At 48.2% G+C, this 282744-nt stretch overlaps 10 protein-coding genes and 2 long non-coding RNA genes across 32 annotated transcripts in view; 5 read left to right on the top strand and 7 right to left on the bottom strand.

The window, feature by feature from the left end:
• RUSF1 (RUS family member 1) overlaps positions 1 to 3767 on the top strand; it is a 19557-nt gene extending 15790 nt beyond the window's left edge. The window contains exons 10-13 of the mRNA XM_033218256.1: positions 190 to 260; positions 900 to 1043; positions 1154 to 1231; positions 2312 to 3767. Coding sequence (XP_033074147.1) covers positions 190 to 260; positions 900 to 1043; positions 1154 to 1231; positions 2312 to 2409 — 391 coding nt within the window. The 3' untranslated portion in view covers positions 2410 to 3767. The remainder of the gene's footprint in view (positions 1 to 189; positions 261 to 899; positions 1044 to 1153; positions 1232 to 2311) is intronic.
• Positions 2477 to 10137, bottom strand: SLC5A2 (solute carrier family 5 member 2). Of its 2 annotated transcripts, none has more exons than XM_033218254.1 (13): positions 9974 to 10137; positions 8511 to 8582; positions 8331 to 8435; positions 7376 to 7540; positions 6993 to 7098; positions 5865 to 5945; positions 5506 to 5735; positions 5090 to 5225; positions 4767 to 4874; positions 4485 to 4635; positions 4209 to 4377; positions 3917 to 4132; positions 2477 to 3140 (listed from the first exon to the last, which is right to left on the bottom strand). In XM_033218254.1, the coding sequence occupies exons 1-13, from the start codon at positions 10118 to 10120 to the stop codon at positions 2709 to 2711; spliced, it is 2118 nt and encodes a 705-aa protein (XP_033074145.1). In that variant the 5' UTR covers positions 10121 to 10137; the 3' UTR covers positions 2477 to 2708. The 2 variants fall into 2 exon arrangements, with proteins under 2 accessions (XP_033074145.1, XP_033074146.1); XM_033218255.1 differs by having other exon boundaries at positions 4485 to 4565.
• Positions 10138 to 15543: 5406 nt separating this feature from the next.
• On the bottom strand, positions 15544 to 22118 carry TGFB1I1 (transforming growth factor beta 1 induced transcript 1). Of its 5 annotated transcripts, none has more exons than XM_033218249.1 (11): positions 21234 to 22118; positions 19880 to 19995; positions 19702 to 19754; positions 19450 to 19592; positions 19188 to 19275; positions 18969 to 19074; positions 18667 to 18861; positions 17388 to 17561; positions 17022 to 17103; positions 16576 to 16724; positions 15544 to 16193 (listed from the first exon to the last, which is right to left on the bottom strand). In XM_033218249.1, exons 1-11 carry the CDS (start codon positions 21562 to 21564, stop codon positions 15927 to 15929), a joined length of 1704 nt encoding a protein of 567 aa, XP_033074140.1. In that variant the 5' UTR covers positions 21565 to 22118; the 3' UTR covers positions 15544 to 15926. The 5 variants fall into 5 exon arrangements, with proteins under 5 accessions (XP_033074140.1, XP_033074142.1, XP_033074141.1 ...); XM_033218251.1 differs by having other exon boundaries at positions 19880 to 20070; positions 21234 to 21285; XM_033218250.1 differs by lacking the exon at positions 21234 to 22118 and adding an exon at positions 21212 to 21231.
• On the top strand, positions 21327 to 24121 carry LOC117087710. Its single transcript, XR_004438889.1, has 2 exons — positions 21327 to 23118; positions 23585 to 24121. It is a non-coding gene; the product is annotated as an uncharacterized LOC117087710 (long non-coding RNA).
• Positions 24122 to 26591: 2470 nt separating this feature from the next.
• On the bottom strand, positions 26592 to 35723 carry ARMC5 (armadillo repeat containing 5). 5 transcript variants are annotated; one of them, XM_033218245.1, is made up of 8 exons: positions 34864 to 35723; positions 34390 to 34512; positions 33373 to 33901; positions 31346 to 31453; positions 30458 to 31244; positions 28521 to 29017; positions 27776 to 27908; positions 26592 to 27680 (listed from the first exon to the last, which is right to left on the bottom strand). In XM_033218245.1, the coding sequence occupies exons 1-8, from the start codon at positions 34966 to 34968 to the stop codon at positions 26870 to 26872; spliced, it is 3093 nt and encodes a 1030-aa protein (XP_033074136.1). In that variant the 5' UTR covers positions 34969 to 35723; the 3' UTR covers positions 26592 to 26869. The 5 variants fall into 5 exon arrangements, with proteins under 5 accessions (XP_033074136.1, XP_033074133.1, XP_033074132.1 ...); XM_033218242.1 differs by having other exon boundaries at positions 26592 to 27698; positions 33373 to 34512; positions 34638 to 35723; XM_033218241.1 differs by having other exon boundaries at positions 26592 to 27698; positions 33373 to 35723.
• A 16620-nt stretch (positions 35724 to 52343) lies between these two features.
• LOC117087707 (cytochrome c oxidase subunit 6A2, mitochondrial) lies at positions 52344 to 66862 on the top strand. Of its 2 annotated transcripts, XM_033218248.1 has the most exons (4): positions 52344 to 52728; positions 62755 to 62902; positions 66452 to 66588; positions 66737 to 66862. In XM_033218248.1, exons 2-4 carry the CDS (start codon positions 62872 to 62874, stop codon positions 66818 to 66820), a joined length of 252 nt encoding a protein of 83 aa, XP_033074139.1. In that variant the 5' UTR covers positions 52344 to 52728; positions 62755 to 62871; the 3' UTR covers positions 66821 to 66862. The 2 variants fall into 2 exon arrangements, with proteins under 2 accessions (XP_033074139.1, XP_033074138.1); XM_033218247.1 differs by lacking the exons at positions 52344 to 52728; positions 62755 to 62902 and adding an exon at positions 66183 to 66350.
• On the top strand, positions 58205 to 60248 carry ZNF843 (zinc finger protein 843). The gene has a single exon (XM_033218246.1). The coding sequence runs from the start codon at positions 59313 to 59315 to the stop codon at positions 60096 to 60098; it is 786 nt and encodes a 261-aa protein (XP_033074137.1). The 5' UTR covers positions 58205 to 59312; the 3' UTR covers positions 60099 to 60248.
• Positions 66863 to 67738: 876 nt separating the features above from the next.
• On the bottom strand, positions 67739 to 101098 carry ITGAD (integrin subunit alpha D). Of its 9 annotated transcripts, none has more exons than XM_033218230.1 (31): positions 100913 to 101087; positions 99970 to 100075; positions 96872 to 96975; positions 96668 to 96738; positions 96435 to 96549; positions 92712 to 92842; positions 91265 to 91410; positions 87204 to 87357; positions 86956 to 87106; positions 86361 to 86434; positions 84389 to 84518; positions 84035 to 84177; positions 83708 to 83848; positions 83407 to 83619; positions 81962 to 82092; positions 81683 to 81840; positions 80294 to 80448; positions 79908 to 80039; positions 78636 to 78709; positions 78251 to 78392; positions 76693 to 76809; positions 76504 to 76583; positions 76321 to 76404; positions 73183 to 73257; positions 71070 to 71148; positions 70804 to 70911; positions 70610 to 70687; positions 70301 to 70414; positions 70056 to 70157; positions 69683 to 69793; positions 67739 to 68229 (listed from the first exon to the last, which is right to left on the bottom strand). In XM_033218230.1, the coding sequence occupies exons 1-31, from the start codon at positions 100941 to 100943 to the stop codon at positions 68116 to 68118; spliced, it is 3564 nt and encodes a 1187-aa protein (XP_033074121.1). In that variant the 5' UTR covers positions 100944 to 101087; the 3' UTR covers positions 67739 to 68115. The 9 variants fall into 9 exon arrangements, with proteins under 9 accessions (XP_033074121.1, XP_033074122.1, XP_033074125.1 ...); XM_033218231.1 differs by having other exon boundaries at positions 83407 to 83616; positions 100913 to 101082; XM_033218234.1 differs by lacking the exon at positions 92712 to 92842 and having other exon boundaries at positions 96435 to 96563; positions 100913 to 101098.
• An 8369-nt stretch (positions 101099 to 109467) lies between these two features.
• Positions 109468 to 139662, bottom strand: ITGAX (integrin subunit alpha X). The gene is given in 31 exon segments (XM_033218239.1): positions 109468 to 110141; positions 110484 to 110577; positions 111430 to 111540; positions 111812 to 111913; positions 112057 to 112170; positions 112371 to 112454; positions 112571 to 112678; positions 112789 to 112867; positions 117653 to 117736; positions 117839 to 117918; positions 118003 to 118119; positions 121907 to 122048; positions 123160 to 123233; positions 123322 to 123453; positions 124040 to 124194; positions 124332 to 124495; positions 124627 to 124757; positions 131644 to 131853; positions 131944 to 132084; positions 132266 to 132408; positions 132570 to 132699; positions 132866 to 132939; positions 133560 to 133710; positions 134317 to 134470; positions 134715 to 134860; positions 134950 to 135080; positions 137375 to 137486; positions 137633 to 137703; positions 138004 to 138107; positions 138734 to 138839; positions 139442 to 139662. Coding segments are annotated over 30 exon segments (3465 nt in total). The 5' UTR covers positions 139479 to 139662; the 3' UTR covers positions 109468 to 110141; positions 110484 to 110499.
• A 15773-nt stretch (positions 139663 to 155435) lies between these two features.
• Positions 155436 to 238285, bottom strand: ITGAM (integrin subunit alpha M). Of its 3 annotated transcripts, none has more exons than XM_033218226.1 (30): positions 238128 to 238285; positions 236359 to 236464; positions 232184 to 232287; positions 231801 to 231871; positions 231535 to 231652; positions 226322 to 226446; positions 225415 to 225560; positions 223889 to 224042; positions 221698 to 221848; positions 220654 to 220727; positions 220346 to 220475; positions 219297 to 219439; positions 189242 to 189382; positions 188942 to 189154; positions 169452 to 169582; positions 169196 to 169359; positions 163828 to 163982; positions 163599 to 163730; positions 163351 to 163424; positions 162975 to 163116; positions 162757 to 162879; positions 161440 to 161519; positions 160149 to 160232; positions 159083 to 159158; positions 158486 to 158593; positions 158223 to 158309; positions 157966 to 158079; positions 157781 to 157882; positions 157107 to 157217; positions 155436 to 156693 (listed from the first exon to the last, which is right to left on the bottom strand). In XM_033218226.1, the coding sequence occupies exons 1-30, from the start codon at positions 238153 to 238155 to the stop codon at positions 156622 to 156624; spliced, it is 3459 nt and encodes a 1152-aa protein (XP_033074117.1). In that variant the 5' UTR covers positions 238156 to 238285; the 3' UTR covers positions 155436 to 156621. The 3 variants fall into 3 exon arrangements, with proteins under 3 accessions (XP_033074117.1, XP_033074118.1, XP_033074119.1); XM_033218227.1 differs by having other exon boundaries at positions 188942 to 189151; XM_033218228.1 differs by lacking the exon at positions 231535 to 231652 and having other exon boundaries at positions 238128 to 238252.
• Positions 157972 to 161446, top strand: LOC117087701. Its single transcript, XR_004438888.1, has 3 exons — positions 157972 to 158107; positions 159047 to 159184; positions 161098 to 161446. It is a non-coding gene; the product is annotated as an uncharacterized LOC117087701 (long non-coding RNA).
• On the bottom strand, positions 165235 to 169177 carry LOC117087700 (la-related protein 1B-like). The gene is given in 2 exon segments (XM_033218229.1): positions 165235 to 166870; positions 166872 to 169177. Coding segments are annotated over 2 exon segments (1044 nt in total). The 5' UTR covers positions 167250 to 169177; the 3' UTR covers positions 165235 to 166204.
• Positions 238286 to 282744: the final 44459 nt, after the last annotated feature.

The following is a 282744-nucleotide window of genomic DNA, read 5'->3' as shown; positions in this document are numbered from 1 at the left end:
TGGATGACTGGATATAGGAAGAAAGGATAGATTTGGGTGTGTGGGTAATGGCTGAGGGAGAGAGGAAGTGAGGGGCCCTGAGTGAAGCCTGGATCATTTCAGTTCACCATGGGTGGCTGTTCAGTGGCTGGTTGGGCATGCCTGCCTTTGCTGTCCTCCACCCCCACTGCACTTTCCTCTCCCCCACAGTGTCTTTGAGCTGCAACAGCTGGTTGAGGGGCACGAAGAACCCTACCTCCTCTGCTGGGACCAGTCACGAAGTGAGTGTGCCTAGTTCTCCCAGCCTAAGATGCACCCTCCCGGGTCAGCCTCTCATTCCTCCAAGCCAGGGACCCCAGCTCTGGGCAGTTTGGAGGCTGCCTGTTCTGGGGGTTGCTCTAGACCATTCAAATTACAGCTGCAATGCCCCAGTGAAATTCACTTCACCCCTTTGTAAAACGGAGCTAACAGTACCTGCCTTATTCCTTGCGGTGTTTTTATGAGGATCAGATAATGTGACTGCAAAGCATCTTATATATTGCAGCACTCTTAGTAAGGCTGTGACCTTTGCTGTCCCTGGGAAAACCACCCTTCTCTCCCGTCCTGGGTTGCCTCTTGGGTAAACAAGTCCTTGAGTGTGCTGGTCTGCTGGTGAGTGTGAAAAGGCGCTTATTCTCACTAGCCATTAAAGAAATGCAAAATAGACCCAGCCCAGTGAGCTGCTGTGAAGTTGTATTTGGAAATTGGTCAGTTTGGCCCAAACATTGGCGAGCAACAGGAGATGGAAAGGAAAGGGTGAGGTGCTGGCCTTCCATGCCAGGCCAAGGTCTCAGGGCAGACAGGGGAAGCAGGGTGATGGGATTGAGGGGGTTTGGGAGGTTTCCATTCCCTGATACCAGTCTGTCTCTGGGTCCCTCCAGACCAGGTACAGGTAGTTCTGAACCAGAAGGCAGGCCCCAAGACCGTCCTAAGGGCCGCCACACATGGGCTGATGCTTGGGGCCCTGCAGGGAGATGGCCCCCTTCCAGCAGAGCTGGAGGAGCTGAGGAACCAGATGCAGGCAGGTAAGTGCCTCACAATCTAGACTGCTGATGCCTCAGGGCAGGGAGGAGAGGGGACAGACTCTGTCCTGCTGGAGGATACAGAGCTTCTTGTTCTGCACCCCCGCACCCAGGTCCTAAGAAAGAGAGCTGGGTCATCGTCAAGGAGACACACCAAGTGTTGGATATGCTGTTCCCAAAGTTCTTGAAAGGTAACATACCTCAGCTCATGGCTGCTTGGTCCCTGAAGCCTTGTTCCTGGGGGCCCCAACTTCCCCCACTCCCACCCTTCCATCTGAAAGGTGAAAGACTTGGGTTCTTGGTCCTGATGCAGAGGCTCACACCTATAATTCTAGCGCCGTGGGAGGCCTAGGTGGGCAGATTGCTTGACACCCTGCCTGGGCAACATGGTGAAAACTTGTCTCCACAAAAAAATACAAAAATTAGGTGTGATTCTGCACTTGTGGTTGCAGCTACTCAGGAGGCTGAGATGAGAGGATTACCTGACCTGGGAGAGGTCGAGGCTACAGTGAGCCATGATTGTACCAGCCTGGGTGACAGAGCAAGACCCTCTCTCTCTCTCAAAAAAAAAAAAAAAAAAAAAAAAAAAAAAAGACTGCCAGGCACAGTGGCTCACACCTGTAATTCCAGCACTTTGGGAGGCCAAAGCAGGCAGATACTTGAGCTCAGGAGTTCGAGGCCAGCCTGGGCAACATGGTGAAACCCTGTCTCTACCAAAAATATAAAACAAAATTAGCTGTGCGTGGTGATGCACGCCTGTGGGACTGTCAGGAGGCTGAAATGGGAGGATCACTTGAGCCTAGGAGGCAGAGGTTGCAGTGAGCCCAGATTGTGCCACTGTACTCCAGCCTGCGTGACAGAGACCCCCATCTCAAAAAAAAAAAAAAAAAGATGGGTTCTCCCTGCAGTCCTAAGTTTAGCACTGTTTCCCTGTCTATAGGATGGAGAGCTTAGAATGATCTCTGAGGTGGTATCCGCGTGGATAGTCTGCGTAATCCTATTTGGCATGTAGGAAATGGGAGGATGGAGTGGGGAGGCCTTCACATTGATGAGGACGTTTTGTCTGGCGCCTGTGCCATCCCAGCGCTCTTCTGTGTGCCATTTCAATGAATTTTTCCTGCAGCCAGGTGTGGTTTCAGCCTCATTTTATGCCAGACTCACCCAGCAGAGGCAGTGGGAGCCCCATTAGTGCACAAAGCCTGCACCCAGCCTGTGTCTCTCCTTACCCTTGTCCCCAGCATTCCCGGCAGCACCCCATGATCTCTCCCCAGGACTGCAGGATGCTGGCTGGAAGACCGAGAAGCACCAGCTAGAGGTGGACGAGTGGAGAGCTACATGGCTTCTGTCTCCCGAAAAGAAAGTCTTGTGAGCAGCCCAGACAGAGGCCCAAGCCCAGGACAGGAACCTGGAGCAAGGACACTTTGGCCACAGCAGGACAGGGGAAAGGCAGCTTTATTTTTCCTTAGGGCAACTGCAGCTGGTGGGCCAGGCCCTCATGGGAAGTGACTGCCAATTAGATGCAGTGGGCCCCAGGCAGAGGAAGGCTGGGAGAAGGAGAGCCAGGACCTTCTCACCCCACTGCCCCTTCCCCTTTTCTGGAGAGCACCGCAGGCTCCTCACCACCACTTCCTGTGAGGCTGTGGCTTATGGTGTCCAACACAGTTGGTCTTAGGCATAGAAGCCCCAGAGGAACACGGCCACCGCCATCATGAGCAGAGCATTGAGGTTGACCACACGGGCCCAGCTCGGGTCCTCACTGATGTCCTCCAGCCGCCTGGTTGCTGCCACTGCCTCCTCCTGGGTAAGGGGCAGAGGACTGCCCACCCCACCCCTGCTCATTCCACAAAACCAGAGCAGGCACTGGTGGAAGAAGCTTGGTGCCGGGGCTTGGGGCTCTGAGGGAAATTGAGGCCCTGCAGTTAGTTTGTGGGAACTCAGCTCTCCTAACCCCACCTGCTGGCATGGTGCCCTACCGTGCATCTCCATGGCACGCTCTGGGCACCCATTCTGTACAGGGAGTGAGGATCCTTCCTGTTCATCAGCATCCAGGTCCTCCCGTTCCTCCTTGCTGTGCCGGAGACTGAAGACCAGGCGGTGGAGCTGGGGAGGGTGGGAGCACGGACTAGATGGGAGTTTTCTGTCCCCCCATGCCCAACCCTGAAGTCTCTTGCACACCAGCTCGTCACTGCCTGCCCTACCCACCTCTTGAGTTCACACAGCCAGCCCAGGCTCAACTCATGCCAACTCCACCCTACATGGCAGCCCTGTGCTCTCAGGATAAACTCCGAGCCCCTGAGCTTGTGTTTACAGCTGTTGGCCCTGCTCCCCCAGCTTCATCAGCTCAGGTCCCCTGTCTACACCCAGATGGTAGCGCTTGCGACCCTGGCCTGGCAGTCCTGCTCATAGTGTTCTGTGCCTGTGTGCTCCCACCCTTCCCTCCTGCTGCTGCGGAATCCCTGTCATCCTTCCACACCCGGATCTCTTGTCCTGTCCTCACCCCACCCTGCCACCATCAGCCCTGCCTGGAGCCACCTGCCCTTCAGCAACAAAACCAAAACTTTTTGTGAGCGTTCAAGATGGTATTGTGCCCCACCAGTCAGATCCTGTGTTTTGAGTCCCAAAGGCCATGCCAAGGATTGGCTCTGAGAGGCTTTAATCACCAACCCATCAACATCAAGCCTCCCCCAGGCCGATTCAAATAAATGTATTTAAATAAAAATGCTTGCTGTGCAATTGCAACTGCGGCTGGACCCCCAGCCCGCTCCCATCCTCAGTCTAGAAATTCAGGTCCTCCCCACTGCACTCCAGGAAGCAGAGAGCAGGTGTAAGTGGTTGCTGTGTCCCACAGTGCTTGCTTGAGGCACCCGGCCACTCACGTGCTTGCGGGGAATGGGCGCGGTGCACAGCGAGACCAGGAGGGTGAGGAGGCCGGAGCAGAGAAACAGCACGATGGCGAAGTAGAGGTAGTGCACGCCGCAGAGGAAAGCCGGGCACGCTGAGGGCTGCACACAGCTGCCCGAGCCGAAGGAGAACTCGGGAATCAGGCGTGCCAGGCCCATCAGGAGGCCCCCGATGAGTCCCCAGAAGGCGCCCTGCGAAGGAAACAGGTCAACCTGCTCAGCATGTGCAAACCCAGCCCTGCTGTCGCCATGCGCGCATGCCGCTCACCTGCTCATTAACGCGCGGCACGAAGAGTGCCAGCACGAAGACGGCGGACACGGGCGGTGCCAGGTAGCTGGAGACGGCCTGGATGTAATCGAAGAGCTGCCCGCCCTGCGCCGCCTGCACCACGGGAAGCCACGCCACCGACACTACCACGATGAACACCACCCAGAGCCTGCGGCGGAGGCCGTCGGATAAAACCCCGGACCCTGGACTCCCCTGCGCGTGCGCAAGCCCCCGCCCCGGCTGAGCCTTTAGGGAGGAGGGGCACCCAGGCCGCACCGTCCCACCAGCAGCAGCTCGCGGTCGCCGGCGCTGGGCCGCAGGCGCGTATAGATGTCCATGGTGAAGAGTGTGCTGCTGCTGTTGAAGATGGAGGCCAGCGAGGACATGAGCGCGGCCAGCATGACCGCCAGCATGAGTCCGCGCAGACCTGCGGGCCGACGGCAGCCGTGAGGCTGGGGCCACTGGGGGTCAAGGGCGGCTGCAGCTGCGCGAGGGACGACCCCTCCCAGCAGCGGGCTCCGCAGCGAGCTTGCACCTGTGGCCAGGGACCGCCCTCACCGTTGGGCATGAGCTTCACGACGAGCCGCGGGTAGGCAATGTTGGAGCAGCCCACCTCCGTGCCGCACACGCGCCTGCACACCTCGGGCACCACGCACGCCACCTCGTCTGCCAGAGAAAGCCCACCGCGCGGCTAGGGCGGGGCCTGGTCTGGGAATCCCAGGAGGTAGGGACTGGGAATCCTAGCAGAGGAGGCGTGCGATCCCCGGAGGGAGGCGGGACTCCGCGCCCAAACTCCCGAGTCTTAGGAGGGTGGCTAAACTGGGAGACGGGTGCCCGGTCGCTGGCACAGGAAAGGGGTGGGGCGGGGACGCGGACGTTACCCGGGTACAGAATGCGGCTGATCATTCCCGGCATGACCATGAGGAACATGGGCGTCAGCTTCAGGTACCCGCACAGGATGCAGCCCGCCTTGATGTGGGTCAGGCTCTTCCCGGCCAGGCAGCGCTGCACAATGACCTACGGGAGGGGCGTTCAGCTGCCCGCGTGCGGGCCTCTCCTTGGCCCCGCCCAGCGCCCGGGCTCTAGTATGTGCCCCGCCTCTGGCTGGTGAGTGCCCCAAGTTCAGCTGCACGCTCGGAGCAGATGGAGCCTTCTGTCTGGTTTAGCATCACCCTGGAGAGGTTCTCGCCTCTCAGACTGCGCCTTAGACAGTTGTGGGAAAGGCAGGTAGGGACTCAGGCTCCACCCGTCTCGGCTCCGCCCGGGCCTCACTGCAGGCGCAGCCCTGTCCCCGCACCTGGTCGCTGCACCAGTACCATCCCGAGACGATCGTGAGTCCCAGGAGCAGCGCGGGCCACGGCAGATCCCCGGTCACGGGGTGCCGAAGCAGGTGGTAGGAGTCGGGCCGGGGTCGATAGCAGGAGGTGGAGATGTTTCCCACGGCTGGATCCTCGGACACCGTCAGCGAAGTTGCGGCTCTCAGGTATTTGTCGAAGAGACCCGAATACCCGCCCACCTCGTGGAAGGCTGCCGGGCAAGGCCGTCAGAGGACCCTTCTTAGGACCCTCAGACCGGAGTCGCGCGACGGCCCCGCGCGCAGGCCGAGAGCTCCGCGATCACGCCCTTCGCGCCCCTCCCTGGTAGGCGAGCCCCTACCGTAACCCATGAGGATGCAGGAGCCCCCCAGGATGACGAAGGTCTGTACCGTGTCCGTGTACATCAGCGCGGCCAGCCCTCCTGCAACAGGCCGGGGTCAGGGGACAGCCCAGCTGTTTATGTTACAGACAGGCTGGCCTTATCAATAAGGCATCTTTGTGGGAATTTGAGAGAGTTCCCCTTCCTGGAGAATAAATTTCAAAATGATGGCCCATTCTCGGGGCTCATGCACGCAGGCACCAACAAGCAGGGCTTGGTGGGCAGAGTGTGGCTTAGTTTTAGGGCCAGGCCACACTTGCAGGACCCCCACTAGCAACCCCCTCTAGGCCCCAGTTTTGTTTGTTTTTGTTTTTGAGACCGAGTCTTGCCCTGTCGCCCAGGCTGGAGAGCAATGGCGAATTTTAGCTCACTGCAACCTCCACCTCCCCAGCTCAAGCAATTCTCCTGCCTCAGCCTCCCCAGTAGCTGGGATTACAGGTGTGGGCCACCACCTCCAGCTAATTTTTTGTATCTTTCGTAGAAATGGGGTTTCACCATGTTGACCAGACTGGTCTTGAACTCCTGACCTCGTGATCTGCCTGCCTCGGCCTCCCAAAGTGCTGGGATTACAGACGTGAGCCACTGCTCCCAGCCACCCCCAGTTTTTTCTGCATCATCATAGGAGAGGGTGATTCTCTAAGATCCAATACTCAGTTCTGTTCCTTCTCAAGGTGGGGCACCTCAAGCAGGCCTTGGCACCAAGCCCTGCCTACTCTGGTCCACATCTGACCTCAGGCCCCACCCCAGGTCCCTCTGAACCATACTGGGTCTGTCTAGAGATCTTGGAGACTCGTCAGGTGCACTCTCCCAGGTGTTCAAGGCAGGCAAGAGCTGCTAAATCTTCCTTTTCTCACAGTTCTCACTCAAGCCCAGCATGGCTTTCTCTCTCTGAACTTCCAGTCAAAATCCAAGAGACAGTAGAAAGAGAGGAAGCCTTTGCTCTCCAAATATTTAGTTCCTTCTCCTGCTTGGACCACACCACACTTCCAAACCTCTCCAGCTCGCTTTCCTCTGGCAACTCCCTAAACCCTGGCCACAGCTGGCAGCAGTGTCCCAGGCCCACTCTTTTTCCTAAGCCCCTGCTGGCACCTGTCACCGTGTAAATCATGGTGATGCCCAGAAGCGCGATGACGGAGGCATAGATGTTCCAGCCCAGAGCCTGCTGGATGAATACAGCTCCGGAGAACATGTCCACCTTTGGGGAGGAGCAAGTGCCAGGTCAGGACCCAGGGCAGTGTCCCTGGCCCACCTCCTGCCCAGACCATGCCCTACTAGCTTCAAAGCTTCCCTCCATTTTTCCAGGTCCCAGCATTGTGGCTGGTGCCCTGGAGACATTCCTTGCAGGTTCTGCCTCCATCATCATAACCCTCACAGTGGTTTCTCCTAGGTCCCACGCCCTCCAGAGTTCTCTAGAGACCCCACTCATGACTCTGCCCTTCTAGGGCCCCATCGCATCCGCCACACGCGCTCACCGAGATCTTGGTGAAGATATACAGGAAAAGGGAGAGCACAGACAGGTAGAGGCGGATGCGGCGGCCGCCGAAGCGCTTGCGCAGGTACTGTGGCATGGTGATGACCCCCGCCGTCAGGTACACGGGTGCAAAGAGCCAGCCCAGTAGCAGCACCACGAAGAGCGCCTGCCGGGGGCAGTACTGCTGCTGAGGGTGGCTTTGCCCTCATCCCTGAGGATCTGACCTCTTCGTGAAGGTGCTACTCCAAGCGAGTGACCCTGGAAAGGGCCACATCTGGGGCCCAGAGGACAACTGCAGGCGATGGCCCCGGGGCCCCGGGCACCAAAGAACAGAGCTGATACCCTCCTGGGTTCTTAACTGGAGCCCTCCTTGTCTACCCAGGTTATCACTCCTGGCCCGTTTCTCCCAATGTTGTACCTATGTTCATCTAGATATGAACCCCAGCATAGACCCCTCAGACTGACCCGAGCCAAAGCCACCCAAACCTTGTGTCCCTCAAGGCTCAGCTCAGTGGTCTCCTCCTCCAGGAAGCCCTGAGCTCAAAGCCTGATCTCCCCTCCAACAGAAGCCTCAGTCCCAGAGCTTTGTATCTGCTCCTCACTTCTACAGACGGCTTTCACTTGGCCCCAAGTTCCTCACAGACCACAGCTTCAGAGCACATCTGAGCAGGTGCTTCCCTGGCTTTGAGGCTGCTCACCCCACTCAGAGAGGAATACATGGAAGCTCCTAGAGGCAGTGGCTGGTCCAGGCTGGCTCACATGGCAAGTCAGAAGCAGGACCAACAGTGGTCACCCCTGCACCCCTCTACTTCCTGGCTAGATGTGTGACCTCCACTCCCAGCCCAACCTCAGTCCCACTGCCAGTCTCATTCCCCCTTTCCTGGAGTTTCCCCAAGGTGTGACCCTTCCAGATGTTCTCACTGGGGGTGGGGTTATTGGAAAAAAAAGGGCCTCACATTCCATTCGAATCCAGCCACAGCCAAGCCACTTGCAGCGCCAGTCCCTGCCAGGCCCACAAAGTGGCCACTGCCGATGTTGCTGGCGAAGAGCGATGCCCCAACCTGGGTGGCCAGAGGAGGGAGTGAGCAGGGCTGCTTCTCCAGGCCCCCTCCCATTCCCAGTCCAGCCCGTCTCACCGGCCACCACACCATGCTGCGTCCTGCCAGGAAGTAGCCGCCCACAGTGCCTCTGTTGGTTCTGCACATGGACTGGGAGACAGAGGCGGGGGAGACCTGGGTTTGGGGCACAGCCTTGGACTTCATTAGCGTCCTCAATACATTCCTCAGCCTTGTTTCTGGCTGAAGATTAACAAGCCTAGTTTCCCTGATCATTTGCACTGCCACCCCCAACTCCTCCCACTCAGGGCAACCCAGGCTCTAATCCCAGTGTCCAATTCCCCAAGTCTTTTCACATATTTTTTCTTTTTCTTCCTTTTCTTTTCCTTCATTTTTTGAGACAGAGTCTTGCTCTTGTTGCCCAGGCTGGAGTGCAGGGGCATGATTTCGGCTCACTGCAATCTCCACCTTCCAGGTTCAAGCAATTCTCATCCTCAGCCTCCGAAGTAGCTGGGATTATAGACACATGCCACTACACCCAGCTATTTGTATTTATTTATTTATTTTTATATATTTTAGTGGAGACAGGGTTTCACCAAGTTGGCCAGGCTGGTCTTGAACTCCTGGCTTCAAGCAATTCACCTGCCTTGGCCTCCCAAAGTACTGAGATTACAGGCATGAACCATCGTACCCAGCCCCACATCTGTTTTTAGAGATAAGGTCTTGCTCTGTCTCCTAGGCTGGAGTGCAGTGACATGATCATAGCTCACTGCAGCCTTGAACTCGTGGGCTCAAGCAATCTTCCCACCTTGGCCTCCGAGTAGTTGTGACTACAGGCACACACACCAGCATGCCTGGCTAATTTTTCCTTTCTTTCTTTCTTTTTTTTTTTTTCCTTTTTTTTTTTAAGAAACAAGGTCTCATCCAGGCACAGTGGCTCACACCTGTAATCCCAGCACTTTGGGAGGCAGAGACAGGAGGATTGCTTGAGCCTAAGAGTTCGAGACCAGCCTGGGCAACAGAGTGAGACCCCTCTCTATTTAAAAATAAATACTTTTTAAATAAATTTTTAAAATAAAACAGAGATGTGGTTTCACCATGTTGGCCAGTGTGGTCTCAAACTCCTGGCCTCAGTGATCCCCCTGCCTTGGCCTCCCAAAGTGCTGGGATTACAGGCGTGAGCCACTAGTCCCGTCTCAACTCCCCAGGATTTATCGTGCATGGATTTGGCTTGACCTTCCTGGGGGCCTTGGATATTTTCTGCTGGTCAGCCATAATGTGGCCAGGGGAATGAGACGCCATTTAGAATGTCAACCCTGATAAAAATCCATGGACCCCTTCAGCTAGCACACTCCCAAGGTGGGAAGACAAGGAAGGAATGTTGGCTGGGCCTTCCTGAGGCCCTCCAAAGACCTGTTTGCCCCCAGGCCTAAGTTTCTCCTTCAAAGATCCAAGCATCATTCTCCCACCCTTGGCCCCCTGAGACTTTTCTCCCAGGCCCCAAAGCCAGCAGCCCCCAGCAGCACCCCACCCCCACTTCTTACCCACAAGCCAACGCCAATGACCAGCAGGAAATATGCAGCAATGACTAGAATGTCAGCAGGATTGTCGATCAGGGCCCTCTGGGCCCCCAGCTCTGGTGCTGAGCCTGCCTCTGTGTGCTCCTCCATTCTCCCCAGGATCTGCCCCATCCAGGGACCAGTCCCTGGATTCCCCCAGGGAAGGATTAATGGTTACCTCAGGGGCACTGAGCCGACAAGTCCCCCAGGTCTCGTTCCCGCTCCCCAGCTTTATTTAGCTGAATCAGGTCATATCAAGGCTGAAGGCTGGTCCTGGGGAGCTGGACCCTTCCAAGTTCAAGAGCACTCCTTCCTGGGCTGCAGCCTCTGCCCTCTCCCCTGTGCCCCAGGCTCAAAATCACCTCTTTTACTCCCTAAAAATGCATTTATTCCTTCTTAGCTAAGCCAGCACCTCTGGATTTAACTAATCCAGAGGAATCATTTTCAAACCCAAGTCTGACAGGGCCACTCACCCTCCTCAGGAACCCTCCATGGCTCTTAGTACAAGCTCTTCAGCCTGATTTCCAACCCCAGCCGTGCCCCATTTCCCGCTTATCCTTCCCCCTGCTTCTCCAAACCAAATCTAGAGGAAATCAGAAATCCTTTTCCACTCCCTTAACCTACCCAGCCCAGATTTTTGCTTTTTGCTTTTTTTGCCCAGATATTTTTATCTCCACCAAATCCTTGCACAAACTGTGTCTTCTGTTTAGAGCGGTTCCCTGTCTCCCAAATGGCCAACTCCTATTCAGCTTTCAGTACCCAGCCTATGTTGCCTCTTCAAGAAAGACTTCTCTGACATTTCTGATGCAGTTCTGAGCACACTATGTGGCCCTTGCCTGGGTCCAGGTCTGTCTTCCCAATAAACTAGAGCCTCCTCAAGAGCAGGATTGGCTGGGTGTGGGGACTCATGCCTGTAATGCTAGCATTTTGGGAGGCTGCAGGGGGAGGATCACTTGAGCTCAGGAGTTTGAAACTAGCCTGGGCAGCAGAGTGAGACCTCGTCTCTTAAAAAATAAATAAATAGGCCAGGCGTGGTGGCTCACGCCTGTAATCCCAGCACTTTGGGAGGCCGAGGCAGGTGGATCACGAGGTCAGGAGATCGAGACCATCCTGGCTCACATGGTGAAACCCTGTCTCTACTAAAAATACAAAAAAAATTAGCCGGATGTGGTGGCGGGTGCCTGTAGTCCCAGCTACTCGGGAGGCTGAGGCAGGAGAATGGCATGAACCCGGGAGGCAGGGTTCGCAGTGAGCCAAGATCGCACCACTGCACTCCAGCCTGGTCGACTGAGCGAGACTTGGTCTCAGAAAATAAATAATAAATAAATACATAAATAAAAATTGAAAAGAGCCGGACTGATCTGATTTATCCCTGGAGTCTCATTGCTCAGCACAGGACTGGATTCAAGAATGGATAGGCTGGTTAATATCTGTATGTCTACCTTTCTGGAAGAATTGACCAGACTTGGATGTTAGGAGACAGTTGAAGGGAAGTCCTGCCTGACTATGGCAGCGATGGTCATCCCGGAGATGGGGAACAGAGAAAAATGCTTTCAGTGTAATATGACAGAGTTTGGACGAAGGAGTACCTTAGTTTGGGTTCCTCCAAAAGGAGACCCTGAGATGAGAATTTGTGTGCAACGACTTTCCTGAGGAGATGGTTCCAGTACTGACTGTGAAGGAGTAGGGAAGAGACATGAAACAAGGAGAAAAGCTAATAAAGCATGTGTTTCTTTGTTTTGAGACAGGGTCTCGCTCTGTCACCAAGGCTAGAGTACAGTGGTGTGATCACAGCTCACTGCAGCCTCGACCTCCTGGGCTCAAGGGATCCTCCCACCTGTTTCCCAAATAGCTGGAACTACAGGCACGCCACAACACTCGGCTAATTTTTGTATTTTTTATACAGATGGGGTTTCACTGTGTTGCCCAGGCTGGTCTCAAAATCCTGAGCCAAACTGCCTCAGCCTCCCAAAGTGCTGGTGATTACAGACAGGTGTGAGCCACCGCATCTGGCGCAAGGGTGTGTCATTTATCAGGTTACCACCAAGAGCAGTTGGAGCCTGATCCCAAAAAGGACACTCTGAGACACTGTGAAGAACGCACCATAGCAATGACCCTTGAGGGGTCAGCTGGTTGGGGTATTTATTTCCTGATTCGTGTCTGTCACTGGCTAAAATCTGCAGAAATGCCCACACACACTTCAGGCCTGCTAAGAACACGGAACACACTCCCTCCTCCCAACAGCAGCCTCAGACAAGAAACTCCGGGAGGAGCTGCAAGTCAGGGTGTCTGGAAACTGTCTGTATGTGACTTCCAAGGTGGGCCATGCAGGTAAATGGGTGGGGCACCCACAGTGTCTGCTTCAGGGGTTGATGAGTTTAAAGTGTCTGAGAGAAATCCAGTGCCAAGTGTCAGAGGACACATGTGTGTTACAGACACTTCAGATAAGGTCCCTTCACCACAGCCGTCAAAGGCCTTCATGATGTGACATCTCCTTCCTCTTTGGCCTTGCCCCCTCTTGCTTTCCCCATTGCTGGCTCCAATTCAGCCACAGTGGCCTTCTTTTCTTTCTTCCAAGGCGTCAGACTCTCTCCTCCTCCCTGGCCTTTGCACCTGCTTCCTGTCTGCTGGGAATGCTCTCCTTGGCGCCTTGCACGGCTGGCTCCTTCATGTTCAGCTCTCAGCTGAGACCTTACATTTTACTACCTGGTGAAAGTAATCTCTTCCCCACCTCCCCTAACTTAGTTCTCTATTTTGTCCTTTGTACTCTCTCTCTCCTTCCTTCCTTCCTGGTTCCTTCCTTCATTAACAAACACATATGGAGACTGGCTACATACTGGCCCTGTTCTAGACACCAGGGAGAAAATGGTCAGCGAAATGAATGCACTGCCTGCTCTCGGGAGCTTCTGTTCCGGTTGCAGAATCAGACAGAAGCCAAAAACAATAAGGGCCAGGTGCAGTAAGTGGCTCATGCCTGTAATCCCAGCAATTTGGGAGGCTGAGGTAGGGGAATCACCTGAGGTCAGGAGTTTGAGACCAGCCTGGCCAACATGGTGAAACCCCATCTCTACTAAAAATACAAAATTAGCCAGGTGTAGTGGTGCATGCCTGCAATCCCAGCTACTCAGGAGGCTGAAGCAGGAGAATCACTTGAATCCGGGAGGCAGAGGTTGCAGTGAGCTGAGATCGTGCCATTGCACTCCAGCCTGGGCAACGAGAGTGAAACTCTGTCTCAAAAAAAAAAAAAAAAAAAAAAAGCCAGGCGTGGTGGCACATGCCTGTAATCCCAGCTACTCAGGAGGCTGAGGCAAGAGAATCGCTTGAACCCAGAGGTTCAACCTCAGGAGGCAGAAGTTGCAGTGAGCCCAGATGGCACCACTGCACCCCAGCCTGGGTGACAGAGAGAGACTCTGTCTCAAAAAAACGAAAACAAAAACTCCTACTTGCAAGAGCACTGCGTGCTAGGAAGGAACTAGGGAGGGGCCGTGGCATGGAAACCAGGGAAGCGATGGCTTTAGCTAGGCGATCGGGAAGGTACCGCTCCTTCATTACTCATGTCACCTTTGTACTTAGCTGTCATCTGTCTCCCCTACTAGACTTCGGCTCCCTGAAAGCATGAGTCATAGCTGCTTGGTTCCCCATTGTCTCCCCAGAGCCTGGCACAGGAGTGCTCAATAAATATTTGGTGAATGAATGAATGCCAATTTGGGCATCCTCAAGATAGGAAGGTGGTTACAGGCTGGGGTGGGGGGGGACATTCTTCGGGGAGAATATATGGAAGGGAAAGAGCAGGAGACCTAGGAAGACCATGGGAGAGGAGCCTTAGAAAGGAAGGGATCTGGGGACCTGGCAGAGGGTAGGCCAAGGACGCCTCACCTTTTCCTCGTGCCCATACATGCTCCCTGCAGCTTCTAGCTCTTCCTGATGAGCTGGAAAGGACTCTGAGGACCTATCGTTTCCAACACCAGAGGTCCCTAGATCTGGACCCAGGGGGCCACCCTGGGACATAGGGACTCAGATGGAACCTGAACTTCTTCACACCTGAAACCCGTGACCCCATCCTGCACACCTGAAAACCCCTGGTCCCATCCTTCTCTGCTGGGACTTGGCTTAGGTCCTGGGTGTCAGTCACTCCAGGAAGCATACCTTGACTCCCAGTCTGGGTTAAGAAGCCACCTTCTGGCTTCTACAGCCCCCAGTGCTTCCTTCAGTCACACCCTGGCCACACCAAGTGTCCTCCTCTGTCCAAGTATCTGCCTCCTCAGCCTGGGGCTCTCCAGGACAGTGAGCCTGACTCATCTGTAGACCCAGCACCACCCAGCACAGGGCTAAGCTGGGAGAAGCCTCAGGTGGTGGCAGATGGGCCAGCAGGGACAGTAAGTAATGGCTCTGAATGCGCTGATTGTTCTGCCTTGACTGGGACACGAGGGGTTGGGAGTGAGAAAGGGTTAAGCTGAGGCCATAACTACATGAAACATTCAGGTGATCCGAGATGTTGTGGGTCAATAGTAAGACGGAAGCTGTACCTTAGTGCCCAGAACCAAAAGGTGGGCACCACTGGCACTCTGGGTAGAGCTCCATCCCTCAAGGCCCTTTAATAGGGGAAAAAATCTAGGAACCAAAGGCAGTGCAGGAGGGGAGCAGATTAAGCTTGTTCCTTTCTTTCCTTCTTTTCCTTCCCTCCCTCCCTCCTTCCTTCCTTTCTTTTCTCTTTCTTTTTCTTTCTTTCTTTCTCTTTTTTCTTTCTTTCTCCTTCCTTCCTTCTCTTTCTTTCTTCCTTTCTTTTCTTTCTTTTTTTTTTTTTTGAGACAGAGTCTCATTCTGTTGCCCAGGCTGGAGTGCAGTGGCGCCATCTCTGCTCACTGCAACCTCTGCCTTCCGAGTTCAATCGATTCTCCTGCCTCAGCCTCCCCAGAAGCTGGGATTACAGGCGTGTGCCATGCCCAGCTAATTTTTGTATTTTTAGTAGAGATGGGGTTTCACCATGTTGGCCAGGCTGGTCTCGAACTCCTGGCCTCAAGTGATTCACCCGTCTTGGCCTCCCAAAGTGCCTCCCAAAGTGACATGAACCACCGTAAGAGCTTATTTCAAGAATAAAGGGAAGGGCGGGCACAGTAGCTCACACCTTTGGGAGGCCAAGGCGGGAGGATCGCTCGATCCCAGAAGTTCGAGGTTGCAGTGAGCTATGGCACCACTGTACTCCAACCTGGGCGACAAAGTGTGACCTCATCTCTTAGGACAAAAGAAAACAAAGCAAAATATAGAACTGAAGAAGGAGTAATGAGGGCGGGAAGATTCGGTGGGGCCTCAGTTGGAGCTCTTGTCCTGGCTCTGCCACTATCTGTACAGTCCTGCGCGGGTCGCCACCCTTTCCAGCCTCAGGCTCATCTGATACTTGAAGCAGGAAGTGCAGGAGTGGCTACCTGCAAGGGCTGAAGCTGCAGGTCCCGCTGCGGCCACAGGGCAGTGGCCTAGAGACCGCCGGGCACAGAGCCAGTGCGGGGGCGGGGCGTCAGGGCCAGGCTCCCGCGCGCATTCAGAGACAGCACGAGGGAGACGTGGAATGCGTGTGTTTATGTAGGTAGAAAAAGTGCACAGAACAGTGAGGGTGCAGGGAACAAGGACGTCCTGGCCTGGCCTCCGATTCGCTGGAATTGCAAGGACCCTCCCCCAGTCAGGGGGCTCCCTCAAGGGTGGGAATAGAGAGTGAAGGCTCGCACCAGAGCTCTCATCTGTGTGCGATTCACTTTGTGGGTGTGTGGGTTTAGGTCTGGCTGGGCCTTTTCTGAACGTGACCCCTGAGGATTCAGAGTACCTTAGGGGCGGGGCTCTCCAGTGGGTGGGGCCTCACACTCTGAGAGCAAGGCCTCTGGGTCTGCAGGACCCGCTTTACCGGGAGGGCGTGGCCTCCGGGGGAGAGGGCGAGCCGAGCGGGCTGTCAGCCGAAGAGCTTCAGGAAGCAGGGCTGGCAGTAGGGCTTGCCAGCGCGCTCCTGGAAGGAGCCCTTGGTGAGCGGGCGCAGGCAGAATGTGCATGTGAAGTGATCCGGGTGGAAGCGGCGGCCCAGGGCCGACACGCAGCGGCCGGTAACCGGGAGGCCACACGTGGCGCACAGCGAGCCGCGCCGTGCGTGGAAGTGGTTCTCGCACAACGGACGGCCCTCGTGCTCGAAAAAGCTGCCTCCCGAGAAGGGCGCGAAGCATTCCTGGGGAAGGGAGGCCGCGAAAGAGGACAGAAAGGTCAGCGGCCCCCGCCAGACAACGCGCGTTACTAGCGGATAACGCCATGGGACCTCGCAGCCCGCCCTAGACGCGAAGCCTCCCGTCCAGTGGGACCCTGCCCGGGAAACTCGCCCCACCCGAGGCTCCTAGCAGCACCTCCCGTGACCCGCCTCTCCAAGGCCCCGCCCCCAGCCCTGCACCCTTGACCCGCCCCCCCAAGGCCCCACCCCCTGCCCTGCACCCTTGACCCGCCCCTCCAAGGCCCCGCCCCACAGCCCTGCACCCTTGACCCGCCCCTCCAAGGCCCCGCCCCATAGCCCTGCACCCTTGACCCGCCCCTCCAACGCCCCGCCCCGCAGCGCGCACCCTGCAGACGAAACAGTCCGGGTGCCAGAGCGCGCTAAGCGCCGAGATGTAGTTATCCAGGATGGGGCCCTGGCAGCCCTGGCAGCGCGGGGCGAACAGCTGCAGGAAGTCCCGGCGGCAGTAGGGGCGGCCCTCGCGCTCGTGAAAACCTAGGAGAGGGAACCGAGTGGGCTGAAAGCAAAATATGCGGGCGGGACGGGGGACCCACAAGACCTGAGATCTGGGGCGGGAGGAGGGGCAGTCCGAAGGAGCCTTGGGGAAGGAGGAGCCGGGTCTGGGGCGGGACGGAGCGGGAGGGCTTGGGTCCGGAGTCTGTGTGGGAGAGGGCAGGGCTAGAAAAGAGCAGAAGGAAAATCATGGCCCTGAGGACTCCGGAGATCGGAGGGGCTGGGGCGAGACGTCGAGGGACCCGCAGCTTTTAAGGTGGGAGTCAAGTTCACTCTCACCCTCATCTCCGAAGGGCTCCCCGCAACTGACGCAGCAGAAATGCTCTGGGTGCCAGTGAGTACCCAAGGCGGTCACCATTTTCTGTAGGGAGGGAGAGGACACTCAGCGCGGCCTCCGTACCTGCGCGCCTTCCTCTCCCGCGCGGAACCCGGGTGACTGGGCTAAGGCATGCGTGAGGGGCGAGGGAGAAGATCTAACTGGGAACGTGGGAGTCAGAAAGGAAGAGTGGAGTCCAAGGGGCTGTGGACATTGCCAAGGGGTAGGGGTGGGGTAGCGCGGGTGGGGCGGGACCCATGCGGTGGAGGCCCGTCCCACAGCTCTCCGGGTGAGACAGGGCGGGCTCAGTGCGGCGGGACAGGGCTCACGTGTCGGATGGGCTGGTTGCAGAAGCCACATCTTGGCGAGAAGCGCTCAAAGTAGCACTCGGGGCAGAAGGGGGCTCCATCCTTCTCGAAGAAGCTGCTGCCTCCCAGGGCGGTGGAACAGCCTCCGCAAACGAAGTGCTCGGGGTGCCAGGCGCGGCCCAGAGCCGTCACCACCTGCGAGTGGGAGGTGAGGCGTGGTCAGAGCGGCTCTGACGGCCACATGCCCAGCGAGGCAAGGTTTACGCGGCGTTTTTCGAGTCCTCTCTGAGCGATCAGAATAAAGAATCCAGTGTTCCAGATCACGCAGCCTGTAAGGGATGGAGATCCAGCTCCCATCTTCCACCTGTGCTCCAGGATTGACCTACACATGAGGCACAGCAGGCACAGAGCCTGGAGCCCACAATACATTTAGGGTCCCATAAAAACGTTTTGCTTCTTTTTAAATCAGAGTTAAGACCAGGCTGGGTGGCTCGTGCCTCTAATCCTAGCATTTGGGAGGCTGAGGTGGGAGGATTGCTTGAGCCCAGGAGGTTGAGGCTGCAGTGAGCCAGGATCGCACCACTGCACTCCAGCCTGGGTCACAGAGTGAGACTTCGTCTCAAAATAAATAAGAGGGAGGAAGTGAAAAATCAGTTTTTAAAAGTTCAGAATAAAAAATGAAGAAAATGCTTTAATATATAATAATAACATACCCATCTTTACACCAACACAGGCATAAAAAACTATGTATTTTAATGGACAAAGGGATTCATGAAGATGAAAGTGCCTATGATCCACAAAAGTCACAATGTCACCCTCCTTTGCTGAGATGGGCAATTCTGGGCTAGGAGTCAGGTACTTGATCTAGCAGGGGGCACTAGGTTAACGCCTAGGCACAGCTGTTGTCAATCACATCTGCTCAGTCAATAAGCCAAGGACCAGTGAACCCAGTCCAGACTCTGATGGAGGAAGAGAGAGCCTTTGTAGATGCGTAAGAGATGGTGGGTGGAGCCACTGAGTGTTTTGTGAAGATTGGATGAGAGGAGGGTTTGTAAAGGAGCTGGCACAGTGCCTGGCACACAGTAGGACCATAATAAATGGTAACATGGTTGGAATTTTCACCCTACCACTAACCTGCTGTGTGGTTCAGAGCTTCAGTTTCCTCATCCATAAAATATAAGTAACAATGATACCCACTTCCCAGATTCACTTATTAAAAGGCAACAGCATAAAGCCCAGCTCCCACTAAAGATGGGTCTGTGACAGGTCTCTGCCTCCCTTCTCACAAGGCTCCACTTACTTGCCCAGCAATAGGTTTATTGCAGGAGCCACAGAGGCCCTTGGCCTGAGTGGGAACACCCCGGCGGCTGAGGTCTGACTGCAGCAGCCCCAGCATGGTGTCTAGGCTGCCCTTGCCAGTCGGCTCTGGTGGGGATGGGGAGCCCTCGTTTGTGGAGCTTGCCACTGGTGGCTGGGTTGGCCCAGAGGCTGGAAGCTGCAGCGGGGAGGACATGAAAATTGAGTCAGCAAGGCAGCAGATGTGGAATTGTCTAGAAGGGGTTGGGGAGCCACAAATGGACACTGGCCCACTGCCCAACTCACATGGTTTTGAACGCGGAAGTCAGAGAGTGAGGCCATCAGTCTATCCAGCTCCAGAGTGGCCGAGGTGGCAGAAGGCTTTGGGAGGCCAGGAGATGGGCTGGAAGGGCTGTGAAGAATATGCTTGTGTCATCTCAGAGCCTCCCAGAGCAATGCTCCCTCTAGTGACTCAGACATCCAGGACTCATCTCCTCTCAGCCCTGACAAGGATGCCAAACTCACAGGCTGGATCTTTTCTTGTCTTCAGACTGGTCCTCCTTCTGCTCTCCTGAAGCCACCTTGCTAGATGGGAACTGAGACATGATTTCATCTGGAGAGAGGGGAGGAGGAAGCTGCATATAGGGCTGTGCTCAATGCACTCTCCCACTTGAGGCTTTAGATCCCTTTAACTGCTACTCTGGGAAGTGTATTCTTGTTAGTCGCTGCCCTGCCCTTCCCTCCCCTGCCCCCATCCCATCAAGGTCTCTCTCAGTCACCCTGGTACCTGTGATGTTGAACTGGGTGGCATTAAGTTCCTGAAGCAACCGATCTAGCTCACAGAGCCCAGTACCCAAGACACCGCTGGAAGAGGAGAATGGAGGGGCCGCAGGGACTGCAGGCTTTGGGGACCGAGGCTTGCATACCGTGCTGGGAAGCAGAGTGGGAGCCTGGGTTCAGCGGTGGGGAATCCAAGCCTCCTCACCTGTACGGATGAGCCTTAGTTGGCCCCCTATGCCCTGGTTGCCAGGCCCCTCACCTGTACAGATGGTCCTTGTCCCCCGAGGCTCCTGAAGACTCCCCAGACCCTGTCTACAGAGCGGAGACGCACAGGTGGGATGACAGGCCTGCACTCTGCCCCACTCAGGCTGAGATCCCCATAGACTAGGCCGAGCCTGGCCCTAGTGGCTGCCCCAGGCCCCAACATCCGATCTCACCTGTGGCTGGTGGCCATAGGATGGGGGAGGGGTGAGAGGCTCTGCAGGGCGCTCTTTGGGAGCCCCTGACCTTGGCATGTGCGAGGTGGTAGTCTCCAGGTCAGAGAGCAGGGCGTCTGCAGGAAGAGGCCATCAGGGAGAGAGACAGGGGTCACGGTTAGATTGGAAGATAAGGTTCCCAGTGGGTAGTACTGGAGGACAGAAGCCAGTATTAAGAGCAGAGGTCAAAGGGCCAGAGCCAGGCAGAGCACTGCTCAAAGGGTAGCAAGTAATATTTATGACCGGAATATCCCAGTTGCTCACGCTGGGAGCCAAGCACAAACCCAGCCTCCTGATTATTTTATTCTCCCCATCTTCTCTGATGCAGTCAAAATGGGCTCTTCAACCAAGCCAAATGTGGCTCCCCTCCAAACTGCTCCATTGGCCCAGTGCCTGGCCCCCAGCTTTTTCATTGGACGGTCTCTCTTCCGCGCTCGTTAACTCCTCCCCGTACCTACACAGGCCCCGCCCAGCCTGGCCACTCCCCGGCCCCTGAGTCCCGCCCTGCGCTCCTCACTGGCGCTTCGCTGGGACCTGTCTTCTGATTGGCTGCTTCTCTGCGGTACCGTGTCAGTTACCCCTACCGAGCAGCGCCCTCTACCGCCGGGGGCCGGAAGCCCCTCTCTCCGGTGGAGCGCACAGCCTTCCAGCCCCAGGCTCCGCAGGGAGGACGAGATACCTGGGTCCCCCTTTCCGGACAAGACACCACTCTCCCATCCCTGCATACCGAGATCCGGGTCCTTTGAGCCCTTTCACTTCCAGAACCCAGAAGTCCTGCCCTCAGTCTTCGTCTCTGAGCACTCGCGTGAAACCCTGAAGCCTTCGCGGGCGCCTAGGCACTCCTGAGCTACTATTCTCTTCCTTGCTCCAAGGACCCGACCCTCACCGTGCTCAGGAGCCCTTAACTCCTCCTCTCCCAAAACCCTGGCGCAGGCAGGCCCTCTTTTTTTCTCCAAAACTTGGTGCCAGACTTTCCCGTACCCTCTACTTTCCCGGTCCCCGGGCCGAGGCCCCTTTAACCCCTCCCTCCCCAGAGCCCCGCGCCTGGGCGCCCGCGGGCGCCGCACCTCCCCTTCCATCCGCCGCAGCCTGGGATGGAGGAGCGGAGCGAGGAAAGAAGGGAGGGAGCGGCCGGCCCGGGAAAGGCAGGAAGGGAGAGGCAGGAAGGGGGACGTGGAGTTGGAAAGGAGGCGCGGGCAGAGGCGAAAAGCAGAAGCAAGAAGACAGGGATGGGGAGATGCGGGAGAGCGACGGCGGGGAGGCAGATCTGGGCAGCGGTGAGGGGCCACGGACCCAGGGATCCGGCCCCACTCACCCAGGTCCTCCATGGCGGGGCGCGGGCCGGTGGCGCGGGGCGAACAGGGCGGGGACCGTGTCCGGTGGGGGCGGGGGGCGGGGGACGTCCGGGAGCTGGAAGCCCGGCCGTGACCATGTAAGGAAGCCGGGACCCGCTGGGATGGGGATGGGGGGGCGATGAACGGGGGAACCCGAGGTAGGGGCGTGGAAAGGAGGGAGCGCCCCGGCCCACCCGAGCCCAGCCCGCCGGCCTGCCGTGGAGGCGGCCACACCCCAGCCTTGGCCTCAGCTGCAGGGAGCCCCAGGAGGCCAGTGCCAGAAAGAAGTGGCTTCTCCAGACCAAGCCCCATAGCCGCTCCCTAGGGAGACTTACAGACACGGACTGCGGCCCCCAAGCAGACACCCCGCAAAGCCAGAGCCTGAGTCCTAGACAAGAGCCTCCCTCCCACCCATGCCATTCCTGGGAGACTCGTCCCAGACGGAATTTTTGGATTGGTAGCAGGAGAGATGTTCTAAGGCTCAGACCTCAGGTTCAGAGACCTTCCCATCGGAGACCCTGACAGATTAAATAGAGGCCCCAAGAGGCATACATACTAGACACAAAGAAATCTCAAGGACGGGGACAGACACAGTGAACCCACCCACAGACTCTACACTAGGACCTTCCCTCCAAGACTTGGTCATAGACACAAGTAAACTCGAACCCAGGCGCAAGCCCTTTGCAAATGCGGGGCAAACACTCCCAGGCAACCAACCCCCAGCCAGCCTGCAAGACAAAGCCCTTCCTCAACACTGAGGTGGCCCAGGCCTGCTCCCAAACAGCCTTTTTCCACGTTACTGATGAACTCAGAGCAGAAAGCAAGACAAAGTCTCCAGCCACAAAGTAGTAAGGCTTCCCTGGACTGAGACCCTGAGAAACGAGGTGGAAACAAGAGGCCCTAGAGGTAGTTGTGGACAGACAACTGTGCGGCAGCCACTCTCTTGGACAGATCTGGGCACTGGACTATGGGTCTCAACCCAGGAGCAAATCAGAACAACCTGGGGAGCTTTTAAAAATGCCAGATGGGCATGGTGGCTCACACCTATAATCCCGGCACTTTGGGAGGCCAAGGCGGGCAGGTCACTTGAGGTCAGGAGTTTGAAAACAGCCTGGCCAACGTGATGAAACCTCGTCTCTACTAAAAATACAAAATTAGCCATGTGTGGTGGCCGGCGCCTATAATCCCAGCTACTTGGGAGGCTGAGACACGAGAATTACTTGAAGCCGGGAGGCAGAGGCTGCAATGAGCTGAGACTGTGCCACTGAACTCCTGGGCGATAGAGGAGACCCTGTCTCAAGAATAAAAAAGAAAAAGAAAAAAAATGGGCAAATGACCTGAATAGACAGTTCAATACGTTATATAAATAGCCAATAATTACATGAAAATATCCTCAACATCGTTAGTCCCCAGAGAAATGCAAATCAAAACTACAATGAGACGCCACATCATATCTATTAGGATGACGATAATAAAAAAAGACAGGTAATTAGGCCAGGAGTGGTGGCTCATGCCTGTGATCCCTACACTTTGGAAGGCCGAGGTGGGTAGATCACCTGAGGTCAGGAGTTCAAGACCAGCCTGGCTAACATGGTGAAAACAGTCTCTACTAAAAACACACAAAAACTTAGCCGGGCATGGCAGCAGGCACCTATAGTCCCAGCTACTTGGCAGGCTGAGGCAGGAGAATCCCTTGAACCTGGCAGGTGGAGGCTGCAGTGAGCTGAGATTGCACCACTGCACTCCAGCCTGGGCAACAGAGAGAGACTCCATCTCAAATAATAATAATATTTTAAAGGCCAGGCTCGGTGGTTCATGCCTGTAATCCCAGCACTTTGGGAGGCCGAGGCAGGCGGATCACCTGAGGTCAGGAGTTTGAGACCAGCATGGTTAACTTGGTGAAACCCCGTCCTACTTAAAATACAAAAATTAGCTGGATATGGTGGCAGGCACCTATAATCCCAGCTACTCAGGAGGCTGAGGCAGGAGAATCACTTGAACTCGGGAGGCAGAGGTTGCAGTGAGCAGAGATCATGTTAGCCTGGCTAACATGGTGAAACCCAGTCTCTACTAAAAACACACACAAAAAACTAGACGGGCAAGGTGGTGGGCGCCTGTATTTCCAGTTACTTGGGAGGCTGAGGCAGAAGAATCCCTTGAATCTGGCAGGCAGAGGCTGCATTGAGCTGAGATCACGCCCCAGCACTCCAGCCTGGACAACAGAGCGAGACTCCATCTCAAATAATAATAATAATATTTTAGAGACCAGGCTCGGTGGTTCACACCTGCAATCCTAGCACTCTGGGAGGCCGAGGCAGGCAGATCATCTGAGGTCGGGAGTTTGAGACCAGCCTGGTTAACTTGGCAAAACCCCGTCTCTACTAAAAATACAAAAATTAGCTGGGCGTGGTGGCGGGCACCTGTAATCCCAGCTACTCGGAAGGCTGAGGCAGGAGAATCACTTGAATTAGGGAGACAGAGGTTGCAGTGAGCAGAGATCGTGCCACTGGACTCCAGCCTGGGTGACAGAGTGAGATTCCAACTCAAAAAAAAAAAAAAAAAAAACTGAGAAAAAGAGGTATTTAACAAGTTTTTGTGAGGATGTGGAGACATTGGAACCGTCACACATGGCTGGTTGGAATGTAAAATCATTCACTAACTTTGGAAAATAGTCTGGCAGTTCCTCAGATGTTTAAACATAGAGTTATATGATCCAGCAATTTCCCTTCTAGATATGTAACCAAGAGAAATAAAAGCATATTCCACAAAAAAACCTTGTACATGAATATTCATAGCAGCATTATTCATAATAGCCCCAGAGTGGAAACAACCCAAATGTCCATCAACTGATGACTGAAGAAACAAAAGTACCATATCCATGTCTTAGTCTGTTTTGTGTTTCATCATAGAATACCTAAGGCTGGATAATTTATAAAGAACAGAGATTTCTTTGTGTTCTAGAGGCTGGGAAGTCCAAGATCAAGGGCCCTGCATCTGGTGAGGGCCTTCTTTCTGCCTCATCCCACAGCAGAAAGTGGAAGGGTAAGACAGTGCAAGAGAGGGGGTGGGGTGGGGTGGGGGCAGAACCCATTCATTTATCAACTCTCCACTCCCTTGATAACTAACCTACTCATGCAATAATGCCATTAATCCATTCATGAGGGAAGAGCCCACATAACCTAATCACTTCTTGAAGTTCCCACCTCTCAACAGTTGCATTGGGGGTTAAGTTTCCAACACATGAACTCTGGGGGGACATGTTCAAACCACAGCAATGCATAAAGTGAAACTGTATTATTCCTAATAAAAAGAAATGAGATGCTACGGTGTGGATGAACCTTGATAACATTACACTATGTGAAAGAAGCCAGACACGAAAAATCACACACTGTATGATTCCATTTATATGACATGTCCAGAATAGGTCATCTGTAGAGATAAGATGTAGATTAGTGGTTGCCTAGGGTTGGGGGAAAGGGAGTGTTGTGGACTGAATGTTTGTGCCTCTCCCACTTTTATACATCAAAGTTTAACTCCCAGTGTGACTATATTTGAAGATAGGGCCTGACTGGGCGTGGTGGCTCACGCCTGTAATCCCAGCACTTTGGGAGGTCAAGGCAGGCAGATCGCCTGAGATCAGGAGTTTGAGACCAGCCTGGCCAACATGGTGAAACCCTGTATCTACTAAAAATACAAAGAGCCGGGCATAGTGGCACCTGTAATTCCAGCTACTTGGGAGGCTGAGGCACGAGAATTGCTTGAACCAGAAAGGCGGAGGCTGCAATGAGCCAAGATTGCACCACCACACTCCAGCCTGGGTGACGGAGCAAGATTCCAAAAATAAAAATAAAATAAAATACTGATGCCCAGTCCAATGTGAGTAAAAAGGTCCCAGACATCGACAGTTTTTCAAAGCTCTCTGCTTGGTTCTAATGCATAGCCTGAAAACCAGAGACCTGGACCAACACTCACAGAGGCTCAGAGACAGCAAGTGTCAACCTCAGCTGCCCAGAAGCAGACCTTGGCAGGCCCAGTGCAGCTCTCCCCAAAATCAGCCTGCCACTGAGGAGTCAAAAATCTGCAAGCCAATTATTAAAAAGTAAAAAAGCAACAGATGTTGGCATGAATGTGGAGAAAGGGGAATACTTATACACTGTTGGTGGGAATGTAAATTAGCTCGACCTCTACGGAAAACAGTATGGAGATTTCTCAAAGACCTACAACTCTATCATTTGACCCAGAAATCCCACTACCGAGTATCTACCCACAGGAAAAGAAATCATGTAAAGGACAGCTGGACTTGTTGTGTTCATTGCAGCACTATTCACAACAGCAAAGTCATGGACCCAACCTAAGTATCCATCAATAATTGACTGAATAAAGAAATTGTTGGCTGGCACAGTGGCTCGTGCCTATAAATCCCAGCACTTTGGGAGGCTGAGGCAGGAGGACTGCTTGAACCTAGGATTTTGAGACCAACTGGGCAACACAGCAAGACCCTGTCTCTTTAAAAAAAAAATGAAAATGTGGTACATATACACCATGGAATAGTACACAGCCTTAAAAAATGAAATAATGTCCTTTGCAGCAAAATGGATGGAGCTGGAGGCCATTATCCTAAGTAAACTAACTCAGACAGAGAAAACCAAATACTGCATGTTCTCCGTTACAAGTGGGAGCTAAGCAATGGGTACACAGGGGCATGAAGATGGAAAGAGACACTGGAGACTCCAAAAAGGGGGCGGGTGGGTGCGGGGCAAGGGCTGGAAAATTACCTATTAGGTACAGTGTTCACTCTTTGGGTAATGGGTTCGCTAGAAACCCAATCCCCCCCAGTACACAATACACCCGTGTAACAAACATGCACGTGTCCCTGATCTAAAGCAAAATAATAGTTAAAAAAAAAAAAAAAGATCTGTAAGCCAGGTGAGATTCCCTCCACAGCAGGTCTTCCTTCAGACAGACAGCAGTAGGGCACATGGCCCAGGAGATGAAAAGGGAGCCAGAGAATGGGGGCCCAAGATGGGCAACAGTAATGCAAAGGCCTTCAACACATCATCAGACTAACAGCATTCCCTCAGCACAACCCTTTCAGCCCCGAGCAAGGTCTGCGTGTCCAGTTGGGTTGCTATGTCAGAGCACTGAGGCCCTGACAGCAGGAAGCAGGCTTCCCCTGGGGCCCAAAACCACATCCTAAGCAGCAGCCTGGGAACTCAATCCTGTCCCAATACTTATTAAACTGTCACAAGCAAGGGTGGTCTGTGTCCAGACACAAAGACCTGAACAAGACCCTGCTTGGTGGGCGAAGAAACAGAAGCAGACACACCACACAACACAGGTATCCAACTCCAAAGTGTTTAATCTCAACTCCAGAGGTCTAGGCCAGGCCAGACACCTGGGGCCCTGGGCTGTTCTGCTTCTCTGGGCCCCACGCCCAGACCCTGGCCTTGGCTTCTCACTCCCAGGTCTTCAGATCGTCATCCTGGGGTCTGGCTCCATGTTCTCACCGCTGTTCCATGACGACTCCTTCTGCTCAGCCTCCTCCCTTGCCAGTCTCAGGGAGGCTCCTTCAGAGCCAATTCATCCTTGGGTCCCCTTCCCAGGGGACGTCAACAGTCTAGGCAGGGACCCTTGCCCCCAACTCAATCCCCATCACCACGGCCAATAAAGCCTCTGTCAGGGGCCCTGCCTCTTCACCTGCTGCCTCCACAAGCCCCACCAGGGCCAGACCCCGCTTCCTCGGGCACTGCTCTGGCCCCAGGGTCCAGCGGGCACAGTGGGCAGCCAGCCGGGGCCGGCCTAGGCGGAACACCTCACCCACTGACTCTGGGCCACCCTGGGGTCCTAGGTGGATGCGGCCCACGGCCTCTTCCAGCTCCTCCTCCAGCCCAGGCAGTAGGAAACGGCCAGCAGCCTCCAGTGCCTCCTCGGCCTCTGAGCCCAGCAGGGGCTGGCCTGGAGGGGGCACAGGCCCCAGGGCAGCCCCACAGCCCCGACAACCATGCAAATGATGCAGGATAGGCCAGGCTGCGCCAGGTGACAGGCCTCGCAGGGGCACCAGGTCCATCTGGGCTTCTGCAAAGCTGCCTGACAGCAGGGCCCGGAAGAAAGGGGAGGCGGTGGCTGAGGCCGCTCGCTGGGCAGGGAGCTGGAGGCCTGAGTCCAGCAGGAAGTGCAGGTCGGGAGCTGGGACAGGGGCTGGGCCCAGCAGAGGTTCATAGAGGCAAGGGGAGGGTGAGTCTAGGTCCATGGGGACTGCCTGTGGGACGGCTGGGCTCACCGCGGGAGACACCAGGTCTTGGAGGCAGGAAAGGGAGTCCGCGGCAAAGAAGAGGAAGAGCGGGTGTGGGGCCGGCCGGGTCAGCGCCGCAAGGAGGAGCCGGAGGCCACCCTGCTCCAGGAGCAGCCGGCGCCACAGAGAGGGCTTCCTACAGGGAAGAGAGGGCCTTTCAGAAGGTGAGAAACGGGCCTGGGAAACACAGCACTCCTCCCCAGCCCCGCAAGGCACCCACTTCCCACTCACCGGCAGATGAAGGGCAGGGTCAGCGCGCAGGCCACGCGGTCCTCAGGGCTCCCTGAGAGTAAGAGGTGCGTGAGGGCCCCGACCCCGAAGGGCGACTCAGCCTGAACCGTCAGGTTCTGCAGTAGCCTCTCCCCTGCAAGTGGAAAGCTTTTCAGGCTGGGAGCTGGGGTCTGAGACAGGACTCTGGGCCGATGAAATGAAGGAGGGTAAAACCTCTGCGTGAGAAGTCAGGGAACTGAAGAGGCAGTGCTGGGCTTGGGACACCGGGAACCTGAAGTCCAGGACAACAACAGAAGGTGGGACGGTCAGGGTGTAAGTCTGGGCCCCTGAAGCAGCCTGTGGTCAGGGCACAGCAGACAGGGCAGTCCCTGGCAGTGCTGGGGGTGGTGGTGAGGCCGGGGTTCACAGGTCAGGTTGCCGGTGGGGAGCAGTCAGGACAGCGCTGAACCAATGGCAGAGCCAAGAAAGAAGCACAGACCGGCCCGGATCCTGGGCGTGGGGCTGCATCTGGAGTTAGGGTATCTAGGTCCCAGGGCTTGGGCAGAGGACACAGCAGAACTCTGCCTGTAGGCCCATGAAGGGACCAGAACGTCGTGCTCCCCACCCCACTCTGGTGACGGGTTGTCTGGAGGACGGGCTGGGGAGGACGGGTGAGTGGGAAGGTGAGGTTCTGAGCCCTTGGAAGCCATGGGTAAGGATGGGGACTCGCACAGGGGCAAGGAGACGGGTGGGTGTGGGAACTTACCCAGCTCTCGGTGGCGGCTGTGGAGAGTGGGCCGGGCACGTGGTGCCGGCCAATCATCGGGCGCCACCCCCAGCACCAGCCACGCCCGCAGCAGCGCTGCGCCGTAGCTGCGCACAAAGGCCTCGAGACAGGCAGGGTTGCAGGTGAGGCGTGACAGGATGCGCAGTGCACGTGGGCTGGGCGGGCCCGGTGCACCGGTCACATAGGTCAGCAGGCCGTACAGGGCTGGGCCGGTCACAAGTGCCCCGCTTGGGTCAGGGGCCTGGGAAAAGCGTGAAAGCAGCAGCAGGGCTGGCCCTTCGCGTCCCCAAGGCTCCTCGATGGCGGCGGCGGGGCTGCGGCCTGGAGTGCGCTGGGTGCGTGGTGCCCGCAGCGAGGTCGGGGTGAGGATGGGGCTGGCCGGCTCCATAGGCTCCGGTGGAGGACACTGCTCAGGAGACCAGTCGGGGGAGATGTCATCAGCGCCCGCGGCATAGCCCTCGGAGATCAGCCACGACCTGTGGAGGGAAGAAAAAAAGGAGACTGAACCCAGAGCCAAGGTGAAGGGGCAGAGTCCAAGAGGCCTAAGGGGTCTTTTTTTTTTTTTTTTTTTTTTTTTTTTTTAAGAAACGTGGTCTCCCTCTGTAGCCCAGGCTGGAATGCAGTTGTGGGATCCTGGCTCACTGCAGCCTTGAACTCTTGAGCTCAAGCGATCCTCCCACCTCAGCCTCCCAAGTAGCTGGCACTACAGGTGTGTGCCCCCACACTCAGCTAATTTTTAAATGTTTTATAGAGATGGGTCTTGCTATGTTGCCCAGGCTGGTCTCGAACTCCTGTGCTCAAGCGATCCTCCTGCCTTGGCCTCCCAAGGCGCTGGGATCACAGGCGTGAGCCACTGCATGAGCTAAAAGCTGTCTTGGAGGGAGGAAAAGCCAGGGGAGAGGAGGAGGGTGGAGAAAGGGGATAAATGGAAGTGAGAGGGGATAGGACTAAAACCTCATTTCAGCAATTACTGATGCCTGTCATGTGCCAAGTTGTTCTTTAGATGCTGGGTAGAAGCACTGAACAAAGTGCCTGTCCTCCTGGAGTTTATGTTCCAGTGAGAAGAAGCAGGTAAGAAGTAAGAGTACTATAAGTTATGTTAGTGTGGAGCCAATGTAGAGTACAGGGGTCATGGAGAAAATAAAAGGGAAATAGGAAGCGCTGGGGGCTGGGCATGGTGGCTCACACCTGTAATCCCTACACTTTGGGAGGCTGAGCTGGGAGGGTCACTGGAAGCCAAGAGTTCAAGACTAGTCTGGACAACAAAGCGAGATCGCCAACTCTAATGTTTAAAAAAAATAAAAAGAGTTCCTCAGCTTTCCTGTGACGCTTCAATTCATGAGTGACAGTAACAGAGTAAGAACTTGGACTCTAGAGTCCACCAGTCTGGGGCCCAGAGTTCAAAGGTGCTGGAGTGGGACCAAGGTTAAAAGGTAGATCCAGCCAGTGCAGAGGATCACACCTGTAATCCCAGCACTTTGGGAGGCCGAGGCGGGTGGATCACCTGAGGTCAGGAGTTTGAGACCAGCCTGACCAACACGGTGAAACCCTGTCTCTATTAAAAATACAAAAATTAGCTGGGCATGGTGGCCGGCACCTGTAATCCCAGCTATTCGTGAGGCTGAAGCAGGAGAACTGCTTGAACCCAGGAGGCAGAGGTTGCAGTGAGTGGAGATGGCACCACTGCATTCCAGCCTGGATAACAGTGAGACCCTGTCTCAAAAAAAAAAGGTAGACCCAGGGGAGTAGAGTGTGTTAAATAGGAACTGGCAGGTGGCTGTGTGGGAATCAGGAGTCTGGGTAATAAAAGTCTTATTCAGACAGAATGGGGGTGGAGGTAGTGAAGAGGACCAAGACAGACACAAACCCCACACCACCACACTGCTCCCCTCCCAAGCCCTGATGCAGAGACTCACCTGAGGCTCCGGAAGCTTCCACCCTGTGCCCGCTCAGGGGTCCTCTCCTCAGGGAAGTCCCAGGAAGCAGCTTCTCTTCCCTCTTCTTCCTCCTCGCCAGCCTCACCACACAGCTGCCCAGCCAGGAGAGGCACAAGTCCCAGAGCTTGGAGCCGGCCCAGGGCCCCAGTGTCATAGAGAAAGCCCACAAGGGCAGCCACAATACGAGGGTGCCATGCACTGGCACGAGGGTCCCGCAGCAGGCCTATCAGTAGATCCAAGCCACCAGCATCCCGCAGCCGGGCCCGGTTGATGGCCTCACGACACAGGAGGCACACAGCCCGCACCAGGGGCTGCTGGGAGGCTGGACTAGCTCCATTAGGACCCCGGCGCTGCCGAAGCTCATCTACCAGCACCTCCACCCCACCAGCATTGCCCAGTGCAGGCCGAATCAAGCCCTGGGCACACAGGTTGGCGAGGATCAGAATGGTTCCCTCGCGTACTACCCGCTTGGGGTGGGATGCCAGGCTGACGAGTGGGCCCAGTCCCCCACCCAGACTTAGCTGCTCAGCACAGGCCCGGGAGCAGCCTCGGCTGAGTTCCAGGAGGGCACGGACGAGGGCTGAGGTCAGTGCAGCATCTGGAGCAGTGGCTAGGAGCTCGGCCAGCGGGCGCACTGCTCCCTGCTGTGCCAGGGCCAGGCGGTGCTGGGGTGAGTCTGCCAGGTTGCGGAGGGCACGCACCACGCTCTGCAGGCACTGCGAGTCCTGGCAGGCTGTCAGACTCTCCACAAGCAGCGGAACAGCACCTGAGGGCAGGCAAGGGGAGCACAGAGGGTGAAAAAGGGCAGACACTCAAGTCTTTCTTCTGCTCCGAGTCCTAGCAGACCCCACCCTCACAGCCTCTCACCAGCACAGTGGATGTCCCCACAACTCTCAGGTTCCATGGCTAAGTTCCCCAGGGCACGGGCCGTTCGGTTCTGGATGCTGTCTGTCTTCATGCACTGAAGAATGGTCACTGCAAGGAGAGTTTGGGCTTGTGAGGGTTCTACCCCTTACTGTCTCTCTCATCAGTCACCTCGATAATGTGGCCTGAGAGGGCTGGGAAGGCTTTTGGAAGAGGCTAATGCTGGGCAGGGCACAGTGGCTCAAGCCTATAATCCCAGCACTTTAGGGGCCCAAGGTGGGTGGGTCACTTGAGGTCAGGAGTTCGAGAACAGCCTGGCCAACGGGGCCAAATCCCATCTCTACTAAAAATACAAAAATTATCTAGGTGTGGTGGTGTGCACCTGTAATCCCAGCTACCTGGGAGGCTGGAGCAGGAGAATTGCTTGAACCCAGGAGGCAGAGGTTGCAGTAAGCTGAGATCGTGTCACTGCACTCCAGCCCAGATGACAGAGCAAGACTCCATCTCAAAAAAATTAATAAATAAAAGGAAGAGGCTAACACTCCAGCTAGGTCTGGAGGGGTACACAGGAAGGTATTTGCCAGAAGCACGGTGGATGGGAGAGTGAGAAGGCATTGAGGGTTTGGAAGTAGCCTTTCCAAAGGCCCAGAGGTAAGATGCAGTGTCTCTGAAAGGCTTCAAAGGTCAGGCCAAGGGATCAGGACTTGAATGTGAAGGCACTGGGGGCCACACAAGGGTTTTATGAAGGGGAGTGACATGATACAATCTGGCATCCATAGGGAGAATGCATTATGGGGGAAAGAATAGGAAGGGAGGAGTCAAAAGGCTATCATAATAGCCCAAGCATGAAAAGACAATAGCTTGAACCAACCCAGCTACCAGCATCACACAGCACAGAGGTACCAGTCTCTGGGCACACAACGGAAGTAGGGAGAGAGAGCAGCAGATAGATTCAGAAGACATTTAAAATGAAACATAGTAGCTGAGTGATGGGAGTTATTTAATAACCAAGGCTCTTGTCAAACATATACGGTCCAGATGCATTTTATGGAAATTTTAAATATATTAATGCTTCGCTTTATCCAAAAAGTTAAGATGTCATCAAAACTAGCATAATTTTGTGGAAGGCAGGTAGTGACATGTAAACTGCTTTCACACACTGCCACTAGGAGGCACCAATTTAGCTGGTAAACAGAAAAGCTTATGTTTTGCTAGGATTTGTTCTTACTGTGCTGGTTTTATTTTTATTTTCTTTTTCCTGCTTCCTAAGTGACTACTGGTTTGTTCAGTTTTCTAAGATATGACGTCTTGTTATGTTGCCCAGGCTGGAATGCAGTGGCTATTCACAGACACAGTCATTGTTCACTGCAGCCTCTACTTCCCAGGCTCAAGGGATCCTTCCACCTCAGCCTATCAAGTAGCTGGAACTACAGGCGTGTACCACTGCACCCAGCTTATGCTAGTTAATAACCTGAAGTCACCATGCTTAGAATATTTGTATATTCGTGCTATATTTGTACTTCGTTTTCTCCCCACTCTGATTTTCTGAGATAGCTATCACTGTCCCATTTTACAAGGAATCCTAGCCTCAGAGGGGTTAGGTGACTTTTGCAGAACTCCCTTTCTGAACCACTACACCTTCCAGCTCATCAGTGGGACTTCAGAACCTTGCACAGGGCCGGACACATAGTGGGCACTGAATATCTGCTATGAACATCATAACTGGAGAATAAGAATCATCTGGAAAAGTCACCAAATAACCCTTTGGCCTCCGCTGGTCTAGCTTCGAAAGAAGTCCTCAACAACCAATTCCTAGATAATGGCTATAATTATCTGGTCTGGGAGGGCTCTCTCTCATCTAAAGAGAGAGCAGTGACGTCACGGGGCACAACAGCTTGAGAAACAGGAGCGGTGCGCCATCACAAAGCACTTTATTCCGGGATATGACTCAAAGAACTCCAAACTCCCGGCCCACACAGCAAGCGAATTGCAAATCCAATCTTTCTAGGAAACGGAGGCGGAGCACTTACCCAAAGGGAGTATGCCTCCGAGTCTGCGCACTTCGGTCCGGCACGCCCCTTCCGTACAGCAATCGGCTAGGATGCTAAGCGCCAAGTCCAGCGTCTTGCGCAGGCGCACTGGCGGTGAAGCCGTAGACGACGACACAGCGGAGGGGGCGGGGCCCGATGCGGGGGCGGGGCTAGAAGCTGCTGACGCGGCCGAGGGGGCGGAGCCGGGGCTTGCCTGGGACGGGGCGGAACCCGCTGCAGCCGCTCGCCGTAGCAGCGCGAGTAGGGGGCGGAGCCCGCCGCGTGCCCGGAAGCGCTCGATTCCCCCCGCTGCCTTGATGTGGCGCGTGCGGAGGGCTAGGAGCGCGCGGCCCAGGGGTGTCTCGTTGGTAGCTGGGTCCTTTTCCCCACCCAGACCCTCCCCGGCCGCCGCCGCGAGCTGCGCGAGGCAAAACGAGAGCGAGTCCGTGAGGGTTGGCTTCGCAGCCGCCATCTTGGCTCGGGCCTCAGACTCCGCCCCGCTTCTCGCCGCTGATCCCAGGGAGCGGAACTGGAAGACAGGGGAGTCGCCGGGCACCGCCTCGCTGACGCTGTTAAAATAGCGCCGTCGCAGCGATGCAAGTCGGAAGTTGTAGTTCTCGACCCCGGAAGTCTGTCCTTGCAAAGAAGGCGCGGCGGTACCTTATTGCTGCGCAACCTAGGACGCGCGGGTGGTGCATGCGGGAGGTGTGGTCCGCGCCGAGCTTCGCACGCCTACCTCGGGACGCGCGGGAAACTCTTCCAAGGCCCTCCAGGTGGGCCGGGACCTCCGGACAGCCCAGACGTCCGACCACGGAGCCTTCGTGCCGTGCTCCGCCCCCGGCGTGCACTCGGCGGGGACCGCCTTTCCTCCTCTAGGCTCGCTTCGCTGCCCCCCAGCGGTGGTGCGGCCCGGCCCCGGGACCGACTCCGAGAACCCTGAGCCGGGCTGAAAGTGCGAGGTCCTGACCGCGCCGCAGACGCGTCGTTCGGTCAGAGGAAGAAGAGGGTTAAACCTACCGAGAACGTTCGCTGCCTCTTCTTAGGGTGACGGGCTTGTGGAATTTTCCGTTTCCGGAGCTGGACCCCGGTGTCCCGAGTATCCTCCGCTCTGGACGTGGTCGTGAGCTCAGGAGCTGGCGTCTAGGAAACAGGGAGTTCTTCACCCAAGGTGCAGTCGGCTGTGCCAGAAGAGACAAGGGAGAATCCAGACGGGGCGGGGCGGCGGGGGAGCGGAACGTTAGCATCCCGGGGAGCCCCCAGGTCACCCTGGATTGCGAGGTGGCTCCGCCTGAGCAGCCCTTCCTGGTGTGACAGGGGCAGCTGCCCGTCTGGAAAATGGTCAGGCTCTGGCCCTGGGGAGGAAGAAGGCTTTGCCAAGAGCAACCGTCTACAAGCCCCAAAACCTGCGAGTGCTGGAAGTGTGGGCTGACCACAGCCTACCTCCCCGGCTTCATTCACCACCAAGGCAGCCACGCTGGTGACAAGCCTTACCGTTGTCCGGGGTATGGCAGAAGCTTCCGATGTGGCTGTGATCTGGTTAAGCACCACTGGGTACACACAGGTGAAAAGCCGTACTCCTGCCCCGAGTGTGACCATCGCTTCAGCCCTACACCTGTGCCTTGTGTGGTAAGACTTTCAGCGTCACCTCAAACCTGATCCAGTACCAGCGTTTACACACCGCTAAAAGCCTTACCACTGAGGGGGCTGCGGAAAGAGCCTCAGGCTTAGCTCCAACCTGTTGCAGCACCTGCGGTCTGCATGGGTGAGAAGGCCTCTAAATGCCTTGTTTGTAGTAAGAGTTCTGTGCACAGTTGGAATCTGCTGCGGCACCAGCACAAAGTCCGGAAACCTGATGCTTGGTGGTGAATGTGGCTGGAGCTTCGGCCAGAGTTCCCACCTGGCTCGTCCACTAGGCAGCCCACAGCGGCGAGAAGCCCTGCATCTGCCTGCAATGTGGCAAGGCCTTAGCCAGAAGCTCCAACCTGGGCCAGCACCAGCAGGCGCACCAGGGCGGCAGTCTGTGCTAATAGCCCTGGCTTCAGTTTTAGCTGAAACTTCAGCTCTGACTCTGGTTCGGACCTCAAGGAAATGGAAGGAACCGGGTCTCTAAGCAGACCCCCTTCTGCTCCCCTAGGGCTGTTGATTTTAGAGCTAATGATGGGATTTGGTTGGGGCGGAGGGGGGTTCTCCACATATTTTTGCCCAACCCTTTGCCGAGTCAAGGAACCCCAGTCTGGGCTGGGCATGGTGGCTCATACCTGTAATCCCAGCACTTTGGGAGGCCAAGGCTGGCGGATCACTGGAGGCCAGGAGTTCGAGACTAGCCTGGCCAACATATTGAAACCCTGTCTCTACTAAATAAAAAAGCCAGGCGTGTTGGCTCTCGCCTGTAATCCCAGCTACTCGGGAGGGTGAGGCAGGAGACTCACTTGAACCCCTGGAGGTGGAGGCTGCAGTGACCGAATATCCTGCCCCTGCACTCCAGCCTGGGCAACAGAGACTGTCTCAAAAAAAAAAAAATTTTTTTTTTAAAGAGTCCCAGTCTGGAAGAATCTGAACACTAGAGCTGTCTGTGATCACTGCCTTCAAAGAGCCCACCCAGCTAAGAGGGCTTAGGTTTGTTCTTTGAAGTTACAAAGGCAGAACGTCGACCAGCTGAAGGGAGACTTTTGGGATGGCAGGAGAGAGTTTTGGACCCAGCTGCCTGCAGATCTGACAGTAGCTGATGCAATCGCTTCACAGGCCTAGGGAGTGATGGGGTTAATCACACCTAGAACAACAGGTACCTCTTCCCAGAGGAGTGGGACCAGAAATCAGGCAAGCCCCTGTGAGGAGTGCCGTGGCAGGGCACTCCTAACCTCCAGAGGGAACCATGAGGGAGCTTGTGTCCCGGCAGACAGGCCAGAGAATTTAAACTTGGGACCATTGTGTGAGCTCTGGGTGTGTGAGCCCTTCAAACGTCCTCTCAGCACGTGACAACTACCGTTATGGGTGATACTATGGTGGTGGGACCGCCAGAACAGACCTGTATGTTGAGTTCAGGGGATGCTTTGTTGCATTTCTGGGCAGGGGCAAGAGGCACCTTCCCCTTCCTTATCCCCTTCCCTTCCAAGTTCCCCAGACTCCTTTCCTGCCACTCTATCCAGAGAGGGAAGAGTGGTGAAGAGTCACTTGTGCCTGGACACTGGGGACTGAATGTGGCCCTTTTGCCTGGGCATTGCCCAAACATACATTTCTACTGGTAAAACTTTATGTATGTGTGGGCGGCAAGCCACCCAGGTGCCAAGGCAGGAGACCGAGGGCACAAACTGTTCAGTATAATAAAGAAAATATATAAAATAAGAATAGTTATATTAGATATAAATCATAGATGTGATTACATGTGAATATCAATCATTAGTTGTAGCAATTACTCTTTATTCCAATATTATAATAATCCTTGCTCTACAATCATAACCTAGGGAAAGCCAGGCATACAGAGCTAGGAGCTGAAGGGACATGATGAGAAGTGACCAGAAGACAGGAGTGCGAGCCCTCTGTCAGGCCCGGACAGGGCCACCAGAGGGCTCCTTGGTCTAGCGGTAACGCCAGCGTCTGGGAGGATGCCCATTGCCAAGCAGACCATGGTCTAGCGGTAGCATCAGTGTCAAGGAAAAGCACCCGCTACCTAGCAGACCGGGAAAGGGAGTCTCCCTTTCCCCGGGGAGTTTAGAAAGGACTCGACTCCACCACCTCTTGTGGAGGGCCTGACATTAGGCCCACCTGCAGTTACCTGGAGGCCTAACCATCTCCCTGTGATGCTGTGTTTCAGTGGTCACGCTCCTGGTCTGCTTTCATGTTCCATCCTGTACAACTGGCTCTGCCCTCTAGATAGCAGCAGCAAAATTAGTGAAAGTACTAAAATTCTCTGATACGCAGAAATAATGGCGTAAGCTGTCTTTCTCTCTCTGTCTCTCTCTCTCCCCCACCCTCTCTCCCCGCCTTGGCTGCTGAACAGGGAAAGGCCCCCTGTCCAGTGGGCATGTGACCCACGTGACCTTACCTATCATCGGAGATAGCTCACACTCCTTACCCTGCCGCCTTGTCTTGTATCCAGTAAGTAACAGTGCACCGTGGCATTTGGGACCACTACTGGTCTCCGTGTCTTGGTGGTAGTGGTCCCCTGGGCCCGGCTGTCTTGTCTTTTATCTCTTTGTCTTGTGTCTTTATTTCTATGATCTCTTGTTCACACACGGGGAGAAAAACCCACCAACCCTGTGGGGCTGGTCCTTACGGTATGTGGGAGCCAGGGGGAGGCTTCCCAAGCACCTACCTGTGCTCAGAGCAGAGACCAAGCTGTAAGGCCCTTCCCTTCCCTGCTAGGGGAGGGAGTTGTCTGTTTCAAGGACCTAATGCCCACCCCTGTGGGACAGTCCTACCATCACTCCAGGCATCTGGTCTGCTGCCCCCAAATTTTACTATATATATATATTTTTTTTTCCTTTTGAGACAGAGTCTCACTCTGTTGCCCAGATTGGAATGGCACGATCTCAGCTCACTGCAACCTCCGCCTCCTGGGTTAAAGCATTTCTCCTACCTCAGCCTCTCGAGTAGCTGGGACTACAGGCATGCGCCACAGTGTTTGTATTTTTAGTAGAGGGTTTCACCATGTTGGCCAGGCTGGTCTCAAACTCCTGACCTCAAGTGATCCACCCGCCTCAGCCCCCAAAAGTGCTAGGATTACAGGCATGAGCCACCACGCCTGGCAATTTTGCCATCTTTTATCAGGACTTCTGTGTCTAGGACGCTACCCACATAGAGTAGAAGCTAAAGGGAAGGGATGTGAAGTGACCTCGCCCTCAGCTTCTAGCTCATGGTGTTAAGGCTTGTGTGACCTTAGACACGTCTTCCTCTTCTGAGCCTGTTTCTTCATCTGTAAAACAGGGATGGAGGTTGTGGTAAAGATGCCATGGGAACACTGAACACGCATGAAGCAGCTGGGCCAGGGATGACTCGGCAGACCTCAGTTTCCCTCTCCCTCCTGCCTAGAGCTCTGTTAGCAAGCATCATGCAGCTCACATGAGAGCTCCCCACTGAGGTTACAGAAATGAAGGTAGCAGCCTCAGTCCTTGGGTAGCCTGTTGCCCCTTGAGGGAAACACACTCAGGATCAGCAGCAACACAGAGTGAATGACGCCGGGGTGGCAAAGGGGCCTTTCCTGGAGCAAATGCGGGAGGCTTCGTGGAGATGACACGTAATGAACAGCACTCATCTCAGGCTGGGAGCAGCACATGCCCCTGGCAGAGGGTCAGTGATGAGGTACAGGGTTCTTGACATCTTCCTCACCCAGGACCCTTCAGGGAGTACAAGCCAGGGTTTAAGTGAAGGGCCTGAGCCCAGCACATGCATAGTAGGCACTCAATGAATAATTGTCATGATCAGGTCCTTTTTACACTGCTTACTAGTGGCCTTTAAGCCTCAGTTTCCTCAGAGTCGCCTTGAGTAAGTGTCAAGTGTTGTAGACCTCTGCAAAATTCGTAACTGCTTAGGTATGGGTAGAGTAACGATGGAAGGAGGATTCAGAGACTTGTAAGCTAATTTCTCACATTACGGCAAGTATTCCTGGGACCCCTCTCCTCTCCAGTTGCATACAACAGGTTCTGACCAGAACAGGGAGGCAGGCCAGACCTCAGAAGCAGGGGGACGGGCTTAATCTAGCAGGAGTTTATCCCCTGTCCTGCATGCACTGTACCCTGTGCTGAGTTTCGAAGCAGCTTCACTGTCCAATCTTGTGACCCAGTACCCAAACCCGAGATGGGAAACACATTTGTTCTGGCTGTGTGTGTGTGTGTGTGTGTGTGTGTGTTTTCAAACAAGCCAAGATTTTTACTTTTTGAGGTTCCATTGTGTTGCCCAAGCTGGTCTGAAACTTCTAGGCTCAAGTGATCCCCCTGCCTCAGCCTCCCAAAGTGCTGGAATTACAGGTATGAGCTACCACGCCCGTTTATTTATTTATTTTTTATTTTTGAGACAGAATCTCACTCTGTCATCCAGGCTGGAGTGCAGTGGTGCAATCGTGGCTCACTGTAGCCTCAATCTCCTGGGCTCAAGTGATCCTCCCACCTTAACCTCCCAAGGAGCTGAGGCTAGAGGCATACACCACCACACTTGGCTAATTTTTTTGATTCTTAAAAAATGTTTTGTAGAGACGGGGTCTCACAAGATTGCCCAGGCTGATCTTGAACTCCTGAGTTCACGTGTTCCTCTAGTCTTGGCCTCCCAAAATGCTGGGATTACAGGTGTGAGTCACCTAACCTGGTCTTTTTATTTTTTTAAAGAGCTAACGTTTAAATAAGGAGGTTTCATATCACAGTCGATTTCTGGGGTTTGGTTTGTTGTTTTTCTTGTTTTTTTTTTTTTTATTTGAGACAAGATCTCGCCAGGTTGCAGGCTGGTCTTGAACTCCTGGGCTCAAATGATCCCCTGCTGGCCGGGCGCGGTGGCTTGCGCCTGTAATCCCAGCACTTTGGGAGGCCAAGGTGGGCAGATCACGAGGTCAGGAGATCGAGAGCATCCTGGCTAACACGGTGAAATCCTGTCTCTACTAAAAATAGAAAAAATTAGCTGGGTGTGGTGGCGGGCCCCTGTAGTCCCAGCTACTGAGGAGGCTGAGGCAGGAGAATGGCGTGAACCCAGGAGGCAGAGCTTGCAGTGAGCGGAGATCCTGCCACTGCACTCCAGCCTGGGTGACAAAGCAGGACTTCATCTCAAAAAAAAAAAAAAAGATCCCCTGCCCTGGCCCTTCCCTCCCCGACCCGCCTCAGCTTCCCAAAGTGGTAGGATTACAAGCGTCAGTCACCACGCCCGGCCTGCTTTATTATTTATATCAAAAGATGCTGCAACACTGGATCGTTATGGGAGCAATTTGTCGAGTAGTGGCTGTCCTGGACATGGGGACAGGGACACTCCCTCTTGCATCCCTGACTCAGTACATTTCATGTGTGTTACTTGCCTGTCCCCTGTAGAAAAGCACTTGAGGTTACAGTCTCCATCCCACCCCACTGTGAGTAAGAAGGACTTTTCCATGCAGTGAAGCCACTTTTCCCCTTTCCTTCACCTCTCCCTGTTCCCTACTCTGCCATTTTCCTTCTTCTCCCCCAGAATTCCTCTATGAAATACCTGACCTTCCCTGAGCCCCTGCCACCCCACCTCCACTCCCTGCTATGACATCACCCCCTAATTTGAAGCTCCTTTCCCTATCTGAAGGGAGGCAGAGACAGAGTGCACAGGCTCAGCTAGGCAAGGCAGACCCTTGCATACATGGGTCAGAGGTCAGGGTCCCTGGCAGACATTCCTCCCAGAGCGACTGTAGGAAGCAAGCCAGTATAGGGGTACTCTAAACGCTAGACAGGAGGGGGTAGCGTCGTCTTGTCTGGGCTGGCCCTGCTCCTGCTTAGCTCTGGGCATAAGACTGTCTCCACTACAGTCACAGTTATGTCTCTGAGCTCACCCAGTCCCGGGTCCCAGGTTCCTGGCTTTAAGCCTGGTGAGACACACAGAGGCTGGTGCTGTGGGGTGGATGTGGCCACTGGAGCCCACCCACCTGGAAGCTCAGCTGTGGTGAGGCAGGCAGTTTTGGAGGGGTACTTGGGATGCTGGAGGAGTGTCCCCCGTCCTAGGCCAGATTCCCTCCCTCCCTCCCTTTCCTGGACATCCCCATAGGCATGCTCCAGGAGGACAGAGACTGTTGTCTGCACTGTCCCTGCTAAGTCCCCCACATCCCACAAGGGACAAGCATAGAGAGCCACGAGAAAGGGCCCCGCACTGCCGAGGTGATTGGCAGCTTCTCTTTCCTGGGATCTGGGTCCCTTTCCCAAAGGAGTGGAGGAAGAGGGGGAAGCTGTCCCAGGAAGGGCTGAGGAGGGGAGGCTGGCTCAAGGCAGCCCTGCCTACCTTCTACCCCAGTGCAGCTGCAGGGCTGAAGGCCCCAGGGCTATTCAGCCATGGGTGCAGGTGAATCCCTAGCCAGGGACAGAGACCAGGGTCCATTTCAGAAGGGGATGGCTGGCAGATCCAAGACCTGCAAAAAGGAGGTCAAGGATTCAGTTCTGAGAAAGAGTCATGTAAAGTGACTCCAAATGCTGATGGAGTCAAGAAACCAAAGAAGGAGGCAGATAATCCAGTTTGCTGGTATTGGGTGATTTATTAGGGAAACTTACAGGCAGAAGCATGGTCTACCTGTGAAATGGAGGTCTCTGCACTGCAAGGCCCCAGACCCAGGACTTATATCGTGGGGAAAAAATATGCATGCTCCGGAAGGAATGTCTAGGTGGTTGTGAGTGTCACAGCGTCTGATTTCTGGACTAGCACAAGGGTTGTTTTGGAGGAAATTACAGTGAAGAGGTCTTTCTACATAAAGAGTAACCCCCGAGGGCCGGGCGCAGTGGCTCACGCCTGGAATCCCAGCACTTTGGGAGGCCGAGGTGGGCAAATCACCTGACGTCAGGAGTTCGAGACGGTGGTGAAACCCTGTCTCTACCAAAAATACAAAAATTAGCCAGGCATGGTGGCACATGCCTGTAATCCCAGCTACTTGGGAGGTTGAGACAGGAGAATTGCTTGAACCCAGGAGGCAGAGGTTTCAGTGAGCCAAGATCGTGCCACTGCACCCCAGTCTGGAAGAAAGAGTGAAACTCTGTTTCAAAAAACAAACAAACAACAACAACAACAAAAAACATCAGCTTGACATTTTGGAGGCATTCCCAGACTCAGGGTTAGCAGATTAGCGTTTAGAAGAAAGTCTTGTCCCCACAGATTCCCTGACCTCAGCTACCGTGAAGGGTGGGAAGAGGAGTCCTTAGCAAGAAGTCCAGGAAGTTGACAACCTCCTCAGACCTGATAGGACACTCCCTTCTCCACCCTACCTCCTGGCTCATTTAATCTCAGGGATGTGAGGACCTCTGAGATAGGTCTCTGCTGCCTGGGAATGGCTCTCTCTGATTCCTGAGAATGGGTCTCTGGTGCCTGCGAATGAGTCTCTGGTGCCTGGGAAGTGTCCATGGGGTCTCCCTCTCTCCTTCCACTGCTTCCCCACACATGCTATTCCAGATCATGGACATGCTGCCTGTCACCTCCCTCCACCCCAGGCGTGCTTGGGCTCTTGTGCTGTAGCCACTCAGAGTTGGAAGGGGGTGGAGGGGAGACAGCAGCTCCATCTGAAGCCATGCCCTCATGAATAACTTGAGAATGGAGAATTTTCATTCATTGTGAAGGAGAAGCAACCCCAACCCCACTCTAGTCATCATCTGGGCAAAAATTTGGACCCAGAGGCTCCCAGGCTCCCAGTGTTTCCTGCTAGGATCGGCTGGAAGGAGCCAGGATTGGGATTCCAGGAATCCTGTCAGCAGAGAATGCCAGACTCCTCCTCTCCTGGACCCCAGGAATCTCAACCGTACCACTCATGTCTCAGGGTTAACCAGAGACTCCCTGAGACAGATCCTAGAGGATTCCCAAATGATAGGATAAAAAGAGAGGTACTGAGACCTCCTGGCGTGGGTGACCTCTCCCAGGCTGGCCAACCTCCCTGATTCAGAACCTTGCTGAGCTCCAGGAGTGAATGAAGTAAAGGGAGCCCCTAGGAGTTCAGGAAGCAGAGATTTCCAAGTCCATGCACAAAAGCTCATGCCCTCAATTCTCAGGAAAGACCTCACTCAGTTAAAAAATTTTGTATCATGAAAGGGTAAATGAATGAATTAGTGAATCTGGTTTCTAAGTCAATGGCTTACTAGAAATATTATAGTAAATTAGAAAACAAAGAGGTGGTGGCTCACACCTATAATCCCAGCACTTTGAGATGCTGAGGTGGGAGGACAGTTTGAGTCCAGGAGTTCGAGACTAGCCTGAGCAACATAGCAAATCCCATCTCTAGAAAAAATTAAAAAACTAGCCAGGGGTGGTGATTCACTGTAGTTCAGCTATTCAGGAGGCTGAGGCAGGAGGACAGCTTGAGCCCAGGAGTTTGAGACTGCAGTGAGCTAGGATTGTGCCACTGCACCCCAGCCTGGGCAACAGAGTGAGACCCTGCCTCTCTCTATTTTTTTTTTTAAAGAGAATTTTTCAAAGGAGATCTGCTCTTCCTTTCCTACACCCATTCCCTTTCCTCCTTTTCCTGAACAATGCTGTCTTACAGCCTCTAAGGGCAGGCAGAGCCGAAGAGGCATCTGCTGGGTGTGGGGAGTGAGACGCAGGAGGCCAGAGCGCACATCAGAGCTCCAGCAGGTGGGGGGAGGGTGTCCACACGAGAGGGTGGCCTGGCTCCCCGTGGCAGAACCTGATAGGATTAGGAGGGCATCAGCCACGGGAAGGAGATGGCAAGAGAGATAAGAAACTGCTTCCACCAGCTATTGGTCAAATAAGTACGCATATGAAAGATAATGACAGTCAGGTTTCTCAGTGTCAGAGAAAACCGAGACACAGATCAGGAAAGGGAGAGAATGTGGGTGGCGCTTGTGTGTCGAATTGGAACTGGAGGTATAGGAGTAGACTCGGGATTTTCAGAAAGTGTTTAGATAGACATAGAAATTAGTATGGGTGTGTATATGTGTATGTGCACGCAGATGTGTGTAAATGTCCATATAGTCCCTAGCTCTGGAAGGCCTTAGAGCAGTGCCATCCCAATAACAAAAAGGTTTTTATGGTTTTTTGAGATAGGGTCTCACTCTCTCACCCAGACTAGGGTGCAGTGGTGCGACCACATGACCACAGCCCACTGCAGCCTCGACCTCCTGGGCTCAGGTGATCCTCCTGTGTCAGCCTCCCAAGTAGCTGGGACTACAGGCACATGCCACCACACCCAGCTAATTTTTAAATTTTTTTGCTGAGACAGGGGTTTTGCTATGGTTGCCCAGGATGGCCCCGAACTCCTGGGCTCAAGCAGTCCTCCCACCTCAGTTTCCCAAAGTGCTGGTACTACAGGTGTGTAACAAACAATTTTAAGGTAATCAGAATCAAGAAATGGTTGAAGTGATGCTCTGGAATAATGGAGACTAGAGAGTTGTGACAACTAAATGCAATGTGTGGTGTGGTAGCATTTTTCTGGGCTGTAGTCCCTAGATGGGTAGAGAAGAAAGCCCCGGGGAGGGTGAAGAGGTGGGGGTGTGGAAGACATCAGAGAGAGCACAGGGCAGAGCGCAGAGAACTGCGTCCATTACAGGCTTCGCCGCACCCTCGGCATGGCTGCTCCACACCAGCAGATGCCCTCGCTTCCTAGCAGTGGACACACGTCACTGGATCCTCACAAATGAGCAGCTGGGAGAATGTTTGCAGCCTGGAGATTCAGGGCTTTGTCAGCACCCTGGGAAGGTTTTGTTCTTGGGTTTCGGGTTTTTGGTTTTTAGATTTTTTTTTAGTAACAATATCGCTGTATTTATTCTCTACGGTACACTTTTAAATTGCTTCAACATTTTCCCCTCAAAATAAAAAAGAACAACAAAAAAGAAATTCCAAAGCTTAGAACTGAATTATTTGGCCCTTTTTTTCTCTCTCTCTTTTTTTTTTTGAGATGGACTCTCACTCTGTCACCTAGGCTGGAGAGCAGTGTCACGATCTCGGCTCACTGCAACTCCCACCTGCCAGGTTCAAGTGATTCTCCTGCTTCAGTCTCCTGAGTAGCTGGGACCACAGGCACATGCCACCACACTCAGCTAGTTTTTTGTTTGTTTGTTTGTATTTTTAGTAGAGACAGAGTTTCACCGTGTTAGCCAGGATGGTCTCGATTTCCTGACCTTGTGATCCGCCCCTCTTGGCCTCCCAAAGTGCTGGGATTACAGGTGTGAGCCACCACACCTGGCCTTGGCCCTTTCTTTTCTTTTTTTTTTTTTTTATCTCCTTGCAGTTTTCTCCCTTTTTTTTTAATTGAATTTACAAACAGAGGCGAGGTCTTGTTATGTTGCCCAGGCTTGTCTCGAACTCCTAGGCTCAAGAGATCCTCCCACTTTGGCCTCTCAAAGTGCTGGATTACAGGTGTAAGCCACCGCACCTGGCCCCAGCTCTCTTAATCGCCAGCACTCCTCTTGGAAGTCCCTCATCTTGATGACCTTATTTAAGGTCACCTTCTCACAGGCCCTATCTTTTTTTTTTTTTTTTTTGAGAGGGAGTTTCATTCCTTTTGCCCAGGCTGCAGTGCAATGGCACGGTCTTGGCTCACTGCAACCTCCGTCTCCTGGGTTCAAGCCATTCTCTTGCCTGAGCCTCCCAAGTAGCTGGGATTACAGACGTCTGCCACCACACCCGGCTAATTTTTTGGAATTTTTAGTAGAGACGGTATTTCACCATGTTGGCCAGGCTGGTCTCGAACTCCTGACCTCAGGTGATCTGCTTGCCTCAGCCTCCCAAAGTGCTGGGATTACAGACGTGAGGCGCCATGCCCAGCCAGGCCCTGTCATCAAATACAGTCACACTGGGGGTTAAACTTCAATGTATAAATTTGGGAGCGATACAAACATTCAGTCCATAACACCCCCTTTCCCCAAACCCTAGGCAACCACTACTCTACATCTTATCTCTACAGATGACCTATTCTGGACAAGTCATATAAATGGAATCATACAGTGCATGATCTTTCGTGTCTGGCTTCTTTCACATAGCATAATGTTATCAAGGTTCATCCACACTGTAGCATCTCATTTCTTTTTATTAGGAATAATACGGTTTCACTTTATGGATTACTGTGGTTTGAACATGTCCCCCCAGAGTTCATGTGTTGGAAACTTAACCTCCAATGCAACTGTTGAGAGGTGGGAACTTTAAGAAGTGATTAGGTTTTGTGGGCTCTTCTCTCATGAATGGATTAATGGCATTATTGCATGAGTAGGTTAGTTATCAAGGATGGGTTCTGCCCCCACCCCACCCCCTCTCTTGCACTGTCTTGCCCTTCTGCTTTCTGCTGTGGGATGAGGCAGAAAGAAGGCCCTCACCAGATGCAGCGCCCTTGACCTTGGACTTCCCAACCTCTAGAACTGAAAGAAAGATATTTCTATTCTTTATAAATTATCCAGCCTTAGGTATTCTATGATGAAACACAAAACAGACTAAGACATGGATATGCCACTTTTATTTCTTCAGTCATCAGTTGATGGACATTTGGGTTGTTTCCACTCTGGGGCTACTATGAATAATGCTGCTATGAATACTCATGTACAAGTATTTTGTGGAATACGCTTTTATTTCTCATGGTTACATATCTAGAAGGGAAATTGCTGGATCATATAACTCTATGTTTAAACATCTGAGGAACTGCCAGACTATTTTCCAAAGTTAGTGTACGATTTTACATTCCAACCAGCCATGTGTGAGGGTTCCATCTCTCCACATTCTCATAAAAACTTGTTAATTACCTTTTTTTTTTTTTTAGTCGGAGTCTCACTCTGTCACCCAGGCTGGAGTGCAGTAGCGTAATCTCAGCTCACTGCAACCTATGCCTCCCAGGTTCAAGTGATTCTCCTGCCTCAGCCTCCCAAGTAACTGGGATTGTAGGTGCCTGTCACCACACCCAGCAAATGTTTGTATTTTTAGTAGAGATGGAGTTTCACCAAGTTGACCAGGCTGGTCTCAAACTCCTGACCTCAGGTGATCCACCTGCCTCGGCCTCCCAACGTGCTGGGATTACAGGCGTGAACCACCACCTGTAAATATTATCATTTTAAAAATATTATTTTAAAATATTATTATTATTATTATTATTATTATTATTGTTTGAGATGGAGTCTCCATCTGTTGCCCAGGCTGGACTGCAGTGGTGTGATCTCAGCTCACTTCAGCCTTCACCTTCCAGGTCCAAGCGATTCTCCTGCCTCAGCCTCCCGAGTAGCTGGGACTACAGGCACCCGCCACCATGCCCGGCTAATTTTTTGTGTTTTTAGTAGAGACTAGGTTTCACCATGTTGGCCAGGCTGGTCTCGAACTCCTGAGCTCAGGTGATTTGCCCACCTCGGTCTCTCAAAGTGATGGGATTACAGGCGTGAGCCACCGCTACTGGCCTGATTACCTGTCTTTTTTATTATCACCACCCTAATGTGTATGATGTGGCACCTCGTAGTTTTGAGTTGCATTTATCTGGGGACTAATGATGCTGAGGATCTTTTCATGTAATTATTGGCCATTTATATGACTTCTTTGAACTGTCTATTCAAGTCGTTTGCCCATTTAATTTTTTTTCTTTTTCTTTCTTTTTCTTGAGACAGGGACTCTGTTGCCTAGGAGTGCAGTGGCACAATTTCGGCTCACTGCATCCTCCACCTCCACAGTTCAAGTGATTCTCAGCCTTCTGAGTAGTAGCTAGGACTAGAGGCCAGGTCACCATACCTGACTAATTAATTTCTTTCTCTCTTTCTTTTTTTTTCCTGAGACTGAGTCTTGCTCTCTCGCCTAGGCTGGAGTTCAGTGGCGAGATCTTGGCTCACTGCAACCTCTGCCTCCCGGGTTCAGGTGATTCTTCTGTCTCAGCCTCCTGAGTAGCTGGGATTACAGGCACATGCCACCATGCCCAGCCAATTTTTGTATTTTTAGTAGAGACGGGGTTTCACCATGTTGTCCAGGCTGGTCTCAAACTCCTGACCTCAGGTGATCCTCCCACCTCAGCCTCCCAAAGTGCTGGGATTATAGGGTTGAGCCACCACGCCCAGCCTAATTCCATTTTTAAATTGGATTATTTGTCTTTTTTGTCATTGAGTTGCAATACCTCTTTATATAGTCTAGGTACAAATCCCTTACCAGATATATGATTAGCAAAGATTTTCAGCTGCTCCGTGGGTTATCTTCTCCTTTTCTTTTCTGTTTGTTTAATCTTCTCCTTTTCTTAATAATGTCCTGTGAATCTCCTTGAAGTCTGGGTATTTGGAAAGAAAAAGAAAAAAATTAAAGAATAATGTCATATGAAGCACAAGAGGTTTTAATTTTGATGGTGTTCAGTTTCTGTATTTTTTTCTTTTGTTGCTTGTGCTTTTGGTGTCATGTCTAAGAAAGCATTGCTTAATTCAAAGTTATAAAGACTCTAAGAGTTCTAACATTTAGGTCTATGATCCAATTTGTGTTAACTTTTATATATGTTGTGATATAGGGATCCTCTGTTGCTGAGGCTGGAGTGCAGAGGCACAGTTGCAGCTCACTGCAACCTCTGCCTCCTGGGTTCAAGGGATTCTCATGCCTCAGCCTCTCAAGTAGCTGGGATTAGAGGTGTGTGCCACCATGCCCGGCTAATTTTTGTATTTTTAGTAGAGACACTGTTCTGCCAGGTTGGCCAGGCTGATCTCGAACTCCTTGCCTCAGGTGATCTGCCTACCTGGGCTTCCCAAAGTGCTGGGATTATAGGAGTGACCTACCTCGCCCTGCCTATTGTATAATTTTTATTGAGAGTGTTATGGTTTGAACATCACCTCCAACTCATGTTGAAATTTAATTGCCATTGTAACAATATTAAGAGATGGGGACTTTATGAGGTGATTAGGTCATGAAAGTTCTGTCCTCATGAGTGGATTAATGCCATTATCATGGGAATGAGTTAGTTATCACAGGGGTGGGCTCCTGATACAAGGATAAATTCAGCGCCATTTCTCTCTCTGTCTCACGTCTCACATGATTGCATGGCTGATGTGGTCTGGCTGTGTGTCCCCACCCAAATCTTGCCTCTAATTGTAATCCCTACATGTTGGGGGAATGGCCTGGTGGGAGGTGACTGAATCATGGGAGTGGACTTCCCCCTTGCTATTCTCGTGATCGAATTCTCAGGAGATCTGGTGTGGCTCTTCCTCTTTGCTCCCTCTTTCTCTTCTGCTGCCATGTAAGATGTGCCTTGCTTCCCCTTTGCCTTCTGCCATGATTGTAAGTTTCTTAAACCTCTTTTTTTTTCTTTTTTTTGAAGCCGAGTTTCAATCTGTCACCCAGGTTGGAGTGCAGTGGCACTGTCTCAGCTCACTGCAACCTCTGCCTCCCAGGTTCAAATTATCATCCTGCCTCAGCCTCCTGAGTAGCTGGGATTACAGGTGCCTGCCACCACAGTCAGCTAAATTTTTTGTATTTCTAGTAGAGACAGGGTTTTACCATGTTGGCGAGACTGGTCTCGAACTCTGTACCTCAAGTGATCTGCCCACCTTGGCTCCGAAAGTGCTGGGACTACAGGCGTGAGCCACCGCACCTGACCACTTCTTCTTCTTCTTCTCCTTCTCCTTCTCCTTCTTTCTTCCTCTTCCTCTTCCTCTTCCTCCTCCTTCTCCTCCTCCTCTTCTTCCTCTTCTTCTTCTTCTTTTTTAATAAATTACCCAGTCTCAGGTAGTTTCTTACAGCAGTGTGAAAACAGACTAACACAATGCCCTTCCACCTTCTGCCATGGATAACCCTTGATGCTGGTGCCATGCTGTTGGACCTCTAAGCCTGCAGAACTGTGAGTCAAATAAATCTCCTTTCTTTATAAATTACCAAATCTGTGGCGTGGTTATAGCAGCATAAAATAGACTACACCAGAATATAGAATATATCAAGAGTATAGAAACACAACTGACTTCTGTGTATTGATTTTGTTGCTACAACTTTGCATAATTTGTTTATTAGCTCTAACAAGATTTTTTTTCATGGATTCTTCAGGATTTTCTATAAAATTACCTCATCTGTAAATGGAGATAGTTTTACTTCTTCTTTTCTGATTTGCTTGCTTTTTATTTTTCCTTGCCTGATGGCAGGAGCTTCAAGGCAAGAACTGGTGAGAGCTTCCAGTACAAGGCTGAATAGATGTGGCAAAAGTGGGCATCCCTTTCTTGTTCCTGATCTTAGAGGAAAAGCTTTTATTCTCTCACCGTTAGTATGATGTTGGCAGTGGGATTTTTCATACATGACCTTTATCATCACGTTAATTGAGTTTCCTTCTATTCCTTGTTTGCTATTTTTATGATGAAGTGTGCTGAATTTTGTCAAATGATTTTTACACCAATTGAAATAATAATTAATGTTTTCCCTTTATTATATTGATATAGTGTATTAATTGATTTTCATAGGTTAAGCTAATTGTGCATTCCTGGGATAAATCCCACCTGGTTATCCTTTTTATATATTTCTGAATTTTATTTGCTGATATTTTATTGAAGATTTTTATGTCTATATTCATAAGAGATATTAGTCTCTAGTTTTCTTGTGATGTCTTTGTCTGATTTTGACAGTAGGGTAATACTGGCCTCAGAATAAGTTGGGAGGTTTTCACTGTCATGACTTTTATAACCTAATTATAAGTGATTCTGGTCAGGTACTGTGGCTCATGCCCACAGTCCCAGCACTTTGGGAGGCTGAGGTGGGTGGATCACCTAAGGTCAGGAGTTCGAGACCAGCCTGGCCAACATAGCAAAACCCCATCTCTACTAAAATTACAAAAATTAGCCAGGTGTGGTGGCTGTGTGTGTAATCCCAGTTACTTGGGAGGCTGAGGCACAAGAATCGCTTGAACCCAGGAGATGGAGGTTGCAGTGAGCTGAGATCACACCACTGTACTAGAGCCTGTGTGATAGAGTAAAACTCTGTCAAAAAAAAAAAAAAAAAAAAGAAAAGAAAAGAAAGAGAGAGAGAGAGAAAAGAAAGAGAAGAGAAAGAAAGAAAGAAACTTCTTCTGTAGTATTCCACAGGTCACAAAGACCAACCCTGGTGCACTGTGGGAAGGTACTAACAAGGGTGTGAACACCAGGAGTAGGATCACTGGGAACTATCTTAGCAGATGGCTGCCATAGCTACCAACTGACTAACATTCACTGAACACTTACCATGAGCCAGACATTGTGCTAAGCTCTTCATGTGGCTTATCTCCTTGAATCTTCCCAGCAACCTTATGAGGTAGGTAGGTGCTGTTATTATTGCCATGTTACAGATGAAGAAATTGAGATACAGAGATTAGACTCACCAAACTGCCCAAACTCCCACAGCTATTAACTGGTGGAACAGGAATCAAACTCAGTAGGGTGTGCGTATAATATACTTTGGGGTTGTTTTGTTTTGTTTTATTGTCGTTGTTGTTGTTTGAGACAGGGTTTCACTCTTTCACCCAGGCTGGAGTGCAGTGGCATGATCTTGGCTCAATGCAACCTCCACCTCCTGGGTTCAAGTGATTCTCCTGCCTCAGTCTCCTAAGTAACTGGGATTACAGGTGTGCGCCACTACACCCGGCGAACTTTTGTATTTTTAGTAGAGTAATTTTTGTTTTTTTAGTTTCACCATGTTGGCCAGGCTGGTCTCGAACCCTTGATCTCAAGTGATCCACTACCCTTGCCCTCCCAAAATGCTGGGATTACAGGCGTGAGCCACCGCGTCTGGCTTTTTTTTTTAGAGACATGGTCTTGCTCTGTTGTCCAGGCTGGAGTGCAGAGGTGCCATCATAGCTCACTGTAGCTTCAACCTCCTGGCCTCAAGTGATCCTCCAACTTAAGCATCCTGAGTAGCTGGGACCACAGGCGCCCACCACCAAGCCCGGCTAAATTTTAAATTTGTTTGTAGAGATGGGAGTCTCGCTTTGTTCCCCAGGCTGATCTCTAACTCCTGGCCTCAAGCAATCCTCCCGCCTTGGCCTTCCAAAGTGTTGAGATTACAGGCGTGAGCCACCGCGCCCAGTCTGTTTATCTTGATTACTAAATTTTGGGGTGCCTCCTTAAATTCTGTGCCAGAGGCCAGTGCCTCACTCGCCCTACCCTAATCCCAGCCCAGTGACCCAATGTCCCCCTTCAACCTGCACCATGGAGCTCCCCAGCCCGGCTCCTCGAGCCTCCTCCCGCCCCTAGGGGTCGCCGTCGCGCCGTCATTCCCTTCCCTGTGTTCCCCGGCAAGACGCGCGTCGGGGCGCGGAAGGTGGGAGGAGGCGAGGCCCGGGCGTGCGCATGCGCTTGGCGCCGACTTTCTTAGCCTGGTCAGGGAGTGGCGGGGTTGGGTCTCAGGCGGCTGTTTGCGGCGTCCTCAGTGCCTGGGTCGTTTCACCCTGTCTTGGTGGGGGCCGGAGGACGGGTCGGGGCAGTATTTGGGGGAAGCGAGAGGCAAGCAGGGCGGGCTGGATATGGAGCGCCCTATGGCTTGAAGCTAGGGAGGACGCCCGAGACCCCCGGCATCCTAGTCCTGGGGCGTGGGCCCCGACGCCCGGCCTAGACGCCTCCAGCTCCCAGGGTCCCTTGCGGGGACCACGTTTCCCCGCAGGCCCCGCGGCGGCCGGGTCCTCGCCGCGTCCCATTCACGGAGCTTCGCGCCTGGCTGCGTTCCGATCCGCCGTGTCCCTCGGGGGCGGCTCGCGGGGCAGGGGCATTCCCGGCTCGGCCGCACGCCCAAGTGCAGTGCGGGAGGTACGCGGGCACGGGACCTCACTGGGTAAGAGCGAGCTAAGGGACCGGGTGCGGTGGCTTACGCCCGTAATCCCAACACTTTGGGAGGTCGACCCGGGCGGATCACGAGGTCAGGAGTTCTAGACCAGCCTGGCCAATATGATGAAACCCCGTCTCTACTAAAAATACAAAAATTAGCTGGGCGCGGTGGCGTACGCCTGTGGTCCAAGCTACTCGGGAGGCTGAGGCAGGAGAATCGCTTGAACCCGGAAGGCAGGGGTTGCAGTGAGCCGAGATCTCACCACTGCACCCCAGCCTGGGGAACAGAGCGAGACTCCGTCTCAAAAAAAACAAAAAAAAGCAATGGGCCGCAGCCCGGGCCCACTGCCTCCGCCTCTGAACACGCGCCACCGCCAAACCCCTCGACCCCGCGCCAGGCGAGGCTTGGTTGGGCGTTCCGTGGACCCCACACGCACGTCAGGGTTATCAGGAGGGAAGGGGCGGCCAGCACCTCCGCCGCCTTTGCGGCCGTGCACCCTCCATTCTCCTGCTGGAGCCGTTTCCCAGAGATTCTCCGGCAGTGCTGACTGTAGCACACCTGCCGGCCTTAAATTAAAATCCCAGCCTCCTTCCCCAAGTTCTGCCCTTAACCGCATCACTGCCCCCCCTACACACAGGCATGAACACCCATCTTTTCACACGCCCCGTTTTCTTTCTCAGAACTTAGCAGATACTCTTAAGCTGAGAGGGTTTGGTGAGGTTAAAATTTATCTTGTGACATTGAGTCCAGCAGTTCAGAGCCTTGAACACCTCAGTACATGGCCTTGACCTTAGTGTTTTACTTCTGTATTCTGCTGGGCGTTGTGGCTCGGCGTTGTGGCTCACGTCTGTAATCCCAGCACTTTGGGAAGCCAAGGTGGAGGATCGATTGAGCCCAAGAGTTTGAGAGTAGCGTAGGCAACATAACGAGATCCTGTCTCCACTAATTATTAAAAAAAAAAAAAAGAAAAAAAAAAAGCCAGGTGTGGTGGTGCACACCTGTGATCCCAGCTACTCAGGAGATTGAGAGAGGATCGCTTGAGCCCAGGAGGTCGAGGCCGCAGTGAGCCACGATGGTGCCACTGCACTCCAGCCTGGGTAACAGAGGGAAAGCCTGTCTCTAATAATAATAATAATAATAATACTGTACGGTGTGCCCATTCCTCAGGAGGCACTGTAGTATAAGGATAAGCTGTGGAGGTAACTGAGGATAAACAGATAACCATTTAGCTAAAAAGGTTCTTAACCTTTGCTGTATGTTGTTATTCCTGGGTACAGCACAGGCAAAATAATTTTGAAAGCTCCCAGGTAATCCTAATGCGCAGCTAGTGCTGAGAACCACTGCTTTAACCCCTGAGGCAGATAGGTAGGGTCTAGGGTGGCCCGAAGTGCTGGGCCGGGCACCCCCAGTAGGGAGCCGCCTCAACCCTTTATCCCTGAGTTGCTCAAATTGTAACATTTTCTGTGGGCTCCATGCTGTGGAAACAGGAAGCACCGCCCTACAGTAACAGGCATGCTGGACCGCCCTTGTGTCAGGTCACTCATTGGAAGAGAGGGGAATCAAGTCACAAAAGGCCAACTGGGAAACACATTCATCTAGGGATGAGATCAGGAAAGCCTGGGCAAGGCTGGTGACAGGGAATGTAGGAGAGGAGTTATAGTCACAGGAAGCATATTGGGTGATAGTGGAAAACTAGATGGAAATTTCTGGCAGCCTGTGGTACTTTTAATTGGCACAAGGACTGATTTTGATACCATGTCCCCGTTAACTACCAGAGGAGAGTTGCGGGAATTGCTTTGGTCTTCCTAGGACCCTCAAGACCATGAATGGCTGGAGTCTGGACCAGTCTCAGGCACTAGCAAATTGAACTCATTCATACTAGTATTCATACTCATTCATACTAGTATAAAAGCTGCTGCTTTAGTGAGGCCAGAGGCCTTTATATGGGGCAGCAGCTGCGCTCCTGGGAATGATTCCTACATAAAAGATTCCACAGGAAGGCCAGGCGCGGTGGCTCACGCCTGTAATCCCACCACTTTGGGAGGCCGAGGCGGGCGAATCAAGAGGTCAGGAGATCGAGACCATCCTGGCTAACACGGTGAAACCCCTTCTCTACTAAAAATACAAAAAAATTAGCCAGGTGTGGTGGCAGGCGCCTGTAGTCCCAGCTACTCGGGAGGCTGAGGCAGGAGAATGGCTGGAACCCGGGAGGCGGAGCTTGCAGTGAGCCGAGATTGCCCCACTGCACTCCAGCCTGGGTGACAGAGCGAGACTCCGTCTCAAAAAAAAAAAAAAGATTCCACAGGGGAAAAAACTGAGCTCTGTGCATTCCATGAAGATGCTCATTACAGCATTATCTCTACTAATGATCTTTTCCAATAATAAAGGAAATTAATACAATATAACATGGTATTTCAAACAAAAAAGCCATTAAAATAGATCATTATGAAATAATATGAATGAATGAGAAATAAGTTTAAAAAATGTATATCTTTCAGAGAGGAAAATTAGACTCGTCTGTTGCTTGGAATGGCTTCCTCTTGCTCTGTGTCTAAACTATGATTATGGAGTAGTTAAAATGCGAATGCATGTTGGCAAAGCCTGAATAAAATATGCAAATGTGAAAATATTTTTTGTAGAGATGAAATTATGGAGGAAGGGGTGTGTCTATTTCAAAATTGTCCCAATGAGAAGTATTGTGGCATAGTAGTAAAGAGGAAGCTCCCTGGAGCCAAAAATTTTTTTACCATATGTATGGCTTTTTAAAATTATTTAACCTTCCTATGCCTCAGTTTCTTCATCTGTAAAATGGGGTAATCGTTAGTGTCCTGGAGAGTTGTTGTGAGGTCTAACCAATATGTGGAAACTCTTAGAATGGTACCTGTCACATAGTAAGTACACAGTAAATCCTGGCTATTTCAACTCCATTTTACTTATAGCTTAATAAAATCTTGTAAAGATAGTTGGCCAATCAGCACTGATACTCCTGTCTACCTGTGTTACATCTCTGAAAAAGCTTAGCCTATCTGTGTTGACACCTTACTGAAGTATAAGTTATATATAAAACACACCCATTTTAAGTGTACAGGTTGCTGGGGTTTGGTGAATGTATACACGGGCATAACCATCACCCACATTCAGGATGTGAATGAACTTTGCCATCACCCTCTCATGCTCTGTGCAGTCAGCTGCTCTCTCCCTGACCCAGCCGCAGAGAACCACTGGTCTACTTTCTGCCCATTAATAAGTTTTGCTTTTTGTAGAAATAGAATTTCACAGAAATTGAATCATATATTATGTATTCTCTTGTGTCTGGCTTCTCTGGTTTAACATAATTTTGAGATTCATCCATTGCTTGCAGGTAACAGCAATTCCTCTTTGTTGCTAGTATTCTGTTACATGGGTAAACCACACTTTGTTTATTCTTCCACCCATTGATGGACATTTGGATGTTTCTAGCTTATGCCTATTATGAATAAAGCTGATATACACATTTGTGAAAAAGTCTGTGTGGACATACATTTTTACTTTTCTTGGGTAAATCCTAAGAGTAGAATTATTGAGTCATGTGGTAAGTGTACATTTAATTTACTGTTAACCGAAACTGGTTTCCAAAATGCCCAGGCCATTTTACATTTCCCCAGCAAACGTGTGAGACTCCATATCCTCAGCAACAGTTAGCATCATTAGTCTGCTTGATTTTAGTGGGTGCATAAGGGCACTCATTGTGGTTTTAATTTGCATTTCCCGGGTGACTGATGATAGCACATCACTTTTAAATGGTAGCTCACTTTTAGGGAAGGAAGGAGAGGGATGATTCAAAAGAAGTTCCACCATTTTTAAGCTTAGGTGTCCAAGAAAATGAAACTGGTGCCACTGACAAAAGTGAAATTAGGAGTCAGTGATTTTTTGGCATAGGGGTAATACATTTGAAGTGATGGCAGGATGTTAAGGGGGAAATACCTGGGTGGCAGCATGCTTTGCAGGCTTGGAGCTCAGTGGGAGGTCAGGTCCTGAGATAAGAGCCAGGTATCCGCTGTGAGGTGACGCACAAACAGGGAGAGAGAGAGAGAGTCCCAAGGATCAAGCCAGGGCTCAGAGTGGCCAGAAGCATCTGTTCCCCAGCCCCCATTTCCAAGTAATGGAAAATCCAGACTGATAGGCCTAGTAGGCCTGAAAATAGATAAAATTAACCCACTTATATATGAGCCACTGGAATATTTTCTAGTCCTATTGCAAACTCTACTCTTGGCTAATTTGATTGTTAAAAATTGTAAATTACAAAGTTATCTATACCCTTTTTAAAAAAGAGTTTCAATATGGTTTGTGACAAATCAGTTAATTATCTTTGTGACCCGAGGGGCCCCCTTCTTTTAATCACCGTAACCAATAAAGCCATAATAGCTTTCTGAAGTTGATTCTTTTTGATGGTTTGTGTTTAGATGTTCAAGGTTAATGAGGAAATGATCCTTACCACACTTTCGTAATTTTAATACAGACAGCGTCTTGCTTTGTTGCCCAGGCTGGTCTCCTGGGCTCAAGAGATCCTCTGGCCTCAGCCTCCCAAAGTGCTGGGATTATAGGCGTGAGCCACTGTGCCCAGCCTCTTGCTACACTTTCATTCAGGATAAAGATGGTAATATCCAAGACTACTAAAAGTCTTATAACCCCAATCCAAATTTTAAAATAAATCATACTATTAAGATTGGCCATTGATTGGCCATGTGCAGTGTCTCACACCTGTAATCCCAGCACTTTGGGAGGCCAAGGTGGGCAGATCACGAGGTCAGGAGCTTGATACCAACCTGACCAACAGGGTGAAATCCCGTCTCTACTAAAATATAACAAAAAAAAATTAGCCAGGCATGGTGGCAGGCACCTATAATCCCAGCTACTGGGGAGGCTGAGGCAGGAGAATCGCTTGAACCTAGAAGGTGGAGGTTGCAGTGAGCCAAGATAGATAGCACCACTTCACTCCAGCCTGGGTGACAGAACAAGACTCCCTCTGGGCGGGGGGGAAGCATTTATTATAGGAGGCCGGGCATGGTAGCTCACGCTTGTAATCCCAGCATTTTGGGTGGCCTAGGCGGGCCAATTGCTTGAGCCCAGGAGTTGGAGAACAGCTTGGGCAACATTATAAAAACTGGCTTCTACCAAAAAAGAAAGAAAGAAAGAAAAAAAAGCTGGGCCTAGTGGTGTGCACCTATAGTCCCAGCTACTTGGGAGGCTGAGGTGGGAAGTTCACTTGAGCTGGGGAGGCAGAGGTTTCAGTGAGCAGAGATCGTACCACTGCATTCCATACTGGGCAACAAAGACAGACCCTGTCTTTTAAAAAAAAAAAAAAAAGGAAAATAATAATAAAGAAGCATTGATTATAGGATTCGGAAAGCAGTCTCCTTTGCAGTTTGTAGTAAAATTCTTCTGTGGTTTTCTCTCCCTCTGGAGAGAATGATGGTTCCAGGATCTGAAATCTTTCCTTCCGCAGGAACGAGGCACAACAGTGAGGACCAGCTTATCCAAGAGGACGGACTTAGTGATAGGTAACACCCAGCGACATGCCTGAGAGCCTCAGGAAACACCTTCAGATGACATTGCCCAGAGTCTTACATTAGAGAACTCTCCAGACAGCCCTTGAGGCCTGGGGCTGGGTGCTGCTCCCAGACTGTGAGCTACTGGCCACCGGAAGCCTGAGTCCGGCAGAGGCCCCACAGCTGCGCCGAGTGCGGCAGGAGCCTCCCGCGCAGTCACTCCCTGAGCGGTCATCTCCAAAGCCGTGCTCGCCAGAAGCCTTTCCCCTGCCCTGACTGTGGAAAGCGTTTCAGCCAGAGCTCCGACCTGCTGCAGCACCGTCAGATTCACCTGGGCCGTCAGCCCTGCAAGTGCGGGGCCTGCGGGAGGGGTTTTACTCAGAGTGCATCCCTCCTCCAGCACCAGTGGGTCCACAGCGACTGGCGAGAGGCCTTGTCGCTGTCCCCAGTGCGGCAAGACCTGCTGTGTCCGCTCCAACTTCATCAAGCACCAGCGAGTCCACTCAGGAGAAGCCATTCGTCTGCGGGGAGTGCGGCAAGGGCTTAGCGGCCAGCTCTGATGCTGGCTCGGCCAAAGCCCTGCGTCTGTCCCCAGGGCCAGCAAGTGTTTGGGGACCGGTGGAAGCTGATCTGCCACTAGTGAATTCACACAGGAGAGCGTCTCTTCTGCTGCTGCAGTTGCGGTGACAGCGTCAATAAGACCTCCCTCTCCCAGCGTGTCCTCCCGCACCCAGGGGAGAAGCCCTGCAGGTGTGGAATCGTGGAGAGCATCAGCCTCGCACCCAGCTCAGTCGCCTCGGGCAGCACCTCCGGGCACCGGCCTTGTGGGAGCCCCGGGTCCTTCCTTCAACATCTGCCCCCATCCACACTCCTGCCTCAACTTCCCTTCTTTTATCCTGTCCCCCCACTCAGTCTCCAGTCTCTGGTTCCACCCAGCCTTCCCCAGATTCCTCCTCGCGCCCCATCTCGTCTCCTTCACTCATCGCCCACGTTCCCCAGCATGGAGCAGCCCGCCCTCAGCCCTCCTCCACTCACCCCTTCCAGATCCCCTGCAAAGCCCAGATGCGAATCCGCCCTCCGTGGGGAACTGGGGGCAGCCGTGTCCGCCAGATTTTTCCTGCTCCGGGTGCGGGAAGCTTCTCCCGCACCGGCACACCCACGCCGGGGAGCAGCCTTGCCTCTGTTGCACCCAGAGTTCCTCCTCGGTCCAGCGCAGGCAGACCCACTCCGCCGAAAAGCCACACCTGTGTGCGGAGGGCGGCCGCGGCTGCCCAGCGCGTGCACCTGGCCAAGCCCCAGCCCGTGCACCCCGGGAGCGGCCGTTCCCTGCCCGCAGTGCCTGCAGTGCTTCCGGGAGGCCTGGAAGTTGCCCAGGTTCCGCCAACCACCCAGCCGGCAGCTCAGCAGGAGTGGGCGAAGGGGCCCAGAAGCTGTGCGAGTGCTGGACGGGACTCGCGGGAAGCGGTTCAGGCCCGAGGCTACCCTGAGCCAACCCGGGAGGCCTCGCAGCACAAAGCGGCCCGACCGCTCTGCCAGGCCGGAGCCAGGCTTCGGCGACAGTGGCAAGCTCCTCCGCCGCCCTCAAACCCACACTGGAGAGGAGCCCTACCAGTGTTTCCGGTGTGGAAGGCCTCCAGCCGGAGGTCCAACCTGGCCCAACACTGTAGAACTAGCGTGTTGCAGCCCCGGGTGGACTGTGGATCTGAGATGCAGTCCCCTCCCTCCACACAGACCCTCTCAGGACGGCTTTTCTGTACCGCAGATCTTTCTCAAAAGTGCTGGGGGCTATTTTGTATGTTCGTTTTTTTGTTTTCCCCTGAATTCTCGCTCCTTTCCCTTGTGCATTAAGGGATTTAGGCAGGTGAGGCTGCGGGCGGTGACTCACGCCTGCAATCCCAGCACTTTAGGAGACCGAGGTGGGAGGATCACGTGAGCCCAAAGAATCTGAGACCAGCCTGGGCAACACAGCAAGACTGTGTCTCTGTGAAATAAAAATAAAACGAGCTGGTGTGGTGGCGCTGGCCTGTAGCCCCAGCTACTCAGGAGGGTGAGGCTGAAGGATCGCTTGAGTCAGAGAGTTCAAGGCTGCAGTGAGCTATGATCAGGCCACTGCACCCCAGCAAGGACGACAGAGTGAGACCCTGTCTCTCTAAAATAACTAAAATAACAAAAGGATTTAGGTAGGTAGTAGGCAAAGGTATACTAGCGAAGTAATAATAATATACAAGGTATATTCTTGGTGTGGACAAGAATAATATTGTGTTGTCTTAATATTAGTGATTAATATATTATTTATTTATTTATTTTTTATTATACTTTTAAGTTCTAGGGTACATGTGCACAACGTGCAGGTTTGTTACATGTGTATACATGTGCCATGTTGGTGTGCTGCACCCATTAACTTGTCATTTATATTAGGTATATCTCCTAATGCTACCCCTCCCCCATCCCCCACCCCACAACAGGCCCAGGTGTGTGATGTTCTCCTTCCTGTGTCCAGGTGTTCTCATTGTTCAATTCCCACCTATGAGTGAGAGCATACAGTGTTTGGTTTTCTGTTCTTGTGATAGTTTGCTGAGAATGATGGTTTCCAGCTGCATTCATGTCCCCACAAAGGACATAAACTCATCTTTTTTTATGGCTGCATAGTATTCCATGGTGTATTATGTGCCACATTTTCTTAATCCAGTCTGTCATTTATGGACATTTGGGTTGGTTCCAAGTCTTTGCTATTGTGAATAGCACTGCAATAAACATACGTGTGCATGTGTCTTTATAGCAGCATGATTTATAATCCTTTGGGTATATACCCAGTAATGGGATGGCTGGGTGAAGTGGTAATTCTAGTTCTAGATCCTTGAGGAATCACCACACTGTCTTCCACAATGGTTGAACTAGTTCATGGTCCCACCAACAGTGTAAAAGTGTTCCTATTTCTCCACATCCTCTCCAGCACCTGTTGTTTCCTGACTTTTTAATGATTGCCATTCTAACTGGTGTGAGATGGTATGTCATTGTGGTTTTGATTTGCATTTCTCTGATGGTGAGTAGTGATGAGCTTTTTTTCATGTGTCTGTTGGCTGCATAAATGTCTTCTTTTGAGAAGTGTCTGTTCATATCCTTCACCCACTTTTTGATGGGGTTGTTTTTTTCTTGTAAATTTGTTTGAGTTCTTTGTAGGTTCTGGATATTAGCCCTTTGTCAGATGAGTAGATTGCAAAAATTTTCTCCCATTCTGTAGGTTGCCTGTTCACTCTGATCGTAGTTTCTTTTGCTGTGCAGAAGCTCTTTAGTTTAATTAGATCCCATTTGTCAATTTTGGCTTTTGTTGCCATTTCTCTTGGTGTTTTAGACATGAAGTCCTTGCCTATGTCTATGTCCTGAATGGTATTGCCTAGGTTTTCTTCTAGGGTTTTTATGGTTTTAGGTCTAATATTTAAGTCTCTAATCCATCTTGACTTAATTTTTATATAAGGTATAAGGAAAGGATCCAGTTTCAGCTTTCTACATATGGCTAGCCAGTTTTCCCAGCACCATTTATTAAATAGGGAATCCTTCCCCCTTTCTTGTTTTTGTCAGGTTTATCAAAGATCAGTTGGTTGTAGATATGCGGTATTATTTCTGAAGGCTCTGTTCTATTCCATTGGTCTATATCTCTGTTTTGGTACCAGTACCATGCTGTTTTGGTTACTGTAGCCTTATAGTATAGTTTGAAGTCAGGTAGCATGATGCCTTCAGTTTTGTTCTTTTGGCTTAGAATTGTCTTGGCAATGTGGGCTCTTTGTAGTCAGATCACCGGAGCTCAGAAGTTCAAGACCAGCCTGGCCAACATGGTGAAACCCCATCTCTACTAAAAATACAAAAAAGTAGCCAAGCGTGGTGGTGTACACCTGTAATCCCAGTAACTCAGGAGGCTGGCTGAGGCAGAATAATCACTTGAACATGGGCAGCAGGGGTTGCAGTGAGCCAAGACTGCACCACTGCACTCCAGCTTGGCGGACAGAGTGAGACTCTGTCTCAAAAAAAAAAAAAAAAAAAAAAAAAATCACTGTGGCCTGGAGAATAGAATGCTCTGATTGGGTAGGCCTGGATCATGTGGCCCTTCTTGGAGCTAGAGGAGGGAGTCCATCCCACTTGAACTGTGAACTGAGATTAAGGTGGGCAGTAGGGTGTGTGTCAGTATCAGAAACAAAGGCATAGATATATTGGTCATATGACACAAAACAGTAGATATCCACTATTACATAGCTGCTGGCCCATCCCAAGTGCAGAGGGAGCTCAGAGCCCTGTTTATTTAGAATCTATGCCCCTGTTGCCACTGGACCCCACCCCAGTGCTGTCTGAGCTCCAACTCTTTCTACCTGTTCATTCTAGCTAACCCATGTCCTGTATCACCATACAGTTGTTTTTCCAGGACAATTCCAATTTCAAATACGCTGTCCCTAGGGCCCCCATAAACATTTATACTTAGTAGATCACATGTTGTAATCAATCTTTGCTTTAGAAAATGTGGTCACAGTATGCAGCATTCCAGGAAGAGGACACAAGAGAAACTGACCCTGAGTCATGCCTTCACCTCCTTCACCACCAACAGCTGAGATATATCTGAAAAGAGGCTGAGATGCTGCCCTCCGGGGTTTATTTAGGACCTGGTGAGTTTGTTCTTCCCTCTGCCTATAGTGGAGGAAAAAGTAAACCTCTAGAAACTGAAAGTGTTGGCAGCAGCCAGGTTAATGAACTGTGTGAGTAAGAACTTACAAAAACAATGGTGAGTGCACAGCCTGGAAGAGACAACTCTGCACACCTTCTAGAGAGGCAGGTAAGATGGTGACAGGCCCAGAAAAGCACAGACTACCTGAGCAGCCCAGGACAGGAGTGGCCCTCCTCAGGGCATTCTCAATGTCTCAGCAAGAAAACCTCTCCACGGGAGCTCCCAAGCTGAGAACAAAGGGATGGAATTCCCAGGGAATTGTTTGGCAATAACCACCAAAACTCTGAGGGGCCAGAACTTTTTCTTCCTTCCTTCCTTTTTTTTTTTTTTTTTTTTTTGAGACAGTCTTACTCTGTCACGCAGGCTAAAGTGCAGTGGCACAATCTTGGCTCACTGCAACCTCCACCTCCTGGGATCATGTGATTCTCCTGCTCAGCCTCCCGAGTAGCTGGGACTACAGGCACACGTCACCACACCCAGCTAATTTTTGTATTTTTAGTAGAGACAGAGTTTCACCATGTTGGCCAGACAGGCTTTGAAGGCTTGACCTCAAGTGATCCGCCCTCCTCGGCTTCCCAAAGTGCTGGGATTACAAGCGTGGGCCATCATGCCTGGCCTCTAGAACTTTTTCAAGTAAAAATACCTGTCTTCATATCTGTTTTCTCCAGGAGCCATTATCTTATATATGTAGGGAGGGCGCTATGTGTAGAGGGAGATGCCAGGTATCTTTAACTGGAATAGGGCCCCATCTTCTCTGCAACAATGCCAAAGTCCAGTTGGGAAAACAACTGTAGGAATAATTCTGTTATAGCTCAGTGAGAGCTCAGGAATAATTTTTGTAACGTTGTATAACATTTGACTGCTCAAGGAGGTTATTTTTCAAAAAAGTAGCAGCAGCAGCCTAAAGTTGGGTGGAACCTACTCTTCAGTTTATTACCAACAAGAAACTGGTATAGAGAGCCCCTTCTTGAAAGTGTGCCTTCCTCGTTTTTCTTTTATATATTAAATTCAGATTATATGTCTATATAATTCATTTTTCTTTTATATATTAAGTTCATATTAGTACATCAGCCCTTGATGAAAGCTGGAAGCTTCCTATTGGATTGTAATTCTGAAAAGGCATTGCTGTAGGGTTAACCAAAGTAACAAGGTTCAAGCATTCATTACATACATATTTTTAGAACACCTACTTCATGCCAAGGCCCATGCCGGGTGCTGAGGACAGAACAGGCAGATGTCATCCCTGCCTGGTCTTGTGGCTTTCTCGTGACCTGCTTTGATAGAGGGTTCACACCGGCCCTGTGTAGGCTTTCCTTCTCCAAGCAGTCGTATTTTTCAGATTGAAATAATGCACTTTGCAGTAGACACCTGTCAGGCTTGTGGCTGCCTGGAACCTTTTGAATACTCATTCTAGACCTGGAGATTTTCCCTACAATTCCTGCCTCCCTAAGGCAGAATCCAGAGCTCAGTTTCCCAACCCCTCCTGCAGCTGGGGCACCTAGGGGTTGCCAGTTGGTGCAATCACATAATTCTTTCAGAAAAGAGCGACCCAGGATACAGGTTACATGAATAATCCGTTTTCAAGAGGGGATGAGACTGGAAGATTCTGGCTTTCCAGGACAGCCTTAATGAAGCTTTTGGCATCCAGGCTCCAGCAGTGTGAGCTGTGGGGGTGTCACTGCAGCTGGCCAATGGAATGACTTGTTTCTGACCGTGGAGACTGTAGGCCTCTCTGGCTATACCAGACATAGTGAGCTACCTAAGATTCTCAATTACCTATCTTTTTTTTTTTTTTTTTGAGACGGAGTCTCGCTGTGTCGCCCAGGCTGGAGTGCAGTGGCGCGATCTCGGCTCACTGCAAGCTCCGCCTCCCGGGTTCCCGCCATTCTCCCGCCTCAGCCTCCGAGTAGCTGGGACTACAGGCGCCCGCCACCACGCCCGGCTAGTTTTTTTTTTTTTTTTTTTTTTTTGTATTTTTAGTAGAGACGGGGTTTCACCATGTTAGCCAGGAGGGTCTCGATCTCCTGACCTCGTGATCCACCCGCCTCAGCCTCCCAAAGTGCTGGGATTACAGGCTTGAGCCACCGCGCCCGGCCGATTACCTATCTTATAAAACTAGTGAGAGTGAGTTCTGTTCTTTGCAAAGAACTGTGACTAATACATATACTGAACTACTGTTACCTGACAAAATCCAGGTTGATACATTCCTACCTTACATAAACTTCATAAAAATCATGTAAGGTACGGGTGCGGTGGCCCTTACATGTACAGGCATGTGCGGTGGCTCATGCCTGTAATCCCAGCAGTGCGGAAGGATCACCTGAGCCCAAGAGTTCCACACCAGGACAATTTTTCCAGGACAATTCCAATTTCAAATACACTGCCCCTAGGGCCCCCATAAACATTTATACTTAGTAGATCACATGTTGTAATCAATCTTTGCTTTAGAAAATGTGGTCACAGGCAGGGCGCAGTGGCTCAAGCCTGTAATCCCAGCACTTTGGGAGGCCGAGACGGGCGGATCACGAGGTCAGGAGATCGAGACCATCCTGGCTAACACAGTGAAACCCCGTCTCTACTAAAAAATACAAAAAACGAGCCGGGCGAGGTGGCGGGCGCCTGTAGTCCCAGCTACTCGGGAGACTGAGGCAGGAGAATGGCGTAAACCCGGGAGGCGGGGCTTGCAGTGAGCTGAGATCTGGCCACTGCACTCCAGCCTGGGCGACAGAGCGAGACTCCGTCTCAAAAAAAAAAAGAAAGAAAATGTGGTCACAGTATGCAGCATTCCAGGAAGAGGTCACAAGAGAAACTGACCCTGTGTCATGCCTTCACCTCCTTCACCACCAACAGCTGAGATACGTCTGGACACAACAGCTGAGATACCAGCCTGGACAACATAGTGAGATCCCCCCGTCTCCATTATTTAAAAAATCTTTTCAGGTACGAATTATACATTTTACAGCTGAAAAAACTGAGACTCAAAAAGACACTTAATTCATTCTACAAATATTTATTAAAGCCCAACCGTGTGCCAGCCACCAGGCATAGAACAGGGAACAAAATAGTTTCCCTGCAACTATATAAAAAGAATGGCATGTTGTACTTTAAATGCCCCTTTGCCAAAATAAGAGGCACAGGACAACAGCTGTCTGGAGACGATCTCAAGCCAGTCAGGACCCATTTTAAATATAGAAACCCCTAAAAATAGCCGCTCGCGCTCCAGACTCAACAGGTGATTGGCCCAGAGAGGGGAGGGGACCCCAGGCCACAGTAAAGGGAGCGAGGACAGCGCTGGTTCCCGGCTCTCCGCACCGCCATGGGTCTGCCTCTGAGGCCCCTGACCCGGGGCTTGGCCAGCGCTGCCAAAGGAGGCCACGGAGGGGCAGGAGGTGAATGGGGAGCGGGCGGACCCCGGGGCTCCCCTACCCTGCCCACCTGTTCCCGGGCCCGCCGCCCCAGGCCCTCTGCGCTCACCCCACTCCGTCCGCAGCTCGCACCTGGCGCCTGCTGAGCTTAGTGCTGGCGCTGCCCAGCGTGGCCCTCTGCACCTTCAACTCCTATCTCCACTCAGGCCACCGCCCGCGCCCCGAGTTCCGTCCCTACCAGCACCTCCGCATCCGCACCAAGGTACGCGGGACGGGCGCGCGGGCGGCCCGGGGGTGCTGCGGAGTGCGTGGGGAGCGTGGGGAGCGTGGGGAGCGTGGGGAGCGTGGCGGGGGAGGCGCGGACTCCGGACCCACGGCGCTCACGCGCGCTCCCTCTGCTCTCTCCACAGCCCTTCCCCTGGGGGGACGGTAACCACACTCTGTTCCACAACAGCCACGTCAACCCTCTGCCCACGGGCTACGAACACCCCTGAGGCCCCGGACGCCCCCGGGCGTAATAAATGTGTGAAGCTTTGTGTCTGAGGCTCTATGGGGAGAGCGGGGCCACTGGGAGTGCACCCAGAGGCGCCCGTTCTGTGCATGCGCCCAGCTTGGTAAACTCCTGTTCTGCGCTTGCGCCTTGCGCGGTGGGAGCTCCACGTGCTTTTCCCACGTCGCTGATACTGGGGTGCTTGAGGGAGCCTCCTCCACGCACAGGTAGGTGATCCCAGCTCCCGCTCTCTCACCTAGTAATAATGAGGCCTCTGTCTCACACACACCTATTAAAAATTAGGGCTGTAGGCTGTAATGGGCTTCCCCTTACACCGAATCCTCACAGTAAGGCTGGGAGTAGGGCATAATTTTAGTTCCCCTTCTCCAGAGGAGGACCTGAGATTCTCGGGAATTAAATGACTTGTCCAAGTTCAGGCAGCTCGCAGAGCCCCCCTGGGAGCCCAGGGCTGCAGATCCTGAAGTCTTACTTCTTGCCTGACACCTGAGCCACTGGTGTCTGTGAACCCCAGCTATGTGGATTTCAGAGGGAGGCTCCACAGTCCTGTGTGTGAGGCCTCGGGACCTAATGCTGGATTTGGAATCTTTTGGTCATTCTCTATAATCTTTCTTAATGGGTCTTCTATTTGGGAAATCACATGCTCCAAGCCTGGCTTTCCTGGCTTCTGAATACCCCATTCAAGGGGGACAGGAGTTCAGATGAGCTCTGGACATTTCTTCACCTCCTAGGACAGCCTGCCCACTTACCATTACGGAGGAACCTGAAGTGTGTGCAGAAACCCATGACCAATGCATCCTGCGTGCACATGCATGTGCACGCACACACACACTCTTTGACCCTCTCCCCTGAGATGCCTCTCAGCCCCATCAAGAAAAGATGACCTCAGGCTCCCATCACCATAGAAAGTGAGAAAACTTTTTCAATGCCCACAAACAGGTTCCCCCAACTCTTGCCAGAGAGGCACTCAGGTCCCTGGGTTATAGCTCTTCCATGCAAGGAAAATGTGCTATAAACATCCTTGTTTCGTGTGACAGTTCTTATGCACATGAAAATTTATGCTGGCACCATGCCTGTTTCTGTAAAAAGTGGGTCATCACTAAAAAAGGTAGACAGAGATGTAAAAATATTACAATCTCTCCCTCTCTTGGAAGGTGCTTAGCACCTGGTAGGTTGCGCAGGCCAGTGCAGATCTATGCACAAGTTGTTTCCATGTAAGTTGATTTATGGTTGCAAGCAAGACCAGCCCACAGGGGTAGAGATAAACAGGAAAGTGGATTATTAGGACAAAGGCATATTTGGGGCCCCACAGCTGAAACCTTCCCCGCTGAATGTGGCAGTGTCTTCAGGCTTGTTCTCCAGCATTTCCTTGTAGTGGCGTTTGAAGAAGCCAAGCTATCAGGGAAAATAAATGAGAAAAGCTGGGTAAGGCCAGGCGCGGTGGCTCACACCTCTAATCCCAGCACTTTGGGAAGCTGAGGAAGATGGGTCACTTGAGGTCAGGAGCTAGAGACCAGCCTGGCCAACCTGGTGAAACCCTGTCTCTACTAAAAATACAAAAATTAGCTGGGCATGGTGGTGCGCCTGTAATCCCAGCTACTCAGGAGGCTGAGGCAAGAGAATCGCTTGAACCCGGGACACGGAGGTTGCAGTGAGCCGAGATCATGCCACTGCACTCCAGCCTGGGCGACAGAGCAAGTCTCCATGTAAAAGAAGAAGAAAGGAGAAGAGAAAAAAAGAAAAGAAAAAAAAAGAAAGAAAAGCTGGGTAAGAGGGCAGGGAAGAAAATTGGGAATAAGAAGAAGCTGAGAGAGAAGAGGAGGCAACAACTAAGCTAACTTACATTTGTGTGAGAGAACTTTTATGTGAACAACAGCTATCATATATCGAGCATCTACTGGCCCCAAGCACAGTAGGTACACACACGACCCGTGGCAGGACAGCATAGATCCAGGCAGATCTGTGCACATGCCCTGGCCTCATTTCTCTCTCACTTCAGCCACTCTGTGATATAAGCATTATTATCATTTCAAAAATGAGAAACGGCGGGGCACAGTGGCTCATGTCTGTAAATCCGGCACTTGGGGAGGCCGAGGTGGGCAGATCACATGAGGTCAGGAGTTCAAGACCAATCTGGCCAACATTGTGAAACCCTGTCTTTACTAAAAATACAAAAATTAGCCAGGTGTGGTGGCATGTGCCTATAGTCCTAGCTACTTGGGAAGCTGAGGCATGAGAATCTTTTGAACCTGGGAGGTGAAGGTTGCAGTGAGCTGAGACTGTGCCACTGCACTCCAGCCTGGGCAACTGAGTGAGACTCCACCTCAAAAGAAAAAAGAAAAAAAAAGAGAGAGAAACACGCTCAGAGAGGTGGAGCAACTTGCCTAACATTAAACAGTGAGTACATGATAGAACCAAAATGTGTGTCCAGGCCTGCCTGCCTCCACAGTCTGAGTTCTCACTATACCACCCAGTCTGTAGAAGGGCTTGGGTCGGATGCTGGTGGTGTCAAGAGTGGGATAAGGCCAGATGTAGTGACTCACGCCTGTAATCCCAGAACTTTGGGAGGCTGAGGCAGGCGGATCACCTGAGGTCAGGAGTTTGAGATCAGCCTGGCCAACATGGTGAAACTCGGTCTCTACTAAAAATACAAAAAAGTAGCCGGGCATGGTGCAGGCCACCTGTAATCCCAGCTACTCGGGAGGCTGAGGCAGGAGAATCACTTGAACCCAGGAGGTGGAGATTGCAGTGAGCCAAGATCACACCATTGCACTCCAGCCTGGGCAACAAGAGTGAAAACTCTGTCTCAAAAAAAAAAGAAAAAAAAAGAGTGGGATAAAACACTTGCCTTGTACAGTGTGGCTGTGATGAGCGCCAGCAGTAGCAGAGCCCCCACAGAGCTGCCCATGATGATGGGAATGGCGTTGTAGACCTCGTATTCTTCTAGCACCATCTCCATCTGATTCAGACATCAGAGAGCGTTCGGCCTCCTGCCATCCCGGATGCCTCCCAGGTTCCCCAACCTTTAACTCCCTCCCCTCCTCCCTGAGGCTCTCCTCTAAGGGTAGAGACACAGCAGCACCCGTGCCCTGAGGGACAGCTGTCCTGCCCAGAGACCTTCACCCTCCTCCCCCAAGGCTTGCAAACCCCCACCCAGCACCGCGGATGTAGCCCTAGGGGCCTCTTTCCAGCCTGGTCACTGCCCCCAACATGGTCTTTACCTGAGGTCTCATAAATGCCTCCTGTCCTAGAAGCTGGGAGTACACGGATGTGTCGAACGTAATTTCAGCCACACTCACGACCGACACCTTCTTCTGCGATGTCTGCAAAGGGGTTGGGGGAAACTTGTGGAACTGGCTCTGGTGGAGGCTTAGAGCTCCAGGGATGCCCTGGCTTGCAGATGGGCACAGACATGCCAGGTCCTGCCTGAGTCCAGGGCAGGTGCTCTGCCACTGCCCTCACACACCTGGCGGACCCAGCCAAAACTGAGGTTGCCCGTCAGGGTGAAATCCAGCTCCTCCTGGACGCTGAAGGAGGGGATGTCACAGCGGAACCGCAGGCAGCCAGCAATGGAGCAGTCCTGGGGGCAGAAGAGGGGTGAAGCTGAGGGGTTCTTCACTGAGGAGGGAACCATAGGTAAAAATATGGTCAGGTTTGGGGTGGGGAACAGATGAACAGTTACAGGACATGCACGGAACTCTGCGGCCTAGCGGTACATTTCTCAGTATCCCTGGTGGGGGCTGATCTTGCGGTGGGGGTTCAGGGACTTTCTTACCAGCACTGGACTTCTTGAAATCTGGGTCAGGAAGTCAGAATGCTGGGGAGGTTTTCTCTCTGATACACAGGGGAGACTCTGGGGAGAGAGAGAAGCAGTTAGCCATAGAATGAGCAACATGTCCCTGGTAAGAGGGAGTGCTGTGCTGTGGGATGCCAGTCTGAAGAAAGAGGAGAGGCAGGCCTCCCTCCCATCTGGGATGGGGCCTCCACGACCACATCCCACAAGGCCACCCCATTCAGCAGGACAGGAACCCAGAAGTTAATGCTGATGGACAGATCTCGCTGGCTGAGGTTATTCACCTGCAGGAAATCAAGGCAGAGTGTTATTGTGGTCTCTGGAGCCTCCCAAATGCCACTTCCCTCCTGGCCCTACCCCAAGCTCCTCTCCATCTTCTCCACCAACTTCCAACTTTATCCACACTGTGGAAGGCAGACATGGATACTCCCTAGACTCTCACGCGGTATCGATGCTCAGCCTCTTTCATTTTCTTCTCATCAGAGGTTGCAAAGTTGAAGTACTTGGTGGATTTTTCCTGCCTGGAGAGAGAGCCTGTGGGTGAAAAACAGCCCTGAAACTGTCCCCAGTTGTGCCCTGTCCTACTGCAGAGAGCTCTGTTTGGCCAGGCACATTTCTCAGGGAAATAATAATGGACATTATTTGGCTGGGTGCAGTGGCTCATGCCTGTTATCCCAGAACTTTGGGAGTCTCGGGCAGGAGGATCGCTTGAGCCCAGGAGTTCCAGACCAGCTGGGGCAACATAGTGAGACCCTGTCCCTATTCAAAATAAACAAATAAAAGATGGTCCCACATAACCTTTGCTGCCTCGGCTTCAGGTCCCCTCCCTCCGATGTCCCTTGCCCCCATCACCCAGATCCACTAGCTCTGCCCTGCACACCTCTGGCTCTTTCATAGTCTCATGAGTTTGCTCAAGCTCTTCTCCTTGGAACGTTCTTACTATCTCCCATTTTGGAAATTTACACTTAAAAACCCAACTTAAACCTCACCTCTCCTACATGGGGCAAAGGTGTTTGCATTGCTTTCTCTAATAGGTAGTGGTTGGCCTCTGGTAATGCTTACAGAGATTGCAGCAGAACAAGTTACCCTAAGGGGACTCTAGGAATGAGAGCTGGATCACTCAGGAAGACATGGAGTGAGGGCCCCTTCATGGTGGGAATGAAGAAAATAGATTCAGCTGTCCTGGGGCAGGTGAGTAAATGTGAAGGAAGATGGTGCCTGTGCACAAGCCTATGGAAGGGACGTCAGTGTTCCAGGAGGCAGGTGGGGTCTTTCCACCCAAACCTCCTTCAGCAAACACAGGCTGTGTGGTTGGCACTGGGGGTTCAAGTTAAGCCATACTCCCTGGTTTTAGTAATAATGAACAAGCTGGCCAGGCGAGGTGGCTCATGCCTGTAATCCCAACACTCAGAGAGGCTAAGGCAGGAGGATCGCTTGAGCTCAGGAGTTCAAGACTGGCCTGGGCAACATAGAGAGACCTCATTTCTGAAAAAAAAAAAAAAAAAAAAAAAAATTAGCTGCACGTGGTGGCACATGCCTGTGGTCCCAGCTACTCAGGAGGCTGAAGCAGGAGGATTGCTTGAGCCTGGGAGGTCGAAGCTGCAGTGAGCTACATTCACACCACTCCCCTCCAGCCTGGGCAACAGAGTGAGACCCTGTCTCAAAACAAACAAACAAAAAGCAAAAGTAAGCAGAACAGCAGAGGGGCCTGCACCTCGCACGCAGCAGCCAGACCAGCCGCACAGAAACGGCCCCAGCAGTCCACCCCACATCAGCCTGATGACTAAAAACATGGACTCCAGTGTCAAACTGCCTGGGTTCACATCTCAGGTTGACCACTTCCTACCTGAGTCACCGAGGCAAGCCACTTCACATCTCTGGAACCTGTAGCTTTTCACTCTTTAAAATGGGGATGCGAACCATAGCACCCTCTGTAGTAGAGTTGTGACCAGGGCTTGGTAGTGCCCAGCACACAGGGAGTCCTCCATAAATCTTAGGGGTTTATTTTTCCCTAAGTATGCCGGTTTTCCTCTGTGCCTCCCACCCCAAACCCTTCTCTCTGTGCTTCTGTTTTCTCACCTTAAAATCTAGTTCTAAGCCTCTTTTCATTTTTAAAATTTTATTTTATTTTCATTTTAAATTTTGTTTTGGTAGAGATGGGGTCTCGCTATGTTGCCCAGGCTGGTCTTGAACTCCTGGGTTCAAGCCATCCTCCCATTCATGCCCGTAATCCCAGCACTCGGCCTCCTAAAGTGCTGGAATTATAGGCATGAGCCCCCATATGCAGCCTAAGCCTGTTTTCAGATCTAAGTAAACCACTCAGCTTTCCCCAGTCCTTGGAGAGGCATGCCATATACGGCCATAGGCATGGGCTCTGCAGCCAAATTGTCTGGGTCTGATTCCAGGTTCTGCTGCTCACTTGGAGATTGACAGGAGCAAAGTATTTCACTTATTGATGTCTTTGTTGGTGAAAATAGGGGTAACAATATAATTATTGTGAGGATTAAATAAATATAAATACATATAAAGTACTTAAGATGATGCAAGAAAACCACCTTAAAACAACAGCAACATACAACGATGCCTGACATGGGTACATATAGCTGTAAGCTCTTATTGTAAGTATTTCCCTGTGGATAGAAAAGGAAACGTACATGTGACTTGAAAAGACAATGACACTGCTTGATCTCCCTCGTTCTTCCCCTAACAACTTAATACATCAGAAGCAACAGCAGCCAGGTGTGGTGGCTCACACCTGTAATCCCAGCACTTTGGGAGGCCATGGTGGGCAGATCACCTGAGGTCAGGAGTTCGAGACCAGCCTGACCAATGTGGAGAAACCCTGTCTCTACTAAAAATACAAAATTAGCCAGGCGTGGTGGTCCATGCCTGTAATCTCAGCTACTCGGGAAGCTGAGACAGGAGAATTGCTTGAACTTGGAAGGCGGAGATCTCAACATTGCACTCCAGCCTGGGCAACAAGAGTGAAACTCTGTCTCAAAACAAACAAACAAACAAACAACAACAACAACAACAAATTAGCTAGATGTGGTTGTGCACGCCTGTAATCCAGCTACTTGGGAGGCTGAGGCAGGAAAATCGCTTGAACCTGGGAGGTGGAGGTTGTGGTGAGCCCAGATTGCACCAATGAACTCCAGCCTGGGTGACAGAGCGAGACTGTCTCAAAAAAAAAAAAAAAAAAAAAAGCAATAGCAGCAAACTCCGTCCCACAGCAATGTTACAGGCTTTCAGCCCAGTGTGTGGGATGCCTTGCTCTGTGTCCAGTCTGGCCTGCCCCTGCGCCTGCACCCACCTGAAGAGCCCTCTTGCCTTCAGCCCTACACTTGCCCTTCCTGCGCTGCCTGGGCCGGGCTCTGAGAGACCTTCCCAACAGTTTCTCACACCTCTGCCCCACTCTGAGTTTTATAGAAACCTGACCTTTCCTTTCCACTGTGTGGTGACAGACCATATCCTGTTGGGCACAAGCTCCCCAATTCAGGGTGCTCAGAAAAGCCTTGATCTCCATCTAGCAGCTTTGCTTCAGCACATTCACATTTCTTTTTTTTTTTTTTTTTTTTTTTTTTGAGGCGGAGTCTCGCTCTGTCCCCGGGACTGGAGTGCAGTGGCCGGATCTCAGCTCACTGCAAGCTCCGCCTCCCGGCTTTACACCATTCTCCTGCCTCAGCCTCCAGAGTAGCTGGGACTACAGGCGCCCGCCACCTCGCTCGGCTAGTTTTTTTGTATTTTTAGTAGAGACAGGGTTTCACCGTGTTAGCCAGGATGGTCTCGATCTCATGACCTCATGATCCGCCTGTCTCGGCCTCCCAAAGTGCTGGGATTACAGGCTTGAGCCACCGCGCCCAGCCCACATTCACATTTAATACAAAGGACAGGATGTGTTTCATGTTAAAAAAGGAAGCCTTTCTTTTGGAGGCAGAGGGGGAAAGGCACAGCCGTGGCAAAGTGTGTGTGTCCCACCAGCAAGTCGGTTTGAGAGAAGCAGCAAGAGCTATGGTATGTATTATTAGGGTACAAATACACCAAGGATACATTCCAAGAAATTAATCGTAAGGCAATTTCTTTTTCTTTTTCTTTTCTTTTCTTTTCTTTTTTTTTTTTTTCTGAGACACAGTCTTCCTGTGTCACCCCCGAGCTGGAGTGCAGTGGCACAATCTCAGCTTACTGCAATCTCTGCCTCCCAAGTTCAAGCGATTCTCTTGCCTCAGCCTCCTCAGTAGCTGGGATTACAGGCATGTGCCACTGCACTGGGCTAATGTTTGCATTTTTAATAGAGACAAGGTTTCACCATGTTGGCTAGGCTGGTCTTGAACTCCTGACCTCAGGTGATCCGCGTACCTCAGCCTCCCAAAGTGCTGGGATTACAGGTGTGAGCCACTGCGCCTAGCCTTAGGCAATTTCATCCTTGTGCAAACATCATAGGTTACACTTATGCAAACCTAGATGGTAGAGCCTACTGCACAGCTAGGTGATATGGTGTAGCCTATTGCTCCTGGGCTACAAACCTGTGCAGCATGTTACTGTACTGGATATTGTAGGCAGTTGTAACACAATGGAAAGTATTTGTGTATCTAGACATAAAAAAGGCAACAAGTTGCACTACAATGTTACAACTGTTATGGCATAACTAGGAGATTTTTCAACTCCATTATAATTTTAGGAGACCGGCCGGGCGCGGTGGCTCAAGCCTGTAATCCCAGCACTTTGGGAGGCCGAGACGGGCGGATCACGAGGTCAGGAGATCGAGACCATCCTGGCTAATACGGTGAAACCCCGTCTCTACTAAAAAACACAAAAAACTAGCGGGCGTGGAGGCGGGCGCCTGTAGTCCCAGCTACTCAGGAGGCTGAGGCAGGAGAATGGCGTAAAACCCGGGAGGCGGAGCTTGCAGTGAGCTGAGATCCAGCCACTGCACTCCAGCCTGGGCGGCAGAGCAAGACTCCGTCTCAGAAAAAAATAATAATAATAATAATAATAATTTTAGGAGACCATCCATAGTAAATGTGGGTCCACTGTTGACAAAAACACCTTTTTTTTTTTTTTTTTTTTTGAGACAGAATCTTGCTCTGTTGCCCAGGCTGGAGTGCAGTGGTGTGATCTCAGCTCACTGCAACCTCTGCCTCCCGGGTTCAAAAGATTCTCCGGCCTCAGCCTCCTGAGTAGCTGGGATTACAGGCATGCGCCACCATGCCCAGCTAATTTTTTTTTTTTTTTTTTTAGACAGAGTCTCACTCTGTCACCCAGGCTGGAGTGCAGTGGCATGATCTCTGCTCACTGCAACCTCTGCCACCCGGATTCAAGTGATTCTCCTGTCTCAGCCTCCCGAGCAGCTGGAATTACAGGCACATACCACCACGCCCAACTAATTACTTATGTATTTTTAGTAGAGATGGAGTTTCACCATGATGGCCAAACTGGTCTCGAGCTCCTGACCTCAGTTGAACCACCTGCCTCAGCCTCCCAAAGTGCTGGGATTACAGGCGTGAGCTACCACATCCAGCCCAGAAACATCTTTATGCAGCATAAACGTTATTATATAGGGCTGTTCACCCACAAGGCATCCCAAAACAGGAGAGCTTAGATGTGCATCATTGGAAGAGCAAGCTGGGACTCAGCGGGAGTACCAGACGTAGAGGAAGGACAGAGGTTGAAGGGGAGGGCCAGGGACTGGGCACCTGCTGATCACAGTGTAGACTGCATACTTCACCGGGAGCTCCAGCTGGAAGGTGGCCTTGCTGCTTGAAGCCTTAGTGTTCTCGCTAGAGAAAGAAAGGGGGGACCAATGGGAAGGAATCCAGGAGAGGGGTCTCTAGCTGGGGAATGAGATGAGGGTGGGGGACACCCTGGCCTGCACCCACCTTCTTGCACTGGCCCTCATAAGCATCCTGTCTCCCAGGGTGGCCTTGGAGGAGACATCGAATGTGACTATGAAGGTGCCCTGACGGAAGGAGAAGGAAAGAATGGGGCTAAAAGGAAGGGCATGGTGGAGTGAGGGACGGACTGGGACGAGGGAGGACAGCAATGGGGATCTGTGGGGAAGCACGGACGTTAGAGCCCTCATGCAAGATGGGGTGGTTGACGCTGCAGCGGCTGCTCCTCAGGCCCTCGTCCTCAGTGGGCACTGTCTCACATGCCAGGCGCAGGGCACGCTGATGGGGCTGCTTCTAGGAGAAGAGAATGAATTTTAAAAAGTTACCCACATGCATGTGTGGGCTTGATACACAGCAGTGGTGACACTGCAGAGCAGTAAGGAAAAGGACAGACTTTTCTTTTTTTGTTGATTTTTTTTTTGGGGGGGGACAGATTCTCACTCTTGTCACCCAGGCTGGAGTGCAATGGCATGATCATGGTCCACTGCAACCTCCACCCCCCAGGTTCAAGCAATTCTCCTGCCTCAGCCTCTCAAGTAGCTGGGATTACAGGTGCCTGCTGCCATGCCTGGCTAATATTTTTGTATTTTTAGTAGAGATGGGGTTTCACCATGTTGGCCAGGCTAGTCTCAAACTCCTGACCTCAGGTGATCCACCAGCCTTGGCTTCCCAAAGTGCTGGGATTACAGGTGTGAGCCACCTTGCCCAGCCAAGGACAGACTTTTCAATCAATTTCCATCAATGCCAGGAAAATTGACCCAAACAAAAAAAAAAAAAAGAAAGAAAGAAAGAAAAGTAAAGAAAGAACAAGAGGAAGAGGAGGAGAAAGAAGAAAGAAGAAAAATAAATTGGATCCCTACCCCACTCCATACATTAAAATAAATTCCAACTGGATTAAAGACTTAAATGTGAAAAAGCAAAACCATGAAGCTTTTGGAAGATAATATAGGGGGCTATTTTCATAACCTGGAAGTGTTTCTTAAACAAGACCCACACACAGAAAAAATATGGTCAGGTGCGGTGGCTCATGCCTGTAATCTCAGAACTTTGGAAGGCTGAGGCGGGAGGATTGCTTGAGCCCAGCAGTTTGAGACCAGCCTGGGCAGCATGATGAGACTCTGTCTCTAAAAACAATAAAAATTAAAAATTTGCTGGGCGTAGTGGTATGCACCTGTAGTCCCAGCTACTCAGAAGGCTGAGGTGGGAGAATTGCTTGAGCCCAGCAGGTCTAGGCTGCAGCAGTGAGTGGTGATTGTGCCACTGCACTCCAGCCTGGGTGACAGAGTAAGACTCTTTCTCAAAAAAAAAAAAAAAAAAAAAAACAAGAGAGGGAGGAAGGGAGGGACGGAGGGAGAGAGAGAGAATACAAGGAAATGATGACCACAAAGTCAGAATAGTGATGACCTTTGGGGAGAGGATGGAGCTGTCATGGGGAAAGGTACATGGGGAGGGGGTTCTGGGGATAGTAGCAGTGATTTATTTCTTGACCTGGATGTTAACTCTATGGTTTGTTTAATATTATTCATTAAACTGTATGTATGCTTTACGCACTTTCTCATTCTCTCTCTCTCTCTCTCTCTGTGTGGTGTGTGTGTGTGTGTGTGTGTGTGTGTGTGAGAGAGAGAGAGAGAGAGTGCATATCATCACAGAAGAATTTTAAAGAACACACTGTAACTCCCAGGGCTACAGGGCAGGGGAGAGGCCCCCTCCCACTAGAGCCTACAGCAGTTGTTACCTGGGCTCCCAACACCCGTCGGTGGGACAGCCCTGCTGGGTAGTAGAGGCTGACCACAGTTCCGTAGGAATCCTCGCCCGCATTCCACACAGTCACAATCACATTGAGCTCCAGGGAGCTCCCCACGGTCAGAATCTTCAGGCTGAAGGGAAAGGACTGGGAGTGGAACTCCACTGAAGGGAAAGGCTGGGAGTGGGATTCCACTGGAAATAGACAGGAACTGGGAAGGGCAGGGCAGCCCCGGAAACTCTGCCGCTCTGGGCCACTAACATCCCAGTCAACATCACTTTTGTTAGAAAGAGAGCCAGAGAGCAGCACAAGCATCCCAGGAGGATGCGGGACTCGGAAGCCCGAGTGTCTGGATATGAAAGGAGTTACAGCTCACCCTGAGAAGCTGAGGGTGACACCCAGGTCCCCTTCACAGAGGCCGTCTTGCCCACAGTTCTCCTCAAAGGGGAGCTGCAGCAAAACAGTACATTCTGTTCCCATCTGACGTCTTAGTCTTTCTCCAAGCCCCGCCTTAGAAGCACCCACCAACATTGAGCATTACTAAGCCACTACCCCCAGCACTTTGCTGGACACCAACAACAGGTGCAGGTGTGGTTTGGAGGTTGGCATATAAAAGAAAGGTAGGACAAGATCCTTGGCTTCAAGGGACATAAAGTTCAGTTGAGTCACATCCAGCTTATCCTGGAACAATTATTCCACAAACATTATTAAGTGCCAATAATTGTGCAGGTTCTGGGTTGGGTGAGGGCTGAGGGAAGGTGGAAATGACAGGCAAATTCAACATGGTTCCTATGCTCAAGGAAACTACAGTCCCAAGACAGCCTCAAATGTAGATGCAGATGGTTATAACAGCTGTGTGATACCTGTTGTGGCCACCACCTTGGTGTAACAGGGACCAGAGAAGGAGCGGCAGCTGCTGAGTGTGGCCTTCAGAAGAGAGGGAGGTGAGGCTAGAGCTTCGGGGGGAGAGGGGAAGAGAAGGCAGAAGGCAGTGTTTTCCAAATGAGGGGCGAAAAAGGAACAAAGGCACAGAGGTAGGAATGAGGAAACTTGGGCGGGATCTGGGAATGAACAAGAGAGTCTGTGCTAGGGAAAAGTAGGAACCGCCTGGGATGTGAGGTGGGAGCAGAGCCTAAGACCAGAAGGGAGAGCAAGGCTGGCGCATTTACTAAAAGCATGCCTAGTAAGGGGGAGTGGGATGCTGTGAAGCCAGAGAGGCCAGGAGGCCAAGTCAGAAAGGACATCAGAGGGAAGGACCGGGGTCTTTGTAAATGCAAGGGGGATTATGCAGGGGAGTGAAAAGCCTAGATTTGTATTTTAGGGCCAGTCGACTCCAGCTCCTCTATGGAAAATGGGTGGGAGGGTACAAGAATAGACATGGGAACCACTTTGTGTTGACTCTGGTGTAGGTAGGAGAGAATCGAGGGGCTGGGTGAAGGCAGCAGCTGGGACCAGGAGGAGAATGGAGTGGACGTCAGGTCAGTCCTGGAGACAGAACCCACAGGCCTGGGTGTGAGGAGGAGGGGAGAGACTGGAGTCAGGTTTCTGGGCTGGATGTGGTTGGGTGATTGGGAGCTACAGTGGATTCTTAAGTGCATGGAGACAAAATGAAGTCAGCACATCCCTGGGACTTCATTGGAAGACTCACAGAAGCAGTGAAGAGGTCTTGTGAGCCCATGGCCAGCACAGGGTGCAGGTTCTGTGGGGAGGGGATGGGCTCTCTCACCAGCGAGAAGTTGAGGTGCAGAATGATGGGGCTCACCACGTCCTCCACACAATCCTGAGGGAGAACAGGCTTTCAAGAACCTGCAGTCCTCTCTATGCTCCACCACAAGTCCTCCTCCACTGCATCCACTCCCTGCTGCCCTGACAGTGCCCCCTCTAAGCAGTGGAGCCAAGTGCTCCTGCCCCAACTTTCCTCTCTCCAGCCCCAACATCCTAACCCTTCCCACCTCGCTCAGCAGAGAACGGGGGTGCTCCAGGCCACCCTTGGGCTCCTCCTCCCTCCCCCTTCTCAGAACCCAAAGTCCTCACTTTCAAAAGCAGCTTCAGGGTTTCACAGTGAACCCCTAGTCCCAGGGTTTTTCTTCGAGTCAAAGTCGGGTTCTTGGTTTCATCGAAAATGGCACAAGAAGTCAGACGGCCTGGGTCCAGTGCCAGATCAAACCAGACAGAGCTTTGGACGTCACCTGAAGTGCAGGGGAGAGTGGAAAATGAAAAGGCAGAAATAACCTAGAATGCTCTGTTTTCATTTATTTGTTCATGCAATACGTGTTTGCCAGACACTTTTACGGGCCATGATCTGTATCACGTGCTGGGGATACATGTGGAGAAGATAAATGGACAGATGGATGATGGATGGATGGATGGATGGATGGATGGATGGCTAGATAATCGATAAATAGATGATAGATTAAGTAGGTGATAGATGATAGATAATAGATGATAGATTGGTAGATGAGAGATTAGATAGGTGATAGATCAGATAGATAGATGATAGATAATAGGTGATAGATGGGTAGATAGATGATAGATTAGATAGGTGATAGATTGGTAGATAGATGATACATTAGATAGGTGATAGATTAGATTAATAGATAATAGATAGATGATAGATTTGGTGGATAGATGATAGATTAGCTAGCTAGATGGATATGGCCCCACTCTCATGAACCTCACAATCTAAGAGAGAAACCAAGCACATGGGCCATGATGTCACAGCGTGATCAGTGCAAGGGGAGGCTGTCCTGTGGTTCTAAGGATAGCACACTCGCTGGACCTGGCCAGGCTGCCATCCCAGATGGACCATGGCTAAGCAGCCACCCAGAGAATGAGCAGGAACCAGGTGAGGAGTGGGGAGAACATCCGGGACCATGGGGACAGGGCCTAAGACCGGAAGGGAGAGCGAAGCTGGAGCATTTGCGAAAAGCGTGCCTAGTAAGGAAGAGTGGGATGCCATGAGGCCAGAGAGGCCAGGAGGCCAAGTCAGAGAGGGCATTGGAGGGAAGGACTGGGGTCTTTGTAAATGCAAGCGGGGGTTACTCAGGGGAGTGAGGAGCCCAGATTTACATTTTAGGACCAGTCGACTGTAGTTCTTCTGTGGAAAATGGGTGGGAGGGTACAAGAAGAGATATGGTAACTGCTTCATGTCATGACTTTGGTGTAGGTGGAAGGGAATCAGGGGCTGGGGGAAGGCAGTGGCTGGGGCCCAGGAGAAAACTGGGTGGACTTCAGGTTAACCCTGGAGACAGAACCCACAGGCCCAGGTGTAAGGAAGAGGGGAGAGAATGAGCCAGGTTTCTGGCACAGGTGTTGAGTGGATGTGGAGGTGAGATTGGATTCCTGGGCCCATCCTATCTTTAGGATGGCATTGGGGCCCCTAATGGGATGAGAGGCCAGGGCCTCTTTATGGGGGAAACACACCTAGTTGGTCCAGTGAGCTTTTCTGGATGGTGAGACAGATGGTGGCATCCCCAGCTTCCAGGGCACTGGGCCCCTCTTCCCAGCACCAGCACACAGCCTTGGCCACCTCTCCGGGGCTGAATCTCATGGTCACCCCCACTTTCAGCACTGGCAGACTCCTGAGGGGCAGGGTAGTGAGGAGGACAGAACACTGGCTTCCGGGAGGATAACAAGGCAGTGGGGGCCAGCACCGGTGAATCAGACACAACACGGGAGGGCAGGATGTTGGGGAGCTGCTACCTGAGCAAGAGCACCTGGCCCCAGGCCCCCACGGCCAGGTCCATCAGTCCGTCCTGGGTGAGGTCCTGACCCCCGCTCAGCGCCTGCCCAAAATACTGCAGCCTAGGGGAGAGTTGGGAGCCGGCGATCCGCTGGCCAGAAGAGAAAAGGGTGAATCAGGCTGGAAGGTGGGGGAAGAAGTTGGAAATAAGTAACAAGGGGAATATGGAGGTAGGACCGTGGGAAAGGGAGAGGAGGGGTGAGTTGTGAACAGATGTCACCAACAAGAGCCTGAAAAGAGGAGGTAGGAGTCGGGAGATGATTGCTAAGAAACAGATGTAGGAGTGGAGATCGGAAGGGTGTCCTGGTGATCCAAGTGTCATTCATTCGATCAGTCTCTAGTTCCAGTTCTGACTCCCACACATATAAACCACAAGGCTGTGGGCAAGGACGCAATCCTTCTGTGCTTCCATTTGCTCATCTTTCCAGTGACCCGCTGGCCAGAGAGATGGGAGAGGCAGAAGTCAAAGGTAGGCGATGGGAAAGGTTTGAGAAGAGAGATTTGGAAAAGAGATTATGGTGAAAGAGGATCTGAAGAGAGAAATTGGAAAGGAGAGATGTGGGGATAGAAATTGAAAGCAAATAGGCCAGGTGGCTCACACTTGTAATCCCAGCACTTTGGGAGGCTGAGGCGAGCAGATCAGCCTGACCAACATGGTGAAACCAAATCTCTACTAAAAATACAAAAATTAGCCAGGTATGGTGGCACACACCTATAATCTCAGCTACTCGGGAGGCTGAGGCAGGAGAATTGCTTGAACCCAGCAGGCAGAGGTTGCAGTGAGCCAAGATTACGCCACTGCACTCCAGCCTGGGAGACAGAGTGAGACTGTCTCAAAAAAAATAAAAAAGAAAGAAAGCAAACAGGGTGAGGACCTTGGGATCCCCAAACAGAGAAGGGGGCTCTTTGGGTCCAACCCGTCATGAGGGTAAAGGTTGGTGAGGAAGTAAGAGCATAATAATAGGCGTAGAATATATTTGTGTATTCATCACTGGTCAGGTCACTCATGGACCTTCAGTGAGTGCAGTGGTGATTGCCTTAGCACTCTCACTGTTATTTCTACAAGAACACTAAGAAGTTGGTTTTATCATTTCTGCATTTTATAGAAAGAAACTAAGGCTGACCAAGGCTGTCAGTCACCTGCCTAAAGCCACACAGCTCAGGATGGCTGGCCAGGCCAGGGATTTGAACTGACCTCTGACCTCAAAGCCTGCTCTCCTAACCATTAAGCTGCCCACACAGATGGAAGGCTTTCCAGAACAGAGAGAAGAGAGACGACGTGTGCTTAGCTGATGAACCACTGAAACAAGGAAGGGAATGGTGACAGAGGCAGGAGGCTGCATTGAGTGAACTCAGGACATTGGAAAGAGCTGGGACTGGAAGAGGCTGAAGACAGGGGCCTCACCTGGCTGTGTGAGGGGCTGATGCTGGATTCTGAGGCTCCGTGAAACAGGTAGACAGCACCCCGGTTCTCCTGCTCTCCCGGGGCCCCAATGGCCACATCCGACAGCTTGTCCCCATTCACGTCCCCCAACACTGTCAGGGCTGCCCCAAAGCGGCCCCAGGAGTGGCCGTGCTCCCCAGAGAGAACAGCTTCACACTGCCACTGCACCCTCTGCTGAACACAAGCAGTGTCAGACCCCGACCCAGGCGACCTCCCCACCCACACCGGACTCCACTCAGCTCAGGTCCCATCAGCCACTCACCCCCCTGGGCAAGGGACACACGGACACCTGACCCCCTCGGGTCTGCTCGTAGTAATGGGGGGCCCCGATGAGGATCAGGTCAGTGCTGCCATCACCATCCACATCCACAGAGCAGAGGGAGGCCCCAAAGTAGGAGCCGATCTGTGGGGCAGAGCCTGGGTCATGCTGCCTGGCCCCGCCAGAGGCAGCCCTGTGGGCAGGTCCCACCTCTCCCCAGGTACCAGGACGTCCCCCAAAGCCCCCAAAGCCCCTCCATCCTCTCCCCAGCCCTGGCCCCAGCCACGGTCCCCACCCTCATCTTCCCCTCTGGCTCCTGTCACGCCCAACCTGCGTCCCCGTGACTTCGGCCTTCAGCCTCCATTGCCTGGATACCTGGGTGAAGATGGCAGCCTTCCCGGTGTGCTGGTAGCGGGGGGCCCCCAGGACCAGGCTCTGCACCCCCTTCCATAGGGCTAGCTCAGTGGAGTAACCTGAGGGGCCCAGGCCTCAGCACAAAGGCCCCCATTCCCCCTCGCCAGAACCCTGGACCCCCACCTCAGGCAGCTCAGCCCCCTTCTCCCCTCCCCAGAACCCTGGACCCCACCCTGGGCAGTGCAGCACCCATCCTCCCTCTCCAGAACCCTGGACCCCATCCCAGGCAGCGCATCTCCAACCTGTCCCCAACCCCTGGCCGTTTCTCACCGAGGTAAGAGTCCCTCATGTCCACATTCTCCTGAGACATGTTGATGAAGGTGGGGCTCATATTTGGGGAATACAGGAAGGCACCTCCAGACCAGCTAAAGCTCCCCACAGCCCCCAGGACGAGGCCATCCTGGGAGGAAAGAATTCCAGGGCTGGGCAGAGACTGGAGCAGGAAGACAGCATGTCCCAGAGACACACCTGCTGCCCGCATCACTTGCCATCCAGGCCTTTCTTCTCTGTCTTCCCAGCCCTCACCACCAGCCTCTGTCCCCACAGCCACTGCTCCGCCAGCTCACTGTCCTCTCACTCACCGCCCTATCTGCCCCCGCTGTGCTCACCGCTGCCCCTCTGTCTACTGCCCCAGTCCCAGGCTTCCCCAAACCCAAATGTGCAGCCACCCTTGCTGGAAAACCATCGCCAAGGCCCTTCCGGTGGCACCTAGGACCCTTCCCCATCAAAGCCATGAAGCCTCCCTCTGTTCCAAAGCACATCAAGCCTTTGGCCGGGACACCTCCCTCCCCTTCTCGTTTTCTGGGACTCAGCTCATTTCCCCTCCCTGGAAGAGTCAGCTTCACCCTTTTTTTTTTTGAAACAGGCTGTTGCTCTGTCACGCAGGCTGTGATGCAGTGGCACAATCATAGCTCGCTGCGGTCTTGAACTCCTGGACTCATGCAATCCCTCCTGAGTAGTTGAGACCACAGGCAAGTGCCATCATGCCTGGCTAATTTTTTTAATTTTTTGCAGAGACAGGGTCTCACTATGTTGCCCAGGCTGTTCTCAAACTCCTGGCCTCAAGTGACCCTCCCACGTCAGCCTCCTAAAGTGCTGGGATTACAGGTGTGAGTCACTATGCCTGGCTGGAAAAGTCCACGTCAATGTCACCTCCTCTGTGAGGTCTTCCTCAGCTCCTTCTAGGAGCCACAGGCATTTCCTCCTGGGTATACTTTCTTTATTGCTTTTTTGAACTTTTGCTATGGATAATTTAGAACACATATAGAAGTAGAAATCAATGTATAATGAACCCCCAAGTACGTGTGACCTACCTTCAGTGATCAGTTCTTGACCAATCTTGTTTCATTTCACCACCCACTAGACACCCCCAAATTACTCTGAAGTAAACCCGTCCGGGGTTTTTTTTGTTTTGTTTTGTTTGAGACAGAGTCTCGTTCTGTCACCTAGGCTGGAGTGCAGTGGCACGATCTCGGTTGAGTGCAACCTCTGCCTCCCAGGTTCAAGCGATTCTCCTGCCTCAGCTTCCCAAGTAGCTGGGATTACAGGTGCGAGCCACCATGTCCGGCTAATTCTCTTGTATTTTTAGTAGAGACAAGGTTTCGCCATGTTGGCCAGGTTGGTCTCAAACTCCTGACCTCAAGTGATCCGCCCGTCTCAGCCTCCCAAAGTGCTGGGATTACAGACGTGAGCCACAGTGCCCGGCCCAATCTGGATCCTTTGAACACACACACACTTCGAAACCACATCTGTGATCCCACTTGGTCCTTCTCAGCCTCCAGCCCTCTTCTTCCAGGCTGCCTGGGCTCCCTGGGCTCTGGCAAGCCCAGCTCTCTCCCTCCGAGGACCTGGGTCCTGCCTCAGGCAGACCCAGGTCCACCTGGCACTTGCTTTGTCCCGTGCCCAGAGCAGTCTCCCCTGATTTGTCCAGGGCCGGCTTTTTCCATTACTGAGACTCCTCTGGCCATCTCTCTCTCTACCCTGATGCTCAGTGCTGTCTGAGAGGCTCTTGCTTACTGTCTCTTCCACTAGAATACATGATCCTTGAGAGCAGGAACCCAGGCCACCCTCTTCCCTGCTGTGCTCCTGGCCCCTAACATACAGCGTGGGGGCCTCTCCCCAGCAAGAGGGTGAAATTGAGGATGGGGTCTGATCTTGTTTATGTCTGGCTCCCAGTCCCCACCCCAGGGTGGGCACAGAATTGATATCCAAGAGCTGTGGATTGAGGGCAGACTCTACCCACCATTGTGAGGGCTGCGCTGAAGCCTTCTTGGAACATCTCATGCTGGAAGGAGCTGCTTGCCCTGGACTGGGTTCCTGTAGGGAAATAAGTCAGTGAAGTTCCTACAAGCCGTGAGACACATGAGGACTCAGAACACAGGGAGGAGAACATGATCTGAAGCTTGGGTTCCAGAGAGCAATTTTGAGTGAGTTGTGAACAGGAATGGCCCATCAAGACTGCGCAGGACAGGCCAGGAGTGGTGGCTCATGCCTGTAATCCCAGCACTTTGAGAGGCTAAGGTTGTCGAATGACCTGAGGTCAGGTGTTCGAGACCAGCCTGGCCAACATGGCAAAACCCCACCTCTACTAAAAATATAAAACTTAGCTGGGCATGTTGGCGCGTGCCTGTAATCCCAGCTACTCAGGAGGCTGAGGCAGGAGAATCACTTGAACCCAGGAGGCAGAGGTTGCAGTGAGCCAAGATCGTGCCACTGCACTCCAGCCTGGGGACAAAGTGAGACTCCATCTCAAAAGAAAAAAAAGAAAAAAAAAAGACTGCACGGGACAATTGGGTGGGGACCCCTTGGCTCTCAGGAGCACCCTTGCTCCTGTTTACCCTCAACTGCATAGATCTTCTCCTGCAGCTGCTTCTGGATACTGCCAAGGGCTGCAAAGTTGTCCACCTTGAACACGTGGTCCTGTGGAGGCGCTGAGCCGATGGTGTTCAGCTCCTGCCTGGCGGTGGGTTCCTGGAAAGCGTGTCCCACCTGCAGCAGAGAGGCAGCTGAGGAGGAGGAGCCCAGCAGCACTGCACTTGCAGGAGGTGCAGGCTGAGCCTGGGGCAGGGGTGAAGAAGAGGCGCACCCCGATAGCATAGCGAATGATGCCAGCCTTCTCTGCCTGGGGGATGACATCTCTGTATTCCAGGGGGTCTTTGTATTTCTGCCCATCTGTGGTGACAATGAGGATCTTCTTGGCACTTTTGCAGGCCCCGTTCTTATGATGAAATAGTTGTGTCCTGTCAGGAAGGAAAGGAAGATGACTCTACTGAGATGTGATTGATTCTGGAAAGACATCATTTGCCGTGCTCTCATCTGGAGAGGCTGTGGAGTCCTGGCACCCTCACATTCTATCAGGCATGTTAGGGAATTGATTTGGCCATTTTTGGTTTTCTTTTGAGACAGAGTCTCACTCTGATGCCTAGGCTCTGGAGTGCAGTGGCGTGATCTCGGTTCACTGCAACCTCCACCTCCCGAGTTCAAGCAATCCTCCTGCGTCAGCCTCCTGAGTAGTTGGGATTATAGGTGCCCACCACCATGACTGGCTAATTTTTGTGTTTTTAGTAGAGATGAGGTTTTACCATGTTGGTCAGGCTGTTCTCAAACTCCTGACCTCAAGTGATCCACCAGCCTCAGCCTCCCAAAGTGCTGGGATTACAGGTGTGAGCCACCGTGCCCAGCTAATTTAGCCATTTTTGAAAGCCACACAAAACATAATTAGATAAATAATATTCAATAACATTCTTTGTTTATAAATTCTATCCAAGGCTGAACTCTCTTCCCCAGAGGAAGTGTGGTTCAAAGCAGGGGCTTTGGAGTCAGGCACACTTTGGGGATGGGACTTAACCTCTCCGGGCCTCTGCCTCTCTCCATGTATGATGAGGATGACTGTGCTGTAGCTGTCTCTAAAGATGGCCCCCAGTGAACCACACCTGGTTCCCTCCCACAGTGGGCCTGGCCTCGCTGAGTCCCAGTCTCATCAGTAGCATGTGGTGGAAGTGGCACCATGCCAATGAGAGGTCTCAGAAGCCTTGGTTTCTTTTGCTTTTCCACTTTTGGGAGCCCTGAGCCACAATGAGAGAAGTCTGGCTGCCCTATTGGAGGCACCCATGGAGTGGTCGCATGGAAGAAGGCCACCGGAAGTAAGAGGCTCAGCTGTCCCCACCAAGCCTGCCTTCCAGCATATCCCCCCCAGGCACCAGACACTAGCTTAGTGCTGGGTTGTTTAACTCACTTAATTTGGGAATGGTTTGTTAGGCAACAGTAGATAACTGAAACAAGTAGTGTCAGGTTATCCTGAAGATTAAATAAGGTCAAGCTTTTACAGTGAATGGCCTATGGGTGACTACTAATTAGATGACAGCTGTAACAAACAATTAAACATGTACCTATCGGCCGGGCACAGTGGCCACACCTGGAATCCCAGGACCTTGGGAGGTCAAGATGGGAGGATCACGAGGTCAGGAATTTGAGATCAGCCTGACCAACATGGTGAAACCCCATCTCTACTAAAAATACAAAACTTAGCCGGGTGTTGTGGCGCGTGCCTGTGGTCCCAGCTACTCAGGAGTCTGAGGCAGGAGAATCGCTTGAACCTGGGAGGCGGAGGTTGCAGTGAGCTGAGATCACGCCATTGCACTCCAGCCTGGGCGACAGTGAGACTCTGTTTCAAAAATAAAAGTAAATGCCTGCTCATGTAACTCTATAAACTCAGAGCAAATACACACAGGTGCCAAATATGATATTGGAAATAACCCAAATATCCAACACTGGGGAAAGGGTTTAGCCAGTCATGACCTAGCCTGTTAGTAGACACAGCCACTTCAAAGGAAAGCCGTATGGGAGGCCGAGGCAGGAGGATCTCTTGAGGGCCAGAGTTCAAGACCAGCCCAGGCAACATAGCAAGACCCCGTCTCTACAAAAAAATGTTTTTAAAAATTAGCCAGATATGGTGGCATGCACCTGTGATCCCAACTCGGGAGGTTGAGTCAGGAGGAGGCTGCAGTGAGCCATGATCATGCCACTGCACCCCAGCCTGGGTAACAAACAGAGTGAGACCTAGCTCAAAAAAAAAAAAAAAAAAAAAAAAAGGAAAACAAAAAATTGTGGACCTAGACGAGGTGGGGAAAAAACCCAAACAGGATGAAAATAGTTTCTGCCCTGAATGTGGCTATACAAAATAAGCCTGAATAAAGATGAGGATGGAAGTGGCATTGTGCTATGCGGCTGAGATGTATTGATTCACTTGCAAGTATCCCTTGATGTTACTGAAATACTGTAGGGTGGTTGACTAGAGGGACTGTGGGTAATATAATACTTCTTTTTTAAAAAGTTTCCTTACTGTTATTGCCGTTTGGGTTTTGCTTTTTTTTTTTTTTTTTGTAATAAAACTTCTTTTTAAAAAAAGAAGAAAAGAAAGAAAGGGAAGAAAAGAAGAAAGAGAAGGAAGAGGCTGAGCGTGGTGGCTCACGCCTGTAATCCCAGCATTTGGGAGGCCAATGTGGGCAGATCACTTGAGGTCAGGAGTTCGAGACCAGCCTGGCCAACATGGTGAAACCCCATCTCTACTAAAAATACAAACATTAGCCAGGCGTGGTGGTGCAGGCCTGTAGTCCCAGCTGCTCAGAGGCTGAGGCAGGAGAATTGCTTGAACTGGGAATACAAAAATTACCCGGACATGGTGGTGTGCACTTGTAATCCCAGCTACTTGGGGAGCTGAGGCAGGAGAATCGCTTGAACCCAGGAGATGGAGGTTGCAGTGACCCAAGATTGTGCCATTGCACTCCAGCCTGGGCAACAGAGTGAGACTCTGTCTAAAAAAACAAAACAGAGAGAGAGAGAAGAAAGGAAGGAAGGGAGGGAAAGGAGGAAGGGAAGAAGGGAAGAAGGGAAGAAAGAAAGGAGGGAAGAAAGAAAGGAGGGAAGGAGAAAGGGAGGAAGGGAAGGGAAGGGAAGGTGAAAGGAAGGGAAGGGAAGGGAAGGGAAGGGAAGCGAAGGGAAGGGAAGGGAAGGGCCGGCGCCAGGAGGTCCAATCCTTGGCTGAGTCCAGCCCTGAGATGGGCTTGGCTCTGGGGAGCGGAGGCTGCTGGGAAATTCCCTGCACCCTGGACTTGAGAGCATCACTGGAGTTGGTGAGAACCACTTGGTCACCTCTGCCTCATTCATTTTTTCTCCCAGGCCCCACCACTGGAAGAACTTTGAGGGGTGAGGTGGAGACTCCGGGAGGGGGACACTCCTGTGTTACTTTAATCTTACAGGACAGACAGAGGCCTTCCTCTGGGTTGCTGAGTCACAAGGAGCCACCGTTCAAGGCAGAAGATCCTCCCAGAAGTAAAGATGGTGTGTTTGGCGGGAGCATCTCTTGCTTAAGCCAAATTCTAGCAGCACCCCATGGCCACTCCCAGGGGTGTGTGCAGGAAGCCAAGGATCCCCGACCTTCAGCCCAGCTCCTTCCCACAAGAACCACATGCCCTTCTCGGGGGCCCCACCTCCTACATCATTTTAGGCATAGACTACATGTGCACAAGGCAGGCCCATGGTGAGTGCCTGAGTAGCACAGGGGTTACACAGGGGTGAGGGATGCAGGGGAGGAGGTGAGTAGGGAGAAAGGCACCAGGACCAGCTTGGGTGACAATTCCTGAGTCCCTGACTGCTCCATTCTCTGATAAAACCTCAGGCATTTATCTGACACCTCCTGTGTGCCCTGAGCTGAGCACCCCACACACATGATCTCAATCCTAAGCTGTGAGCTTATCCTCATCTGAGAGTCGCTGAGACTTAGAGCCCATCACTCCCAGGGTTACACCCAGAGTAGCTCGTGGGAAGCCAGGATGGAAGCCTGATGTATCTGAGCCAAAGCCCAGGCCTCTGGCTGCTGTGGGGTGGGGAGGGGTTCTGGGATCCAGGCTCTGCAGAACCAGGCAGAGGGGAGGCACAGCTGCAGAGGAGCCTAGTCCTATATCAGGGAGACCGGCAGTGAGGCAGCCAGGAGCACCCCGGGGGGAGGTTCTCCCTGCAGCCCTGACATGCCCCTTGGTAGCCCCTTTCCCCGGAGCCTCCCTCAGCCTCTGAGAAGAGCTGTGCTGACCCAGGGTTAGGAAGTGGGGGTGGCAGCCACATTAGCAGGCCGGGGTCGGGGGTGCTTACACCACTTGCAGGATGCCCGTGGCTGTGAACGTCAGGCCTTTCAGTTGGACGATGGGATCCACCAGGCTCTGCTGGCTCCGGCTGGTCCAGAATTGGGTGAAGGTGAAGTGGATCTTCAGGAGGTTTGAGTACTGCATCAGTGCGAACTGCAAAGCCCAGCGGGGAGGGCCCAGGGTTCAGTGCCTGTTACTATTGTTTATTTTAATTTTTTGTAGAGACAGGGTCTCTCAACCTCCTGGCCTCAAGTGATCCTCCTGCCTCAGCCTCCCAAGTAGCTGGAACTACAGGCACACGTCACCATGCCTGGCTTTGTTTTTTGTTTTGTTTTGTTTTGATTTGGTTTTGGTAGAGACAAGGTCTCACTATATTGCCCAGGCCGGTCTCGAACTCCTGGCCTCAAGCAATCCTCCCACCTCAGCCTCCCAAAGTGCTGGGATTACAGGTGTGAGCCACCACACTAAGCCATATTGTTTTTAGTTTTAATAAACTTTATTTTGGAATTATTTTGGATTTACAAACCATTTCCCATGTGTTTTGAGGCCCTACAAATAATATACTGAAACCCAGAGAAGACAATTCATTGGACCAAAAATACGAAATATAAACTGGAAAATCTAAACCAAATGATGTTTCCTTCACAGTTTACTGAAAATAACCTTGCCAACCGCAATTATTTGCTACTCTTAGCTTAGAAAAAAATTTATCACACATTAAATCAATCTGTGTATTTCCTCAATTCTCAAGTATTTGTGGCTGGGCGTAGTGACTCATGCCTGTAATCCCAGCACTTTGAGAGACCAAGGTGGGAGTACTATTTAAGCCAGGAGTTGGAGACCAGGTTGGGCAATATAGCAAGACCCCATCTCTACAAATACAAATTTTAACAAATTAGCCAGGCATGGTGGCATGCACCTGTAGTCCCAACTACTCGGGAGGCTGAGGCAAGAGGATCACTTGAGCCTAGAAGATCAAGCCTATAGTGAGCGATGATTGCACCCCCACACTGCAGCCTGGATGACAGAGCAAGACCCTGTTTAAAAAACAACAAATTGGGGGGTTTTGCACATACATAGACACTAGTTATTGGAAAATAAAATAATAAAAATGTATCATTAGTTACATAGAAAATACAATAAATCATCAATCAGTTGGCTGAGTTATAGTCAGTCAAATTTCATAGCAAAATTATTTTTTAAACACTTTCAATGTTTTTAAACAGCAGAAACATTGTATTTCCTGTTGCTTTTGGATACATATTAAATGCCAAGGGGTGGCGCCTCCTAGGTCAGGGCTCAAGTTGGGCCTGCGCTGGGACCATAGCTTCATCCTCCACTCCAGCCCCATTGCATACGGCTCCACTGGCCTGCCCCCACCCCCTCCCAGGATGCCTCTCCCAGGCCAGCCTCCCCCATCCCCCAACCCCCAGCCCCAGGTGCCCAGTCTTCACCAGGGTGTCAGTGCCCTCAAACTGCTCCATGACAGCTTGGACAAAGCCCTTCATCTGGTTAAAGTCATTTTGCTTAATGCTTCCAGAGCCATCGATCAGGAAGACGATGTCCATCTCTTGATGTGGACACTCTGTAGGGGAATGGGGAGGAATTGGAGACGCACTGTGGGGGCCCAGCCCTGTCCTGCAGCTCCTGCTCAACAGAGCCTAGGAGCTGTTCTTGGCATCCCCACCTGGTTTCCGACCCCTCCTTGGAGGAGGCCCCAATCTGCCACCCCAGCCCCCTGCTCCCTCCCTCCCACATGGCCTAGAAAGAAGGAGATGAGAACCCAGGGCCCAGGTGGTCTCCTCATTCATTTAATCAACAAATATTCATTAAACACAGATGCTAGGGGTGCCACAAGCATCATGGGTGAATGTTTAGCAAAGTGGTTCAGGGTGCGTGTTCTGGAGCCAGTGTGCCTGGGCTAAACCCCAGATCAGCCATGTGCTAATTGGTGAATTCAGGCACATTACTTAACTTCTCTGGACTTCAGTGTCCCTTTCTGTAAAATAAAGGTAATAGCAGTGGCTGCCACGTGGGATTACTGCAAGGATAAATCAACACGCACATGGATGCTGGAGACAAGTCCTGGCCCTCCGCCAGGGTCAGCCACTGGCACAATTCTCACCATGTGCCAGGCACCTTCGAGGCCTGTAGGATATGCCTGTAGGGATGCTGTGGGGGTGGGGCAGGGATCCACCCCAGACCCAGCCCTAATCCCCGGTCAGATCAGACATCCTCCTTTCCAGCTATGTGGAGTTGGCTTTGAGCTGAGTCCCTTCCCAGGAATCATGCTAGGCAGAGGGGAGCTCTTGCCCACAGGGACACCTCCTGCACCTGGAGGTAGCCTTTACCAATGACTGGTTCAGTGTCTGAAGGGCCAGCTGCACTCTGAGCCCCCCAGGCACTGGCTGAGGCCTCCGGTTTTTTCATTTTTTGTTTTTTTGAGGCAGAGTCTCACTGTCACCCAGGCTGGAGTATAGTGGTGTGATCACAGGTCAGTGCAGCCTCGACCTGGGAGGCTCAGGCAATTCTCCCACCTCAGCCTCCTGAGTAGCTGGTACTACAGGTGTGCACCGCCTTGCCTGGCTAATTTTTGTATATTTTTGTAGAGATGGAGTTTCGTCATGTTGCCCAGGCTGATCTCAAACTCCCGGGCTCTAATGATCCACCCACCTTGGCCTCCCAAAGCGCTGGGATGACAGACAAGCACCCCTGTGCTGGCCTTGGGCCTCTGTTATGATTGCATTGCATCCACCCTTCATGCTCCCATGGAAGCGGCACCCAAGAACATTCCCAGTTGGGCATGGTGGCTCACACCTGTAATCCTAGCACTTTGGGACGCTGAGGTGGGTGGATTACTTGAGGCCAGGAGTTCGAAGCCAGCCTGGCCAACATGGTGAAACCCCATCTCTACTAAAACTACAAAAAAATTAGCCAGGCATGGTGGCGGGTGCCTGTAATCCTAGCTATTTGGGAGGCTGAGGCAGGAGAATCACTTGAACCCGGGAGGCAGAGGCTGCAGTGAGCCGAGAGTATGCCATTGCACTCCAGCCTGGGTGACAGAGTGAGACTCCATCGCAAAAAAAAAAAAAAAGGAACATTCCCAAGTGACCTCAGAGTCTGTAGAGTTTGCTCTGCAATCGTGAGGACACATCATATGCACATAAACAAACAAGAATTTCCATACTGTCCCCAAGCTCATGGCGGGTGTGGCCTGTGTTCAGGGCCCAGCTGGTATCTCCACCAGCAGCCACATCCTGTGCTGCCCACAGGGCGGTGGGAGATCAGGCCATCAGAGCACTAAGGTGTGAGGCCCACACCGCAGGGCTGTGGTTTCTGTCCCTGTCCACCACTGCAGAAAAAAAATGCCTTTTCCTCTTTCCTCTCCCCCACCCCACCTGCTCAACCACTTGGTGCTTCAAGGGTGCTGGGGAGAAACAGAAGGTCACTTCCCTTCCTGCTTCTTCAATCACCAGCAAATCTTGACATCCATGGGGCAGGCTGTGGATTCCCCAGAAGCTCCCCTTTTTTGCCCACATCTGGGCAGCCAACGTCTTACAGTGGTGCTTGTTTTTTCAGCTGCATCAAGAAACCACCCTCTCATCCTCTCTCAAGCCAGGTCTGTGGCAAATCCTCTCACAATGTCTCTTCTGTTTTCTTGGTCTTTTTATTGTATCCCCTGGGCTTCCATTAGCAGAAGCCTGGACGTGTCCTTTTGAAAAATGACCCCACCAATCAGGCAAGGATGGCTCAAGTTCTGGGCTCTGCCTCTTGCTATTGATGGGAACTTATCTATCTGAACCTTGGTTTTCTCATCTGTAAAATGGGAACAGGCCTGCCCACCACCCGGGATGTTGTGAGGATGCAATAAGGTGATTCCTACCATGTACTCAGCACTGCCTGGCACACAGGTGATGCTCAGTGAACCCTGGTCCCTTCCACTTGGACCCACACCCTCCTTGCCTGCACCAGGTTTATGCTCCAGTCCCATTTGCATCAGGCACCCCACCTCATGAGTTCCAGAGATGGCTGTGAGAAGACATTTACCCCTTGTTTTTAAGTGCCACCTCCCTAACCTGGCTTCACAGACATCTCAGGCTGGGCACTATCCTCCCAAGAGCCCTGGATGTGCCTTCCGCCTTCCCTCAGTCCCCTCCATAGACTCCACCCTCACCATTTGCTCTGGGAATGTTTTTGCTGCTGCTCTACCTTTATCTAAAGGCCCAGCATGCCTGTCCTCATGGCCTCTCTGGTCTGAAGCCCCACCCTCGGTGGGGCTCCTCTCTGCCCCCATCAGAACTTCCACTCCTCAGACCGGGCTTGAGGACTCATGCCTGTCATCCCAATACTTTAAGAGTCTGTGGCAGAGGATTATTTGAGCCCAGGAGTTCAAGATCAGCCTGGGCAACAGAGCAAGACTCCCATTTCTACAAAAACACAATGTTTTAAAATTAGCCAGGTGTGATGCATGTACCTGCAGTCCCAACTACTCGGTAGGCTAAGGGAGGAGGATCACTTGAGCCCAGGAGTTCGAGGCTGCAGTGAGCTATGATTGCACCACTGCACTTCAGCCTGGGCGACATAGCAAGACTCTGTCTCAAAAAAATTAACAGGGTGTGGTGGTGCATGCAGCCTGACAGAGACTCTGTTTTTTGTTTTTTTGAGATGGAGTTTTGCTCTTGTCACCCAGGCTGGAGTGCAATGGCACAATCTTGGCTCACTGCAACCTCTGCCTTCTGGGTTCAAGTGATTCTCCTGCCTCAGTCTCCCGAATGGCTGGGATTACAGGCGCACACCACATCTGGCTTTTTTTTTTTTTTTTTTTTTTATTTTTAGTAGAGGGATTTTACCACATTGGCCAGGCTGGTCTAGAACTCCTGACCTCAGGTGATCCTCCCACCTCAGCCTCATAAAGTGCTGGGATTACAGGCCTAAGCCACTGTGCCGGGCGGGGACCCTGTCTTATAAAGAAAAAAAATGTGAAGAAAAACCCTACAAAGAACTTCTACCCTGGAGCAGCAGGGGTCCTGCCTGAGCCGCCCTCCCCTCCTGGCTTCTCTCCTAGTCACACTTGGCCCTCCAGGGAGGGCACATGGGCCCAGACACAGGCCTCACGCCTGCTCACCCTCAGTGCCAGCATGTGCTCCACAGGGAACCGTGGCTTGCCGGGGACCTACCCGGCAGGGTGTCAGGGACTGTCTGGATGATCTCCCAGTGCGAGCCCAGCAGGAGGCAAGAACCATTTGAGTACGAGTTCTCCCCACAGACTCTGTCCAGGGTCGGGCCACAGGCCTGGAGGCAGGAACCTGTGAGCCAGGAGCCCCTAGCACCCCCTCCTCCTTCACCCCCAGCCCCAGCCTCCTCCCCTACAACCCCCTCCCCGCCACCGTGGCCCAAAGCACTCATTCACCAGGAGCCAGGAGCGGTTGGTGGAGGCTGCTAGGGTCAGGCCCAAGGACATGTTCACGGCCTCGGGGTGGACTGCGAGGGCAGACATGTGGGGTCTCACTCACAGCACACACTCATTTGCGGGGAGGGTCTGGACTGGAAGCTAAGCGGGGGCACAGTTGGGTCCAGGAGGGTTGAGGGTCCCAATTCCCAGGTGGTTACTCACTGTGCAGCGGGATGGGCTGGCACACACCAGTGGCAGCTGTGCAGTCATACAGCCGTCCCGTCTGGTTGGCCGCCACCACTTCCAGGGATGCTCCCACCACAAGTCTGGAGACACAACCGTGGCCATGTCACTGTAGCCACAGGAGGGGTGGGAGCAGCGGGCACTGGGGGCGAGGAAGTGTCCCTCCATGGGGAAGTGAGACTTTGTGAGGGAAATCTCCTGGCATTTGCCATTTGGCAGAATATTCAGAAATCAGGGCCCTAGTATAACCCACAGATGCCCAGGGGTCATGCTGGGGTTTATTTGGTTTTGAGTGTGCATACGCATGTATATGTGTATTTATGTTTAGAAATTTTTTTTTAACATTCACCAAAAAGAAAACTATTTAAAGACCAAAATGGCATTTCCCAATCATGGGTAAGTACATTGCGTTCTGAGTTGCCATTATTTTGAATCACCCAAGAAATAAGATCATCTCAAGTTAATTGGAATGATTTCCTGAAGACACGTGCTTTCAAAACAAATAGTTGATTCTGTAATTCATTGGATCAATTTAAATATTATATAAGCAATTTCAATTGGTAAAGCAGTGTACTAGGATCCATAACTATATCTAGACTTATGTAGAGTCCATGGTTTATTTGCAAAAATCCCTGAGTGGGAAAGTTTTTTAATTTCGGACATGTTTTCTCACTACCCACAATCTCCTCACTCCGGTGAGAAAAACAGACAAATACTGGTGTATGTTAATGCGCCAAGCAAGGTTTCATTAAATGGCCATGTGAGGGCTCCTTCTAGGTGCCGCTCCTTTACAGAAAGCTACAATCCCTGTGCGTCATGATTCAGGGGATGCCTAAGGCTTTGTGAGGAAAATCTGAGCATTGGCTAGAGAGGCAGCAGTTTGGAACCTGCTGATACAAACGACGAGCAAACCTTTAGTGTAGCCCATCAACCCGCATGTTTTTCGAGACGGAGTTTCACTCTGTCGCCCAGGCTGGAGTGCAATGGCGTGATCTCGGCTCACTGCCACCTCCACCTCCCAGGTTCAAGCGAATCTCCTGTGTCAGTCACCCAGCTAACTGGGACTACAGGCATCACACCAGGCTAATTTTTGTATTTTTCAGTAGAGACAGGGTTTCACCATATTGGTCAGGCTGGTCTCGAACTCTTGACCTTAGGTGATCCACCCACCTCAGCCTCCCAAAGTGCTAGGATTATAGGCATGAGCCACCACACTCAGCCAATGTATTCTTTTTTTAAAATGTGGCCTGAAAAACTGATAGTGACAGAAGTCTGACCACTGGTTCTCTGGGTTTGCTGGGTAATGAGAAGGGGTCCATGGCAGCTCTGTGCCTGTGGGATTTTACACAGGAGCAGCTGACCTAGGTGGGGCTCACCCAGGCACAAACATGTGTATACCTCATCAAGTTGGGTCTTTCGGATTCGTGCACTTCAGTTGGCCACATTTCGCAATAAATAAAAACAAAACCTTGGTGCCTGGCGCTTGCTTCCATCCCCCCAGACTGCTGGTCATGTGAGGAAGGGAGAGGGATGCGTAACTGGAGCTCGGTGACCTCTCCCAGCTCCTTGTGACCAGCTGAGCCTTCCTGTCCACTGGGGCTCACTGCCAGCACCACTTCCGCCATGGAGCCCTCCTGTGTCTGCTCTCTCCCTGTCTGCGCCCCCTAGACCTTGGTGACGCCTGTGTCACACTGTGACTGGAACTCTCTGGGGCAGGAGAATGTGAGCTCCTGGAAGCGGGGGCAGGCTCATCATTTGTGAGTCCCAATTCGAAAGAAAAATGTGTGGTCTCTTGGGCTTGAGGGGCTCTTACCTTTTTTCTGCTCTCTCCCTCAATCTGTCCTGGGGATTTTTTATTTGCTATGCAGTGTCCCACTCCCTCAGGGTACTCCTAGGGTGAGCGCACCTAACTGACTTTACCCAGCTCATGCCAGGGGTGGAAGGTGACAGTGGTCATTGCTCCCATGTGGGTGGGGGAGCCAGCAGCTGATGCCCCTTCCCTAAGAGGTGGTGGGAGGTGGGGCTGCTGCTGAGCTAAGGCTCCAAACCCCCAGTGCGTCTCCCTTCTCCCACAATTCTTTTTTTTATTTTGACGGAGTCTCACCCTGTCACCCAGACTGGAGTAAAGTGGCATGATCTCGGCTCGCTGCAACCTCCACCTCCCGGGTTCAAGCGATTCTCCTGTCTCAGCCTCCTAAGTATCTGGGATTACAGGTGCCTGCCACCATGCCCAGCTAATTTTTTTTTTTTTTTTTTGCATTTTTAGTAGAGACAGGGTTTTGCTGTGTTGGCCAAATTGGTCTCAAACTCCTGACCTCAGATGATGTGCCTGCCTCGGCCTCCCAAAATGTTGGGATTATAGGCGTGAGCCATGGTGCCCAGCCCTGCCATCATTCTTTACTTACAAAACACAAATGCACAGATAAAATCATTAAGAATTGGCAAGGCAGAGTGGCTCACACCTGTAATCCCAGCACTTTGGGAGGCCAAGGCAGGAGGACTGCTTGAGCCCAGGAGTTCAGCCAGTCTGGACAATATAGCAAGATTCCATCTCTATAAAAAGCAAAACAAAACAAAACAAAAAACAGGCATGATGGCATGCACCTGTGGTCCCAGCTATTCAGGAGGCTGAGGTGAGAGGATCACTTTGCCCGGGAGTTTGAGGCTGCAGTAAGCTGTGACTGCACCACTGCACTCTAGCTTGGGCAACAGAGCTGGAGTAAAAATAAAAATAAAAATCATCAGGAATTTCAAGAGGTTAAGGGCAGAACATTAAACTCCAAACTTAATGAGTGTAGGCCCTGTGTGACTGTACTGGCCCCCAAGAAGTGGGCCCTGCCTGGAAGGCAGGTTCAAGGCCTCCCTCCTGAGATAAGGAGGGGTCTCGTCTAGAGTTTTGTGGCCCTTCCTGGAATTGAGAATAATACATGCTGGTATCAGAGCCTCTAAGGAGCCAAGGAAAGACTTCTTACCCCTGCTGCCCTTCCTCCAGGACGCCTCCCTGGGGTAACCCGTGTGTACCCATCCACAGGACATGATGCAGTGGAGGTTGGGGAAGGAGGGTGAGTGGGGCCTACCGAGATCCACCAAACTGCACCACACCCTGCCCAAAGCCGCCTGCATCCTCCTGGAAGATGGTGGGCTCCTCCACATCCAGGTTGAATCCATGAAAAGAAGCCAGGACTGAGGAATATTTGGTGGGGGTGGGAGGAAGTGGGAGTTAAAGAAGCCCCAATCCCTCGGACCTCTCAGCCTCTTTTTTTTTTTTTTGAGATGAAGTCTCGCTGTGTTGCCCAGGCTGGAGTGTAGTGGCACAATCTCGGCTCACTGCAACCTCCATCTCCTGGGTTCAAGCGATTCTCCTGCCTCAGCTTCCCAAGTAGCTGGGATTACAAGTGCATGCCACCATGCCCCGCTAATTTTTGTATTTTTGGTAAAGACGGGGTTTCACCATATTGGCCAGGCTGGTCACAAACTCCTGACCTCAGGGGATCTGCCCATCTCCCTCCCAAAGTGCCTCCCAAAGTGCTGGGATTATAGGCGTGAGCCAGTGCACCTGGCCAAGCCTGATTTTTGATGGCACATGAATGTGGCTGTGATGCAGTTTTCAGCAGGGGGACTCTACCCTACGTGGAGTCAGGACTTGGGGGAAACAGGCCCAGGGAGATGATGTCCAACCTTTCCCCCTCCCTGGTGGCTTCTGTGGCCTTCCATTCCCGGGGGGAGGCTGGGGAGACCTCCCTCACCCACACCAGGGACCCCATCAGCGGGAGCGGGGAAGCCTGGGACAACATAGCCAGCTGGAGAGGTAGCTTAGTCACCACATGAGCACAGACCCTGAGCCCCTCTTCGTTCAGGTCACACTCTCCTGACTCTGGGCCACTCGCACACGAAGCACTCCCCTGCCTCAGCTCCTCATGAGAGTGGTGGGAGCCGTCCACCAGCCCCTAGCCTGCCCTCCCAGATGGAGTCCCCTCAGAATCCCTCCAAGCTTCTCCCCAGCCCCCTGGCCTCACTCACCACTCAGAAGCAGTACGGTGCCGAAGGTCATCCCTGAGCAGCGCGTCGAGGGGAAGTGGAAGGTTGGGGACACAGTACAGAAGGTGCTCACCCTCCCAGGGGTTAGTTGAAATAATGATTCAGGGCCTCCACACAGCAGGAGGAGGGGCACAGTGGGTAGGAGGGCCCTGGCTAATTAAGGAACAGAAGTGGGGGCAGGGGCCAACGACACCCTGGGGAAAAACCCTCATCCTGTCCCCTCCACCACCTGCAGGGACCTGGCTTCCTTCTCCCAGAAGACCACCTGTCTCCAGGCCTCAGGAGCCAGTTGGTATCCAGGGAGCCCCATAGCTCTCTGACGTCCCACAGGAGTGGAAGGGCAGGAAGCAGAACAGCGGTAGAGGCCTCCACGTGTGGATGTGAGCCTGGAGAGAGGCAGGGAGAAGGGGAGCTAGGCCAGGGTGTGATTTCAAAAAGCAGAACCCATCCAGAGGAGAATGGACACCCAAAATAACAAAGTCATGCCATGGGCTACTACTCAGCAAGAAACAAGATCAAACCACAGACCAGATGCCGCCGCTCATGCCTGTGGTCCCAGAGCTTTGGTGAGGCCAAGGCAGGTGGATTGCTTGAGATCAACAGTTCGAGACCAGCCTGGGCAACATAGCCAGACCCTGTCTTTACAATAAATAAATAAATAACAAAAACAAACTACAGTTCTGTACAACAACACAGGTTAACTCAATTTTATCTTAAGTAAAAGAAACCAGACACCAGAATGCCTAATGTCTGGTTCCTTTCATATATGAGTTAGAGAATGGGCAAAATTCATCTACGAAGATGGAGATCAGAAGAGTGGTTGCCTACGGTGGGGCAGAGAGGAAACTTTTTCTTTTTTTTTTTTTTTTTTGACAAGTTTTGCTGTGTCACCCACGCTGGAATGTGGTGGCATGATCAGGGCTCACTGTAGCCTCAAATTCCCAGACTCAAGCAATTCTCCCACCTCAGCCTCCCAGTCATGGGATTACAGATGCACACCACCATGCCCAGCTACCTTTTTTTGTTTTTTGTAGAGATGAGATCTCACTAGGTTGCCCATGCTGATCTTGAGCTCCTGGACTCAAGCAGTTCTCCCCACTCCTCCTCCCAAAGTACTGGGATTACAGGTGTGAACCACCACATCCAGCCAGGAGCCTTTAGCATGTGTTAAATTTAGCATTTAACACAGTATTTTAACATTTATACAGGGGTTGGGAAGAAGATAAATGAGTGGTTGTTATTTATTTTCTGTGATTTTCTGTATGTTTGAAATATTCCATTATTAAACATAAATGTTCCTTTAAATGTTCCTTTAAAATGTGAAAAAAAAAGTTCTATATATAAAAGGCACAGTGGGTCACACCTGTAATCCCAGCACTTTGGGAGGCTGAAGTGGATGGATCATCTGAGGTCAGGAGTTTGAGACCAGCTCTGGCCAATATGGTGAAATCCTGTCTCTACTAAAAATACAAAAATTAGCTGGGCATGGTGGTGCACGCCTGTAATCCCAGCTACTCAGGAGGCTGAAGCAGGAGAATTGCTTTAACCCGGGAGGTGGAGGTTGCAGTGAGTCAAGATCGTGCCATTGCACACCAGCCTGGGCGACAGAGCAAGACTATCTCAATAAATAAAAAATTTAAAAAAGCCTAGGAATATACTTTGAAGGTTAAAATATGACAAGATCCCTACCTATAACATAAATTATTTTGTGTATATATGTGACAGTTTTTTAAAACATTTGATGGGCAGAGTGGCTCATGTCTGTAATTCCAGCAGTTTGGGAGGCTGAGACAGGTGGATAGCTTGAGCTCAGGAGTCCGGGACCAGCCTGGCCAACATGGTGAAATCCCATCTCTACTAAAAATACAAAGATTAACCAGGCATGGTGGTGCACGCCTGAAATCCCAGCTCTTCAGGAAGCTGAGGCAGGAGAATCGCCTGAACCCAGGAGGCAGAGGTTGCAGTGAGTCAAGATCACGCCACTGCATTCCAGCCTGGGCAACAGAGCAAGACTCTGTCTCAAAAACAAAACAAAATGAGACAAACAAAATATTTAAAATGTAACTAAACATCAAGTGCAAATGATATGAAACAGTTTTCTGTAAAAAAATTTTACATCAATTTACTTGAGAGCTGACATTTAATGGACAGAAGAAATTAATTGTGATGCATTAATGATGCCCTTGTGGGAAACCAGGCCGGGGGGTGTGATTGCTAACTTTGAGGCTGACTTATCTACTGCCTTACAAAGACTGCCAAGGCAAAGTGGAGCAGCAATTTTCTCCCTCTTGTGCTGAGGGATTTGTAGCCAGCAGTACCCCGTCATCAGTTCTGTGGATCTGTGAACTTCTCCCTGTATTTGGAACCACAAAATAATTTGTTGATGATTCTTCATAATTCAAAAATTTAAAGATCTATTCATTTTCTCCATCTTCACTGCATCTCATCTTTTACACGTTTCTATATCCCCTTTAATTTTGGACTTCCTTCTGTAAGCAGTGTTTGAAACCCACAATTTGCTGATATCAGCAACTGTAAAATTCTCCAACTTCGCCTAATTCATATTATCGCTTGTCTCAGCAAAATTTTTTGTTTTCCACTTATTTTTGGACAGCAGTGATAAGGGCAAACTGCAGTAAGATAGTCAAATGCTCACAATCACCGCATGCCACCGGGAAATCATCTTTCTCCCAGGCCTGGAGCAGGAGCTGCCAAGGCTCGGAGTCCACAGCAGCTAAAGGTGATGCCCCCAAATTCAGTGCATCCTCTGGGGACTTGATGGCAGCTCCATCCTTAAAAGGACCACCAGCTCTCAGTAAATTTTTAATTAATTAATTAATTAATTAATTTTTATTTTGAGATGGAGTCCTGCTCTATCACCCAGGCTGGAGAGCAGTAGCGCAATCTCGTTTCTGCAACCTCCACCTCCCGGGTTCAAGCGATTCTCCTGTCTCAGCCTGCCGAGTAGCTGGGATTACAGGCACACACTACCACGCCCAGCTAATTTTTGTATTTTTAGTAGAGACGGGGTTTTGCCATATTGGCCAGGCTGGTCTCGAACTCCTGACCATACATGATCCACCTGCCTTGACCTCCCAAAGTACTGGATTACAGGAGTGAGCCACCATGCTCGTCTTCTCTCAGTACGTTTTTAAAAGTTACACTTAGATAAATAGGAAAACAACAAATTTATGCAATTATTTTCAAATCAGTGTGAAGGAGAATATTTTTGCAACTTTTCTCCAGAATGAACTGTGTCTGCCTGGAGTGCACAACTCCATCTCCCCATGCCTTAGAGGCCACAGCCAGGATTTGGTTTTGTTTCTCCTGGTCTTCCCCTCCTCCCAGGAAATTTGGCTTTATTCTTCACATGCATTCATAATTCTCTCTCCAAATCACTTTTTCCCCCTGCATGAGAAAAATACATCCATAGTAATGTATTCAAGTTGCCTGTTTCCAATTCTCCCCTTTTCCGTTTGGGGTATGGATTAGATACCCTGGAATATTTGCATTGAATTTTACCTATTCATCTACTTTGATCATCACAATGATTGCTGAGGGAAGCCAGGCTGTCAATAGACACATCTAAAATACAAAGTTGATAAGAAGGATAGAGTTTGCAAACGAAAGTAATTAAATGCATTAGTCTAAAGCAGAGAAAAAAAAACCCTAGCCAATAGTTCATCAGATAGAAAAGGTTTTTCTTGATGGAAAGATATCATGAAACTGACAGTTAAAGTAGAATTAATTTTTGTTGTTGTTGTTACGAGACAGAGTCTCGCATTGTTACCCAAGCTAGAGGGCAGTGACATGACCATAGCTCACTGCAGCCTTGAACTCCTGGCCTCAAGTGATCCTCCCACCTCTGGTTTCTTCTTGTTGTTGTTTTTTTTGTTTGTTTTCTACAGATGGAGTCTCACTATGTTGCTCAGGCTGATCTCAAATTCTTGGGTTCAAGCAATCCTCTGGCCTCCCAAAGTACTGGAATTACAGGTATGAACCACCACACCTGGAGCCACTGCATCTGGCCTCGAAATTAATTTTTTTTTGAGATGGCATCTCACTCTGTCACCCAGGCTGGAGTGCAGTGGTGCAATCTCAGCTCACTGCAACCTCGGTCTTCCAGGTTCAAGCAGTTCTCTTGCCTCAGCCTCCTGAGTAGCTGGGATTACAGGTGCATGCCACCCACGTCTGGCTAATTTTTTTTGTATTATTAGTTGATATAGGTTGGTCTGCAACTCCTGATGTCAGGTGATTCGCCCTCCTCAGCCTCCCAAAGTGCTGGGATTACAGGCATGAGCCACCACGCCCGACCCAGAATTAATTTTTATGTCATCAGGTATAAAACCCTTGTCCAGAGGGCACAAATACAGACGTTGACTTCAAATTCTTGGTCATGTCACACTATATACTATCCTGAAGATTTTCAGTAGATCCTTTTACTTATCTGTTCACACTTGTTTTGTGCATTTCTTCATCATGCTGAATTCCTGACAGGTTTGTATAAACCATGTAGTGTGGAGACAGCTTTTTCCCTCTGAGCTGATAAAGTTTATAAAAAGTACACATTCACTCAGGCTAGAAACGAAATCATGACTAACTTGGATTTTGTATGTATGCTTCTCTTGAGAATCAGTTGGGCCACTTTGCCCCACTCACCCATGGGAGGCACAGATGAACAGGGGCCAGCAGAAAACACCCATGACCAGCAGGCACTTGGCATCCAATCTAGTTAATGTATTTCTTTCTTTTCACTCAGTTATCCTAAAACCACCAGCCCACGCTCCTTGCTGCAAAAATTGCCAGGTCATGAGTTAAGTCATAAAAAGTTGGATGCTCAACTTTTTTCTGGTTTTATAGATGTGTGTTTTACAGACATGCAACATTAAAGACAATTTAGCTAGGCTGGGCATGGTGGCTCATGCCTGTAATCCCAGCACTTGGGGAGGCAGAAGCAGGAGGATCACTTTAGGGCAGGAGTTCAAGACCAGCCTGGGCAACACAGCGAGACACCATCTCTACAATTTTTTTTATTTTTTATTTTTTATTTTTTGAGACAGAGTCTCACTCTGTAGCTCAGGCTGGAGTGCAGTGGTGCAATTTTGGCTCACTGCAGCCTCTGCCACCCGGGTTCCAGCAATTCTTCTGCCTGTAGCTGGAATTACAGGCACGTGCCACCATGCCCAGTTAATTTTTGTATTTTTAGTACAGACGGGATTTCACCATGTTGGCAAGGCTGGTCTCAAACTCCTGACCTCAGGTGATCCACCTGCCTCAACCTCCCAAAGTGCTAGGATTACAAGCATGAGCCACCGTGCTTGGCAAAATCTTTTAAAAATTAGCCAAGCATGGTGGCACACACCTTTAGTCCCAGAAGCTCAGAAGGCTGAAGCAAGAGGATCACTTGAGCCCAGAAAATCAAGGCTGCAGTGAGCTCTGATTGTGCCACTGCACTCCAGCCTGCGCAACAGAGCAAGATTCTGTCTCAAAAAAAAATTACCATATGATTTAGCAATTCCACTTCTGGGTGCATACCCAAGAGAATTGAAAGCATGGTCTTGAAGAGACATTTGTGCACCCATGTTCACAGTGCATCATTCACAAGAGCCAAAAAAAGCAACCCAAATGCCCATTGATGGGCGAATGGATAAACAAAATGCGGTATACACACAATGGAATATTATTCAGCCTTCAAAAGGAGGGGAATTCTGACACATGCTACCACGTGGGTGAACCTTAAGGACATTATGCTAAGCAAAATATGCCAGTTGCAAAAAGACAAACACTGTATGAGTCTATTTCTATGACATGCCAAAGCGGTCAGATTCATAGAGATAGAAAGAATTGTCGTTGCCAGGAGTTAGGGAGAGGGGAGAATTGGGAGTTGTTTAATGGGTATAAGGTTTCAGTTTTATAAGACAGAAAGAGTTCTAGAGATTGGCTATACTTAAAAATGGTTAAGATGGTAAATTTTGTGTTATGTATATTTTATCACAATTAAATTTTTTTAAGTTCCAAGTAACGATCTTTCTCTTTGACATTAATATGAAAAGCAATCTCCTACTTGCCTATTTCTCCATACAACACTGAAAAGATGAATAGACAATGGCCATGATTTGATCCTGTTCACCATTTTCCCTCCTTTCTTAAGCACTGAGTCAAGGGTGAGAGGCATCCTGTGAACTGCCGTGTGCTCTGTGAATACCACCCTGCAAGCATCAGCCTCTTTAGCCTGAGTGCACCATAAGTAGTTAGCCCATCCTACTGATGCAGGGCAGGCAAGCTCCAAAATTGGGGCTTAGCCAGGGAGGGTTCTTAGCTTTACTCAGGAAAGAACTGAAGAGTGAGCCTGTGGTGGAAGAAAGCAGGTTTATTGAAGCAGCAGTGGCAGCAAGGTGGCTGTTCCTTGCAGAGCAGGATGACCCACAGGCAGTGAGCCCACAGTAGCAGCCAGTGGACTGCTGGCTAACTGTACTTATACTGACTTTTAATTACATGCAAATTAAGGGGTGAGTTATTCAGAAATTTCTGAAAAAAGAGTGGGGAGTTTCCAGAACCATATGAGGTAACTTGCTAACCGTTGCTATGGTGTGTTACAATGGCATTTGTAAACTGTCATGGCACCGGTGGGAGTGTCTTTATGCTAGTGCAACACAATAGCCAACCCTGAAAATCCAAATGTAATAAATGTACACAATAACACACAAAGGAAGAATATCAGAAAATAACATCTCGTCGGCCAAGTGTAGTGGCTCACACCTCTAATCCCAGAACTTTCAGAGGCCGAGGCGGGCGGATGATGAGGTGAGGAGTTCGAGACCAGCCTGGCCAACATGGTGAAACTCCATTTCTACTGAAAATACAAAAATCAGATTTTTCATTTTCAGTAGATTTGGTGGTGCATGCCTGTAATCCCAGCTATTCCAGAGGCTGAGGCAGGAGAATCGCTTGAACTTGAACCTGGGAGGTGGAGGTTGCAGTGAGCCAAGATCATGCCACTGTAATCCAGTCTGGGTGACAAAGCGAGACACTGTCTCAAAAGTAAATAAATAAATAAATAAAAATAGGCATGGTGGCGCACCCCTGTACTCCCAGCTACTTGGGAGGCTGAGGCAGGGCGATCACTTGAACCCAGGAGACAGAAGTTGCCGTGAGCTGAGATCATACCACTGCACTCCAGCCTGGGCGACAGAGTGAGACTGTCTCAAAAAATAATAATAATGAAATAAGATAGAAAACAACAACTTGTTGCCTGAACTTAGACAAGCGCCCACTGGAGTCCATGTGCCACACAATTATTAAGGCTGCAACACTAATTCTGTGCAAATCACCAGTTTCAAATGTTTGAAATGTATGGGTTTCTTGCTCTTTTTATCTAAAACCTATCACTTAGAAGACCATCACTGACCACCAGTGGTTCATGGAACACATTTTGAGAAATACCACTCTAGGGTCAATTTTTTTTTTTTGAGACATGATCTTGCTCTGTTGCCCGGGCTGGAGTGCGGTGGTCCAATCACAGCTCACTGTATCCTCAACTTCCCAGGCTCAAGTGATCCTCCTGCTTCAACCTACCAAGTAGCTGGGACTACAGGCACATGCCACCATGCCTGGGTAATTTTTAAATTTTTTTGTAGAGACAAGGTTTCAATATGTTGCCCAGGGTGGTCTCAAATTTCTGAGCACAACCCTCCTGCCTCGGCCTCCCAAAGTGCTGGGATTACAGGCATGAGCCATTGTGCCCAACCGCTAGGGCTGAATTCTTACAAAGTCTCATCATCTGACTCCCTATCTGGGGAAACTGCATAATAGTCGTCCTGGGGACTCAAAAGCTACAAAATCCACAGGGATTTTGGACCGTCTGCTGATGTATAGGAGAGAGATTTTTGGCTGGAGGTAAACGGCCACATCCCACCTTCCCTTTAAATCACTCAACTGCCTCCCTTCTGTTTTTCTAATTGAAACATCCACACGGCCTGGTGACATGTCCCTTGCTGGTGACAGCTGCAAGTGGCATCACGCCAAGGTCAGGAATCGCTTGTCCTGTGTGCCCCCAGCTCAGTGCCAAGAACCATGATGAACTTTATGCCAGGATGGTGGCATAATAGCCAGAATGACCTTACTGTGGGCAGCAGCTCTCCATGTGGGACCCCAAAGTGCTCTTCAATCACTCACTATATGCAGACAGTGTGCCCTTCAACATATCCTAGGACTTGCAGGAAACGCTTGTGAGTATTGGTCACTCCAGAGACCTTTCTAGGTGGAAGAGTAGCCACTGGGGGGTTGTCCGTTCTCTATTCTATGCCCCTCCACCCGACAGCTCCACCAGCACCAGCCCTGAGAGTGGAGTGAGCAGATTAAGAGGTCAGGTTACTCCCAAGAGGGATATTCACAACCCTACTCTGGTTAACTTCTTGTCCTGGCCTGCTGGTCAGGGTCCACCATGGTAAAGGGACCCCATAGGTCATCCTTCAGGACTCACATCCACAGAAGGCTTTTTTTTTAGACCTTTGACATATATCCCAAGAGCGGTAGAGGCGTCTTTTTGTGTATGTTTTAATTTATTAACACAAACATTTAAAGTAAACTTTTAAAAAAATCATGGTGTGGCATTTCTTCAGTTACTATATTCGTAACCTCAAAAAATAGAAGTGGTTGGGTCTCTTCCGCCCCTGGGGCTGGGTGAGCTGCAGCTGCACCGGGGCCATGTCCCTCCCTAGAGGGCGCTCCTCCCTCCCAGCCAGCCATGCTGCCCCACGCCGGAGGCCAGCTCTGCATAACCCAGCGTGCAGGCATCTCACTCCCAATTCAGCCTGGGAAATCGGAACTGAGAGCTCCACGATGAAGCCGTGAGCTGATGCTGACATGACACTAATTCACTGGAAACGAGGGTGATAGGGGACACAGAGCCTCTCATGCTGCGCGCCCTGAAGCCCACCCTCTGGGATGGAAGGGGACTTCTCACACGAAGCTAGAGAGTTCAGACATTGTCCTGAGGGTAAGGGGGGAGCCGTTGAAGACAGGTGGGGATGAGCAGCGGGTTCAGAACTGTATTTTAGAAAGATGAGGCCGGGCGAGGTGGCGGGCGCCTGTAGTCCCAGCTACTCAGGAGGCTGAGACAACAGAATTACTTGAACCCAGGAGGTGGAGGTTGCAGGGAGCTGAGATCGCGCCATTGCACTCCAGCCTGGGCGACAGAAAGAGACTCCGTCTCAAAAAAAAAAAAAAAAAGAAAGAAAAGAAAAGAAAAGAAAGATCATTCGTGCCAGGACTGGGGGTATTGTCCATGTATTTCTAGGTAGAAATTGCAAGTCAAACCCTTTGGGGAACACAGCAGGGACCCTGTCCAAAGGGTTTCCAGTTGGAACCTTGACAAGACAAAGGCCCATTCCCAAGCAAGATGCTTTCTCCCAAACACAGGAAGCAGGCTGATCCCAGCCTCTCTCTGAGGTGGGATGGTTCCTCCCGCTCAGGCCTGACAGGTGAGGGTAAGTAAGTGGGGAAACCTCGTGGGGGAGAGAAAGTCCAAGGCAAAGAGGAGATGATTTCTCACTGGAAGGGCTGGGGGTCTATGTCCTGTTTTCTGGGGCAATTTGTCCATTTGCCTCCTCCATCATTTCCTTGTACTGACGCTTGAAGAAGCCAACCTGGGGGGAGGACGGAGAAGAAACTCAGGAAGTCCATTCAGTGGAAGAGAGGAAAAGAGATGACTGAGGGAGAGGGGTCACTATTTCTGGAATCCTTGCTAGGTTCAAAGCACTGCACTAGGAACTTTACATGCATCGTGTCATCTAGATTTAGCCAAAATTCTTTTCTTTTTGAGGTGGAGTCTCACTCTGTTGCCCAGGCTGGAGTGTAGTGGCGTGATCTCGGTTCGCTGCAACCTCCACCTCCTGGGTTCAAGCAATTCTCCTGCCTCAGCCTCCTCAGTACCTGGGATTACAGCCACCTGCCACCATGCCCAACTAATTTTTGTATTTTTAGTAGAGACGGGGTTTCACCGCATAGGCCAGGCTGGTCTCTAAACTCCTGACCTCAAGCGATCCACCTGCCTCGGTCTCCCAAACTGCTGGGATTACAGCCATGAACCACCACACCCGGCCTAGATTTAGCCAAAATTCTATGAGCTGGGGTAGAATCACCTTCACACTGAGAAATCAAGGCCCAGAGTGGAGCAGACACTGGCCTATGGTCAAAGACAAAAAGAACCCGTGGTGATGTCGACATTCAAACCCAGGTCTGTGCTTTTATATGATAATCTGCTGTCAAGGGAAACATGTAGAATGATGGAGAAGAGCGGGAAAGAAAGGGAGAAAGATTAGAGGAAACCTGGGAATCACAAAGTAGGGGGATATTGGGGACAGGTGACATTGCAGGTGGGAGGCAGTTTCTCATATGAAGTGACCCAGTAAGAAAGTGCCTTCAGTGAGCTCCTTCTCACTCTGCAAAAAGAGCGGGACCAGATGCTGGTGGTGTGAGGAGTGGCATAAAACACTCACTTTGTACAGTGCTACTGTGATGAGCGCCAGCAGCAGCAGACCCCCAATGGAGCTGCCTACGATGATGGGGGTGGGGTTGTGGACCTCGTACTTCTCCAGCACCGTTGTCGTCTGAAGTGGAGGTGACCCGGTCAGAGCACTCCCGTCCTCCTGCTATCCCAGACTCCTCCCAGGCTCCCCAACTTTTAATTCCCCCTCCTCCTTCCCCAGGCCCTGCTCCAAGAGGTGAGACGCAGCAGCACCCACGCCCTTAGGGACAGCTGTCTTGCCCAGAGACCTTCACCCTCCTCCCCCCAGGCTTGCAAACCCCTACCCAGCACCCCGGCTGTAGCCCTTGGGGCCCTCTTTCCAGCCTGGTCACTGCCCCCCACACGGTCTCTACCTGAGCTCTCATAAATGCCTCCTGTCCTGGAAGCTGGGAGTACACGGATGTGTCGAACGTAATTTCAGCCACACTCACGACCGACACCTTCTTCTGCGATGTCTGCAAAGGGGTTGGGGGAAACCTGTGGAACTGGCTCTGGAGGAGGCTCAGAGCTCCAGGGATGCCCTGGCTTGCAGATGGGCACAGACATGCCAGGTCCCGCCTGAGTCTGGGGCATGGGCTCTGTCGTTGCGCCCACACACCTGGCAGACCCAGGCGAAACTGAGGTTGCCCGTCAGGGTGAAATCCAGCTCCTCCTGGATGCTGAAGGAGGGCACATCACAGCGGAACCGCAGGCAGCCAGCAATGGAGCAGTCCTGGGGGCAGATATATAGCATGGGGCTGAGAAAGATGAGGGTGAAGGTGGGAGGCAGCATTACACAGTGTGATTTGAGGGCAGTGGCCACATCCGGATGCAAGAGGGTACTTCAGCAGGATAGATGTGGAATATGAACGCCTGGGTCAAATTCCTCTGATGTGTGGCCTACAGTGAGGGCCGGCCCAGAGCCCTCCTCACCAGCACGGGATTCTTCTGAATGTGTGCCAGGAAGTCAGACGCTGAGGGTGCGATTTTCTCTGAGGAGCACCGAAGGGATGGGTTCTGGGGAAAATGCAGAGAACAAGTGTCTCAGCTTGGACATCAGAGACTCGCATGGGGCACAAGGAATCCAGGTAGAAAGGGCATTCGTGGAGGAGCCACATGTAGTCCTTGGGTACCTGGGGGTGGGAGACCTCCACCTCCATCCACACAGCCTCCTGGTTCAGCTCCACAGGCACCCAGAAGTTGACGCTGACAGGCAGGTCCCTCTGTCCCAGGTTATTAACCTGCACAGAGGGCGCTGAGGGCAGAGCCCATGCCAAAGCCCACATCCCTCCCCAGTCTCCAGCTCCCAGCCTCCCACCCCAGCCCAGGCTCCTGCGTCTCCACCACCTGCCTGGTATCTGTGCATGGCCACACGGCTCTCCTTCTCCTCAGAGTCTGAGAAGTTGAGGTACTTGGTGGATTGTTCGTGGCTGGAGAGAGAAGAGGCACAGGTGGATGTGAACTACCACAGGGCATCTGCAGAAGGTGTTGGCTAGAGTATGAGAGGACAGGTGGTCGGTGGGGCCTTGGCGTGTCCTGGAATGAGGGCTGTGGCTGAGTTAGGTTAAAAGAGAGTTTAGAGGCCAGGCGCAGTGGCTCATGCCTATAATCCCAGCACTTTGAGATGCTGAAATGGGCGGATCACCTGAGATCAGGAGTTTGAGATCACCCTGGCCAACATGGCGAAACCCTGTGTCTATTAAAAACACAAAAATTAGCCGGGCGTGGTGGTGTGCACCTGTATTCCCAGGTACTCAGGAGGCTGAGGCAAGAGAATTGTTTGAGCCTGGGAGACCGAGGTTGCAGTGAGCCGAGATCATGCCACTGCATGACACAGCAAGACTCTTTCTCAAAAAAAAAAAAAAAGAGAGAGAGAGAGAAAGAGTTTAGAGGCCAGGCATGGTGGCTCATGCCTATAATCCCAGCACTTTGACAGGCTGAGACAGGCGGGGATCACCTGAGGTCAGAAGTTCAAGATCAGCCTGGCCAACATGGAGAAACCCCATCTCTACTAAAAATACGAAAATTAGCCAGGTGTGGTGGCGGGTGGCTGTAATCCCAGCTACTTGGGAGGCTGAGGCACAAGAATTGCTTGCAGCCAGGAGGCGGAGGTTGCAGTGAGCAGAGATGGTGCCACTGCACTTCAAACAAGTGCTAATTGGCTGAGTGCAGTGGCTCACACCTGCAATCCCAGTACTTTGGGAGGCTGAGGCGGGTGGATCATCTGAGGTCAGGAGTTTGAGACCAGCCTGGCCATGGCCAACATGGAGAAACCCCATCTCTACTAAAATACAAAACTGGCCGGGAGTGGTGGCAGGCACTTGTAATCCCAGCTACTTGGGAGGCTGAGGCATGAGAATCACTTGAACCCATGAGGTGGAAGTTGCAGTGAGCCAAGGTTGCACTACAAAAATTTGGCAGAGGAGGAATGAGGCTTCAGAGTAGGTGCAGTGGGCTGGCGTTTGGACTATGCCAGCTAGAGGACAGGTGCCAGAAGAGTGAAGCAGTGAGGCAGTGGTGAGACCAGCCACCCGTTGGGGGTCCCAGCTGCCCACTGGGTCTCCAGGCTTGTGCCCAAAACGGGCTCAGGAGGTGTTAAACTGAGACCTCATAAAGAGTCTGCTGTGGGCCCTCCCTCACTTCCAAGCCCCAGGCCTGGAAAAACCAAGGAAATGGGAGAAAAGGGCCCCCAGGAAGGCATGTGGGGGACTGGGAAGGGGCAATGCTCAGTAGCATTTGGTCAACAGCGTCAGCCTGGGTCACCCCAACCCTGTACTGTGTCCCACAGAGCCCTGGGATCCTACATCCCCACAAAGGGCTGGAAGGAAAGCAGAGGGGCAGGCCCTGGCCCCTGCTCTCCTGCAGTCAGTGGCAGAGCTCTCTGCTCCGTTCATTGCACCGACTGCCCAGCCCCACTGGCAGCCTCTTCTGCAGGCAGCTATGAGCACTTTGCACTCATTTTTTTTTTAAGAGCCAGGGTCTTGCTCTGTTGCCCAGTCTGGAATGCAGTGATGTGATCACAGCTCACAGCAGCCTTGAACTGCTCTTGGGCTCAAGTGAGCCTCCCACCTCAGCCTCCCAAGTAGTTGAAACTAAAGATGTGTGCCACCATGCCTGGCTAATTTTAAAAATTGTTTTGTAGGGACAGGGACAGGGACAGGGTCTCACTATGTTGCCCAGGCTGATCCTGAACTCCCGGCCTCAAGCAATCCTCCCACCTCGGCCTCCCCACAAAATGCTCCAACCTGGCACTCCCTTTGCCCCAACCCACAGAGTCACATCTGCTGTGTGTGGCCGAGCTGTGGACCACACATGCCTAGAGGAGGTGGGGCCTGCCTGTCGGACCCCCACTAAGGGGTATGAGAGCCTGGGGCACACCCCAGCACACGAGCTCAGAGCATGCACCTGGCTGGGAGCCTCCACGCGTGCAGGTGCAGGTGAGAGTGGGAAACACCAGGCACAGAACATCCAGCAAGGCACACCCCACAAGGGCGAGGGTTCGTGTCTGGTTTTGATCACAGGTAATAGGGGCTCAGTAAAGCATCGATGAATGTGAAATGAATGTGTGGAAAATAACCGCAGCAGCATGCCTGGCACACAGCAAATTCCAGGAAGGCATTGGCTGAAGGAAGATGTCTACTGAAACACTTGACCTTTTAGTTTCAAACACCTTATCTCATCCTCTCTGAAAGCATTTCAAGGCCTTTTTTTTTTTTTTTTTTTTTGAGATGGAGTTTCGCTCTTGTCGCCCAGGCTGGAGTGCAATGGTGCAATCTTGGCTCACTGCAACTTCCACCTCCTGGGTTCAAGCGATTCTCATGCCTCAGCCTCCCAAGTAGCTGGGATTACAAGTGCCTGCCACCACTCCTGGCCAGTTTTGTATTTTAGTAGAGATGGGGTTTCTCCATGTTGGCCATGGCCAGGCTGGTCTCAAACTCCTGACCTCAGATGATCCACCCGCCTCAGCCTCTCAAAGTGCTGGGATTACAGGCATGAAACACCACACCCAGTCAGCCCTATATTTTTATCCAGCTTCTCCTTGACATACAACCTCTGTGGCAGGCAGGTCATCTGTCCCTATCCTTCCCCAAGGGTACTGGGAAGAGGAAGAGGGGCTTCTAAAAGCTCTGCAGGATACAAGTGTATTCCCAGGACAAGAAGAAATGTCCTGTCCAGATGCCAAGGGCCCCACGATGCTGTGGACGCTTCCGTGTTAACTGAGGCCTCTCCTTACAAGGGGTCCTAGCCCCATCTCGGAAACCCACATCCCCTGCGCCCATGCAATACAGAACCACAGTGGCCCTAGATGGAATTCGGGCTTGGACCAGGATAACTTTGCTCCCCAGTGAGGCTTAGAAGAACATCAAAGGTAGGGACATGTCTCGTATCTCCTGGGGAAGCCAAGAGAATCTTGGTGCTTTTGAGAAAGGCTTCAGTAACTTCTATCAAAACTGGGATAAAATGATAATAACATTACAATTATTATCATAACTAGCCCACAATAAACACTTGTTGACAGCCAGACGTGATAGCTCATACCCATAATCCCAGAACCTTGGGAGGCCAGGGTGGGTGGATCACTTGAGGTCAGGAGTTCGAAACCAGCCTGGCCAACATGATGAAACCCTGTCTCCACTAAAAATACAAAAATTAGCTGAGCATGGTGGTGCGTGCCTGTAATTCCAGCTACTCCAGAGGCTGAGGCAGAAGAATCACTTGAACTTGAACTTGGGAGGCAGAGGTTGCAGTGAGGCAAGATCACGCCACTGCACTCCAGCCTGGGCAACAGAGCAAGACTCTGTCTCAGAAAAAAAAAAAAAAAAAAAAATGGGCAAAGGATACCAATAGACACTTCTCAAAAGAATATATATGGTGTTTCAGTAACAAAACATTAACAAAAAAGTAAAAAAAAGAACATTATACAAGTGGCCAAAAAATGTATGAAAAAATGCTCAGCATCACTAATCATCAGACAAATGCAAATCAACCAAAATGAGAAACCATCCCACACCAGTCAGAGTGAGTACTATTAAAAAGTCAAAAACAGCAGATGCTGATGAGGCTGCAGAGAAAAAGGAACCCTTACACACTGTTGGTGGGGAAGTAAATTAGTTCAGCTACTGTGGAAAGTAGTTTGGACATTTCTTAACAAACTTAAACACAGAGCTACCATTTGACCGAGCAATCTCATTAGTGGATATATCTCCCCTTTCCCAAAATAAATCATTCTACCAAAAAGAGACATGCACTCATATGTTCAGTGCTGTGCTATTCACAATAGCGAAGACATGGAATCAACCTAGATGCCCATCCATGGGATAAGGAAAATGTACATATACATGGGGCATATACACCCACGGAATACTATGCAGCCATGAAGAGAATGAAATCATGTCCCCTGCAGTAACATGGATGGGGCTGGAGTCCATAATCCCAAGCAAATTAGCACAGGAACAGAAAAGTAAATACTGCATGTTCTCACTTACACGTGGGAGGTAAGCACTGAGCAAACATGGACACAAAGATGGAAACAATAGACACTGTGGACTGGAGCGTGCAGGGAGGGGCATGGGCTGAAAAACTACCTATCGGGTTCCATGTTCACTACCAGAGTGGTGGGATTTGTACCCCAAACCTCAGCATCATGCAATATTCCCATGTAACAAATCTCTACAGGTACCCCCCAATCTAACACCAAAGTTGAAATAAAAATTTAGAAAATAGGCTGGGTATGGTGGCTCATGCCTGTAATCCCATCACTTTGGGAGAGGCAGGTGGATCACGTGAGGTCAGGTGTTGGAGACCATCCTGGCCAACATGGTGAAACCCTGCCGTCTCTACTAAAAATTCAAAAATGAACTGGGTGTGGTGGCACGCACCTGTAATCCCAGCTACTCAGGAGGCTGAGGCAGAAGAATCACTTGAACCCGGGAGGCAGAGTTTGCAGTGAGCCGAGATCGTGCCATTGCACTCCAGCCTGGGCAACAAGAGAAAACTCTGTCTCAAAAAACAATAATAATAATAAAAATTGAATCAAAGATAAAAGGAAACAAAAACCAAAACAAAACAAATGTGTTGACTGGTAAGTGCTGCTGGCAGTATTATCCACCACACAAAACCTACCACATCTCATGTTCAGCTGCTGCAGGGAGCAAGAATCACCCTATCCGGGTCAGAAAGAAGAACCCTTTTTCCTGCGGTGGGTACCTGCTGACCTGCTAGCCACAGTGTAGACAGCATACTTCAGCGGGAGCTCCAGCTGGAAGGTGGTCTTGTTCGTCCTGGGGGTGTTGTTCTCACTGGAGAAAGAGGAGAGACCCAGTTGCCAAAGGCCCCAGAGGAGGAGAATGGGGTGTGAGGCTGGAGATAAGCGGCACTGCCCCTGGCCTGGCCAGGCTCACCTGCTCACATTGGCTGTCAGAAGCAGTCGGTCTCCCAGGACAGCCTTGGGGGAGACGTCAAAGGTAGCCAAGAAGGTGATCTGAGGAAAAGGAACTAAGAGGTCACAGAGCAGTAAAGACAGGGTGGGGCAGGGCAGTGGCAAGGGGACAGAAGCCAGGCTGACCTGGGCACCACCACGGAAGATGAGGTGGTTGATTCTGCAGCTGGTACTCCAGGTGCCCTGGCTCCCAGCTGGGGCGCTGTCACATGTCAGGCGCAGGGAACGCAGCTGCCCCTGTTTCTAGGCATGAGAAAAAGTAGACGAGTATTAGTTGAAACTAAAAGCAATGGAAAAAACCACAATTACTTTTGCACCAACCTAATATAACAACATTCCAAAAACACGCCATGAAGTAGTGATGAAGCTTCCTGGAGCCCGCCTTAAGCTTATGCTTTTGTTTATTTGTTTGTTTGTTTATTGAGACCAGGTCTCACTGTGTCACCTAGGCTAGAGAGCAGTGATGCAATCACAGCTCACTGCAGCCTCAAACTCCTGACCTCAAGCCATTCTCTCGCCTCAGCCTCCTGAGTAGCTGGGACTACAGGCACACACCACCATGCCTGGGTAATTTTTTTTAACTTTTTTTTTATAGATGGGATCTCACTATGTTGCCCAGGCTGGTCTTGAACTCCTGGCCTCAAGCAATCCTCCCACCTTGGCCCCCCAAAACACTAGGATTACAGGTATGAGCCACCATGTCCAGCCAAGGTTATGTTTTGTTTTTTTTGTTGTTGTTGTTGTTGAGACGCAGTCTCGCTCTGTCGCCCAGGCTGGAGTGCAGTGGCCGGATCTCAGCTCACTGCAAGCTCCGCCTCCCGGGTTTACGCCATTCTCCTGCCTCAGCCTCCCGAGGAGCTGGGACTACAGGCGCCCGCCACCTCGCCCGGCTAGTTTTTTGTATTTTTAGTAGAGACGGGGTTTCATCGTGTTAGCCAGGATGGTCTCGATCTCCTGACCTCGTGATCCGCCCGTCTCGGCCTTCCAAAGTGCTGGGATTACAGGCTTGAGCCACCGCGCCCGGCCAAGGTTATGTTTTTAAAAGCTCCCCCATAGCTATCTGGTCAAACTTTCTTCCAAAGTAGAAATCTCAACTGTATTAAAATGTTCACCTTTTTATTGTTATTTTAAAGGCCTCTTATTATGGAAATTTTGAAACACATTCAAAAATAGACTGAAAAATCAATCCCCATACAGGCATCACTGATTTTAAGTAATCAACAGTTTTCTACTCTTGTTTCTAGTATGTTCTCTTTCTGAACACTTTAAAGCACATTCCAAACATCATATTGTTTCATCTGGAAATACTTCAGTGTATACCACCAACAGATAAGGGTATTTTAAACATAACCACAAGATCCAACAAATCACAGCCAACAAAATTAACAATTACTCCTTAATATACCAATATTGGTCATGTTCTATTTTCTTAGATTGTCTCCAAAAATGTTATTTTACAGTTCATTTGTTAAAAGCAATATTCAACAAAAGTCCACACATTACATTTGGTTAATATGTCTAGGAGCACTTTCATTGACAGGGATCACCCCTCACATGCAAGAGATGGCCCTTCCTGGTGCGTTCTTTTATACATTAATCAAAATGCACTTCCGTTGGGAATATTAGACTAAGAGAGACAGCAGAAATAACAACCAAACATCATATGTGGACCTAGGTTGAATTTTGGTTCAAATAGACCAGAATTAAAAAGATATTTTTGAGACAATTATGGAATTTTGACTATGATCTTAATACCAAGGAATCACTTATTTCACTGGGTGTGATAATGGTGTTGAGGTCATATAAGATGTCCTCATTGTTCAGAACTATAGAGTGTGTCTTTGTCTGTTCCCTGCTGCTATAACAGATTACCACAAACTAGGTAGTGTATCAATAGAAGCTTTGTGGTTCTGGAGGCTGGGAAGTCCAAGAACATGGCACCAGTATCTGGTGAGGGTCTTTGTGTTGCATCATCTCACAGCAGAAGGCAGAGGAGCAAGAGAATACATGTGAGAGAGGCAAAGGGGGCCAAACTTATCCTTTAATTAGAAACCCACTCCTGAGCCAGGCTCCATGGCTCACGCCTGTAATCCTAGTACTTTGGGAAGCCAAGGCAGGTGGATCACTTGAGGTCAGGAGTTTAAGACCAGACTGCCCAACATGGTGAAACCCCATCCCTAGTAAAAATGCAAAACTTAGCTGGGCGTGGGGGTGGGCACCTGTAATCCCAGCTACTGGGGAGGCTGAGGCACCAGAATTGCTTGAACTCGGGAGGCAGAGGCTGCAGTGAGCCAAGATCGTGCCATTGCACCCCAGCCTGGACAACAGAGCAAGACCCCATCAAAAAAAGAAAGAAAAAAGAAAGAAAGAGAAAGAAAGAAAGAAAGAAACCCACTCCTGATATGACTAATCTACTCTGGAGATAATAGTATTCATCCATTCATGAGGGCAAAGCCCTCATAACCTAATCACCTTTTAAAGGTTTCACCTTTCAACACTGTTGCATTGGGAATTAAGTGTCTAACATGTGAACTTTGGGTGATGCATTCAAACCAGAGCAGAGTGAATAAGGAGGAGTACAATGACCCCCATGTCTGAGATTTGTTTTAAAATACTTTAGCCGGTCAGGCACAGTGAGTGGCTCATGTCTGTAACTCCAACACTTTGGGAGGCTGAGATGGGAGGATTGCTTGAATCCAGGAGTTAGAGACCAGCTTGGACAGCATGGTAAGACCCCAACTCTACAAAACATTTAAAAATTAGCCAGGTATGGTGTGTGTGCATGTGGTTGTAGCTACTCAGGAGGCTGAGATGGGAGGATTGCTTGAGCCCAGGACGTCGAAGCTACAGTAAGCTGAAATTGTGCCACTGCACTCCAGCCTGTGTGACAGAGCAAGACCCTGTCTCACAAAGAAAGCAGGAAGGAAGGAAGGAAGGAAGGAAGGAAGGAAGGAAGGAAGGAAAGAAAATACCTTAGCAAAGGGGAACAATTGATGAAACAAATGTGGCAAAATGTTGCTAATTGTTGAATCTAGGTGACAAGTTTTGGGGAGGTTTGTTGAACTACTTTCTACATTTGTAAATGTTTTAAATTTTTCATAATAACATTTTTCTTTTTCTTTTTTTTTTTTTTGAGACAGAGTCTTGCTTTGTCGTCCAGGCTGGAGTGCAGTGGCACAATCTCGGCTCACTGCAACCTCCCCCTTCCGGATTCAAGCAATTCTCCCGCCTCGGCCTCCCCAGTAGCTGGGATTACAGGCGCCCGCCACCACGCCCGGCCAATTTTTGTATTTTTCGTGGAGATGGAGTTTCACCATGTGGGCCAGGCTGGTCAAACTCCTGACCTCAGGTGATCCGCCTGCCTCAGCCTCCCAAAGTCCTGGGATTACAGGCGTGAGCCACCGCCCTGGCCATAATATTTTTGTTTAAAACATCTGTTTCTCTTTGACTCCCTGTGGTCCTAGTTCTGCATTCTAAAACAGAGATTGGCGAACAACAGCCACTACCTATTTTTATACATAAAGTTTTACTGCATTGCAGGTATATTCATTCATAAACTCATTCATGTCAATGGCTGCTTTCATTCCACAACAGCAGAGGTTAGCAGCTGTGACACAGACCACGTGGACCACAAAGTTGAAATATTTACTATCTAACCCTTTATAGAAAAAGGTTGCCAAGCCTTAATGTACAGCGACCAATAAATTCAACCCCTTGCTTCTACAGAACAGTGTTTTAAAATATTTGAAGGCTGAGATATGTTTTTCTTCAAAAGAGGAGTATTGATATAACAAGGAATAGACATTTGGGCAGGGTCCCCTCTGTCTCCATCTCCACATTAGTGGCCTCTCAGGAAATCATTCCTGATAGTCAGTGTCCTTAAACTGTGATGCCCAAAGTTGAACACCGCACGAGCGGAGGCGTGCCCCAGATGGCACTACCACCTCCAAGCCCAGCCCAGGCTCTGAACCGCACAGGAATCTACACTAGTGCCCAGCCCAACCTCCTCCTCCTTCCCCAGAGGGAGCACCTGGCTCTCTGCCACACAGCGGTAGGACAGTCCTGCTGGGTGGGAGAAGGTGATGGTGGTTCCGTAGGAGTCTTCCCCGTCATTCCACACTATCACTTCTGCGTTCAGCTCCAGGTTACTCCCCACCAGCAGGGTCTTCAGGCTGGGTATCAGGGGTGGGGAAGGAGAAGATAATTCTGTGACTGAGGCTAGAAATGGTCTGGGATAAAACGGGGTGGGTGGGGATGTGGGAGATAGACAGGGGACAGGACACCTGGGTTCTTCTTCTTCTCTCTTTTTTTTTTTTTTTTTGAGACGGAGTCTCACTCTGTCACCCAAGCTGGAGTGCACTGGCCAGATCTCAGCTCACTGCAAGCTCCGCCTCCCGGGTTCACGCCATTCTCCTGCCTCAGCCTCCCGAGGAGCTGGGACTACAGGCGCCCGCCACCTCGCCTGGCTAGTTTTTTGTATTTTTTAGTAGAGACGGGGTTTCACTTAGTGGTGTGATCTCGGCTCACTGCAACCTTCGCCTCCCAGGTTCAAGTGATTCTCCTGCCTCAGCCTCCTAACCTGGGGGACTCCAGAGGTCAGGGTGTCCTGGGTTGGAGGGGAGGGGACTCACGGCTCCCAAGCAGGTTCTTGGAACGTTTGTCAATGTAAAGGCAGATGCTGGACTGTCCCAGGATCTGGTCAGAGACCACCTGCTCCCGACACTCAAATGCAGACCTGGGGATCTCGTGTTAGCCAGGATGGTCTCGATCTCCTGACCTTGTGATCCGCCCGCCTCGGCCTCCCAAAGTGCTGGGATTACAGGCTTGAGCCACCGCGCCCGGCCTCTTTTTTTTTTTTTTTTTTTTTTAAAACGCAGTGCTGATCTTTCACCCAGGCTGGAGTGCAATGGTGTGATCATGGCTCACTGTGACTTCCAACTCCAGAGCTCAAGCAATCCTTAAGCTTCAGCCTCCTAAGTAACTGGGACTATAGACATGCTCTACTCAGCTGATCTTTTGTTGTTGCTGTTGTTTTGTTTTGTTTTTGTAGAAATGGGATCTCACTCTGTTGCCCAGGCTGATCCCTAACTCCTGGCCTCAAAAGATCCTCCCGCCTTGGCCTCCCAAAGTGCTGGGATTATAGGCGCAGACCACTGTGCCCAGCCAGGACACCTGGGTTTTGAGTATAGGATGAAACAATGTTAGGGAGAGCCAGAGACAGGAGTCCCAGATTCCAGGAAGGAGGCTGGGGCAGTAGGGCAGGTCTAAGGTGGGGGCACTCACCCTGGGAAGCTGAAGGAGATGCCGAGATTGTCCTGGCAGATATGGTCGGCTCCACAGTTCTTCTCAAAGGGGAGCTGCGTGGGAAGGCAATGGGGGGTTTTCTCCGAGACCCAGGCCCCACGCTGTGCGCCCTCTCTGGGAGACCCCAGCACCAGGACTCACAGAGGCCATGAAGTATCTCTGAGCATCGGCGGCCAGCATAGGCCGCAGGTTTCTGAAGGCAGAGAGGGGCTCGCCCACCAGCGTGAAGTTCAGACGCAAGGTGATGGGGGTCACAGAGTCCTCCACGCAGGTCTGCGGGATGGGCGTGGGGAAGAGCGGAGGGTGAGGTGAGTGCTGTGCAGAGCTGCGCTCGGCCCCACCCGCAGTTCTCATCCTGCCCCTGCCCAGCTCCCACGCGCGGCTTCCGCTTCCTTCAGGGCCTGCTCGGCATCACCGCCTTCAGGAGGCCTCCCTGACACCCTCTCTGTTCTCTCCCCTGGTTTGTCTTTGTTTTTTTTCTCCTCCCCACAGACCTCCTGATCAGCAATGACTGTTTCGGCCACCGCTATGCCCCCAGGGCAGGGCCTATCTCCCAGGAGCAGCTCGATAAATGCGTGTCCAGTGAGTGCCTAAAAAAAAGCCCAGCCGGAATCCGCAGAGCTCTCCCAGGCTGCCCAATTCTCTTTCCTGAAATCCAACCGTGTGGCCCCTGGCAGTTGCAGTCTCATCACTTGTTCCCTCGCTCACTCACTCACTGGCTATGCAGTGAGCACCTCCTTCATGCCTGGTCCTGTGCTGGGCTGAGCCACAGGGAGGCTGGAACGCAGCCTGTTCTGTCCCTGCCCTGCCTTCTGCCAGCCCCAGCGCGGCCGCCACCCATGTTCATGCCCAGACGCACCGGGAGCAGCAGGGTGAAGGTTTCACAGTATGTCTGCAGCCCGAGGACTTGGACTCAGCTCAGACTCCGGTTCTTTGTTTCCTGGAAGGTGGCACGGGGACTCAGGCGGCCAGGGTCGAGAGCCAGGTCCATCCTCAGAGAGCTTTGGAGGTCACCTGTAGGCGGTCACAGAAACGGCATTGAGAGAGACAGGAACTCCTTGGGTGGACAACGGGCAGGGTGGGAGAAAGGCGTCTGGGGCTGGGGGACTCCAGAGGTCAGGGTGTCCTGGGTTGGAGGGGAGGGGACTCACGGCTCCCAAGCAGGTTCTTGGAATGTTTGTCAATGTAAAGGCAGATGCTGGACTGTCCCAGGATCTGGTCAGAGACCACCTGCTCCCGACACTCAAATGCAGACCTGGGGATCTCGGCAGGTTTGAACTGCATGCTCACCCCTACCCAGAGCACAGGTCTCGTCCTGCGGGCAGAGCACCGAGCTGAGGACAGGCCCTTGGCTCCTGGGAGCACCATGTGGGGTGGGGTGGGGGGTGGGCACCCCCATCTGGACCTAGGACCACCGGGGGAGCGTCCGAGAAAGGCTGCTCTCACCTGAGCAGGAGCACCTGGCCCCGGGCCCCCACAGCCAGGTCCACCAGTCCATCCTGGGTGAGGTCTTGACCGCCGCTCAGTGCCTGCCCAAAATACTGCAGCCTGGGGGAGAGCTGGGAGCCGGTGATCCGCTGGCCAGAAGAGAAAAGAGTGAATCAAGCTGGAAGGTGGGGGAAGAAGGTGGAAATAAGTAACAAGGGGGATATGGACGTAGGACCATCACAAAGGGAGAGAAGAGGTGAGTGGTGAACAGATGTCACCAAGAAGAACCTGAAAAGAGGAGGTAGGAGTTGGGAGATGATTGCTAAGAAACAGATATAGGAGTGGAGATCGGAAGGGTGTCCTGGTGATCCAAGTGTCATTCATTCAATTAGTCTCTAGTTCCAATTCTGACTCCTCCACGTATGAGCCACGAGGCTGTGGGCAAGGACTCAATCTGTCTGTGCCTCCGTTTCCTCATCTTTCATATAATGATACTATTAGCTCAGAGTTTAGCTGTGCGCAGGAGAGGAATTCCTATGGTTCTTAGAACAGCACCCAGAATACGGCCAGCAGTCAATAATGTATCACAATGCGTATTAAGGCTGAAAGGGACCTTGGAGCTCATCCAGCCTCATCTCCCTTGTTGCAAAGATGCAGGAGAGAGGTTGGGGACAGTGCCAACTCCATGTAGCCTTTAAGAGGCCAACTCCAGACCCAACACCAGACCTCTGACCCCAGGCCCAAGTCCCCTTTTTGTTTCTTGCTGTCACTCTGTCTCTTCAAAGGACAAGAAAAAGCCGGGGTGGGGTAGGGAGTGGTCACACCCACACGCAGATTCACCCTCCTGGGCACTGCCTCCCCTGTAGAACCTATCACCTTCATTCCCAGTGCTCATGTTATGCCCGCTCCCTGGAAGAATGTGCCCTTTAAATATCTGTGCACCAATGGAAGTGGCAGGCATTAAAAGTAATAATAATGGGTGGACGTGGTGGCTCACGCCTGTAATCCCAATACTTTGGGAGGCCAACGCGGGTGGATCACCTGAGGTCAGGAGTTCCAGACCAGCCTGGCCAACATGATGATACCCCGTTTCTACTAAATATACAAAAATTAGCCAGACGTAATGGCACACCTGCAATCCAAGCTGCTCAGGAGGCTGAGGCAGGAGAATCACTTGAACCCGGGAGGAGGAGGTTGCAGTGAGCGGAGATTGTGCCACTGCACTCCAGCCTTGGTGACAGAGCAAGACTCTGTCTCAAAAAAAAAAAAAAAGTAATAATAATGAGCCCGGCACACTGGCTTGTGCCTGTGGTCCCAGCTACTCAGGAGGCTTTGGCAGGAGGATCTCTTGAGCCCAAGAGTTCGAGGCTGCAGTCAGCTATGATTGCGCCACTGCACTCCGGCCTGAGGGACACGATGAGACTCTGTCTCTAAAAAATAAAAATTTTAAAAAGAAAAAGAAAAGAAAAAAGAATAATAACAAAATAAAAAGAGAAATTTACCAATTACTGAGGGAGTCTAGAAAGGCTAGGTGTACCCCCTCTAAATCGAAAATAAAAGTTCAAAAATAAAAATAAAAAAATTTGATTGGTAAAAAATGCTAACGATCATTTAAGCCTTTAGCAAGGCATAATCTTTTTGCCTATGGAGGGTCTTGCTGATGGTGACATGGTGACACGGTTGACTGATCACAGTGGCAACTCCTGGAGGTTGGGGAGGTTATGGCAATTTCCTAAAATAAGACAGTGAGGAAGTTTGCTGCCCGGATGGACTCTTCCTTTCATGAAATTTCTCTGGAGCATGGGTTGCTGGTTGATAACATTTTACCCACAGTAGAGCTTCTTTGAAAGTTGGAGTCAATCCTCTCAAATTCTGTGCTTGTTTATCAACTACTTTTATATAATATTCTTTTTTTTTTTTTTGAGACACACTTTCACTGTTGCTGGAGTGCAGTGGTGTGATCTCGGCTCACTGCAACCTTCGCCTCCCAGGTTCAAGTGATTCTCCTGCCTCAGCCTCCTAAGTAGCTGGGATTACAGAAAACCACCACCACACCCGGCTGATTTTTTTAGTAGAGATGAGGTTTCCCTATGTTGGCCAGGCTGGTCTCAAATTCCCGACCTCAGGTGATTTGCCCACCTCTGCCTCCCAAAGTGCTCGGATTACAGAGGTGAGCCACTGTGCCCGGCCTGTTTATGTAATATTCTTAATCTTGTGTCATCATTTCAACAATTTTCATAGCATCTTCACCAGGAATAGATTCCATCTGAAAAAAAAAAAAAAAAAACCACTTTTTTTCCTCATCCGTAAGAAGCAGGTCCTCATCTGTGCAAGTTTCATCATGAAATTGCAGCAGTTCAGGCTTCACCTTCTAATTCTGGTTCTCTATTTCCACCACATCCGCAGTCACTTCCTCCCCTGAAGTCTAGAACCACTCAAAGTCATCCACGAGAATTGGAATCAGCTTCTCCCGAACTCTTGTTAATGTTGATATTTTGACCCCCTTTCGTGAATCATGAATGTTCTTAATGGCATCTAAAGTGGTAAATTTTTTCCAGAAGGTTTTCAACTGACTTTGCCCAGATCCATCAGAAGAATCACTATGTATGGCAGCTATAGCCTCATGAAATGTATTTCTGAAATAATGAGACTTGAAAGTCGAAATTACTCCTTGGTCCATGGACTACAGAATGGATGTTGGGTTTGCAGGCATGGAAACAACACTAATCTCCATGATCATCTCCATCAGAGCTCTTGGGTGACCAGGTGCATTGTCAATAAGTAGCAAACTTTGGAAAGAAATCTATTTTTCTGAGCAGCAGGTCTCCAGAATGGGTTTAAAACACTTACCCAACTATACTGTAAACAGATGTGCTGTCTCCCTGGCTTTGCTCCATTTCTAGAGCACAGGAAGGGTGGATTTAGCATCATTCTTTAGGGCCCTGGAATTTTCCAAATGGTAAATGAGCACTGACTACAACTTGAAGTCCTACCAGTGGCATTAGCCTCTAACAAGAGAGTCAGCCTGTCCTTTGAAGCTTTGAAGCCAGGCATTGACTTCTCTGAAAGTTCTAGATGGCATCTTCTTCCATCGAAGGCCGTCTCATCTACATTGAAAACCTGTTGTTGAGTGTAGCCACCTTCATCAGAGATCTTCTGGAGAACTTGCTGTGCCTTCTCCATCTGTACTTGCTGCTTCACCTTGTACTTTTATGTTGTGGAGATTGCTTCTCTCCTTAAACCTCATGAACCCTGCTGACTTCCACCTCTGCTGACTTCCAGCTTTTCTTCTGTAGCTTCCTCACTTCTCTCAGCCTTCATAGAACTGAAGAGCATTTGGACCTTGCTCTGGATTTGGCTTTGGCTTAAGGGAATATTGTGGCTGATTTGATCTTCTATCCAGAGCACTCAAAACTTCCTTCATAATAGCAATTAGGCTGTTTCACTTTCTTATCATTCCTATGTTCACTGGAGTAGCACTCTTAATTTCCTTCAATAACTTTTGTTTTGCATTCAGAATTTGGCTGTTTGGTGCAAAAGGCCTTCAGTCCGTCTTGGCTTTTGACATGGCTTCTTCACCAAGCTTAATCATTTCTAGGTTTTGATCTAACGTGTGAAATACGTGGCCAGACATGGTGGCTCACGTCTGTAATGCCAGTGATTTGGGAGGCCAAGGCAGGCAGATCACTTAAAGTCAGGAGTTTGAGACTAGCCAGGCCAACATGGTGAAACCCCATCTCTACTAAAAATACAAAAATTAGCCAGGCATGGTGGCGCGCACTTGTAATGCCAGCTACTCAGGAGGCTGAGGCAGGAGAATCACTTGAACCCCAGAGGGGAAGTTTCAGTGAGCCGAGATCACACCAGTGTACTCCAGCCTGGGTGACAGTGAGACCCGGCCTCAGTAAAGAAACAGTGAGAGACATGTGACTCTTCCTTTCACTTGAACACTTAAAGACCATTGTAGAGTTATTATCTGGCTTAATTTCAATATTGTTGCATTGCAGGGAATGGGAATAGGGAGGCCAGAGGAGAGGGAGAGAGAGACAGGGGAGCTATCGGTGGTGGAGCAATCAGAACACACACATTTATGAAGTTCGCCTTCGTATATGGACATGGTTCATGGTGCCCCAAAACAAGGACAATGGTAACATCGAAGATCACTGATCACAGCTCACCATCACAGACATGATAATTTCAAAAAGTTTGAAACATTGTGAGAATTACCAAACGTAACACAGAGACACAAAGTGAGTGCGTGCAGCTGGGTAAACAGCACTGATAGACTTGCTCAGTGCAGGGTTGCTGCACACCTTCAACGTGTAAAGAATGCAGTATCTGCAAAGCGCATAAAACATGCGCTTTGTGATGGGTCATGGGAGTTGGTACGAACTGTTCGCGGTTTCATGACAACATGTGGGCCCTTGTTATTCTCAACCGTCTTTCACCCTCTTTTTAGATTCCCCTTCAGTTGTTAAACTATATGTTTCTTGTTTATTTGTTTTGAGATGGAGTCTCACTCTGGTACCCAGGCTGGAGTGCAGTGGCTCAATCTCAGCTTACTGCTGTCTCCGACTCCTGGGTTCGAGCCATTTTCTTGCCTCAGCCTCCCGAGTAGCTGGGATTACAGGCATGCGCCACCATGCACAGCTAATTTTTGTATTTTTGGTAGGGACGAGATTTCCCCACATTGACCAGGCTGGTCTGGAACTCCTGACTTCAAGTGTTCTGCCTGCCTCGACCTCCCAAAGTGCTGGGATTACAGACAGGAGCCACTGCACCTGGCCAGTTGTTAAACTATCTTAATGATACTTAAAAGAGATTATAATAACATGACACCTATTGTGTGCCAGGCACTGTGATAAGCACTTCATGCATACTAACTCATTTAATCCTCACAGCAGCAGTTCAGTAAGGTTGGTTCTATTAGTATCACCATTTTACCAATGAGAAAACTGAGCACAGAGACAGTGAGTTACCTGTCAAAGATCACACAGCTGGTGTGTGACAGAACTGCAAGGACCTTCCCTGCCACTTTTTTCTTTTTGGTAACAGCTTTTTTGAGCTATAGACCACATAGCACAAAACTCACCCCTTTAAAGTATATGACTTAGTGGTTTTTGGTATATTTACAGAGTTGTGAAACCACTACCACAATCAATTTTAGAACATTTCCACTACCCCAAAAAGAGACTCCATACCCATTCTCAGTCACCCTCATGCCCCTGACTTCCCCCACACCCAGCCCTGTGAAACTACTCATCTACTTTCCGTCTCTACAGATTTGCCTGTTCTGGACATTTGGCCTGAATACATGTGGCCTTCTGTGTCTGGCTTCCCTCACTTAGCATGTTTTATAGGTGGAATTGCCAGATCACATGGCAACTCTATGTTTAACTTTTTGTTTGTTTGTTTGAGACAGAGTTTTGCTCTTGTTGCCTAGGCTGGAGTGCAGTGCCGCAATCTCGGCTTACCACAACCTCCACCTCCCAGGTTCAATCGAGTCTCCTGCCTCAGCCTCCCGAGTAGCTGGGATTGCAGGCGCCCACCACCACGCCCGGGTAGTTGTTGTTGTTGTTTTTTTTGGTATTTTTAGTAGACATGGGGTTTCACTGTGTTGGCCAGGCTGGTCTTGAACTCCTGGCCTCAGGCGATCCACCTGCCTCGGCCTCCCAAAGTGCTGGGATTACAGGTGTGAGCCACTGTGCCCAGCCTATGTTTAATGTTTTGAGGATCTGCCAGACTGATTTCCAAAGCAACTGCGTGGATTTACATCATCCCCAGCAGTGCGGGAGGATGCCCAGTTGTCCCAATCCTCACCAACACCTGTCATTATCCGTCTTTGTTTCTAGTCATTCTAGTAGGTGAGAAGTGGCATTTCATTATAGTTTTGATTTCTGATGACTAATGACGTTGAGAATCATTTTATCCACTCAGTGGCCCTTTGTACCTCTTCTTTGGAGAAATGCCTATCCCTATCCAAATCTTTTTTTTTTTTTTTTTAACACAGGGTTTTTCTCTTTCACCTGGGCTGAAGTGAAGTGACGCAATCATAGCTCACTGCAGCCTCAACCTCCTGGGCTCAGGTGATCATCCCACGTCAGCCTCCCGAGTAATTGGGACTACAGTTACTACAGCACCACGATGCCTGCCTAATTTTTAAATTTTTTTCTAGAGATGGGATCTCCCTATGTTGCCCAGGCTGGCCTGAAACTCCTGGCCTCAAGTGATCCTCCTGCCTCAGCCTCCCAAAGTGTTGGAATTAGAGATGTGAGCCACCTGGAGCGGCCCCTTTGCCTATTTTTTAACAGGGCTTTCTTGACTTTTGCCAAGGAAAGCAGCCCTTGTTCTCAGGGAACCCTGCTCCCTTGGGTGGAGGGCGGCTGCAGGGATGGGTATACGGTGGGACCTTGATGGCAGAAAGGGAATAAAATCATGTAGCATCCAGGGAGGCGAGGAGCGAGTGGAAGGGTAGGTTGAAACGACTGGACCTAAGTGATGAGCAGCAGGGAGCCCGGAGACTGCACGCCAGGTTGGAGGTCAGGAGGCCGGAGCACCCTTCACCATCCCAGACCCACTCTGAACCTCTGGCAAACCAAGGCTCTTGTCTTCTCAGTGTCCCACATTCCATCTGTAAAATGGGTTTTCTGTGCCTGACCTGTGTACCTTGTAAAACTGGCGAGGGGCTGGGCATGGTGGCTCACACCTATAATCCCAGCACTTTGGGAGGCCGAGACAGGTGGATCACCTGAGGTCAGGAGTTCAAGACCAGCCTAGCTAACATGGCGAAAGCCTATCTCTACTAAAATACAAAAAATTCACCGTAATTCCAGCTACTCCAGAGGCTGAGGCAGAGAATCGCTTGAACCTGGGAGGCGGAGGTTGCGGTGAGCTGAGACCGCACCACTGCTACAAGGTGCTCAGAACTGGGCAAGGGAGGTAGGAAAAGGTAAAAAGGGACAGTTTTCCTGTATGACAGAGCGGGAGAGGCAAGGAGGAGGCTGCTCTAATGACAGAAGCGGGACACGGCCTCACCTGGCTGTGGGAGGGGCCGATGCTAGGTCCCAAGGCTCCGTGAAACAGGTAGACAGCACCCTGGTTCTCTTCCTCTCCTGGGGCCCCGATGACCACGTCCATCAGCTTGTCCCCATTCACGTCCCCCAGCACTGTCAGAGCCGCCCCAAAGCGACCCCAGGGATGGCCCTGCTCCCCGTGGAGAACAGCATCACACCACCACCTGCTCCACTGCAGAACGAAAGCAGTGCCAGGCCCAACCCGGGCAACCCCTCCACCCACACTGGACCCCACCCAGCCCAGGTCCCATCAGCCACTCACCCCCCTGGGCAAGGGACACACAGACACCTGGCCCCCTCGGGTCTGCTCGTAGTAATGGGGGGCCCCGATGAGGATCAGGTCAGTGCTGCCATCGCCGTCCACATCCACGGAGCAGAGGGAGGCCCCGAAGTAGGAACCAATCTGGAGGGCAGAGCCTGGGTCATGCTGCCTGTCCCCGCCAGAGGCAGCCCTGTGGGCCAGGTCCCACCTCTCCCCAGGTACCAGGACCTCCCCCAAGCCCCCCAAAGCCCCTCCATCCTCTTCCTGGCCCCAGCCACTGTCCCCACCCTCATCTTCCCCTCTGGCTTCTGTCACGCCCAACCTGTGTCCCCGTGACTTCGGCCTTCAGCCTCCATTGCCCGGACACCTGGGTGAAGACGGCAGCCTTCCCAGTGTGCTGGTAGCGGGGGGCCCCCAGGACCAGGTTCTGCACCCCTTTCCAGAGAGCCAGCTCGGTGGAGTAACCTGAGGGGCCCAGGTCTCAGCACAAAGGCCCCCATTCCCCCCATCCAGAGCCCTGGACCCCCACCTCAGGCAGCACAGCCCCCATCTCCCCTCCCCAGAACCCTGGACCCACCCTAGGCAGCGCATCTCCCACCTGTCCCCAACCCCTGGTCGTTTCTTACCCAGGTAAGAGTCCCTCATGTCCACATTCTCCTGAGACATGTTGATGAAGGTGGGGTTCATATTTGGGGGATACAGGAAGGCACCTCCAGACCAGGTGAAGCTCCCCACAGCCCCCAGAATGGGGCCATCCTGGGAGGAAAGGATTCCAGGACTGAGCAGAGGCCAGAGCAGAAAGACAGCATGTACAAGAGATACACCTGCCGCCCGTGCCCCTTACCCACCTGGCACCCACCCTGGCCTTCCCTGCTCGCTCCTCCCCCCACCGCACATCATCGGCCTAAGGGGCCCCACTCACAGGCGTGAACACAGCGCTGAAGCCCTCCTGCGCCATCTCCAATTCGAAGGAGCTACTGCTTGTGGTCTCCGTACCTGGGGAAAAGCATGACACTCGAGTGCCAGGGAGGGAGATGAGCTTTGCCAGGTCTAAGAACACTTCAGCTTTAGGAAAAGCTAAGACTGGAGGCCCAGGGAGGGCTGATGCCTATGACAGGGAACAGGCTCTGCCCTCCAGATCAGCTCCAATTTCAGGGCCCCCCTTTGCTCCATGGATGTGGACAGCGATGGCAGCACCGATCTGGTCCTCACCAGGGCCCCCCATGGGTCTACGAGCCGACCCGAGGGGGCCAGGAGTCCGCGTGCCCCTTGCCCAGGGGAGTGAGTGGCTGGTGGGACGTGGGCTGGGTAGGTCCCAGTGTGGGTGGAAGGGTCTCCTGGGCTGGGCCTGGCACTGCTTTTTGTTCTGCAGTGGAGCCAGTGGTGGTGTGAGATCATTCTCTGTGGGGAGCAGGGCCATCCCTGGGGCCACTTTGGGGCAGCTCTGACAGTGCTGGGGGACATCAGTGGGGACAAGCTGACGGACGTGGCTATCGGGGTCCTGGGAAAGCAGGAGAACTGGGCTGCTGTCTACCTGTTTCACGGAGCCTTGGGTTCCAAGTGGAAAAGTGTTACGACTGAGGAGTCCCCAAGCTAAGAGCTCCCTTCAGACTCACCTTCAATGGCAAAGATCTTCTCCTTCAGCTGGTTTTGAATATTTTTCAGAGCATCAAAGTCCTCCACTTTAAATATGTGTTCCTGGGAGGGCTTCGATGCAATGTCATTTAATTCTTTCCAAGAGTTTGTGTTTTGAAAAGCTGATCCAACCTGTCTCCAGAAAAGATCAACTCAGTAAAAATAATAAATCGAATGTTTCTGTGTGCACTGGGTGCAACATCCTCCGATAACCCCACAAGATCAACATGATCACACCCCATGGACACAGGAGAAACATGAGGCCCGGACGGCATCAGGGAGTTTAGGAGAAAGGATCATGGTCTCCAGTCTGGGGCAGAGTTTTCATCCTGAAGGCAGTAAGAGCCGAGAGAGCTGGTGTTTCTATCCTTGAAAGGTATGTTGTTGGTGGTGGTTCACACCTGTAATCCCTGAGCTTTGGGAAGCCAAGGTGGTAGAATTGTTTGAGGCCAGGAATTTGAGACCAGCCTGGGCAACATAGCAAGACCCCATCTCAACCAAAAAAATTTTTTTAAAAAGCCAGGTTTGATGGCACACGCCAGTGGTCCTAGCTACTGGGGAGGCTGGGGTGGAAGGATCACTGGAGCCCAGGAGTTCGAGGCTGCAGTGAGCTAGGATTGCACCACTGCCTGAGTAATAGAGCAAGACCCTGTCTCAAAGAGAAAAGAAAATAAATAGAAAGGGAAGTTGCCCTGAGAGGAAGCCGTGGGAGAAGGGGGAAGCCGTCCCATGCCCTACCCCAATTGCATAGCGGATGATGCCTGCTGCATCAGCCATGGGGATGACATCCTTATAATCCAGGCTGTCGCCTTCTTTCTTCCCATCAGTGATGACAATGAGAATTTTAGTGGCATCCCCACGGGCCCCGTGTGAGGCCTGGAACAATTGGCGCCTATCAGGAAAGAAGAGATCTTAGAGGCCTGTGAACAAAACCACACTAGCCCCTGGTGCCCTTGTGAAAATGAGAAGATGCCTTTTCCTTTGGGAGGCCCTAGTCCCACCCAGAGGCCCAAGCTTGGCAAGGGTATTACGGGCTGGATTTCAGTCCCTGCCTGTCCCCTTCTCGTGGAGACAGATGAGGCCCAAGGGAAGACCTGGGTGCTTTGGGACTGTGCCTGGAAGAAGTCAGGACTCACACGACTTTTTGGATGGCAGTGGCCGTGTGTGTGAACCCTCTCAGTTGGTGAACAGAAGCCAACAGGCCGAGGGGGTTTGAGGTGCGCCTGAATTTCTCAAAAGTGAAGTGTACGTAGAATTCACTGGAGAACTGCATCAGGGAAAACTGGGAGAAGCACACAGGGCCAGGGCTGAGGCCATTTCACCAGGATCCAAGCACCTGCCCCCAGCAGCCTCCCTGCCCCAAAGGCACACCTGGGTGCTGGGTCTCTGGAACTGGCTTATCACAGCTCTCACGAAGTTCATCATCGTGGCAAAGTTGCCGGGGGAGATGCTGCCCGAGCCATCAATCAGGAACACAATGTCCAGCTCCTGTCTTGGGCACTCTGGGGAAGGAGGTGGCACCGGTCCTCCAAGAGACACTCCCAGAACGCAGGACTATGGCCTCCTGGCCACAGGAGCTCACTCTCCCAAAACCCTTCCTCCCCTTCCTCTCCTCATCGGGGGCAGGACTTCCCTAACCCCCTGCCTGGAACAAGGCCCTTCATTCTCTTAAAGTTGCGTAAAGAGGCTGTGATGGGCCGGGCACAGTGGCTGACACCTGTAATCCCAGTACTTTGGGAGGCCGAGGTGGGCGGATCATGAGGTCAGGAGATCGAGACCATCCTGGCCAACATGGTGAAACCCCATCTCTACTAAAAATACAAAAATTAGCTGGGTGTGGTGGCATGCACCTGTGGTCCTAGCTACTCGGGAGGCTGAGGCAGAATTGCTTGAACCCGGGAGGTGGAGGCTGCAGCGAGCCGAGATCGCACCACCACAGCACTGCAGCCTGGCAACAGAGTGAGGTTCCATCTCAAAAAAAAAAAAAAGGCTGTGATGAAGCTGCTCACCCCTGTGCAGCCAGCCCTGTCGATAAAAAAAAGTGAAGGTCAGACTGGGTGCAGTGGCTTACGCCTGTAATCCAAGCACTTTGGGAGGCCTAGACAGAAGAATTGCTTGAGCCCAGGATTTCAAGATCAGCCTGGACAACATAGATGTGACAACCTCACATCTACTAAACATTGTTAAAAATCAGCTGGGCCTGGTGGCTCTTCTCTGTGGTTCCAGCTACTCTGGAGGCTGAGGTGGGAGGATCACTTGAGCCCAGGAGTTGGAGGCTGCCGTGAGCTGTGATTGTACCACTGCACTCCAGCCTCAGTGACAGAGTAAGACTGTCTCTAAAAAAAAAGAAGAAAAAAAAAAAAAAAAAAAACAGGAAGATTTCTCCAATTCAGATGGTAGGAAGCAGAAGGCCTCCCCCTCCACCCTGGATATCTGTGCCCCTCCCTGGACCCATTCCTCCTTCCTCCCTCAATGTCACCCCATCCAGCAATGATACAAACTGGCACCAGTTCCTGGCCAGTGTATGTCCTCACTGCTCAGTGCTGAATGGTAGTTTTGTTAATTTTTTTTTTTTAATTGAGACGGAATCTCACTGTCACCCAGGCTGGAGTGCAGTGGTGCGATCATAGCTCCCTACAGCCTCCAACTCCTGAGCTCAAGCGATTCTCCTGCCTCAGCCTCCCCAGTAGTTGGCACTATATGTATGTAACACCATGCCCAGCTACTTTGTATTTTATATTTATTTTTTGTAGAGATGAAGTCTCACTATGTTGCCCAGGCTGGTCTCAAACTCCAGGCCTCAAATGACCCTCCTGCCTTGATTGTTAATATTTTAAACAAGTCATCACAGGCAACAGCCACACACTGGGCCTGTTCTGTTCTCAGCTTAAATACAGGCCCCCACTCCCTTCCTGTGTGAAGACAGCGTCTATCCTGAGAAGAGGACGCTCTTACAGCACCTGGAGAGGAGACCCCCTTCCATGTGACCTCTCAGCATTCTCTCTGCCCCAGAGGCCTCCACCGGAGAGACAGGTGTCCTGGGCATTCTGATGAATGCCCAGCCCCTGTGGATGGAGTCTGGACCCACGGAGGTGCTGGAAGGTGCACCCTATTTGCAACCAGATGTCAGTCTCACCAAGGGCTTGAGAGCAAATGTGAAACCAAGGGGAGGCCTCAGACTGCCAGGTCTGAAAAGCCCACTGTTCCGCTTCCTTATCTTTCTTCCCCATCACCACCAGGGAAGCCAGGCCCTGCGTCTCAACCTGCATGTGCACACGCACACACGCACATACATGCACACACATGTATACACACACACATATGTACACACACACACACACACGTTGCTCACACTGCACTTTCACTGACCTTTCCTAAACTACTGCACAAACCAATTGGTCATATCCCAGGACCCACTGGATGAAAATAGATCCTCTTCTCTAAAAATAACAGCAGCTGGCCTTCATGGGGCTGTCACCTGGTACTAGCTGCTGTGCTAGCCCCTGGCCATGAATCATCCTATGTTACTTTCAGTGCTGGGTGTGTTATTCTCCCCATCCAACAGAGAATGAAGAAACGGATGCTTGGAGAGGTTAAGGTCACAGGAAAGGTCCAGCGGTGGGCCAGGAACGGGCAGGGTGTGCGGGCGGCAGTGTCGGGAACCACTGCGACACGTGGTAACTCTTTTTCCAGATCCCTTCTTCCTGATCCACTCTGGCAAGACTGTCTCTAGCCCACCGCACCCCCAGTTGGATGTGCGTGAGCTCCTCAAAGACTTGGTGGTCCCGACACTCACCCTGCCTGGACGCCGGGAGCCTCTGGGTGAGCTGGGTGGGGGCCAGGAGGAAGCAGAGTCCAGTCAGGTACATGTTCCTCCCACACCCGTGGTGCACGGTGGGGCCGCAGGCCTGGGGACACAGCGGGCTGCTGGGGGGCTGCTCCTGCTCCCTCCCACCCTCGAATTCCAGCACCTCCACCCTACAAGAGACTCCCAGCCCCCGCGGCCCCGGCTCCTCCCTCCCTTAGAGGCCTCCTGTGCCCTAGGGCCACTCACCAGCAGCTGGGGGGGGCTGGTGGTAGCCGCCAGGGACAGGCCCAGGGACATGTTCACGGCCTCCGGGGGGACTGCAGGGACAGATATGTGCATGGTCACTTTCGGGGGTACAGAGAAGGCTGTGGAAGAGCTGGGCAGGGGTCACCTCCACCTGGGAGACAAGGTCTGATGGTGAAGGGAGCTGTCCGGTTTTGACAGAGCTGCAGGGGTGTGATGAGCGGGGAGGCCTTAAGAGGCCAGGAAGCATGTCTGAGGGTGAGGGTCTCAGACACAGCAAAAGTTGGAAGTGAAACTCCGGTGAGCCCCACGGGCCCCTGGAGCTGGGGAGCCTGGTGGCCCTGCCCTGGGTCCCAGGAGGGGCGGTGACTCACCCTGCAGGCCAATGGGCTCACAGGCACCGGTGCTGTAGCTGCACTGGTAGAGGCTGCCCGTTTGGTTGGCAGCTGTTCTCTCTTGGGGGGCTCCAACCACCACCCTGCGAGGAGACAAAGAACACTTCAGGTAAGAGTGTGGACGCTGCGGCACAGCTGCCGCTCCGGCAAGTGTGCGTTCCCTCTCTAAACCTCAGCTTCCTCATCTGCAAGATGGATTTTCATCATTTAAATTCCACGTGGAAGGGATTTCTGTCTGTTGGATTCTCTGGCGTATGGAGACAATAAACATTTGTTGAGTCTGGGTGTGGTGGCTCACACTTGGAATCCCAGCACTTTGGAAGGCTGAGGTGGGAGGATCGCTTGAGCCCAGGAGTTTGAGACCAACGGAGGCAACATAGTGAGACCCTGTCTCTCTATATTTTTAAATGTATAGAAAAAAAGAAAGAAAAAACAAGTAAGTGTTTGTTGCACGACTGATTCCTACTCACAGGTTGTCGTGTGGACTCAGTCAGCGTCCACCTATGATGAGCCTGGCACTGCACTTACTGCTCTGTAAATGTTAGCTGTGAGGCCGTGCCTGCTTTCAGGGCAAATCTTCATTAGCCAGGGCAGTCGCTACACCAGACAGAGAGGAGAGTTTGCAAATAACAGGGCAGGGCCAGGGGCACGGGGCCCTGAGCAGGGAGAGGATGGATGGAGCCGAAGGCCAGCGCCACCTGGGCCTCACCAGGAGTTGGCATACTGGACCACACTGTCTCCAAACCCAGCGCTGTCCACACGGAAGGCTGTCAGCTCCTCTGTGTCCAAGTTGAAACCCAGAGAAGTTGCTAAGGCTGGGAAAGAGGTGGGAAGAGAGCTTTGGAGAAGGGTCTTCCTCCTGCCTGGCCGCCCTCTACCCCCAGCCCCAGCGCCCCAATCTCCCCTCTGAGCCTGATGCCCAGGGTGCCTGGGTCTTCTGGACACCCAACTCATCCCCTTCTCTCCTTCCCAGGGTCCAGGGAGGCCCCTTGCCCACCATCCGCTATCGAGTTTCAGTTCTCCATTTCTGCAGAGCAGTACCCAGGCTCTAAAAAGGATCTTTCCCCAATGTGCCCCTCAAGTGCTATGAGAGAGACTCCAGGAAAACTTGGGTACCAAAGCATTCTGTCCACAGAGCACAAGCTTGGCACGTTCTATCTATTTTTAAAATCTCTGGAGTGTCGAGACAACTGGCCTCTCTTCCAGCATCTCTGGAACTCCCCCAAAGTTGGTTCATCAATATCCTCTCCCTCCACAAACTCCAAATCTCAAACCCTATGTGCCAGCCTCCCCCTCATGCTTGACTCAGTCTCTCTTCCTACCCAGATCCTAAACCCCCAGCCTGAGCCCCCATTTCAAGGCCCTGGCTCCCTTGGGCCTGGGTCCCCAGCCCTACTTCACTGGGGCCTAGGCTCACCTGTGAACAGGAGGAGCGCTGCCTTTGTCCTGGTCATGACTAGAAGGTCAGACGTGGAGCTCTGAGCTCCTGGGCTGTTGCAGGAAGAGCTGGACCAAGGTACTGAGGAAGCAAGTGGGCAGAGAGGTGGCCAGGGGCAGGAAGAAGGTTGTCAGCATGAGTCAGAGGGGGCGGGCAGAGAACGCGGCTGATCCGAGAATGGGCCGGCCGCCCACACACCCCCAACCCCACCGCAGTCTCTCATCAGATGACTTGGCTTGATGCCCTTTGCTTGGGTGGATGCAAATCCCTGCTCTGCCCCTCCCAGGCTCCCCCTTGACTGCCAGAAGGCACCCCTTGACCTTGAAATTTCAGCCAGACTGGAGGGGGGTGGGGCAGATGCCAACCCCTCAGGACCCTAAAGGAAACCCTGGTGGGAGCCCTTCACTCTGGCCTGGAAAATCTGGGCCAAGGAGTGGGGCATCCGGGTCCCTAAGAGGAGCACAGAGCAAGTATTTGTTCATTCATTCATTCTCTCATTTATTCATCATTTATTTAAGATGCCTAATTTGAGCCTGGAGACGCAAGCCCTCTGCTAGGTGGGGAAGAAAATATAAACCACAAATCCCCAGCCCTGGGGTCAGTGGAGAGGCAAATTTATAAACAGCAAGTTCCCCCGCTGTGAGGGGGAAGCGCAGAGACCACAGGGTGCCTCACTCAGGCTGAGAAGGTGTGGCTTTCTGAGAAGCCTTCCTGGAAGAGGTGGCACTTGAGCTGAGCACTGAAAGCAACCGAAGTCGGGAGGTGACAGGGCAGCCAGACATGGATGAGGCAGGGGACAGGAGGGTCTGTGTGTGAAATCAGCAATGGAACCAAACAGTCAGGGTGGGAAGTGGTAAGAGATAAGGTCAGGGCCACTGGGAGGAAAAGAAGGGGAAGCAGGCCCCAGGCCCTGGAAGCCCCCCTAATATACATCAATTTTTTTTTTTTTTTTAATTTCAGAAACAGGGTCTTGCTCTGCCACCCAGGCTGGAGTGCAGTGGTGTGATCACAGTTCACTGCTGCTTCGAACTCCTGGGCCCAAGGGATCCTCCTGCCTCAGCCTCCCAAGTAGCCAGGACTATAGGATTGCACCACTGCACCTGAATATATATATGTGAGTGTGTGTGTGTGTATATATATATATTTTTTTTTTTTTTTTTTTTTTTAGTAGAGACAGAGTTTCCCCATGTTGGTCAGGCTGGTCTCAAACTCCTGGTCTCAATCAAGCCTCCTGCCTCAGCCTCCCAAAGTGCCGGGATCACAGGTGTGAGCCACCGCACCTGGTGAGAATACATTGATTTTGTCCTGAGGGTAGAGGGGAGCATTGAAGGGAATTCATGAGGACTGAGATCTTCACATTTTCATTTTAGAAAGTGGGTTATATGGGCATGGTTTGTTTGGGAAGCAGCTGGAAACTTATTTGTCAGGAGAGAGATGTTGGGGGTCTGCGGGGTGAGTAGACTGCTGACTGTGGGGATGGGCTGGAGGCTGATCGATCACTGCAGGGAGGACAGAGGTGATGGAGGAGGAAGCGTGGGGGTTAGGCCAATCTCAGTTTTGAGGAAAACAGAGCGTAGTGTTTAAGAGCTTGGACTATTTCAACCTCTCTGTGCCTCAGTTTCCTCATCTGCAAAATGGGAATGATCACGAAAGTCCACACCCCTTGTCGTTGCTGGGAGAGTTGAGTGGTGTGGAGGGCTCGGGAGAGCAGGTGGGAACCTGGGCTGGCAGCTGTGATCATTGCTGTGCTGTGACAGCCGTCCTGGTGGAAGAGGGCATCTGTGGAGCCTCCGAGAGAGAGGTCAGAGGTAGTTGGATGTGTGGGTCTGGACCTCAGAAACAGCCTTGGATTCTGGGCCCATCAGCAGAAGTGCTGGGTGAGGTCCTGGTGAGAGGGTGATGAGGGAGGAGCATGCAGGCCACGGAAACAGCAGTGGTGGCTGCAGAGCAGGAGATGCTGAAGACTGAGGAGGCCCCACAGAGAGGCAGGAGGAGGCCGGGAGAGAGACGGGCAGGCCGGACGGGGGACATGAACCATGGCGCAGCCTGCCAAACATCCAGTGAGGCAGGAGATGAGGAGGTCCCTGGCTCTGGTAGCAGAGGCCATCAGAGATCCCGCAGTGGGCCACGCCGGGATGGCAGGAAGGCCAGGCTGGCATGGGCAGAGGAGGGGCCGGCACGAGGAAGGCGGCAGTGCTGTCACCTGGAGTGAGAGCCTCAGACACACTTCCAAGCAGCATGGCTGGGAGAAGGCCCTAGAGAAAGGGAAAGACAAGGAAAACTGCAGAGAGAGAAGATGGAGGGTTGAATGCCAAGAAGGAAACAGAGACAGAAAATCCCCAAAAAGAGGAAGAAGTAGTGCAAGTTCTGGAGAGGATAAAAGAGGAACTGGCAATTGGGAATGTGGAGGGCTGGGCTTGTGGGCAGGATGAGGGCCAGAGAGCCCTCGCCTTTGAGGAGGCCATGATCCCAGCCTTCTCGACACCCCCTTTCCCTGGGTTGAGGTCCACCTCTGGAGGAGGAGGCAGGAGAGGAGGACCCCAGACGCATGAAAGACCCCCTCTCCTCTCAAGCTGCCCACCGACTTCCACCATGCCCTGGGCTCAGTCAAGGTGAACTTGAATTGGAAGAAAGCTATGGTGAGATCACTCGCTTTTGGAACAGACAACTCAGGTTCAGCAAAGAGGAAGACAGGATGTGTCCTCAACTCACCCCACCCCCTTCTTACAGGTGAGAGCCGTGGGGCTGCAGTCAGGACCTCAGGGTGTCTAAAACTCATAGCCCCACTTCAGTGAATCATGACTGTGAGGTTTCCAGAGAAAGGATGGCAGCTGGGGAAATGATGTAAGTGAGGAAGGAGGGGGCTGCCCATCACCCATCTCCTCAGCCCCGTGGGGCTCTGAGTCAGCAGAGCCCAGTCCCTCATCTAGCCTCCTGGGGTGCTCAGAGCCCAGACTGAGCCCATGGCAAGAGGTCAAGGGCAGAGGGAGGGTCTGGGGGAGTCTGGAGAGTAGCCAGCCTGTCTTGGGCTGATCCTCACCATCCCTGCTCCATCCCTGAACCCAGGGACGCTGGTTGAAAAAGTTTCCAGCAGGGCAGCAGGTCAGGGGGGTGTGGTTCTGACACAAACAGGCGAGGAGGTAGATATGGAGAAGCCAGATCGGATGCTGCTGCCTTAATTCGGATGTGATTTGCCTAAGTGGAACTGAAAAATTTGGGGTCTATCTCCTGTGTCCTTTGTTTTCTGTGGAAAGAAGAGAACAGAAACCTGGTGGGCAGAAACCCTCGGATTTCTGGTCCGTTTTTGCCCCTTGTTCACCCACGAGGCCCAAGTGGAGTTACCCTAAAGTTTCTGCCCTTCCTCTACCTGCCTGCAGTCACTCTCACTTCTCTCTTTGAAGGACAATCCCTGCTGCACCCCCACATTTTCTTAAAATACAATTTATTTTAATTCTAAAGTGTAGAAATACACACAAACAGAGGTACTCGGGAAGACGCTGTGCTCCAAAAACACCCTGAAGGCCTGGCGTTCTGGTGTGGGGACAGTTTGGGAGCACCGTCTGGAAAGCTAGGGAGACGGAAAGGAGAAGCAGGCATGGGGTAACAATATCGGGCGGCCGACACAGGAGCTGCCATGATGACATTTACAGCACCACGCACTTTATTTAAAACAATTTTTTTCTTCTCTCTTTTTTATTTATTAATTTTTTTAGTAGAGATGGGGTTTCCCTATGTTGGCCAGGCTGGTCTTGAACTCCTGGCCTCAGGCAATCCACCTGCCTCAGCCTCCCAAAGTCCTGTGGTTACAGGCATGAGCCACCTCACTCAGCTTCTTTTATAAAATTTTAGATTCAGCAGGTACATGTGCAGGTCTATTACACAGGTATATTGCGGGGTACTGAGGTTTGCACTTCTGTTGACCCTGCCACCCAAATAGTGAGCAGAGTATCTGATAAGTGGTTTTTCAACCCTTGCTCCCCTCCCTCCCTCTTCCCTTCTGGAGACCCCAGTGTCCATTGTTCCCATCTTTATGTACATGTGTACCCAATGTTTAGCTCCCACTTATAAATGAGAATGTGCAGTATTTGGTTTTCCGTTCCTGTGTGAATTCACTTAGGACTATGACCTCTAGCTGCATCCATGTTGCAGCAAAGGACATGATTTCATTATTTTTCATGGCTGCATAGTATTCCATGGTGTGTGTAGCATGTTTTCTTTAACCAATCCACCATGGATGGGCACCCAGGTTGATTCTACGTCTTTGCTATTGCGCTTTATTTATACTAGCTAATCGAACTCTCACAGAAGTCCTGTGACAGGGACTGCTGTCACCCCTATTTAACAGATACAAAACTGAGGCCCTGAGAAGTTGGGTCATCTGCCTCAGGTCACCCAGCTAGTGCGGGCTGAGGACAGAACTCAAGGTGCTAGAGTCTTGACTATTTTGCTAATGACTTTACTTCCTCCTCTCTGCCCTAAAGGCTGCTTGTGTCATATTTGTTCTCTCAACCACTCATCCCACACACATGGGCTGCCCACATGACCCAGTGCTGGCCACTGTGAGAAGCAAGACAAACAGGAAAGGGTCTCAGCCCTCACAGAGTCACACCCCAGAAGGAGATTACACCCCAGAAGTTTTACTAGACAGTAGAGTGACCCAAGGAAGAAAGTGATTAGCTCTGCTTGATGAATTGCAGAGGGAGAGGCCTGAGATGAATGAGGCAGTGCCTGATGCGCCAGAGGCTGGGCAGGGACTGCTGCCTTCCACACACTGGGGCAGTGTCCTTCTAACATTTCCTTTATTGTTTTGTTTTTCAGAAACAAAGTCTTACTCTGTCACCCAGGCTGGAGTGCAGTGGTGTGATCAGAGCTCACTGCAGCCTCAACCTCCTGGGCTCAAGTGATCCTCCCAATTCGGCCTCCTGAGTAGGTGGGACTACAGGTGTGCACCACCATGCCTAGATAATTTTTAAATGTTTTGTGAAGTTGGGGGTCTTGCTGTGTTGCCCAGGCTGGTCTTGAACTCCTGGCCTTAGGCGATCACCCCCACCACTTCAGCCTCCCAAAGTGTTGAGATTATAGGTGTGAGCCACCATGCCCTGCAGTTTTAACCCTTTTATCCCCAGTTCTTCACACAATGCATGATACATGGGAGGCACACAATCCATACTTGGCTCAAGAATGAAGTGAAAGAATGGCAGAGTGTTATCCAGGCAACACAAGGACTGATAGTTCCAGTCCCAGTCACTATTGCAGCTCAGTTATGTGCCTGGGAAACAGCATTTGCTGCAATTGTTCTAAGCTAAGGGTGGGGGATGGGAAGTTAATAATCAGTCTTTCTCAGTGAAGAATAAAAGGTGACACTCTCTAGATGAGAGTACATTGAAGGGAGATACTGCATCTCACTTCTCCTTGTCTCTCCAACAATGGGCATTGGATACCGAGCAGATACAACCAGGAGTCAGTTCCTGTCTGTGGGTGTAGGATGGATAGGTGATGCGAGGGTGAATGGGTTTGTGTGTGGACAGGTGGATGGATGAAAGGATGGGGTGGAGGGTGGATGGGTAAATGGGTGGGTGGTGGGTGAGTGAACAGGTGGATGGGGGAAGGATGGGGTGGTGGGTGGATGGGTAGATGGGTGGGTGAACAGGTGGGGGGTGGAAGGGTAGATGGGTGGGTGGGTGGGTGGGTGAACAGGTGGATGGGTGGAAGGATGAGGTGGTGGATGGGTGGGTAGATGGGTAGGTGGGTGGGTGAACAGGTGGATGGGTGGAAGGACGGGGTGGTGGGTGGATGGGTAGATGGGTAGGTGGGTGGGTGAACAGGTGGATGGATGGAAGGATGGGGTGCTAAGTGGATGGGTAGATGGGTAGGTGGGTGGGTGAACAGGTGGATGGATGGAAGGATGGGGTGGTGGGTGGATGGGTAGATGGGTGGGTGGATGAACAGGTAGATGGGTAGGTGAAGGAGAGACTGCACATGTTTGAAGCGAATGGACCAAATGCTCAGCCCCCTCACCCACAGACCTGCTCAATAATTGCATGAATCAGAAGCCACCTGGAGCAAAGCAGGAGTCGCCTAAGAGGTAAACTAAGTTGAATTGGTGCGAATTTAGAACAAAACAAGGATTTAACTTGAGTGACAGGCAACAGAAAACAAGTCAAGCAAAGGAAAGCAATGAGAAGTTGGGGAACGTGGCCAACGCATCCCTGGCGGACAGGGAAATGCTGGGTCACAAGCAAGGGGAAAAGGGAGGAAGGAGCTCCTGCTGGCAAAGCCCAGGAAGAAATGAGGGCTGTACCTGCTCAGACTCCCACGCTGGCGAGCAATTTCACCAGAATGAGAAGAATATGGATTTAATTTGTACTTAAATTCAGGGAAATAGACACACAGGAGAAAAGGGGAAGTGAAGACAAGTCACTGAGAAACTGGGGAAGAAGGGAGAGAAGAGGAAATATTATAGAAAAGAGGTGGTCATAGAAGGGGGCTTGGGTTTGCAATGTTGGTGACAACACCCATACCTTCCATTTGAAGGCTTCCATTTGAAGGTGGAGGCTCCCCTACATCCACCCATCCACCTGTTCACCCATCCACCCACTCATCTGCCCATCCACCCAGCATCCCATCCTTCCATCCATCCATCTGTCCACACACAAATCCATCCACCCTCCTGTCACCCATCCGTCCTACACTCACAGACAGGAACTGACCCCTGGTTGTATCTGCTCAGTGTCCAATGCCCATTGTTGGAGAGATGAGGAGAAGAAAGCAGGATGGAGTGGGGAAAGAGGCTAAGTACAGGGAGCTCTCCGCTGACCCTGACTCCAGCCTGGTTCCCGAAAGCTGTGAGCATGAATGGGTCCCTCCTTGAGGCTGAAGTGTGGCCCTTGGTTCTCCCTGGGTGGGTCAGTCATTGACCACCAGTCATTCTTCCCCGCTTCCTCCAGCTTATCCTACTGCCACCCAGGAGAAGGTGCGGCTCCCCTGCAGCCAAGACCATTCCCCAGAGACTGGGGACACTTGTGAGCCTTGAGTACCAACACAGCAACTGAGAAATTGCTGTTAACCCAATGTTAACCCTCCAAGCAAGAGTTTTTAAGGGCGAGGTACATTTCAGGAAAGCAGAAGTTACAGGCAAAATCATAAACCAATACCTGGAGGTTATACATTAGTTTGGCCTAAAAAGCTAGGATATCTTGAAGCAAGGCTTACAAGTCATACATGAGTTCAAAGATTCTTTGATTTGCAATTGGTTAAGGAAGCAAGGCTTTGACTAAAATCTTGGGGTCAGCAGGAAGGAATGTTAAGGTCTGGCCTATGGAAGTGACTGTCTCTCCACGGCCCTCAGGAAGAAATTTAGAGCAAAGAATAGTGATCAGAGTTCAGTCTTCAGTTCCATTATCAGTGGCCTACATACCAGCAGATGGCATTTTCCATTTGGGGGTGATATGGTTTGGATTTGTGTCCCCACTCAAATCTCTTGTTGGATTGTAATCTGCAGTGTTGGAGGAGGGGCCTGGTGGGAGGTGATTGGACCATGTGGGCGGATTTCTCCCTTGCTGTTCTCATGATAGTGAGTGAGTTATCAAAAGTTCTCGTTGTTTAAAAGTGTGTAGCATCTCGCCCTGCTCTCTCTTCTTTCCTTCTTCAGCCGTGTAAGACATGACTCCTTCCTCTTCGCCTTCACCATGACTGTAAGTTTCCTGAGGCCTCCCCAGCCATGCTTTCTGTAATGCCTGAGGAACCAACCATTAGCCAATTGAATCTCTTTTCTTTATAAATTACCCAGTCTCAGGTAGTCCTCCGTAGCAATGAAAGAACGGACTAATACAGTGGGAGTCCAGGTTTCTGAAAAACAACTCAGGGATGTATGTTAAAACCCTTGGTTTTCTGGGAAACCACACATCTTGTGGCTCTCACTTCCTTGTTTGCAGTGATTGCTATCTTCCTGCTTACCAGGCTGCTCATATACTTCTCCGGATTAGCAAGGCATCTGGAATTCTCCTTGAAGAAACTCAAGATTTTTCTTTATTTCCATGTGTTGGGGAAGCCAGCAGGCCTCTAAGAGGGGTCCCCACTCTGTCTCAGGCACAGACAACATCTAGTGACCACAGAATGATTTCATCTTAATCCCTTTTTAGGGTAAAAGGGGGTAGCAAGGGAATCCCTAGGAAGGTGGGGTGAGAGAACAGAACAGGGCAGACATCCAGGGTCTCTGCGAGAACTTGAGTCAGTGGGGCCATGCCTGGGGGGGGCTGGGCTGGAGACACCTGTGTGAATTAAAAGAGGGAGAATTTCAAAGAGGAGGAGTAAGGCGGGGTCATCCCACTCAGCTTCTCTCTCCTGGCCCTGACATGTTAGCACAATTGGTCTCAACAGGCAAATGCGTATATGGCAGAACTTGGCAACCAATGCACCCTGTTCACGTTCACTCAGCCCAGCCTGCAGAGGGATCTTATCCTTTAATGGCAGTGGGGGATGGGGGCAGATAAGGGGAAGGATTCTAGCAATTGTTCAAGTCTGCGCCAAGATGGGAATGCCCACAGAGGAAGCAGAAAAGAAGTTGCTCTATTGATCTATTTATCACAGTAGCTGGACCAGATGATTGCAGAAAGACACAAAGATCAACCAAACGAGAGCAGGCAAAGCCTATTCATTCAGAGCTGGCTCTAGCAAAGGAGTCAGTCGCCATCACTTGCGTTTTGGCAGAGACTCAAAAATGGGCAGAACAGTAGGAAAGCTTTGTAGTGGAAAATGGGAAGGCTTCAGGGATGCCCCAAGTAGAAGCTGCTGGACTGGGAGGCTGTACGTCGCCCACTGGAAGCGGGCATCCTGTGCAATTGACTGGGTGACATATTTGGCTTTGTCTGGTTGGTCCTAAGTTAGAAGCAGGGACAAAAACTAGGGAAGCCATCAGTTATTGATTAAGTCCTGGACATGGGGCTGATAGTTATTGATAGGCCTTCTGGGCTGGGTGCGGCAAGCTTTGGGGCAGATGTCTATTTTTATGTCTAGTCTGGCCACTATCCCTTTGTATATTCAGTCTCTTGGGCTCTAGAAAATGTAGAGTATGCCAGGCGCAGTGGCTCACTCCTGTAATCCCTGCACTTTGGGAGGCAGAAGCAGGAGGATCACTCAAGCTCAGGAGCTCGAGACCGTCCTGGGCAACACAGTGAGACCCTGACTTTACAAAAATTTAAAAATCAGGCTCACATCTGCAATCCCAGCACTTTGGGAGGCCGAGGTGGGCAAATCACGAGGTCAGGAGCTCGAGACCAGCCTGACCAACATGGTGAAACCCTGTCTCTCCTAAAAATACAAAAACTAACCAGGCATGGTGGCGGGTGCCTGTAATCCCAGCTACTCAGGAAACTGAGGAAGGAGAATCACTTGAACCCAGGAAGCGGAGGTTGCAGTGAGCTGAGATTGCGCCATTACACTCCAGTCTGGATGACAGAACAAGACTCCATCTCAAAAAAATAAATAAAAATTTAGACTAGCACAGTAATGTAGGCCTGTAGTCCCAATCACTCAGGAGGCTGAGGCAGGAGGATCCCTTGAGCCTAGGAGATCAAGGGTGCAGTGAGCTGTGATCACACCACTGCACTCAGCCTGGGTGAAAGAGAGAGCTCCTGTCTCAAAAAAAAAAAAAAAAAAGAAATGAAAATGTGAAATGGCCCAGTTGGGTACTATATGGTCATAAAGATGTGTTAGGATGAAGGGAAACAGATGTCTGAGAGCCGTCTCTCCTCAAAGAGGGCACAGAGGATAGGAAGCTGGGGAAACCCAAGTCTGTTCATTCATTCATTCCCTTTCTCAGCAATTGTTTGTTACATGTTCCAGGTATTGTCCTAGGGTCTAGGGGTGCAATGGGGCTTCCTGTTCCCTCCGAATGTACAGTCTCCAGGGAAAGAAATGCAGGTTGCCATGGCAGCAAGCAAGAGGCAGAATTTCTCCCAGCTGGGGGATCAAGAGGATCTGGAGGAAGATCACTTCAGCTGAGGCAGGGGTCAGGTGAACGAGAAAAGGAAGTGAGTTCTGGGCAGAGGATACAGCATAGACAAAGGTTGAGAGGTGAGAGGGAGTTAGGAGAACCAGACAGGTCCTGACCTTCCCAGACAGGCCATGCTGAAGCTGGGCTTCTCCGGTAATTACTAATCACAATGCCTTTCACTTTCAGAAGGGTGTTGGTCACCTGAAGTGTGGCTCACCTCGGAAATGTGAGGTTCAAGATGGGGGGGGCGGGCTGGAGCAGAAGCTGAGCCACAGAGGAAGCCAGGGTCTCAAAAGTCACCTCAAAAACAACTGCCCAGGCTCAGGGGCCAGAGTGCTATGTGGCTTTGGGGGACCGGAGTGATTGGAGAGCCGTGTCCTGCCTAATAGGGCGGTTCTGTTGTAGCCTCATATTGCCAAATGTTTCAGTTTTTCTTTTTCTTTCTTTCTTTCTTTTTTTTCCCCCCGTTTGAGGCAGGGTATTGTTCTGTTGTCCACGCTGGAGTGCAGTGGTGCCATCATAGCTCACTGCAACACTGACCTCCTGGGCTCAAGCAATCCTCCCACCTCAGCCTCCAGAGTAGCTGAGACCACAGGTGTGCACCAGCACACCTGGCTAAATTTTTTTGTTGGTTTTTGAGATGGAGTTTCACTCTTGTTGCCCAGGCTGCAGTGCAATGGTGTGATCTTGGCTCGCTGCAGTCCCCACCTCCTGGGTTCAAGCGATTCTTCTGCTTCAGCCTCCTGAGTAGATGGGATTACAGGCACCTGCCACCACGCCCAGCTAATTTTTTGTGTTTTTAGTAGAGATGGGGTTTTGACATGTTGGCCAGACTGGTCTCAAACCCCTGACCTCAGGTGATCCATCAGCCTCAGCCTCCCAAAGTGCTGGGATTACAGGTGTGAGCCACTGAACCTGGCCCCTTTTTGTTTGTTTGTTTGTTTTGTTTGTTTGTTTGTTTTAAGAGACAGATCTTGCTATGTTGCTCAGGCTGGTCTGGTCTTGAACTCCTGGGCTTAAGCAATCCACCCTCCTTGGCCTCCCAAATGCTGGGATTACAGAACTGCACCACCATGACTGGCCTCCACTTTTTCAAGAAAAGCTATAAATACAGATTCCTCTCAGAAATCCCTCAATTTTAAAATGTCAACAACTAATCAAAAACAAACAAACAAGACTGTGTGGGTCAAATAAAACCTGAGAACTGGATTTGGCCCAAAGGCTGTGAGTTTAGAATCTCTTTTCTGAACTGGAAGTGATTACGAGTTAAGAATCTCCAAAAGCAAAGCCTGGGTGTTTTCCCTGGGAAAGGGAAATCCACACCATCCGGGCACACGTCTCTCGGGAATCACTCCAGAGAGGGAGGGAAGTACCTTTCTAGTAGCTTTCTCATGCATCTGCAGGGGGACAGATCATGGCCTATTTCTCTATCAAGTCATCCTGCCACCAGGTGGGAAGGGATGAAGATGGGGGACCTACCCCACAGTGCTCTCAGAGGTGGAGGGTAAATCCCTAGAAACCAAGCCACGGGGCTCATCACAGAAGGTCCTACACATGGAGAAAACAAAACTGCACCTGTGACCATCTTGGGGACTCTCTATTTTGAGTGTTGGCCTTATCATGAGAGGAAAGGTATTGAAATGCTAGGAGCTGGGGTAGCTGCACCATCAAGAGGCCTTCAGAGGCTGGGAGTGGCAGCTCATGCCTGTCATCGCAGTGCTTTGAGAGGCCAAGGAGGAAGCATCACCTGAGGCCAGGAATTCAAGACCAGCTTGGGCAACATAGCAAGATCCTGTCTCTACAAAAAAATAAAACAATCAGCCAGGCATGGTGGCACATGGAACTACAGAATTCCACCTACTGCGGAGGCTGAAGTGGGAGATCACTTGAGCCCAGGAGCTCGAGGTTGCAGTGAGCTGTGATCATGCCACTGCACTCCAGCTTTGGCAACAGAGTGAGACACTGTCTAAAAAAAGAAAAAGAAGAACAAGAAGAAGACTTCAGGCTTTACCACAAGTAGGAGAACAGAATCTTTGGGAAGGTGGTGATATCAGTTACAACACAGATGAGCGCTGTATCAGAGGCTACTGCGCAGTAATAGTATTTTCAACAATACCAGTGTTCTCGTCTCTTTCCTATAATGGCATGAGAATATGGAGTCCAGGGCTGACATGGTGCCTCCGCAGAGGCGGGACCCAGCCTCCTCTGTTCCACTCTTGCATTCTTCAATGTCAAACTCATCTTCGAGGTCCAAAATGGTGCACTGTGATGCCGACACTCCAGCCAGTGGGAAGATGGTGAAAAAAAAGGACACTTCTTTCCTCAAAGGACCTGGCTCCAAAGTTGCTCACTTCACTGCTGCTCACATCCCATCAGCCTGAACCTTGCCAGGCAGCCACGCCAGCTGCACAGGAGGTGGGGAGATGCGCCCTGTAACTAAGGGGCTAAATGCAATATCCATTGCAGTATAACAAACCACCACGCAGGACTGAGACATCAGCAATTGATTATTTCTCACAGTTGCATGAGGTGACAATCCAGGCAGTTCTATGGGACTGTCCAGTGGCTGCAGGTATTGGACAGCTGGAAGGAAGGACCACAGTGGCCTCACGCGTGCACAGTGGCAGTGGCCTCCGCTGTCTCCTCCATAAGGCCAGTCATTCTCCAGTGGGCCATATGGATCATGGCGTGGTGGCCTCAGCATTCCGAGGAGTGCAGGGCAGGAGCTGCTGTGCTCCTAAAGGTCTAGGCTCCAGAACTCACATGACCACACTCCTACTGTATTCTATTAATCAAAGCAAACCACAAGACCAGCCCAGATTCAAGGAGGTAGACAGGCCACACCATGTGGTGTCAGGGGCAGCAATGTCACACTGCAAGGGTGTGGGGCCAGGACTGTAACCATCTCCCATGGTGGCCCAGATTAAGATTCTACTCTAAGTAGGAAAAGGAGGATGGATACTGAAGGGATTCATTTACTCTGAAGCGAGAAATCCCAAAAAATAAAAGCAAACAGACATTCCTGGACTTGGCCACTTATTACCAGATTTATGGTCCTGTGTATTAGTCACTTTGTGGTCATGCTAGGGCAATTCGTCACTTGAAATGATTTACTTTTCTAACCCGTCATAAAGCTCCTATCTGGCTGAATTCAACATAAGCTTCTCATTCGAAGACACCGAGGTGAACTCTGAGCTCACGCGACTTTAACTACCCTGCAAGGATGGGCGGCTACAGGCATGGAGGCTGCAAGGACAGGTGGCTACAGGTATGGAGGCTGCAAGGACAGGTGACTACAGGTGCGGAGGCTTCAAGGACAGGTAACTACAGGTATGGAGGCTGCCAGGACAAGCAACTAGGTACGAAGACTGCAAGGACCAGCACGGAGGCTGCAAGGACAGGCGACTAGGTACGGAGGCTGCAAGGACAGGTGGCTGTAGACATGGAGGCTGCAAGGACAGCAACTACAGACATGGAGGGTGAAAGGACAGGCGACTGGAGGTACGGAGCACTCTTGTTCCTAGAGCAATTCAGGACTTCTGGAGATATTGAGGACTTTTATCTTTCAACATAAGGAAAGAGAGAAATTCTTAACAGATTTTATTTAAGTCAGGCGAGGAAATAGGAAAGAACCATCTAAAGGTGACCATGTATTGTGTCACCCCCAGATACAAAGGGCCATTGTCTCATCAGCCACCTTTTGAGGGCATCTCACTGCACTTTGAGTGAAATTGAGACTCCTCGCTCCAGCTTGTAAAGCACTTGTGCCCAAGCCCTGCCCACTCTCCCAGCCTCCCCTGCCTTCCCCTCTGCCTGGAGGACTTCTGTCCCTGCTTCAGTCAGGTGTCACCTGCCTTGGGGACCCTTCCTTCACCTCCCTAAGGAGTAAGCCCTCTCTCCTCCTGCCACATGTGGAACAAGTGTCCCTCTAAGTCGTGAGTTTCTTGTATTTCAATGAAGATCATGAAATTACCATTTTTTGGCCGGGCACAGCAACTCACACCTGTAATCCCAGCACTTCGGGAGGCCGAGGCAGGTGGATCGCCTGAGGTCAGGAGTTCAAGACCAGTGTGGCCAACATGGCTGAAACCCATCTCTACCAAAAATGCAAAAAATAAAAATAAAAAATTAGCCGGGCATTGTGGTGCACACCTGTAATCCCAGCTACTCAGGAGGCTGAGGCAAGATAATCACTTGAACCCGGGAGGGAGAGGCTGCAGTGAGCTGAGATCATGCCACTGCACTCCAGTCTGGGTGAAAGAGCGAGACTCCACCAAAAAGAAAAGAAAAGAAAAGAAAAGAAAGAGAAGGAAGGAAGGAAGGAAGGAAGGAAGGAAGGAAGAAAGAAAGAAAGAAAGAAAGAAAGAAAGAAAGAAAGAAAGAAGAAAGAGAGGAAAGAAAAGAAAGAGAAAGAAAGAAAAAGAAAGGAAGAAAGAAAAAAAGAAAGAAGAAAAAGAAAGAACCATTTTAGTCCAAAAACATGTCATCAATTTCATATGCTTTAACCTAATATCATAACAGTTAAATAACAGCCACCCTCTCCCCACACTCCCTCATGCCTGCTCTGGGGCCATTCCTCTGAGGCTGTCAGGACAGTAAAAGAGAAAAGCTTTAGAGCTAGGCAGAGCTGGGATCAATTCCTAGCTCCATTCCTTCTCAGCTGTATGAACTCAGGCAATCAGTATGATCTATCTAAGCCTTGGTGTCCTCATAAGTGAAATTCATATAAATACCAAGGACTGGTGTGAGGATTAGAGAGGATGTATGTTCAGCCAGGGTAGTGTTTACTGTGTTTGCAAAGTATGAGAGACAGGCACTGGGCGTCCTCCCTCTGAGGAAGCACCCACCAAAACGTCACTTGCACACACCTTGGCAGCAAGTGCTGCTGGTGCCCTGACCTGAACCAAAAAGACAGTGCCAGGGGCTGTGTTCACCTGTCAGACACGGAGCCGGCAGCACTGGTATCGCTTTCTCTGGCCACTAGAGCCCGCTCTGCTCACACTCAGGGCAGGCCAGAGTGGTATGAAATTAACACCACCCACCAAGAGCAGCCCTCATCCAATAGCTAAGTGGAATCGGTGTCTACGTTCTCCAGTCTTCTCCCTTGGGTGGGGTGATACTGAGGCGCGTGTTTGCACTGCCTCCCAGAACTGCCCAGTGGGATGAAGCTCCAGGAACTCACAGCAGCTTCTCTGTGTATGATACACCTGTTATTGGCAGCCCTCCCTTCCTTGGTATTTCCTGGAGCCATCTCTTTATTTTATTTTTATTTATTATTATTTTTTTAAGATGGAGTCCTGCTCTGTCACCCAGGCTGGAGTGCAGTGGTGCAATCATATTTCACTGCAACATCTACCTTCCAGGTTCAAGCAATTCTCCTTCCTCGGCCTCCCAAGTAGCTGAGATTACAGGCGCCTGCCACCACGCCTGGCTAATTTTTTTTGTATTTTTAGTAGAGACAGGGTTTCACCATGTTCGACAGGCTGGTCTCAAACTCCTGACCTTAGGTGATCCACCTGCCTCAGCCTCCCAAAGTGCTGGAATTACAGGGGCATAAGCCACCATGCCCGGCCTTTATTATTTTGTTTATTTTTGAGAAAAGATCTCACTCTGTCACCCAGGCTGGAGTGCAGTGGTGTGATCATGGCTCACTGCAGTCTAGACCTCCTGGGCTCAAGTAATTCTCCTGTCTCAGCCTCCGAAGTAGCTGTGACTACAGGCACGTAACACCAGGCCTGGCTAATTTTTTTTTTAATTTTTCAGGAGACAGGGTCTCAATATGTTGCCCAGGCTAGTCTCGAACTCCTGAGCTCAAGCAATCCTCACACCTTCACCTCCCAAAATGCTAGGATTTCAGGTGTGAGCCACCGTGCCTGGCCTGCCACCTCTTAAATATGCTTGTTTCACTCAAATTTTGGGTTTGCTTCTGGGAGAACCCAAACTTCCAGGAACATATCCTATAAATTATCCTTACCTATATGCAAAAATGACATATATTTGATTTATTAACTCAGCATTGATGCAATAACAAGAGATTGAAAATAATATATCAAAAAGAAGACTGGTTAAATACACTATGGTACACTCACACAATGGAATACTATGCAGCGGTATAAAAGAATAAAAAAGTAATTTATGTCAATATGAACCGATGTCTGAGAAACATTAGTGAAAAAAAGCAAGATACAGACCAATATAAAGTATGCTACCATTTGTGTAAAAAACGTGTGTGTGTGTATGTGTGGTGTGTGTGTGTGCACACGTGCGTACATTTGCACATCACCTGGAATCTGAAGGAAACCTCAAAACACAAGCGTGACTACCTTTAAGGAGGTGACTTGAATATCTGGAAAGGGAGACTTTTCACTGTACACTCTTGAATGCTTTTTGATTTTTGTACCGTAGACAGGCTTATCCATTGAAAAAATTAAAGTCACATTGAAATAATAAATGAATCCATAAAGGGAGATTCATCATTCCTCAGTGGACATCTTTACTGGGCATCAGCGCTGGTGTGGAGTGGGTTTGGTGAGGCTCCTGGTTCCACCCACGGCTTCTCACGGAATCTCCATCCAAGCTGCGCTGGCTCCCGCAGACCCCGCAGGCTCTCCGGCGACAGGAAGTCCCACTTCCTTCAGTGGAGAGGAGCTGCTGCGTTTCCCTCTGTGTTCACCCACAGGATTGACCGTCCCCTCTTCCGGAGGAAAACCCAGCAGCGGCTTCACCCACGCACAATGGAGCCCAGGCAGTTCCCTTCTGCCGGAGAGGCTGCGCTGCCGCCACCTACCCACACGCCAGAGACATCTGAGTCACACACATGAGCCATACACCCCTGAGCACACACATGCACTCACACACATGCACACACATATACATACGCTTACACACATTTGCACACACTTGGACACACTCACATACTTGCACACACACGTGGACACGTGAGTGCACATACACGCACACATGTGCACACGCTTGCACATAGACACTTGCACACACTCACACACATGCACATACACACTTGCACACACACAAATGTAAGCCCAAGCTGGTCCTGTCTGGGGGAGACTTCGCCGTCCGGTGTGTCCAGCAGCCTGGGGGCTATGTGTGGTCTGGGCAGAGTCCTGCTGGCCACGGAGAGGCAGCTCGGTCGGTCGGGAAGGAGCCACTACTGGGGTTCGGCCCCCGGGGGACCCCCTTCACTCATCATGTCCTTGTACTGCCGCTTGAAGAAGCCGAGCTGCGGGGCAGAGGAGGGCAGTGAGGGTGACAACAGGCAGGGAGCGGGCGACTCCGCAGACCAGGGGGAGGGGGCGGGAGGGCCAGCACGGGTCCCAGAGCGCGCAGCGGAGACAGAAGGGACCCAGGAGGGCGGGGCGGGAGGAGAGTGACATCCGCTTCAGGGCCTGGAGAGAAACAGAAACTACAACAAGGAGGGCGACTACGCATTTGGTGGCGTTTGTACCTGGGGCGTTCTCAGGGCGCCCTGCGCATGAACCTGGCCACCCTCCCTAAGACGGACTGAGGCGCAGAGAGACTCCCGGACTCGCCCCAGTCACAGAGCTGGCAGCCCCGCTGGAGAAACCAAGGCACGGAGCTGCAGTGCGAGGCCCTAGAGGAGGAAGGGAGGGGTGGGGGAACGGAGGGGAGCACCTTGTACAGCGCGGCGGTGATGAGGGCCAAGAGCAGCAGCCCCCCCACAGAGCTGCCCACGATGAGCGGCAAGGGGTTGGGGACCTCGAACGGCTCCACTTTGGTCTCCGTCTGGGGGAGGAAGGAGGGACGTCAGGGGAGACGACTCCGGATTTCTGGGGGTTCCCCATTCACACCATGTGCACCCCTGAATCAAGTGGGGAACCCCTCCTCAAGTCCCCCAGAATCCCAGCCCTCAGTCCTCCTCCCCCACCTCTTCTCCCTCCTCTCCCTCCTCCCTCGGTTTCTCTGTCCTCTTTCTCTCTTTCTGCCTCTCTATCTCCATCTCTCACTGTCTCTGTCTCACTCTGTATCTGTCTCTGTCTCTATCTCCATCTCTCCCTGTCTCTGTCTCGCTCTGTATCTGTCTCTGTCTCTATCTGTCTCTATCTCCATCTCTCACTGTCTCTGTCTCTCTCTCTCTCTCCTTTGTATCTGTCTCTGTATCTGTTGCTCCCTCTGTCTCTATCTCTCTGTCTCTGTCTCTCTTTATGTCTGTCTCTCTCCTTATGTCTCTCTGTTGCTGTGTCTCTCTCTCTCCCTCTCTCTTTGTGTCTCTCTGTCCCCTCCCCCAAAGATCTCCACAAGCCCAGCCCTTCTCCCTCCAATAGTTCCTCAGCATCCAAGACAGGTACCTGGGCCTTCACAAACGCCCCCTGTCCCGGAAGCAGGGTGAACGTGGAATTGTTAAACAAGATCTCAGCTGTGCTCACGACCAGGAGGTGGTTATGCGAGGTCTGTGGAAGAGAGCGGGTGTGCACTGCACCTGGGCCCCTGAGCACCACGCCTGTGCCCGGCGAAGCATCAGGACCCCACACACCTTGATGTACCAGTCAAACGAGAGGTTGCCTTTGAGGGTGGCATTGAATTCTTCCTGGATGCCAAAGAACGGGATGTCACACTGGATTATCTGGCAGACAGCGATGGAGCAGTTCTGGGGAACGCAGGAGAGGAGGGGACGGGTAAGGAAGCAGAAGGCAAAGAACACCCCTCCCCGTGTGCTCAGAGACCATACAGGTTGCAGCAGGGAAGCGCGCTGGGTCTCCATATGGCCCTGGGACTGATTTAGCTTCTCACCACCACTGGGTCCTTCCGAAGCTTAGCCAGAAAGTCGGTGTGAGGGGTGGGAAATCTTTCCTTGGTGTGGCACGTACTCGAGAGGCTCTGAGGAAAGAGACGCACTGAGAAGGGGCAGAGATGAAGGCGCCAGGGCCGGTCTCTCAAGAAGTGAGATGGCTTAGGTCCAGGAGGGAGGGGGAGCGGCTCCAAAACCCAACAGCGGAAACAGAGGTGAGAGGAAGGCGCAGGGCGCTGTGGGAGTCAGGACGAGCTCCGCTCACCTCGGAGAAGGTGACCTGGGGGCGGTCCCATATGATCGTCTGGTTCAGCCGGACGGGCACCGAGAACTCCAGGCTGATGGGGAGGCTCCTCTGCCCCAGGTTGCTGACCTGCACCGGGGAGGGCGGGGTCAGGGCTCTGGCCTTCCTCCCCCACCAGCCTGGAAAATCAGCCTCCCCTCCCTACGGGGCAGGCCACAGGCCGAGGCGTCCTGCCCCTTCCTGTTTGAGAGAGTCGAGTGTACACCTAATATACATTCCAGTGCCACATGGCCTGGTCTCCAGTCCTAGGTCTCCCACTTACTCGGTGGGAGACCTCGGGCGTGTTCTGTAAACCTCTCTGAGCCTCAGTTTCTTCATCTGTAAACTGGGGATCATGACAGTGCCCCACAGAGTCGTTACGAAGGTAACACAAGATAATTACGTGTGTGCATGTCACATACATACGTGCGTGCATGTGTACATACTGACAGCAGCGTGGACCAAGTCTGGCACACCACACGCGCCTTGCGCACATTTCCCATCCCTGTTTCTGCATTGTCTACCATCGATTTTCCTCCCCAGCCTCCTTCTCGGGACCAAGATGCCCCAGCTCCCCACCTGATATTGATGCTGCATGACGCGACTGGTATTCTCTGAGGCCGTGAAGTTGAGATATTTAGTGGAGACCTCATGGCTGAAGGGAGAAAGAAGGGACAGGAGGTGACAAAACATGATGGGTGCCCTGGGAGGGTGTCTCAGGCTAAGTGTGTAAGGAGCGAACAGGCACATGGGTAATGGGTATGAAGGCCTGGGGGGTAGAGATGTGGTAGAGTGCAGGGGGGATGGGGGAAGCAATGTGTGCTGGACACACAGTGCGTGTCCATTTGGGCCACTTATACACACATGCACAAATGCACACCCACGAACGCATACACACATGCACGTAGACCCTCAGACACACACACACGCACACAAATACACACCCATGCACATATACATGCACATAGACCCTCAGACACACACACGCACAAATACACACTCATTCACATACACACATATGCACACATAGCTCCTCAGATACACATACATGCACAAATACACACCCATGGACACACACCCATGCACACATACATGCACATGGATCCTGTCACACACACACATGGACATAGATCCTCACACACACACACAAATACACACCCATGCACACATACATGCACACAGATCCTCAGACACACATGCACAAATACACGCACAAGGATCCTCACACTCACAAACATGCACAAATACACACCCATGTACACATACACATGCACATAGATTCTCACACAAATACACACCCATGCACACATACACACATGCACATAGATCCTCAGACACACAAATACACACCCTTGCACACATACACATGCACATAGATCCCACTCACATGCACAAACACACGCCCATGCACACATACACACATGCAAATAGATCCTCAGACACACACATGCACAAATACACATCCATGCACACAAACATGCACATAGATCTTCACACACACCCATGCGCACATACACACCCATGCACACATACACATGCACATAGATCCTCAGACTCACACACACACAGACATGCAGACTCATGCACACAGATCAGTCATGTCCAGCCCAGAAGGGAGGCTCAGCTAAAGTCCTGAAGCCAGCACCTGGTGACCACCATGTAGACAGCATATTTCACTGGCAGCTCCCGTTGGAATTTGGTTTTGTTGGTTCTGGACATGTTGTTCTCACTGGAAAGAAAGAGAGAGCTCCAGCAAGCTCTTGAGAATGGACAGTCTTTCCTCCTCCCTCTACCTCACTCCCTGCCTCCAATCAGCCACCAAGTCCTGTTATCTCTGCGTCTGAAACCCCGCTGCTCTCCAACTCCTGCCCCCGCCTAGCCCAGGCCCATCCCTCTCCACCTGGATGTCTACAGCCACTTTCCTCTAACTGGTCCCTGAATTCACACCTGCTCCCACCCCAATGGTCAGCCCTCCTGAAGAGTGATGGTTCTAACATGCCAATATGATTATGTCACTCCCAGAGGCGAAACTGCAAATCCCTAGCAACACCCATCAGCCATTTTGGGACATGGCCTGTATCTAACCACCACCAGCTCCTTCAACCCTGCATTTCATGCTGAGGCCACTCTTAAACACACCTTGATCTTCCCATCCCTGGTATCTGCTTCCTGCCTTCCATCTTCATGCCCGCCCTCAGTTCATGCTTTTGCTTTGTCTGAATATATTTTCTTTTTTTCCCCCTTTCATTTTCTTTTCTTTTTATTTTTATTTTATCTATTTTTTGTTTTTTTGAGACTGGGTCTCACTCTGTTGCCCAGGCTGCAGTGCAGTGGCACAATCTCAGCTCACTACAGCCTCACTCTTCCAGGCTCAAGCAATTCTTGTGCCTCAGCCTCCTGAGTAGCTGGGATTACAGGCATGCACCACCATGCCTGGCTAATTTTTGTATTTTTTGTAGAAACAGGGTATTGATATGTTGTCCAGGCTGATTTTGAACTCCTGGGTTCGAGTCATTGTTTTGCCTCAGTCTCCCAAAGTGCTGGTATTACAGGGCTGAGCCACCACATCCAGCTCCTAAATATATTTTCTTTAGGAATCTTCTCTGAACACCAGACTCCCAAGAACACTGGCCATCCGCCATCTAATCTTGCATCTCATACTGGATTTGAGATGCAAGATTAATGGCTAGTTTTCTTGCCTGTCTTTGCCACTAAATTATCATCTCTGAGAAGGCAGGAACTACCAACGTGTGATCCACCACTGTCCCACCAGCACTCAGCACAAGACCCAGCACGTGGTAGGTGCTCAGTGAGTGTTTGCTAAGTGAACAAATGCGTTGAAGGGAGAACCAGTGGGCAAAGGGCAAAGGCCCACCCTGGGCCAGGAGCTGGGGCCTCAGAAGGGCAACTGCATGCAGAAGCCTGGCAGACAGCACCTGGTCACATTGGCCTTGAGGAGCAGTTTGTGTCCAAGGGAAGCCTTAGAGTCCACATCAAATGTGATATTAAAGGTGACCTGGAATGGGAGAAAGGAGAAGCAATGATAGAAATAGGAGAGAAGAAATAACCCAAATGCCCGTCATCTGATTAATGGAGACATGAAATATGGTCCATCCATACAACAGGATATTGTTCACCAAATAAAAAGCAACTAAGGCCGGGCATGGTGGCTCACGCCTGTAATCCTAGCACTTTGGGAGGCTGAGGCAGGTGGATCACCTGAGGTTGGGAGTTCGAGACCAGCCTGGCCAACATGGCGAAACCCTGTATCTACTAAAAATACAAAACTTAACTGGGCCTGGTGGCAGGCACATGTAACCCCAGCTACTTGGGAGGGTGAGGCACAAGTCGCTTAAACCTGGGAGGCAGAGGTTGCAGTGAGCCAAGATTGCATCACTGCACTCCAGTCTGGGTGATGAAGTGAGACTCCATCTCAAAAAACATATTAAAAAATTTTTTAATGTAAAGCAATGAAGTAGTGACACATACAACGATGGAATGGTCCTTGCTAAGTCCTTGCTTAATACTATGCTAGCGAAAGGGCCACACACGGCATCATTTCATTTATATGAAATGTCCAGAATAGGCAAATCTATAGGCGCAAAGTAGATTAGTGGTTGCCTAGAGCTGGGGGAGATGGGAGGATTGGGGTTGAGGGCCAACGGGAACAGAGGCTCTTTGTGACGTAATGAAGATGTTCTGAAATGGATCATGATGATGGATGCAAGACCCTGTGAATTCGCTCAAAGCCACTGAACTGTATGCTTTATTTTATTTTATTTTATTTTATTTTATTTTATTTTATTTATTTTTGAGACAGGGTCTCACTCTGTTGCCCAGGCTACAGTGCAGTGGTGTTATCGTAGCTTGTTGCAGCCTCAACCACCCAGGCTTAGAAGATCCTCCCACCCCAGCCTCCCAAGTAGCTGGGACTACAGGTGTGCACCACCACCCCCAGCTAATTTTTACAGTTTTTGTAGAGACAGGGTCTCGCCATGTCACCCAGGCTGGTTTCAAACTCTTGGACTCAAGCAATCCTCCTGCCTCAACCTCCTAAAGTGCTAGGATTACAAGCATGAGCCACTGTGCTGAGTTTGAAATGTATGCTTTAAATAGGTGAATTGGATGGTATGTGAATTATATCTCAATAAAGCTGTTTTGTACAAAAAGGAATCACTACTAAAGAAGAGAAGAAGAAAAGAATCCCCAAAGAAATCAAAGAAAAAAGGAGGGGAGGAGCCAGGAGTTCTGACCTCTGAGTTTTCTGGGAAGATGGGGTGGTTTATGCTGCAGCTGGTGCTCTTCAAGGACCCAGGCACTTCGGTGGAGGAGGCAGACTCACAGGCCAGGCGCCAGGATCTCTGTGAGCGCTGGTTCTGGAAGGCAAGGGAGGCAAAGGCGGTGATGTCCACCTCCAGCCATGAGGACGGTGAAGCAAAGGTCAGATGGAGCCTGAGAAGGATGTGGTTACCTGGAGCCTGGACACCTTCCGGTAGGACAGGCCAAGCGGGAAGAAGAAGGTGACCTGTGTCCTATAGGAGTCCTCGCCGTCATTTCTCACAGTCACTGTCACGTTGAACTCCCGGGGCCCACCCACCACGAGGCAGTCCAGGCTGTGGGAAGAAGACAGGCCGGGGGTGGGGCACTGGGGGCTTCCCTGTGGCAAAGCCTGCTTCAGCGGAACGGAGACTCAGGCACTGGATGAGAGACAACAGTAGAGGGGCAGCCACACGGGACCTCAGAGCCCAGGAACACCCGGCTCCCTTGGGGGCCAGGAGGAGAACACAGCGGGTTATGGTACGGGTCCTCCTCTGGAGGAGGCGAGGAGGAAAGGAAAGGAAACTCACCTCATGAAACTGAAGGTGATGCTGAGGTCATCCTGGCAAATGCTGTCATTGCCACAATTCTTCTCAAAGGGAAACTTTTAAAAATGAATATGATCAAATGAAAGGAAAGGAAATAACCAAATGTTGTGAAATTAAACAATAAAATAAAATGTTGAAGTAAAATTAGATGCAATCAAATAAAATGACTTTCAACCACCTTGGCCTCTGGTCTCTTCCACACCCCTGCAGGACCCCAACTCCAGACTCACTGAGGCTATGAAGAGTCTCTGAGCATCCTCAGCCAGCACTGGCCGGAGGTTCCCGAAAGCAGACAAGGGAGTTCCCACCAGAGAGAAGTTCAGGCGCAGCACAATGGGGCTCACTGGGTCCTCGATGCAATCCTAAGAGATAGCCGGGATTTGGGGATCTGCCCTCCTTAGCTCCCCAAGCCCACCCCATGCTTGGAGAACACAGGGTTCTGGCCACTCTCCTGCTCACCGGCAACTGTAGCTTCAGGGTCTCACAAGTCTGGGTCAGCCCCAAGGTCTTCGTCTGCCTGCGCGTGCTGTTCTTTGTCTCACCGAAGACAGCGCGGGAATGTGGGCGGCCGGAGTCCAGAGCCAGGTCGTAAGTCACAACACTCTGGATCTGCCCTGAAGGGACAGGGTGGCACAGCGGGTGAGCGGCCTGCACCTGGGAGCCTGGCAGATGGGAGCTCGAGGCCCAGCTCCTCTGCTTCTCAGCTGTGTGACTTGGGGTATGTTGTCTGAACTCTCTGAGTCTCCCTCCCTCCCTCCCTTCCTTCCTTCCTTCCTTCCTTTTTCCTTTCTTTTTTTTCTTTCTTTCTTTCTTTCCTTCTTTCTTTCTCTTTCTTTCTTTTCCTTCCTCCCTTCCTTCCTTTCCTTCCTTCCTTTTTCCTTCTTTCCTTTCTTTCCTTCCTTCCTTTTCTTCCTTTCCTTCCTTCCCTTCTTCCTTCCTTCCTTTCTTTTTTATTTTTTATTTTCTTTTTTGAGACAGAATCTCGCTCTGTTGCCCAGGCTGGAGTGCAGGGGTGCAATCTTAGCTCACTGCAACCTCTGCCTCCCAGGTTCAAGCAATTCTCCTGCCTCAGCCTCCCGAGTAGCTGGGATTACAGGCACATGCCACCACGTCCTGCTAATTTTTGTATTTTTAATAGAGATAGGGTTTCACCATGTTGGCCAGGCTAGTCTCGAACTAATCCACCTGCCTCAGCCTCCCAAAGCACTCAGATAAAAGGCGTAAGCCACTGCGCCTGGCCTCCATTCTTTATTTTTAAAGTGAGGATAATAATGATAATAATGACACCCTCCCAATGGTAAAAAGGAAATGAAACAGTGCTTATCAACTATTTAGCACAGTGCCTTTTATACAATAAGTGCTCAATAAATGGTAGCTATTCTGTTACTCAATAAAAAATTTACTGTATTTTTCTGGCTACTTTAAATTTTTTTTCTCTCTGTCTTTGGTCTTCAGCAGTTTGATTATAACATACATTGATATAATGTCCTTCATATTTATCCTGCTTTGATTTTGTAAAGAATCTTGATGTCTTTCATCAGTTTGGGGAATTTTTTTTTTTTAATGGACTTTCACTCTTGTCACCCTGGCTGGAACGCAATGGGGCGAGCTCAGGTCACTGCAACCAACCTCTGCCTCCCAGTTTCAAGCAATTCTGCTTCAGCCTCCTGAGTAGCTGGGATTACAGATACGTGCCACCACACCTGCTAATTTTGTATTTTTTGTAGAGACAGGGTTTCACCATGTTGGCCAGGCTGGTCTCAAACTCCTGTCCTCAGGTGATCCACCTGCCTCGGCCTCCCAAAGTGCTGGGATTACAGGTGTGAGCCACTGCAACTGGCCAGTTTGGGGAAATTCTTTTTTTTATTATTCTTATAATTTTATTAGTATGCATAAATGGTTAATGGACGGTTATTGGACAGATTAGTATGCATAAACGGTTACCAACTTGACTGACCTATCTTACCTACCCTGTAGAGAAAGTATATGTTATTTTAGCTAACTTACCCAATGTCTGTTCACAAGCTGGCTAAAACTATCATCTTGGACCTAAGTTGATACAATAAATAAATCTAACTGATATAATCACCCATTATATCTTAACAAAAAATAAATTAAAAACCATTAGCTAAAATAATGTCACTTTTCTTCAGCTTTTAAAATGCCTGTCCAACTTGCTTACTGGGATTAGAAGCAGAAGCCTGACAAAGAAGCATAAGATAAAAATACTGTGAGACTGTCCATCATTGATGCTTTGTTGATGGGACGTTCTCTCATACTGATGTATCAAAAATACATTTTGAAGAGTAAAGGAAGAAATATCCTCATCCAGTTCTTAAATTCCTTACCCCTTAAGTGTCCACATTAATAAGTCTTATGTCCAAGTGAAACATCATGACAATATCTGAGTTTTGCAATGTACAGGACACTGAAAGGCAAATCAAATAGCAAAGTACTTAAGAATCTGGGAAATGCTACTCAATCCCCTTTTTCTGCTTTATTCATCTGGACACAAGTACATAACCCTGGAAACAGAAAACATACTCTTGCGGTATTTCCAGAATAATAACAATTAACTTTTCCACCATGAATAAAAGCAGCCCATGCAGCCCAGGCCAATTACACAGAAATAGGCAGCTCCTATAAAAAGAGTAGCAGTCCTCTGGTCTGTCTCTCATTATCGCAAAGGTGGTTATCTCCACTGCAGTGTTGGCCCAACTTCCTCCACCAGGAGGTGGGAATAGACATTCTTGAACAGAAGACAGTCTGATCACTTTCATTTTTGCAGCAGGATTTGTTCCAGTATTTATAATGGCATTTCAGTGAGTCACCTATTTCACTGCATATTCTGATCAAATGACATCCAAGAGCTTAAGAAGATCATCACCCTGACTGTATATGAGCAAAAGGCTTGGCCTGGTACAAACTCTGGACAATCAATCAGTTGAGAGAAGTCTGTTGGTGGCACATTGCGTGGAGGAGGGCCTGGAACTGGCCACTTTTCTGGTTCTATCTTTTTTCTCATTTTCTCATCCACGATTTCTACTTCTGTGCTATCCTTCAGTGCTTCTAAGATGTGATTAAGGTTTGTAATGAGAGCCTGAACACGCTGAAAACCAGCAATCAGGGAAATAGGCAAGAAACCTTGTTCATCCATCTTTCCCCGAAGAAAGAAGTCTCGTTCCAAATTTTCTACACTGAAGTAATATTCAATTTGATGCTTAATATACTCTTTAAGCAATGCTTCTTCCACAGGATACACCTGTACACCTGTACCATCATCACAGTAATACATCATGCTGGTATTAAGTCCTGTTTGAAATGGTCGATCAGTCCTTTCACCATGTTCTTGATAACCATATGAATAGTCAAAGTTCAGTCGAGGATTTCCTCCTCCTCGTCCTCTTCCCTGTCCTCGGCCTCTTCCTCGACCTTTAAAGGAACCTCGGATATTACCACCCTCACTTCTCACACTAGAAACTTCATCTTGATCATCTCTTTTTTTCTCTGTCTCACCTCCAATTTCGTGTATCATTTCTCCTATTGTTATGTGTTGGTTTATTTGCTTCAGGTTGACATCTTGAGCTGTTCCGGGATCCAGGTCTTTCTTGACTCTCTGATCTTACATCATCTAAGTAGAGTGGTACCCACTTGTGCTTATTAGCTCTCTTTCGTTGATTACTTGACTGAGCCTCATCCTCACTGACATTTTCACCAGGACCATTTAACTTTGTTTCCCGATTTTCTTTGCTCTCATTGTTACTTCTCTTTTCAACCTTCTCTTCTTTTTCTTTTCTATTTTGTGGCTTTTTATTTCCTTGGCTGAGGACACTCTGAAATCCAGTGTTCGCTGATTCACTTGGCGTTGGCCAATTCTCCATATCGCTGAAATCACTAGCCTTGTTGGATTTCTTTGTCTTGCGTTTTCCTGCTTTTATAATTTTGAGGGAACCGAACTCGGCTCCTTCCCTCGCCGGGCCACCCGCGGGAGTCGAGGGATTCGACCGCCCGGGTGGCCCTCGGCCCGAAGGCCTGCCCCGCCCCAGCGGCCCTCTGAGTGCGAGGGAGGACTAAGGGGACGACTCCCCGCTCACGGGCTGAGGCCGCTCCTACTGCGGGCTCAGGGGTGGGGCGCGCACCAGGCCTCTGTGGCTCGCGGCCTGTCCCCGCGGCGACGGTGGCCAAGGGCCTGGGCGGGCGCGCACACGGCGCCGGGAGGACCGGGCGCTTGATTTGCCCTTAGGCCCTAAAGCTGGGTGGCGGCTAGGCTAAGGGAGGGGACGCGGTGTCGCCCCCTGGCCTGGGGCGGCTCCCAAGTGAAGTTGGAAATTCTTTAACATCTTTCCTATTCCATCCTATTCCATCTTTGCTATTCTGTCTTTCCTATTCCATCTTTCCTATTTTCTTTCTCTCTCTCTGTCTCTTTCTCTCTCTCTCCTCCCCCACCACCACTTTCTGTAATTCCAATTACATGTTTGTTAGATCTTTCACCATAACCCACACATCTCTTATGATGTTTTTCTGTATTTTTCATTCTTTTTACCTGCATATTTATCCAGATACTTTCAAATGACTTGTCTTCTAGTTCACTAATTCTCTGTTCTGCTTCTAATCTGCTATAAATCTATTTACTGAATTCTTCATTTCAGTCATTGCGTTTTTTGGTTCTAGAGTTTCCATTTGACTCTATTTTATGAATTCCAGGTTTTTGATGAAGTTCTCATCCTTTCCCTTTTTTCTTGAAGATATTAATTATAGTTACCTTTTTAAAATTCCTATCCAATCACTCTAATTTCTGAATCACCTGTGGGTCTGTTTCTATTGTATATTGTTTCTCTTGGTTGCTACTCAGTTGTCTCAATGGAAAGACCAAGGCATTTACCAAGGCCTCTCAAATCTCTGTCCCACCAGCACGGGGGAGCTGCCGAATTCTCTGATCAGTTCTTTGGCTTTTCAGTTGCTGTTTTCTACTGGGTTTCTTGGAGTACTGACCTGGGCATTCATGTCTTAGGAGTCAGCCAAAGAGTAGAGGGGGATTTCTATGTAGGTTTGGGGGTAACTCTTCTTCAATTCCCTACTCTTTAACATTTTGCTCTTAATTTCTAGCCATGCTGGCTGCCCTCATATCTGGAATGCTATCTCCTCAGCCCAGAAAAACTGCTCCTAGAAAGGTAATTATTTTTTAGGGATGGGTCTTTCTATGTTGCCCAGGCTGGCCTCAACCTCCTGGGCTCAAACGATCCTCCAACCTCAGCCTCTCAAGTTGCTGAGACTACAAGAAATTGCCATCATGCCCAGCTAATAATTTTACCTTTAAAGAGGATACAATTCTTTCTAGTACTGTCATTACTAGAGACAGTTATTCCTACTACTGTCACTACTAGAGACAGTTATTCTTAGTATTGTCATTACATTCTCCTACCCCAAACACAATTCTACTCTTTGAGAATAGGAACAAGGGAAGAAGTCACCAGTGATAAAATGTGTATGTGAGTGCTTTGTAAATTTCTGTTTAGCTTCATCAATTCAATCTCCCCAAATAGGTTTTCTCTCCATTTATTAAAAAACAAAAACATGGTTTGTTCACAGGCATGGGGACCTCAGTTCTCCGGAGAACTGAGGGAGTAAGAAAGTGCCACATGCCCACCTCTTTAGGGAGGTCCACTGGACTTCCCCACCCAGCAGGGCAATAGCCTGCTCATTCAGGTAAGGCTTGGAGAAAGTTGTCAGAGCCTATGAGAACTCAGTTCAGGACAACCAGAAGGCTGGGCAGAGTGGGTTGCAGCACCCATTCATGTCCTCGGTCATTTAACCTCTTGAGACTCACCTTCTCTTAGCCGATCCCGTGTGCTCTTCTGGACACGGAGGCAGACTCTGACCTCCCCAGCTTCCTTGCCTTTCACCATCTGATCATTACACTCAAATACATTCCTTGCCACTTCCCTGGGATTGAACTCCATAGTTGCCTCGACTCTCAGTACTGGCTGGGACCTGCAGGGACACCAGAAAACCATCAGGGACCTTCAAACAAGAAACATTCCTTCAAAGGAGAATGTCTGGTTGACTCCAAAAGGCATTCTCACCTGAACAACAGCACGTGCCCCTGGGCTCCTACAGTCAGGTCCACCAGTCCATCCATTGTGAGGTCCTGCCCCCCACTCAGTGACTGACCAAAATACTGGAGCCTGGGAGCGAGCTTGGAGCCTGCTATCCGCTGAGGGCAAAAAAGAGGTGGAGAGAGAGGGGGTAGGAAAGACAGGAGATATATAACTCAGTCATCCAGCATGACCCAGACAGAGGTTCTCTAAGCTCTACTCAAGTCTCATCTCTTGCAACCAACCAAGGAACTAGGGCAGCTTAGACCTTATCAAGGAATTATTTACCTTTAGACCACAACCTCAAGAGGATACCCATAATTTCTTTTTTAAAAAAACTTTAAAAATAAAAACAGGGTCGGCCGGGCGCGGTGGCTCAAGCCTGTAATCCCAGCACTTTGGGAGGCCGAGACGGGCGGATCACGAGGTCAGGAGATCGAGACCATCCTGGCTAACACGGTGAAACCCCGTCTCTACTAAAAATACAAAAAAAAAAAACTAGCCGGGCGAGGTGGCGGGTGCCTGTGGTCCCAGCTACTCGGGAGGCTGAGGCAGGAGAATGGCATAAACCTGGGAAGCGGAGCTTGCAGTGAGCTGAGATCTGGCCACTGCACTCCAGTCCGGGCGACAGAGCAAGACTCCACCTCAAAAAAAAAATAAATAAAAATAAAAAATAAAAAATAAAAAATAAAAACAGGGTCTCACTTTGTGGCCCAGGCCGGTCTTGAACTCCTGGGCTCAAGCAATTCTGCCCTATCAGCCTCTCAAGTGCTAAGATTATAGGTGTGAGCCACCACACCCAAACCCAAGTTTCTATTAATTACCTGCATTTCCCTGGGTACAGGGAAAAGTAAAAGTATATTATTCAGCTCAGCTGAATTTCATTTATGTAGCCAGAATAATGCAAATACTGAATGCTGAACTAACCAAAATGATCACGTAAACATGAGGAGTGAATGGGGGTAAAAGAGTGCTACTATGTGGCAAAAGGAAAACTGAAAAAGAGATCAATCTCCACCTTCCATGGTGGGAAGTCAGTGCTAAAACAAAAATCAAAAAGTAGCAAAATTATTATTATGTAATTTGAACAGATAGAGAATTGAAAGAGCTGAAAGTGGTTCTGTCAAGAGCAGGGGAAATGAAGCCAAAACCATAGTGTATGTGGAAATTGTTGTTTTTTTAACAGTGAGCTTTTTGGAACTATTTTGACTCTTTAAAGTATGTGCAAGAGTAATACTGAAAAACTAACAGCCAAATAATAAATTTTAAAGAAATTTTAAAAGTGATTTTGTCATGTCCTTAATGCCAAGTATGGTATAAAAGTTATAAGACAAAGATATTAAAAATAACTATAGCTAAAATTGGGCCGGGCGCGGTGGCTCAAGCCTGTAATCCCAGCACTTTGGGAGGCCGAGACGGGCGGATCACGAGGTCAGGAGATCAAGACCATCCTGGCTAGCATGGTGAAACCCCGTCTCTACTAAAAATACAAAAAAAAAAAAACTAGCCGGGCGAGGTGGCGGGTGCCTGTGGTCCCAGCTACTCGGGAGGCTGAGGCAGGAGAATGGCATAAACCTGGGAAGCGGAGCTTGCAGTGAGCTGAGATCTGGCCACTGCACTCCAGTCGGGCGACAGAGCAAGACTCCACCTCAAAAAAAAAATAAATAAAAAATAAAAAATAAAAAATAAAAAATAAAAACAGGGTCTCACTTTGTGGCCCAGGCCGGTCTTGAACTCCTGGGCTCAAGCAATTCTGCCCTATCAGCCTCTCAAGTGCTAAGATTATAGGTGTGAGCCACCACACCCAAACCCAAGTTTCTATTAATTACCTGCATTTCCCTGGGTACAGGGAAAAGTAAAAGTATATTATTCAGCTCAGCTGAATTTCATTTATGTAGCCAGAATAATGCAAATACTGAATGCTGAACTAACCAAAATGATCACGTAAACATGAGGAGTGAATGGGGGTAAAAGAGTGCTACTATGTGGCAAAAGGAAAACTGAAAAAGAGATCAATCTCCACCTTCCATGGTGGGAAGTCAGTGCTAAAACAAAAATCAAAAAGTAGCAAAATTATTATTATGTAATTTGAACAGATAGAGAATTGAAAGAGCTGAAAGTGGTTCTGTCAAGAGCAGGGGAAATGAAGCCAAAACCATAGTGTATGTGGAAATTGTTGTTTTTTTAACAGTGAGCTTTTTGGAACTATTTTGACTCTTTAAAGTATGTGCAAGAGTAATACTGAAAAACTAACAGCCAAATAATAAATTTTAAAGAAATTTTAAAAGTGATTTTGTCATGTCCTTAATGCCAAGTATGGTATAAAAGTTATAAGACAAAGATATTAAAAATAACTATAGCTAAAATTGGGCCGGGCGCGGTGGCTCAAGCCTGTAATCCCAGCACTTTGGGAGGCCGAGACGGGCGGATCACGAGGTCAGGAGATCAAGACCATCCTGGCTAGCATGGTGAAACCCCGTCTCTACTAAAAACACAAAAAACTAGCCGGGCGAGGTGGCGGGCGCCTGTAGTCCCAGCTACTTGGGAGGCTGAGGCAGGAGAATGGCGTGAACCCGGGAGGCGGAGCTTGCAGTGAGCCGAGATTGCGCCACTGCACTCCAGTCTGGGCGACAGAGCAAGACTCCGCCTCAAAAAAAAAAAAACTATAGCTAAAATTATGTTACTGGATACACAATATAAATAACTGTAAATTGTGAATCAATAACTATTGAGGACCGTGCCGGGGGTGGTGGAGAATGAACAGACACAAGAGACAAAGACAAACAGAGAACATGGCGGCCGCGCCTAGAGCCTCCGCCTCACTTTATTTATACTCCATAAACCCCACGTCAGCAAAAATAACACAATGCAAAACAAACTTTCTGCACCCAGATGTAACCTTCTGCTTAGTTCCTTGTCTCTAAGCTCTTTCTTATTTGTCTGCCTTCTTGGCGCCTACTAGAGTTCATTAAAAGTTCAACTAGAGATACTGTCCTTGACTACTGGAGTTCATTAAAAGTGCAACTAGCTAGAGATACTGTCCTTGAGCCTTATCTATTCTTAGCATATTGTTTTCAATGGCCCCTGCAAATAACATAAAACATGTAATGGGGAATAAAAGTATAGGGTGTATGTGATTTCAGTTCAGTTGTTATCAGCTTAAAATAGACCATGATAATTATAAGATGTTTTGTGGAAAACACAAAGAAAATACCTTTAGAAGTTGTATACACAAAAAGAGAACAGAATGAAAGCATATTAATACAAAAATTAACAACAATAAAACCCAAAGGAAGACAGCAAGAGAAGAGGGACAAAAGACCTACATGACAAACAGAAAACAATTAACAAAATGGCAGTAGTAAATCCTGCTCTGTCAATAATTACTTTAAATGTAAACAGAAGTAAACTCTCAAAACAGAGTGGCAGAATTAATAAAAATACAAAATCCAATTATATGCTGTCTACAAGATACCCACTTTGTAGTTACTGACACTTAGGCTAAAAGTAAAGGAGCAGAAAATGCTATTCCATGAAAATGGCAACCAAAAGAGAGCAGAATGACATGCTAATATCAGACAAAATAGACTTTAAGTCAAGAAACAAATGATGATATTATATAATGATGAAATGGCCATTTCACCAGGAGTTGTAACAACTAATTATATACACACCCATCAGTTATTTATATTGTGTAACAACTAATTATATACACACCCATCAGACATCTAAATATATAAAGCAAATAATGACAGAACTGAAGGGAGAAATAAACAGCAATTCAATAGTAAGAAACTTCAAAATCCTACCTTCAATAGCAAGTAGAACAACTAGGAAAAAAAAAAAAGAGAGAGAGAGAGAAATAGTACATTTGAATGACACTATGGACCAAATGGCCTTAACAGACATATACAAAATACGCAAGCTAACTACTGCAGAATATACATGCTTCTCAAGCACACATGGACCATTCCCCAGGATAGACCACATGTTAGGTCACAAAACAAGTCTTAACAAATTTAAAATGATTGAAATTATATCAAGAATCTTTTCCGGCCGGGCACGGTGGCTCAAGCCTGTAATCCCAGCACTTTGGGAGGCCGAGACGGGCGGATCACAAGGTCAGGAGATCGAGACCATCCTGGCTAATACGGTGAAACCCTGTCTCTACTTAAAAATACAAAAAACTAGCCAGGTGACGAGGCGGGCGCCTGTAGTCCCAGCTACTCGGGAGGCTGAGGCAGGAGAATGGTGTAAACCCGGGAGGCGGAGCTTGCAGTGAGCTGAGATCCGGCCACTGCACTCCAGCCTGGGTGGCAGAGCAAGACTCCGTCTCAAAAAAAAAAAAAAAAAAAAAAAAAAAAGAATCTTTTCCAACCACAATGGAATGAAACTAAAATTCAATACCAGAAGAAAAACTGGAAAAAACATACATATGTAAAAATTAAACAATACACCCTTGAACAACCAATGGATAAAAAAAAGAAATTAGAAAATAATGTGAGATAAATGAAAATAAAAGCGTAATATGCCAAACTTACTGGGAAGCAGCAAAAGCAGTACTAAAGGGAAGTTCAGAGTGATAAACACCTAACTTTAAAACAAAAAGAAAGATTTCAATTACAAAACCTAACTTTACACCTCGAGGAATGAGAAATAAAAGAACAAACTAAACCTAAAGTTAGTAGAAGGAAGAAAATAATAAAGATCACAGAAAAATAAATCAAATAGAGAATAGGAAAAAAATCAATGAAATTAAGTTGATTTTTCAAAAAGATAGAATTGACAAGCTTTGGTCAGGCGCGGTGGCTCATGCCTGCAATCCCAGCACTTTGGGATGTCGAGGCAGGTGGATCACCTGAGGTGAGGAGTTCAAAACGAGCCTGACCAACATGGTGAAACCCTGTCTCTACTAAAAATATGAAAATCAGTCAGGTGTAGTGGCACATGCCTGTAATGCCAGCTATTCGGGAGCCTGAGGCAGGAGAATCACTTGAATCTGTGAGGTGGAGAATGAAATGAGCTGTGATCATGCCACTGCACTCCAGCCTGGGCAACAGAGCAAGACTCTGCCTCAAAAAAAAAAAAAAAAAAAAGAATTGACAAGCTTTTAGGTAGACCAAGGAAAAAGGGAGAAACAACAGATAAGTGAAATTATAAATTAAAGAACATACAACTGATACCATAGCAGTAAAAGGGGTCATAAGAGACTACTGTGAACAATTATATGTTCACAAACTCGATAACCTTGAAGGAATGGATAAATTCCTAGAAATATACAACCTACCAAGCCTGAATCATAAGGCAATAGAAAGTTTAAACAGATCTATAATGAGTAAGGAGATTGAATCAGTAATCAAAGTCCTCCTAACAAAGAAAAGCCCAGGACCTGATGGCTTCTCAGGCAAATTCTACCAAACACTTAAAGAAGAATTAATATCAATTCTTCTCAAACTCGTCCAAAAAATTGAAGAGGAGAGAATACTTCCAAACTTATTGTATGAGGCAAGCACTATCCTCACACTAAATCCCAACAAATACACCATGAGAAAAGATCACTACATGCCAATTTCCCTATTGAACGTAGATCCAAAATCCTAAATAAAATACTAGCAAACTAAATTCAATAGCGCAAAAGGATCATACATCATGACCATGTGGGCTTTATTCCTGGCACACAAGGATGGCTCAACATATGCAAATCAATAAATGTGATGTACCACAATAACAGAATAAGGAATAAAAATAACATGATCATATCAATAAAAAAAAGAAAGCATTTAATAAAATTAAACATCTGTCTTAGCTTATTTGGTATAACAAACAACATAGACTGGATGAGTTACAAGCAATAGAAATTTATTTCTCATAGTTCTGAAGACTTGTGACATCCAAAATCAAGGGGCAAGCAGATTCAGTATCTGGTGAGAGCCTATTTTCTGGTTCATAAGCAACCATCATTTTGCTTTGTCTAAGGGCAGTAATCCTATTCATGAAGGCCACACTCTTATGACCTAAACACCTTCCAAAGGTCGCATCTACAAATACCATCACACAAAGAATTAGGCTTCAACATATGAATTCAACTTATGGCTTCAGCATATGAATAGCAAGACACAAACATTCAGGCCACAGGAAGAGCCACTCATGATTAAAAACCCTCAACAAACTAGAAATACAGGGAAATTACATCAACATGATAAAGAACATAAACAAAAAGTGTCTGGTTAACATCATACCCAGTGGTGAAAAATTTATTTTACCACTAAAATTAGGAACAAGGCAAGGATGCCCACACTCACCACTTCTATTCAACACAGTACTGAAAGTCCAAGTCAGAGCAATTGGGCAAGAAAAAGATAAGAAACGCATCCAAGTTAGAAATAAAGAAAAAAATTGTCCCTGTTTGCAATTGACATGATCTTATATATAAGAAACTTGTTACAAATACTCTACAAAAAAGTTATTAAATTTAATAAACAAATTTAGTAAAGTTATGGAATACAAAATGAACATATAAAAATTAGTTGTATTTCTATACACTAATGACAAACTATCTGAAAAAGAAATTAATCCCATTTACAATGGCATCAAAAAATAAAATACTTACAAAGTTAATATAACCAAGAAGGTGAAAAATATGCTCACTAAAACTATAAAACATTGATGAAAGAAAATTAAGACAAAAATCAGGGGAAAGATATCTCATATTATAGATTGAAAGAATATTTTTTAAAGGTCCATACTACTCAAAGTGATCTATAGAGTCAATGTAATTCCTACCAAAATCCCAATGGCATTTCTTACAGAAATAGGAAAAACAATACTAAAATTATGAAGTCACGAAAGACCTGAAACAGCCAAGACAATCTTGAGCATAAACAATAAAGGTAGAGGTATCACACTACCTGACATCAAAATACACTACAAAGGTATAGTCAGCAAAACAGCACGACACTGGCATAAAAACAGAGATATTGACCAATGGAACAGTATAGAGAGCTCAGAAATGACCCCATGCATTTACAATCAACGAATTTTCAACAAAGGTGCCAAGAGCATACAATGGGGAAAGGACAGTCTTTTTAACAAATGGTGTTAAGAACACTGGATATCCACAGGCAGAAGAATAAATGAGCCTTTATCTCAAACCAAATACAAAAATCAAAAGCATTGGGCTGGGAGCAGTGGCTCATGCCTGTAATCCCAGCACTTTGGGAGACTGAGGTGGGTGGATTACCTTAGATCAGGAGTTCGAGACCAGCCTGACCATCATGGTGAAACCCCGTCTCTATTAAAAATACAAAAAATTAGCTGGATGTGGTGGCACATGCCTATAAGTCCAGCTACTCGGGAAGCTGAGGCAGGAGAATCTCTTGAACCTGGCAGGCAGAGGTTGCAGTGAGCTGAGATTACACCACTGCACTCCAGCCTGGGCAATAGAGCTAGACTCTGTCTAAAATAAAATAAAACTTAAAAATTAAAAAAAAATTAAAAAGTGAGTTAAAGGCTTAAATGTAAGAGCCAACACTATAAACTATTAGAAGCAAACATAGAGGGAAAGCTTTGACATTGGTCTGGGCAATTATTTTTTTATATGATCCTGAAAGCACAAGCAACAAAAACGAAAACAGACAAGTGGAATTGCATCAAACTAAAAAGCTTCTACACAATAAAGGAATAATTAACAGAGTGAAGAGACAACCTAGAGACTGGAAGAAAATATTTGCAAACCATACAACTGATAAATGGTTAATATCCATAACATATAAACAACTCAATAGCAAGATAATAAATAACCCAATTTAAAAATGGGCAAAGAGGGTCGGGTTCGGTGACTCACGCCTCTAATCCCAGGACTTTGGGAGGCTGAAGCAGGTGAATCACTTGAGGTCAGGAGTTTGAGACCAGCCTGGCCAACATCGTGAAATGCCATCTCTACTAAAAATACAAAAATTAGCTGGGTGTGGTGGTGGGCACCTATAATCCTGGCTACTCAGGAGGCTGAGGCAGGAGAATCACCTGAATCCAGAGGCAGAGGTTGCAGTAAGCCAAGTTCATGTCACTGCACTCCAGCCTGGGTGATAGAGTGAGACTGTCTCAAAATAAAAGAAAAACAAAACTGCCCCCTACTACCACAGGAGGACCAGCCTAACCATTTGCTGCAAAAGTTGGCTGTCATTGATCTTGTGAAAACTACTATAAATTTCATATGCAACCAAAAAAGAGCCCATATAGCCAAGACAATCCTAAGCAAAAGAACAAAGCTGAAGGCATCACACTATCTGACTTCAAACTATACTACAAGGCTACAGTAACCAAAACAGCATGGTGCTGATACCAAAACAGATATATAGACCAATGGAACAGAACAGAGGCCTCAGAAATAACACCACACATTTACAACCATCTGATCTTCAACAAACCTGACAAAAACAAGCAATGGGGAAAGGATTCCCTATTTTATAAATGGTGCTGGAAAAACTGGCTAGCCATATGCAGAAAGCTGAACCTGGGTTCCTTCCTTACACCTTATACAAAAATTAACTCAAGATGGATTAAAGACTTAAATGTAAAACCTAAAACCATAAAAACCCTAGAAGAAAACCTAGGCAATACCATTCAGGGCATAGACATGGGCAAGGACTTCATGTCTAAAACACCAAAAGCAATGGCAACAAAAGCCAAAATTGACAAATGAGATCTAATTAAACTAAAGAGCTTCTGCACAGCGAAAGAAACTATCATCAGAGTGAACAGGCAACCTACAGAATGAGAGAAAATTTTTGCAACCTATCCATCTGACAAAGGTCTAATATCCAGAATCCACAAGGAACTTAAATTTACAAGGAAAAAACAAGCAACCCCATCAAAAAGTGGGCAAAGGATATGAACAGACACTTCTCAAAAGAAGACATTTATGCAGCCAACAAACATATAAAAAAAAAAAAAGCTCATCATCACTGGCCATTAGAGAAATGCAAATCAAAACCACAATGAGATACCATCTCACGCCAGTTAGAATGGTGATCATTAAAAAGTCAGAAAACAACAAATGCTGGAGAGGATGTGGAGAAATAGGAATGCTTTTACACTGTCAGTGGAAGTGTAAATCAGTTCAACCATAATGGAAGACAATGTGGTGATTCCTCAAGGATCTAGAACCAGAAATACCATTTGACCCATCAATCCCATTACTGAGTATATACCCAAAGGATTATAAATCATTCTGCTATAAAGACACATGCACAGGTATGTTTATTGAAGCACTATTTACAATACCAAAGACTTGGAACCAACCCAAATGCCCATCAATGATAGACTGTATAAAGAAAATGTGGCACATATACACCATGGAATGCTATGCAGTCATAAAGGAGAATGAGTTCATGTCCTTTGCAGGGACATAGATGAAACTGGAAACCATCATTCTCAGCAAACTAACACAGGAACAGAAAACCAAACACCACATGCTTTCATTCATAAGTGGGAGCTGAACAATGGGAACACATGGACACAGGGAGGGGAACATCACTGGAGCCTGTTGTGGGGTGGGGATCAAGGGGGAGGGAGAGCATTAGGACGAATACCTAATGCATGTGAGGCTTAAAACCTAGATGACGGGTTGATGGGTGCAGCAAACCACCATGGCACTTGTATACCTAGGTAACAAACCTGCACGTTCTGCACATGTATCACAGAGCTTAACGTATAATTTAATTTTTTTTTTTTTTTGAGACGGAGTCTCGCTCTGTTGCCAGGCTGGAGTGCAGTGGCGTGGTCTTGGCTCATGGCAACCTCCGCCTCCTGGGTTCAAGCAATTCCCCTGCCTCAGCCTCCCAATTGGCTGGTATTACAGGCATGTGCCACCAAGCCCAGCTTATTTTTGTATTTTTAGTAGAGATGGGGTTTCACCATGTTGGCCAGGCTGGTCTTGAACTCTTGACCTCGTGATCCGACTGCCTCGGCCTCCCAAAGTGCTGGGATTACAGGCATGAGCCACCACGCCTGGTTCAATGTATAATTTAAAAAACAAATAATAAATAAATAAAACATGAAGATTAAAAAAAAAAAAAAGACTGCCCCCTACTACCACAGGAAGACCAGCCTACCCATTCACTGCAAAAGATGGCTATAATCGATGTTGTGAAGGCATTACTGAGCAGATCAAGATCTCTGCGAATGAACACTAAAGATGTTCTGAATAAATTATAGTCTGGTGGAGTGCAGTGGCTCACACCTGGAATCCCAGCACTTTGGGAGGCCAAGGTGGGAAGATCACTTGAGCCAAGGAGTTGGAGACCAGCCTGGGAAACATAGGGAGATCCTGTCACTGCAAAAGAAATTTAAAAATCAGCCAGGCATGGCGGCATACACCTGCAGTCACAGTCAGGAGGCTGAGGCAGGAGGCTGAGGCAGGAGAATCACATGAGCCTAGGAGTTCAAGGCTGTAGTGAGCCATGATTGCACCACTTCACTCCAGCCTGCGTGACAGACCAAGACCCTGTCTCAAAAATAATAATAATAATCATAAATACATTTTAATCCAGTGGCATTTTAGTGTCTTTTTTGAAAACAAAAATTACATGTAATGTTACATTCGTGCCTGTTCTGTTGACAGCATTAATTGATCCATTGGATTTATTTTCTTTTTTTTTTCTTTTTGTGACACAACTTTTAGTCTCACTTGCTTTTATGTGTGTTTTTCAGACCACAATTAATAATTATATTGAAAATGTAGAAGCAATTGTCTTGAAGTATGTTCATATATTATTGGACACTAACACTAACTACATTGGACTAACTTGTGTGAACTCTCTGTTAAATATGATTTAAAAGCCATTAACAGTACCTTGCAGCCAGGCATGGTGGCTCACACCTGTAATCCCAGCACTTTGGGATGCTGAGACAGGCAGATCACAAAGTCAGTAGTTCTAGACCAGACTGGCCAATATGGTGAAACCCCATCTGTACTAAAAATACAAAAATTAGCTGGGCATGGTGGCACATGCCTGTAATCCCAGCCACTCAGGCGGCTGAGGCAAAAGAATCTCTTGCCCAGGAGGCAGAGGTTGCAGTAAGCCAAGACCACGCCACTGTACTCCAGTGTGGGCAACAGGGCAAAATTCTCCATCTCAAAAAAAAAAAGAGAGTTTACCTTGCATTAGCACTCTTAAAAATGCTAATAGACATCACTATTAGCTGTGAAGGTTTGAGTTTTATATGTCCGCACCGATATTCTTATCAAAAATTTCTATATTAGCTTCAAATATTCAGTTTAAAACTCAAACTTTGAGATTTTTGTAGTTTTTAGTTGGTTCATTTTGAAAATTTAATACGTTGATGGAAGTTTTAAATTATCATCGTTATTTTACAAAATGATGGAGGAGGAGCTAAAAATCCTTGTTAGTTAAGAGAATTATGAAGGGTCAAAAAACTTCCTCATTAGGACACAAGGAAAAAGGATAGCCTGCTAAATCATGCAAAAATGCTTTTTGGTACCTTGGATTAGTCATATAATAGCTATAGCAAGAAATAGATACCATGAACAGACCAATAACAAGCAGAGAGATTGAATCAGAAAGAGCCCAGAACCAGAAGGTTTCACAGCTGCATTTTAACAGACATTCAAAGAATTGGTACCAATGCTATTGATGCTATTCCAAAAGACAGAAAAAGAGGGAATCCGCCCTAAATCATTCTATAAAGCCAGTATCACACTAATACCAAAAACAGAAAAGGACATAACCAAAAAAAACTACAGAACAATATCCCTGATGAACATAGAAGCAAAAATCCTCAACAAAATACTAGCTAACCAAATCCAATAGTACATGAAAAAGATAATACATCATGATCAAGTCGGTTTCATCCCAAGGATGCAGGAATGGTTTAACATATGCAAGTCAATAAATGTGACATATCACATAAACAGAATTAAAGACAAAAACTATGTAATCATCTCAATAAATGCAGAACAAGCATTTGATAAAATCCCTTTATGATAAAAAATAAAGCTTTCAGTAAATTAGACATAGAGGGGACTTATCCCAAAATAATAAAAGCCATATCTGAAAAACCCACAGCCAACTTCAGATTGAAGGGGGAAAAGCTGAAAGCATTCCCCCTAAGAACTGGAACAAGACAAGGATGCCCACTTTCAGCACTTCTATTCGACACAGTACTGAAAGTCCCAGCCAAAGCAATCAGGCAAGAGAAAGAAACAAAGGGGTCCAAACTGGAAAAGAAGAAGTCAAACTAGAGCTGTTTGTCAATTATATGATCGTTTACCTAGAAAATCCTAAGGGCTCATCCAAAAGATTCCTAGATCTGATAAACAATTTCAGTAGTCTCAGGTTACAAAACCAGTGTATGCAAATCAGCAGCACTGCTATACACCAACAACAAAGCTGAGAATCAAATCAAGAACTCAATCTCTTTTATAACAGCTACAAAAATAAAATAAAATACCTAGGAATATAGTTAACCAAGGCGATAAAGCTCCATACAAGGAAAACTACAAAACACAGCTGAAATAAATTATAGATGACACAAACAAATGGACACATGCTCATGGATAGGAAGAATCAATATTGTGAAAATGACCATATTGCCCAATCTACAGATTCAATGCAATTCCCATCAAAATAACAACATCATTTTTCACATAACTAGAATAAAACAATCCTAAAACTCATATGGAACAAAAAAAGAGCCCAAATAGCTAAAGCAATATGAAGCAAAAAGAACAAATCTGGAGGCATCACAGTACCAGACTTCAAATTATACTACAAGGTTATAGTTACCAAAACAGCATAGTACTGGTATAAAAATAGGCACTTAGACCCATGGAACAAAATAAAGACCCCAGAAATAAAGCCAAATACTTTCAGCCAACTGATCTTTTACAAAGCATACAAAAACAGAAATTGGGAAAAGGACACCCTATTCAATAAATGCTGCTGAGAAAACAGGCAAATCACATGCAGAAGAATGAAACTGGATCCCCTTCTCTCAACTTATACAAAAATCAACTCAAGATGGATCGAAGACTGAAATCTAAGACTTGAAACCATAACAATTCTAGAAGATAACATTGGAAAAACTCTTCTGAACATTGGTCTAGGCAAAGAATTCATGACTAAGACTCCAAAAGCAAATGCAACAAAACCAAAAATAAATAAATAGGACCTAATTAAACTAAAAAGCTTCTGCACAGCAAAGAAATAATCATCAGAGTAAGCAGACAACCCACAGAATGCAAGAAAATATTTGCCAACTACGCATCTGACACAGGACTACTATCCAGAATCTATAAGAAGCTCAAACAAATCAGCAAGGAAAAACAAATAATCCCATCAAAAAGTGGGCAAAGATTATGAATAGACAATTCTCAAAAGAAGATATACAAATGGCCAACAAACATATGAAAACAATGCTCAACATCACTAATCATCAGGGAAATGCAAATTAAAACCACAATGAAATACCACCTTACTCCTGCAAGAATGGCCACAACTAAAAAGTCAAAAAACAATAGATCTGGCATGGATGTGGTGAAAAGGGGACACTTTTACACTGCCAGTGGGAATGTAAATTAGCACAACCTCTATGGAAAACAGTAAGGAGATTCCTTAAAGAACTAATAGTAGATCTACCATTTGATTCAGTAATCCCACTACTGGGTATCTGCCCAAAGGAAAAGAAGTCATTATATGAAAAAGATACATGAACATGCATGTTTATAACAGCACAATTCACAACTGCAAAGATATGGAACCAACCAACCTGTGGTACCCATCGACCAATGAGTGGATAAAGAAAACATTTTCTATGTATATACATATATATACACACACACATATATACACACACACACACACACACACACACCATGAAGTACTACTCAGCCATAAAAAGGAACGAAATAATGTATTTTGCAGCAACTTGGATGGAACTGGAGGCCATTATTGAAGTAACTCAGGAATGAAAAACTAAATATATGTTTTCATTTAAAAATGGGAGCTAAGCTATAAGGATGCAAAGACAAGAGTGATATAACGGACTTTGAGGACTTGGAGAAGGGGAGTCTGGGAAGAGGTAAGAGACAAAAGACTATATATTTGGTACAGTGTACACTGCTTTGATGGCAGGTGCACTAAAATCTCAGAATTCACCACTATAGAATTCATCCATGTAACCAAAAAACACTTGTACTCCCAAAAGCTACTGAATTTTTTTAAAAAATCATATAATGACTATAGTTCACTCAGTACTTGCTTAAATTTTAGATAATAACTATAGTCCATTCAGTACTTGCTTAAATTTTAGAAAAGCTATACAAATTACTGGTACATAACTTGAAGATTGCTCTGGCTGGGTGCAGTGGCTCACATCTATAATCCTAACACTCTGAGAGGCCAAGGCAGGAGGATGGCTTAAGACCAGAAGACCAGGCTGGCCAACATAGTGAGACTTCATCTCTACAAAAAATTGAAAAATTAGCCAAGCGTGGGGGTGCACACCTATATTCTCAACTACTTGGGTGGCTGAGAAGGGAGAATTGCTTGAGCCCGGGTGTCAAGGCTGCAGTGAGCTGTGATCTCGTCACTGCACTCCAGCCTGGCCAACAGAGGGAGACCCTGTCTCAAAAAAATAAAAAGAAAGCGACAGAGACAGAGAGAAAGAGAGAGAGAGAAAAAGAAAGAAAGAGAGGCCGGGCGCGGTGGCTCAAGCCTGTAATCTCAGCACTTTGGAAGGCCGAGACGGGCAGATCACGAGGTCAGGAGATCAAGACCATCCTGGCTAACACGGTGAAACCCTGTCTCTACTAAAAACTACAAAAAACTAGCCGGGCGAGGTGGCAGGCGCCTGTAGTCCCAGCTACTCGGGAGGCTGAGGCAGGAGAATGGCGTAAACCCGGGAGGCAGAGCTTGCAGTGAGCTGAGATCCGGCCACTGCACTCCAGCCTGGGTGACAGAGCGAGACTCCATCTCAAAAAAAAAAAAAAAAAGAAGAAAGAAAGAAGGAAGGAAGGAAGGAAGGAAGGAAGGAAAAAGAAAGAGAGAGAGAAAGAAAGAGAAAGAAAAGATTGTTCTTCCTTAAGAAAGAGAAAGAGAAAAAGAAAGAAAAGATTGTTCTTCTTTTAAGAAAGAAAAGAAAAGAAGAAAGGAAAGGAAAGGAGAAAAGAAAGAAAAGAAAAGACTGTTCTTCCTTTGGCTAATTAAGTAATGCCCTCACAGCACTAGATTACACAGTGCACTTACTAGATAAACTCAATAGTGCCTCTAGTTGGATTGATTGAGGATGTCTGAAAAGCGCTCACAGAGTGCAGTGCCTGTTATTGCACAACAGATGAGCATTTTCCTTTCTACACTGAGAATTTTCTTCTGTTTTTAGTGTGGTTTATTTTTGGCTCAGAAATAGTTGCTATGATGAAAATATTCCTTTTTAGAAAAGACAGTAGCTACAACATCATTTTGAAAGAACCATGAGCATGAGCTATTTTTAAAAGCCATAAGAAGTGATTTGTTTATTTGTCAGGGTTAATTCTTGATTATGTTAACACTGTTTTATGACAAGGTGACTTTTTTAGATTAAAGTCAAAGAGGTTCTATATTTTTATCATTACAGATCACAGTCACGACATAGTGAGTTCTGCATACTGACTAATGTACTGAAACCTTAAATAAGTTAGTAAGAAAAGCAATAGTTTTCTGAAGCCATGATATGGGTGATACACAGTTCATACTCGGATTATAATAAAGCTCTTCATAATTGTGAATTATAGAACACTACTTTTTATAAAACCATATTTTTAGGGATATTTAGGAGTGATATAGAACTGGTAAATTAGTAAAATAAGTTTTACTGGATTTTTGTACATAATCATCTCTAGTACTCTGGAAATTGAGGATTCATTATGCTGTGATCAACTTCAAATACTTTTTAGTTCCAAATATATGAGTTAATAAACCTTGCTTTTACAAGTATGTGCCAAATTGGGCAACATCAACGGATTTTCTAAAACTAATGTAAGTGTCTTTCATTTAATGTTATTTGACTCTAATAAAATGCAAGATTTTTATATATAAATGACAAAGTTATAGTACTTAAAATAGTATGGTACTAGCATAAAGATAGACATATAGACCAATGGAACAGAATAGAGAGCCCAGAAATAAACCCATCCATATGGGTCCAACTGATTCTCCAAAATAATACCAAGAATACACAATGGGTAAAAGATACTCTCTTAGACAAATGGTACTGGGAAACTGGATATACGAATGCAAGAGAATGCAACTTGACTCTTATATCATACACAAAAATCAATTAAAAATGAATTAAAGACTTCAATGAAAATGTAAAACATCTAGAATAAAACTCAGAGGAGAAGCTGTAAAGACGGTGGTTTGAGCAATGAGTTTATGGTTATGATACCAAAAGTACAGGCAACAAAAATAAGCAAATCTGACTGCATCAAACCAAGTGAGACTTCTACAGAGCAAAGGCAACAATAAGCAAAGTAAAATATAACCTACAGAATGGGAAAGAGTATTTGCAAACTATGTATCTGATAAAGGGTTAATCTCCAAAATATATAGTGAACTCATACAACTCAATAGCAAAATATCTAATAACTTTTTTTTTTGAGACAGGATCTCCCTCTGTCTCCCAGGCTCGAGTGCAGTGGCACAATCTCGGCTCACTGCAACCTCCGCCTCCCGGGTTCAAATGATTCTCCTGCCTCAGCCTTCTGAGTAGCTGGGATTACAGGCGCGCACCACCACAGCCCGGCTAATTTTTGTATTTTCAGTGGAGATGAGGTTTCACCATGTTGGCCAGGCTGGTCTCAAACTCCTGACCTCAGGTGATCCACCCGCCTCGGCTTCCCAAAGTGCTGGGATTACAGGCATAAGCCACCGCGCCTGGCCTTAATAACTTGATTTAAAAATAGGCTTAAGAGCTTGAAGAGACATTTTTTTCAGACACAAAAATGCCCAATAGATACGTGAAAAGATGCTCAACATCAGTAATCATCAGGGAAATGCAAATCAAAGCCACAATGAAATATCACTTGCACACCTGCTAGCTGGCTATTGTCAAAAAAACAAAAGACAAGTGTTAGTAAATACATGGAAAAATCGGCATCTTTGCACACTGTTGGTGAGAAGGCAAAATGGTGCAGCCCCTAGGGAAAATAGTATGTAAGTTCCTCAAAAAATTAGAAATAGAACTACCATATGATTTAACAATCTTCCTTCTGGTTATTTATCCAAAGGAATTGGGATTATGATCTCAAAGAGATATGAACATGCCCATGTTCATTGCAGCACTATTCACAATAACCAGGATGTGAAAACAACCTAAATGACTATCAATAGATGAGGGATTTTTTCCTTCCCTCTCCACCAGGAAATGATGGATTTTTTTAATGTGGTATATACATACAGTGGGATACTATTCAGCGTTAAAAAAGAAAGACATCAGCCTGGGCAACATAGGAAGACCCCATCTCTACAAAAAATAAAAATAAATTAGACAGGCATGGTGGCATGGGCCCACAGTCCCAGCTACTCAGGAGACTGAGGTGGGAGGGTCGCTTGAGCCCAGGAGGCTGAGGCTTCAGGGAGCCGTGTTTGCACTGCTGCACTCCAACCTGCATGACAGAACAAGACTTTGTCTCAAAAAAAAAAAAAAAAAAAGGAGGAGGAGAAGAAAAAGAAGAAAGATATTCTTTCATTTGCGATGACATGGATGAACCCGGAGGACATTATTCTAAGTGAAATAAGCCAGTCACAGAAGGATAAATATGGCATGGTTTCACTTATATGAGTTATTTAAAATAGCCAAACTGGCCGGGTGCAGTGGCTCACGCCTGTAATCCCAACACTTTGGGAGGCCAAGGCAGGTATTGAGCCCGGGAGCTCAAGACCAGCCTGGACAACATGGCAAAACCCAGTCTCTACAAAATATACAAAAACTAGCCAGGCATGGTGGTGTATGCTTATAATCCCAGCTACTCGGGAGGCTGAGATAGAAGAATCGCTTGAACCCAGGAGGTAGAGGTTGCAGTGAGCCGAGATTGTGCCACTGCACTCCAACCTGGGCGACAGAGTGAAACTTCATCTCAAAAAATAAAAAAATAAGACAACCAAACTCATTGAAGCAAAGAATATAATGGTGGCTGCCAGGGGCTGGAGAACAATGAGGAGTTGCTGATCAATGGGTATACATTTTCAGTATGCAAGATGAAGTTCAAGAGGTCTGCTGTACAACATTGCGCCAATAGATGACAGTATTACATTGTACATTTTAAAATCTGTTAAGATTTTAAATAAAAAAATTTTTTAACATAAAGAAAGAAAAACGTGAGGCTGGTAAAAACCCAGAGACTAGAGGCCAGAAGACTAGACGGCCTCAGGTGGCTGTGGTGGGAAAGAGTATGACACAGGGAAGATGGAACCAGACTGTAAGGGTCCCTCTAGACAGTGAGCTCCACCTGGCAGGAGACAGAAAGCCAACTTACAGAAGAAAACAGTTGTTAGGGCCAGAATATAGGGCGACAAGTCATCAGAATGGGCTCTATGCCTTGCAAGACTCAGTGCAAAAAAATGTAGGACCCCTTGTTGAAAAATTATTAAGAATTGAAGATGGCAATAGCAGAGCATGAAGCCAAGCACAGGGCCCTTCTGAAAGAGCGGCACGTGTGACTGCACAACTCCACATCTGTGAAGTGTGCAATACTGTAAGGTGGCCAACCTCATAGGTTTCCCAGGATGTGAGATTTCAGCGCTAAATCTGGGACAGAGCTAGGCAAACTAGAGCTCTTGGTCACCTTACCACGACCAAGATTCAGAAGAAAGGAATGCCTGCATCCCAATACTGCTAGCTTGCTATGTGCCATCGCTGGGCCTTGCTCTACTCATCTGCAAGGTGGGAGTGATGAGGCTATCATGCACCTCCTATTGCTGTAGAAATAATCAATCTGGAACTAAGAGTCTTTGAGATTTTTGTGAAGTGTGTGTGTGTGTGCATGCACGCGTGCATGCACGTGCAAGTCTGACTCTGTCACTCCAGCTGCTGGAGTACAGTGGTGTGACCAGGGCTCACTGCAGCCTTAACCTCCCAGGCTTAAGCAATCCTCCGGCCTCAGCCTCCAGAGTAGCTGGGACCATGAGTGTGTGCTACCACACCTGGCTAATTTTTTTTTTTTTTTTTTGGAGAGATGGGTTCTCACTATGTTGCCCTGACTGGTCTTGAACTCCTGGGCTTAAACAATCCTCCCAACTCAGCCTTCCAAAGTGCTGGGATTACAGGCATGAGCCACCAGGTCCAGTCACATGTTATTATTTTTGAAGGTTCTGAAAGGCGTACTGTGAGAACTTATCTAGCAGCTGTGGGCACACTGAATTAGAAGGAGAAAGATCAACAAAGAGGCTACTGTCATGACAAGGACAGTGATCGGGTCTCACCTGGCTATGGGAGGGGCTGATGCCAAATCCTGAGGTTCCATGAAACAGATAAACAGCACCCTGGTTGTCCTCCTCTCCTGGGGCCCCAATGGCCACATCCGTCAGCTTGTCCCCATTCACGTCCCCCAGCACTGTTAGGGCTGCTCCAAAGCGGCCCCAGGGTTGGCCCTGCTCCCCGTAGAGAACAGCATCACACTGCCACCGGCCCCTCTGCTAAACACAAACAGTATCAGGCCCAAACCCAGGCGACCCCGCCACCCACACCGGGCCCCACCCAGCCCAGGTCCCATCGCCACTCACCCCCTGGGGCAAGGGGCACACAGACACCTGGCCCCCTCGGGTCTGCTCGTAGTAATGGGGGGCCCCGATGAGGACCAGGTCGGTGCTGCCGTTGCTGTCCACATCCACGGAGCAGAGGGAGGCCCCGAAGTAGGCGCCGATCTGAAAGAGACAGGGCCATAATCACACACCTCTTCCCACCTAAAGCAGATGTGGGGGTTTTCTCTCTGTGAAGAAAAGTTATGTCTGCTGGAGAATCCCTCTGGAGAAGATGTGATCTTCTATATGGTTCATGATAAATTATCATTTGAATGTGCTACCAGCTAAAGGAACCTATATAATAAACCTGGCAGAGTGGTTTCTGCCTGTAATCCCAGCTACTCGGGAGACTGAAGTGGGAGGATCCCTTGAGCCAAGGAGTTTAAGGCTGTAGTGAGCTTTGTCACCACTGCACTCCAGCCTGGGCAACAGAGCAAGACCCCAATCTCTAAGTGTGTGTGTATATATATATATATGTTTTTAATAATTTAAAAGATAAAAAATAATTTAAAAGATAAAAACATATATATATGTTTTTAATAATTTAAAAGATAAAGAATAAAGAAGCCTATAGTAGAGTCAATGAGCAATGTGTGAGGATTTACCCCAGATGGTATTCCTGGGAGATTATTAAGGCAGCAAAGAAGGATTTGGGTTGGAAAATACAGATAGAAAATTCTAGAAGAGCAGACAGAATACCACCCTTTCAATATATTAGGAATCTTTAGGGGGGTAAAAAGTCAAAGTTGGCACTCTAATAAGGCTAATAACTAGCTTAGATTAAAAATAACTATTGCTACCCAGGAATATTTGTTGTGATATTAAGAAATGCTGTTTACCTACAAGTAAAAAGATGTTTCGAATATCTTCAAGGTCAATATGTAGAATTCATCCATAAAATTCACCTATTTAATCACCCATTCATTCATTCATTTATTCATTCATTCAACAAACGTGTTCCTTATTGCTAAGCACACAGCTGGGTAATAGAGAAACAGCGCCTTCCAGGGCCTGAGCTCAGTGCAGCCAGGTGGAGGGGAGGAGAGTAATCGATGGATTAACAGGGAGATGTGTGCAGCAGTTTCAAACTGGGACAAGTTCTAGGAAGGGAATGTGCAGGGGACATCATGCCACGGCTCTGCAACGTGATTTCTGCCTCATACACCATTGAGGGATGACTCATTGATAATTCAATACAGGCATTTAAGCTTTATCCTAAAGTCAACGGAATTTTGATTGTTTTTTTGGGTCAGATTTATTGGGGAAGAGTTTACATACAATAAAATTCAGGCTTTTAGTACATAGTTTTATGAGTTTTGACAAACATACAAAGTCATATAACTGGCCGGATGCCTCCCAGCACTTTGAGAGGCCAGCGGGTGGATCACCTGAGGTCAGGAGTTTGAGACCAGCCTGGAAATCATGGTGAAACCCCGTCTCTACTAAAAATACAAAAATTAGCTGGGCATGGTGACTGTAATCCAGCTACTTGGGAGGCTGAGGCAGGAGAATTGCTTGAACCCAGGAGGTGAAGGTTGCACTCCAGCCTGGGTGACAGAGCAAGACTCTGTCTCAAAAACAATAAAGTCATGTAACCAACACCACAGTCAAAACAGAAAATAGCTTCTTCATCCCCAAAATATTCCCTGCTGCCCCATCATAGTCGATCTCTCCCCTCCAACTACCAACATCTGGCAACCACTCAACTGTTTTCTGCCCTTATTGGCTTTTCTGGAATGTCATATAAATGGAATTATATTGTATGTGGCCTTTTTAATTTGGCTTCTTTCACCTACAATAATGCATTTAAGATTCATCTGCGTTGTTGCATGTATTAGTAATTTGCTCTCTCTTGTTGCTGATTAGTATTCCCATTGTATAGGTGTGCCACAGTTGGTTTATCCATTTCTTAGTTGAAGGACATTTTGGTTTTTTCTAAGGGGTGATTATTAATAGAGCGACCAGAAACGTTTGCATACAGGTTTTCATGTGGACATCTGTTTTCATTTCTCTTAAGTAAAGGCTTAGGAGGCTGGGCGCAGTGGCTCACACCTGTAATCCCAGCACTTTGGGAGGCTGACCACGAGGTCAGGAGATTGAGACCATCCAGGCTAATACAGTGAAACTCTGTCTCTACCAAATATAGAAAAATTAGCCAGGCATGGTGGCGGGCGCCTGTAGTCCCAGATACTTGGAAGGCTGAGACAGGAGAATGGTGTGAACCCAGGAGGCGGAGCTTGCAGTGAGCCAAGATCATGCCACTGCACTCCAGCCTGGGCAACAGAGTGAGACTCTGTCTCAAAAAAAAAAAAAAAATCCTTAGGAGGGGAATTGCTGGTATGATAACCATATGTTAAACTTTTAAAGAAATTGCTTATTTTGAATTAATTTTTATATAGCGTGAGGTGTGAATAGAAGTTTATTTTTATTTTTTTACTATGAATGTCCAATTGTTCGAGAACCATTTGGTGAAAAACTCTTAAACTATCTTTGCACCTTTATTGCAAATTAATTGGTAAAGTGTGACATTAATGTAAAATGTGTGGGGAGGAGAAGTTAAAGGGTCGAATTTTTGTATGTGGTCAAAGTTGTTATTAGCTTGGCATAGACTGTTATAACTATAAGATGTTTTATGTAAGCCTCATGGTATCCACAAAGAAAAAAAAAACTGTGGTAGATACACCAAACGTAGAAAAAGGAATCAAAACATATCACAACAACAACAAAAAATCAAATCACAAAGGAAGACAGCAAGAGAGGAAGGAAGAATGGAAGAATGGAACAAAGGAACTACAAAGCAGTCAGAAAACAATAAACAAAATAGTAATAATAGTCCCTACCTGCCAATCATTAATTTATATGTAAATGGATTAGATTCTCCACTCAAAAGACACAGAGTGGCTGAATGGATCTTGTAAAATCCAACTATACGCTGCCTATAAGAAACTCAATTTAGATTTAAGATCACACATAGGCTGAAAGTGGAAGGATGGCAAAAGATATTCCATGCAAATGACAACCAAGGGAGATCAGGGAGAACTATGCTTATATCAGAAAAAATAGACCTTATCTTAAAACTGCCACAAGAGACAAAGAAAGTCATCATATAATGATAAATAAGTCAATTAATCAAGAGAATGTAACAATTGTGAATATATATGTACTCAACATCAGGGCACCTAAATACATAAAGCTATATTACCAGAACTGAAGGGAGAAGTAGGCAGCAATACAATAATAGTATTATCATTATTATATTCTAATAATAGTAGGGAACTTCAATATCCCACTTTCAACAATAGTTCAGACAGACAGAAAATCAATAAAGAAACAACAGACTTGGACAATACTATAGACCAGATGGATCTAACAGACATTTATAGAACATTCCATTCAGTAGCAGCAGAATACACAGTCTTTTCAAGCACATGTAGAACATTTTCTAAGTAGATCATACGTTAGGCCACAAAACAAGTCTTAAGAAATTCAAGATTTGAATCATATCAAGTATTGGCCAGGCACAGTGGCTCACGCCTGTAATCCCAGCACTCTGGAAGGCCAAGGTGGACAGATCACCTGAGGTCAGGTGTTCAAGACCAGCCTGACCAATATGGTGAAACCCCGTCTCTACTAAAAATACAAAAATTAGCCAAGCTTGGTGGCGGCCATCTGTAATTCCAGCTATTCAGGAGGCTGAAGCAGGAGAATAACTTGAACCCGGGAGGCAGAGGTTGCAGTGAGCCAAGATTTTGCCACTGCACTCCAGCCTGGGTGACAGAGCAAGACTCTATCAAAAATAAATTTAAAAAAATAAATAGATAAACAAATCATATCAAGTATTTTTTTCTGACCCAATGGTTATGACACTAGAAATCAACAAGAGGAAAATTTAAAAAGTCAAAAATAGGTGAAAATTAAACAACACATTGCTGAACATCCAGTGGGTCAAAGAAGAAATCAAAAGAGAAATCAAGAAATATCTTAAGAAAAATGATGATGAGAACACAACATACCAAAACTTATTGGATGCAGAAGAAGCAGATTTAAGAGGGAAGTTCATAGAGTTAAACACCTACATTAAAAATCACCTAAATATTGATTGGTCGTTTCTGGTGGTATGGAAATTTTTTGTTTTATTCTTATAACATGTTTGTGTTTCTGATTTCTACATGATGTTACACTCCATTTATAATAAAAATTAAAAAACACACTTTTACTTTAATTTTGATAGGAAGGAAGGAAGGAAGGAAGGAAGGAAGGAAACAACTTTACACATCAAGGAAATAGAAAAAGAAAAAAAACTAAACTCAAAGTCAGCATAAGAAATAAATGATACAGATCAAACCAGAAATAAATCAAATAGTGGCTAGAAAAATAATAGAAAATGTCAATAAAACAGAGCGTTACTTTTTTATTTATTTTTATAAAGGTGCAGTCTCATTATGTTGCCCAGGCTAGTCTCAAACTCCTGGGTTCAAGCAATCCCCCCACCTCAGCCTCCAAAGTGCTGGGATTACAGATGTCAGCCACAACACCCAGCCAGAGTTGCTTTTTTAAAAAGATAAATGAAATTGACAAACTTTTAGCTAAAGTAAAGAAAAAAAAACTCAAGTAAATAAAATCAGAAATGAAAGAGGAAGCGTTACAACTGATGCCACCAAAATACAAAGGATCATGAGAGATAACTATGAACAATTTAATACCAAAAAATTAAATAAACTGGAAGAAATGGATAAAATTCTAGAAAAATACAACCTACCAGGACTGAGTCAAGAAGAAATTTTAAAATCTGAAAAGACCAGTAATAAATGAAGAGATTGAACCAGTAATCAAAAACCCCCCAACAAAGAAAAGCCCAGGACCTGATGCTTCATAGGTGAATGCAAACATTTAAAGAATTAACGTTGCCAGGCGCAGTGGCTCATGCCTGTAATCCCAGCACTTTGGGAGGTCAAGGTGGGTGGATAACTTAAGGTCAGGAGTTCAAGATCAGCCTGGCCAACATGGTGAAACCTTGTCTGTACTAAAAATACAAAAATTAATCAGGCATGGTGGTGAGCACCTGTAATACCAGTTACTTGGGAGGCTGAGGCAGAAGAATCACTTGAACCTAGGAAGCAGAGGTTGCAGTGAGCTGAGATTGTGCCATTGCACTCCAGCCTGGGCTACAAGAGCAAAACTCCATCTCAAAAAAAAAAAAAAAAAAAGAATTAATGTCAATCCTTTTCAAACTCATGTAAAAAAAAAATTGAAGAGCAAGGAACACTTCCAAATTTATTTATGAGTCCAGCATTACCCTGATACCAAAGCCAGACAAAAATTCTACAAGACGTAGTTATAGGTCAATATCCCTGATGAACATAGACGGACAAATCTTCAACAAAATACTAGCAAACTGAATTTGATAGCACATTAAAAAGATAATAACTGGCCAGGCGCGGTGGCTCACACCTGTAATCCCAGCACTTTGGGAGGCTGAGATGAGTGGATCATGAGGTCAGGAGATCAAGACCATCCTGGCTAACACAGTGAAATCCCATCTCTACTAAAAATACAAAAAAAGAAAAAAAAAATTAGCCAGGCATGGTGGTGGGCACCTGTAGTCCCAGTTACTCAAGAGGCTGAGGCAGGAGAATTGCATGAACCCAGGAGGTGGAACTTGCAGTGAGCCAAGATCGCACCACTGCACTCCAGCCTGGGCGACAGAGCAAGACTTTGTTAAAAAAAAAAAAAAAAGATAATAACCATGATCAAGTGTGATTGATCCCTAAGATGCAAGATGCAAGGATGATTCCACATATGCAAATCAATTAATGTGACATATCACAGTAACAGAATGAAGGACAAAAACCACATGATCATCTCAATATACACACACCAAAAAAAAAAGCATTTGACAAAATTCAACATTATTTTATGATACAAACTCTCAATAAATTCACTACAGAAGGAATGTACCTCAATATGATAAAGGCCATATATGACAAGCCCACAACAAACATCATACTCAATGGTGAAAAATTGAAAGTTTTACCACTAAAATGAGGAAAAAGGCAAGGATGCCTACTCTCACTACTTCTACGTAACACAGTACTGGAAGTCCTGGTCACAGCAATTAGGCAAGAAAAATAAATGAAAGAGACCCAAATCAGATATAAAAAAGGAAATTTGTATCTGTTTACACTTAAAATGATATACATATATATATATATATATATGACCCTAAAGACTCCCCCAAAAAAGAACTACTAAAACTAATGAATAAATTCAGTAAAGTTACAGGTTACAAAATCAATGTCAAAAATCAATAGCGCTTCTATACACTAACAATGAACTGTCTGAAAAAGAAATCAAGAAACAATCTCATTTACAATAGCATCAAAAAAAAAAAAAAATACCTAAGAGTAAATTTAACCAGAGAGGTGAAAAACATGTACACTGAAACGATAAAACATTGATGAAGGAAGTTAAACAAGACAAAAATAAATGGAAAGATATCTTATGTTCATGGATTGGAATATTAATGCAATATTCTGATTCAGTACAATCCGTATCAGAATCCCAATGGCATTTTTTTACAAAAATAGAAAAAAATATTAAAATTTATATAGAACCACAAAAGACCCCAAATACCCAAAGCAATCCTCAGGAAAAAAATACTGGAGGCATCACAATTCCTGATCTCAAAACATACTGTGTCAAGAAAGCTCTAGTAATCATTAACAGCAAGGTGGTGGCATAAAAACAGACACATCAACCAATGGAACAGAACAGGGAGGTTAGAAATAAAACTATGCATTTATGGTCAATTGATCCTCAATAATGATGCCAAGAATATGCAAAGGAGAAAGGACAGTCTCTTCAACAAATGGTGTGGGGAGAACTGGATATTCATATTCAAAAGGATTAAATTAGATCTTTATCCCAAATCATATACAAAATCAACTCAAAATGGATTACAGACTTAAACACAAGACCTGAAACTATAAAACTACTAGAAGAAAACAAAGGGAAAAGCTTCTTGACCATCAAGCTTTTGAGCAATGATATTTTGGATATGACCCCAAAAGCACAGGCAACAAAAGCAAACCAGACAAATGGGGTAGCATCAAACTAAAAAGTGTCAGCTTAACAACGAAAGAAAATTTCAGGCCAATATTCTTGATGAACACTAATGCAAAAATCCTCAACACAATACCTGCAAACCAAATCCAGCAGCACATCAAAAATCTAATCCACTGTGATCAGGTAGGCTTCATCCCCAGGGTGCAAAGTTAGTTCAACATATGCAAATCAATAAATATGATTCATCACATAAACAGAACTAAAGACAAAAACCACATGATTACCTCAATAGATGAAGAAAAGGCTTTAATAAAATTCAACACCCCTTTATGTTAAAAATTCTCAATAAACTAAGTGTTGAAGGAACATACCTCAAAATAATAAGAGCCATCTACAACAAACCCACAGCCAATATCATACTGGATGGACAAAAGCATTCCCCTTGAAAGCCATCACAAAACAAAGATGCCTTTGCTCACTAGTCCTATTCAACATAGTATTGGAAGTTCAAGCCAGAGCAAACAGGCAAGAGAAAGAAAAAAGGGCATACAAATAGGAAGAAAGGAAGTCAAACTATCCCTGTTTGCAGACAACATGATTCTATATTTAGAAAACCCCATAGTCTTGGCCCAGGAGCTCCTTCAGCTGACAAATAGCTTCAACAAAGTTTCAGGATACAAAATCAATGTACAAAAATCACTAGCACTCCTATACAACAACAAGAGCTGAGAGCCAAATCAGGAAGGCAATCCTATTCACGGTTGCCCAAAAAAGAATAAAATAACTAGGAATACAGGATAACTGGCTAGCCATATGCAGAAGACTGAAGCTGGACCCCTTCCTCACACCATATACAAAAATAAACTCAAGATAGACTAAAGACTTAAATGTAAAACCCAAAACTATAAGAACCCTGAAAGACAACCTAGGCAATACCATCCTAGACACAGGAATAGGAAAAGATTTCCTGACAAAGACACCAAAAGCAATCTCAACAAAATCAAAAATTGACAAATGGGATCTAATTAAATGTAAGAGCTTCTGCACAGCAAAAGAAACTATCAACAGAGTAAACAGACAACCTACAGAATGAGAGAAAATATTCACAAACTATGCATCCAACAAAGGTCTAATATCCAGCATCTAGAGGGAACTTAAACAAATTTACAAGAGAAAAACATCCCCATTAAAATGTGGGAAAAGGAAACGAACAGACACTTTTCAAAAGAAGACATACATGCAGCCAACAAGCATATATTAAAGAAGCTCAATATCATTATCATTAGAGAAATGCAAATCAAAACCACAATGAGATACCATCTCATACCAGTTAGAATGGCTATTAGTAAAAGTAAAAAAATAGATACTGGTGAGGTTGTGGAGAAAAGGAAACACTTATACTGTTAGTGGGAGTGGTAAATTAGCTCAACCACTTGGGTAAAGCAGTATGGCAACTCCTCAAAGAGCTAAAAGCAGAACTACCATTCCACCCAGCAATCCCATTACTGGGGATATACCCACAGTAATATAAATGATCCTACCATTAAAGACACATGCACCTGAATATTTATTGCAGTTCTAGTCACAACAGCAAAACATGGAATCAACCTAAATGCCCACCAATGGCAAACAGGATTTTTAAAAATGTGATACATATACACCATGGAATACTATGCAGCCATAAAAAATAGCAAGATCATGTCTTTTGTGGGAACATGGATGGAGCTGGAGGCCATTATCCTTAGCAAATTAACACAGGAACAGAAAAACAAAGACTGCATGTTCTCACTTATTAGTGGGAGCTAAACAATAAGAACTTATGAACACAAAGAAGGAAACAACAGACACTGGGGTCTACTTGAGGGTGGAAGTTGGGAGGAGGCAGGAGCAGAAAAAATAACCATTGGGTACTAGGCTTAATACCTGGGTGATGAAATACTCTGTACAACAAACTCCCATGATACGTGTTTACCTATGTAACAAACTTTCACATGTACCCTCAAACCTAAAGTAAAAGTTAAAAAATAACAAAATATCAATCAAATTTTTTAAAATTAAATAAATAAATAAAAAGTGACAGCTGCTTAATGGTATGTATCAAGATTCTTTTCAAAATTCTTTTGGATATTCAACTTTTTTATTTTTATATGCATTTTAGAATTGGCCAAAGTCTTCAGATTATACTTTCAGGATTTTTACTTTTTCATGTATGCATAATAATTGCACATATTTATAGGGAACGTGATATTTTGATACAAGCATACAATGTGTGATGATCAAATCAGGGTAACTGGGATATCCATCACCTCAAGTATTTATCATATCTTTTGCTGGGAACATTCCAATTCCACTCTTGTAGTTATTTTGAAATATACAATAAATTATTGTTAACTGTAGTCACCCTACTGTGCTACCAAACACTAGGTCTTATTTTTCCTAACTGTATTTTTGTACCCATTAACCATCCCCACTTTAACCCATCCTCCTCACTATCCTTCCCAGTCTCTAGTACCATCATTCTACTCTCTACCTTCATGAGATCCAATTTTTTTTTTTAGCTCCTACACATGAATGAGAACATGCAATATTTGTTTTTCTGTGCCCGGGATGTTTTACTTAACATAATGTCCTCCAGTTCCAATCCTGTTATGGCAGATCACAAGACATCATTCATCTTATGGCTGAATAATATTCCTTTGTGTACTAGAAAAATGCAAATAAAAACCACAATGAAATATCATCTCATTCCAGTTAAAAGGGCTTTTATCGAAAAGACAAATAATGATGGATGCTGGCAAAGATGCAGAGAAAGAGGAACTCTCATGCACTGTTGGTGGGAATGTAAATTAGTAAAGCCACTATAGAGAACAGTATGGAGGCTCCTCAAGAAAACTAAAAATGGAACTACCATATGATCCAGCAATCCTAGTGCTGGGTATATTGCCAAAGGAAAGGAAATCAGTATACTGAAGAGATAAACTGCACTCCCATGTTTATCACAGCACTATTCACAATAGTCGAGATATAGAATCAACCTAAGTGTCCATCAACAAATGAACGGATAAAGAAAATGTAGTACATGTGCACAATAGAATATTATCCAGGATTTTTATTGCATTGAATCTGTAGATCAACTCAGGAAGAACTGACACCTTAACAATATTGGAACTCCAATATTCGAATCCATGGCCACAGTGTATCTCTCCATTTATTTAGGTCTTTTATTTCTCTCATTAGTGTTTTGTAGTTTTCAGCATAAAGTTATCATACATGTTTCATTTGATTTCTACCTAAATATTTCATGGTATTTGATGCTACTGTAAATGGTACTTTTTCATTTAAATTTCCAATTGTTCAATTATATTATAGAAATACAACTGACTTTTATAAGTTGCTCTTATATCCTGAGAACTTACTGAATTATCATAGCTTTTTTATAGATTCTTTGGAATTTTCCATGCAATTGTATCATCTGCAAATAGAGATGGTTTTCTTCCTTTCCTCTCTGTATTTTTTTTTCTTGCTTTATTGCATTGGCTAGGTCTTCCAGTACAATGTTGAATAGGAATTATAAAAGTAGATATTCTTGCCTTGTTTCCAATTTTAGGTGAAAAGCATTCTCTTTCACTTTAAGTATAATCCTTGCTAGAGAATTTTTGTAAATGCTCTTTTTTCAGGTTGAGGCAGTTCCCTTCAGTTCCTAGTTCGCTGAGAGTATTTTTAATCATGAAAGGATGTTGTATGTTGTCAAATTCTAGTTCTATATCTGTTCAGGTGGTTACATGTTTTTTCTTCTTTAATCTGCTGTTATGGTGAATCACATTGTTTTCTTCAAAGTAGCTTTTATAATTTAGATTAAATGTACAGACCATAAACTTTACCATTTTAAAGTATAAGGTACACTGGGTTTTAGTACATTCACAATGTTGTGTAATCATCACCACTACCTCCAGAACATTTCCATCTTACCAGAAAGAAATTTTGTATCTGTTAGCAGCACTTCCAATCCCCAATCCAACCCCCAGCCCCTGGAAACCACTAATTTATTTTCTGGCTCTATGGCTTTGTAAGTTTTGAATTGTAAAGTGTGAACCCTCCAACTTTGTTCCCCTTTTCTAAGATTGTTTTGAATACAAGATCAATATGTAAGAATCAGTTGTATCTCTTCTTCTTTTTTTTTTTTTAGAGGGAGTTTCGCACTTGTTGCCCAGGCTGGAGTGCAATGGCATGATCTCGGCTCACCATAACCTCTGCCTCCCAGGTTCAAGCAATTCTCCTGCCTCAGCCTCCCAAGTAACTGGGATTACAGGCATGTGTCACCACACCCGGCAAATTTTGTATTTTTAGTAGCGACACGGTTTCTCCATGTTGGTCAGGCTGGTCTCAAAATCCCGACCTCAGGTGATCCACCTGCTTCGGCCTCCCAAAGTGCTGGGATTACAGGCGTGAGTCACTGGGCCCAGCCAGTTGTATTTCTATATCATTGAACAATTGAAAATTTAAATTTAAAAACCAGTACAATTTACAATAGTGCCAAAGGCCATGAAATATTTAGGTATAAATCTAACATATGGGTCCCTTCTGTTTCCATATGAACTTCAGGATCAGCTTGTCCATTTCTGCAATATTGATATTTAGGATGTTGAACAAGCCCTGCATGTCTGGGATAAACCACACCTACCCCTCTTCCCGTTTTCTCCCACCACTCCTCCCACCTCCATACACCCATATTCTGACCCTCCGTTCCATTCTGTCTCCCTCCTCTGGCCCCTTGCTTCCCCACACCCCTTTCACTTTTCTTTTGCTTCTGTCTCAGGCCTTGGCTTAGCTGCCACTTCCTCCAAGAAGACTTCCCTACTGCCTTTCTGTGGGTGCCCCTCCCACTTGTTCTCATAACTCCCAGACCGACCCAGTTTAAGCATCTATTACTCTTGATGGTAATGTGCGTGTACTTGTGTGGGGTGGGGGAGTTGACCAGCCAGCCTTCCTCATGTGGTCCTGACCACACACCCAAAACAGAGAAATGGCATCCAATCCACACTTGACTTCCCATAATTCCTCTACACTTTCTTCCCCACCCCATCCCTTATACATATCAGGCATTGACACCATCAATGACCAATATGTGTTTAGAAAGACATATTGAGAGACATATTGAGACACATAGAGAGACACGTGAAGAATTTGACTATTGGCAAAGAATTATGACAAGTTGTTCAGGTATCATGACAAACTGATTTTATCTTCATACAATGTGTTAATACAAGTCAAAGAGAACCACTGACAAAAATTTTAAAAACACACAGAACTACAGGCAGACACGAAAAATGAAGTACCTGGGAACACAGCTAACCAAGGAGGTGAAAGTTCTCTACAAAGAGAAATACAAAACACCTTTGAAAGAATCAGAGATGACACAAATAAATGGAAAAGTATTCCATGCTCATGGATTGGAAGAATCAATATAGTTAAAATGACCACACTGCTCAAAGCAATTTACAGATTCGATGCTATTTGTATCAAACTACCAATGCCATTGTTCACAGAATTAGAAAAAAACTATTCTAAAATTAATATGGAACAAAAAAAAGAGCCTGAATAGCCAAAGCAATCCTAAGCAAAAATAACGAAGCTGGAGGCATCACACCACCCAAATATGAGGCTATAGTAACCAAAACTATAGGTATTTGTACCTATAGTATGAGGCTATAGGTACAAAGACAGACACATAGACCAATGGAATAGAACAAAGAGCCCAGAAATAAAGCCACCCACCTACAACCACCTGATCTTCAATAAAGACTATGAAGCAAGCAATGAGGAAAGAACTCCCTATTCAATAAATACTGTGGAGATAACTGGCTATCCATACACAGAAGAATGAAACTGAATCCCTTCCTTACACCTTATACAAAAATCAACTCAAGGTGTACTAAACATTTAAATGTGATTAAAGACTTAAATCACATGGATTAAAGATTTAAATGTGAGCCCTCAAACTATTAAAATCATAGAAGAAAACCTAGGAAACAATTTTTCAACATCAGCCTTGGCAAAAACTTTTGGCTAAGTCCTCAAAAGCAACTGCAACAAAAACAAAAGCAACAAGTGGGAACTAATTAAACTAAAGAGTTTCTGTAGAGCAAAAGAAACTATCAACAGAGTAAACAGAACATTTACAGAATGGGAGAAAATATTTGCAAACCACATCTGACAAAGGTCTGAAAAAGGAACTTCAACAAATCAACAAGCAAAAAACAAATAACCCCATTAAAAAGTAGGTAAAGGACATAAACAGACACTTCTCAAAAGAAGACATACAAGTAGTCAAAAAACATTTGAAACAAAAGTTCATTATCACTAATCACCAGAGAAATGCAAATCATAAACCACAATGAGATACTATCTCACACCAGTCAGAATGCTATTATTAAAAAGACAGTAACAGATGCCGGTGAGGCTATGCAGAAAAAGGAATGCTTATACATTGTTGGCTGGTGGGAATGTAAATTAGTCCAGCCACTGTGGAAAGCAGTTTGAAGATTTCTCAACGAATATAAAACAGGGCTACTATTCAACCCAGCAATCTCATTACTGGCCATATATCCAAAAGAATATAAGCTGTTCTACCAAAAAGATACATGCTCATATATTCATCACAGCACTATTCACAATAGAAAGACACGGAATCAACCTAGGTGTCCATCGATGGTGGATTGGATAAGAAAATGTGGTACATATACACCATGGAATACTACGCCACCATAAAAAAGAATGAATCATATCCTTTGTGACAACATGGATGCAGCTGGAGGCTATAATCCTAAGTGAATTGACACAGGAACAGAAAATCAAATACTGCATGTTCTCACGTATAAGTGGGAGCTAAACATTGGGTATACATAGACATAAAGATAGGAACAATAGATACTGCAGACTACCAGATGGGGGAGCAGGAGGTGGGTTGAAAAACCACCTATTGGTCCAGGCTCAGTGGCTCACGCCTGTAATCTCAGCATTTTGGGAGGCCAAGGCAGGAGGATTGCTTGAGCTCAGGAGTCCAAAACCAGCCTGGGCAACATAGTGAGACCCTGTCTCTAAAAAAAACAAAAACAAAAAGAAAGAAAGAAAAGAAAAAGAAAAAAGAAAAACCACCACAGGTACTATGCTCACTACCTGGGTGATGGGATCTGTAGCCCAAACCTCAGCAACATGCAATGCTGCATGTAACAAGCCTGTACGCGTACCCCTGAATCTAAACATTGAAATTATTTTTTTTTAATTGAGACAAAGTCTTGCCCTGTCGCCCAGGCTGGAGTGCAGTGGTATGATCCCAGTTCACTGCAACCTCTGCCTCCCAGGTTCAAGCGATTCTCCTGCCTCAGCCTCCTGAATAGCTGGGACAGGCACACGCCACTATGCTTGGCTATTTTTTTTATTTTTTATTTTTTATTTTTAGTAGAGACGGAGCTTCACCATATTGGCCAGGCTGGTCTCAAACTCCTGCCCCCAGGTGATCCACCTGCCTCAGCCTTCCAAAGTGCTGGTAAGGGAGTAGACCACCCCTCATGTTGTCTTATGCCCAATTTCTGCCTCCAAAGAAAGAAGTAAAAACTAAAAGGCAGAAATGAAATCCACAGGCAGACAGCCCGGGACCACGCTCTGGGTCTGGTTAAAGATTGACCCCCTGACCTAACCGGTTATGTTATCTATAGACTCCAGATATGGTATGGAAAAGCGTTGTGAAAATCCCTGTCCTGTTCTGTTCCGTTCTCATTACCAGTGCATGCAACCCCCAGTCACGTACCCGCTGCTTGCTCAATCGATCATGACACCCTCACGTGGACCCCCTTAGAGTTGTGAGCCCTTAAAAGGGACAGGAATTTCTCACTCTGGGAGCTCGGTTTTTGGAGACCTGAGTATTGCTGAAGCTCCCGGCCGAATAAAGCCCTTCCTTCTTTAACTCAGTGTCTGAGGGGTTTTGTCTATTGCTTGTCCTGCTACATTTCTTGGTTCCCTGACCATGAAGTGAGGTGATTAATGGACAGTCAGGGCGGCCCCTTAGGCCTGCCCTGTGGAGCATCCCTGCGGGGACTCTGGCCAGCTTGAGCAATGCAGATGCTGACAGCACTCCTGGGTAGGCAATTGCCCTGGTGGAATGCTTTGCCAGAGCAGTGTGTGACAGGCCCCCACAGAGGATCAACGCAGTGGCTGAACACCAGGAAGGAATTGGCACTTGGAGTCCAGACATCTGAAACTTGGTAAGACTGGTCTTTGGAACTTGCCGACTCCATTTGAGTGGAAGCGTGGCCTGATCACCCATGATGTGCCTGTACTGGCATTTTGGTTTTTAACTTGACTTGGATTGCTTGATACTTTGGTTTTGGTTTTGACCTGGCTTGGATTTCTTGATACTCTGATTTTGGTTTTGATTCTGGTTTGGTGTAAACTGTAAAAGTGTGTGTGTGCCCTTTTTACTCGTTCTTTGTTTTGTGGTGTGTGTGTGGTGTAAGCGCGGTATTTTGTCTCAAGGAAGCATGGGTCAGGCACAAAGTAAGCCCACCCCACTAGGAACTATGTTGAAAAATTTCAAGAAAGGATTTAAGGGAGACTACAGAGTCACCATGACACCAGGAAAACTTAAAACTTTGTGTAAGACAGACTGGCCGGCATTAGAGGTGGGTTGGCCATCAGAAGGAAGCCTGGACAGGTCCCTTGTTTCAAAGGTATGGCACAAGATAACCTGTAAACCAGGGCATCCAGACCAGTTCCCATACATAGACACTTGGTTACAGCTAGTTTTAGACCTCCCCCTACCCCCACCACAATGGTTGAGAGAACAGCAGCATAAGCAGCTGGAAGAGGCAAGGAAAGACCAGCAGAGAACAGAAAGGAAAGAGACAGAGAGGAAAAGAGGCAAAGAGAGAGAGGAAGAGATAGAAAGGAAGAGACAGAGAGACAAAGAGGGAGTCAAGGAGGGAGAGAGAAAGACAGAGGCAGAGAGAGAAAGGAAGAGACAGAGGCAAAAGAAAAGTCAAAGAGAGAGAGATAGAAAGTCAAAGAGAGAAAGGAAGAAAGAAAGAGAGAGAGATGCAAGTAGTTAAGAATAAAACAGTGTACCCTATTCCTTTAAAAGCCAAGGTAAATTTAAAACCTATAATTGATAATTAAAGGTATTCTCGGTAACCCTATAACACTCCACACCACTTTGTTGTCAGTGTAAACAAGGGCGTATCCCAAAAGCACTGAGGCCTTCCTATCAAAAATCCTTAACCCAGTAATCCACAGATGGCCCAAATGCATTCAATCTGTAGCGGCAACTGCTTTGCTAACAGAAGAAAGTAAAAAAAATAACTTTTAGAGGAAACCTCATTGTGAGCACAGCTCACCAGTTCAGAAGTATCCTAAGGAAAAAAAAAAAAAAGATGATTTAACATTAAGCACTGAAAATTCCCTCAACCCAGCAGGTTTCCTAACAGGGGATCTAAATCTTAATTACCATACAAAGGTCCGACCAGACCTAGGAGGAACTTCCTTCAGGACAGAACTGTAGATGGTTCCTCCTGGGTAACTGAAGGAAAAAAAAAAAAAAGCCATCTATACCAATTCTAAGTTAATTTGAACTAAACAAGGTCTTATTAATAGCAAAGGATAATTGAAATCCCAAACCTACAAGGTTTTCAACAAAAGCAAAGTTTGCTAAAAGTTAAAGTTTAACATGTATTATAGTAACTTCTAATCTTGTGGCCCTAGACAGTCTAGTCCACAGACATAAAAGAAGTTCGCTTTGGAAAAGAATGGTTATCTTCGAAAAAAAAAAAAACGGAGGGGGGGAACTGGAGGAGGGGGCAGAATTTATGTAAAAAGAATGTTATATGGTAAATTCTTGTCCTGAAATAAATTAACTGGTTGTTTAAAGAAAGAAATGTTTGTAATAAGTCTGAAAGTTGAGGCATGTCAAAGAATTGCTTATGAAAGTCATGAAAGAGAAAAAAAAGTTATAAAAAATTTATGCAGGAAATGTTGTATAATTTAAACAGTACTCCTGAGTACTGTTTGGACGAACGGAGGCAAGATGGTGCACTTTTGGGTTCTTCATCGCCCCCCCCCAACTTTTCCCGCGCGCGCGAAAATGCAGCCGGCGACCCGGGAAGGTGCAGACCAACTAGGCATGCGCCAGGTGATGTCAATCCGAAGAGACCAAGATTTACCTGGTCGCACCTGCGGAACGCCCCCGACACACCCGTGCCCCGCCTATCGCCCTCCCACTCCTAGAAAAGCCGCTCCGGACGAATGCCACGCACCTCCGTCCGAGAGCTACACGGGCGACTCTGTGGGCCTCATTTGCCGGAGGCCGACAGACCTCTCCCCACCCACCTTCATCCCCTGAAGCTAGGTGACCAAAATAAACTTGCAGTTTTGCTCCTACACTTGCCTAGTCGCTGGTTCTTTTGTGCCCGCTCTGGTGGTCTTAGAAAAACAAGTCAAGTACTATTTAAAAAACAGTTTATGTCCAAAGTGTATAAGGAAAGTAAAATATATCTTTGGTAAAAAAAATTATAAAGAGGCATAAGAATGTAAATTTTTACCTACATTAAAAGGTTAAAAGATTCTTTTGTTTTGAAGGTTTAAGCAAGTTTTAAAACGTTAATTGTAAAGAAAACGCTGTGTGTAAACATATTAGCTAAAGTTAAAGGGGTATCATCCAGTTTTTCTGTGAACTGAACATTAAAATAAAAACACAATGGGTTTTTCTTAAAGCACTAACCTGCTCTGTAACAAAGGTTATAAAAGGTTAAAAAAAAAGTCTACAAAAATCTTACCTTATGGTCAGACTTTAAAAATTGAATAAATATGTCTACAAGGTTTTATTAAAACTAAGTTTAACATTAAAAACATACTAATATAAAGGTGAAATTTAGCTTATCTGGTATAAAAATCATATAGGAAGCATTGTCAAATATAAAATGGTGTTTGGCTTCTTTGGTCTAAAAACTAATAAAAATAGGTGCTAAAGGAAATTTCTCAGTAGAAAGGCACTGAGGACTATGAAGTCCACTGCTGATGTCCCCACATTTAAAACAAAAGGTTAATTTCTTTAAAATTATATACTTGGTTTATCTTCCACTTTCCTTTCCCTCAAAACCAAAAATCTTTTAGCACATGTACCACCCCTAGAATTTCTGGTAAACCACCACCAGCCTAAAGATCACGTTCTCATCAAAAGCTGAAAAAAATGGAAACTCGAGCCAGCCTAGGAAGAACCCTACCTTGTGCTGCTAACTACTGAGACTGCTGTTTGTACAACGAAGAAAGGATGGACTCATCACAACCTAGTCAAGAAAGTGCCACCCTCTCCAGAGTTGTGGGCCGTAGTCCCAGGGGAAAACCCTACCAAACTAAAGCTAAGAAAAATTTAATTCTTTCATCTATTCTATTACTCTTTCTTCTTTCCTCGCTCTATTGCTCACCATCTAGTTGTTAACCAAACCAATTTCGCCTCAAACTACTGCAATTAATGCTTGCCTTGTTATACCCTGTAGGGACACGCCAAGTCAAAGACAGCTCTCTACTTCAAAAAAGTACCTCTGTCGCTCCTGACTCTCCTCACACTGGGCATTAGTAAATTAGGACCATTTAATCTGGGGAAATTTTGGTAAAGACTCCAGTGTCAACCAGCAGTCTTGCCCTGCAATGTAGAGCTTTTATGCTGTAGTTGGTCCAAAGTTCTGTGGACCACGAAAGAGCAAGGATGGACTGCCCCAACTGGTTTTTGTAATTTCCTAAAATCATACATTCATTTTTTCTAAAGGATCATAGAAATTAAAGACTTAAACTTTGGCAATTAAACCAGGATACCAAGATGCAAATGCCTGGTTGGAATCGATCAAATATTCCATTGGCACGTTAAACAAAAGCAATTGTTATGCTTGTGCACATGGCAGGCCAGAGGCCCAGATTTTCCTCTTTCCACTAAGGTGGTCCTCCAGTCGACCAGGTGTGGGCTGCATGGTAGCTTTTTTCCAGGATTCTACAACCTGGAGCAATAAGTCGTGTCAAGTTCTCTCGGCTATATCCCAAAGTCCAGCACCCTGCGGGTCAGCCCCCGAGGGGCATCCAACTTCCATCCCCCAACACTAAGTTCATTTCGTGTCTCTCACAACAGGGAGGAAACTTAGCGTTCCTTGGAGACCTGAAGGGATGCAGTGAGCTTAAGTATTTTCAAGAGCTTATCAATTAGTCAGCCCTTGTTCATCCCCGAGCAGATGTGTGGTGGTATTGTAGTGGACCTTTACTGGGCACTCTCCCAAATAACTGGAGTGGCACTTGTACCTTAGTCCAATTGTCTATTCCTTTCACCCTGACATTTCATCAACCAGAGGGAGGAAAAACAAGCCATCGTAAAGTGAGAGAAGCCCCTTATGGGTCTTTCGACTCTCGCATCTATTTAGACACAATTGGAGTCCCAAGGGGAATACCAGATCAATTTAAAGCTTGAAATCAAATAGCTGCAGGATTTGGGTCAATATTTTGGTGGGTGACAGTTAATAAAAATGTAGATTGGATAAACTACATTTATTACAACCAACAGCAACAAGCTTTTCGTGAGTTAAAACAAAAACTCATGTCAGCCCCAGCCCTGGGGCTACCTGATCTGACAAAACCCTTTACACTCTATGTGTCAGACAGAGAAAAAATGGCAGTTGGAGTTTTAACCCAGACTGTGGGGCCCTGGCCAAGGCCCGTGGCCTATCTCTCAAAACAACTAGACAGGGTTTCCAAAGGCTGGCCCCCAAGTCTAAGGGCCCTGGCAGCAACAGCCCTGTTAGCACAAGAAGCAGATAAAATAACCCTTGGGCAAAACCTGAATATAAAGGCCCCCCATGCTGTGATAACTTTGATGAATGCCAAAGGACATCATTGGCTAACAAATGCTAGATTAACCAAGTACCAAAGCTTGTTATGTGAAAATTCCCACATAACCATTGAAGTTTGCAACACCCTAAACCCCACCACCTTGCTCCCAGTATCAGAGAGCCCAGTTGAACATAACTGTGTAGAGGTATTGGACTCAGTTTATTCCAGTGGGCCCAACCTCCAAGACCATCCTTGAACATCAGTAGACCGTGAGTTGTACGTGGACGGGAACAGCTTCACCAACTCCTGCAAAGTGATTCTGAAAAAGACGACAAGCCCTACTCCAGTCACACCCAGAAGCTGACTGGTCCACACATGGCCAAAGCATGAGGAAACTCATCACGGGACTCGTTTTCCTTAAAATTTGGACTTGTACAGTAAGGACTTCAACTGACCTTCCTCAGACTGAGCACTGTTCCCAGAGTATACATCAAGTCACTGAGGTAGGACAAAAGTTGCTACGGTCCTATTATTTTATGGTTATTATAAGTGTACAGGGACTCTAAAAAGAACTTGTTTGTATAATGCTATTCTATACAAGCTATGTAGCCCAGGAAATGACCAACCTGATGTGTGTTATGACCCATCTGAACCTCCCATGACCATAGTTTTTAAAATGAGATTAAGGACTGAGGACTGATGGGGGCTCATAAATGACACGAGTAAAGTGTTAGCTAAAACAGAAGAAAAAGGGGTGCCCAAACAAGTGACCTTGAAATTTGATTTTGCCTGCACTGTCATTAATAGTAATAAGTTGGGAATAGGATGTAGTTCTCTTAATTAAGAAAGAGGCTATATGGCAGAAAATAAGTATATTTGTCATGAATTAGGACTGTGTGGAAATAAATGTGGATACTGGTCTTGTGTCATTTAGGCTACTTGGATAAAAAATTAAAAAGAATCATATATACCTTCAGAAAGGGAAAAGTGGTCCTTCCTGTACCAGTGATCAGTGTAACCCCTTATAACTAGTAATAACCAACCCCCTTCATCCTCACTGGAAAAAAGGGGAGCATGTAACCCTAGGAATCTATGGGGCTGGACTGGATTCTCGAGTAAGTATCGTGGTTTAAGGAGAAGTTTATAAACACTCTCCTGAGCCAGTATTTCAAACCTTCTATTATGAACTGAATGTGCCAGTACCAGAAATTCCAGGAAAAACAAGAAATTTGCTTTTGCAATTAGCTGAGCATGTAGCCCAGTCTCTCAATATCACTTCATGTTATGTATGTGGAGGAACTGTAATGGGAGATCAATGGCCATGGGAAGCCCGAGAATTAGTATCTAAAGATCCAGTTCCTGACAAATTCCCAGCTCAAAAGAATCACCCTGATAACTTCTGGGTCCTAAAAGCCTCAGTCACTACACAATACTCTATAGCAAGAGTGGGGAAGGACTTCACATTTCCTGTGGGAAGACTCAGCTGTCTTGGGCAAAAACTGTATAATAGTATGACAAAAACAGCCACCTAGTGGAGTTCAAACCACACTAAGAAAAACCCATTTAGTAAATTCCTAAAGTTGCAAACCATGTGGACCCACCCGGGGTCCCACTGGGACTGGACAGCCCCCACTGGATTATACAGGGTATGTGGGCATAGAGTTTATACCAAATTACCTGACCAGTGGGCAGGTAATTGTTATTGGCACTATTAAACCATCTTTCTTCCTACTGCCCACAGGAGAACTCCTGAGCTTCCCTGTCTATGCTTCCCATGAAAAGAAAAGCATAGCTATAGGAAATTGGAAAAATAATGAATGGCCCCCCTAATTATACAATATTATGGGCCTGCTACTCAGGCACAAGACGGCTTATGGGGATACCGAACCCCCATTTACATGCTCAAATGAATCATACAATTACAAGCTCTCTTGCCGGGCGCGGTGGCTCAAGCCTGTAATCCCAGCACTTTGGGAGGCCGAGGCGGGCGGATCACGAGGTCAGGAGATCGAGACCATCCTGGCTAACACGGTGAAACCCCGTCTCTACTAAAAATACAAAAAAAAACTAGCCGGGCGAGGTGGCAGGCGCCTGTAGTCCCAGCTACTCGGAGGCTGAGGCGGGAGAATGGCGGGAACCCGGGAGGCGGAGCTTGCAGTGAGCCGAGATCGCGCCACTGCACTCCAGCCTGGGCGACACAGCGAGACTCCGTCTCAAAAAAAAAAAAAAAAAAAAAAAAAAAAAAAAAAGCTCTCTTAAGAATAATCACTAATAAGACTGGCAGAGCCTTGACTATTCTGGCCTGGCAAGAAACTCAGATGAGAAATGTTATCTATCAAAATAGATTGGCTCTCGACTACTTGCTAGCAGCTGAAGGAGGGGTCTGTAGGAAATTTAAGCTTACTAATTGCTGTCTACATATAGATGATCAAGGGCAAGTAGTTGAAGACATAGTTAGAAATATGACAAAACTGGCACATGTACCCGTGCAAGTGTGGCATGGATTTGATCCTGGGGCCATGTTTAGAAAATTACTCCCAGTGCTAATAAGATTTAAAACTCTTAGAATAGGAGTTATAATAGTAATAGAAACCTGCTTACTGCTCCCTTGTTTGCTACCTGTACTTCTTCAAATGATAAAAAGCTTCATCACTACCTTAGTTCACCAAAATGCTTCAGCACAAGTGTACTATATAAATCACTATCGATCTGTCTTGCAAGAAGACATGGGTAGTGAGAATAAAAGTGAGAACTCCCACTATTGAGTGAGAGTCTCAAAGGAGGGGAATAAGGGAGGAGACCACCCCTCATATTGTCTTATGTCCAATTTCTTCCTCCAAAGAAAGAAGAAGTAAAAACTAAAAGGCAGAAATGAAATCCACAGGTGGACAGCTCAGCACTGGGTCCTAGGTCTGGTTAAAGTTCGGCCCCTGACCTAACCAGTTATGTTATCTATAGATTCCAGACATGGTATGGAAAAGTGTTGTGAAAATCCCTGTCCTGTTCTGTTCCACTTTGATCACTGGTACATGCAGCCCCCAGTCACGTACCCCCGCTTGCTCAATTGATCACAACCCCCTCACGTGGACCCCCTTAGAGTTGTGAGCCCTTAAAAGGAACAGAAATTGCTCACTCTGGGAGCTCAGTTTTTGGAGACATGAGTCTTGATGAAGCTCCCGGCTGAATAAAGCCTTTCTTTCTTTAACTCGGTGTCTGAGGGGTTTTGTCTATGGCTTGTCCTGCTACACTAGGATTACAGGCATAAGCCACCATGCCCCGCCTGCAATTTTTTTTTTTTAAGAACTACAGGAAGAGAAGGTTCCCAGATGGCTGAATAGGAACAGCTCCAGTCTACAGCTGACAGCATGAGCGACGCAGAAGATGAGTGATTTCTGCATTTCCAACTGAGGTACTGGGTTCATCTCACCGGGGCTTGTCAGACAGTGGGTGCAACCCATGGAGCGTGAGCCAAAGCAAAGGAGGGCATCGCCTCACCCGGGAAGTGCAAGGGGTCAGGGAATTCCCTTTCCTAGCCAAGGGAAGCTGTGACAGATGGCATGCAGAAAATCAGGACACTCCCCCCAATACTTCACTATCCCAATGGTCTTAGCAAACGGCACACCAGGAGACTATATCCTGCACCTGGCTCAGAGGGTCCCATGCCCATGGAGCTTCACTCACAGCTAGCACAGCAGTCTGAGATTGAACTGCAAGGTGGCAGTGAGGCTGGGGAAGGGGCGTCTGCCATTGCTGAGGCTTGAGTAGGTAAACAAAGCAGCCTTGGAGCTCGAACTGGGTGGAGCCCACCACAGCTCAAGGAGGCCTGCCTGCCTCTGTAGACTCCACCTCTAACGGCAGGGCATAGCTGAACAAAAGGCAGCAGAAACTTCTGCAGACTTAAAAGTCCCTGTCTGACAGCTTTGAAGAGAGTAGCAGTTCTCCCAGCATGGAGTTTGAGATCTGAGAATGGACAGACTGCCTCCTCAAGTGGGTCCCTGACCCCTGAGTAGCCTAACTGGGAGGCACCTCCCAGTAGGGGCCGACTTACACCTCATACGGCTGGGTGCCCCTCTAAGACACAGCTTCCAGAGGAAGGATCAGGCAGCAACATCTGCCATTCTGCAATATTTGCTGTTCTGCAGCCTCTGCTGGTGAAACCCAGGAAAACAGAGTCTGGAGTGGATCTCCAGCAAACTCCAACAGACCTGCAGCTGAGGGTCCTGACTGTTAGAAGGAAAACTAACAAACAGAAAGGACATCCACACCAAAACCCCATCTGTACGTCACCATCATCAAAGACCAAAGGTAGATAAAACTACAAAGATGGGGAGAAACCAGAGCAGAAAATCTGAAAATTTTAAAAATCATAGTGCCTCTTCTCCTCCAAAGGAACGCAGCTCCTCACCAGCAATGGAACAAAGCTGGACAGAGAACAACTTTGATGAGTTGAGAGAAGAAGCCTTCAGACGATCAGTAATAACAAATTTCTCCGAGCTAAAGGAAGATGTTCAAACCCATCGTAAAGAAGCAAAAAACCTTGAAAAAAGATTAGACGAAAGGCTAACTAGAATAAACAGCATAGAGAAGACCTTACATGACCTGATGGAGCTGAAAACCTTGGCACAAGAACTACGTGATACATGCACAAGCTTTAGTAGCCGATTCAATCAAGTGGAAGAAAGGCTATCAGTGATTCAAGATCAAATGAATGAAATGAAGTGAGAAGAGAAGTTTAGAGAAAAAAGAGTAAAAAGAGATGAACAAAGCCTCCAAGAAATATGGGACTATGTGAAAAGACCAAATCTACGTCTGATCGGTGTACCTGAAAGTGACAGGGAGAATGGAACCAAGTTGGAAAACACTCTTCAGGATATTACCCAGGAGAACTTCCCCAGCTTAGCAAGGCAGGCCAACATTCAAATTCAGGAAATACAGAGAATGCCACAAAGATACTCCTTGAGAAGAGCAACTCCAAGACACATAATTGTCAGATTCACCAAAGTTGAAATGAAGGAAAAAATGTTAAGGGCAGCCAGAGAGAAAGGTTGGGTTGCCCACAAAAGGAAGTCCATCAGACTAACAGCGGATCTCTCGTCAGAAACTCTACAAGCCAGAAGAGAGAGGGGGCCAATATTCAGCATTCTTAAAGAAAAGAATTTTCAACCCAGAATTTCACATCCAGCCAAACTAAGCTTCACAAGTGAAGGAGAAATAAAATCCTTTATAGACAAGCAAATGCTGAGAGAGTTTGTCACCACCACGCCTGCCTTACAAGAGCTCCTGAAGGAAGCACTAAACATGGAAAGGAAAAACCAGTACCAGCCACTGCAAAAACATGCCAAATTGTAAAGACCATCGATGCTAGGAATAAACTGCATCAACTAATGAGCAAAATAACCAGCTAACATCATAATGACAGGATCAAATTCACACATAACAATACTAATCTTAAATGTAAATGGGCTAAATGCTCCAATTAAAGGACACAGACTGGCAAATTGAATAAAGAATCAAGACCCATCAGTGTGTTGCATTCAGGAGACCTATCTCACATGCAGAGACACACATAGGCTCAAAATAAAGGGATGGAGGAAGATCTACCAAGCAAACGGAAAACAAAAAAAAGCAGGGGTTGCAATCCTAGTCTCTGATAAAACAGACTTTAAACCAACAAGGATCAAAAGAGACAAAGAAGACCATTACATAATGGTAAACGGATCAATTCAACAAGAAGAGTTAACTATCCTATATATATATATGCACCCAATACAGGAGCACCCAGATTCATAAAGCAAGTCCTTAGAGACCTACAAAGAGACTTAGACTCCCACACAATAATAATGGGAGACTTTAACACCCCACTGTCAACATTAGACAGATCAATGAGACAGAAAGTTAACAAGGATATCCAGGAATTGAACTCAGCTCTGCACCAAGCAGACCTAATAGACATCTACAGAACTCTCCACCCCAAATCAACAGAATATACATTCTTCTCAGCACCACATCGCACTTATTCCAAAATTGACCACATAGTTGGAAGTAAAGCATTCCTCAGCAAATGTAAAAGAACAGAAATTATAACAAACTGTCTCTCAGACCACAGTGCAATCAAACTGGAACTCGGGATTAAGAAACTCACTCAAAATCGCTCAACTACATGGAAACTGAGCAACCTGCTCCCTGCTCCTGAATTACTACTAGATACATAACTAAATGAAGGCAGAAATAAACATGTTCTTTGAAAATGAGAACAAAGACACAACATACCAGAATCTCTGGGACACATTTAAAACAGTGTGTAGAGGGAAATTTATAGCACTAAATGCCCACAAGAGAAAGCAGGAAAGATCTAAAATTGACATGCTAACATCACAATTAAAAGAACTAGAGAAGCAAGAGCAAACATATTCAAAAGCTAGCAAATGGCAAGAAATAACTAAGATCAGAACAGAACTGAAGGAGATAGAGACACAAAAAAACCTTCAAAACATCAGTGAACCCAGGAGCTGGTTTTTTGAAAAGATCAACAAAATTGATAGACCACTAGCAAAACTAATAAAGAAGAAAAGAGAGAATAATCAAATAGATGCAATAAAAAATGATAAAGGGGATATTACCACCGACCCCACAGAAATACAAACTACCATCAGAGAATACAATAAACACCTCTATGCAAATAAACTAGAAAATCTGGAAGAAATTGATAAATTCCTGGACACATACACCCTCCCAAGACTAAACCAGAAAGAAGTTGAATCCCTGAATAGACCAATAACAGGCTCTGAAATTGAGGCAATAATTAATAGCCTACCAACCAAAAAAATTCCAGGACCAGATGGATTCACAGCTGAATTCTACCAGAGGTACAAAGAGGAACTGGTTCCATTCCTTCTGAAACTATTCCAATCAATAGAAAAAGAGGGAATCCTCCCTAATTCACTTTTTTTGAGGCCAGCATCATCTTGATACCAAAGCCTGGCAGAGACACACACACACAAAAGAGAATTTTAGACCAATATCCCTGAAGAACATCGATGCAAAATTCCTCAATAAATTACTGGCAAACTGAATCCAGCAGCACATCAAAAAGCTTATCCACTATGATCAAGTTGGCTTCATCCCTGGGATGCAAGGCTGGTTCAACATACGAAAATCAATAAACATAATCCACCATATAAACAGAACCAAAGGCAAAAACCACATGATTATATCAATAGATGCAGAAAAGGCCTTCGACAAAATTCAACAGCCCTTCATGCTAAAAACTCTCAATAAACTAGGTATTAATGGGATGTATCTCAAAATAATAACAGCTATTTATGACAAACCTACAGCCAATATCATACTGAATGGGCAAAAACTGGAAGCATTCCCTTTGAAAACTGCCACAAGACAGAGATGCCCTCTCTCACCACTCCTATTCAACATAGTGTTGGAAGTTCTGGCCAGGGCAATCAGGCAGGAGAAAGAAATAAAGGGTATTCAATTAGGAAAAGAGGAAGTCAAATAGTCCCTGTTTGCAGATGACATGATTGTATATTTAGAAAACCCCATTATCTCAGCCCAAAATTTCCTTAAGCTGATAAACAACTTCAGCAAAGTCTCAGGATATAAAATCAATGTGCAAAAATCACAAGCATTCCTATACACCAATAACAGACAGAGAGCCAAATCATGAGTGAACTCCCATTCACAATTGCTTCAAAGAGAATAAAATACCTAGGAATCCAACTTACAAGGGATGTGAAGGACCTCTTCAAGGAGAACTACAAACCACAGCTCAACAAAATAAAAGAGGACACAAACAAATGGAAGAACATTCCATGCTCATGAATAGGAAGAATCAATATCGTGAAAATGACCATACTGCCCAAGGTAATTTATAGATTCAATGCCATCCTCATTAAGCTACCAATGACTTTCTTCACAGAATTGGAAAAAACTACTTTAAAGTTCATATGGAACCAAAAAAGAGCCTGCATTGCCAAGACAATCCTCAGCCAAAAGAACAAAGCTGGAGGCATCATGCTACCTGACTTCAAACTATACTATAAGGCTACAATAACCAAAACAGCATGGTACTGGTACCAAAACAGAGATATAGACCATGGAACAGAACAGAGCCCTCAGAAATAATACCACACATCTACAACCATATGATCTTTGACAAACCTGACAAAAACAAGCAATGGGGAAAGATTCCCTATTTAATAAATGGTGCTGGGAAAACTCGCTAGCCATATGTGGAAAGCCAAAACTGGATCCCTTCCTTACACCTTATACAAAAATTAATTCAAGATGGACTAAAGACTTAAATGTTAGACCTAAAACCATAAAAACCCTAGAAGGAAACCTAGGCAATACCATTTAGGACACAGGCATGGGCAAGGAATTCATGACTAAAACACCAAAAACAATGGCAACAAAAGCCAAAATTGACAAATGGGATCTAATTAAACTAAAGAGCTTCTGCACAGCAAAAGAAACTACCATCAGAGTAAACAGGCAACCTACAGAATGGGAGAAAACTTTTACAATCTACCCATCTGACAAAGGGCTAATATCCAGAATCTACAAAGAACTTAAACAAATTCACAAGAAAAAAATCAAACAACCCCACCAAAAAGTGAGCAAAGGATATGAACAAACACTTCTCAAAAGAAGACATTTATGCAACCAATGGACACATGAAAAAATGCTCATTATCACTGGCCATCAGAGAAATGCAAATCAAAACCACAATGAGATACTGTCTCACACCAGTTAGAATGGCAATCATTAAAAAGTCAAGAAACAACAGGTGCTGGAGAGGATGTGGAGAAATAGGAATGCTTTTACACTGTTGGTGGGACTGTAAACTAGTTCAACCATTGTGGAAAACAGTGTGGCGATTCCTCAAGGATCTAGAACTAAAAATACCATTTGACCCAGCCATCCCATTACTGGGTATATACCCAAAGGATTATAAATCATGCTGCTATAAAGACACATGCACACATATGTTTATTGTGGTGCTATTCACAATAGCAAAGACTTGGAACCAACCCAAATGTCCATCAATGATAGACTGGATTAAGAAAACATGGCACATATATATAAACCATGGAATACTATGCAGCCATAAAAAAGGATGGTTCATGTCCTTTGTAGGGACATGGATGAAGCTGGAAACCATCATTATGAGCAAACTATTACAAGGACAGAAAACCAAACACCACGTTCCCTTTGAAAACTGGCACAAGTGTTCTTATTCATAGGTGGGAATTGAACAATGAGAACACTTGGATACAGGGTGGGGAACATCACACACCGGGGCCTGTCGTGGGGTGGGGAGACTGGGGAGGGATAGCATTAGGAGATATACCTAACGTAAATGACAAGCTAATGGGTGCAGCACACCAACATGGCACATGTATACATATGTAACAAACCTGCACGTTGTGCACAGGTACCCTAGAACTTAAAGTATAATTTAAAAAATAAAAATAAAATAAAAAACTATAGGCATCATATCATGGGTGCAGTCCTATTTCAGGAATTTGCAAGAATGATTTTGACTACAGAGTTTTGCCTCACTCACTAGTTCTCACATACTATGTGACCATGCTGCTTTTGCAGGGGTGTATTCAAAATAATGAACATCTGGGCCTGCACAGATACTGAGCAGGGGCATAGCTGGAGCAGATCCTAGAGGGTCTGTGAAGTGTCCTTCCTGACCTCATAGTTGCTGGATCATGGGGAAGCCCACAGAGACTAGGGAAGCACCAGAGTGCATGGGTGAGGGAGAATCCACCATTTACCAATGAATACGGAATTAGTTCAATATTTTATTAACTAACAGGGCTATCCTGGTTATATATGGGTGGAATACCAGCTCTGAGTACAGGAAGACCCATAGAGAGCTCTGTACAGGCAAGCATTGTTATTTATCGTTGTTAAAAAGCTGAGGACACAGCTTTCTCAAATGCTGTGTCCCACAACTTCCCAGCTCACAGCCTCCAAAGGCTCCTTTACAAGAGGGCCATGCACGTCATCTGAATGCCCCTCCTGGAATCTCTAAGCCCCCAGGGCGTCTCTGTTTGCACATTCATGCTCCACAAACCACACTCACCTGGGTGCCCTTGACATTGGCGTTGGACTCCCACATGCCAGTGTTCTGCCTGAACATTGCCACCAGGCCGACGTGCTGATATCGAGGTGCCCCCAGAACCAGGTTTTGCACCCGGTTCCGCAAGATGACGGTGGCAGCATAACCTGAAGGTGGGGGTCTGAGAAGTGAAGTGCATTCCCTGACCCCTCCTCCACCATGCAGACCCACTCCTTGAGTAGGCACTGGGGCAGCCCCATGCTCGCTGTGTTGGGGTAACTGATCCCTACACTATATTTCTCTTTATGAACATAATTACAATTCAATTTAGAAGTTTCTGGCCGGGTGAGATGGCTCACACCTGTAATCCCAGCATTTTGGGGGTCTGAGGTAGGCGGATCACCTGAGGTCAGGAGTTCCAGACCAGCCTGGCCAACATGGTGAAACCCGGTCTCTACTAAAAATACAAAAAAAGGCCGGGCACGGTGGCTCACACCTGTAATTCCAGCACTTTGGGAGGCCAAAGCAGGTGGATCACCTGAGGTTGGGAGTTCGCGACCAGGCTGACCAACATGGAGAAATTCCGTCTCTACTGAAAATACAAAATTAGCCAGGCATGGTGGCACATGCCTGTAATTCCAGCTACTCAGGAGGGTGAGGCAGGAGAATCGCTTGAACCTGGGAGGCGGGGGTTGTGGTGAGCCAAGATCGTGCCATTGCACTCCAGCCTGGGCAACAAGAGCGAAACCACATCTCAAAAAAAAAAAAAAAAAAAAAAAAAAAATTAGCCAGGGGTGGTGGTGCATTCTTGTAACACCAGCTACTCGGGAGGCTGAGGTAGGAGAATCGCTTGAGCCCGGGAGGCAGAGGTTGTAGTGAGCCAAGATTGTGCCATTGCACTACAGCCTGGGCAACAAGAAAGAAACTCCACCTCAAAAACAAATAAACAAAAAATTGAAGTTTCTGTCTTTAAAGCTATCCCAAGAACCTATGAAAGACCCAGACATCTATGCTAGTTGACTTATGCCAAATCCTGACCCCTTCTTAGAGCAACCCTTGCCCTCCCCACTTACCCAAGTAAGCATCATTCATGTCTGAATCCACTCTGGTCATGTTGATGAAGGTGCTTTTCTCCTTTGATGTATATAGAAAGGCTCCACCAGCCCAGTCATAGCTCCCCACAGTGCTCAGCAAGGGGCCGTTCTGGGAAAGGGGTAGAACAGGGTTGATGAGGAAGGAAGAAAGGACCACCGCTGCCTCTCACAGAGCTACCTCCCAAGTACCTATCACAGAGAAGAGTCCCCAAACCCCTGCATCTCTCCTATCTCTTCTTTCTGCTACCCCCTGCCCCACCCCCGCAATTTAATGAAGGGCCACTTACAGAGGTGATGGCAGCACTGAAGCCTTCCTGAGACATCTCATGCTCAAAGGAGCTGGTACTTCCTGTCTGAGTACCTGTGAAGAGGAGAACTTTCTACATTGAAGAAAGCAGAAGGCTGGGCATGGTGGCTCACGCCTATAATGGGAGGCTGAGATGGGCAGATCACTTGAGGTCAGGAGTTAGAGACCAGTCTGGCCAACATGTTGAAACCCCGTCTCTACTAAAAATACAAAAATTAACTGGGCGTGGTGGTATGCGCCCGTAATCCCAGCTATTCGGGAGGCAGAGGCAGGAGAATTCACTTGAACCTGGGAGGCAGAGGTTGCGGTGAGCCGAGATCACACCACTCCACTGCAACCTGGGCAATAGAGCAAGACTCAGTCTCTAAAAAAAGAAAAAGAAAAGAAAAGAAAGCAGAAGAACCTAGAATAGGTACTGAAAACCCAAATGCTCTTGTGGCCAGACAAAAGGAGACCCCGACGGGATCTGTGTCAAGCTGGACAGCATATGTCCCTCTTAGAAGGATGACAGCCATTCACCTCCAGCCACTTCCTGCCAAGTGGGAATGCGGTCTTCAAGGTCTTCAAAGTGTCTAATCTTCCAGCTTTTCAAGATAAGCCATAAACCCAGACTGTATATGAAATCCCCCAATTTCTAAATTCCTTATATTCAACAAACATTTATTGAGCACCTTCTGAGTACCAGGCACTATTCTAGGCAATTGGGATATAATAGTGAACCAAACAGACGACTGCTGGCAACACATCCAAATTTCTGTTAAAATACTGGGTGGGATTTGACTCCCCCATACTCCAATTTACCAGCCTATAGCCAAGATTTGCAAAATTAGAGGTAAAAGTATGGATTCTTTGACTTCAAAGGAATTGACCAAGTGAGGCTGGGACTGAGAGCTGAAGGAAGTGAAGAGAGTTGATGCTGGGGGATACCAAGGGTTAGGAAGGTCTGGATTCTAGAGGGGACTATGTGTTCTGGGGTGGGAGGCTGCCTAAGGAGCTGCTCTGGGAACACAGATGCCTGACTCACCCTCGATTGCAAAGATCTTCTCCTGAAGCTGGTTCTGAATGGTCTTCAGAGCCTCAAAGTTATTCACTTGGAACACGTGATCACGAGGTGGCTTGGATGCAATGGTATTAAGCTCTTGGCGGGATTTCAAACTGCGGAAGGCATCTCCCACCTGTTACCAAGGAACAGAGGCCAAGTCATGGTCTGAGGGTAGCAGTATCATCTGACAAAGACAATTCTGCGGGAAACTAGTCTGAACTATTATTTATCAAGTGAAGAAATGCATCAGAAAGTCCTTGGGACAGGGTTGCCAGGTATAGTTGGGCAGGTTGTACATTGCACAAGGCACTGTGCTAAGGAAGCAAGTTGGGGCAGAAACCCAGCTGCTGATCCATGTGCTGTGCCACGTCTCCTGGTGTGGAATTGACCTCCCCCTAGAGGAAGCGGAGGCTTCTTCTTTATATGAAGGTATTTCCTACATGCCAAGGCATGTATCCATGGTTATATTGCTTTCTGTGTCACGCAGGTGCTGTCGTAGTTTGGTTACACTGATGATCCTGACTCTTTGCCTCTTCCTGTATCCAGCCTTTTCCCCTAGCGCTCTGCTGTGCCCTCCTGCTCTTGGTGGAGTCATCTGCCCACTTCATTACCTCTGGGCTCAGGCATGAGTCTTGCTTTAGCCCATTGTATATAGAGCACCCTTGACATAACTGACTCCATCTTAGAAAAAGGCTCCATTGTATATTTCACAGGGCACTTTGCCAACAAGAATAAGGTTGTTTTAAACAAATTTTTTAAATAGGCCAGGTACGGTGGCTTATTCCTATAATCGCACACTTTGGAAGGCTGAGGCGGTCGGATCACTTGAGGTCAGAAGTTCAAGACCAACCTGGTCAACATAGTGAAACCCCATCTCTACTAAGAATACAAAAAAAAAAAATTTGCTAGGCATGGTGGTGCATGTCTGTAGTCCCAGCTACTCAGGAGGCTGAGACACAAGAATTGCTTGAACTCGGGAGGTGGAGGTTGCAGTGAGCCAAGATCATGACACTGCACCCCAGCCTGAGCGATAGACCGAAACTCGGTCTCAAAATAAATAAATAAATAAACAAACAAATAAATAAATAAATAAAATAAACAAATAAAGACTACATCCAACCAGATAAGGACACAAAAAAAGCACATTCTTCCCTGTCTGTTCTCACCAGAGGGCCCTGTGACTAGAAGAAATCTAGCCTTCACCAGCTCAAAGCAGCCGCTGGAACTCACACCTCGCAGCTGCTCGTGATAAGAGCCTGGCATTTGCCGCCAAGGACTCTGCCGCATCAAAGATTCTGCCTTGCAAGAATAATGTGACTAGGACCCTTGGGCCCAGACCAGGAGTCCTTTTCATTCATCCTTTCTCCTCTTTTTCTTCTGATGTCAAACGTTACTTTGTTTGCTGTGGAATGTTTAACCTATAACTTTTATATATTGATTAAGTATACTATTATATACGGTTTGCAGTATTGACTGATTCGTGGGTGGCTTGAGCCAGAGTGTCCAAGTGAACAGGATGCACTAAGGAGAACTGCCTCCTTGGGAATTCCATGCAGCTCGTGGCGTTTGTGATTGAAATAGGATCAACAAAAGCCTGATGTTGCAGAAAGACACAAACCTGCACGGACCTGGTTATCTCTAACCTTGCACCACTCATGACACCCATGGATGTTATCAAACATGATGCAGAGGCATGAAAAAGCACTTGCAACATCTCCACTGTTCTCTTGCTCCCATTTTCACCATGAGGACATGCCCAGGCTAGCCCTGGAGAATGAGAGCCAGGTTGCCAAAGGGCCAAGTCACCCCAGTGGTTCCACCCAAGGCCATCAGGTCCAGCAGATGACATAGCTGGCAACCCTCAGAAGCAGAGAGAGCCTGGCCAAGATCAGCAGGGCAGCCTGCCAACCTGCAGCTAATGACTGAGGAAGGCCATTGAAACCAGAACTCTTGGCCGGCTGACCCACAGGCTTACTTATTATTTTAAGCTGCTGAATTTTGGGATAGTTTATTACATAGCATTGATGTGGCAACAGATAGCTGATACGGTGTATACGAGCTAGCAATAGCTCTCATGTCACTTTGATTTTATTAATATTTGCAAATTGAAGGGAGGATGGATCCACGTAGAAACCCTCCACAGAAGCATCACCCTGAGAGCGGCATTCCATACCCCAATGACGTAGCGAATGACTCCCTCTCTGTCTGCCTCAGGGATGACGTCCTCATATCCCAAGGGATCGCCAAACTTTTCTCCATCTGTGATGACAACCAGGATCTTAAGGGCATTCTTTCGGGCTCCCTGGTTGACGTTAAACAGTTCTCGTCTGTGCAGGAAAGAGGAGGGACAAAGTCAAATGCAAGCAGATGACATGCTAATTTTTTTTTTTTTTTTAAGAAATAGACACTCACTCTGTTGTCCAGGCTGGAGTGCAGAGACACAATCATAGCTCACTGCAGACTTGGACTCCTGGGTTCAAGTGATTCTCCTGCCTCAGCCTCCTGAGTAGCTGGGACTACAGGCATGTACCACCACACCTGGTTTATTTTTTTATCTTTTTAGAGATAGAGTCTCACTATGTTGCCAATTGGTCTCAAACTCTTGGACTCATGTGATCCTCCCACCTCAGCCTCCCAAAGTGCTGACATTACAGGTGTGAGCCCCCGCACCTAGCCAGAGATGCTATTAACGTCAGAAAGGAAATGTCAGCAGAGTCCCAGACACAGATACAGCTGGGTGAGGCCTCGGAGGGGTTCCATCTCCCCTGAGACTTAGCACTGAGATGCAACTGCCCCAGGACCTGGAAAAGCAGCAGGGAAGGGAAAGGAAGCCTTCACAGTTTTTGTTTTTATACTTTCGCATAATTTGGGTTTTTCAACTGAGTATTATTACTTTTGAATTTTAAAAAAACATATATATTTATGGCTGACGCCTGTAATCCCAGCACTATGGGAGGCCACGTTGGGTGAATCACCTGAGGTCAGGAGTTCAAGACCAGCTTGGTCAACATGGTGAAACCTCATCTCTACTAAAAATACAAAAATTAGCTGATGGTGGTGGTGGGCGCCTGTAATCCCAGCTACTCAGGAGGCTGAGGCAGGAGAATTGCTTGAATCCAGGAGGTGGAAGTTGCACTGAGCTGAGATCAGGCCACTGCACTCCAGTCTGCTCCGTCTCAAAAAATAAATAAATATATATATATATATACATATATATACATACACACACACACACACACACACATACATATATACACACACACACTTAATTGGCCTTCAGGAAACCTCTCCCAGAGCGCTGCACCAGCTCCCCAGCCCCTCTAGGACTCTACAGTGCTTCTTGTACTTCTGTCCCAACCCCATCCTTGCCTCTACACACACCCCAAAATCAGAGCGAACTTCCCAAAATGAGACATGGTGATGTCTCACCACGGGCTGTAAAGCCGCCTTTGGTACCCTGGCCTGAGCCGATCTTTCTACCCTCCCTCCAGACACTTTTTCTCACTTCCCCGCTCCACTCCCACCTTTCACTCATGACTTGTTCTTTGATGAATACACCACACACAGCCCCTCCTCCCCACCTCTGCCCGTGGGAAAGCATCCTCTACCACCCCTGTCTGAACGGCTCCCTTCATCCATCAAAGCCCAACTAAAAGTGTCTCCTCCTCCCTCCATCCTAAGCGAAAAAGGGAAGCTTACACCACTTTGCGGATGGCCGTGGCCGTGTGTGTCCGCCCAAACAGCTGCGTTATTGACTTCACCAGTGATCTCGGGTTAGGGTTGCCCTGGAACTCTTTGAAGGTAAAGTGAGTCCAGAATTCTTCGGAGTACTGCATCAAAGAGAACTGCGGAGGGGGTGGCTGGTGTGATGCTGGAGAAGGTGCCCCCACCTCTCAGACATCTCCCAGCAAGCTCCACAAAGATCTTAAACACTCCAGTCTCCAAATTCCTCCTCTGTACTGCCCCTAATCCCCTGCCTCACCAGGACAGAGAGCTGCCAGCAGCTCCCATCTCTCCTCAATACTAGAAGATGGCCAGCGGCCAGGAGCAGTGGCTCACACCTGTAATCCCAGCACTTTGGGAGGCCGAGATGGGTGGATCACCTGGGGTCAGGAGTTCGAGACCAGCCTGGCCAAAATGGTGAAACCCCATCTCTACTAAAAATACAAAAGCTAGCCAGGCGTGGTGGCAAGTGCCTGTAATCCCCACTACTTGGGAGGCTGAGGCAAGAGAATTGCTTGAACTCGGTAGGCGGAGGTTGCAGTGAGCCGCGATTGCGCCGCTGTACTCTAGCCTGAGAGATGGAACAAGACTCTGTCTCAAAAAAATAAGAAATAAAAATGAAAATAGAACTCAGCCAGCAATGACATGTGGGCTTCATCTGCCATGCCAACCCTTAACAATTAGAGCTGCCCGCTTTATAAAAAGCTGAAAGAATGCTGAGACTGCATCCAACAGAGCAGAAAAGAGACTCAGGAAGGCAAACCACATCGATTGTCAATTTGGCAATGTCTGCAGTTGAACTGGGAGGAGAACTGGTGGCCCAGTTGCCATGTATCTTCCAGCCCTGTGTGGGCTCTTCCCTAACCTACCCATGGGCCCTCACCAAGGTTTTGGACTTTTTTAATTGCTCCATCATGATCGAGACAAACTCCTTCATCTGCTGAAATTCACGTGGGTTGATGCTACCAGAGCCGTCAATCAAGAAGGCGATGTCCTGTTCAGGACACCCTGAGGAAGGGGAAAAAGAGTATGAATCAAGTAATTTGACACTTGGTGTGTTGGGCTTTTTTGTATGTCAGCTCTCTGCTGAACAATGAGAATATAGGCCCCCGTCTCTATAAAATACATATATATGTTATATAATATATACATAAACATATATATTATAGAGATGGGGTCTCTATAATATATATAATATAACATATATACATATATGTTAAAAATTAGCTGGGCACAGTGGCACACGCCTATAGTCCCAGCTCCTCAGGAGGCTGAGAGTGGGGCATCACTTCAGCCCAAAAGGTTGAGGCTGCAGTGAGCTATGATCACGCCATTGCACTCCAGCCTGGGCCACAGAGAAAGACCCTGTCTCTAAAAAATAAATAAGTAAGTAAACAAACAAGGACAAAGTAGTACGGAAATTTTTTGTTAATTCTGCCCAAGGGAATCAGGGAACGTGGTGATGTTTGACTGGATCTTGAAGAACAGGAAATAACTTGCCCAGCTGGGCACAGTGGCTCACACCTGTAATCCCAGCACTTTGGGAGGCTGAGGTAGGTGGATCACTTGAGATCAGGAATTCGAGACCAGCCTGGCTGACATGGTGAAACCCCGTCTCTATTAAAAATACACAAAAAGTTGCTGAGATCGCACCACTGCACTCCAGCCTGGGTCACAGAGCAAGACAAGAAAGAAAGAAAAGAAAGAAGAAAGAAAGGAAAAAAGAAAGGAAGAAAGGAAGAAGGAAGGAAGGATTTGCCAGATATACAAAAGAAATAGATTCTAGAAAAGAGAATGGCACATACACATAAAACGATGTGGAATGTGCTCCTCTGCCTTCTACCCCATCCCCAAATCCACTTTCTACCCATCGCCACTCAGCTCTGTGGCCTGGGAGGTCAACCTGCAGGGACCCCATTACCAGGACTCTGTTGCCCTCTGGATTCCCATTGGATTTGGTGGATGAGGGGGCTCAACAGAAGACTGGAGGGAGGAGGACAGTGAGGTCCGGGTGTTCTCCCATTGAGGTTGCTTGGGGACAGCTATGTCCTTCACAAAAGACCAACTGTTCCTCAGAAGGAGGCCAGCCCCACATGACTCTCTCCGGACCCTCGTGAGCTCTTCCTCCCCTCAACCCATAAGCCCAGGGGTGAAAACAGACCTGCTTGCCCAAGGCTTGCAAAGTCCCTGATGGGTCCCTTAGAACTCTCACAGTTTTATAATTACTCCCTTTATAAATAAACCCCCCTCTTTGTAAATAAATCTTACTGAAACTGCCTTTGCAAAATTATGGCTGAGACAGTGGAAGAGATCTAAACTAACCGACTCCATGTTGTTTCTAACCTCCAAGCTGTCCTTGTTCATTCCTGGGTATAGGCTGAACTAACTTTGGGAGAAACTTAGTTTATAGTTTATAGTTTAAACAAAGATTGTAACAGCCCTTTTCCAAAGCAGACCTCCTTCTTGCCTGGGGACTAGACTGCCTTTGTAGGACTAACATTAGTCACAAGATTAGAAATTATGGTTTAGGAGTCATGCAGCTGGAGGCTACAAGATTCTGACCCTCCCTAAACTGCTCCTAAAATCAGCACTTGAGATATTTTGCAGACCTTGGACTTGATGGATCAGCTGGCACCGCCCAGATCAATAAACTGGCTCATCTGATCATGTGCCCCCCACCCAGGAACCGACTGAATGCAAGAAGATAGCTCCAATTCCCAGTGATTTCATCCCTGACCAATCAGTACTCCCGGCTCACTGGCTCCCCGCACCCACCAAGTTATCCTTAAAAACTCTGCTCCCCAAATGCTCAGGGAGACTGATTTCAGTTGATAATAAAACTCTGGTCCCCTGCACAGCCAGCTCTGTGTGAATTATTCTTTCTCTATTGCAATTCTGCTGTCTTGATGAATCGGCTCTGTCTAGGCAGCAGGCTAGGAGAACCCCTTAGGCAGTTACATTACTGGAATGTGCTTTTGGTCCCAGCTGAGACTCCTACTGATACTTGGGACAAGGGCCTCAAAAGGATTCTGGCAGAATCCAGGAATGCCGTTCGATAGAAACAGCACTACAGGGGCAAACGTATGTGATGGCAATGGAAACCCAGCAGTGGCATCAAGCAAAGAACAGCGGGCAAGGGCCTCTCTACTCCAATAAGGAGTTTGACTTTATCTGTAGGCAATGGGGAGCCACGGAAGGTTCTTAGAAAAGGAAGTGAGATGATTTGTTTTGTATTTTAGAAAGACTGGCAGGGCACAGTGGCTCATGCCTGTAACCCCAGCACTTTGGGAGGCCTCCTGAATAATTAAGACCACAAGCACATGCCACCATACCTGGCTGATTGTTTTTTTTGGTTTTTTTTTTTTTTTGGTTTTTTTTTTTTTTTTTTTGTAGCGATAGTGTCTTATTATGTTGTCTAGGCTGGTCTCAAACTCCTGGCCTCAAACAATGCTCCTAACTTGGCCTCCCAAAGTGCTGGGACTACAGGTGTGAGCTACCGCACCCTTTCGAATTTTGAACCAAGTGTATGTGTTATATATTTTTTAATAAATGAAAACATTTTTAAAGAAGTAGTCTTGAACCCTGAGAGTGAGGTCTAAAGAGGTAGAGGTGTTAGCTGAAGCCACAGAACTGGGTGATTTCAGGAAAGAAGAACACGTGAGTGAAAAGAGAACCCAGAACCCAGTGCCCCTAGCTGGAGAGGGAGGTGGAGGCCAGCCGGGGGTGAAGAGAATGCGCTCAGGAAGTTTGGGTGGTGAAGGTGGGGAGAGATGGCAGGAGATGAGGAGGAGATTGGAAGAGAGAAGATCATTTTCATGGCTATCAATTGTGGTGGTTGATCGTTTTTCAGATACAGGTAGAATGAGAATGTTTACAGTCAGAGGAAGGGAGAAGTTAAATGTCCTAGAGAGAAAACAAGTGATTCAAGAGATGCTGGGCCAGGCACAGTGGCTCACACCTGTGATCCCAGCACTGTGGGAGGCTGAGATGGGAAGATCTCTTGAGCCCAGGAATTTGAGACCAGCCTGGGCAACAAGGTGAAACCCTATCTCTACAAAAAATACAAAAATAAGTGTATGCACACCTGTGATCCCAGCTACTCCGGAGGCTGAGGCACAAGAATTTCTTGAGCCTGGGAGGCAGAGGCTGCAGTGAGCTGAGATTGTGCCACTGCACTCCAGCTTGGGTGACAGAGCAAGACCCTGTCTCAAAAAGAAAAAGGAAAGAAAAAGAAAAAAGGAAGACAGGTGATCACCTTAGTTGGTACATGAGAGACTCTCAAAAGTCCAGATGGAAGAATTTAGTCATAGAATGGAGGAGAGACAGGTCTTCCTCTAAAACCACTGAGTCACTGCCAGGAGTGCTGTCATTATGGAAATTTGAGAAAAAGGAGAAAGTGCAGTGTTATAGCTCCTTCAGAATTTGTCTAACAAATTCCAGTGAAGACTGGAAAACCGTTTATTAAGATAAAATAAGAGAAGGGGAAAGTGGAGGGAGTCCATGCATGAAGCTTTTGTTTTCTCTGTGGAGAAAGGAGGATTATCTGTGGAGGGTGAAGTATAGAGGAACAGGGCTTGAGAAAGAAAGAAAAGAAAAACATGCAAGGGAGAAACATTCGCCTATGGTGCCAGAATCAACATGAAGACAAGCAAAAAGATGGCAGAGCCATTGAACAAAGCAGTGGGAAAAAGCAGCTGGAAAGATCCATGCACCCTGACCAGGCATGGTGGCTCATGCCCACCATTCATTCCCTGGCTCATTCCCAGCACTTTGAGAAGCCAAGGTGGGCAGATGACCGGAGCTCAGGAGTTCAAGACCAGCCTGGCCAACATGGTGAAATCCCATGTCTGCTAAAAATACAAAAAATAGTCCGGCGTGGTGGCGGGCACCTGTAATCCCAGCTAGTTGGGAAGATGGGGCAGGAGAATCGCTTGAACCCTGGAGGCAGAGGTTGCAGTAAGCCGAGATAGTGCCACTGCACTCCAACCTGGGTGACAGAGCGAGATTCTGCCTCAAAAAAAAGAAAAAAAAGGTCCATACAGTCGCTCAGAATCTCAATCAATGGAGGTTTGGGGAACAGGGGTCTGGAAGGCAGCCCCCCAAGATGGTTCCCAAAATTCCCACCTCCTGCCAATGACACCTTGCGCCATTCCCTCCTCTGCAGTGTGACCTGGACTTATTTTTTAAAGATAGGGTCTTGCTCTGTCAGCCAGGTTGGCATACAATGGTGCAATCATAGCTTACTGCAGCTTCAACTTCCCAGGCTCGAGTGACCCTCCTGAGTAGCTGGAACTACAGGTGTGTGCCACCACACCTAGCTAATTTTTTTATTATTTTTTTTTTTTTGTAGAGACAGGAGTCTCCCTATGTTGTCCAGGCTTGTCTTGAACTCCTGGCCTCAAGCAATCTTCCCATCTTGGCCTCCAAATAGCTAAGACTACAGGTGGTCATCACCACACTCAGCTAATTTTTTTTCTTTTTTTTTAGCGACAGGGTCTCTCTACATTGCCCGGGCTGATCTCAAACTCCTGGGCTCCCAAAGTGTCGGGATTGCAGGTGTGAGCCACTGTGCCTAGCCAAGGAGTTTTCCTAAAGTACAAGACCCCTGGCCGGGCGCGGTGGCTCAAGCCTGTAATCCCAGCACTTTGGGAGGCCAAGACGGGCGGATCATGAGGTCAGGAGATCGAGACCATCCTGGCTAACACGGTGAAACCCTGTCTCTACTTAAAAATACAAAAAAAAAAAAAAAACTAGCCGGGCGACGAGGTGGGCGCCTGTAGTCCCAGCTACTCGGGAGGCTGAGGCAGGAGAATGGCGTAAACCCGGGAGGCGGAGCTTGCAGTGAGCTGAGATCCGGCCACTGCACTCCAGCCTGGGTGGCAGAGCAAGACTCCATCTCAAAAAAAAAATAAAATAAAATAAATTGAAAAAAAAAGTACAAGACCCTAGCACCTCCTTAGCCTCCCTCTCCAATGGGACCCACTTCCCCTACCCTTCTGCACCCAGAGCCTAGACCTTGAGCAGATGTCACCTCAGTCCTGCCCCCTCCCCTGGTCTTTTGCTGCCCATCTGTTCCCTCTGCCAAATGCAACCCACCTCGGAGGGTCCCTGGGAACTTCTGGGGCTGCTGCCGTAGATTGGATCCAAACAGGAAGCAGAGCCCTTTCACATACGTGTTCTCACTGCAAATCTGGTGCATGGTGGGGCCACAGGCCTAGGAGGCAGGAGCCAGTGGAAGGGACTGCCCCTGCTTCCTGTCCTTGTACCCCAGCACCTCCACCCTCCACAAGACCCGCTGCCCCACCATGCATGGGCCCCCAAACACCCCCATTAGGATGCTCCTCTGATCCAGGGCCACTCACCAGCAGCTGGGGGGGGCTGGTCGTGGCTGCCAGGGACAGGCCCAGGGACATGTTCACGGCCTCCACGGGGACTACGGGGACAGATATGGGCAAGGTCACCCTCGGAGGGGACAGAGAAGGCTGTGGAAGAGCTGGGCAGGGATCACCTCCATGCGGGAGACAAGGAGGTCTGACAGTGAAGGGGGATCCTAGATCTTGGGAAAGAAAGGAACATGGAGGGATTGCCTGGGGGTGTCTAGGGGAGAGACTGCAGGCAGAGGAGAGGGTAGGGAGGCAGCCACCTGTGCCCCCACCACAGATCCTCCAGGACACAGGAATGCCTGGCAAGTCCCTGTGTGTTCACAGGGGAATCCCAGTGCTGGCCCGGTGGGGCGGTGACTCACTCTGCAGGCGGATGGGCTCGCATGAGCCTATGCTGTAATCACACTGGTAGAGGCTGCCCGTTTGGTTGGCAGCCACTATCTCCTGGGGGGCTCCAACCACCACCCTGTGGGGAGAAGTGGAAATAGAGAAAACTCCGCCATGTGGGGAGAGAAGACCACAGAAGAAGTTCTGCCACCCAGAGGAAGGTGGGGGCCCATACCCGGATTCCTGAATTCCCATGACTAGGAGGAAGAATTAGAAAAGAAAAAAAAAATGGGAAAATGTTAAGACTCAGAATGAGAAAAGGTCTTCCTAAGAATGACACAAAAACCAGAAGTCATGTAAAAATAGGGCCAGGCGCGGTGGCTCATGCTTGTAATCCCAGCACTTTGGGAGGCCGAGGGAAGCAGATTGCCTGAGCTCAGGAGTTCAAGATCAGCCTGGGCAACATGGTGAAACTCCGTCTTTACTAAAAATACAAAAAATTAGCCAGGTGTGGTGGTGCGTACCTGTGATCCCAGCTAAACGGGAGGCTGAGGCAAGAGAATTGCTTGAACCCGGGAGGCAGAGGTTGCAGTGAGCCGAAATAGCACCACTGCACTCCAGCCTGGGCGATAGGGCAAGACTCTGTCCCAAAAAATAAATGAATAAATTTTAAAAGCAAAAATAGGTCAATTCAAGCTGGGCACCATGGCTCATGCCTGTAATCCCAGCAACTTGGGTGGTTGAGGTGGGAGCATCACTTGAGGCCAGAAGTTTGAAACTAGCCTGGGTAACATAGTGAGACCCCATCTCTACAAAAAGGTTTTTAAAAATTAGCTAGGTGTGGTGGTACACACCTGCAGTCCCAGGCCAACTTTTTTTTTTTCTTTTTCTTTTTTGAGACAGGGTCTCACCCTGTTGCCCAAGATGGAGTCCAGTGGCATAATCATAGCTCACTGCAGCCTCTGCCTCCTGGGCTCAAGCAATCCTCCCACCTCAGTATCCCAAAGTGCTGGAATTACAGGCATGAGCCACTGGACCCTGCCCACACAGTCATTTCATTTATTTTTATTTTTATTTATTTTCTTTCTTTGAGACAGATTTTCACTCCATCACCCAGGCTGGAGTACAGTGATGTGATCTGGGCTCACTGCTGCAACCTCCACCTCCCGGGTTCAAGCGTTTCTCCTGTCTCAGCATCCTGAGTAGCTGGAATTGCAGGTGTGTGCCACCATGGTTGGCTAATTTGTGTATTTTTAGTAGATATGAGGTTTCGCTATGTTGGCCAGGCTGGTCTTGAACTCCTGGCTTCAAGCGACCAGCCCAGCTTGGCCTCCCAAAATACTGGGATTACAGGCGTGAGCCACTGTGCCCGGCCTCCACACAGTCATTTTAAATAAATTTCTGGACCGGGCACGGTGGCTCACACCTGTAATCCCTGCACTTCGGGAGGCCGAGGGGGGTGGATCTTGAGGTCAGGAGATCGAGACCATACTGGCCAACGTGGTGAAACCCAGTCTCTACCAAAAATACAAAAAAATTAGCCAGGCATGGTGGCATGCACCTGTAGTCCCAGCTACTCGGGAGGCTGAGGCAGGAGAATCACTTGAACCTAGGAGGCAGAGGTTGCAGTGAGCTGAGATCACTCCACTGCACTCCAGCCTGGGTGACAGAGTGAGACTCTGTCTCAATAAATTAATTAATTAATTTCTGTATGTGATAAACTACCATAAGCATATTCAAAAGAAAAATACTACACAAGGGAGAGAGATTCACAACTCATACCCCAGACTACTTTCTTCAGTGTACTCAAAGCTTGTACAAACTGGTAAAAAAAAAAAAAAAAAAAAAAAATTGAAAAATGGCCAACAGATAAGAAAAACATGTTCACAGAAAATACTTCTCTCATAAAAAAAAAAAAGAAGCAATTTAAAGCTAAATTAAGATACCACTTCTCACCTACTCGATTTGCAGAGATCAGTAAGTTTGATAGCACGCTGAGTTGGCAAATGAGTGAGGGAGTATGAGGAAGTAGGTATTTTCATGAATTTCTGGTATGAGTGTAAATTGTTGCCACTTCTGTAGAAGGTGATCTGGAAAAATCTATTAAAATTGCATGTGCAGGCCGGGCGCGGTGGCTCAAGCCTGTAATCCCAGCACTTTGGGAGGCCGAGACGGGCGGATCACGAGGTCAGGAGATCGAGACCATCCTGGCTAACATGGTGAAACCCCGTCTCTACTAAAAAATAGAAAAAACTAGCCGGGCGAGGTGGCGGGCGCCTGTAGTCCCAGCTGCTTGGGAGGCTGAGGCAGGAGAATGGCGTAAACCCAGGAGGCGGAGCTTGCAGTGAGCTGAGACCCGGCCACTGCACTCCAGCCTGGGCGGCAGAGCAAGACTCCGTCTCAAAAAAAAAAAAATAAAATAAAATAAAATAAAATAAAATTGCATGTGCTCATGCACCCCTGGACACCGCAATCCCAGTCCTAGCCTTTACTTCCAAATAGGCTTGCACATGTGCAAAATGACAGCATTGTTCATATAGCAAAAGTTTGGAAACAATCTAAATGTTCATTAACAAGAGATCTAATGTAATGTAAAAGGGGATTACAAGCCAAGTGCAATGGCTCACGCCTGTAATCCCAGCACTTTGGGAGGCCAAGGCAGGTGAATCACCCGAGCTCAGGAGTTCAAGATCAACCTGGCCAACATGGTGAAATCCCGTCTCTACAAAAATACAAAAATTAGCTGGGCATGGTGGCAGGAGCCTGTAATCCCAGCTACTCAGGAGGCTGAGGCAGGAGAATTGCTTGAACCCAGGAGGCGGAAGTTGCAGTGAGCCAAGATCGTGCCACTGCACTCCAGCCTGGGCGACAGAGCGAGTCTCTAAAAAAATAAAAATAAAAAATAAAAATAAAAAACAGTCAATTATAGTACCTCCAAATTTATGGCATACAATGCAAGCATAACATGGAATTAATGGACTTATCTGGTCAAATCGCCAGGCTGCATTATGGGAGATAAAGCAAAGAGCAAAGAACAGCCCCCTCCTTCTGGAAAGGTACTATCACCTCCACAAATACTATTTCTGTAAAGGTAAATGTTTTAGGCTTCGGGGTGCATACAGTCTCTATCACAGCTCCTGAATTCTGCTATTACAGCTCAAAAGTGGCCATAGCCAGGCACAGTGGTTTATGCCTATCATCCCAGCAAGTTGGGAGGCCCAAGCAAGAGGATGACTTGAGGCCAGGAGTTTGAGACCAGATTGGGCAACAGAGTGAGACCTCGTCTATACAAAAAAATCAAAAAATTCGCTAGGTGTGGTGGCACATGCCTGTAGTCCCAGCTACTCGGTAGGGTAAGCTGGGAGGATTGCTTGAGCCCAGGAGTTTGAGTCTACAGTGAGCTATGACTGCACCAGTGCACTCCAGGCTGAGTGACAGAGCAAGACCATGTCAGAAAGGAAAGAAATAAAGGAAGGAAGGAAGGAGGGAAGGAAGGAAGGAAGGAAGGAGGGAGGGAGGGAGGGAAGGAAGGAAGGAAAGTAGGGAGGGAGGGAAGGAAGGGAGAGAAGGGCGGTAGGGAAGGGAGGGAAGGAGGGAAAGAGGGAAAGAGGGAAGCAGGGAATGAGAGAGGGAGGGAGGGAGGTAGGAAGGAAGGGAGGGAGGGAGGTAGGAAGGAAGGGAGGGAGGGAGGTAGGAAGAAGGGAGGGAGGGAGGTAGGAAGGAAGGGAGGGAGGGAGGTAGGAAGGAAGGGAGGGAGGGAGGTAGGAAGGAAGGGAGGGAGGGAGGCGGGGGGGCAATAAACAGTAAGTGACAAGTGAACGGGGTTGTTTTCAATAAAATTTATTCACAAAAATAGGCAGCAGCCTGCAGGCAGGCCTTAATTGCAGTACATGGTGTGTTGGCTGAGGGAGGGAATGTGTATGTGTTATGTACACACGGGGTCTCCCCGAAGGAACACACAAGAAACCATTTGTCAGGTCCCTCCTGGGAAGGGAACTGGGGGAAGGGAGTGAGGAAGAGAGTTTTACTCTTATACTCTTTTGCATCTTTTGAATTTAGAACACTGTAAATTCAAAAGATAAATTTATTGTATCTTTTGAATTGATTTATCTATTCAAAAAAATCACTCAATGAAATCACTGATTTTTTTCAGGTATGTAAGTCTTGGAGAGAAAGCACTGAGAAAGGGGGCTCCATCTGAGGGTCTCACCTGGATCCCTGAAGCTGGACCACGCTCTGCCCGAAGCCCTTTGCGTTCTCTTGGAAGGTCATTGTGTTTTCAGTGTCCAGGTTGAACCCATGACATAAGGTCAAGGCTAAAGGGAGAATGGGGGAAAAGTGAAGCAGAGGAAAGTAGCATGCCAGCCGGGGGCAGGGGCACACGTCTGTAGTCCTAGCACTTTGGAAGGCTGAGGCAGGAGGATCACTTGAGCCCAGGAACTTGAGGCTGCAGTGAGCCCTGATTGTGCCACTGCACTCCAGCCTGGGCAACAGAGACATATCCTATCTCAAAATAAAACACATACACACACAAAATAATAATAATAATAATAATAATTTAAAAGAAAGCAATGGCTGGCCGTGGTGGCTCACGCTTGCTATCCCAATAATTTAAGAGGCTGATATGGAAGCAGCACCTGGGCTCAGGAGTTTAACACCAGCCTGGGCAATACAGTGAGACCCCATCTCTACAAAAAATACAACATTAGCCAGGTGTAGTGGTACGTGCGTGTAGTCCCAGCTACTAGGAGGCTGAGGTGGGAGGATTGCTTGAACCCAGGAGGTCAAGGCTGCAGTGAACCATGATCATGCCACTGAACTCCAGCCTGGGCAACAGAGCAAAACCCTATATCAAAAAAAAAAAAAAAGAGATAGCAGCATGTCTTCCTGCTCCATTCCCTTTCCCGTCCATTCGGTCACCCTAACTAACCCAGCATCCAGATGTCTGCCTCTCAGGTACAGCTCTGATAGCCTGGGGCAGGGATTAGCACACTTTTTCCATAACAGCCAGATAGTAAATTTTAGGTTTTGCAGGCCAAGAAGCTGATAGAATATGTTGCACAAGTACTCATACAACAAGACAGAAAATACTTTTCCACAAATTTGTCATTAAGGAAATTCCAAACGTAATGATTAAGTACAATTTGTTTGTAATACAGGTTTATAAATGGGACAAATAGAATTCTTTGGGGGTGGTGCTCCCTATCATCAAATTGATTGTCAGTGTTCATCTTCAACCTCTGGCTGGCAGGTTGTGCAGAAACAGGTGGTGGGCCATATCGGGCCCCCAGGCCACTGTTTGCTGACTCCTGATCTAAGAACCGCCGTCATGGGGTACGTCCAGTCCCGCTCTGAATTCCAGCCTCCCTTCTGAGCACCCAAATGGTCTCTTCCCCCAGTGTCACCACAATGATGATTTGCCCAACAGTGAAGTTTCTAAGCATTCTCAATTCGATAATTTCCTTCCTATGCAGCTCTCAAGCATTTCCTTCCCTTTTGTGGAGAATTTCATTTTCCACAACATATAAGCATAAAAGGAAACAAACTCAAATTGTTTTGATTCATCAGTCATTCAACAAACAGTTGCACCCGGGTCCTTGGAAAATGGAACCGGAGGCAAAGTGGAGATGGTGAGAGGGGATCCAGGAGGAAGTACTCAGGAAGGGGGTCTCACACCTGCTGTGCACCCTGGGCCATGTCACTTCTCCTCTCTGGGCCTCCGTCTCCTCATCTGTGAAGCAAGGGGACCAACCAAGCAGCCTTGCACAGTCCATGAATGTGGTCATTCATCCAGGCTTCCCTGGCCAGCCTGTCTGGGTCTAGCTGTTCTCCCTGCTTCATCTTGAACACTTTCTCCTTCCCCAAATCCCCTTTGCCTCTCCCCAGACTGAATCCTACATACTCTGGGCCGTCTCTTTATGACAGACCCAAAAGTTCCCCTCCTCCCCACCCAGAGTCCCCCGCCCCACCCCCATGCACCTGTTAACAGAAGGACTCTGAGAGCCATGGCTGGAAGGAGCCAGAACCTGGAAGGAGGTGAACCAGGGGTTGCAGGCGCCACTGAGGAACCCCAAGGAAGCCACCGAAGCAAGGAAGGGCAGAAAAGGAGAAGTAGGAGGCAGAAGTCTATTAGAGATTCAAAGGAAGAGGGCGGAGGCTCAGTGAGCACACAGCCCTGCCTGGTCTTCCTCCCAGTCCTCCCAGGACTGCCCACAGCCTGCCCACCCTTCCTCCCCAGCTTCCTGGCTCAAACCATCAAAGTCACTACCACTGTCCAAAAGGTGCCATTTGTCACACACTCGTTTCTTTAGTTGGCCAAAGCATATGAACAAGCTGAATAGACTTAGCCTGCCTCCTAGAATTCATGTTCTAAACATTAATATGGGCCAGGTGCAGTGGCTCACGCCTGTAATGCCGGCACTTTGGGAGGCCAAGGCAGGAGGATTGCTTAAGCCTGGGAGTTTGAAACCAGCCTGGGCAACATAGAGAGACCCTGTCTCTACAAAAAAATATTTTTAATTAGCTGGGCACGGTAGTGGGCACCTGTATCCTCTGCTACTCGAGAGGCTGAGGTGGGAGAATCACTTGAGCCTGAGGTCCACGCTGCAGTGAGCTATGATCATACCACTGAACTCCAGCCTGGGCAACATAGGGAGACCCCGTCTCTACAAAAACATACATTTAAAAAATTAGCTAGGCATGGTGGCACACGTCTGTAGTCCTAGCTACTCAGGAGGCTGAGGCAGGAGGATTGTTTGAGCCCAGGAGTTTGAGACTGCAGTGAGCCTCAATAATGCCACTGCACTCCAGCCCAGGTGACAGAGTGAGACCTTGTCTCAAAATAAATAAATAAATAATAAATAAATAAGCAGACATTAATACAGATCAAACAAGTGTAGGAGGTCAAACTTTGTGTCTTCCTGGAAACACACTTTGCAAAATGTCCCTCCTTCAGCCCGTGGAAATGGGAGCGCCCTTCAGCCAGAGCTGTCCTCATTTGTAGCCATCAACAAGGACAACTCAAGTACAGGCATACCTTGTGCTTTTTAAATATTATTTTGTATTTTGTGCTTTTTTTAGAAACAGAGTGTAGCTCTGCTGCCCAGGCTGGAGTGCAGTGGTATAATCACAGCTCACTGCAGCTTCAATTAACCTCCTGGGCTCAAGTGATCCTCCTACCTCAGCCTTCTGAGTAGCTGGGACTACAGGCACATGCCATGGCCAACTAATTTTTTTTTTTATTTTTTGTAGAGACAAGATCTTGCTATGTTGTTCAGGCTGTTCTCAACCTCCTGGACTCAGGTGATTCTCCTTCCTCAGCCTCCCAAAGTGCTAAGATTACAGGTGTGAGCCACTGCATCCAGCTTATTTTGTGTGTGTGTGGTTTTTTTTTTTTTTGGTTTTTTTTTTTTTTTTTTAAAAGGCTCAAGCTCTTCACCCAAGAATTTTCACTACTAGTAATGTATCCTAAGAAATAGTTAAGAAGTATAGTCAAAAGTATATGTACAAGCTTGGCTGAGCTCGGTGGCTCATGCCTATAATCCTAGCATTTTGGGAGGCCAAGACGGGTGGATTACTTGAGGTCAGCAATTGAAACCAGCCTGCCCAACATGGTGAAACCTCACCTCTACTAAAAGGACAAAAAAATTAGCCAGGCGTGGTGGCAGGCACCTATAATCCCACCTGGGAGGCTGAGGCAGGAGAATCGCTTGAACCCTGGAGGTGGAGTTGCAGTAAGCAGAGACTGTGCCACTGCACTCCAGCCTAGGTGACAGAGCAAGACTCTATCTCCAAAAAAAAGCAAGATATATATATATATGCAAGCTTGTTCATTGCAGCATTATTGTTCATAGTGAAAGGCTAAAAAAAAAAAGACCTGAATATTCAACAACAGAGGAATGGTTCAATGATACTTCACTCTGTCATATATCCTTACCCTCCCCTGTGTCTGTCACTTTTAATTCTGTGTTCAAAGGCCCAGGGAAATAGGTATCCTTCCACACACACATGGAACACAGACCTCACCTTTATGTGACCACCGATGTGATTCTCAAGCCAACGATTTTTTCACTCTTTCTCAACACTTTCTTTTTTTTTTTTTTTTTTTTTTTTTTTTGAGACAGAGTCTTCCTCTGTCACCCAGGCTGGAGTGCAGTGGTGTGATCTCAGCTCACTGCAAGCTCTGCCTCCCGGGTTCAAGCGATTCTCCTGCCTCAGCCTCCCAAGTAGCTGGAATTACAACAGGCATGTGCCACCACACCCAGCTAATTTTTTGCCTTTTCAGTGGAGACAGGGTTTCACCATTCAACACATTTTCTTTTGCCTCTAGTTCTACTTTCTTGATAACTAGATGGGAAAAAATGCTTGCTGGCTGGAAAAAAAAAAAAAAAAAGCAATTACAATTATGTACATTTGGTTAAAAATTATGTTTATAATTTTTATATCTAGCCAGGTATGATGACTCCTGCTTGTGATCTCAGTACTTTGGTAGGCCCAGGCAGGGGGATCATTTGAGCTCAGGAACTCAAGACCAGCCTGGGCAACACAGCAAGACCCTGACTTTACAAAAAAAATTTAAAAATTAGCTGGGTGTAATGGTGCAACCTGTGGTCCCAGCTACTCAAGAGGCTGAGGTGGGAGGATCGCTTGAGCCAAGGAGGTCAAGGCTGCAGTGAGCTATGATTGCACCACTGCACTCCAGCCTGGAAAACAGAACCAGACCCTGTCTCTAAAATATATACAGGCAGGGCGTGGTGGCTCACGCCTGTAATCCCAGCACTTTGGGAGGCCAAGGTGGGAGGATCACCAGAGGTCAGGAGTTCAACACCAGCCTGCTCAACATGGTGAAACCCCATCTCTACTAAAAATACAAAAATTAGCCAAGCTGGTGGCGGGCACCTGTAATCCTAGTTACTTGGGAGGCTGAGGTAGGAGAATCTCTTGAACCTGGGAGGCGGAGGTTGCAGTGAGCTGAGATTGCACCATTGCACTCCAGCCTGGGCAATACAGCTTGACTCAATTTCGAAAAATAAAAAATTAAAATTAAATAAATAAGTACATATATATAAAAATAAATCATATATATATATATATATATATATATGCAGGAAAAGCAAATGTTAATAGTCGTTATCTCCAAGATAGAAGGATTACAGGTATGTTCCAGTATCTATTGCTGCAGAGTGAGTTACTCCAAAACATAGTAGTTAAACACAGCAGCGTATTATAATCTCTCGCGTATCTGTGAATCGCCTGGCCTCAGCAGTTCTCAGCAGGGTCTCACATGATTGCAGTCGGATCATGACCAGGGCTAGAGTAATCCAAAGCTCATTTGGGCTGGGCTTCCAAAATGGGTCACTCCCACAGCTGGCAGTTGGCTGTGGGCTAGGAGCTCAGATGGGGCTATCACCTGGGCACCCCCATGTGCCCTCTCCATGTGGGTTGGGCTTCTCGCAGCGTGGTCGCTGGGCTTCAAGAGCAAGTGTTTCAACAGAAAGGAAGCAGAAATTTCCAGACTACTAAGGTCTTGATCTGGAAACTGGCACCAAGTCATCTGTACCACATTCCATTGATCAGGCAGTCACAGAGCTCATCCACGTTCAAGCAAAGGGAACACAGATCCCACCTCCCAATGGGAGGAATCTGTGGTTGTATTCAATCTTCTGTAAGATGACTTTAATTTTCTTTTCTATATTATTTGTACTTAAAACATTTATACAGGCCAAGTGCAGTGGCTCATGCCTGTGATCCCAGTGCTTTGGGAGGCCAAGACAAGAGGATCACCTGAGCCCAGGAGTTTGAGGCTGCAGTGAGCTATGACCTCAACAATGCACTCCAGCCTGGGCAACAGAGCAAGACCCTGTCTCAAAGAGGAAAAAAAAAAAAAAGACCTTTATACAAAAAAAAAAAATGACTTTTATAATCATAAAAAAAAAATAGATAATTTAAAGCAACAGGTTACCTGTATTTGTTAGCAGGTAAAGAGGCCGAGGAAAGGAAGAACTAAGTCATGAGTCCAAGATGAAAAGATACCAACCAGGGTGCTGGGGGAGGAGTTTAGTTGATCAGCTGGGTTTGCTTTGGGAAAAGTTTTCACACTCTGGCCACGATGGGGGCTGCTCGAACTCAGACAGGGAGGCCCCTCCTTGCCCTGAACAGTGGCCAAGGGTCCACTCTCTGTAAAAATATAAGCAAGATCTCAGACTGGCTGTCCAACCTGCAGAGCCTTTCTCAATGAGCCACCACCGTGTGCACCTGACCTGGTGACTGTGGGTGGGGACATATCTATAGGCTGTTGGTTGTTCCCTCCCACCTGTCCCCCATCCCCACTCTTGATAAACTCTTAGCTTGGTTTCCCCTATAAGTGGACTCTGAGACAAGGCTTCACGTGTAAGTAATTTATCTGGAAGGTGATCCCGGAAACACTGGCAGGAAAGTGAGGAAAAGGAGCGAATGCCAGGCATAATGGTTCATTGCCTGTAATCCCAGAACTTTGGGAGTCCACGGTGGGAGGATCGCTTGAGCCCAGGAGTTCAAGACCAACCTAGGCAACATAGAAAGATTCCGTCTCTTAAAAAAATGTTTTTTAATTAGCTAGTGTGATGGTGTGCACCTGTAGACCCAACTACTCAGGAAGCTGAGGCAGGAGGATCACTTGCACCCAAGGGGTCGAGGTTACAGTGAGCTACAATCATGCCACTATACACTGTACTCTAGCCTGGGCAACATAATAAGACCCCATCTCTTAAATTTTTTAAATTAATTAATTAATTAAACATTAATATGCATCAAACAGGCGTGGGAGATCAAACTATCTCCCTGAAAACACACTTTGTAAAATGTCCCTTGGACATTTTGAGCCCAAGTGTTGGAGGCTACAGTGAGCCATGATCATACTACTGCACTCCAGCCTGGGCAACAGAGTGAGATTATAAAAGATATGTAATTAAACAAATTACTGGCTGGGCATGGTGGCTCACGTTTGTAATCCCAGTACTTTGGGAGACTGAGACAGGTGGATCACCTGAGGTCAGGAGTTTGAGACCAGCCTGGCCAACATGGCAAAACCCATCTCTGCTAAAAGTACAAAAATTAGCCGGGCGTGGTGGCACACCCCTGTAGCCCCAGCTACTCGGGAGGCTGAGGCAGAAGAATTGCTCGAACCCGGGAGGTGGAGGTTGCAGTGAGCTGAGATTGCACTACTGTACTCCAGCTCCATCAAAAACATAAATAAATTACCACTGTAGATAACTGGCACTCAAGACACTGAGGAACTCCGGAAGCCGGTGCAGAACGTGCCTCAGAGCTACCTGCCTGCGGAGGAAGGAAACGAGATTCTTCTCCACAACTCATATCAGTACGTGTTATTTCAGCTCTCTAGGGCTGTCTCAATTCTCTGATGCTGCCAGCTTGTCCTGCACCCAGGAGTCTGACTGCACATCCTGGCTCCTGAAAGCCACACGAGCAGGTCCTGGAACGCATGTACAGCTGCCTGCCAAGGGCTGGGGGCTGGGGGGCTGAGTAACAGTGCTGAGAGCTGAGATTGGCCAAAATTAACCACAATTTACCATCCAGGTCTTCCTCAGGAAGTTGTGAGCTTTTGAATAGACTCCAGAAATTCAAAATAGTTACATTAGACAGTTTCTGCCACTACAATTGTGGTCTAGGTGGGGAGATGAAATCCTGGTGCCTCCTACTCTGCCATCCTCATCTCTGAGAAGCAAGAGAGAGCCCTCAGGTGAGTAGTTGCAGGTGCTGCCAGCAGGAACCAAGCCAGCTCACATGAGAGTGTTAAATGCTGACAGGACATGGATGGAACAACTGCAGTGTCTGCTACAGATACTCAAATTTTTTTTTATAGCACTTATCATTGCATGCAATTATATTATCTATTTTAGTTGTCTATTTTTTTGAGGCAGGGGTCTCACTATGTTGGCCAGGCTGGTCTTGAACTCCTGTCCTTAAGCAGATCTCCTACCTCAGCCTCCCAAAGCGTGAGGATTACAGGTGTGAGCCACCTTGCCCAGCCTTAGTTGTCTGTTATCTGACTCCCCAAAATAAGATCTGTGAGAGAAGAGATTCTTGTCTGTCTTGCTCATAAATCTATCCCTGGGGGCAGATAGTACCTGGTTCATAGTAGACAGTCAATACAAATTAATTGGATGAGAGAGAATTCTGGGAAGATGGCAGAGTAGGAGGCACCAGGATTCCATCTCCTCACCTGGACTGCAATTACAGTGACAGAATCTGTCCAATGTAACTATTCTAGATTTCTGGAGTCTATTCAAGGCTCACAACTTCCTGAGGAAGACTCAAATGGTAAATTGTGGCTGATTTTCGTCCATCTCAGCTCTCAGCACAGTAACTGTTACCCTTCCCCCAGCCCTCAGCCCTTGGCAGGCAGCTGTGCATGCGTTCCAGGAGCAGCTTATATGGCTTACAGGAGCCAGGATGTGCAATCAGATGCCATCCTCCAAATATCAGAGATGGGTGCCCTGATTGTTGATTGCTGCCTCTGATATCAGAGGTGCAGACATGGAGGTGCCAGCCATTGCTGGACCAGCCCTCCCCATCATTGCAAGCCCTTCCTCCTCTGGCTGAAGCAACTGTCCAGAGGACTTAAAGGGCCAGAGCCTTTTTCTTCCTTCATTTTTCTCTTTTTCCCCATTTGGTAGCCAAATATTTAAAGACTAGGACATTCAAAAGCAACTGAATTTACAGAGAAACTTAGAAAGTCACCACACAAGCCCAGGGAAAGGCACAGAAAAGACCTGAGAAGACCTTAAGTTTATAACTAGGCTGATTCCTGGCACAGAGACAGTTTACCACAATCAAGAAATACAATAAGACCAGAAAATAACAGAAAACTCTCAGGAAGTGGGAGACTCTGATTTCCAGAGTTACCATATTCTTAGATTCAAGTGCCTAGTTTTAAACAACAACAACAAAATCATAAGGCATACAAGTTAAAAGAAAACTGTGCCCATTCAAAGGAAAACAATAAACTGATAGGAAAAATACCAGATAGTAGACCTACTCAACAAAGACTTTAAAATGACTGTACTAAAGATACCCAAAGAACTAAAGGACGACATACAGAAAGTCAATAAAACAATGTGTGAACAAAATAGAAATTGCAATAAAGAGGTATAAAACCTAAAAGGAAACCAAAAGAGATTTCTGGAGCTAAAAAGTACAACTGAAATGAAAAACTCACTAAAGAGATTCAAAGGTAGATTTGAGTAGGCAGAAGAACAAATCAGCAAACTTGAAGATAAGACCATAGAAATTATTACATCTGAAGAACAAAAAGAGAAAAAGATTAGAAAAAAGTGAACAGAACCTAAAGTATGTCCGGAATTTATTCTTTCCGGTGGGTTCTTGGTCTCACTGACTTCAAGAATGAAACTGTGGACCTTCACCGTGAGTGTTACAGCTCTTAAAGATGGTGTGTCCAGAGTTTGTTCCCTCACATGTTCAGATGTGTCCAGAGTTTCTTCCTTCTGGTGGGTTCATGGTCTCGCTGACTTCGGGAGTGAAGCCGCAGACCCTTGCAGCGAGTATTACAGCTCATAAAGGCAGTGTGGACCCAAAGTGAGCAGAAGCAAGATTTATTGTGAAGAGCAAAAGAACTAAGCTTCCACAGGGTGGAAGGGGACCTGAGCAGGTTGCCGCTGCTGGCTGGGGTGACCAGTTTTTATTCCCTTATCTGGCCCTGCCCACATCCTCCTGATTGATCCATTTTACAGAGCACTGATTGGTCCATTTTACAGAGTGCTGATTGGTCCCTTTTACAGAGTGCTGATTGGTGCGTTTACAATCCTTAGCTAGACACAGAGCACTGATTGCTGTGTTTTTACAGAGTGCTGATTGGTGCATTTACAATTTTTTAGCTAGACACAGAGTGCTCATTGGTGCATTTTTACAGAGTGCTGATTGGTGCGTTTACAATCCTCTAGCTAGACAGAAAATTTCTCCAAGTCCCCACCCGACCCAGAAGTCCAGCTGGCTTCACCTCTTAAAAGGACCTGTGGGACACCATTGGAGAGACCAGCATATGCATTGTGAGTGTCTCAGAGGAGGAGAGAAAGGGGCAAAGAAGATATTTGAAACAATAATGGCCAAAAAACCCAAATTTGATAGTCATGAAGGTAAACATCCAAGAAACTCAATGTACCCACAAGTAAGATGAATTCAAAGAGACCCTCACTGAGATACATTATAATCAAACTGTTGAAAGGCAGAGAATCTTGAAAGAAGCAAGAGAGAGGCAACTTGTCACCTACTAGAGAGACTCAATAAGATTATCAGAAACTTTGAAGACTAGAAAACAGTAGGCTGATATATTCAAAGTGCTAAAAAAAAAAAAAAAACTGTCAACCAAGAATCCTGTATCTGGCACGATTGCCCTTCAAAAGTGAAGGAGAAATTAAGACTTTACAGATAAGCAAAAGCTAAGATAATCCATTACCACTAGACCTACTCTGCAAGAAATGGTAAAGGGAGTCTGGCAGATTTAAATGAAAGGACACTAGACAGCGTTAAAGTCATTTGAAGTAAAAAAAATTGCAATAAAGGTAAATATAAGGGCAATTATAAAAGCTACTACTATTGCAATAATGGTGTATAACTCCGCTTTTTTTAATACATGATTTAAGAGACAAACACTTTTTAAAATTATTAGTTTATGTTTTTGGACACACATATATAAAGGAACACCTGTAATTTCAGCTACTGGGGAGGGTGAAGTGGGAGGATCACTTGAGCCTAGGAGTTCAAGGCAGGAGTGAAGTATGATCACACCACTGCACTCCAGCCTGGGTGACAGAACAAAAACATGTCTCTAAAAAAAAAAAAAGTAAAGAAAGTAAATGAAAATAATTTCACTTACAAGAATATCAAAAACAATAAAATACTTAGGAGCTAACCTCCACCAGAATGTTAAAGTCTTATATAATTAAAACTACAAAAACATTTCTGAAAGACATTAAAGAAGGCATGAGTGAACATTATGCTAAGTGAAGCCATTTACCAAAAGACAAATAACCATATGATTCCACTTAATGAGGTACCTAGCGTAGTTATATTCTTGGAGATCAAAAGTAGAATGGTGTTTGCCAGGCGCTAGAAGGAGGAGATAATGCAAAATTATGGTTTAATGGGCATCAAGTTTTAGTTTTGCAAAATAAAAACAGTTCTGGAGATAGATGATAGTGATTGTTACACAACAATATTAATGTACTTAATTCCACTAAATATACTTAAACTTAATTCCACTAACTATACACTTGCAAATACTTAAGACAAGACAGGGCATGGTGGCTTATGCCTGTAATCTCAGCATTTTGGGAGGCTGAAGCAGGAGGACCACTTGAGCCCTGGAGTTTGAGGTCATCGTGTGCAACATAGTGAGACCCCATCTCTACAAAAACTTTAAAAATTAGCTAAGCATGGTGGTGCACACCTGTAGTCTCAGCTACTTGGGAGGCTAAGGCAGGAGAATTGCTTGAGCCTGGGAGGTTAAGGCTGCAGTGAACCTTGCTTGCACCACTGCACTCCAGCCTGAGTGACAGAATAAGACCCTGTCTCATTATAAAAGTGGTTGAGACCAGACATGGTGGCTTATGCCTGTAATCCCAGCCCTTTGGGAGGCCGAGGCAGGTGGATAATGAGGTCAAGAGATCAAGATCATCCTGGCCAACATGGTGAAACTCCATCTCTACTAAAAATACAAAAATCAGCTGGGCGTGGTGGTGTGTGCCTGCAGTCCCAGCTACTCAGGAGGCTGAGGCAGGAGAATCACTTGAACCCAGGAGGTGGAGGTTGCAGTGAGCCGAGATGGTGCCATTGCACTCCAGCCTGGAGACGGAGAGAGACTCATCTGGAAAAAAAAAAAAGGTTGAAATGGGTCAGACATGCTGGCTCACACCTGTAATCCCAGCACTTCGGGAGGCCGAGGCAGGCTGATCATTTGAGGTCAGGAGTTCATGGCCAGCCTGACCAACATGGTGAAACCTCGTCTCTACTAAAAATATAAAAATTAGCTGGGTGTGGTGGTGTGTGCCTGTAATCCCAATTACTTGGGAGGCTGAGGCAGGAGAATTGCTTGAACCCGGGTGGCTGAAGTTGCAGTGAGCCAAGATCATGCCACTGCACTCCAGCCTGGATGACACAGCAAGACTCTGTCTCAAAAACAGAAGAAAAAAAAATGGTTGAAAGGGTAAATTGTATGTTATATATATTTTGCTACGATAAAATTTGGAAAAAAATAGTAATTGAATGAAGGAATGAGGTGACATGGAATGAAAAAGATAAACTGGACCCATTCAGGTTTCCTACTTTAGGAATCTGGACTGAAAACCAAGACTGAAAGGAAGACACCCAGTTAGCAGTGGGAACTAAGGCTGAAATCTTGAGATGCGGATTTGGGGCTGGAGAGGATTTGTATAAACTAAAATGATAAGCGGGAGAAGCTAGTTATTAGTGAGAAAAGATCAGACTCTACTTGCAGAGATGAAGACACTCAGCGTGAGAGACAGTATAATCCCCAGAAGAGAGATGCACAAAGGTGACCTGCAGCTGCCTCTGATTCACATGAGTTTTCAATCTGGATTGTGGATTTCCATATCAGTAAGGATAGGCTAGGTTATACTGCAGCAACAAGCAATACCAAAGTCTCAGTACCTAATACAAAAGTTCACTTCTCCTTTGTCCAAAATTCACTGCAGGTCTGAGAAATTTCTGGGCAGCTATCCTCCATGTGTTACCTCAGAATTCCAGTCTCTTTTTTTTTTTGTTTTTTAAATTTTAGAGACAGAGTCTCACTTTGTTGCCCAGGCTGGTCTTAAAATGAGGCTCTAGTGATCCTCCTACCTTGGACTCCCAAAGTCTAGGATTACAAGTGTGAGCCTCTGTGCTGGCCTCCAATCTTCTGGAAGAACAATGACACAGAAAGCCATGCAATGAGGCTCTTAAATGTTTCTTTTTTTTTTTTTTTTTTTTTTTTGAGACAGAGTTTTCACTCTTGTTGCCCAGGCTGTAGTTCAACGGCACAATCTCACTTCACTGCAACCTCTGCCTCCCGGGTTCAAGAGATTCTCCTGCCTCAGCTTTCCAAGTAGTTGGGATTACAGGCTCACCCCACCACACCTGGCTAATTTTTTTGTATTTTTAGTAGAGAAGGAGTTTCACCATGTTGGCCAGACTGGTCTTAAACTCCTGACCTCAGGTGATCCTCCCACCTCAGCCTCCCAAAGTGCTGGGATTACAAGCACGAGCGACCACACTCAGCCTCTTAAATGTCTCTACCTGACTGTGACACATACCATTCTGCTCACATTTAATCAGCCAAAGAAGTCACCAGTCCACATCTAACTTTAGGGGGCAGAAAGTACAATCATGAAGTGGTGAAGCCTATCATCAAATCCTAACAGCAAAATATCCCTAACTTGAAATGATTTTAAGTGAACCAGTGTTCCTAACATCAAATCAACTTAAATAGAACATAATGCAACTTGTGGGGTATTCAAGGGTAAAAGCAACACCATTTGCCTAGTGCTTTAGAATTCACTGTCATAGGTATGATCTCTTCTGATACCCACACTTAAGCCGTGAGTTAGTTGGTATCATTAATGATAATTGGCCGGCTGGGCATGGTGGCTGTCACCTGTAATCCTAGCACTTTGGGAGGCCGAGGCAGGTGGATCACCTAAGGCCAGGAGTTCAAGACCAGACTGACCAATATGGTGAAACCCTGTCTCTGCTAAAAAACACAAAACTTAGCCAAGCATGGTGGCGTGCACCTATAGTCCTAGCTACTCGGGTGGCTGAGACAGGAGAATTGCTTGAACCCAGGAGGTAAAGGTTGCAGTGAGCTGAGATCACGCCACTGCACTCCAATCTGGGCAACAGAGTGAGAGTTCATCCAAAAAAAAAAAAAGATAATTGACCAGGTACAGTGACTCATGCCTGTAATCCCAGCATTTTGGGAGTCCGAAGTGGGTGGATCACTTGAGGCCAGGAGTTTGAGACCAGCCTGGCCAACATGGTGAAATCCCATCTCTACAAAAAATACAAAAATTAGCTGGGCTTCATGGTGCATGCCTATAATCCCAGCTACTCGGGAGGCTGAGGCATGAGAATTGCTTGTACCCGGGAGGCAGAGGTTTCAGTGAACTGAGATTATGCCACTGCACTCCAGCCTGGGCAACAGAGCAACACTCCATCTCAAAAAAAAAAAAAGAGAGAGAGAGAGAGATGTCATCTTCATGGATGACAAGACCACAGATGTCAGTACAGATGTTGGTTCTCCATTTAATTACTCAGATTCATTGTAATCTCACCCAGTAGAATTTTTCTAGAATTTGACATGCTGATTCAAAAATTGACTGGACTAGAAAACACACAGCAACAGCCTATAAAGCAATGGGACATACCTTACGATGTCATGTTATTCCATAACCAGTGCCCTATCAAAGCAATATTCTAAAGCCACAGTAGGTAAAAGTACAGCGTTGGCTCTGGAATAAGTATATAAGACCCTCAGAAAGAATACAAAATACATATATAGAAATCTGGTGTTCCATCAGAAACAATACACTTCTCCTACTGAAAAAGCAAACAAGCCTTTCTTTGATTCCACTCCCCTCATCAGCCACCACCCATTTTTTACTTCCCTTTTGCAAAACTTCTCCAAAATAGTTGTCTGTGTGGGCTGCACCCTATTCTACTACTCATATCCTCCCTTAACCCCATTCCGACCAAGCCTGTGCCACAGCCCGGCACCTACTCCACCTAAGCTATTTTTATCAAGGTCACCAAGGCTGCCTGTGTGACTCCAGTGATCAGTTCTGTCTTCATGTTGAGTGACTCAGCAGCAGCTTCTGACACTCAGCCCTGGCTTCCTGGAACCAATTTCTACATCTGTCCTCTGACCCCACACGCTCCTGGTTCCCGCCTACTGCCCTGGACCTTCCTTCCCAGTTTCTCTTGCTGATTCTCCTCTTCTCCCAACCTCTTCAGAAGGATCTCAGAGCTCAGTCCTTTGACTGCCTTTTTTTTCCAACTCCTGGGTTCAAATGATCCTCCCACCTCAGCCTCCTAAACAGCTGGTACCACAGGCACACACCACCATGTCCAGCTAATTTTTCAATCTTTTTGTAGAGATGGGGTCTCACCAAGTTGCCCAGCCTGGTCTCAAACTCCTAGCCTCAATCTGTCCTCCCACCTCAGCTTCTCAAAGTGCTGGGATTACAGGCGTGAGCCACCGCGCCCAGCCAAAGTCAATTTTCAGTACAGCAGCCAGAGGGATTAGACCTATCATGCCACTCCTCTGCTCAAAACCTTTCAAAGGCTTCCATATTACTGATAGTAAAAGCCAGTCCTTTCTACAACCTACAAGGACCTGCATGACCTGTCATCACAGCCCCAACCCTTAACTCTCTGAGCTTATCTCATTTTCTGGGACAGCAGTCACCCTGGCCTCTTTGCCATTCCTGAAACCTGCCAGGCACGCCGCCACCTGAAGGCCATGGCACTGATTGTTCCCTCTGATGGGATCACTCTTCCCTCAGGGACCTGCAGGCTCACTGCCCCAGCTCCTTCAAACAAGTGGGTGTTGCATCACATGACTCTGTATACTCAACTTCGCAAACCTTCTTTGCCACGTTCCTCAACATTTTCCAGCTTTGCTCTCAAGGGAATGAAAGTATCAGGTCTTCACCTTCACCTTTCCTGCACAGCACCCAGGGTCACAGTTTCTTTCTTCCCAAAAAAATCTCCCAGTCCCACCTCTCCAAATTGCTTTCCTTGTCTACACAGACAACTTATCTCTGTCCGAGCTCCTCCAATTTGCTTCGCTCATCACACTCAAAGAAACTTGCTACAGGATCCGCCCTCCTGAGAAAGTTGTGGGAACAACAAGAACAAAATATTGTTTTTCCATGCCACTGGACTGTCAAGAAAAATTCCTGTGATCCTTCAGGCCTCGGAGCCCAAGCTAAGCCGTCATATCCCCGTGACCTGCATATATACATCCCGATGGCCTGAAGCAACTGAAGATCCACAAAACAAGTGAAAATAGCCTGAGCTGATGACATCCCACCATTGTGATTTGTTCCTGCCCCACCCTAACTGATCAATGTACTTTGTAATCTCCTCCACCCTTAAGAAGGTTCTTTGTAATTCTTCCCACCCTTGAGAATGTATTTTGTGAGATCCACCCCCTGCCCACAAAACATTACTCCTGACTCCACCACCTATCCCAAAACCTATAAGAACTAATGATAATCCACCACCCTTTGCTGACTCTCTTTTCGGACTCAGCCCGTTTGCACCCAGGTGAAATAAACAGCTTTGTTGCTCACACAAAGCCTATTTGGTAGTCTCTTCACATGGACACGTGAGACAATCCCAGCTACCCAGGAGGCTGAGGTGGGAGAATCACTTGTGCCCAGGAGACTGAGGCTGCAGTGAGCTATGATTGCACCACTGCACTCCAGCATGGGCAACCCAGGGAGAGATACTGTCTTAAAAAAAAAAAAAAAAAAGGAAGAAAAGTTCCACCTGAATGTCATCCTCAGCCATCTGGTTAAGTCTTTGGGTCTGGAGTCAGACTAAGGGCACTAAAATCCTAGGTCTATGCTGGGCGCTGTGGCTCACACCTGTAATCCCAGCACTTTGGGAGGCCAAGGCAGGTAGATCACCTGAAGTCAGAAGTTTGAAACCAGCCTGGACAATATAGTGAAACCCTGTCTCTACTAAAAATACAAAAATTAGATGGGCATGGTGGACATGCCTGTAATCCCAGCTACTCAAGAGGCTGAGGCAAGAGAATCACTTGAACCCAGGAGGCGGAGATTGCAATGAGCCAAGATCACGCCACTGCCCTCCAGCCTGGGCAACAAAGCAAGGTCTCGTCTCAAATAAATAAATAAATAAATAAATAAAAATATCCTAATTCTGTAAGTATGCCCTTGAACAACTTACACTCTGAACCTCACTGTCCTCATCTGGAAAATGGGGCAATAATTGTACTAACATCTTGGGGTGATTGTGATAGTTAAATGAGATAATAGTAGATGTCAAAGTGCATGTAGTCAACATTCTCTGTAATCATTCTACCAACCGCGCTGGGTTGATGGATGACCTGGATAGCGCACCCTCGAAGACACACGAGGTCGGTGGCTGAAAGCTGCCTGTGGCTCAGTGGGAAGCATTCTGGATGCTTCCCCTGCCGCCTCAGTTGCACACGCAGTGGGCCAAATGTCTGGCAGGCCAAGGAAATTGCTCTGCCACAGGCTTTGTGAGTACCAGGTGTTTCCACCGAGGTCACACAAAGAGCACGGTTGGCCAGAGGTGACTTGCAGGGCAGGGACAGCCATTTCACAATCTCTAAAACAGTTGCTCTTGCCTCCAAACCTTGAAAGCAGAAGTTGCTCAGGGCCTGACCCGAGCAGGGCAGGAAACAAAACCGCTAATTCCTGGATTAGGCCACTTGGTACTCAGTAAATCTCATGTTCTACTTGTTCTGTTGTTTGTCCCAAAAGGCCCTAACTGATGTGTGACTTAAGAGTTTTTGTAAGGGTTAAATTAAATAATGCATGTGAAAAGCTTAGCACAGTGCCAGGCATGTAAGATGTGCCCCCTCCCCACAAAGATGATTATTTGTATTGGTGGAGAGTAAGGTTCAACTGCTGTAATAAGACCCAAAATCACAGAGGCTTAGCCTACCTAGACTGTCCTGTGACAGCCCCAGCATCAGCATTTGGAGGTTACAGAGGCTCCATGGTGTTGGAGATCCAGGCTCCCTCCAGCAGGTTGCTGTGTCATCCTGAGGGTTTTGTCCTCATCTGCCTAGTCAAAGACAGCCCACCGCCAAGTCCACCCTCGGGCTGACAGGAAGGATAAAAAGAAGTGGTGCTGCGGCCGGGCGCGGTGGCTCAAGCCTGTAATCCCAGCACTTTGGGAGGCCGAGGCGGGCGGATCACAAGGTCAGGAGATCGAGACCATCCTGGCTAACACGGTGAAACCCCGTCTCTACTAAAAAATACAAAAAACTAGCCGGGCGAGGTGGCGGGCGCCTGTAGTCCCAGCTACTCGGGAGGCTGAGGCAGGAGAATGGCGTGAACCCGGGAGGCGGAGCTTGCAGTGAGCTGAGATCTGGTCAGGGCCAGTGCACTCCAGCTTGGGTGACAGAGCGAGACTCCATCTCAAAAAAAAAAAAAAAAAAAGAAGTGGTGCCTAGCAGGGATGGTGGCTCACACCTGTAATCCCAGCACTTTGGGAGGCCAAGGCAGGTGGATTACCTGAGGTCAGGAGTTCAAGACCAGCCTGACCAACATGGTGAAACCCTGTCTCTACTAAAAATACAAAAATTTTCTGGGTGTGGTGGCACATGCCTGCAATCCCAGCTAGTCAGGAGGCTGAGGCAGAAGAATCACTTGAACCCAGGAGGCAGAGGTTGCAGTGAGCCGAGATCAAGCCACTGTACTCAAAAAAAAAAAAAGAAAAAGAAAAAGAAAGAAAGAATTGAGGCCAAGCACAGTGGCTTACATCTGTAATCCCAGCACTTTAGAAGGCTGAGGCAGGCAGATCACTTGAGCCCAGGAGTTCAAGACCAGCCCACCAACATGGCAAAACCTTGTCTCTATAAAAATTATAAAAAAAAAATTAACTGGGCATGATGATGTGTGCCTGTGGTCCCTGCTACTTGGGAGGCTGAGGTGGGAGGATCACCTGAGCCTGGGAGGTCAAGGCTGCAGTGAACCATGAGTGCACCACTTTACTCCAGCCTGGGTGACAGAGCAAGAATCTGTATCGGGGAAAAAAAAAAAAAAAAAAAGCAGGGCACAGTGGCTCACATCTGTAATCCCAGCATTTTGGGAGGCCAAGGTGGGTGGATCACATGAGGTCAGGAGTTCAAGACCAGCCTGGCCAACATGGTGAAACCCCGCCTCTACTAAAAATACAAAAATTAGTCAGCCATTGTGGTGGGTGCTTGTAGTCCCAGCTACTCAGGAGACTGAGACAGGAGAATCACTTGAACCTGGGAGGCAGAGGTTGCAGTGAGCCAAGAGCATGCCACTGCACTCCAGCCTGGGTGACAGAGTGATACTCTGTCTCATAACAAAGAAAAAAAATGGTGGGAAGGCCCCTTTCCTTTAAAGGTGAAACCAAATGCTACACACATCATTTCCTCTCACATCTCACAGGAATTAGTCGTATGGCCACACATAACTGCAATGGCAACTGGGAAATGTAGTGTCATCCTAAGTATCTATGTGCTCATTAATGGGGTTGCATTACTAAAGGAAGAAGAGAAAAGCACATGGGGGCAACCAGCTGTCTCTGCCACAACATCATTACCATTACTCTAAACATGCTCTGGGTGAAACATCTTGTACAATTTGACAAAGTAACCATGGTCCTTAGGCATCCTTAACCTGATATAAGTATCATTACTGTCACAGTCAGCTCAGGGTCTCTCTATTCAGAGCTTTACAGGCCTCGGGATTTGGGGAGAGGCCACAGATTCAACAAGAGCTTTCCTCCAGAAAAGTTTTATGTGCCTTAAATAAGGTGGCGAAATTGAGGGAGAAAGGGGCTTCCTAGTTCCACAGGAAGGAACACAGAGGTTGGAGAAAGGGCGAAGGCAAAGCCCTGAGGAGAGGCAGGGCATCCCTCACTCCAAGTGGCCCTCAGCAGAGGAGAGAGCCATGGTAAAGCTAAATAGCACCCCCAGGAACACCTCAGCTGTACTTCAGCTGCTGGGGACCACAAGCAAAAGATGTACCCAGCTTGGAGTCTAGGGAGAGTCAGGGCATTTCCAACCACAAATTGGCACCAGGCGTGTGGAACCCCTGCCATCCCTCCAATTATTTCCTCTCAATCTCTCACAGTGGGGGAGCCACAAACAGAAGAAAGAGGAGAAGAAGGAGAAGTAAAAGGGTGGATCACACCCCTGGCCCCTCAAAGTACCTAGAGCTACCATTAAACTGTATATGGTGTGATGACTTGGAGATTATGCCCATCTTTCCACTAGACTGTTCATTCAACAGGTAATAGCTATGTGCCAGGTGCTGCTCCAGGCTTGGGGAAATGGATGCAAACAAGAGAGGAAACCTCCCTACCTTTAAGGAGCTTACATTCTTGGGAGGTGATAAAAAACGGCTGCCCCTAGAGCAGTGACTATGTCCTGCTCATGGCTTTATCCCAGGACCCAATACCTTCTCTGGCTGGGGCTCACTGAATGTTACTTAGATGAACCATATCACAATTGATTTTCTGTTGGACACTTGTGGTTATCTCCCTAGCATCCAGTTTCCCCCTTCCTAGTGACTCTCAATTTCCACTTGGAGCACTACGTGTTGGGGGAAGTGATTTGTTTTTCTAAGACCACCAGAGTGAGTACTAAAGAACCAGCGAGTAGGCAAGGCTAGGAGCAAAACTGCAAATTTATTTTTTGGTCACCTAGCTTCAGGGAAGAAGGTGTGGAGGGTGAGGTCTGTCAGCCTCCGGCAAAGGAGGCCGAGAGAGTCGCCTGGTGGAGCTCTGGGGTGGAGTTCCTGATGCAGTCCCGACAGGAGTAGGGGCTGAGGAAGTCCACGTGGCGCGCTGGCCGGGAGCGGCTTTTCTGGGAGTGGGAGGGCAATAGGCGGGGAAAGGGCATGTCGGGCGGGGGGGGGGGGGGGGGCGTTCTGTAGGTGCGACCAGGTAAGTCTTGGTCTCTTTGGATAGAGGTCACCTGGCGCATGCCCGGTTGATCTGCACCTTCCCGGGCGCTGGCTGCATTTTCACGCGAGCGGGAAAAGTTGGTGATGAAGAACCCGGAAGTGTGCCATCTTGCCTCCGTTCGTCCAAACAGGAAGAACTGACTTTACCCCCAGGTCTGAGGGTGGAGCATGTGAACTACACTAAGACAATCGGAGTATTCTATCGCCCTGACATAAGTGGTTGGTTCAAGTGTGGGCATGTGACTAATCAAAGTGGATCTCAGGATAAAGATTCTTTTTCTCTTCCCAGTGTGATGTAAAACCTGGAACCACTGCAGTTATTTATACTACTGTGGTGCTGGGATTACAGATGTGAGCCACTGCACCAGGCCAAAAATTTTTTAAAATTTAAGAAAAGAAATCATGGGAGATAAGAAATGATTACTGTTGTTTTAAACTTCTAAGCTTAGGGTCATTTGTCACGCAGTTTCAGATAAGTATTGAGTTGGTGCAAATGTAATTAAAGTAATGGCCAAAACCACAGACATTTGCATCAAACTAATAGTACAATTTACTACTGGGCGTGTCTGGAATACCATCCTTCTGCTTCTTTTTGTTTTCTTTAGAAACTCCTACTTGCTCTCCAAGGGCCAACTCAAGTTGTCACCTCTTCTGAGAAGCCTGCCCTAATTTTCCTGCTTAGCCCCAAGCTCTGTTACACATGGCTCAATTAGCAGTCCTCACACTGTGATCTTATTGTTTATGAGGTAATTTCTCTCACTACAGCTTTTTGAAGGCAACAATTTTGAATCATCCAAATGCATACTCCCAAGTTTGAGCATGGTATGTGCTACATTAAAAGGAGTTTAATGAAGGTTGGTTTAATAAATAACGGAAACTTCAGCTGTGGACAAGACAAAGAATGCTGCCGGGGCACAGTGGCTCATGCCTGTAATTCCAACATTTTGGGATGCCAAGGCGGGTGGATCACAAGGTCAAGAGATCGAGACCATCCTGGCCAATATGGTGAAACCCTGTCTCTACTAAAAAATACAAAAATTAGCCGGACGTGGTGGTGGGCGCCTGTAATCCCAGCTACTCAGGAGGCTGAGGCAGGAGAATTGCTTGAACCCGGGAGGCGGAGGTTGCAGTGAGCCAAGATTGTGCCATTGCACTCCAGCCTGGTGATAGAGCAAGACTCCATCTCAACAAAAATCAAAAGACAAAGAATGCCTTCCACTGGTTTTGAGAGTAAAGCAGAGGTAATAAAGAAAAAAAGAAAGAATGGAGAGAAGGATTGAAGATATTATTGATCTAGCTCCTAGCTCTTTAGCCCACATTGAAAACCCCTTTCCCTGGTCATAAAAATACCAAGTAAGCCTACATAAGCTATAGTGGGTGGTTCCATAATATCTTTTGCCCTCAAAAACTTAGTCTAAGGATAGGAAAAGATGAGAACCATTGCAAAATAGAACTGGAGCCAATGGCCAGGTGCGATGATGACTCACGCCTGTAATCCCAGCACATTGGGAGGCCAAGGCACACAGATCACTTGAGGTCAGGAGTTTAAGATAAGCCTGGCCAACATGGTGAAACCTCATCTCTACAAAAAATACAAAAATTAACCGGGTGTGGTAGTGCACACTTGTAGTCCTAGCTACTTGGGAGGCTGAGGTGGGAGGCATCATGGGCATCCCTATGAAGAGACCACCAAACAGGCTTTGTGCAAGTGATAAAGTTGTTTATTTCACCTAGGTGCAGGCGGACTGAGTCTGAAAAGAGAGTCAGCAAAGGGTGGTGGGATTATCATGAGTTCTTATAGGTTTGGGATAGGCGACAAAGTACATTCTTAAGGGTGGGGAAGAATATTACAAAGTACCTTCTTAAGGGAGGGGGAGAATATTACTAAATACCTTCTTAAGGGTCGGGGAGAATATATGTATCAGTTAGGGTGGAGCAGGAACAAATCACAATGGTGTAATGTCATCAGTTAAGGCTATTTTCACTTCTTTTGTGGATTTTCAATTGCTTCAGGCCATCTGGATGTATAAGTGCAGGTCACAGGAGATATGATGGCTTAGCTTGGGCTCATAGGCCTGACGTTCCAGTCTTCTTATATTAATAAGAAGAAAACAAAATAGTGGTGAAATGTTGGGGCAGTGAAAATTTTGGGGGGTGGTATGGAGAGATAATGAGGGATGTTTGTCAGAGCTGCTTCTAGTGGGATTAGGGGCGGTGTGGGAACCTAGAGTGGGAGAGATTAAACTAAAAGAAGATTTTGTCATAAGGAGTGATATTATGGGGTTGTTAGAAGGAGCATTTGTTGTATAGAATGATTGGTGATGGCCTGGATACAGTTTTGGATGAACTGAGAAACTAAACAGAAGACACAAGGTCCGAATAAGAGAAGGAGAAAACCAGGTATTAAAAGACTAAGAATTGGGAGGACCCAGGACATCCAATTAGAGAGTGTCCAAGGAGGTTTGACATAATTACTTGCTTGGTTGGAGAGTTTTTGGGCTCTATCCTTGAGTTTTTTTATGCTGTCATACACCAGCCCAGTTTGATTTAGGTAAAAACAACACTCTTCATTTAAAAATATACAGAGTCGGCCGGGCGCGGTGGCTCAAGCCTGTAATCCCAGCACTTTGGGAGGCCGAGACGGGCGGATCACGAGGTCAGGAGATCGAGACCATCCTGGCCAATACGGTGAAACCCCGTCTCCCGGGAGGCGGAGCTTGCAGTGAGCTGAGATCCGGCCACTGCACTCCAGCCTGGGTGGCAGAGCGAGACTCCGTCTCAAAAAAAAAAAAAAAAAAGAAACCCCGTCCTACTAAAAAATACAAAAAACTAGCTGGGCGAGGTGGCGGGCACCTGTAGTCCCAGCTACTTGGGAGGCTGAGGCAGGAGAATGGCATAAACCTGGGGGGGTGGAGCTTGCAGTGAGCTGAGATCTGGCCACTGCACTCCAGCCTGGGCAACAGAGCGAGACTCTGTCTCAAAAAAAAATATATATATATATATATATACACACACACAGAGTCCTCCATTTTCAGCAGAGAGTAAGTAAAGGCCTCAGCAGTTTCGGAGGACAGCTGCAGCTAAAGAGTCAACTTGGGCCTAAAGGACTGATAAAGTTTGTGATATGTCTGTGATGCTAGCAAAGAAGTCATTAGAGAGGCTACAGAAGGTCGTGACAGATGTTGAAATGCCTGCTACTCCAGTACCGAGAGCAATAATGGAGGCAGAAAGTCCTAAACTGATCAGCAAGGAAATTAGTGGAGTAACTCTTTTTTGTCATGTCAGTGTCATGAGGGGAACAGGAAGCTCTTTGGTCCCACTTGCAAATTGAATTTGGGGAGTAAGGAAAACTAGTGTGCATGTGCCCGTCCAATTAGCAGGTAGACACATGTAGGCAGAGGATCCACAGAGGAAAAAGAGACCTTATGCGAGGCACAACTGGAAATGCAAAGTAAAAAGATGAGAAAGAGTACTAAAAGAGGTGTCTTGTTCCCAGACTCCTAGGGATCCAGCCAGGGCGGCAGACATCAGAGCTTGTAATGGGGACTGATGGGGTAACTGCATAGAGGGGGAGGTTCGATTTTCATGGTGTATGAGAAAACGTTGAGTGTCTATGAGCAACCTTTCACTGTTATTTATGGTTCTGGGTATAAATAAACAAGAAGAGGGCCTGGGAGGAGAGTCTGATGAGCAAGGGGAAGGTAGCCAAGGATGGAGTGAAATACAGGGTAAGTGTCTTCCTAAGCAATAATTACTGCTAATGTTTTTAAGTTTGCCTGTATTGATAGAGGGCTTATCTGTAATACAGAGCTGGAAGGCTCAAATTATTTCAGTGGCGTATGTAGTTGGGCTTTGGAGATGAAGAGTGAAGGAACATCAAGAAGGTGAAAGGTTATCCAAGGGAATTTCAGTGGGTCTTTGCCTAGAGATACATTAAGGAGCGGCCACAGGAATAGTAGTTTGTGTTCTGAGGGGTCCAAATGTGGGGGGAGTAGAGTTGATATAAGAAGAAAGATTTTTTAAGTAAGTGTGGAGGAGGGCAGCAGCTTGCTGATGTGAAATGTCTGGAGAGGTCCTGCTGGACCTGTCTAGAAAGTAAAGAAGTTCTTCAGGAGGGTAAAGGTGAGGGCTATTAAAAGAAGTTTGGAGGTGTAGGGAGACAGGAGATGTTGCCCAGTCTGTATGTAAGGCGGGACAGCTGTGTAGGTGCAGGAAGAAAGGGAAATGCAAAGCCAGCAATTGTTCACTAAGGAGGGATTAGAAACGGCTCGGAGAGAGTGAGTAAGATTGATAGTGTGGTGGAGATAGCTGGGGAGAGGTAAAGGGTGCCATAAAAATGGGAATGAGAATAAGAGTGAGTATAAAAGTAAAGAATAGAACTTCATCAGGGTGAAAGTATTGGAGGGTGCCCTGCCAGCAAAGATCGTCTGTTCACTATAAGAGGGAGTTAAGAGTGGCATTTTGGGGATAGCACCAGGAGATATCGGCTTGATGGCTTGGAGAAACAATGTAAACCAGCAGTGTAAACAAGAGCAGGGCATTTATGAGTAGTTGAGAATGGTGAATAGGAGTATGACTAGACAGAAGTTAGTAGGGATGACAAGTTTTTGGGGCACAGTTCAAGTAGTGGGGGTAACTGTGTAAAGCCCTGTTGCAAAAAGTAGTTTAAGCATGAATAGACTTAATAGAATGCAGGGATGTATTAGACTCATGAGGGTTATTACTGTTCTTCAGAAATGCGAGTAAGTTTAAGGGAAGTAGGGGAGAGTACTTGCAACTTCCAGGAGGAAGAAGAGAGATTAGGCTGGCTGTCCAATGGGCACAGCTTTATTCTGGAACGGTGAACCCAGTGGGGGGGATCCTGCAGGCGGATGGTAGTTGGGGTACTATAGATGACTAAGTAGGGTCCAGTCCTTCGAGGTTGTAGAGTCTGAGGGGTCAGGTTCTTAACAAAAACTGATCGTCCAGCTAAGGGGTCTTCACATGGCTGGGAATCTGGAGTAGGTAAGAGAAGATTAGCAGCCTGGTGAATTTCCTGTCTAGCTTGCTGGAGGATTGGAAGATAGTCACCTAGAGGGCTGGTGTCTAGGACAAGGTTGGGGCAGAGCAAGAAAGTGTGTCCACATAAAAGTTCAAAAGGACTGTACCCTATAGCATCTCGAGGACAGGCTCTAATTATGAGAAGGGCAAGAGGTAAAAGTACTGCCCAGTACTTTTTAAGTTGGAGGCTGATCTTGGTGAGGTGTGCCTTTAAAAGACCATTAGTCCATTCTACATTTCCAAAGATTGAGGATGGTAAGGGGTATGAAGGTTCCACTGAATACCAAGAGCCTGAGAAACTGCTTGGGTGATTTGACTAGTAAACGCTGGTCCGTTATAGAACTGTATAGAGGTGGGAAGGCCAAACTGAGGAATTATGTCTGACAGAAGGGAAGAAATGACCGTGGTGGCCTTCTCAGACCTTGTGGGAAAGGCCTCTACACATCCAGTGAAAGTGTCTACCCAGACAAAGAGATATTTTAGTTTCCTGACTCAGGGCATGTGACTAAAGTCAATTTGCCAGTCCTGGGCAGGGGCAAATCCCCAAGCTTGATGTGTAGGGAAGGGAGGGGGCCTGAACAATCCCTGAGGAGTAGTAGAATAGCAGATGGAACACTGAGAAGTGATTTTTCTTGAGGATAGAGTTCCACGGTGGAAAGGAAATGAGAGGTTCTAAGAGGTAGGCTAGTGGCTTGTAACCTACATGGAAGAGGTTATGAAATGACTACAGAATAGAATGGGCCTGTGAGGCTGGAAGGAGATACTTTCCTTGGTATAAGAGCCATTTGCCTTGTGTGGGAAGAGATTGATAGGTGGACGTTTTAGTGGGGGAGTAGGTAAGAGTGACCAATGAGAAGGAGAAAAACTGGCCATGAGGGACAGAAGTTGGAAGCTAGCTGCTTCTTTAGCTACCTTATCAGCATAAGCATTGCCCTAAGCAGTAGGATCTGATGCCTTTTGATGGCCCTTGCAGTGAATGACTCCAGCTTCCTTTGGAAGTAAAGTGTCCTTGAGAAGAGTTTTTATTAAAGAGGCATTAATGATGGAGGACCCTTGCGTAATGAGGAAACCTCTTTCAGCCCATATAACAGCATGATGGTGCAGGATATGAAAGGCATATTTAGAGTCAGTATAAATATTGACACATAGTCCCTTTGCAAGAGTGAGGGCTCGAGTTAAGGCAATGAGTTCGGCTTGCTGAGAGGTAGTGGAGAGGGGCAGAGTGGTAGCCTCAATGATAGATGTGGAAGATACTATAGCATAGCCTGCCTTTCCTGGTGAGTGACGATTAGGCCTGGTGGAACTGCCATCAATAAACCCAGTATGATCAGGGTGAGGAACAGAAAAGAAGGAAATATGGGGAAATGGACTGAATGTTAGGTGGGTCAGAGAGATATAGTCTTGGGGGTCAGGTTTGGTATCAGGAATAATGTGGAAGGCTGGATTGAAGTCCGGGCCAGGAACAATGGTAATTGTTGGAGGCTTAACAAAGAGTGATTACAGCTGAAAGAGCCAGGGAGCAGAAAGTATATGCATCAGATGTGAGGAAGAAAATAGATTTTGGAAGTTATGAGAACTGTAGAGAGTGAGTTGAGTATAGTTGGTGATTTTAAGGGTCTCTTTTTTTTTTTTTTTTTTTTTTGAGACGGAGTCTTGCTCTGTCACCCAGGCTGGAGTGCAGTGGCCAGATCTCAGCTCACTGCATGCTCTGCCTCCCGGGTTTACGCCCTTCTCCTGCCTCAGCCTCCCAAGTAGCTGGGACTACAGGCGCCCGCCACCTCGCCCAGCTAGTTTTTTGTATTTTTTAGTAGAGACGGGGTTTCACCGTGTTAGCCAGGATAGTCTCGATCTCCTGACCTCGTGATCCGCCCATCTCGGCCTCCCAAAGTGCTGGGATTACAGGCTTGAGCCACCGCGCCCGGCAATTTTAAGGGTCTCTAAAAGCATTAAAGCAGCAGCAGCCACTGCATGGAGACATGATGGCCAGCCTAAAACCGGAAGGTCAAGTTGTTTGGACAGAAAGGCTACAGGACACAGTCCGGCTCTTGTGTAAGAATTTTGACCACACAGCCCTGCACTTCGGCTGTATGTAATGAAAAAGGGTTGAGATGAGTTGGGGAGACCTAGTGTGGGAGCAGCTTTAGGGCTGTTTTTTAAGGAATGGAAAGGGGAGTGGGGAAAGGATTTAGGATTTATGGGGGTCAGCTAGGTTTCTTTTGTGAGTTTATATAATGGTTAGTCAGGATGGTAAAACTAGGTATCCAAAGGCAGAGTAGCTAACCATGCCCAGGAAGGAAAGGAGTTGTTGTTTTGTAGAAGGAGTTGGGGTTTGGGAGATTAGCCGGACATGATCAGCAGGGAGAGTTCGTGTGTTTTTATGAAGAATTATGCCAAGATACGTATAGAATAAGGAAGAAATTTGGGCTTGACTGAAATAATGGGGGCTGCCCATGAAGTCTTGCGGCAGTACAGCCCAGGTAATTTCCTGAGCCTGATGGGTGGCAGGATCAGTCCAAGTGAAAGTGAAGAGAGGCTGGGATGAAGAGTGCAAAGGAATAGTAAAGGAAGCATGTCTGAGATCCAGAACAGAATAATGGGTTGTGGAGGGGTTGTGGAGGGAGGTATTGAGGATAGGAGAGTATATGGGTTTGGCACCATGGGATGGATAAGCAAAATAATTTGGTTGATAAGGTGCAGATCCTGAACTAACTTGTGAGACTTGTCCAGTTTTTGGACAGGTAAAACGGGAGAATTGCAAGGAGAGTTTATAGCCTTTAAAAGGCCATGCTGGCCGGGTGCGGTGGCTCAAGCCTGTAATCCCAGCACTTTGGGAGGCCGAGACGGGCGGATCACAAGGTCAGGAGATCGAGACGATCCTGGCTAATACGGTGAAACCCCGTCTCTACTAAAGAATACAAAAAAACTAGCCGGGCGACGAGGCGGGCGCCTGTAGTCCCAGCTACTTGGGAGGCGGAGGCGGAGCTTGCAGTGAGCTGAGATCCGGCCATCGCACTCCAGCCTGGGCGACAGAGCCAGACTCCGTCTCAAAAAAAAAAAAAAAAAAAAAAAAGGCCATGCTGTAACAAGTGAGTGATAACAGGCTTTAATCCTTTTAAAGCATGCTGTGGGATGGGATATTGGCATTGAGGAGCAGGGTAAGGGTGATTAGGATTTAATGGGATGGTAAGGGATGCACGATCTGTTGCCAACGAGGGAGTAGAGGTGTCCCATACTTGTGGATTACAGTGGGGAGATACAAGGGGAGGATGCCAAGGAGGCTTTGAACTGGGGAAAAGGGTGGCAATGAGGTGTGACTGTAGCATAGGAATAGTCAGGGAAGCAGATAATTTAATTAAAATGCCTAGACCTAATCAGGGAACTGGGCAGGTGGGGATAACTTTTTAGCAGTGCATAAAAGAATATTGTCCAAGTTGGCACCAGAGTTGGGGAGTTTAGAAGCCTGGCCATCAATACGCACAACAGTTATGGAGGCAAAGGAAACAGGCCTTTGAAAGGAAGGTAATGTGGAGTGGGTAGCCTCTGTGTTGATTAAGAAGGGGATGGACTTGCCTCTACTGTAAGAGTTACCGAAAGCGTCTGTGATGGTCCAGGAGGCTTCCAAGGCAATCGGGCAGCATCGGTCTTCAGCCGCTAAGCCGAGAATATCTGGAAAGGATTTAGTCAGAAAGCCTTGGGCCAGAGTTCCAGTGGCTCTGGGAGTGGCAGCCGGGTGAGTTGGACAGTCTGATTTCCAGTGGGGTCCCACACAGATGGGACATGGCTTAGGAGGAATCCCAGGCTGCGGGCATTCCTTGGCCCAGTGGCCAGATTTCTGGCACTCGAAGTAAGATCCTGGGGGAGGAAGTCCTGAAGGAATGCCTGACTGCTGTGGCTTAGGCATTTTGAAGTTCTTGTGTGCTGGAGATGTGGCTGGGGTTTCTCTCACAGTGGAGGCAAGCAATTGCAACTCAGAAATATGTTGCTACTAGGTTGCCTCTACTGTGTTATTGTACACCTTGAAGGTGAGGTTAATTAAGTCCTGTTGTGGGGTTTGAGGGCTGGAATTTATTTTTGGAGCTTTATTTAATGTTGGGAGCGGATTGGGTAATAAAATACATGCTGAGAATAAGACGGCCTTCTGACCCTTCAGGGTCTAGGGCTGTAAAGCGTCTAAGGGTTGTTGCCAAACGGGCCATGAACTGGGCTGGGTTTTTGTCTTTACCTTGGGTAGTTTCTCTTTTTTTTTTTTTTGAGACAGAGTCTTGCTCTGTCGCCCAGGCTGGAGTGCAGTGGCCAAATCTCAGCTCACTGCAAGCTCTGCCTCCCAGGTTCACGCTATCCTCCTGCCTCAGCCTCTGGAGTAGCTGGGACTACAGGCGCCCACCACCTCGCCCGGCTAGTTTTTTTGTATTTTTTAGTAGAGACAGGGTTTCACCGTGTTAGCCAGGATGGTCTCGATCTCCTGACCTCGTGATCCACCCGTCTCGGCCTCCCAAAGTGCTGGGATTACAGGCTTGAGCCACCGCGCCTGGCCACCTTGGGTAGTTTCTTTAAGTTTGTCATAATTAACAGTTTTGTAAGCTGCCTTTTTAAGCCCTTCAACTAGGCAGGAAATCATGTAATCTTGCCTAGCTATACCTGGGGAATCTGCCTGATAGTTCCATTAGGGATCCTCTCAGGGAACTGCTCTAATGCCTTCCTGGAGGTCTGGCTCATGGAGCCGGCGGTTGTCAGCATGAGATTGGGCCAGAGGAAAAACTTTTTCCCGTTCATCTGGGGAGACAGTAGAAGTTAGGATGACATTTAAATCACTCCAGGCCGGGCACGGTGGCTCAAGCCTGTAATCCCAGCACTTTGGGAGGCCAAGGCGGGTGGATCACGAGATCAGGAGATTGAGACCCTCCTGGCTAAGACGGTGAAACCCCGTCTCTACTAAAAATACAAAAAACTAGCCCGGCGAGGTGGCGGGTGCCTGTAGTCCCAGCTACTCGGAGGCTGAGGTGGGAGAATGGCGGGAACCCGGGAGGTGGAGCTTGCAGTGAGCCGAGATCGTGCCACTGCACTCCAGCCTGGGCGACACAGCAAAACTCCGTCTCAAAAAAATAAATAAATAAATAAATAAATAAATAAATCACTCCAGGTTAAATTGTAGGACAGAGTTAGATATCAGAATTCCTGTATGTATTTAGTGGGGTCTGTTGAGAAAGAGCCTAAACACTGACTCATCTGAGAGAGGTCTGATAGAGAAAGAGGAACATGTACCCTGACTATGCCTTCAGCTCCAGCCACCTCTCTAAGAGGAAATTGTTGGGCAGATGGGGAAGAGCTAGTCACGGAATGAAACTGTAAGCCAGACCAGGTGTGAGGAGGAGATGTGATAGGATTATAAGGTGGAGGAGAAGAGGCTGAGGAAGAATTGGGACCTGGCTCAGCCTGGCGAGGAGCAGCCTGGGGAGCAGGGGAGAGGTCAGATGGGTCTGTAGAAAATGAAGATTGTAAAGACTCAGTGACGCTTGGGGTTGGGACTGGGGACAGGCGGGAGAGGAAGAAGGAGGATTTGGGAGGAATTGCATTGGGAACAGAGACTAGGGAGGGAACAAAGTGTGAAAAATGCCTGGATGTAATGCACCTCAGACCATTTGCCCATTTTTCGACAAAAATTATCTAGGTCTTGTAGGATGGAGAAATCAAAAGTGTCATTTTCTGGCCATTTAGAGCCATTATCAAGTTTGTATTGGAGCCAAGTGGTGTTGCAGAAGAAAATAAGGTGTTTAGGTTTTAGGTCAGGTGTGAGTTGAAGAGGTTTTAGGTTTTTGAGAACACAGGCTAAAGGAGAAGAGGGAGGAATGGAGGGTGGAAGGTTGCCCATAGCGAAGGAGGCAAACCCAAAGAAAAGAGAAGGTAGAGACATGAAGAGAAAGCGTGGGGGGTGCTTGCCCCCCCAGGAAAGTGGTGCTTGCCACTAAGGGTGAAGGATCAAGGCAGGCATCCCCGCAGTGATCAGACACCTCTGAAACGTGGGTGAATAATCAAGCAAGCATCCCCACAGTGATTAAATACCAAGGGAAGACTGTCTTCCTGAGTCCGTGACCAGCGCGGAGTCTTGGGTTCACGGATAAAAGCATCTCCTCTGTCTCTACCAGAAAAGGAAAGAAAGTGAAATTAAAAGAAGGGAGACTGGCCGGGCGCGGTGGCTCAAGCCTGTAATCCAGCACTTTGGGAGGCCGAGACGGGTGGATCACGAGATTAGGAGATCGAGACCATCCTGGTCTACACGGTGAAACCCCGTCTCTACTAAAAAATACAAAAAACTAGCCGGGCGAGATGGCGGGCGCCTGTAGTCCCAGCTACTCGGGAGGCTGAGGCAGGAGAATGGCGGGAACCCGGGAGGCGGAGCTTGCAGTGAGCCAAGATCGCGCCACTGCACTCCAGCCCGGGCTACAGAGCGAGACTCCGTCTCAAAAAAAAAAAAAAAAAAAAGAAGGGAGAGATTGAAGGATGGTGCCAGATTGAAAGGAGAAAGAGACTGAGGGATAGTGAGAGAGGTTGGAGAAGAGACTAAAAGGAGGCCACTTACCTGATTTATAATGGTGAGATGTTCCTTGGGCTGGTTGGTCTGAGGAGCCGAGGTCGTAGGTGGATCTTTCTGATGGAGCAAAGAGCAGGAGGACAGGGTATTGATCTCCCAGGGGAGGTCCCCTGATCCGAGTCACAGCACCAAATGTCACGGGCATCCGTATGAAGAGACCACCAAACAGGCTTTGTGTAAGCAATAAAGCTGTTTATTTCACTTGGGTGCAGGCAGGCTGAGTGTGGGCTGAGTCGGAAAAGAGAGTCAGTGAAGGGAGATAGGGGTGGGGCCGTTTTACAGGATTTGGGTGGGTAGTGGAAAATTACAGTCAAAGGGGGTTTTCTCTTGCAGGCAGGTGCGGGGGTCACAAGGTGCTCAGTGGGGGAGCTTCTGAGCCAGGAGAAGGAATTTCACAAGATTAATCACTCAGTTAAGATGGGGCAGGAACAAATCACAATGGTGGAATGTCATCAATTAAGGCAGAAACTGGCCATTTTCACTTCTTTTGTGATTCTTCACTAGCTTCAGTCCATCTGGATGTATACGTGCAGGTCACAGAGGATATGATGGCTTAGCTTGGACTCAGAGGCCTGACAGGAGGATCACCCACACTCTGGAAGATCAAGGCTGCAGTGAGCTATGATCACACCACTGCACTCCAGCCTGGGTGACAGAGCAAGACCCTGTCTTTAAAAAAAAATAAAAAAGAAAGAAAAGCAATGTTGCCCAAAGGGACAGGGAAAGGTGAGGAGGCTGAATCTTGACCATGTCTAGAAAGAACATCTGATTTCAGGCACTTCCTGCTCACAGACAGAGCAAGGGGAAGTGTGGCTTAATACGGGGCTCACCAGGGGGCTAGCAGAGCCACGGGTTGAATATCTTTTTCCAGAATCTTGATGATGAAAATGATTTGGAGGGTAGAGTGGGAAGATCTCAGAGGTAAGGCACTAAGCCTAAAAACAAACAGGAATTTGAGAAGAGGTTGGAATAATAAATACCCAGTTCAAACACAGAAAGGAGAATTAGATATTGCAAAGATTTAGAAAGTAAAAAAGAGAGGACAGGCTGGGTGCGGTGGCTCATGCCTATAATCCTAGCACTTTGGAAGGCCGTGGTGGGTTGATCACTTGTGGTCAGGACCAGCCTGGTCAATATGGAGAAACCCTGTCTCTACTAAAAATACAAAAATTAGCTGGGTGTGGTAGCATGCATCTATAGTCCCAGCTACTTGGGAGGCTGAGGCGGGAAGATCACTTGAACCCGGGAGGCAGAGGTTGCAGTGAACTGAGATCACATCACTGCACTCCAGCCTGGTAAACAAAGCAAGACTCAGTCTCAAAAAAAAAATAAAAGAGAGCACAAATTCAGATGTAGTTATAGATATGCAAATTAACTGGTTGATCTGAACAACACAGCTAATAAGGTAGCATTAATAGATGCATGTCATGCCTGTAGTGCCAGCTACTTGGAGGGTGGAGGGCAGGAGGATGGCTTGAGCCCAGCAGTTCAAGGCTGCAGTGAGCTATGATGTATTGCACTCCTGCACTCCAGCCTGGGCAACAGAACAAGATCCTGTCTTAAAAAAAAAAGATGAGGGCCGGGCGTGGTGGCTCAAGCCTGTAATCCCAGCACTTTGGGAGGCCGAGACGGGCGGATCACGAGGTCAGGAGATGGAGACCATTCTGGCTAACACGCTGAAACCCCGTCTCTACTAAAAATACAAAAAAAAAAACTAGCCAGGTGAGGTGGCGGGCGCCTGTGGTCCCAGCTACTCGGGAGGCTGAGGCAGGAGAATGGCGTAAACCCCGGAGGCGGAGCTTGCAGTGAGCTGAGATCCAGCCACTGCACTCCAGCCTGGGTGACAGAGCGAGACTCTGTCTCAAAATAAAAAATAAATAAAAAAAAAAAGATGAATAGGCTGTGTGCGGTGGCTCATGCCTGTAATCCCAGCACTTTGGGAGGTCAAGGCGGATGGATCACTTGAGGCTAGGAGTTTGAGACCAGCTCAACAAGGCGAAACCCCGTCTCCACTAAAAATACAAAAGTTAGCCAGGCGTGGTGGCACATGCCTGTAAGTAATCCCAGCTACTTGGGAGGCTGAGGCACTAGAATGGCTTGAGCTTGGGAGGCAGAGGTTTCAGTGAGCCGAGATTGCACCACTGCACTCCGGCCTGGGCAAAAAGCAACACTCTGTCTCAAAAAAAAAAAAAGAATAAAACATAGCTTTTTAAAGCACTAAAACACATTTCACAAATACCATTCCAATTTCATGCCACAGAAAGGCAGAAATGATACATACCACATCCCTGATTAAGGTAAAATCAGAAATGATAGATTAAGGTGAAAACAGAAAATACTGAAAATATAACTAAAAGTGCCTAATTCTTGAAAATTGAAAATGTAGAACAAATAGTCAATACATAGTATAATGACGTACTGTATTTTACAGTAATAATAATAATACATAGCCAGGCACGGTGGCTCAAGCCTGTAATCCCAGCACTTTGGGAGGCCGAGACAGGCGGATCATGAGGTCAGGAGATCGAGACCATCCTGGCTAACACGGTGAAACCCCGTCTCTACTAAAAAATACAAAAAACTAGCCGGGCGAGATGGCGGGTGCCTGTAGTCCCAGCTACTCGGGAGGCTGAGGCAGGAGAATGGCGTAAACCTGGGAGGCGGAGCTTGCAGTGAGCTGAGATTTGGCCACTGCACTCCAGCCTGGGCGACAGAGCAAGACTCCATCTCAAAAAAAATAATAATAATAATAATAATAATAGATAATAAAAACTGACACTCATTGAGAATTTACTCTGGGCTAGACATGGTTCTAAGTGATTAGCATGTGTTCACTCACTGACTCTTCATAGAAATCCTATGAAGAAGGTATTCTAGCCCCATTTTGCAGATGAAGAAACTGAACCACATGGAAGTTATGTAACCAGGCTGGGTGAGTGGCTTATGTCTATAATCCCAGCACTTTGTGGGGCTGAGGTGGGAGGATCACTTGAAGCTAGGAGTTCAAGACCAGCAATATAGCAAGACCTCATCTCTACAAAAACATTTAAAATTCATACCACTGCACTCCAGCCTGGGCAACAGAACAAGACTCTGTCTTAAAAAAAAAAAAAAAAGGCTGGGCGCGGTGTCTCATGCCTGTAATCCCAGTGCTTTGGGAGACCAAGGCGAGCAGATCACCTGAGGTCGAGAGTTCAAGACCAGCCTGACCAACATGGAGAAACCCCATCTCTACTAAAAATACTTTTTAGCCAGGCATGGTGGCACATGCCTGTAATCCCAGCTACTCAGGAGGCTGAGGCTGAGGTAGGAGAATAGGCAGGAGAGGTGGAGGCTGCGGTGAGCTGAGATCGCGCCATTGCACTCCAGCCTAGGCAACAAGAGCGAAACTCCGTCTCAGAAAAAAAAAAAAAAAAAGAGGAAGAGAATAGAATATAACTTTTTAAACACTAAAATACATTCCACAAAAACCATTAAGCATTTTTAGTTGTCCAGGGTGGTACACACCTGTACTTTCAGCTACTCAGGAAGCTAAGGCAGGGAGATCACTTGAGCCCAGGAGGTCGAGGCTGCAGTTCGCCACTGCACTCCAGCCTGGGCAGCAGAGCGAAACCCTGTCCCCCCAAAAAAAAATTGTTATGTGATTATACACCAATAGACATGCAAATTAACTGGTTGATCTGAACGACACAGCTAATAAAGTAGCATTAGTAGATGTATGTCATGCCTATAGTGCCAGCTACTTGGAGGGTCGAGGGTATTTACAACAGAGACTATGTCTGTTGGGATGCTTTGAGCTACAAATTATAGGGATCACAACTTAAACAATAGCCCATGAATCCTATCACAGAAAGAGGCCAGACAGGGGCTTCAGGGCAGGGTAATCAGAAGCTCAGCCGCATGGTTAAAGACCGAGTGAGTTTGTCTCATATCACTGGGTTCCCACAAGGCTGAACGGAACTGTTGTCACGTTCCTCTTTGCTGCTCTGAAGTTTCTCCTCACTTCCCCTTTTCCCAGTGAGGAGTGAGGCTCCCTTACCTAACGTGTTTCGCTTCCCTGGTATCTACAACTACAATTTGTTGGACTTCCTGCTGGACTCTTACAACTGAAGCAATAAATTCCTCACTTATTCATTTACTCATTAAAATATATAAACTCAAGATAAACTTGAGAGGCTGAGGGAAGAGGATCTCTTGCGCCCAGGAGGTCAATGCCTCCTGAGCTACGATCGTACCACTGCACTCCACTCTGGGTAACAGGGTAAGACCCTGTCTCTTTAAAGAAAGAAAAAGTATCTCTCTGTCCTTTTTTTTTTTCTCTCTCTCTCTTCTTGAGATGGAATTTCACTCTTGTTGCCCAGGCTGGAGTGCAATGGTGAGGTCTCAGCTCACTGCACTGCTGCCTCCAGGTTCAAGCGATTCTCCTGCCTCAGTCTCCCAAGTAGCTGGGATTACAGGCACACACCACTATGCCTGGTTAATTTTTTTTTATTTCTCATAGAAACGGGGCCTCACTGTGTTGCCCAGGCTGGTCTCAAACTCCTGGCCTCAAGCATTCCTCCCTCCTCAGCCTCCCAAAGTTCTGGGATTACAGGCATGAGCCATCACACCCGGCCTCGCTTGTCTTTTTTTCTTTCAGAGAATTTGTTTCTCATAATTGCAACCATAGTGGATTTATCGTTTGATGTGATTGTTGTCTGAGTATTGCCTATTTCGTTAAAAAACTCTTTGATATTAGATCTCACACTATTTGATTCGCAAAGTTGCATGATGGTTTAAGGGAGAAGGAAAAGCGTTCATTCACACAGCGAAAGTCATTTCTACCCATTCGTCCAGGCCCTGGGCAACTGAACAGTGAGCATTTCCTAGCTGTTGAGTCCTTTTCTGAAACACCCAGCTCCACCCCAGCCTTGCTAAATTATCTGCTCTGTCTCAACTCCGGGACAAAAGCCAGAAAAACGGTAGCAGCAGTTTAGAGTGGCCATGACGACTTTCAGCTTTACTAATACAGGCCTCCCTTCTGAGGATCTTAGAGTCACATTCTACCCCCATCCTCACCCCCTGGCAAATGCTTCAGACTTCTTTCAAGATGGGGATTAACTAATAACCGCATGGGGAAGAGAAGCCAAGATTGAGAGACAGATCAGGCTCCTGGCCCAACACCATTACTGTTGCCGCTGGGAACTGCTGAGAGACTGTTTTCTCCAATAAACTGGAGACCTGATTCCAATCCTCCCTTCATTCCCTAAGAGGGTCAATTAAGATCAAGGATATAAAAGCACTTTGTAAAATCTGAAAGCGCAACCCATGTGATTGCATCTGAATTGGTTATGTTATGAGTTACAGTTCAGGTTTCAAGCTCCAGTTAGAAATCTTTTAGGGACTGTGGCTGGGCATGATGGCTCACGCCTATAATCCCAGCAGTTTGGGAGGCCGAGGCAGGCAGATCACCTGAGGTCAGCAGTTCAAGACCAGCCTGGCCAACATGAGTGAAACCCCATCTCTACTAAAAATACAAAAATAGCCAGGAGTGGTGGCATGAGCCTGTAATCCCAGCTACTTGGGAGGCTGAGACAGGAGAATCGCTTGAACCCAAGAGGCGGAGGTTGCAGCAAGCAAGATTGCACCACTGTACTCCAGCCTGGGTGACAGAGCGAGACTCCATTTCAAAAAATACAAATAAAATAAATCTTTTAGGGATAAGAGATTTTCCTACCAGGTAGAACAGCAGGGATGTTGACCCCAAGAGCCCATGCTCAGGACCCAGGTCCCACCCTGCTGGAAGGAGCTTGCAGTGCCAAGAGAAGTGTGTGTTGCCATCACTCAGGCACTGTGAAGGCACAAAAAATGCCTTGTGCAGATGACACTTAAGCCAAAGCTGTCCAAACATTTCCTCTGTACCACAAGGAGAAGAACTCCATAAACAGAGTTAAGGGACAAGCTGCCCAATTAGGAGAAAACACATGTATGTAGCAGAAAAAAAAAAGTATGCAGATATATAAAGAACCACAATAACTCATGAAAGAAAATAAGCAGCTGGCCGGACAGTGGCTCACGACTGCAATCCCAGCACTTAGGGAGGCCGAGGCAAGTGGGTCACTTGAGGTCAGGAATTCGTAATCAGCTTGGCCAACATAGTGAAACTCCTTCTCTACTAAAAATACAAAAAGCCGGGCATGGTGGCATGCACCTGTAGTCCCAGCTACTCAAGAGGCTGAGGTAGGAGAATCGTTTGATCCCAGGGGGCAGAGGTTGCGGTGAGCCGAGATCGTGCCACTGCACTCCAGCCTGGGCGACAGAGACTCCATCTCAAAAAAAAAAAAAAGGCAAGGCATAGGAACAGATCATTTTTAGAAGATGAATTATAACTAGTCAATAAATACATACAATGAGAAAAATGTAAATTAAAATTTTTAAAAGCCATGTGATACCATTTATTTATTTCCCATCATGTTGGCAAAAAGAAATAAGAATTTGAGCTTGATAATACTGAGTGCTCCAGCGCAGCCAACATGGTGAAACCCCGTCTCTACTAAAACTACAAAAATTACCCAGGCGTGATGGCGCACAGCTGAAATCCCAGCTACTCGGGAGGCTAAGACAGGAAAATCCCTTGAACCCAGGAGTTGGAGGTTGCAAGATTGCGACCAAGATTGCGCCACTGCACTCCAGCCTGGCAGCCTGGGCAACTGAATGAGATTCTGTCTCAAAAAAAAATTTAACAAAAGATTGCTGGAGAAGATTTGGAGAAACTATATTCTCATACAGTGCTGTTCGGAGTGCAAATTCATGGAACTTTTGTTTACAGCCCCAAAGCTGAGGACAAAACTGATTAATACAAAGCCCTACATTCTAAAGTGAGTCGCAGACACACCCTTTAGGATTCCTAGTGAGAGAGCAGGTCCATCCTGCTAATTTCCACCCTCATCACCCGCCTCAATGAAACAGAAAACTGTGGTGGCTCCTCACCTACTCCCACAGGGGCGCCCCACACCTCAAAGCAAGTGAGAAGGTTGCTTCAAAAGAAGCCCTGACCAGCCTGGGCAACATACTGAGACTCCATTTCTACTAAAATTTAAAAGTGAAAATTAGCCAGGCGTGGTGGCACACACCTATAGTCCCAGCTACTTGAAAGGCTGAGGCGGGAGGACCGCTTGAGCCCAGGAGTTCAAGGCTGCCGTGAGCTGCGATTGCGACTCTGAACTCCAGCCTGAGTGACAAAGACCTTGTCTCAAAAACAAACAAACAGTACAACAACAACAACAATTAAAAAAAGAAGAAGAAGCCCTTGTGGAGACTGGAGGCAGCTCTCCTGGGCTGCAGGAACTGGAAGGCTCAGATGAAGGCTGGCAAGAGGTTCTTAGGAGAACCCAATGCAGACCCCTGAGTGTTGCACCCACCAGTGCTGTCATCCAACCCAGAGGATTCCGGAAGAGGGAAGAGAAGGTCCAGAGCAGCCCGAAGGAGCCAGACAGGGAGAGAGAGGAGGGTATGTCCTTTTGGATAGGTGAGAATAAATGAGACCCCTAGGCCTAGTGAATGCCAACAAAATGAGCATGCTCTAGTGTTGTGGCGGCCCCTGCCCTAAACACCTGCCTACCTTGGCAAAGGGATGGGCAGTGAGAGGCTGCCGAGAGTGGAACCCCCTGGGGCAGGGGTGGGGAGGAAAGACTGAGGGGTTGTCATAAGAGGCCAGCCAGAAAGCACTTGCCTATGCCACCTCAGAAGAAGCCAGCACCTCCCGGGAGAGCACAGGACAGGTGTCACAGATCATAGACCCACCAATCATGTGTCACCCGGCCCCTTTTTCTCTGATTAACCTTGACCTTGAAGGAGCCAGCAGAGAGGAGTGGGGAGGGTTCCTTCACCACTTTAGGTCACTTTTTTTTTATTTACTTTTTTTTAATACTGGGTCTCCTTATATTGCCCAGGCTGGCGTGTAGTGGCATGATCATAGCTCACTGCAGCCTCCAACTACTGGACTCAAGCAATCCTCCTGCCTCAGCCTCCTGAGTAGCTGGGATCCCAGGCATGCACCACCACATCCAGCTATTTAATTTTTTTTTTCTGCTGAGATGGGGGTCTCACTATGACTGGTCACAAACCCCTGGGCTCAAATGCTCCTCCCATCTTGGCCTCCCAAAGTGCTGGGATTGTAGGCGTGAGCCACCGTGCTCCACCAGATCTCTTTAAATTGGATGTGATACTAACTTTGGAACCATGCTGGGCTTTTCTTCATATCTGAAAATGAGACTCTCAAAGTGCAAAGCTATCCTCCCACCTCAGCCTCCCAAGTAGCTGGGACTACAGGCATGAACCACCATGCCTGGCTAATTTTTTTTTGAGATGGAGTCTTGCTCTGTCACCCAGGCTGGAGTGCAGTGACACAATCTCTGCTCACTGCAGCTTCTGCATCCTGGTTCAAGTGATTCTCCTGCCTCAGCCTCCTGAGGAGCTGAGATTACAGATGCCCACCACCATGCCCAGGTAATTGTTGTATTTTTAGTAGAGATGGGGTTTCACCATGTTGACCAGGCTGGTCTCGACCTCCTGACCTCGGGTGATCCGCCTGCCTCGGCCTCCCAAAGTGCTGAGATTACGGGCATGACTCATTGTGCCTGGCCAAAAAAAATTTTTTAATTAAATTTTAAAAATAAAAATAAAATAAGTTCATGTCCTTTGCAGGGACATGGATGAAGCTGGAAACCATCATTCTCAGCAAACACAAGAACAGAAAACCAAACACTGCATGTTCTCACTTATAAGTGGGAGTTGAACAATGAGAACACATGGACACAGGGAGGGGAACATCACACACCAGGGCCTGTTGTGGGGTGGGGGGCATAGGGGATGGATAGCATTAGGAAAAATACCTAATGTAAATGACGGGTTGATGGGTGCAGCGAACCACCATGGCACATGTATACCTATGTAACAAACCTGCACATTCTGCACATATACCCCAACTTAAAGTATAACAAAAAAAAGAATTATATCTCAATAAAGCTGTTATTTTTAAAAAATAAAAATAAAAGGGCAAGGTACACTCTGTGTAGTAACATGCAGGGCTCTCCTGACTGCACAGCTGAATGAAAAAGCACGTTGCAATCTGGGATAGCATGTGATATTTATGCAGAGTATGACATCATTTGTACAGGAAAAAAATATTATATATTTTCTGTGGGATATATCTATATACAGGAAGCCTTGGAAAACTACTCATGGCAGGGTGTGGTGGCTCACACCTGTAATCCCAGCACTTTAGGAAGTCGAGGTGGGGCCGGGCGCGGTGGCTCAAGCCTGTAATCCCAGCACTTTGGGAGGCCGAGACGGGTGGATCACGAGGTCAGGAGATCGAGACCATCCTGGCTAACACGGTGAAACCCCGTCTCTACTAAAAATACAAAAACTAGCTGGGCGAGGTGGCGGGCGCCTGTAGTCCCAGCTACTCGGGAGGCTGAGGCAGGAGAATGGCGTAAACCCGGGAGGCGGAGCTTGCAGTGAGCTGAGATCCGGCCACTGCACTCCAGTCCGGGAGACAGAGCGAGACTCCGCCTCAAAAAAAAAAAAAAAAGGAAGTCGAGGTGGGCAGATCACCTGAGGTCAGGAGTTCGAGACCAGTCTGGCCAATATGGCGAAATTCCATCTATAGTAAAAATACAAAAATGAGCCAAGTGTGGTGGCACGTGCCTATAATCCCAGCTACTCGGCAAGCTGAGGCAGGAGAATCACTTGAACCTGGGAGGCAGAGGTTGCAGTGAGCTGAGATTACACCACTGCACTCCAGCCTGGATGACAGAGCAAGACTCTGTCTCAAAAAAACAAAAGAAAACAAAACTACTCACTTAAACTGACAATATTACTTCTGATGAGGAAGAAAAAGAAATAATCAGCATTGGGGGTGGGGTCAAAGGAAACCTTCCCCTTATCTGTAAGATATGATTAAGTACAGATGTGCCTTGTTTTATTATAGTTCACTTCATTGCTTTTCAAGGATACTGCATTTTCTACAAATTGAAGGTCTGTGGCAACCCTGCGTCAAGCAAATCTATCAGTGCCATTTTTTCAACAGTACATGCTCACTGTACTTCTCTTTGTCAGATTTTGGTAATTCTCACGATATTTCAAGCTTTTCATCATTCTTCTATCTGTGATGGTGATCTGTGATCAGTGATCTTTGAAGTTACTATTTTAATTGTTTTGGGGTACCAAACCTCAACCATAAAAGATGGCGAACATAACGGATAAATGTGTGTGTTCTGACTGCTCCACCAATCGGTGGTTCCTGTTCTCTCTCCCAGTCCTTGTTCCTCTTTATTTTCTTAATATTGAAATAAGTACAATGAGTAACTCTACAATGTCCTCTAAGTGTTCAAGTGAAAGGAAGAGTCACGTTAAATCAAAGGCTACAAATTATTAAGCTTAGTGAGGAAGGCGTGTCAAAAGCTGAGATAGAGGCTGGGCGTGGTGGCTCACGCCTGTAATCCCAGCACTTTGGGAGGCGGAGTCGGGTGGATCACCTGAGGTCAGAAGTTTAAGACCATCCTGGCCAACATGGTGAAACCCTGTCTTTACTAAAAATACAAAAATTAGCAGGGTGTGGTGGTGGGTGCCTGTAATCCCAGCTACTCAGGAGGCTGAGGCAGGAGTATTGCTTGAACCCAGGAGGCGGAGGTTGCAGTGAGCCAAGATCGTACCACTGCACTCCAGCCTGGGTGACAGAGCGAGACTCTGTCTAAAAAAAAAAAAAAAAAAACGCTGACAGATAGACTGAAGGCTAGGCCTTTTGCACCAGTTAGCCAAATTGTGAATGCAAAGGAAAAGTTATTGAAGGAAGTTTAAAGTGCTACTCCAAGGCTTGGCACGGTGGCTCAGCCAATAATTTCAGTACTTTGGGAGGCCAAGGTGGGAGTATCACTTGAGTCCAGGAGTTTGAGACCAGCCTAAACAACATGGCGAGATCCTGTCTCTAAACAATATTTTAAAAATTTAAAAATTAGCTGGCATGGTGGTGCACACCTGCAGTCCAGTACTCAGGTGGCTGAGGTGGGAGGATCATTTGAGCCCAGGATGTCCAGGCCGCAATGAGCCATGATCGCACCACTACACTCCAGCCTGGAAATCTTGTCTCAAAAAAAGAAAAAAGGTGTTACTCCAGTGAACACGAATAATAAGAAAGTGAAACAGCCTAACTGCTGTTATGAAGGAAATTTTGAGTGCTCTGGACAGATCAAACCAGCTACAACATTCCCTTAAGCCAAAGCCTAATCCAGAGCAAGGTCCAAATGCTCTTCAGTTCTATGAAGGCTGAGAGAAGTGAGGAAGCTACAGAAGAAAAGCTGGAAGTCAGCAGAGGTGGAAGTCAGCAGGGTTCATGAGGTTTAAGGAAAGAAGCAATCTCCACAACATAAAAGTACAAGGTGAAGCAGCAAGTACAGATGGAGAAGGCACAGCAAGTTCTCCAGAAGATCTCTGATGAAGGTGGCTACACTCAACAACAGGTTTTCAATGTAGATGAGACGGCCTTCGATGGAAGAAGATGCCATCTAGAACTTTCAGAGAAGTCAATGCCTGGCTTCAAAGCTTCAAAGGACAGGCTGACTCTCTTGTTAGAGGCTAATGCTTCAAGTTGTAGTCAGTGCTCATTTTCCATCCAGAAAATCCCAGGGCCCTGAAGAATGATGCTAAATCCACCCTTCTGTGCTCTAGAAATGGAGCAAAGCTGGGGAGACAGCACATCTGTTTACAGCATGGTTGACTAAGTGGTTTTTTTGTTTGTTTTTTGAGACAGAATCTCGCTCTGTTCCACGCTGGAGTACAGTGGCGCAATCTTGGTTCGTTGCAACCTCTGCCTCCCATATACAAGTGATCCTCCTGCCTCAGTCTCCCAAGTAGCTGGAATTACAGGCGCCCACCACCACGCTTGGCTAATTTTTTGTGTGTTTTTAATAGAGATGGGGTTTCACCATGTTGGCCAGGTTGGTCTCAAACTCCTGACCTTAGGTGATCCACCCGCCTCGGCCTCCCAAAGTGCTGGGATTACAGGCGTGAGCCACCATGCCCGGCCAAAGACTGAGTGTTTTTAGCCCACTCTGGAGACCTACTGCTCAGAAAAATAGACTTATTTCCAAAGTGTGCTGCTCATTAACAATCCACCTGGTTACCCAAGAGCTCTAATGGAGATGTTCACGGAGATTAGTGTTGCTTCCACGCCTGCAAACACAACATCCATTCTGCAGTCCATGGACCAAGGAGTAATTTCAACTTTCAAGTCTTATTATTTCAGAAATACATTTCATGGCCGGACGTGGTGGCTCACGCCTGTTATCCCAGCACTTTGGGAGGCCAAGGAGGGTGGATCACCTGAGGTAAGGAGTTCAAGACCAACCTGGCCAACATGGTGAAACCCAATCTCTATTAAAAATACAAAAAAATAGCCAAGCATGGTGGTGGACGCCTGTAATCCTAGCTACTTGGGAGACTGAGGCAGGAGAATTGCTTGCACCTGAGAAGTCAACGTTGCAGTGAGCTGAGATCATACCACTGCACTCCAGTCTGGGTGACAGAGCAAGACTCTGTCTCAAAAAAAAGAAAGAAAGAAAGAAATGCATTTCATAAGGCTATAGCTGCCATAGATAGTGATTCCTCTGATGGATCTAGGCAAAGTCAATTAAAAACTTTTCTGGATAACTTGCGAGTTATTCAGAAAATCTAGCTAAGATCATTGATGAAGGTGGCTACACCTTACAACAGATTTCCGATGTAGACAAGACAGCTTTCTATTGGAAGAAGATGCCATCTAGGACTTTCATAGCTAGAGAGGAGAAGTCAATGCCTGGCTTCAAAGCTTTAGAAGGCGGGCTGACTCTCTTGTTAGGGACTCATGCTGCCGGTGACTTTTAAGTTGTAGCTAATGCTCATTTACCATTCCAAAAATCCTAGACCCCTTAAGAATTATGCTAAATGTACTATGCCTGTCTTTATAAATGGAACAACAAAGCCTGGATGACAACATATCTGTTTATAACATAGTTGACTAAATATTTTAAGCCCACTGTTGAGAACTACTGCTCAAAAGGAAATTTCTTTTTTTTTTTGCTTTCTTTCTCCATTGCCCAGGCAGAGTGCAGTGGCATGATCACAGCTCACTGAAGCCTCAACTTCCTAGGCTCAAGCAATCCTCCTGCTTCAGCTTCCCAAGTAACTGGAACTACAGGTTTGTGCCACCATGCCTGACTAATTTTTTTTTTATTTTTGTAGAGACAGGGTCTTGCTATGTTACCCAGGCTGCTCTCAAACTCCTGGGCTCAAGTGATCCTCCCTCCTCAGCCTCCTGAAGTGTTGAGATTACAGATGCAAGCCACCACATCTGGTCAAAAAGATTCCTTTCAAAATATTACTGCTAATTGACAAGGCACCTGGTTATCCAAGAGCTCTGATGGAGATGTACCAAGAGATGAATGTTGTTTTAATGCCTGCTGATATGGTTTGGCTCTGTGTTCCCACCCAAATCTCATGTCAGGTTGTGATCCTCAGTGTTGGAGGAGGGGCCTGGTGGGAGGTGATTGGATCATGGGGGCAGTTTCTAATGGTTTAGCATCGTCCCCCTTGTTTAAAAATGTGTAGCACCTCTCCTACCTCCTGCCAGCCATGTGAATATTTGCCTGCTTCCCCTTCACGTTCCGCCATGATTATAAGTTTCCTGAGGTCTTCCCAGAAGCAGAAGCCTGTACAGTCCACTATTAAATCTCTTCTCTTTATAAATTACCCAGTCTCAGGTATGTCTTCACAGTAGTGTAAGAATGGACTAATAACACAACATCTATTCTGCAGCCCATGGATCAAGGAGTCATTTTGCCTTTCAAGTCTTTTTTTTTTTTTTTTTTGAGACGGACTTTTGTTCTTGTCACCCAGACTGGCATGCAATGGTGCAGTCTCGGCTCACTGAACCGCCTCCTGGGTTCAAACAATTATTTTCCCCCAGCCTCCTGAGTAGCCAGGATTAGAGGCACCAGCCACCATGCCCAGCTAATTTTTGTATCTTTAGTAGAGACGGGGTTTCGCCATGTTGGCCAGGCTGCTCTTGAACTCCTGAGCTCAGGTGATCCATCTGCCTCAGCCTCCCAGTGTGCTGGGATTGCAGGCATGAGCCTCCGTGCCCAGCCTCCTTGTTGTCTTCTTTTAATAAATTCCTATTTATTTATTTATTTATTTGAGATAGAGTCTCATTCTGTCA

The sequence above is a fragment of the Trachypithecus francoisi genome, unplaced genomic scaffold, assembly GCF_009764315.1.
Source record: "Trachypithecus francoisi isolate TF-2019V2 unplaced genomic scaffold, Tfra_2.0 Lachesis_group10, whole genome shotgun sequence".
In the NCBI taxonomy this organism is placed as follows: Eukaryota; Metazoa; Chordata; class Mammalia; order Primates; family Cercopithecidae; genus Trachypithecus; species Trachypithecus francoisi.
Note: the sequence above shows the minus strand (reverse complement) of the source record. Positions and strands in the feature narration are given on the sequence as shown.

What these genes read in the sequence shown, in the direction of transcription:
- SLC5A2 (XM_033218254.1), bottom strand. Translation starts at nt 10,120, where the DNA reads ATGGGGCAGATCCTGGGGAGAATGGAGGAGCACACAGAGGCAGGCTCA. An exon ending in ATATCTTCACCAAGATCTCG is followed by an intron (nt 7,099 to 7,375) that starts GTGAGCGCGTGT and finishes TCCTCCCCAAAG; the next exon opens with GTGGACATGTTCTCCGGAGC. An exon ending in TGCCGCGCGTTAATGAGCAG is followed by an intron (nt 4,133 to 4,208) that starts GTGAGCGGCATG and finishes TTTCCTTCGCAG; the next exon opens with GGCGCCTTCTGGGGACTCAT.
- TGFB1I1 (XM_033218249.1), bottom strand. Translation starts at nt 21,564, where the DNA reads ATGGGGCTTGGTCTGGAGAAGCCACTTCTTTCTGGCACTGGCCTCCTG. An exon ending in CCTATGGCCACCAGCCACAG is followed by an intron (nt 19,755 to 19,879) that starts GTGAGATCGGAT and finishes TCCGCTCTGTAG; the next exon opens with ACAGGGTCTGGGGAGTCTTC. An exon ending in GCAACCAGCCCATCCGACAC is followed by an intron (nt 17,104 to 17,387) that starts GTGAGCCCTGTC and finishes CCCTCCCTACAG; the next exon opens with AAAATGGTGACCGCCTTGGG.
- ARMC5 (XM_033218245.1), bottom strand. Translation starts at nt 34,968, where the DNA reads ATGGTCACACTCGGGGCAGGAGTACGGCTTTTCACCTGTGTGTACCCA. An exon ending in TGGGGACATCCACTGTGCTG is followed by an intron (nt 31,245 to 31,345) that starts GTGAGAGGCTGT and finishes GCCTGCCCTCAG; the next exon opens with GTGCTGTTCCGCTGCTTGTG. An exon ending in ACCCTGCCCTTCATCTGCCG is followed by an intron (nt 27,681 to 27,775) that starts GTGAGTGGGAAG and finishes TCTTCCCTGTAG; the next exon opens with GAAGCCCTCTCTGTGGCGCC.
- ZNF843 (XM_033218246.1), top strand. Translation starts at nt 59,313, where the DNA reads ATGCGAATCCGCCCTCCGTGGGGAACTGGGGGCAGCCGTGTCCGCCAG.
- LOC117087707 (XM_033218247.1), top strand. Translation starts at nt 66,278, where the DNA reads ATGGGTCTGCCTCTGAGGCCCCTGACCCGGGGCTTGGCCAGCGCTGCC. An exon ending in AGGCCACGGAGGGGCAGGAG is followed by an intron (nt 66,351 to 66,451) that starts GTGAATGGGGAG and finishes CTCCGTCCGCAG; the next exon opens with CTCGCACCTGGCGCCTGCTG. An exon ending in ACCTCCGCATCCGCACCAAG is followed by an intron (nt 66,589 to 66,736) that starts GTACGCGGGACG and finishes CTCTCTCCACAG; the next exon opens with CCCTTCCCCTGGGGGGACGG.
- ITGAD (XM_033218230.1), bottom strand. Translation starts at nt 100,943, where the DNA reads ATGACCTTCGGCACCGTACTGCTTCTGAGTG. An exon ending in CATGAGGGACTCTTACCTCG is followed by an intron (nt 84,178 to 84,388) that starts GTGAGAAACGGC and finishes TGGGCCCCTCAG; the next exon opens with GTTACTCCACTGAGCTAGCC. An exon ending in TCTTGCATGAGGGCTCTAAC is followed by an intron (nt 76,584 to 76,692) that starts GTCCGTGCTTCC and finishes TCCTTCCGTCAG; the next exon opens with GGCACCTTCATAGTCACATT.
- ITGAM (XM_033218226.1), bottom strand. Translation starts at nt 238,155, where the DNA reads ATGGCTCTCAGAGTCCTTCTGTTAACAG. An exon ending in GAAGATCTTTGCAATCGAGG is followed by an intron (nt 220,728 to 221,697) that starts GTGAGTCAGGCA and finishes TCCTCTTCACAG; the next exon opens with GTACTCAGACAGGAAGTACC. An exon ending in CCAATGTCAAGGGCACCCAG is followed by an intron (nt 189,383 to 219,296) that starts GTGAGTGTGGTT and finishes TGTCTCTTTCAG; the next exon opens with ATCGGCGCCTACTTCGGGGC.